Below are 274,076 nucleotides of genomic sequence, written 5' to 3' on the forward strand. Positions count from 1 at the left end.
AACAGCACTAAGAACACAGCGTCCCTTCAAACCCTGGATTATATAATTATTTCTCTATCTTGTTTACCTATTCCAAGGATTAAATAATTTAGAAGCACACAATTATAGCAGTCTATTCCAACTTATGTTTAGAAAGAGAATTAAATGTTTTGTTCAAAAGTCACACAGGCATTTTGGAACAGTGTTGGAACAAAACTGAGCCCTTCCAGCTTCCAATTTGGTTCCCACTGGATGAAACCTTGCTGATTCAATTGCTCCCACTTTTCACCTTCTCTCCTGTTTTGATCTATTCCTTGACTATTGGGGGAAAACCAAAATGTATGTCCAAACCAAACCAAAAATATTGTTTAACACTAAACCAACGGAGTTAAGCCAATCTTTTTTGAAATGACATTGTGTGTGTGTTTGTGTGTACTCGACGGCATTACATCCAATCACTAGTAGAGAAAACTCTGCATGTGTTATCTTATTTAATCCAATCAACAGTCCCGTTAGTCAAGTTTTATATCCCCTAACTGTGTCACTGAGAAATATGAGGCTCAGGAACTTAAATGACTTGTCAAATGTCACTCAATAACTTTCCATTGTCTAGGTACCACTTTCTCTTTATCCAGTCATCTGTTGATGGACACTTAGGTCATTTCCAAAAATAACATCCCTCAACCAGTAGGTTTATTTACCTATTACAGGACCTTTCTACAGAACCCAGTTTAGCTTATATGAAGATTGTTTCTCTGAGGAAGTAGCAAAGATTCAGAAGGAATACCAAGGTGGAGTAAAGCCAAGGGATCGTCATTCCTTCCAGGGATTGAACTCGCAGTCTCCTGCATTGGCAGATGGATTCTCTACTACTGAACCACCAGGGAAGCCTACTCGATTTACTACCTAAAGCTAAAATCACCTTAAGAATTAGTTAAATTCCACTTAAATGAAGTACTTTTGGATTATACTCAAGGTCCACCCAGATATCTACCTCTGATGGAGGGAGTTCAAAGAACATATTTTCATTTCTTCAGGTCAACTTTAAAAGTGGCTACTTTTAACCTCTTTTATTAATAATGATACCATTATTATGCTTACTTAAATTTCTCTTGAATCATTCACTGTTTAAAGTTATTGTTTTATCTTCCCTAAAATTACTTTTTGTAATTTAAAACTGTACTCATAAGTTCTTGTGTGTTGTGATTTGGTGAACAAAGGTATCATCCTTTCCCTTCCCCTCACATTTTTACAAATGTTTAAAACAGTCCTGCTCTGCTTTCACCTTGGGCTTCCCAGGTGTCACAGTGATAAAGAAATCCACCTGCTAACATCAGAGATGCAGGTTCAATCCCTAGTTCAAGAAGATGCCCTGGAGAAGAAAATGGCAACCCACTCCAGTATTCTTGCCTGGAATACTCCACGGGTGGAGGAGCTTTGTGGGCGGCAGTCCATGGTGTCTCCAAGAGTTGAACACAACTGAGCACTGCTTTCATCTAACCTGTAGAGACACCATTTCATCCTTCTCATATCACATTTTACCAGCCCCATCTCCAAACCTCCTGTTTCTGCCGGTCACCAATACCTTCTCCAGTTCCTGCAAGTTACTTGGCTCTATTTCTTGCCGTTGTAAGTTTCCTGAATATAGGAAGAACTATTTTTATGTTGGTGAGTTGGAATAATGAAAGGAGAACACAGGATGTGGCAAAGGGTGGGATGGGAGGAGAATGGATTAATGGGGCCCCTTCCCTTCCAGCTAAGGTCATGGTGCCATAAGAAAAGTTCTCCAGACTTTAACTTCATACCTTTCCGACAGGAAACAGCCCGAGTCTGATGAGGAAGCAGCCAGCCTTCCCCAGTTTCATCTCTAGCCAAGATTCAAGACACAGAACCTGTTCTCTGTTTTGCTTTGAGTTGAAGGAGCATCTTGTAAATTGAGTCCAGATTTCCAACTTTGCTTGGGGTCCAAGTAACTGTAGAACTTGGCTTTGTAGACACTGTGGAGCCTGTATTCTTATACCAAATAGGTTGCTTCCCCAAACCTTTCAGCTTGCTTCAGGAATCACCAAGTCTCATCCCAGCCTATGAACACTCATGTTTGCTGACTGTCATCTGGTTTGGTATAAGTAAGTGTAGAAATTGGCTTTGTAGACACCGTGGAGCCTATATTCTTATACCAAACCAGATGACTTGGTGATTCCTGAAGCAAGCTGAAAGGTTTGGGGAAGCAACTTTTTGAGTTGGAGCTTGTTTGGACAGGCAATTTTAGCATGCAGAGTGCTGGACAGAGAAATGAGGGACTTGGGTTCCAGCGCCAAATGCAACCCTTTTCTCTGATTTTATGTCATTAAACTATTTGAGATGAAACGGCATTATGAAAATCCGTGATTTCTATTGTCAAAATTTAAAGGACATTGAATAAATTATTATATTAAATACGTATATCTTTGTTTAATTTTATCTTTAGCTCTGAAACTGGGAATTCAATGTTCCCTGCAGACACAATCATAGAATTATTTAAGTAGGAATCAGAACATTAGGGAATAATGTGTGATTGTATCAGTGGTTAAAATCATATTCTTTTAAGTCAAACAACCCTGTGTTTGAATCTCGTCTTTGCCACCTAATTGCTATACGGCCTTGGTTTAAATATGCAACTGAGTTTAATTTTCTCATATCTAATATGTGAATAATTATGTTTGGTATGTAGGATTATTATGAGAAGCGAAAAACACAATGACTAAAAAGTGATTATCACAGTGCTTAGTATATAGCGCAGACTTGATATATGATATATTACTTTGATAGTTGTATTTTTTATATCTGCTATTACACTTTTTTAAATGAAGCTTTTAATAGAAAAGAAAAGGGTAGAGGAAATCATCTATATAGTAAGGAGAGAAAAATTACAGCCATTCCTAGCCAGGAGTTCAGTTTATCCAGCTTTCTTCACCTTTCCCCAGAATTTTGTGCCCAAGTTTCCAAGATGCTCCTCCCATACTTGAGTTTGACACAGATTGATTTTCACTTAGTTCAGCTACAAGACAAATTAAGAAAAATACTGAGGAATCTGATTCACAGAAAGCTATGTGGATTCATAAATATGAAATGAAGAATCCATTCAAAGAGCTTCCCTTAAAGGAATAGAACAAAGAGGTCAGCACTGTCTCATAAAATTAGTTAGATGTTTTTCAATTCATTGCCTTTTGGCGTCCTAGAAAGTGATTCCTGTTTTTATTTTCAGGGCTGTTGCTTCCTCCTCTTCTCTTCTTTGCCTTTTCCCCTTTACTGGCAAGAGTGAGGTTTTAGTGCTGCCAGTAAAATAATAATATGAACTCATAAAACCAACATTGTGTAAATAAAGCTGAATTTCATGGGACAGAAAAATTAAAAAAAAAAAAGACTTGATGGGAGCCAGGAAAATTCCTAAAAAAGACAAAATGCCTACCAGTCTGAAATAAAGGTAGCAGTCTCTACCCTAGAGAAAGGGTAAGAAAGAAGAGAAAGAGGAAGATGTAGAATTGGTAGAGAAATACATTCACTTTATTTGTTGTTGTTCAGTTGCTAAGTCATGTCCGACTTATGTGTATTGTGACCCTGTGTATTGTTCTCTGTCCTTCACTGTCTCCCAGAGTTTGCTCAAATTCATGTCCATTGAGTATGTGATGCTGTCTAACCAACTCATTCTCTGCCACCCCCTTCTCCTTTCGCCTTCAATCTTTCCCAACATCAGGGTCTTTTCCAATGAATCAGCTCTTTGCACTAGGTAACCAAAGTATTGAAGCTTTAGCATCAGTCCTTAACACTGTACCATTATTTTAGTAACAGAAATACTACAGAAAAGCGATAACTCTTTTGGCATATGTCCCAGCATAAATTTTTCTGAGAAACTTCTCCCCTAGTAATTCCTGGCCGCTTTGCCAACCTTCCCCTGAGTCAAATTCTCTCCTTGAATTCTGAGCTTGTCCTCAGTGTTTTTTACGAGGCTCTGCAAACAAAGGCACTCCTGAGTGTCCATTAAAAAGTCAGTCCAATGAGAAAGCATATCACTTGGTCTTCTCTAGTGCCAATTGGCTATCTAAACAAATGTCCATATGAGAAGAGCCACTGATTAAATTTGTGATCTAAAAACACACTTTATTCATGATAGCAGAGTTCATATCTGCATTTTTTGTCCCTATATTTCCAGCTTAAAGTTGGCACATAGTAAATAAATGCTCGATAAATTTGTGAGATGGATTGATGGATGGGTGACTAAAATCTTGAGGCTACTTCCGGTTCTAAAAGGTGTGGCCATCCTTGTCTTCTCCTCTTGAGACAGGTAGAATAGGAGATCTTATATTTCTGTTGCCTGGATTATACCACACTGCCAATCTCACATGAGAAAATTCCCATATAATCTAAATAAAAACTGGAAATCCTATCACTGCCTCTCTCAGAGCTTAGTTGTTACTTCTGGGAGTGTCCTCAAATATTCTCTTCCCTGAAAAATATTTCTCTTGAGTAGTTAGCGGGAAATAACTAGACAAATGTTTTTCATTGGATTCCAAATGTAAGTTAAAACTTCACGTGGTCTAGTCTTTACAAGACATCCAAGTTTAGAGGGATGTTGTGGGGAGGGAGGTGGGAGGGGGGTTCCTGTTTGGGACCGCATGTATACCCGTGGTGGATTCACGTCAATGTATGGCAAAACCAATACAGTATTGTAAGGTAAAATAAAGTAAAAATAAAAATTTTAAAAAAAGACAGGAAAATGAAGAGACAGTAAGAAAATGTTTGCAAATCATATATGCAATAAATATTTGTATAAAAAAATGCAACTAGCAGCCAACATTAAAGACAATTAATATTTTTTTTGCCAGTTCTCAATCCTTTACAATCTTAAACTATACTATTCATAACCAAAGCCATTCTGATTTGTCTGTTTTCATGTTTTATTTTCAACAAGTCTCACATCCTACAGCTGTCTCAAAGCTTTTCTCTCTATAATTCAATCTCTTCCTTAAACTCCTCCATGCAACAAACCAAGCCTACAAAGCTCTTCCTCTTTTTTTCTACCTCCATTTTTTTCTGTCTCTCATAAGTCAATCTTGGCCTTTTCCAATACAAAAGCTCCATCGAGTTAGTCCAAATCCTCCTTATAAGGATACATGACTGGAGTTGACATATACAGAATTGTCTTTGAGACAATTTAGATAGCCAATTGGCACTAGAGAAGACCAAGAGATACAGGAGGAAAGAAATAGAAGGGCTCTGAATTCTCACACATGCATGAATGCTAATCATTTACGAATCCTACATAAATGGAATTGAGCATAGGAGAACTCAGGCATAGATGGAAACAGTGAAAGGAAAGATGAGAGACTTGTGAGAGACAGTTTCCAAAAGGAAGTGTTAGCCTTACAAAAACCATAACAAGTCTCATGCTACTCTCAGAGGAAAACCTGCAGTCTTTCAGCATCATCTGTGTACGTTCTATTGAGAATGAACACCTTGGTTCTGGTTAAAACAGCTAATGCTATTGACAGTTGTGCCAGGAAGAGTTAGGATCAACAGCAAACTAATATGTGCTGTAAAATGTAATGTGTTTCCCTAACTTCCTGTTTTCCTGAGAAGAAAATAATAAATCTTTTATTTAAAAAAAAAAAGGACAATAAAGAGAAATGCGTAAATGTTTAGGAAACCCAGTGGAGGCTGTGTTTAAAATGACTTGTGAAAAAAGATAAAGCTTAAATTGGGCTTCCCTGGTGGCTCAGAGGTTAAAGCGTCTGCCTGCAATGCAGGAGACCTGGGTTTGATCCCTGGGTGAGGAAGATCCCCTTGGAGAAGGAAATAACAACCCACTCCAGTATTCTTGCCTGGAGAATCCCATGGATGGAGAAGCCTGGTGGGCTATAGCCCACAGGGTTGCAAAGAGTCAGACACGACTGAGCGACTTCACTTCATTTTAAATTGGAAAGAGAAATGTAAGATTTTTGGATTTAGAGATTGGAAAAATAAATAATTATGAGGTCAGAAAACTGATAGAGTATGGCTGCCTTCTGCATTTGGGAGTAGAGGGGATTACTAGAATAGACCAGAAAAAGATGGAGCTAGTGTACATCACAAAGCACATGTTTGTAGCTGGAGAAGAGAGAATCTGTAAGTGAAAGTGAAAGTGTTTGTCCCTCAGTCATGTCTGACTTTTTGTGACCCCATGAACAGTAGCCCACCAGGCTCCTCTTTCCTTGGGATTCTCCAGGCACTGAAGTAGGTAGCCATTCCTTCTCCAGGGGATCTTCCTGACCCAGGGATCAAACCCAGGATTCCTGCATTGTAGGCAGATTCTTTACCATCTGAGCTACCAGGGAAGTCCATCCCAATAAGACAAAAACAATGAGGCAAGAGGCTCTGTCTAGCTGTTCATCATTGCTCCTAGAAATTAATCTTCATCGAAAAGTATACCCATCCACCCCATTGCAGCCCCTTTTTCTCTTCCAGCCCAAGTTAGAGGTTCTGCAACTTGCTCTTCCACAATCTGCTGTTCTGTGACACAAGTCTATTTTTCTGTTGAAAAGACTCTTGGGTACCCAGGCAACAGGGACACATCTGACAGAAAACGTTTTCTGATTGTCCAAGAGGATAAAAAAATAAAAGAGCTTTGTCTGCAAGACAACCAGAGACACCAAATTGCAATCGAAGGATTGCAATAAGAAATAAAGAAATAGAGCTTCTGATTCTGATGGAGGTGTGTGTTTGTGAAGGTGTGTGTTTGTGAAAATCTGTCTTGGAGGACACAGGACAGCTCAAGAGCAAAGTGAATAATAAGGAGGTTCTTACCTCCTTAGGTACTGTCTTGTTTGTCTCTAGGTCCCTACATCACCTAGCAGGGTACCTTGCATCTCATCTGCCACTCACTAAAAGCGTATTGAATTAGTTCATTATCAAGACAATGCCTTCAGACAATGCGAGGTGAATATCCTTGCTGCACTTTAGATGAGTGATAGCCAGCCTAAGAGGGCATCAGTGTGCAGGTCTGGACTCAAGTCACAAAACTGGATGGGCAAGTTGCTGCTGAGCCAATGGAGGAAACAGAAGCCAGGGGGTCCTTGGCCATCCCCATCCTGTTGAGCACTTGGAAAAACTGCAAAAGCGATATATCACCAGGCGAACACCCAAGTGGTTAGGATTAACAGTTCAGCCCTACTAGGAAAACAATTCTAAATTAGAACCAGCACAGAAAGTGAAGTCCTTTCTCCCCCAGAACCTCTCATCTATCCATCAGGGGAGTGAAGAGAACACTATGGCTCTGTGTATGGACCAAACCTGAAAGACCCAAAGTCAAGGCCAGAGAGGGCAGACCAGAGAAGGAATTAGAAAGGCAAACACGTGTTTGTGGCGACTCCCTTCTCTGTGGACCTGTGCCCAGGTCTGACCCAAACATAGGGCAGCCACAACTTGTGTACCAGGGCAGTATCCTGCCATACAAGTTAGGTCCAGGAGTGAGGGAAAACTGCCCACCCAGAGTAGATAATATCTGGAAGGAATGAGTATTTGGGAAAAGTCCCAGTGCTCATTCAATGCCAACCAGTCTCCACCTTCTCCGGCCCACTCCCTCCCACTGGTTCCACCCCTTTCAGCTGCTCTGATTCTTATAAAAACCCCACAGCCTTTCACCAACAGCCTGCAGTTGTCTCTCCCCACTGCTCCTCCAGGAGACGGTGCAAGTGACCCAGAGACACCATGAAGAGCCTGCTCCTCCTCTCCATCCTGGCTGCCTTGGCCGTGGCAGCTCTGTGTTATGGTGAGAACTTTCTCCAGCTCTCTCTCTGTTTTTGTTTTTTTCTTTTCTGCCTCTGACTTAAGTTTTCATGGATTTTTTCCTCTCCCTCCTTCTCTTCTTTCCCTTTTGCTCTTATAATCTTAGAGGACCATGAATTTGACATTTCCCAAGACCTTTGAGCACTGATCTGCTCCATCAAGTCTTTTTTTTTTTATATCTTATTTTTTACCTCTTCAATATCCAGACTCTTGTATGTAACTTAACAAACAAGTTTTTTCTATGGTAAGTTGCTCTATACCTGGAAACTTAGCTATTTCCAGGGTGGTGGTGGGGGGGGGTGGGGCTGGGGCGGGGGAAGATATCAACTCTCCAGGCCCTAAGCTCTCATTTAAAAGAATAAGGATGTTTATTTTGACTTTGGTTACAATTGGTTAAGGGTATTGTTTGAATCACTCACCTTTAAGAAAACCAGTTTTCACTCGAAGTGATACGTATAGCTTTCTCTAGGAGCAGGACAATCTCATGAAGTTAATTTTTTTTTTTAGTGAATGAATTTAAAAATAAAGTTTTACATTTAAAGAATCTCAGAGAAAAATCGCTTTCTTAGTTTCTATTGTTAAAAGATCGATTTTGCCTAGTTCTCTTTGTTGTTAAATATATGTGTGTTTGTTCGAAACTAATGAAAAGAAATCTCAGGCAACGTGATTTAGGTCATTCAGTCTTATGGTTCAATTATGAGGATATTCTAGGTTTCCTTGAGCCTCAATTATATTAACAGCTATCTGTAGTTTGCTCCTTAGTCTTGAAATTATTCGCCAGTTTTCTGTATCAAAGTATTTGGTTTTTCACCTTCTTTCTAACTTTTTAAGCACACTCATATGCTTACAACTATGAGTTTCTTATTGCCAAATTTACCTGCTTTGCCTAGGAGAATGGGAGAAAGAAGAAATCTTTTCCTTCGGCATCGTCTCAGTTCTTTCTCTGACCTGGCATCATGCCCAGTGTGAGATGTCAGCTGAAGCCAGTGGTTTCTGTGGCTGTCAGTTTAACACAGGTTCTTAAGAGGCTTTCAGAACCTCTTAGGAACCTGTTGTGGAGAAGCCCGGCCAAGCCATCTGCCCAGCCTGCCTGGAAAGTCTTGCCTGTTTCCTCAATGCTATGTCCCTTCCTTGATTTCAGGTCCCAAATTAAATCAATGAAGGCTCCCTGGAGACTTACATGCAGCACTTAAATTGTCTTATTTTACTAGCCTAAAGACTTCATAGCTCTTAGAAAATTTTAGCTTAAACCAGGGCCACTGGCTCCTTTAACACCAGAAAACTAAAGAGTAGATATATCCCAGCAAGAACAGAGCTAGAGAAACAGCTCATAAATCCTAAATGCCTGAAATTTGTAATAACCACACTGCCAAATATACTCCTCCCATCTTTTTGACTCTTCCCTTCCCTTCCTTCCCTATATTTAAACTCCTGTGGTCTGTGAAAAGGAACAATAAAATGAATCTTTTTTTTTTTTAATTCCAGAATCTCATGAAAGCCTGGAATCCTATGAAATCAGTAAGTAAATATTTGAATTCCCTATTGGAATCTCAGGTATTGAAGAATCTCCTAATTCTTAAATAGACAAAATGATAATACCTATAACAGAGAGGAAAAAGAGGGTATCTTTTGGAAAAGGAAAGTAAAATTTTAAAGTCAATGACTATAAAAAAAATCACCAGATGAGCAATTTTTAAATTTGTGAGATGGCAAGTATGCTTTCGACATACTTAGGAACCATAAAATCTTATTTGGAAATCTTAAGTTGGCACCACAACAACCACACAGATGGAAAATGAGGAGTAGTGACAAATGAGAAAGTACAGGCTTGGAGGCCAAGTCAGCTGGGAGACCACAGACACCAGCATTCTGTTGGACACTATTAAATATCAACTTATAAAGACTGGGTAGAGAAATAAATATCATGCTCATCTTTAATTTGTTTATTATTTCATGATGTTTAAACTGTTCATTTACTGAAAATCTAAAATTATGTTTTAAGACCTCAGGACAAAGAGGATTTCTCCTCACGGGAATGAAAAATACACTCGAGCAGAAATACCAAACTCGAGAAAGGCAAAATGATGACCCAAAGCAAAATGAACAAGCAAGGTCTATTGTAGCCTGTGTGCCAAGACTCTAGTAACTCACATGTAGGTTATTAATTTCTTTGGATCAGGCAGTTTATGAAATTTGCTTTGTCTCCCCCTTTACTCTTCATAGTTATGAAACTATGAAACTAATTTTCATAGTTACATGAAATGCATAAATGAATGAGTGAGCTTTCAAATATATTTGTGTCAGAGAATACTCATGGAAATATTATCAATGACTGATGGCCTAAAACTCCACCTATTTTCTGTTTTAAGATCCCTTCATTAACAGGAGAAACGCTAACACCTTTATATCACCACAACAGAGATGGAGAGCGAAAGCCCAAGAGAGGTAGGCGATGACGCGTGATGGGGGAGATCATTATTCCCAGATCTGAATGGAGGGAGAAATGGATTTTTTTTTCAATCATATATATTATTTCTAAGCATATTCTAAAATCAAAGAATTTTAAAACAATGTACAAAAGCAACTGAATTTCTAGAAGACTATTTTGTGAAAGGCCCAGAAAGGAGAGGGAGGGAGGAAGCAAAGGAGGAAAGACAGAAAATTCCTATTTGTATTGAAAAAGAAAATTCCCCCTCTTTCACCTCTCCTTCTTGTTCTGTAAATATCTCTTCATCTTGGGGGAAATCCCTGGTGGCTCAGATTGTAAAGAATCCACCTGCAGTGAAGGAGACCTTGGTTTGATTCCTGAGTCAGGAAGATCCCCTGGAGAAGGGAATGGCTACCCACTCCAGTATTCTTGCTGGGAAATTCCATGGACAGAGGAACCTGGCTGGCTACAGTGCATGGGGTCACAAAGAGACACACCTGAGCCACTAACACTAACACTGTGGGATCTCCCCACGATATTTTCGCATTCTTTTTTTCTTACTTCTCCACTTCCTTTATGCCTCCCAATTTTGGCTTCTTTTTTTTGTTTCTCACTTTCTAGAATCCGAGAACTCAACAAGCCTCAATATGAGCTCAACCGGGAAGCTTGTGATGACTTCAAACTTTGCGAACGCTATGCCATGGTGTATGGATACAATGCTGCCTACGACCGTTATTTCCGGCAGCGCCGAGGGGCCAAATGAGACTGGACAAAAGTCTCTTTCTTTCCAGAGCCTGGTGCCTGGTTTTGTATTCCCTTGCAGTAGCGTTACTGAACTATATAGAAACATACGAATCGCTTAATTCTTCCTTAAATGTTCTTGTCTGGCTGCATCCCTCTTTCCTGCCCACAGGTTGAAAAGTAATGAAAATGAATTGGAGTGAAGGTCAACGGGGAGTTAAGATGTGTGATTCTTCCATAATAAACTTCTGATTGGATACTTACATTTTGAGTCTGATTTCTCCTGGGAAAATATTGAGATATTTCAATCAAGGCCCACCTAGCCCAGAACAGGAGATTCTGTTAATCGTGTTCTAATGCTGATTTGGTGCACAGGGAAAACTAACCTTAGAAGACACTTGCCCAGCTGTAGTTTGTCTAGACTCTCTCTACCTCAGGATCAGTGAATGGCTGCTTCTTAATATGTGTTTTCCAGGATTTTCGAACATCATAGATGATTGACCATATGATGTTCCTGCTCCCAAAATTTAAATGGCTCCTAAATTCTTTCTGTGTGGATTCTAGATTCTGTACCCTGTCTCATCACCCTCATCTCAATATTATCATATCCTAAGAGGCTACAGTTTGGACTCTTACTGGAACCAAGAAAATATGTGTGCTTCCAAAACCACTCAACATTTTTAGAGGATTTGAACCCAGATTTTGGAGCCATACAAAATACTAGAGCTCCTTTCAATCTGATTTCCCAATGAGGAGGCTGCAGAGTCTCCTGCTTGGTAATTAGGGACAAAATCCAGGATTTATCGATCCCCATTCAGACCTTGTTCTTCTCTGCCCTGAGAACTGGTTCGTGTCCATCCCTACATCCATTCCTTCCAATAGGCCACTGCCTTCATTGCTTTAGTGCAGTATCTTTCTAAGCCTTCAAAACCCAGCTTAAGATTCAAGCACTTTATGAAATCTATAATGGTTAAATCCACCCAGCTCCCATCATGCTATTCAAGCCAGCATCCAGCCCCTCAAGATTCATGTAAACTCACTTTGCTGTAGAGCAGTGATTGGCATAACATTGTAAATCAACTATATTTCATGTTGAGAATGCATGTATATAAAGATTCAAGTACAATGATATTGTTCAATTCATGTTTTGATTAAATTTTTCTTTATGTATATTTGCCTAACATTATGGTAAATTCTTGGACGGCAGGCACTGTAATTGCAATTTCTTTTCTCTCTATAACCTTGTTGCTATGTTCTGGCTGTAAAGGGTAATTCAATGAAAGCAGAAAAATACAGACTGACAGTCATGGGGAGTAATCAGCCAATTCTGAAACTGATTCATCACAATAATGTGTTGTATAATTTCAACTATCATCATATTAATATAGTGATGGGTGTTTTACAATTTTCTAGCTTCTTTTGCAAGCTCTAATTCATTAGATCTTAGAACAATGCAGAAAATAAGTATTCTTAGATGGTAAAATTGAAACTCAAAGAGGTAACTTTCTGAAGATAGTGTAGAAAATGCATGTTGGTGTGGTCTGGTCTGTTTTTCTTATTCTGGGGTTTATTGAATTTTTGAAATGCATTGGATTTAGAAAATTTTCAGTCATTATTTCTTCAAAAATTTTCACTCCTTCATTCCTCCTTTGGAGATTGCAGTGACATGCACATTAATCACTGGCAGTTTTTCCATAGCTCCACTAAATTATTTTCATTTTTATAAGTTGTTTTTTCTTTATTGTTTCACTTTTATGGTTTCTCTTAATGTATCTCTAAGTTTACCAACTTTATCTTCAGCAATGTATGCTGCTGCTGCTACTGCTAGGTCACTTCAGTCGTGTCCGACTCTGTGCGATCCCATAGATGGCAGTCCACCAGGCTCCCCCGTCCCTGGGATTCTCCAGGCAAGAACACTGGAGTGGGTTGCCATTTCCTTCTCCAGCAATGTATAATTTACTGTTAATCCTACTGAATGTATTTTTCATCTCAGTCATTATAGTTTTCATCTCTAGGAGTTTGGTACAGGTGTTTTAATATTCTCCATGTCTCAACTTTTTCTAACATATTGGATACAGCTATGGTGACTATTTGCTTCCATGATGGCTCAGTGGTAAAGAATCCATCAGCCAGTGCAGGAGATGAGAGTTCAGTCCCTGGGTTGGGAAGATCTGGAGAAGGAAATGGAAGCCCACTCCAGTGTTCTTGCCTGGAGAATCCCATGGACAGAGGAGCCTGGTGGGCTACAGTCCATCGGGTCACAAAGAGTCAGACACAACTGAAGCAACTTAGCATGCACACTCTAACTTACAAGACTTAAAGTTCCAGGAACCAGATCTATGACCATCATTTAGATAATAAAGTGGGGCCTTAAGTGCCAGACCTCTTAATATATTATACAACACTAACTTCATACTTTTTGAGCTGCCAAGGAGCTCAGCAATAACCTAATTCAACTCCTTCCTTTTAACTGAGTAATTTGAGAGCTAAGAGTCTAAATGACTATTCCAAGGACAGGTAATTCTATCCTCTCAAGAAATTCACTTGTATTGACCTCATAAAAATATAAGCCCTTAAGTCAATTTTTAAAGTGTTATAAACAAATGGTCCATACATTTGTATCAATCTCAACTGGGTATAGTCACACTTCCCCATCTGATAAAGCTATTTTTTATGTAATTTCCACCTCAGTCAGAATTCCATCTATCTACATTCTCAGTTCCATTTCTTTTCTGGTATATTCTGGTTTTTCCAGAGCTAAGACAGATAAAGTAATAGCTCACAGGTCTTACTATTTCCCTTTCATGATCTTGGTAAGTCCTTTCACGGGAGTAGTAAATCCTGGGAACCAAAGAGTGTTTAAACACAGACAAGATATTCTGCTCCCATCCCGTAAAAGCAATTTAGCATTTTAGCATAGCATTTGAGAATTATAAAAAACTACAGAATTGGGTCTCCCAGTTCCACCACTTGGAATTGTGAAATTCTCCATTAATTCATCTTGCTGTACCTCAGTTTCCTTATGTCAAATAAGATTATTTTAGTTCCCACCTTACAGTTGTAAATATTAGATAAATGAATAGATGTAAAATGCCTGAAATACTGCCTTATAGAATAAGTGCTAATAAGTGTGAAGTATTTCTTCTGTTATTTTTTATTGTACTATTACTATTACTATTACTATTACTATTACTATTACTGTTACTGTTACTATTACTATAAAGCACCATACTCAGGATCTTAAGAAATGACAAGACAATTCCTCTTTGGAGAGTTTCATTTATATCTTGAAGGCAGTCTTATAACAAAGGACTATTGGTAGCACTCGCCAGCTTGTACCCACACCACTCTTCCTCTCTTCTACCTATGCTGACAAAATATGCAGTTTCAGAAGATCAAGACAGCATTTTAGGAAAATGTATGATCTTAGCTTTCATGCTCAACTAGGCTTGGGATTCTTATAGCCACACTTTGGTATCATAATAAAAGATCCATAATAGAATGGAATTAAACGTAAATACTTACATAGTAGTAGTATGTTCAAGCACTATTTTCATTCATCAGTTCAGTTCAGTTCAGTCACTCAGCTGTGTCCAGCTTTTTGTGACCCCACAGACTGCAGCACACCAGGCCTCCCTGTCCATCACCAACTCCCAAAGTTTACTTAAACTCATGTCCATTAAGTTGGCGATGCCTCTGTCGTCCCCTTCTCCTCCCGCCTTCAATCTTTCCCAGCATCAAATGAGTCAGCTCTTCGCATCAGGTAGCCAAAGTGTTGGAGTTTCAGCTTCAACATCAGTCCTTCCAATGAATATTCAGGACTGATTTCCTTTAGGATGGACTGGTTGGATCTCTTTGCAGTCCAAGGGACTCTCAAGAGTCTTCTCCAACACCACAGTTCAAAAGCATCAATTCTTCGGCACTCAGCTTTCTTTAGAGTCCAACTCTCACATCCATACATGACCACTGGAAAAACCATAGCCTTGAATAGACAGAACTTTGTTGGCAAAGTAATGTCTCTGCTTTTTAATATGCTGTCTAGGTTGGTCATAACTTTTCTTCCAAGGAGTAAGCGTCTTTTAATTTTCATTCATACATCTACCTTTTCAATAACAGAAATCTGCAAGTAATACTGTTGTTCTACTCTGAATTTTTGAGCACCATGATTATCCATCATTAGTAGACTTTCCTTCAACTTCTCCATCTTACTACTTCTGGCTTAGTTCTTTGCCACATTGTAACAAATCAGGATGAGCTCAGCCCTTAGGAGGTAGCCATTGCTGTGTCTCATTACTCTGTTCCCTGTCACTAGGCAACAGGTCTTGCTCAGCCATTGTTCAGGTGCCTCAGTGGGACCCTCCCACAGGCAACCAACTGTCAATGAGTGGCCATTAGCTGTCGTGCTCAGCTTTTGGTCAGTATTGCAGTGGGGCCTGCCCACTGGTAATGGTCAATGAGGAACAACTGGGGAAATGACTCAGTCAAGGGTCAGTGGTGTGGTGGTCATCAGGTGGAAAGTAAGTTAAGAGGCAGATTCGGGTCTTCTCCTGGAGGCCCTCCAGCTCACCCAGCCTTGGGCCAGTGGGTGAGCCAGTGGGGCCGGGGATCAGACTGGGGATGACATCCTGGGGGCTCCAGAGCCCTGACTAAGGCCCTCCAGAGCCCTGACTAAGGCCCTCCACTAGCCTTGAGGAGTGGTGAACCTCTCCCCCATCCCTGTCTCTGTGACCTTCTAGCAGTGGCCGTCTGTCTGGGTCGCAGTTTGTAAGACCTGGTCTCCCCATTTGGGCAGGTTGATGAGACTGAGGGACAGTTGGGTTGGATGCCTGGCTCCCTCAAAGATGACAGCTGGGCAGGATGTGGGAACCTGGCCCTGAAGGAGCTGCCAACTAAGATCTGCCTCCTCTTAACCAGGACTGGGACCTCAGAGTATGAGAGTTGTGCCTTGGGGCTTTGCCCTTTCTGGTCAGGACAGAGAATAATATTCCTATGGTAGAGATTTACAGGAACATCATCTTTTGACCGTGACCAGACCTCAAGAAAAAAGGGCCTGACACCGAGAAGTCTGCAGCAACTAACCACGCCCCTCCCTCACCTTTGCCTTTAAAGGGACTTGCTGAAAGCTTTCAGTAACTTTGGGGTTCTTAGGGCATGAGCCACCCATCTCCTTGTATGAATCTGAAATAAACCTTTCTGTTCCAGACTCTAATGTTTAGTATTGGTGGGCCTCACTGTGTGTCTGACACATGGGCTTGTGATTTCTGTAACAATATTACAGATTCTTTACTGTCTGAGCCACCAGGGAAGCCCTTATAGAACTCTAACAAGAATAAATGCTTTTTTGTTTGTTTGTTTGTTTTTAATTTATTTATTACTTATTTTTGGCAGTGCTGGGTTGTCATTAGATTGCACCACATGGTCTTTCTCTACTTGTGGAGAGTGGGGGCTAATCTTTGCTGTGGTTCACAGGCTTGCTCAGGCTCAGTAGTGGTGGCCCACAGATTTAGTTACTCTGTAGCATGTGGGATCTCCCTAGACCAGGGGTGAAATCATGTCCCTGCATTGGCAGGTGGATTCTTTATCGAATGAGAGTAGATTCTACCTCAAGCTCATTTTGATTTGAAATTCTAAAACATTGCCTAGATTTTCTCTGAGTTTACACTTGTGAATTAGGGTCCAATTTCATCCCATATGGCCCTTCTCTGGGACCCAGACATTGTTATCTCTCTATCACCAGATATACCTCCTTCCATGCCTCTTCTCCCCCAGTAAAAAACCTTGGCAATTGAAGCTAATTCAGAATGAATATATTAATCTACTCTGCTTTTCCTAAAAGAATGGGGCACTTGTATCTGGAATATGTTATACACCCTAAGTTCAGTTCAGTTCAATTCATTCACTCAGTCATGTACGACTCTGTGACACCATGAACTGCAGCACGCCAGGCCTCCCTGTCCATCACCAACTCCCGGAGTCCACCCAAACCCATGTCCATCGAGTCAATGATGTCATCCAACCAGCTCATCCTCTGTCATCCTCTTCTCCTCCTGCCCTCAATCTTTCCCAGCATCAGGGTCTTTTCCAATGAGTCAGCTCTTCCCATCAGGTGGCCAAAGTACTGGAGTTTCAGTTTCAACATCAGTCCTTCCAATGAACACCCAGGACTGATCTCCTTTAGGATAGACTGGTTGGATCTCCTTGCAGTCCAAGGAACTCTCAAGAGTCTTCCCCAACACCACAGTTCAAAAGCATCTATTCTTCAGTGCTCAGCTTTCTTTATAGTCCTAATCTGACATCCATACATGACCACTGGAAAAACCACAGCATTGATGAGGTGGGCCTTTGTTGGCAAAGTAATGTCTCTGCTTTTTAATATGCTGTCTAGGTTGGTCATAACTTTCCTTCCAAGGAGTTCAGCTCAATTCAGTTCAATTCAGTTGCTCAGTTGTGTCCAACTCTTTGCGACCCCATGAATCACAGCACGCCAGGCCTTCCTGTCCATCATCCACTCCCAGAGTTTATCCAAACTCAGGTCCATCGAGTCGGTGATGCCATCCAGCCATCTCATCCTCTGTCATCCCTTTCTCCTCCTGCCCCCAATCCCTTCCAGCATCAGGGTCTTTTCCAATGAGTCAACTCTTTGCTTCGGGTGGCCAAAGTATTGGAGTTTCAGCTTCAGTATCAGTCCTTCCAATGAACACCCAGGACTGATCTCCTTTAAGATGGACTTGTTGGATCTTCTTGCATTCCAAGAGACTCTCAAGAGTCTTCTCCAACACCACAGTTCAAAAGCATCAATTCTTCGGTGCTTAGCTTTCTTCACAGTCCAACTCTCACATCCATACATGATCACTGGGAAAACCATAGCCTTGACTAGATGGACCTTTGTTGGCAAAGTAATGTCTCTGCTTTTTAATATGCTGTCTAGATTGGTCATAGCTATTTTTCCAAGGAGCAAGCATCTTTTAATTTCATGGCAGCAGTCATCATCTGCAGTGATTTTGGAGCCCAAAAAATAAAGTCAGCCACTGTTTCTACTGTTTCTACATCTATTCACCATGAAGTGATGGGACTGGATGCCATGATCTTTGTTTTCTGAATGCTGAGCTTTAAGCAAACTTTTACACTCTCCTCTTTCACTTACGTCAAGAGGCTCTTTAGCTCTTCACTTTCTGCCATAAGGGTAGTGTCATCTGCATATCTGAGGTTATTGATATTTCTCCCGGCAGTCTTAATTCCAGCTTGTGCTTCATGCAACCTAGCATTTCTCATGATGTACTCTGCATACAAGTTAAATAAGCAGGGTGACAATATACAGCTTTGATGTACTCCTTTTCCTATTTGGAGCCACTCTGTTGTTCCATGTCCAGTTCTAACTGTTGCTTCCTGACCTGCATACACGTTTATGAAGAGGCAGGTCAGGTGGTCTAGTATTCCCATCTCTTTAAGAACTTTCAACAGTTTGTTGTGATCCACACAAAGACTTTGGCATAGTCAATAAAGCAGAAATAGATGTTTTTCTGGAACTCTCTTGCTTTTTCCATGATCCAGTGGATGTTGCCAATCTGACCTCTAGTTCCTCTGCCTTTTCTAAAACCAGCTTGCACATCTGGAAGTTCATGGTTCACGTATTGCTGAAGCCTGGCTTGGAGAATTTTGAGCATTACTTTACTAGTGTGTGAGATGAGTGCAATTGTGCGGTAGTTTGAGCATTCCTTTGCATTGCCTTTCTTTGGGATTGGAATGAAAATTGACCTTTCCAGGCCTGTGGCCACTGCTGAGTTTTCCAAATTTGCTGGCATATTGAGTGCAGCACTTTCACAGCATCATCTTTTAGGATTTGAAATAGCTCAACTGGAATTCCATCACCTCCACTAGCTTTGTTTGTGGTGATGCTTCCTAAAGCCTACTTGACTTCACATTCCAGGATGTCTGGCTCTAGGTGAGTGATCACACCATGGTGATTACCTGGGTCATGAAGATCTTTTTTGTACAGTTCTTCTGTGTATTCTTGCCACGTCTTCTTAATATCTTCTGCTTCTGTTAAGCCCACACAATTTCTGTCCTTTATCGAGCCCATCTTTGCATGAAATGTTCCCTTGGTGTCTCTAATTTTCTTGGAGAGATCTCTAGTCTTTCTCATTCTGTTGTTTTCTTCTATTTCTTTGCATTGATCACCAAGGAAGGCTTTCTTATCTCTCCTTGCTATTCTTTGGAACTCTGCATTCAGATGCTTATATCTTTCCTTTTCTCCTTTGCTTTTCATACCCCTTCTTTTCACAGATATTTGTAAGGCCTCCCCAGACAGCCATTTTGCTTTTTTGCATTTCTTTTTCTTGGAGATGGTCTTGATTCCTGTCTCCTGTACAGTGTCATGAACCTCCATCCATAGTTCAACAGGCACTCTATCAAATCTAGTCCCTTAAATCTATTTCTCACTTCCACTATACAGTCATAAGGGATTTGATTTAGGTCATACCTGAATGGTCTAGTGGTTTCCCCCACTTTCTTCAATTTCAGTCTAAATTTGGCAATAAGGAGTTCATGATCCAAGCCACAGTCTGCTCCCAGTCTTGTTTTTGCTGACTGTATTGAGCTTCTCCATCTTTGGCTGCAAAGAATATAATCAGTCTGATTTTGGTGTTGACTATCTGGTGATGTCCATGTGTAGAGTCTTCTCTTAAACCATCATGCATTTTATACTGGTGGGTCTCCAATAGGAAGAATACATGGATCTGAGAACTAAGGTATAAAAGCAAAAGTGGCTCCATTATATTTTTTAGCCCACATGAGGAATTTGTTTTCTATCCTCGAAATTCTAATATCTGTGAGCCTGGAAATCCTGGTTCATAGAGAAAGAACAATTTCACCACTGACGTTGAAAGAGTCCTACTTAAGTTCCAGCTGCTCCTAGAGCAGGCCTTACAGTGGGCGAGCTTCAGTAGCTGCAGCCTGTGGGCTCAGTAGTTATGGCGCACTGGCTTAGTTGCTTTGTAGCATGTGGAATCTTCCCGGAGCAGGGATCAAACTTGTGTCCCTGGGGTTTCCCTGGTGGCTCAGTGGCAAAGAATCCACCTGCCAATGCAGGAGACATGGGTTCCATCCATGATTCAGGAAGAGCCTCTAGGCCATGGAGCAATTAAGCACCTGCGCCACAGCCTGTGCTCTAGAGCCGGGAGTCACAACTACGAGAGCCCCTGCTCCACAGCAAGAGGAGCCACCGCGATGAGAAGCCTGAGCATCACAACCTGATAGTAGCCCCCACTGTCTGCAACTAGAGAAAAGCCTGTGCAGCAAAAAGGCCCAGCACAGCCAAAAATAAAAAATACATAAAGTCAGGAAAATCCCTTGGAGAAGGAAATGGCAACCCACTTCAGTATTCTTGCCTGGGAAATCCAATGGACAGAGGATCCTGGTAGGCCCCTTTGAGATCCAGGGGGTCTCAAAGAGTCAGACATGACTTAGCAACTAAATAACCATCACCATAAAAAAGAAAAAAGAACCTGTGTGTCCTGCATTGGCAGGTGGATTCTTATCCATTGCACCACCAGGGTAGTCCCACTTCTTTCTTATCTTCCCTTCTCCTGATGCTTCAGTGTTAAAGAGTCAGAATGTGTCACGGCTCAGTTGGTCAATTTATGAATATATGTACACACACACGCATATATATAAAGCAGAGGTAAGATATGGAAAGCTTTTGGTGGGATCTAAATTCATCCTAGGATTGAAATTGACCCCAATTTTTCTGAATTTAAAATGTAGCTCCCTACCACCCATCAGACTACATTGTGAGACTACATTGAGATTCATCTGTTAATTTCTTTAAAGAAATAAACTGGGTGACCTGTTGGGGTTTTTTCCATCTCTCATTTCTGTGAATTCAGGCATTGAAAGCTAACCAGCAAACATGAAAGCCAGAAACATAAGTCATCTGGGGTTGTTAAAACATGAGGTTAAGCTTTGAAAATACTGTTCAAGAAATGCGCCCTTTTCTCTGTTTAACGCAGGAGATTTTTATGGTGTTTGCCTAGAAACACTCTGATTCCTTTCCTTTGGATAAAGCAATATACAAAATTTATCCCTACCCATTTCGTCTAAGGATAATGACCACTCCTTTTGACAACAAACTTGTAATAAAGTAGGAAAATTAACTGCATACATTTGGATGCATGTGTTTAAACATCCTGAGAGAACTTTCCTTCTTACAAAGAGTCTTGAAAATGTTTCTAAAGGATAATAATTCTGTATTATAAAAGTACTCAAAGAAAATCAAAAGTGCTCAATCATATCAGTGAGTTAGTCCTCAAACTTGAGAATACACCAAAGAAGATATTTAGAACTGAGAAAGGGGACATAAATTTTTCACTAAACTGACAAGCACAATTCTATAAAATAGCCACAGCATTTTATAGCCGCAGGAAAAGGTGGCTAAAACTAGAAGTTTAGTTGAAGCATATTAACAAATAGCACCCATCTCTTTGAAAACAAAAATAGAATTGGGAATTCAAATTAAAAACAGAGCAGATTTAGACCAGTTTCCCAAGTATCTGTTCTAAGGAACAATGTTGCCATCAAAATCCTGCCAAAAGTTGTTTTATGTTCAAATAAGTTCTACTGTTTTTATATATCCCATTTCTGAAACATATGTGTACATACATGGAGACGGAGAGCATTTAATGTATGAAGCCTTCTCTGTGGTCCATCAGTAAAGGAACCTGAGTCCATTTAATACAGGGGTTCACAAGATAATTTGACAATAGCCCAATGCTTTTCAAAGGGCATTGATCAACATCCTGCACAACCTATTTTAGAATTAGCTCAGCCCAACCTCTCACTCTTTCCTTCAATAGTGTGGCTAGTATGAATTTAACATTTAAATAGTTACTGTGTACCTGCTCTATGCCATTCAATATGCCATACAGTAACAGCAAGTACAGTTTGCACTTAAAACTCCAGTGTTATGAAATTCTCTAGGTCATGTGACGCATTAGCTCACTCTTGGATAGAAATTTATCTGAATCACTTTAAACATTTTGGTATTAATGCTTCTCTCTAGAATAAAACAGAGGGAATATAGTCCACTGCTTCATTTCTCTCTTTTTCTGAAACTTCTACAGTTGATACCTTGCTCAGACACCTTCGCTCTCCTGAATCTATTTTTTTTTTTCCTTTCTTCTTTTTAAAAACTTTTAGCAAACAGAAACAATGCTTCACTTATGGGTAAAACAAATGCATTTTTTTTCACAAGCATGCTAACCTTGTATGTCAGCCATGGCCTGAGAAGGGCATCGCAACCAGGAGCTTAGGAATAGGGGTTTATCTCATTTACCAAGCAAAGTTTTCTTTTCACTTCAATGCAAAAAATGACCCAATATTACATGTTCCATTTGCCATGATTCTAAGACAGCAAAGCTATAGAATTTCTTCTATATTATGTTATTTTATCATGGGAAGCAATTTAATATGGTATCTACCATCTTAACTGTTTTAAGTGTTCAGTACAATAGCACTGTTGACTATATGTACAGTGTTGTACAGCAGACCTCTAGAGCTTGTTTATCTTATATAACTGCAACTTTATGCCCCTTGATTGTAACTCTTCATCTCACCACCAGGCCTCTGACAATCACCAACAGCTCTTCAACTCTACAAATTTGATTCTCTCAGATACCACCTATAAGTGGAATAATGCAGTATTTTTCTTTCTGGGACTGGCTTATTTCACTAAGCATAATGTTGAAAGATTCATCTCTGCTGCTGAGCACTGTAGAATTTCCTTTTTTAAGGTTAAATAATATTCCATTGTGTACATATTCTTTATCCATTCACCTGTCAGTGGACATCTTGCTTATTTCTTCATCTTGGCTATTGCGAATAGCACCTCGATGAACATGGGAATACAGTTATCTCTTCAATATTCTGATTTCATTCTTTTGGATCTAGAGGTGGGATTGCTAGATCCGATGATAGTTCTATACTTAATTTTTTAAGGAGCTGGCATGCTGTTTTTTTTATAAAGGCTGCATTATTTTGCATTCTACCAGCAGTGTGCAAGAATTTCAGTTTCTCCTCAACCTCACCAACGCTTATCTCTTACCTTTCTGATCATTACCATCCTGGCAGATGTGAGGTGATAGTTCTGTGTGCTTTTAATTTGCATTTACTGGATGATTAGTGTCAGTATCTTTTCATTTATCTGTTGGTCATATGTATGTCTTCTTTGAAGAAATACCTATTTAAGACCTTTGCCCATGTTTTTTTTAATATCAGGTTATTTATTTATTTGCTACTGAGTTCTACATATTCCTTGTATACTGTGAAAACTGATCTCTTATCAGACACATTATTTATGAATATTTTCTCCCATTTGCTGGGTAACCTTTCACTCTGTTGATTTTTCTTTTATTGTACAGAAACTTTTTAGCTTGGTGTGGTCATAATTGTCTATTTTTGTTTCAGATACCTACCTATGTTTCAATGTCTTATCCATGAAATCATTGCCAAGACCAATATCATAAAGAGTTTTCTCCTGAGAGTTTTATGATTTTAAGTCTTTAACCCATTTTGAATTGATTTTTGTGTACAGTATAACATATGGATCCAATTTCATTCTTCTCTATGTGGATGTCTAGTTCCCCAAACACCATTTGTTGCAGAGACAATTCTTTTTTCTGTTGTGCATCTTTGGCACCCTTATTAAATATTGCTTGACCAGATTTATTTCTGGGCTCTCTAGTCTGTTCCACTGATCTACATATCTGTCTTTTTACCATTACCATACTACTTTGTTTTCTATAACTATGCAGTATATTTTGAAATCAAGACATGTGATGATTCCAATTTTGTTCTTCTTCATGGGGTTAATTTAGCTATTCATGGTCATTTGTGGTTCCTCATGAATTTTAGAGTAGTGTTTTCTGTTTCTGTACAAAATGCCACTTATGATTTGATAAGGATTGCTTTGAACCTATAGATTGCTTTGGCTAATGTGGACTTTTGAATAATACTAATTTTTCACCACGAACATAGGATGACTTTCCATTTGTGTCTTCTCAATTTCTTTCATCAGTATTTTGTAGTTTTCAGTGTACAAGTCTTTTACTTAACATTTATTCTTAAATATTTCATTCTTTTTAGTGCAATTACAAGTGGAATTACCTTCCTTTTATTTCTTTGTTCAACCTAATTGCTCTGCTTAGGATGTCCAGTAATATATTGAATAGAAGTGGTGGGAGTGGGCCTTCTTGTCTTGTTTCTGATGTCAGAGGGAAAGATTTCAGCTTTTCACCGTTGAACTTAAAATTAGTTTTGGGATTGTCATATATGGCCTTTATTATGTTGAGGTATATTCCTTCTATTTCTTATTTGTTTAAAGTTTTTATCATGGAAAGGTGTTGGATTTTGCAAAATACTTTTCTACATCTATTGAGATGATTATGTGATTTTTGAAGCATAGTTGACTTACAATATTATATTAGTTTCAGGTGTAAAAGGGCTTCCCTCATGGCTCGGTGGTAAAAAAATCTCCTGCAATGTAGTACACACTGAAGATGTGGGGTCGATCCCTGGGTCAGAAAGTTCCCCTGGAGGAGGAAATGGCAATCCACTTACAGTATTCTTGCCAGGAAATCTCAAGGACAGAGGAGCCTCATGCACTACAGTAGGGGTTGCAAAGAGTCAGACACAACTGAGTGACTAAGTGCTCACTCATCCAGGTATATAACATAGTGATTCAATGTTTTGCAAAGTGTACTCTATTAAAATGATTACAAAATAATGGCTATATTTCTAGCTGTTATACAATATATCTTTGTTGTCTACCTATTTTATGCATAGTAGTTCATATCTCTTAATCCCATATCCCTGTCTTGCCCCCCTTTTCCCTCTTCCCATTGGTAACCACCATCTTGTTTTCTATACCTGCGAGTCTGTTTCTGTTTGGCTATATACATTTGTTTTAGACTCCACATACAAGTGACATCATATACTGTAATTCTCTGTCTGACTTATTTCACTAACCATAGTTTTCTCTACATGCATCCATGTTTTTGCAAATGGCAGAATTTCATTCTTTTTATGGTTGACTAGTATTTCAGCACGCGCGTGTGTGTGTGTGTGTATCTTCTTTCCACTCATCTGTTGATGGACACTTGGTTTGCTTCAGTGTCTTGGCTATTGTAAATAATGTTGCTATGAGCATTGGGGTGCATGTACCTTTTTGAGTTAATATTTTTGCTTTCTTTGGATATATACCCAGGAGTGGAACTGTTGGATCATATGGTATTTCTATTATTAGTTTTTTAAGGAATCTCCTTACTATTTTCCATAGTGGCTCCACCAATTTACATTTCCATCAAGGTGGCAATAGTGGTAAAGAAGCAATGGCACCCCACTCTAGTACTCTTGCCTGGAAAATCCCATGGATAGAGGAGCGTGGTAGCCTGCAGTTCATGGGGTCGCTAAGAGTCAGACGCAACTGAGCAATTTCACTTTCACTTTTCACTTTCATGCATTGGAGAAGGAAATGGCAACCCACTCCAGTGTTCTTGCCTGGAGAATCCCAGGGATGGGGGAGCCTGGTGGGCTGTCGTCTATGGGGTCGCACAAAGTCGGACACGATGAAGAGACTTAGCAGCAGCAGTGGTAAAGAACCTGTCCATCAATACAGGAGATGTAAGAGACTGGGGTTTGATCCCTGGGCTGGGAAGAATCCCCTGGAGTAGGAAATGGTAACCCACTCCAGTATTCTTGCCTGGAGAATCCCAAGGACAGAGGAGCCTGTTGGTGGGCTACTGTCCATAGTGTCACAAAGACTCAGACACAACTGAAGTGACTGCACACATGCAACAGAGCATAAGCATTCCCTTGCTGCATAGATTATCCTAGGTGTTGTTTTTTCCCTTCAGCATTTTGAATAGATCATGCTGCTCTTTTTTGGTCTCAAAGTTTCTGCAGAAAAATCAGCTGAAAGCCTTATGAGGATTCTCTTTTATATAACTCTTTCTTTTCCTCTCTTTGCCTTTATAATTCTCTCTTTATATTTAAGTTTTGACATTTTAATTATGATATGTGTTAGTGTGGGTCTGTTTGGGTTCATCATGTTTGGGCCCCTTTGTGCTTCTTATATTTGAATTTCTGTTTCCTTTCTCAGGTTTGGAAAGTTTTCAGCCACAACGCCCTCAAATAGATTTTTGATCCTCTCTCTTGCTCTCTTCCTTCTGGTGTCCCTACATTGTGAATGTTTAATGTTATCTTAAAATGTTTCCACTTTTTAAACTGATTTTTCTTTTTGCTGTTTTGATTGGGTGATTTCTATTATTCTGTCTTCCAGATCACTTACGCATTCTTCTGTAGCACTGCTATTCATTTTTTTCCTAGTGTTTTTTTATTTCGCTTATTGAACTCTTTGTTTCTGATTGGATCTTTTTAATATTTTATAGTTCCTTGTTAAGATGTTCACTGTTTTCATCAATTCTTTTTTAATTTAATTAACATTCCTATTACCAGTGCTTTAAATGCTTTATCTGGTAAATCGGTTATTTCCATTTCAGGTGTTTTCTCTTGCGCTCTCAATTGAGAGAAATTCTGCCTTTGCATTGTACTGAACTTTCTCCGCTTCTGTGAATTTAGGTGAAACAGTTACCTATTGAGATCTTGAAGGGGGCTTCTTATGCGGAAGTGTCCCTGTACAGACAGCATGCGCCTTGGGTGGGAGAGCTGATACATGCCAGTTCCCTGGGGAGTCTCAGAGAAGTCGGGCTGCTGGGTGCAAGCATGCATTCTTGTCCTTCCCTCGGGGAAGCTGAGAGCTGAGAAATTTTTCATCTGTTTATTCTGTGCTAAGCCAAGGAGAATCTATGGCATCTCTGTGCCCAAACTACCGTCTCCATTCTCCCCCAGACAACTAGATTGTGCCAAACCCATCAGTACTCCAAGACTGACAAGACTGATACAAGCTAGTTCCTTGGGAAGTGCTGGAAAAGTTGGAATACTGGACACGTGGATCAACTTTTTCCCTCCTCAGGGTATAGCTGAGAGCTCAGATTTTTTTCATCCTATTCACTCCATGTTGAGCAGAGAAGAGATTCTAGTGCTCTACCATCTTTACCAGCTCCATCAGCTCTACCACCTCAGGCTGCCATTTTTATCTCCCTTATGTGGCTAGACTGTGAGAGACCTGTCAGAGTTCCAAGTCTATCCAGGCAGAAGAAGCCAGTCTTCTGGGTAACTGCTCTTAGAAAAGCTGGGATGCTGAATGTACAGGACAATGACTTCCCTCTCCTGGGAGGAGCTTGGAGCTCAAAGGTTTCTTCTAAATTTTGTGGCTGGGCTGGGGACAGGGACCCTGATATGAGAGTGTCCCAAGCCTTCATATAAATTTCAGCGAGCCTGGTTTTGTGCTTGCCCACTGAGTAGAAGAATTCAGAAATTCTGAGTTTCTCAAAAAGATAATCTGTCTGTAAATTGTTGCTGAATTGGTGTTTTTGTAGGAAGAAGTAGGGTCTAGGACCTTCTACTTCACCATCTTGCTATGTCACCGCCTCCTCCATCAATGCCTCTTTTCCTGAATAGATTCTAGTTTACAGGTATCAGTTCTATAAGACCCAATGTGAAGCACAACAAGTTGTCTGATGGTCTACAGGGTGCAACTAACTGTGACTGCTCATAACCCAGACCTTGTTCGTCTCTGGGGTGTCTAAGCCTGCCATTGCTTTTCTCAAGGCTGGTTCTCATGGCCTGTTAAAACCTTCAGGTATTATTTTTCATCTTTATTTATTTATTTTTGGCTGTGCTGGCTTTTCACTGCAGCTTGGGCTTTTCTCTAGTTGCTGTCAGGGGCAACTCTCTAGTCGTGGTGTGCAGCCTTCTCACTGCGGTGGCTTCTCTTTTTGCGGCACATGGGCTCTAGAGCACAGGCTCAATAGTTGTGGCACACAGGCTTAGTTGCTTCAAAGTATGTGGGATCTTCCTGGATCAGGGATCAAACCTGTGTCTCCTGCATTGGCAGGTGTATTCTTTACCACTGAGTCACTAGAGAAGCGCTTCAGGTATTTTGGATTTTTTTAACATAAATTCCTAGCAAGTCACACCTTCTCTCATCCTGTCTTTCCCAGCACATTTTATAATCTAAATGCAAAGTATATTTTATCCCTTTTAAAATGTCATCTTGGGACTTCCCCGGTGGTCCAGTGGCTAAAACTCCATGCTCTCAATGCAGAGAGCCTGGGTTCAATGCTTGGTTAGGGAACCAGACCCCACACACTGCAACTAAGGATCCTGCATATCTCAAAGAAGATCCTGAGTGCTACAACTAAGACCCAGCACAGCCAAATAAACATAGAAATAATATTTTAAAAATAAAATAAAATGTCATCTTGTTCACTTAATAATGAGATACTTCTCTTAATTTTTTTGTTAGCTCTTTCTTGGAGATTTGACACATCTGAACATTTGATGAGTATGTTTTCCTCCCTGTTTTTGAATAAAATGTGTTGATCAATGGGGATTAGCAACAGATTCATTAGGAGGAAAGAACCAAAGGAGGTAGGGTGAGGAAAGGTCTGGGAAGGTAACATGAGGAAACAGTGCTGGGCATTAAGATTCGCTTCAAAGTTAATTGTATCCCTCACTGTGGCATGTGTGTGGGTGTGTGCCCAGTCACTCAGTTGTGTGTGACTCTGTGACCCCCATGGACTTGTAGCTCATCGCGTTCCTCTGTCCATGGGATTTCTCAGGCGAGAATACTGGAGTGGGTTGACATTTCCTCCTCCAAGGGATCTTCCTGACCCAGGGATCAAACTCGTGTCTTCTGCATTGGCAGACAGATTCCTTACAACTGTGCTATCTGGGGACCCCTCATTGTAGCATATGTATTCCCATTAAGCTAGCTTATGAGTTTAGAGAGCCCAAAGAAGATTTAAGGAGCCAATAAGCTAATTACACAGGCTCTCTGTGTTCGGTCATTTGACCCTGTCTGTTTTGTTCCCTTGTCATTCAAAATGCCTATCTGGGTCATCAGGTGCTACATAATTAGCTGATATACAATCCAGTGTAAACCCAGTTACCTGGGCCAAGAGAACAGAAAACAAAGTCTGTTAACAGTTTACAATGAGCCAATGAAGTCTTCTAAATGAAGGGTAATTTAGATTTTCCAGGCCAGGCCCCACTCACTCCTCGACCCCAGAGCTTTAAGTCCGTGTTTAGTGTTTACTAACATGTGTTTTGCATAGGATGACCTGAGATCAGGTCACCTGAGACAGAATTGTGACAGAGAAGGAAAATATTGTCTCAGACATCACACTTTTCCTTTCCAGCTTTTCTTTTTCTATCTACTCCCTCCCCACTACTGGCCAAAACAAGTTAACCTTTGTCCCTCCAAAGAGATGTCTGCATTTTAAAAATAGGATTTGGAGAGGACTTTGTTGACACAAAGACAAAAATTAGTCTCAAACAGTGTTCTTAAAGGCAGAAAGACAAACTCCTGAACAAGGTGCTTTGGGGTATGACTCCCAGAGCACCTCTTAAATCATATGATTGAGTAACAACCTAGTGTATTGACAAGTAAAAGCTCTGCTTTGCCAGCTGAACAGCGAGGCAATTTCTCACGCTGTAAACTAAGAGTAAAGGAAAACGCGGCCCAGCCCAACTGGGTCTCTAAGGGATTCTCTAGATAAAGGGGAAGCTGAAAATTCTTTGGACTCCTGGGAACTACTAGTTTCTGGATCCCCTGCATTTCCCCAGTATCTATAAAGAAGTCAGGATTGATTTGAAGGAGAAGCATACTAGGGTTCACATCTAGAATGTCAGCTATGAATGCAGACCTAGAATCAAGATTGTATTTGCACACATGTGCATCTGTGTGTGAGTGTGAGTGTGAGTGTGCATGTAATGAAAGAAAAAGGAGAAGCAATCTCAGTGCAAGCCCAATTCAAGATCTTCTCCATACAAGCTTTGCCTTTACTTCTGCCCTAGGAGTCCTGGCTGTATGATACTAATTTTCCATTTTTATGAATGTATTTATTTTAAATGCTTTCACATACATACATTATTTCCACTGCTACTAACAGTGTCTATGAGTTGCAGGCAAAGCAGGAATTATAATCCATAATCAAGAGATATGAAAACTAAAAATCTGGTAGGTTAAAGTTGATGGCTCAGACAGTAAAGAGTCTGCCTGCAATGCAGGAGACCCGGGTTCAGTCCTTGAGTCAGAAAGATCCCTTGGAGAAGGGAATGGCTACCCATTCCAGTATTCTTGCCTGGAGAATTCCACGGACAGAGGAGTCTAGCGGGCTATAGTCCATCGGGTCGCAAAGAGTCAGACATGACTGAGCAACTAACACATACACCTACTTACAAAGTCACCTGTAGCATAAAGCTAAACCAGCACTGAAACTCAATTTTCAGTACCTAGATATCCCCTTATCTACTACCAGTGAGAAGCTTTGGGGGTCTTTGGAAAAGCAAAACTAGGGTTAGGCAATATGTGTAAACTGACCAAACTTGTAACAGCATAGAGAAAAGAAGGCCCAGGGATCCAATAGCTGGTGATCCAATGGCTAAGACTCCAAGCTCTCAATGTACAAAGCCCAGGTTCAATCCCTGGTCTAAGATCTAGGAACTAGACCCTATACGCCTCAACTAAGACCCAGCACAGCCTAATAAATAAATTAATATAATTTTTAAAAGAGAGAGAAGGCCCAGCCCTAACACTAGAAAAAGTGTCGAGAACAAAAATCTCCTTTGAAGTCATCTCTCGGTTTCTGATAAGACTTCCTTGAGAATCACAGAGTCACATGTTTAAAGTCAGTGTAAAAAGCATTTTTGAGGATAATCAGTCTCCTGTCATAGAACAAGCTAAATCCCTTGGACAAAAATCAAATAATTAAATGTCAGTTTTGCAAGAGGGGAAAATAAACCTGTGCCTCAAAAATATATACAGTGTTCATTTTTTTTTTTCCTTTGCACTCAGTAACCTAGAGGATGAAAAGAAGGCTTGGAGCCAAACCAAAATATATCCATGGTTTTCCACAAGCTGAAATGGGGTTCTAAATGTTGCCATTAGAAACCTTCAAAGTCACCATTCAGGTTTGTGCCCAAATGGTGTACACATACCTTAGAATTTTAAACAATCACATGATTTATCACTTTCATATTACAGACAAGCAGGTATTACTTGCTGAGGCTAAATAAGAACTTAATGGATAACTAGGTATTTAAATACTCAAGCTCTAGGATTAGCCCTTACATATACTACAGTTTTTCCAGTGTCCATATTTATAAGCCTCTAGGTTTCCAAGAAATTTTGTACCTCTCTGTACCTCTTTAAGCTTAGCTGGGATTTATTTTCAGTATCCCTCTTTGTGCCTTCTTCTATCCTAGTCACTAGAACCAAAGACTGCCTAAATTAGAAGATCCCCTCCTTTGTTTGATCTCTCCTCACATCATAATCTCAAGTAGCCCATCACATCTCTTTAGAAAACTCAGATACATATTTCCCTTAAATTGGTACAGACGATCTTATGATCTTATTTACAAAGCAGAAATAGAGACACAGAGAGAATAAACGTATAAATACTAACAGGAAAGAGGGGTAGGTGGCATGAATTAGGAACTTGGGATTGATATATATACAGTATTGATACTGGTATAAAATAGATAACTAATAAGAACTTCCTGTAAAGTACAGGGAACTCTACTCAAGGGTCTGTGGTAACCTAAATGGGAAGGAAATCCAAAAACGAGGGGATATGCGTATACATATAGCTGATTCATTTTGCTGTGCAGGAGAAACTAATACAACATTGTAAGGTAACTATACTCCAATAAAAATTAAAAAAGAAAAAAAGAATAGTCACAAAACTGAGACCAAGTTGAGCTATCAAAACAAACAAAAAAAAAGACATTCCCAATGACTGTCTTTATCCTGGCTTTTATATGGTTCTATTTTGCAGCCCAGACATGAGCTCTGGAAATTAGGAACACTATGTCTAGAGCAGAATAAACATGAAGGAAAAGAAACTTTAAGCTATGTGACCAGTGTTTGGAGAAAATTTTTTTTCAAAAAAAAAGCAAATCTAAGGAGCAAGTTCAAATTTAGAAAGGGCTGTAAGTGTGAGCTCATCATGGGAGATATTTAAACAGGGGGCTTCCCAGGTGACTCAGTGGTAAAGAATCCACCTGTCAGTGCAGGAGATGCAAGAGACACAGGTTCGATTCCTGGGCTGGGACGATCCCCTGGAGGAGGAAATGGCAACCCACTCCAGTATTCTTGCCTGAGAAATCTCATGGACAGGGGAGCCTGGTGGGCTACAGCCCATGGGGCAGCAGAGAGTTGGACATAACCGAGCACATAGACTCTTCATTCCTCATTAACATTGCTTGTCAGGGACAAACAAAAGGAGATTTGGGAGGTGGATTGTTACCTAGGCCAGAGGATGTTTCAAAACTTAATATTTCATGATTTTTAAGTAAGAAACTCCAGGACAGATAGAATGAGCAGGTGAAATTAGGCAGATAAGGAGATGATTATTGAGCTAATTGAGCTGTTAGATTGGTAAATAATCAGCAAAATAAAATTAAGTAACTGGCACTGTATCTTAATTCAGCATTGACCTCTTGACTTCATTAATATGCACAGATAAACATAACTGTGAGGAGCTTGCATTTTATTTTTCAGATGACTGATTTAACTCTTTAAGTCTCATTATAACCTTACCCTGAGCTGTGAATTAAATGTGATCAAATACAGATGACAGTTTGAGAGTTTGATAAGGAAGGAAAGAATTTCTATTATTCTCTAAGCATCTCATGTCTCATAATCTTAAAGGTAATTAAACTAATAAAAGCATGTATTGCACATTTTATTTTGCTATGGTTCATGCCATTTAGTAGAAATGAATCTGGGCTTGTACATAGTAGATGTGGGGCTTAGGCCTAGTCCTCACCTCTACTGGTCATGTGTAACTTAACTAGGTAGCTTAGCTTATTTGACCCACACCCAGAAAAAACAATCTCTATTCTACCTACCTTATGTCCTATTATTAGGATCACATTGGATAATGAAAATTTTAAACCGCTGACTGAAAATTTAGTATATGAGTGGGAAAGCATGCATAAAAAGAATTCTTGACCCAGGTTAGATATTTTTATGTACACTGTTGCATACTTCTCTATATAGAACTTGTAAAAATATACTTTAGTCAGCTACTTTTTAGGAGATTTAAATTACTTCCTTTTTTAAAAAAATTCTAGCTCCACTCTTTAAAATGGGAGTTTTCTTTATGCCATACCAAAATTATAAAAATATACTGATTCTAATAATTTCCATACTTCTAAATCTGAGAGCAAAAGACTCTTCAGCACACAAAGGGCCACTCAAGGTAAACTCCTAGGGACTTTCCTGGTGGTCCAGGGGTTGAGACTCCACTTCGAAAGCAAAGGGCATGGGTTTGATCCCTGGTACGGGAACCAAGATCCCACGTGTTACACGGCCAAGAATTTTTTTAAAAAAGAGAGAAGTAAAATCCTAAAATAGTTTTGCTTTCTTTAGTGCCTCTCATTTCCCTTTTGTTTGCACTTCCTTACTCCACCACCCCTTACATCTTGGTAAAGTGTGACCCTGTGTCAACCCCTTTAACCACACCCTAGGGAAAAATCTCCCATTGGGAAATAATCTGCGGTCTTGTGTACCTTGACACATGAAAGTCCATGTATCATTTGTTCCATCCACAGTTGCTTTCTGAGATGTATCCCTAGTTATAATCTGAAATCCTGGCTCTAATTTAGGGAGGATCAGGTACAAGTGAGCTGATGGAGATCATGTGCTTAGTTGCCCAAATCTTCTGCCCCACAATTCAAATCATTGAGAAGAATTATAGTAAGCTATCCTGCTAGGCCAGTGAGTGAATACTCCAACCCTGAACTTTTGGTGTGAGTAGCTGTTTTCCCAGCCATTAGTCACAAAATGTCAATGTTTATGTAACTACAGTCAAAATCCAGAGGCACCAGCTTAACCAAAACGCTCCTTCTCAACATTACAGTACAATTCTGCTTTTGTATACACCTTACATGAATGTTGAACTGTGTGGTTATATTAAGTTGGCCGGAAAATTATGTTTTCCTTGACAGCAATTAAGGTTTTACCCAAAGATCTTCCCTCCCAAAACAACATCTAAAAGCATATTTTTAAAATTAAGGGAAAGAAAAAAACTATTAATTAGGCAATGAATCTGTACACCAGGTACAGAAAACCTATGTTATATCTCAGAAAAAGTGTTCTTATTATTCCCTATGTGGCGACAATGATATGATGTCTATCAATTGGCAGTTTTACAATTAAATATAGTAAATATTTATTGAAATGATGAAGCATCTATTTGCAAATTGCACATATACTTTTCTCTGTAAGAAAACAATAATAATACTGAAAACATTCATGGCTGCTAAAAAAATAAAAAGGAAAAGTGAACAATAATATAATGAACAGTTGCAATTTAAAGAAATTATGTAATTTAAATTTTAAGGGGCTTCCCTGGTGGTCCAGGGGCTAAGTAAGATTCCACACTCCCAGTGCAGGGGGCCTGGGTTTAATTCCATATACCACAAGAAAGATCAAAGATCCCACATGCCACAACTAAGACCTAGAGCAGTCAAATAAATAATTTTTTTTTAATTTAAAAGAACCCACAGGCTATCTCCCCAGGTCTTTGCTAAGCAGTCAATTGATTAAATACAACCAAAAACATGGATATATGAAAAGCAAGGTCCATTCTTCAGAGAATTACTGTGTAGATAGACGATTTTCTGAAGAATGGACCTTGCTTTTCATATATCCATGTTTTCAGTTGTATTTCAGTTTGATCCAACAATTAACCTGTAGTGCTAAGAACAACACAGATATCAGTTTGGGTTTAGACAACCTCCCTCTAAACAATAGTTACCATAATAATATAAGCTAGAATAATAATTGCCATTCACTGTGCACCCCCTATATAATAGACACTGTCCTAAACACTTTACAAACTTTGTTCATTTAGTCCTAAGAGTGACCATTCAGGTAGATAGTATTAACTTAATTTTACAAAAGTGTAAGCTAAGACTCAGAGAGGAAAAGTAATTTGCTCAGTGTCATCAGATCAGAAAAAGTAGAATCAGGGGGACTTCTCTGGCAGTCCAGTAGTTAAGACTTAGCCTTCCAAAGCAAAGGTTGCTGATTCAATCCCTGGTCAGGGAGCTAACATCACATATGCTCTGTGGCCAAAAACCCAAAACAGAAACTGCTTATGTTTTGTAACAAATTCAATAAATTCTTTAAAAAAAATTGCCCACATAAAAATAAAAGTAGAATCAGGGTTGAAGCCCACATCTGCCTGTCTCTTAAATACTGTGTCCTTTGATCATGTAGGACTTGAAGGAGAAAATGAACTTAAACATCAAAATTACAGGGCTGGCCAAGAGGTGTTACAACCATGTCCAGAATTCATCAAGACTAGGTTAGAGAATTCCAAATTCTGCCCAACAGGGTTTGGGAACTTGACAAACCCTATGAAGTTCAGAGACGTGCCACCAGGCACCATTTTTCATATGGACACGAATCAAACAGAAAAATTTGCTAGTTAGAGAAAAAAACAGGCTTGTATCACCACTTCAGGAAAATAAGATTTAGAGTGCAAGAGATCATAAATACAAGTCAGGGGAGTGAAGACAAAACATCTCTCCATTGCCTTCACCCCAACAAAGGATCTGGAGAACAAGACATAACAGAAATTAGGAAGAAGGCTGAAAGTCCCTTTAGTTATTTCAAACCTCAGATCCTCAGTAAACTTGGACTAATGATGTTATTACCAAAAAGGCAACTGGGGGGATGAGATTAAGAATTTAGAGTACTTGGCATAATATTTGGTTTATAGAAAGTATTCAATAAACATTGGTGGTGATTTTATCATTTTAAAAGGCCATCTTCAGCCTTCTTATACAGTGTAGTTTAGTGCATTCATTGGCTGAGAGTCAGAAGACCTGGTTTGAATCTTGTTTGCTTTGCTCTAGCTAAGCTATGCTGGGCAAGTTATACTACCTATCTGAGTCTCCATGTGTTCATCTGTAAAAAAACAAAGGGACTATAATACCTACTCACCAAATCATCAGGAGGATTAAGTGAAAATATATTAGAAAATGCTTAGCCTATTTGGCAAGAATAGGTTGATTCATTTACACATACAAAACATTGTATTCAATATATAAAGTTAGAAACAAAAGTGTCTTACTATAAAATATCCATAGTAATGCAAAGCTCTTATACAGGAAATCACCAAAAAAGAAAGAAAAGAAAAAGGAGCTTTCTTGTATTTTATTAACTTTAACCAGTATCTGAGGTCTGCTATTTTCTTTTCATCTTAAAATGGAGATGAATAAGTGAATCTTGCCTTAAATGTTTTAATTGTCCTTTGTAGAAAAGCCAGATAAATGAGTTCATTTTGAGGAACTAATTGCATTACTGTGAAAAATTCATTTTCAGAATTTAAAATATGTTTAAAATTTAAAAAAATAATCATAATTCATTGAGGGCCTATCCAGTGACAGGCACTATCACAAGTATAAATGATAGAGCAGTGAAAAAAAGATATGATTTCTGCCCTCATGCAGCTTACACTCTGAAAATGCTCCTGAAGTATTTGATCTGAACTGCATAGTAAATCAGGGTAGTAATATGATTTTCTAAGAATGATAGACCTACAGACGACTGATTAGTATTAATAAAAACTAGTGGGTGGACCAAACTAAAAACAGCACTAAAGAGGAGAAAACAAAATTGTTCAGAACAAAGAAGAATCAGCACAGAGTCATCCAAGTATTAAAAACACAAAGCACACAACTTATCAGTAGGTGGCAAATCAGCAGAATCACATTTCCAAGTAGAAAAAAAAAGCCCTTAAGAGCAATAATAACAACATACTGCATAAAAATCAATTATTGAGAAAAGAAGACAAAGACAGCAAACCCTTAAAACACTGTCCCTTTCCTCCAAAGCATATACATTTAAATAAACTTATGCGTATGTACTAAGTCATTTCAGTTGTGTCCAATTCTGCAGCCCTATGGACTGTAGCCCACCAGGCTCCTCTGTCCATGGGATTCTCCAGGCAAGATTACTGGAGTGGGTTGCTATGCCTTTCTCCAGGGGCTCTTCCTGACCCAGGGATCGAAACTGCATCTCTTGTGGCTGCGGCATCGCAGGCGGATCCTTGACCACTGAGCCATCACCAGGGAAGCCTGAAACATATATATTATCGTATGTAAAATACATAGCCAGTGGGAGTTAGCTCTATGACACATGGAGCCCGAACCTGGTGCCTGGTGACAACCTAGAGGAGGGGGATGGAGAAGGAGGTGGGAAAGGTTCAAGAGGGAGGGGACATATGCATACCTATGGCTCATTCATGTTGATGGATGGCAGAAATCAATGCAATATTGTAAAGAAATTATCCTCCAATTAAAAACAAGGCAAAATTTTTAAAAAGAGAGGGAAACTTTGTACCTGTTTTCATTGCCAAAGGGGGCAATTTTTCTTGTCCTGTCCCCAGTGTTTTTCATGAACACCCAGTAGAGGCTTAGAAAAGAGCTTGAGTCAGTGCCTCTTCCCCTTGAATCTGGAGCCCCAGAAAATTCTTCAACTGTCTTGCCAGCCCACTCTTAACCTTTAAAGATTTGTTTAAATGTTGGCTATTTATTTTTTACACACTCTCATGGCAGCTGCTTCTTTCTGCTCTACTTTAACAAAGATGAAGCAACTCGTGGGCCCCCTGTCTCCTCAGAGGAGCTCTCACAGTTTGAAACTCAGTTGACCTGGCTGTCTTGTGACCTTGGGTATTTCATGGATTCCAGAAAATTTAGGATTTTGAAGATTTTCGGAGTTTTTCTCATATTTAGAGTGTGGTGATATCTCTTAAGGTTTTTTTGAGAGCATGCTCGGTCACTCAGTGGTGTCCAACTCTTTGCGACCCTATGAAATGTAGCCTGAAAGGTTCCTCTGTCCATGGGATTTTCCAGGCAAGAATACCGGGGTGGGTGGCCATTCCCTTCTCCAGGGGATCTTCCCAACCCAGGGATCAAACCCATATCTCTTATGTCTCCTACACTGGCAGATGGGTTCTTTACCACTAGCACCAGTCGGGAAGCCTAAGGTTTCTTTACCGCAAGTAGAATAACTCAGATAGGACTGCAAATATCTGAAGATCTAGGTAGATAGATAACATCTATGATTAAACTAGTCTAAGAGCAACGGGTATGAATTATGGCGAAATGAAGAATGTATGACCCACCTAAGGGTATTTAAATATTTTTAAATTATTTAAATGAAATATATCTTTTTAATTCAACTGACGAGTTGCAATCCCTGGTTAAGACAAGGGCAGAATTAGGTGCGTTCATGTCTGGTTGAGAAACTAGTTGATGCATCATTAAAGAGAACTTCAGCATGTATCATTTTCAACCTAAAAGGAAATTCCTATTGTCATGCCCAGGAATGTCTACTTAACTCTGTGCTATTTTTCATATTTTAATTACTGTTTTGGTGAAGATATAAAAAGAATGGTATTCTAATTTTTGTATAAAACTAACCAGGAGTTATTGCTGTAACACTTTGTATCAGAATCAGGATTTGTGAAGTCAGGTTAAAATAAAGGAGCTAAGGTGAAAATAAAGGAGTTAAGGATGTATTTATGTAAGGTCCTAAAAGTGAACCTGCTAAATCTACTTCAAATTTACAGGTGCATTAGGACTTCCCTGGGCTTCCTTTGTGGCTCAGCTGGTAAAGAATCCACCTGCAGTGAGGGAAACCTGGATTCAATCCCTGCACTGGGGAGATCCCCTGGAGAAGGGAAAGGCTACCCACTCCATTTTTCTGGCCTAGATAATTCCATGGACTGTATAGTCTGTGGGGTCACAAAGAGTCAGACACAGCTGAATGACTTTCACTCACTTCACTAGGATTTCCCTGATGGTCCAATGGTGAAGACCTTGCCTTCCAATGCAGGGGGTGTAGGTTCAATCCCTAGTCGGGGAGCTAAGATCCCACATGCCTCAGGGTCAAAAAACCAAAACATAACACAGAAGCAATATTGTAGCAGATTTAATAAAGACTTTAAAAAATGATCTACATCAAAAAATCTTTTTAGAAAATTTACAGGTGCTTAGGATTGGTGATATCTGACTTAATAATAGAAGCTTATGCCCAAATGACTTCATGACTTTTAATAGATGAAAATTCAGCAAGTCAAAAGAATGACATAGATACCCAGAAAACCTGCTTCACCTTAGGTTACACTGGTGAAAGAAAGCATCCAGAACAAAAGAAGCCTTTAGTCCCATTGATGAGACACGTGCGGTGTCCTGTTGCCATATTTCACAAGAGTCACTGACTTACTGGAATTTAAAAAGAGGAAGATGGCCAGGATGATAGTCTGAGGAAGAGTTGAGTCAGAATATTAAGTCTGCAAAGAGAAACCTGGAAGAACAGAACATCATCTTCAAATATTGAAAAAGAAAAGAGGCGGAGTTGGGGGATTGGCGGCAGGATTTGGCCCCAGAGATCAGATATTATTTAAAACAATATTAGGAGTAGTAAATTGGGAGTAAATAAAACTTTTTAAGCATTATTTGATATGTTATTATCCTTGGGGTAAGGTAGACAAACATTTCGCCTCTGATCAAACAAAAAACTAATAATTAAATAAATGTGATGCATGTTTGTGCATTTCATTGTTAGTTAATGTAAGGTTTGTAATATGTCCCAGAGCTGAGGGAGAGCAAAAGTTCTGTTAGTTGAAGGACAGAGATATGAATTTTATAGAAAAATTAACATTATGATTATGATTCAGTTAGTCTGATTCTTTGCAACCTCATGGGTCCCCCATTAAGTGCTAAACCCCTGTTACCTATGAGCCGACCTTCAAAACTGCATAAATCTAAGTTCCTTGGGAGCCAGGACCATATCTGGTTGGTCACTACTGAGTCCCCAGAACCTCACAGAAAGCTCAGTTAAATGTGCCACAAACAACTACCTGTGTAGATGTTTACTCCATTCCTGGTATTTTCAATGAGTCTGTTCCACCCAAGTGTTGAGATGCTCCTAGAGTTATGTTGGATCGTCTGCTGCCAGTTGTGTGCCCAGAGTTGTGGACAGACCCAGCTATAGTCCTTGGACCTCTGCCTTGCCTGTAAGCCTTGCCTAAGACCCTCTTCTGGGCCACAGGGAATTCTGCTCTAACTGTCCAGCCTCAGGTCCCTGTGCCTTCTTCTCCTGCTTTAAGTTTAATTATTAATTAATCAATTAAAAAAAAAACTAGTGAACATAGCAAAAAAGAAACAGACGAAAAGAGCAAACTAGTGATTACCAGTGGGGAGAGGAAAGGGGTGAGATAGAGGTAAGGGATTAAGAGACACAAACTGCTTTGGTAAAATAAATATACTACAAGTATATATTGACTATTGTAAAACATGGGGAATATAGCCAATATTTTATAATACAAATGGAACATAACCTTCAAAATTATGACTCACTATGTTGTACACCTGAAATGCATAAAATATTGTACATCAACTATACCTCAATTAGAAAAAAATAAGATGTCGATTTCACTTTTATGCCTCTGGAGGTATTTCAAGAACCTGAAGCAAAAGATGCTCCATAGCTTTTATCACTTAGGAAATTACAAAGGTTTTAGGAGCAGTGTGCGAGGAACCATGGAAAAGACTGAATATATACTGAAAATCACAACATCACAGTAACATGCATGGCAGAAGTTCCTCTGTCAAAATGTTGAGAAGGAGATTCACACTGGATGGAAGAGGATTACAACGTTCTTTCCCAACACTAAGATCTTATTAATAGGGACAAAGTAGGATAATCAAATCAGAGAAGGCGATGGCACCCCACTCTAGTACTCTCGCCTGGAAAATCCCATGGACAGAGGAGCCTGGTGACCTGCAGTCCATGGGGTTGCAAGGATTTGGACACGACTGAGACACTTCCCTTTCACTTTTCACTTTCATGCATTGGAGAAGGAAATGGCAACCCACTCCAGTGTTCTTGCCTGGAGAATCCCAGGGATGGGGGAGCCTGGTGGGCTGCCATCTATGGGGTCACACTGAGTCGGACACGACTGAAGTGACTTAGCAGCAGCAGCAGCAGCAGGATAATCAAATAGGAAACCTGATTAGGAAATTATAAATAGAGAGGGAACTTTAGGGGGCTTCAGAAGACCACAGTAAGGTTAATGATCACCCAAGAAAGTAATGGGAAAATTCTGAAACAGTGTGAGCTTGCTTGACTCATAAAGCAGAGCAAGTCACTTAGCATGAAAGCTAGATTGGCTTGTTTAACAATACAATCAAGCTAACTTGCTTCACAACAAAACTATGCAACAGAAGCAAGACATGCCCACAAACAATAAAACAATGGTGATTGAGAACTATATTCTGCCCAATGAGCTCAGTGAGTTAATGACCCCCAAAACATGCTCTTTGGCCTTTAAGACATGTTCTTTGCACAATGCCCCCAAAACAATAAAATGATGGTAGCAAATAAGGCCTAAAATCTGCCCAGCAATGTCATCAAGTTTATGATTCCCAGAGTATGCTCTGTGCGCACGCGCGCGCGCGCACACACACACACACACACACACACACACACACACACACACTACCATTTGGGGAAAGGTGACTTCTCAAAATAAAAGACCTTCATTGTACTGAGACCTGGAATAATTTTTCCAAAGTGCTATGACAGTCCTGGCCTGACTATATAGGGACAAGAAAACTTCCCTGCCCTACCTGGGGGAGGAGCTGGTGATGAAAGTATGATGTCTACTCAAGAAAGACAAAGAAAAGAAAGACAAAGAGGATCTTCTCCCCCTAGCCTCTCTTCCTTTGATTATAAAACTGTGACCTCTTTAGTACTCAGAGCAACATGATGCTTGCCTGCTTGCCCACTTGTGAGCCTTATAAGCATCCTATTCTAATAAATCACTTCTTATCTATCACTCGGCATCTCACTGAACTCCTTTCTGCATTGAGATATAAAGGACTGTGGTAATGGAGCTCTTCAGAGTCCCAGAAATGACACCTAAATGGTTTCACTATGAAAAAGGGGCAGTGGAAATGAGAAAGGTTAGATAACTTCCTTCATAACGAAACAATGGATCTAACAACAATTGTTATAATAAAATCTATTGAAACAATGGATGCTAGTGCCTCCTGAGAACAGTACATCACTTCTGTGATTTCCCTGCCAAAACCACAGAACCTGAATCTAATCATCAGGGAATAACAGACAAGCCTCAATTGAGAGACGTTCTACAAAATAACTGACCATTTTTAAAAAGTCAACATCAAAAAGCAAAATAAATACTGAGGAAGCATTCCAGTTTATAGAAACCAAAAAGACTTGACAAGTCAATGCACACTGTGATCCTGAAAAATACCTACAAAGAACATTACAGCAACAGTTGATGAAACTTGCATATGGATTAGAGAGTAGTCTTGTACAAATGCTAAACTTCTTGATATTGGTAAATATACTATGGTTGTGTATGAGACTGTCTTTATCTTTAGGAAATACATTGTGAGGTATTTAAGGGTAAAGGGTGTGAAGGGAGCAAAATAGGTCTCCCACTTTGTCATGTGGGATTTTTTCTCATAAATTTATTTCTTTCTTTTTGGCTGCAGTGGGTCTTTCTTGCTTTGCATGGGTTTTCTCTAGTTGTCATAAGCAGGTGCCAATTTTTGTTGCAACATGCGGGCTTTTCATTGCAGTGGCTTCTCTTGTTGCAGAGCACAGGTTCTAGGTTTGAGGGCTTCAGTAGCTGAAGCACGTGGGCTCAGTAGTTGCAGCTCCTGGGCTTAGTTGTTCTGCGGCATGTGGAATCTTCCTGGACCAGGGATCAAACCCGTGTCCCTTGCAGAAACAGGCAGATTCTTACCCACAGTTTCACCAGAGAGGTCCCATGTGGATTATTTTGAACTGAAGGCAATCAAGACCCAACAGACTCAAGGAAACTTTTTACCTCTCTTCACTGCCTGAAAGAATTTAAATCAGGGGCTGCTAGAAAGAGAGCTATCAGCAGAGATAACTTTTTAGCTGAAAGACTCACTTGCATGGCAGGGCACATATCTGCTCTTCTCATCTTCTTGCGATCTGCCCTCCTCCTCTTTGAAGCCTCAGGGCCATACATTCCTTTATCAGAATGCCATACAAGTCTCAATTACCTGACTGCCTTTGGGTTTCACATTGGGACAGGGGGGAGTGTTTGTATTTTTTATGGAAATCCCATACATACAATATTTGTTTTTCTCCTGTTACTTTTTCTTACATCAATCTAATTTTCACACCAGCCAAAGACCCTAGAAGGGTAGAAGGGAAAATATTTCTGTCCCGACAGGTGTTAGATTAACTAAACAAGGAGGCCATGAGACTGAGGTGATGGTAATACTTTTGCAGCCTACACAAGCAAACCAAAACCTAAGTGTGCTCTGGCCTCAAGGTGGAGACTTTGAAATCCAAGGACAGCCATCACAAACAGCCAATGAAGCTTTTCCAAGTAAGACAAATGCTTAAACTACAGCCAATCAATTTCCTTGCTGTTCTTCCTCCTTTTCTCTGTGTAAGTCTCGCCCCAGCTCCTATTAGTAGAGAATTCCTAACCATTTCAGTATGGCAACTGCTCAATATGAACTGATTTTTGCTCAAACCCTTAAAAAATTTTAATATGCCTCAAAGGGCATGATGTCTGCGATTTACTCTCAAATGGTTTAGGAAAAAGAGAGAGAGAGCACATGAGGCAAAATATAAGCAATGGATGAATGTGGATTATGTGAACACAGTTCAAGTGACAGACGCACAGTGAGACCAGACAAACCAAAACGTTGGAGTTTGGAGCAGAGAAAGGGTTATTGTGGGCCATGCGAGGAGAAAGAATGGTTTATGCCCCACAAACTCCGAACTCCCTAAAGGGCTCCAGCAAAGCCTTTTTGAAGTCCAGATAAGGAAGGCACCCCAGGGTATGTGACGGGTTCATGTACAGTTTTCTGATTGGTTGATGGTGAGGTAACAGGGCAGTTAACATTATCAATCCTTAGCCGCCTGTAGGTTTGGGGTCATGTTCTTAATTTCTTCTATGTGATGGTGGTTTTTAGCATCTGAGGGCTTCACTGATAGCTCAGTTGGTAAAGAATCCGCCTGCAATGCTGGAGACCCCAGTTCGATTCCTAGGTAAGGAAGATCCACTGGAGAAGGGATAGGCTACCCCCTTCAGTATTCTTGGGCTTCCCTTGTGTCTCAGCTGGTAAATAATCTGCCTGCAATGTGGAAGACCTGGGTTTGATCCCTGGGTTGGGAAGAATCCCTGGAGAAGGGAAAGTCTACCCAATCCAGTATTCTGGCTTGGAGAATTCTGGCTGTATAGTACATGGAATCACAAATGCATAGTCCATGGGGTCCCATGGATACGACTGAGTGACTTTCACTTCATTTTAACATCTGAAAAAAACTCAGAAAATATGCATGAGTTGGAGAAGGCAATGGCAACCCCACTCCAGTACTCTCGCCTGGAAAATCCCATGGACGGAGGAGCCTGGTAGGCTGCAGTCCACGGGGTTGCTAAGAGTCAGACATGACTGAGTGACTTCCCTTTCACTTTTCACTTTCATGCATTGGAGAAGGAAATGGCAACCCACTCCAGTGTTCTTGCCTGGAGAATCCCAGGGGCAGGGGAGCCTGGTGGACTGCCATTTATGGGGTCGCGCAGAGTCGGACACGACTGAAGCAACTTAGCAGCAGCATGCGTGAGTTACTGTTACCTGGGGACTTCAGAGAGGAGCTATAGCAGAAAATATGAGGGAGGGGTCTGTCCCAGGAAGTCCCCTCCCCCACAGTGTCCTGCTCAGTTACAATAGGGCCTGGGAGTTCCTTGAACATGCATATGTTCCTTATACAGAAACTTAGGGCTTCCCTGGTGGTTTAGTGGTAAAGAATCCTTAGTGGTAAAGAATCCAGTGCAGAAGACGAGGGTTCGATCCCTGGGTTGAGAAGATCCCCTGGAGGTGAGCATGGCAACCCAGTTCAGTATTCTTGCCTGGGGAAACTCACGGACAGAGGAGCCTCCTGGGCCATGGTCCATGGGGTCTCAAAAGAGTTGGATATGACCTAGCAACTAAACAACAGCAGAAACTTACAATGTTTCTATAAGTTTAAAATTGTATCTAGGACTTCCCTGGTGGTATAGCGGATAAGAATCCATCTGCCAAGGCAGGGGACACAGGTTTAATCCTGGTCTGGGAAGATTCCACATGCTGAGGAGCAACTAAGCCCTTGCGTCACAACTACTGAAACCTTCACTCTAGGGCACGGGAGCCACAGCAAGAGAAGCCACCGTAATGAGAAGCCCTCACACCTCATCAAGGAGGAGCCCCCACTTGCTGCAACTAGACAAAGCCCGAGGTAAGCATCAAAAATCCCGTGCAGCCAAAAATAATTAATTTATTAAAAAATAAAAAATTTGGAGGGCTTCCCCCAGTGTCTCAGTGGTAAAGAATCTGCCTGCAATGTGGAGATGTGGGTTCAATCCCTGGGTCGGGACAATTCCCTAGAGCAGAGCACGGCAACCCACTCCAGTATTTTTGCCTGAAAAATCCGATAGACAGAGGAGCCTGGCGGGATACAGTCCACGGGGTCTCAAAAGAGTCAGACGAGACTATGGCTTAGCAACTAAGCACAAGCACTGTCTTTCTCAAGAGCCCGTGTTCTACTTGTCAGTCAATCTGCTCCTGAGACAGTGTAGTTCATGGATTCATGTCATGATATTTTACAAGAGTGTATCAGTTTCATTGCCAACACGACCCTGTAGGAATGGAGCCATCATCTCTGCTTTGATATATAAAGAAACTGAAATGGAGAACTAACATTAGTTATCCCAATTCACAAAAGGTAGGAAATCATGAAGACAAAACAGCAACATAGTTCTGTGCAACTTCAAAACCCATATCCCTTTAGCCAGCAAGACAGCAGACTGTATTTTGAAGAATTGAGTGTTATTAAAAAAAGAAAGAAAGGTAACTAGTGAAACTCAAGCTCTAATTAACTCAAATTAAATGATCTCATGGGAAATTTAATAAAATAACCCTTGAGCAAAAGATTATTTTTTTCAATGATTCTAAATAGCAGGAGAAAACTTTTTATTTTAATAAAATGTACACACACTCGGAACATTCGTCCCTTACAGTTTAGTGGTTAAGACTCCAAACTCCCAGTGCAGGGGGGCCTGGGTTCAATTCCTGGTCAAGGAACTAGATCCTGTAGGCCACAACTATGACTCTGTGCAGGCAAACAAATAGTTCCTTTTAACGCACACACGCACGCACACACACACACACGCACACACACACTCCAGATCTGCCGTCTTACCCCAGATATGGTTGTTGGTGTTCTCTTGCTTTTTCTCTCTTTTTCTTTTGCCTGTCTCAGTCTCTTTTCTGTTTCTGTCTCCCTGTTTCTCCTTCCTCCCCAGTCCCCTTCTTCCTCTCCCCCACCTTTAAATTTCAGTTGTATGAAAAGGTTACACTTTTAATCCTTGGACTGCAAGGAGATCAAAACTAGTCAGTCCTAAAGGAAATCAGTCCTGAATATTTGTTGGAAGGACTGAAGGTGAAGCTCCAATACTTTGGCCACCTGATGTGAGGAACTGACTCACTTTAGACCCTGATGCTGGGAAAGATTGAAGACTGGAAGAGAAGGGGACAACAGAGGATGCGTTGGTGGGATGGCACCACCGACTAGATGGACATTAAGTCTGAGCAAGCTCTGGGAGTTGGTGACAGACAGGAATGCCTGGCGGACTGTAGTCCATGGGGTTGCAGTCAGAGATGACTGGGCGACTGAACTGAATAGGTTACAAAGGTTTCTGCTGCCGCCTAGTGGTCTTATTTGGGAAGTGACAGTCCCATTAGGAAAATCGGCAAGACCTTTATAGGCAATAATAATAAAATGACACAGGGGAGCTCCCAGGCCGTCCTGTGGTTAGGACGCCGCGCTTTGACTGCCATGATCTGAGTTCAATCCCTGGTCAGGGAACTAAAATCCTACTAGCTGCACGGCATGACCAAAAAAATGACACAGTCTGTTAGAATTTTTGGAGGCAGTGGGCCATGGGATCACTGACAAGTTATTTACCCTCAGAGTTTCATCAAATGCACCCAGAAAGTGGAGGCTAAAATATCTCTCCCTAATAGTCTTATTGTGGGTTTAGATTACAAAGTAAAAGTTACTGAAGCACGGTACACTCTCCAGAATGGTAATTATTATCATATTATTTGTTTTCATCCACTTGGTAATCATCAAGCTTGGTGACTGCAGCTTGAAATTAAAACACACTTTCTCCTTAGAAGAAAAGGTATGACAAACCTAGACAACATATTAAAAAGCAAACACATCACTTTACTAACAAAGGTCCACCTAGTCAAAGTTCTGGTTTTTTAGTAGTCATGTACGGATGTGAGAGCTGGACCATAAAGAAGGCTGAATACCAGATAACTGATGCTTTCAAACTGTGGTGCTGGGGAAGACTCTTGAGAGTCCCTTAGACAGCAAAGAGATCAAACCAGTCAATCTTAAAGGAAATTAACCTTGAATATTCATTGGAAGGACTGACGCTGAAGTTCCAATACTTTGGCCACCTGAAGAGAAGAGCTGACTCATTGGAAAAGACCCTGATGCTGGGAAAGATTGAAGGCAGGAGGAGAAGGAGGAGACAGAGGATGAGATGGTTGGATGGCATCACCGACTCAATGGACATGAGTTTGAGCAAACTCTGGGAGTTGGTGATGGACAGGGAAGCCTGGCATGCAGCAGTCCATGGGGTCTTGAAGAGTCAGACATGACTGAGCGACTGAACAACTGTAAGGTTAAGGAAACTGAAGCTCAGCACAGTTTACAGGGTTTTTTAAAGTTAACTCAGCTACCAAGCTATAGAACCAGACCTATAACCCAAGTTTTAAGACTCTAATTTTAGTTCTCTTCATGAAACTTCAGTATCTCAAGTTAACAGTTAATAATAAGAATCTTAAGAATTAAAATTAAAATCTTAAAGAGATATTTTCAAGCACTACTCATGTTTCCAATGAAGTCCAAAACTATGCACATCTCTCAATTGTGTCTCAAAAATTGCAAGACAAAAAGCGCACAAAGATTTGTGTCCAAAACATTTTCACAAGTCATTGTTTATAATAATTCAAAGTTGAAAACAGGCTAAGTTTAATACATTTATCCAATAAATTTTGGTACAAATAAAGATGTGTTGGGTACAAATGATAATGTTATTAAACAATTTCTCAGTGTCAACTGCTGTTAAAGGGTTACAAATGTATGAAAGCATTCAGAGAGGTAAGTACTATTATTACTTGTTTTTGTTTGTTTTTTGGCTGCACTGCGTAACATGAGGGATCTTACTTCCCTGGCCAAGGATTGAACCTGCACCTCCTACAAGGGAAGCGAGAATCAGAACTACCGGACACCCAAGGAAGTCCCTGTAAGTTCTATGCCTTTCTCCACTTAACAACTGAGGAAAGTGAAAGTGAAAGTGAGGTCTCTCAGGAACAAAGAAGTACATCGCACAATGTCAAAGGTTGAATAGGAGAGCCAGGAATTGAACTGACATGTCTTTCTCAAGAGTCCATGTCCTATTCACCAATCTGCTCTTGTGACAGTATGGTCCATGGATCCATTCCATATTTCATCGCATGGTAGCACAGATAGTAGAATATTGTATAGCCGTGAAAAAAAATCATGTTTTCAATAAGTATTAAGTTATATGAAGGCATGCTGACATTAAAACATTAAGGGAAATCAATTATACTTCAATTAAAAAAAATAACCTACGATGTAGAAGAAAAAAATTAAGGGAAAAAGTCAGCATGCAAAGTTGCACACATTATTTCAGTCCTAGAATGTGTGTGTGTGTAAAACTAAAATCTAAATCTAAATAATACCTTTTTTCGGATAATGGCTTACGGGTACTTTTGTTTCCTCCTTTATACTTGTTGGGTAGGAAATTAGGCATGAGCAACAAGGGGTGGTGTAGCTGAAAAGGATGCCATCCCAGACATAGCCAGGAGAGCTCACAGATATGCTACAAAAATCACCACAGAGAGTTTTCCAGTTTCTGCATATGCTCCCTCTGCACACAGTGGATACAAACTAACCGCAGGGACTTCTCCAGCTCTGGCACAGGTGCCCTTGCTGTTCAGCTGTTTCCTCAAGTAACCTTAGGGAGCTAGGAGCCCATTAAGGGTTCATAAATATTCTACATACATGTACATCTGATTATAACAGACTGACCTATGGGAAAACATATAGGAGCCTGTTATTATATAACTTGCAGTTGTCAATCAGCCTTGAGCATATGCCCATTTGCATCCCCTTTCTTGACTGGTGGTGAGTACAAGCCATATTTTGCATAGGGCACAACCATAGGGAGAAGACAAGATGTATAAGAAGGAGGAAGCCAAGAGGGATTATTACCATGGTGCCTTTGGGGTTAACCTTTTCCTATGTCTTGGGAATGTCTGTTTAATAAAAGATTTGTTTGCTTGGGCTGTAACTGAGCTATAACTTGTCTGTTGTTTTAAACTGTTTAGTTTGCTGTTCCAAACTTTTGATGTGTTGAGACAAGAACTGAGAGAGAAATAAACCAACCTGACATCCTTTTTTAGATACTCTGAACTTTGGTGATGAAGCATAACTGCTGTGATATTATCAGAAGTTTCAACTGTAAAATATTTTTAAGTTTTTGAAAAAAATAAGAATTTTCAAGAACAAGATTTCATTTCCCTTCACAGTTAAATATGAATCAGAAAGTGTGTGTTTGGGAAAGATTCATAAGAAAAACAATTACCCCCAAGGACTGAGAACAGAGGAAGGGTGTTCAGACTAGAAAAGGAAGTGACTAAAAGAGATAGTTTCATAGGGCACTTGTGCTGAATGAACTTAGCACCCTGCAACCTCCTCTTGATCCACGTCATTGAACACTGTCAGCTCCTTTTCTAAGAGAAGTCATTTGGATTCACTACAGACTGAAATAGCATGGATTGAGGATCTGATGCCTTTAGAAGAGAAAACATAGACAATCTATGACCCCAACAGGTATAATTTCTAGAGTGGCCGATTTCAAGTGTGCGGTGGAAAAGCAGCAGAGAGAAGACTCTTTTTTTTTTTGCACTTTTCAGATACTGTGTTTTTTTAAACTTTATATTTTGTATTGGAGTATAGCCACTTAACAATGCTGTGACAGTTTCAGGTGAACAGCAAAGGGACTCAATCATACACATACATGTATCCATTCTCCCCCAAATTCCCCTCCCATCCAGGCTGCCATTAACATTGAGCAGAGTTCCCTATGCTTTACAGTAGGTTCTTGTTGGTTATCCATTTTAAATGTAGCTGTGTGGACATGTCCATCCCAAACCCTCTAACTCCCCCCATCCCCCACTCCTGGCAACTGTTTGTTCTCTTAAGTCTGTGAGTCAAAGAGAGGCTTTGTCTTGACAGTATCCCTACTGTTCTGCTTTGTGGCAGCCCCTTCTGGGTGGGGTCTATCAGCAGTGCCAGATGAACCCAACACAGGCCCACCTTGTAATGGCATGTTTCCAGGAACCTGCACCGGCCAGTCATATCACTCACAATGGGAGGCTGCAGCTCAAGATAATACTGTTTGACCCCAAACGTCATATAGGTCATGCCTTGTCCTGCTTTGCTAAGGAAGTTAAAGGTTAAGCTGGTGAGCTTGACCCCTAACAAGCCTTTGGAATTTCCCCACATACAAACAAGACCAGGATTTTTTTTTTTTTAATTGGGAACTAACTTGAGTTCACTTTAGAATCCCTTATTTGGTGCACATGTCTGGCTGTTCAACCGCAGTTCCAGCTTTACGAGCGAGTTGAATTCTTCCCTCGGAAAAACTGCTAGTTGGTTCAACAGAAGTCTCGAGATACACGTGGGAGAGGAGAGTTCTTGCTGAGACTTACTCCAGGAGAAAAACCTCAAAGGGGCATCTTGAAAGCTGATTTCAGCATGGAGCTGCGAGGGCAAAGAAGCGCTCTGCACACAAACAAATACTGTCCCTTGACCAATCGTTGCAGAAGGATTCTTCTAGCAAATACTGCAGCCTCTGCGGTAAGAATCTGGCTCCTGAGGGGGCAGCTCCTTCTCCTGCTGCTGTGCTCTGGTCTGCAGAGACCCACGGTGAGTTATGGTGGAGGAGGTGATCTCTTTAAGATCAGGGCTCTGTTGGAGCATCCTTCTGGTGATAATCTTTAAATGACCTTTAGTTTCTTGGGATAGGGGCTTCCTAGTGACTCAGACCATAAAGAATTTGCCTGCAATGCAGGAGACCCAGGTTCGATCCCTGGGTCGGGAAGATACCCTGGAGAAGGGAATGGCAACCCACTCCAGTATCTTGCTGGAGAATCCCACGGACAGAGGAGCCTGGTGGGCTATAGTCCTTAGGTTCACAAAGAGTTGGACATGTAAAGCAACTTAGCATACACACATGCAAGCTAGAGACATAGCATTACTTTTTGTTTTGGATTTTTTGGTGTTTTTTTTTTTTTTTTTTTTTGGCTGTGCCAGGTATCATGCAAGATCTTAGTTCCCTGACCAGGGTTTGAACCTGTGCAGTAGAAATGTGGCAGAGAAGGCAACGGCACCCCACTCCAGTACTCTTGCCTGGAAAATCCCATGGATGGAAGAGCCTGGTAGGCGGCAGTCCATGGGGTCGCTAAGAGTTCGGCACTACTGAGCAACTTCACTTTCACTTTTCATTTTCACACATTGGAGAAGGAAATGGCAACCCACTCCAGTATTCTTGCCTGGAGAATCCCAGGAATGGGGAAGCCTAGTGGGCTGCCATCTATGGGGTCTCACAGAATCGGACTCGACTGAAGCGACTTAGCAGCAGCAGCAGCAGCAGTAGAAGTGTGGAGTCTTAAGCACTGAACCACCAGGGAAGTCTCAACATTAATTTTTACTCTCTATAAAATTTGCATAAAAGACTGCATCTGTAGGACAAATAATGCAAAATAAACCAAGTCTTTCTGGCTTTGGCTTCTCTGGTGGCTCAGACAGTAAAGAATCCTGCCAGCAATGCCAGAGACCTGGGTTCAATCCCTAGGTTGGGAAGATCCCCTGGAGAAGGGAATGGTTACATACTTCAGTATTCTTGCCTGGAGAATTCCATGGACAGAGGAGCCTGGTGAGCTACAGTCCATGGGGTCGCAAAGCATCAGGCACAACTGAACGACTAATACTTTCGCTATCTGACACTAGCCATCTCGTATAGATCAACTCAAAAGAAGCATTATAAAGTTCTGTATGACCTCATGTTAAGAGAAAACAGAATGCCCATTTGATATCTAGTAATAGATTAAAGTTTTGGAGTGTATGAGGTTTGACAAAAGGTATTTTTCTTTTGTTTTTGGCTTAGATATATTCTGTAGAACTATTTGTAAACCTGCTGTGAAGAGCCATTGGTTAAAATCATTTAAGCAGTCTTCAATTTTTGTTCCAGTTTACACAAACTAGTTGACTTCTTGCCATAAATAACATAGCAAAAATACCCAATGGTATGTTTTTTAGTTGCAGCTGCTGCACTGTTGACATTCACTGGATGGAATTTTATCTCTTAATATGTTCCTTAATAAGTACTGTTTATTAAGAAAACATCATTGCTTTGCCAAGAAGGAAACATTTTGGAATTCAGATAACTGAAAAATATGGCTTTCAGTTATGGGCGGATGATACTTAATGAACTTGTCTTCAAATCTCTAACTTCTATTTATTTATTCATTTATTTTGAAGGTAAAAAAGTGTTAGTAGTCACTCAGTCATGTCCGAGTCTCTGTGACCTCATGGACTATAGCCCACCAGGCTCCTTTGCCCATGAAATTTTCCAGGCAAGAATACTGAAGTGGGCTGCCATTTCCTTTTCCACAGGATCTTCCTGATCCAGGGATTGAACCTGGGTCTCCCAAATTGCAGGTAGACTCTTCACTATCTGAGCCACCAGGGAAGCCCAGGTATTTTGAAGTCACTAACTTTATTGTGGCAAACTTAATATACGCTAGATATCAATAAGTAATATTCCTTTGGCTCCCTATGAGAGAATGCCTTTTTCCCACTCCTGGTTTCTATTAACAAGAGGAGGGACTTTCCCAGGAATCTTACTGACCTCTGTCCAGCTCTTTCCTCACTCTGCTCCCCTGGAAGCAGGCAGATTTACCTGACTGGTAGTGTCAGGAAGAATAACTGGGTATACTGCATTTGACTCCGCTCCTCTTCCTCCTGGGAGTTAGCCCCATGGCAAAAGGCATGAGTTATGTATTCCTCCATGACAAGAATCCCACTTGGACAGGCTGCAATCCAATACTGCCTGCAGCTAAGGGGGCAAGTCAACTCATTCTGGGGTTTACCCTTAACAAGCCCACCAGCCATCAGACCTAAAGATGGATGTTCCAACAGGTTCTCATTCAATAGCAAAAACTGTATGTTAGCCTTCATATTTCAAGTCCTGGGCAGAGGAGAGGTTTGTCATAGCCCCCGTAGAGAACTCAGCATCACTCATCACTGAAGTCATTTTTTGTCGTTTTGGTTTGGTTTGGTTTTGATTTTGTTTTGCCCTCAGTGAATAGCATGAGGGATCTTTGTTCCATGACCAGGGATCCAAACTGTGCTTCCTGCAGTGAAGATGCAGAGTGTTAACCATTGGACCACCAGGGAAGTCCCAAAGACTTCTAATATAGTCTTTAAGTGTTCTTTAAGTATAAAGAAATATTCCCTATAACATCAATGTGAGAATGTGAAGGGGTAGGAGAAGAAACAGAAAGTAAAGTATAATTAAACTTTAAGATTATTATTTTTTCTTCAAAATACTCACTGTACAAAAAGACTTTGCAGTGATACAGAAGAGTTACTTTCTCTGTGGGGGATGAGGATGTTGGTGTTTTCAGCAATATTTTTCAAACTAAATTCAGTATCTAACATGGGTCACAGACACAGGAAGGTCTGGAGCAGTGTAATGACTATGAGTGAAACTAATTTCAGCAGATACTGATCTTGAGGAGACGACTTGGTCTTAAAGAGTATAGCAAATAGAGCAAATCAGCTACCACACTGCAAAATTTAAACAAACAAACAAACAGAAGCATCAATTAAATAGAGTCAGAAGACCAGAAGGGGGAGCTCTTACTCCCGGGATGTCTGTGTTTGTGGCTGTGGTGTATTTATGCGCTTAGTCCTCCTGTCCAATTCTTTTCGACCCTTTGGACTGTAGCCCACCAGGCACATCCGTCTATGGGATTTCCCAGGCAAAAGTAGGTTGCCATTTCCTTTTCCAGGGTATCTTCCCAGGGATCAAACCGGCATCTCCATTGTCTCCTGCATTGCAGATGGATTCTTTTGGGAAGCCCTGCTCCCGGGATAGTAGAGCCCAACAGGAAGAAGAGAAGCACCTCTTCTTTCCTGGCAAAGTGAGTGTGAAAGTCATTCAGTCATGTCCGACTCTTTGCAACCCCACGGACTCTATAGTCATGGAGTTCTCCAGGCCAGGATACTGGAGTAGGTAGACTTTCCCTTCTTCAGGGGATCTTTCCAACCCAGGGATCCAACCCAGGTCTCCACATTGCAGGCGGATTCTTTACCAACTGAGCCACAAGGGAAGCCCAAGAATACTGGAGTGGGTACCCTATCCTTTCTCCAGGGGATCTTCCCAACCCAGGAATCGAACCAGGGCCTCCTGCATTGCAGGCAGATTCTTTAGCAACTGAGCATCAGGGAAGCCCCTTTCCTGGCAAGGACGGGCCAATGAAAAGCCATGAACTCTGTTTACTATATCCTCCCATCTTCCCTTTCTTCTCTAGGAAAGTGTTTACTCCCCTTGCCTTGTGAGGACCTGTACATGTTGCACCATGGTTACAAACCCTGAATTGCAGCTCTTTGCTGACCCTGAATAAACCTATCTTTGCTAGAGAAATACCTAGCGGTCTATTTATTTCAGGTCAACAACATTCGCCATCTGATTTGAAAAATTATAATCAAGATTCTTCTTTCCTTATTGTTGTTCAGTCACTCAATCTTGTCCAGTTTTAACTGTTGCTTCTTAACCTGCATACAGGTTTCTCAGGAGGCAGGTAAGGTAGTCTGGTATTCCCATCTCTTTAAGAATTTTCCAGTTTGTTGTGATCCACACAGTCAAAGGCTTTATCATAGTCAGTGAAGTAGATGTTTTTCTGGAATTCTCTTGCTTTTCTATGATCCAGCAGATGTTGGCAATTTGATCTCTGATTCCTCTGCCTTTGCCAAATTCAGTTTGTACATCTTGAAGTTCTTGGTTCATGTATTGTTGAAGCCTAGCCTGAAAGACTTTGAGAATTACCTTGCTAGCATGTGAAATTCTTTCCTTATAGATTGCAGTTAAAATCGACTTTGACTTGGCACCAAATTCCTTTGATGATCAGTACCGAGGCTGCAGCCAACAAGTCATGGAGATGCTGCTTCAAGGGGATTATTTCATGGAAGAACTAGAATCCAGTAAGCATTACCGCAAAGTCTGGCAGCAAACACACTTTAACTGGTTGAACCAAGAAAAACCTCTCCCCGGGAACGTGACTATCACACATGCTGTGGCTGTCTCGGTTTATTTATCAGACGACAGAGTTCACCTAGACTTCTCCAGAGCCATGGCCAGCGCTGCTGGGTCTCCGCAGCAGTATAAACATTCATTCCGCTTCAAATATCTGCACTACTTCCTGACCTCAGCAATCCAGCTGCTGAGGAAAGAGATTGTCTCAAGGAAAGACTCTCTGTGTTACGAGGTGCAGCATGAGTTGAAGGGCGTTTACTTGCAAGCCCCCGTGGGTGCCATCGTTCGCTTTGGCCAGTTCCTCTCCACCTCCCCAGCAACAGAACAGGCACAGAGGTTTGGGAACCAAACTCTATTTACCATGCTGACCTGCCTGGGGGCACCAGTACAAGACTTCTCTCTCAAGAAGGAGGTCTTGGTCCCTCCCTATGAGCTGTTTAAAGTGGTCAATGCGAGCTACCATCCAAGAGGAAATTGGTTGCAATTGCTGTCAAATGGGAACCAAAGCACGTACAACTGTCAGCTGCTAAAAGGTATTGTTATTGATCCAAATTCAATTCACTGTAACCAGGATCGGGATTTCCCTAGCGGCTCAGTTGGTAAGGAGACCACCTGCAATGCGGGAGACCCAGATTGGGAAGATCCCCTGGAGAGGGGCATGGCAACCCACTCCAGTATTCTTGCTAGGAAAATCCCCATGGACAGAGGAGCCTGGCAGGCTACAATCCATCAGGTTACAAAGAGTTGAACATGACTGAGCAATTAACCACATATATTACTAGGATCACAGGCCACTAATTTTTTTTAATCTTGTCAAAAAAGTAATTTTAAATTTTTTTCTTTTTTAAAAAAGTTTTATTGGAGTATAGTTGATTTATAATGTTTCAGGTGTACAGTAAAGTGAATCGGTTATACATACACATATATCTACTCTTTTTCAGATTCTTTTCCCATAAAGGTTATTACAGAGTACTAAGTAGAGTTCCCTGTGCTGAACAATAGGTCCTTATTAGTTACCATTTTGTATATAGTAATGTGTATGTGGGGGCTTCCCTAGTAGCTCAGTTGGTAAAGAATCTGCCTGCCATATGAGAGACCTGGGTTTGATACCTGGATTGGAAAGATCCCCTGGAGGAGGGCACGGCAACCCACTCCAGTATTCTTGCCTGGAGAATCCCTGTGGATGGGAGAGCCTGGCAGGCTACAGTCTGTAGGGTCAAAAACAGTTGGACATGCCTGATTCGACTCACACACACACTGCATATAAGTCAACCCCAATCTTCCAATTTATCTCTTCCCCCATTTCCCCCCTGGTAACCATAAATTTGTTTTCTGCATCACTATTCTTTTATAAAATTTATTTTTCGAGTGGGCTTGTGGGGGAAAGGCCAAAAATATGTATATTGGCTTTTAGTAAGGATGAGATAAAAAGTCATTTCAAGCAGAAAAAGCATATACTGAATTTCAGAGATTTCAAACAATCTGGTATCTTCAGGTAAATTTCAAGATTTTGGACAACCAGAGTGTAAGCTGTAGGAAGAAGCCAGGAGTAGAAAGGGAGTAGGAAATGGATTTGGGCTGGAGAGATCTGACAGGGCCAGTTTGTAAAAACTCTTGTATTTCATGCCAAGGATTTTCAAACTTCATGCCATAAGTAGTGAGAAATCATTAGAGTCTGTAAGAAGTGGAGTATCAGTCAGATCAGTATTTTAGCAAGAGCCCTGATGCTGGGAAAGATTGAAGGCAGGAGGAGAAGAGGGAGACAGAGGATGAGATGGTTGGATGGCATCACCGACGCAATGGAGATGAACTTGGGCAAACTCCAGGAGATGGGGAGGGACAGGGAGGCCTAGTGTGCTGCAGTTCATGGGATCTCAAGGAGTCAGACACAACTTGGCAACTAAATAACAGAACAACTGGTGATACCATGAACAATGAACTGAAGTAAGAGAAATTAGTTATCACAATATAAACATGTGTTAAGCTCTTTTATAGAAACACGTGACTGATTCCATTTTATCCTTGTATGTTGCCAGCCACAGTTATTTGATGGAGCAAATGCAGTGAAAATTCTATAGCAAAGGCTGTGCCCTGTTTGATTCAGAAAGAGGAAGACCATCCTGATCCACGTGTGTGTTCGTTTACAAAGTCAACTGTAACTCAGCTACAGTATCTACCTTTGAAATATCCCCCACTCTTCCTCTACTCCATCATTATGGCTACTGTGAATAATTCAGCCCATCATCATTTCTCAACATGTTAAGGCTGGAGCATTGCAACAGTCTTCAAACTGGCATCCCCGCCAAAGCCAAGATCCTGCTCACTCTGGCCTATTTGTAAACACAGAGGAAGGGAGAGGTGTTCTACCAGGACTTTCATCCACACCCTTCTCTCCTTGCCAGCAGGGAAGATAGCAATAATGAATGGCATGTGTTTCTACTCCACAGACCCAAGAGATTAATGTTTATAGAGAAGAATGAAAAACTAGGGCAGAATGTGAATAAAATAGTGAGCTTTTGATAATACATAAGAATATCCATAGCCAGGTTCCAGGATTCTCCGGAATTGCATCTGCCTGGAATACTGTGGCTTCATTCTCATCATTTGAGATAGGTAGCTTTGCTACTGGGCTTCCCTGGTAGCTCCACTGGTAAAGAATCAGCCTGCAATGAAGGAGACCTGGGTTTGATCCCTGGGTTGGGGAGAACCCCTGGAGGAGGACATGGCAACTCACTCCAGTGTTCTTGCCTGGAGAATCCCATGGAGAGAGGAACCTGGTGGGCTGCAGTCCATGGGGTCATAAAGAGTCGAACATGACTGAGGAACTAGGGCAGTTTTGCTACTATTCACCTATCTCTATCAGTTATACATTTAAAAAAAAAAATTGAAAGACTCCAGAATATTTTCAGCTATTCACTGCAGTGTTTTTGATTTTGTTCTTGTTTCTTGAGGTTTTTATTCCTTAGTGGAAAAGCTCTTTCTGAAATCTTTCCTGTGCTGTGTGCTCAGTCACGCAGTCATGTCCGACTCTTTATGGTCCCATGAACTATAGCCCGCCAGGCTTCTCCACCCACGAAATTCTTCAGGGAAGAATACTGGAGTGAGTTGCCTTTCCTTCTCCAGGGGACCTTCCCAACTTAGTGATCGAACCTGTGTCCCTTGTGTCTCCTGCATTGGCAGATGGCTTCTTTACCACTAGCACCACCTGGGAAGCCCAAAATTTCTTGTTGTTCTTTGTTCAGTCCCTAAGCAGTGTCCGACTCTTTCCAGCCCTAAGGACTGCAGCATGCTAGGCTTCCCTGTCCTACACTATCTCCAGGAGTTTGCTCAAACTCATATCCATTGAGCTGGTGATGTCATCCAACCATCTCATCCTCTGTCACCCGCTTCTCCTCCTGCCTTATATCTTTCCCAGCATCAGAGTCTTTTCCAATGAGTTGGCCTTTTATATCAGGTGGCCAAAGTATTGGAACTTCAGTGAATATTCAGGGTTGATTTCCTTTAGGATTGACTGGTTTGATCTCTTTGCTGCCCAAGGGACTCTAAACGGTCTTCTCCAGCACCACAATGTGAAAGCATCAATTCTTGGGTGTTCAGCCTAGCCACTCCCTTTTCCAAGGGATCTTCCCAACTCGGTGATCAAACTCAGATCTTCTGCATTGCAGGCAGATTCTTTGCCATCTGAGCCACCAGGGGAATACTCAAGTTTCTGAAATCATTTCTATTAACTGATAAGCAACACCCTGCTTATCCCAACATCCTGGAGCAGTATTAGACTGATGCAAACATGAACAGTGGGAGGAGGGAGATGGCGTGTGTTTCTTATCTGGGAGTCCTTCACTGGGAAAAGGGAGGAAGGTCAGTGGACTCTCAAGCCCTGTTTTTCTAGATGGCTGGTGGTGTCCACATCACTACTGGCCAATCACCTGGATAATCACTAACCTCAGCCTGGGGAATTCACAGTATCTAATTCCTCATGAAACTGGAATCCTTTCTATCCTTTCAATTTTTTCACCAGCAGAAGCCATAAACTAGTCTATATATTATTTGTATTTATTTATTCTTTTGGCTGTGCCCTGTGGCATGTGGGATCCTAGTTCTCCACCGAGGGATCAAACCCAGATCCCCTGCACTGGAAGCTCAGAGTCTTAACCACTGGACCACCAGGGAAGTCCCATTATTTTATATCCTAAAAAGTCCCATTTGAGCCGGTGAGTTACGTTTCTTTTCCAGTTCCCTCTTAATCTGCCAGATGCAATATGCAAAAAACAAGATGAAGGCTTTTAAAATGGGTCAGCCTGGGACACTGCGTTTCTCCCAATGACAAGACAGTAGATTAAAGAGCAGAGCTTCCTCAGTCCTTCAATGTATTTCAAAATTGCTTCCATTAACTTGTAACTGAAGTTCTCAGGTTCAAAGAGTTCCCAAGAATCTGTTGCCTTCAGAGAGTCATGAGGTCAAACTGGTAGCATACTACACTGAAGGAAGTAAATTTGCAGAAGAAAAATTGTTAAAAGACGGTATAAATGAACAGCTTTTCCTTCTAATTCTTCTCCCACCCCTCACGTGACCTATACTTGTTACCATAGAAACAGATGTTTTCCTGCGCATTGGAAGACTCAAAATACATTATGTTAGGTGTTTGTCCTTAAATGTTGCTTCTTTCAGCAAAATAATCGGTGCCAAAAATCTGTAGACACACAAATACATGCTCTGTTCTGTATTATTGGATTCACAAAGAAGTGTGGTTTATTTGTTAAAATCTTTCACATAATTAAAATTCTTAAGTATGCTTCTAGAAAAAATATAGTCAATTGTTTGCAGTCAGCGTGGGTTTACATGTTACTCTTGCCAGTTACTAGCAGTGAGAATACAGGCAAATGGCTTATTCTCTCTGTGCCTCATTTCCTTCATATGTAAGATGGGAATAATTAAAAAAAAAAAAAACCCTACCTTATAAGATTCTGGTGAAGAGAAAATGAATGAGTGCATGCAAAAGCTCTTAGAACCATAAGTACTATTACCATTACCATGGCTTCCCTGCTAGCTCAGTTGGTAAAGAATTCACCTGCAATGCAGGAGACCCCGGTTTGATTCCTGGGTTAGGAAGATCTCCTGGAGAGGGATAAGCTTCCCACTCCAGTATTCTTGGGCTTCCCTTGTGGCTCAGCAGGTAAAGAATCCCCTGCAATGTGGCAGACCTGAGTTTGATCCCTGGGTTGGGGAGATCCCCTGGAGAAGGAAAAGGCTACCCACTCCAGTATTCTGGCCTAGAGTCATACAACTAAGTGACTTTCATCTTTATTTTATTAACTTCAGTTCAGTTCAGTTCAGTCGCTCAGTCGTGTCTGACTCTTTGTGACCCCATGAATCGCAGCATGCCAGGCCTCCCTGTCCATCACCATCTCCCGGAGTTCACTCAGACTCACGTCCATCGAGTCCGTAATGCCATCCAGCCATCTCATCCTCTATCGTCCCCTTCTCCTCCTGCCCCCAATCCCTCCCAGCATCAGAGTCTTTTCCAATGAGTCAACTCTTCGCATGAGGTGGCCAAAGTACTAGAGTGTCAGCTTTAGCATTATTCCTTCCAAAGAAATCCCAGGGTTGATCTCTTGCAGAATGGACTATGGAACGAGGTTCGTGACATTGTACAGGAGACAGGGATCAAGACCATCCCCATGGAAAAGAAATGCAAAAAAGCAGGATGGCTGTCTGGGGAGGCCTTACAAATATCTGTGAAAAGAAGAAAGGTTAAAAGCAAAGGAGAAAAGGAAAGATATAAACATCTGACTGCAGAGTTCCAAAGAATAGCAAGAAGAGTTAAGAAAGCCTTCTTCAGCAATCAATGCAAATAAATAGAGGAAAACAACAGAATGGGAAAGACTAGAGATCTCTTTAAGAAAATTAGAGATACCAAGGGAACATTTCATGCAAAGATGGGCTCGATAAAGGACAGAAATGGTATGGACCTAACAGAAGCAGAAGATATTAAGAAGAGGGGGCAAGAATACACGAAAGAACTGTACAAAAAAGATCTTCACAACCCAGATAATCATGATGATGTGAACACTCATCTAGAGCCAGACATCTTGGAATGTGAAGTCAAGTGGGCCTTAGAAAGCATCACTACGAACAAAGCTAGTGGAGGTGATGGAATTCCAGTTGAGCTGTTTCAAATCCTGAAAGATGATGCTGTGAAAGTGCTGCACTCAATATGCCAGCAAATTTGGAAAACTCGGCAGTGGCCACAGGACTGGAAAAGGTCTGTTTTCATTCCAATTCCAAAGAAAGGCAATGCAAAAGAATGCTCAAACTACCGCACAATTGCACTCATCTCACATGCTAGTAAAGTAATGCTCAAAATTCTCCAAGCCAGGCTTCAGCAATATGTGAACCGTGAACTCCCTGATGTTCAAGCTTGTTTTAGAAAAGGCAGAGGAACCAGAGATCAAATTGCCAACATCCGCTGGATCATGGAAAAAGCAAGAGAGTTCCAGAAAAACATCGATTTCTGCTTTATTGACTATGCCGAAGTCTTTATTAACTTACTGCTTCCTATTTTCTTTTACTCTGGGCTTCAATTATCCCACAGTAGTTTACCCAATTTGTGACATCGTGCTTTTCTTGAAGTACAGTGCCCATCTGAAATGAATGGATGGAGGAATAAGTAATGGAATGAGTCTGGGAGATGGACCACAAAGCATGATGGGAAGAACAGATGATGGAGCCAATGAGAGCTGGGCATTTGTTAATGGCTCTATGCCTGGGTGCTACGTCAGTCATGTCTGACTCTTTGCAACCCTATAGACTGCAGCCCACCAGGCTCCTCTGTCCTTGGAATTCTCCAGGCAAGAATACTGGAGAGAGTTGCCATGCCTTCCTCCAGGGGATCTTCCTGACCCGGGGATGTAAAAAACTCATTTTACAGATGAGAAAACTGAGTCCAAGTGAAAGTAACAAAAAATGATCAAAGTCAAGCATCTAAGGGTAAAGCTTCAATACCAAAGCTTTGTTGTTGTTTTTCAGTTGCCCAGTCATGTCTGACCCTTTGCAACCCCATGAACAGCAACATACCAGGCCTCCCTGTCCCTCACTATTTACCAGAGTTTGCCCAAGTTCATGTTCATTGCATTGATGATGCCATCTAGCCATCTCATCCTCTGATGCTTTCTTCTCCTTCTGCCCTTGATGGAGACTATGAGTCGTCAGTCATCTGCTCTCATCAGATGACCAAAATACTGGAGCTTCAGCTTCAGCATTAGTCCTTCCAGTGAATATTCAGGGTTCATCTCCCTGAAGATTAACTGGTTTGATCTCCTTGCTCTCCAAGGGACTTTCAGGAGTCTTCTCCAGCACCACAGTTTGAAAGCGTAAATTCCTTAGCATTCTGCCTTCTTTATGGTCCAGCTCTCACAACAGAACATGGCCACTGGGAAGATCATAGATAGCCTTGACTATACAGACCTTTGTCAGCAGAGTCATGTCTCTGCTTCTCAACACACTGTCTAGGGTTTTCGAGAAAGAATCATCTCCTGATTTCATGGCTGCAGTCACCATCCACAGTGATTTTGGAGCTCAAGAAGAAGAAATCTGTCACTACTTCCACTTTCTCCTCTTCTATTTGCCATACGTTAATGGGGCCAGATGCCATGATCTTAGGTTTTTTTAATATTTAGGCTTAAGCCGGCTCTTTCACTCTCCCCCTTCACCCTCATCAAGAGGCTCTTTGATTACCAAAGCTAATCACCCCCAAATCATGATCTTTCACTGTTATATTGTTTTCTTGTCAATCAATATTTTCTGACAACTCTTCAGTAGAATCTTACTCCATGAAAAAATGAGAAAGGTGAGAAAGGGTGGGGTTAGAGGTCCCTGTGATCTCTAGTCTCAATGAAGAGAAAACAAAACAGAAAACACGTCAGAATCATTCTAATGACCTGCTAAAGTGATATTAATGGCTCCTAGTCCCTTTGAGAATTCAGATAGTCCAATTTTAACATAAACTTTGACAAAAGCTTAGAAATATGCTTGCATTCTTAATTTGTTTGTCTAAGAAAATCAGGGTTTTGAAATTTACTGTACATATATGTAGAATTCCAAATAGAAATCCCTAGAAACTCTAGGGATCTTGTATGTTACATGAAAGTGGTGGGAAAATATTTCTCCATTATCTGGTCATCCTATCAAACAATATGGTCAAATACTGAGGCAATCACAGAGCTGAATGGCTTTCTATCTCAATGTCTTTACACTGCTGCTGCTGCTGCTAAGTCACTTCAGTCGTGTCCGACTCCGTGCGACCCCACAGACAGCAGTCCACCAGGCTCCGCCGTCCCTGGGATTCTCCAGGCAAGAACAGTGGAGTGGGTTGCCATTTCCTTCTCCAATGCATGAAAGTGAAAAGTGAAAGTGAAGTCACTCAGTCATGTCTGACCCTCAGTGACCCCATGGACTGCAGCCTACCAGGCTCCTCCATCCATGGGATTTTCCAGGCAAGAGTACTGGAGTGGGGTGCCATTGCCTTCTCCCTTTCTACACTAATAATCAGTAAAGACTGTTTGAACAGGAGATTTCATTCTTTCTTTAGAGTATATTTTAAAGGTTTCCATTCTCCATCTCATCCAATATTCTCATCCCATTGTATTCTTCCCAATTAGTATAATAAATATCGCTTTCATCAGCCACAGCTTACTGTCTGCTAACCTTTCCCGTGAAGTGTGTGTCCATGTAGGCAGATACACACATACACACACACACACACCCTTCAAGCAGGATTGTATGAATACTTTTTGCTCACGTTGTAATCAAAAAAAAAATGACTGGACATGCAATATATGTAGAGACCATACAGTGGTTAAAAATAGAGAGTTGAGAGTCTGCCTTGTGGTGCAAAGGATACCAGCTTGACCCCTGGTCCAGGAAGAGCCCACAGGCAGCCAAGCGACTAAGCCCGGGCACAACTACTGAAGCACCTGTGCTCTAGAGGCGGTGCTCCTCAAGAGAAGACACTGCCATGAGAAGTTTGCCACCACAATGAAGAATAGGCCCTGCTTGCTGCAATCAGAGAAAGCCTGCATGCAGCAACAAAGACCCAGCACAGCCATAAATAACTACATAAATACAAGTTTTAAATATATATAGCTCAAACCTGACTGCCTGAATGTGATGGCTGCCTCCACTGCATACTAGATGCACGACATTTGACAAGTTTCTTCACCTCTCTGTCACAGCTTTATCAAATAAAAAATGAAGATAATGAGGATAAATACCTCATAGTTTTGTTGTGTGGATTAAATGAGTTAATTTACAGCAAGTGCTTAAAAAGATTCCAGAACAGAATAAGTCTTTAAACAATGTTAGCTTTCATAATGGTGATGAAGATGAGGATAATAGTAATGGTAATAATTCTGTTGATGATGATAATAATGACGTAAAATCGGGAGATCTCTACCATCAACTTTTATCATCAACCCTGAGGTACACCTTTTATCCTCTTGGGACCTAATTTATGGTCTACAAAATAAGTGACCTGTGTTGTCATTTAAAAAATCTAAGAGAGAATACATTTCTTAAAAGTAGCTAGCTTCAGTCCTTCCCTGGTGGTCCAGTGGTTACAACTCCAATGGAGCGGGTGCAAGCTTGATCCTTCATTGGGGAGCTAAGATCCTACATGCCACACGATGTGGCCAGAAAAAAAAAAAAAGTCAACTTATTAAAAGACTACACACCTTTAAAAAACAGTAGTTTCATTTTTTTGTTACAAATTTTCTAAGTTTAAGACACAAACCAAAGGAGAAATGAAGTAGATTTTTTAGGAAAAACAAAACAAAACAAAACAAAAACACTGTTCCCTAAAACATGGCTAATTCTTTTTCTGTTTGTTTTCACAGCTTCCAGCAGAAAGTGCAACCCTACTCCTCTAGTTATTGCTTCTCTCTCCTTTTTGACCAGTGTCATCATCTTTTCCAAAAGTGGAGCATAAAGGAAGCTTGTGGTTTTGCCTCTCCTGTACTCTTTCGCTTTATTCCCGTCAAGGCACCCTGTATACCCATAGAGAATCAATCTGCCGTGCGATCAGCTGATATAGAACTGCCTCAGTCCACTGCCTATGAGTAGGCCTGTAAGTATATTTCCTCTCCATGGATACAAGAAGTCATGTTGGATAGAAAATGACTCATTCGGAGCCTGTGAGATACAATTAGTGTACTTTATTGGAATTAGGGCTGGGAATAGGCTAGTGGCCTTATTATTTCAGCAGAGATTAGTGAAAGCAGAATATGAACCTAGAGCCCCTAGCAGCTTGCTTGCCACTGAAAAGAGAGAGTCTACCTCCCTAGCTAATACAATGAAAGAGGAGCAGCGGAATGAAAAGAAAGTGAATCCTGACGACAGTCTATGTGCACCTAGATCCAACTGTCTGAATCTGGATACCCTGAGCCTTTTCATCACATAAATCAATAAATTATATTTCTGCCTTAATAATTTGAATTAAAATTTCTATCTCAGTTGAAGGAATTTTATGATGAACACAAACACTTTCCCTTAATTTTTATTTAGCAATCCTAAATATTAGGAACACATCAGAAATACTTGAGCTCATCTGTCCACCGCATTCTCCAGGTAAGAATACTAGAGTGGGTTGCCGTTCTCTTCTCCAGGGCAACTTGCCAACCCAGGGATCGAACCTGGGTCTCCTGCATTGCAGGCATAGTCTTTACTGTTTGAGCCACCAGGAAAGCCCAAATATTAGGAACACATTAGAGATACCTGAGTTCAGTTTTCAGTTCAGTCGCTCAGTTGTGACTCTTTGCAACCCCAAGAATTGCAGCACGCCAGGCCTCCCTGTACATCAACTCCCGGAGTTCACTCAAACTCACGTCCATCGAGTCGGTGGTGCCGTCCAGCCATCTCATCCTCTGTCATCCCCTTCTCCTCCTGCCCCCAATCCCTCCCAGCATCAGAGTCTTTTCCAATGAGTCAACTCTTTGCATGAGGTGGCCAAAGTATTGGAGTTTCAGCTTCAACATCAGTCCTTCCAAAGAACACCCAGGACAGATCTCCTTTAGAATGGACTGGTTGGATCTCCTTGCAGTCCAAGGGACTCTCAAGAGTCTTCTCCAACACCACAGTTCAAAAGCATCAATTCTTTGGCACTCACCTTTCTTCACAGTCCAACTCTCACACCCATACATGACCACTGGAAAAACCATAGCTTTGACTAGACGAACTCTGTTGGCAAAGTAATATCTCTGTCCTTTAATATGAGATCTAGGTTTGTCATAACTTTCCTTCCAAGGAGTAAGCATCTTTAGCAAAGGATAAATTCCTCATCAAAGAATTTGATGAGCCGAAGGACATACTAAATGTGTAAATTTTCTTTAAAGATTTTTTCCCCCTGCTCTCAATTTTATTATTTTCTAGAGAATTTTATCAGCATTCAAGTCCAAGCTAGTGTAGTCTTGTTATCAACCAGGGTTCTTTGCCGTCCCCAATCAACAGAAATTGTCTAGAGACCAGACAAGTAATTCAGGCAAGGCTTTATTGTGCTTCCCTGGTGGCTCAGATGGTAAAGTGCCTGCCTGCAATGCAGGAGACCCGAGATCGATCCCTGGGTCATGAAGATCCTCTGAAGAAGGAAATGGCAATCCACTCCAGGACTCTTGCCTAGAAAATTCTAAGGACGGAGGAGCCTGGTAGGCTACAGTCCATGGGGTCGCAGAGTCGGATACAACTGAGCAACTTCACTATCACTTTACTGGGACCCCGGCTGCAGCAGGAGGAAAGTGAAAGAAAGTGAAGTTGCTCAGTTGTGTCTGACTCTTTGCGACCCTGTGGATTGTAGCCCACCAGGCTCCTCAGTCCATTGGATTCTTCAGGCAATACTGGAGTGGGTTGCCATTTCCTTCTCCCAGGGATCTTCCCCACCGAGGGATCAAACCTGGGTCTTCCACATTTCAGGCAGATGCTTTAACCTCTGAACCATCCGGGAAGCAGCAGGAGGAACCTGAGAGCAAACAACAGGCTCCCTTGCTTGCTTGCTCCCTGAGAGAGGGGAAGGGCAAGCCTGTTTCTTGTGTGGGGTGAGGGTAGGAATGTGTCTACCGGTCAGGCCAGAGGGGTGGTTTAGGTGTTTTGCCCACTCTTTAGGTGGTGGTGTGTGCAGGGGGCTTGTGCAGTACCCTGTTTTTGCTCAGGGCTCTTCAGATATGGCAGTTGGGTTTTATATCTTTTGGGTCCAGAATTTATTTCACCTACCCATGCACAGTTATTTGTAGTCCCATACAGTTTCCCATACAGGTGTGTCTAGGTCCAGGTACTGCAGGACTGTAGCAAAGGATCCTAGGTCCCAGCCTGTCTGTCTCAGATGGGACAAAACACAGAAATGCAAGAAATAAAAGGGAAAGTTAATGAAAGATGTCAGTGGAATCTTACTGCCTGTAATGGGGTGTTGCACACAGATTTCTTCTAAACTATCACAAAAGTTAGAATTTAAACTCATATGTTAATTTCCAGAGGACTTTATGGCAAATTGGATTTTAAGCCTTCACTGCAAATTTAAGCACATTTGCTAAGAAAGCAAGTATATGTGTGTGAAGATAAAGAAGTAAAACATCTAATTACCCAGCAAATATCAAAGATATATTGAATCCCCATTATGTGCAAACAATTAGGTTTTTTAAAAGTGCAAATCCAACTTCCCAGCTAAGAATGTTCTCTGACTCTTCTTTCAGGGAGTAGACAAGATAAGTGGGTTGATGGGGAATCACTAGGTCTCTAAAGACCCTACTAATTGAGCTAAATGGGGGTGAAGATGAAAGCTAGTTCCAAACCCATGAATTCTGAACGTCCAGGCTGCTTAGTTCCTCTGAGATATAGATGAAAAGCAAGCATTTATTTTTTTGAAAGAGAAAATGGGATTTAAGATTTTTAAACAAGAAAATATTTAAATAAGGAAAGATCTGGTATTCTCAGAAAGGAAAATTCCAAAAGTGAACTAGAGTTAACTACTTTTAAAATGAATAGTAAATTTCATACTTCTTGAAAAGAAAAAAAAAAAATTAGCACCCTTAATTGCCTTTCTTGTGCTTCACAAAGTTCCTATTAGATATAAAGGGAAATATGGCAATCTTGAGAGCTACACTCATTTGCAATTCATGAGAACCCAAGACTTTATGGCAGGCAAATGGATCTGTCTTTTTTCCCCCAATTCAATCAAGCACATCTCAGAAATCTTACTTCTGTTTCGGTCAAGTAGCAAGTGTTAGGTCTGTGTGTGTGTATGAGAGTCTGTGTGTCTGTGTGTGTCTATATGTCTGTGTAAAATGTTAGAGTACTTTCATTTTTCAACCTCTAATATCTCCTCATCATAAGACCTCAGTAGGAAACAAAGACTGACTCATCTGCTTTGGTCTTATTCACATAGGCAAGAAAATTCTATTACTCCTCATTCATTATTCTTTTTCACTTCTGGATAAATCATATCAAAGGTATTTAGTGATGGCTTATGATAGGCAAGCCACTGAAGTGTACAGAAATTGGTATATGGGTGACAAAAATAGAGAAATTGTTTCCTAGGATCTGAACATTATTTAGTGATAATGTATATATTTACCTAGACCTTGCACTGTAGAAACTAGAAATAGGATTACTAACAGTAGAAATTAATTGAAGGTTATTTCAATTATGCTTTAAGATGAAATACAATGTTTAAAAATATCCTCAAATATAATATCATATTTTGCTTTTTTTGAACAATATATTCTTTTTAGGAACCACCATTTTAAGCAAGATTTCTTTGGTTATTTATTTTTATTTGAATAAAGCAAAAGTTGAGGTACATGGTTTGCCAGGTGACTACTCTTTGAATTCATGTCCCAACAGATCACATGTTGGGCATTGAGGGTCTTAAGAGTACTATGAAAACTTGCATGATTTGAATTGGTTTTCTGACCAGCATGAATACTTCTGTTGCACTCCTACTAGTTCCTGGGTTTCTTAAACACAGAAAACTTGGTTTCCATAGTTTTTATGGATTTTTGGAGGACCTCTAAGATTGGTCCCATAGTTTTGACAATTTGTTCCATTTGATCTGCAGCTGACTTAATGGTATACTTAGCATTCTCAATGTTGAGTGCATCCTGCAACTTTTTCAAGGCATCTATTGTAGTGGCTTTGGATGGACCTGGACTTTTCTCAGATGTAGTGGCATCTGATTGTTCTTTCCTGTAGAAGTCACTTAACTGGAGATTCATGATGGGATATTTCATCAAGAGTAAAAGAGAAGATTCCAAACTCTCAAGAATGTTACCACTATTCAGCACAGAGGCAATGATAGGTAACTGGACATTTTTGAACATTTCTTTGGTTGACTGTTGCACCTCCCTTATATTGTTACTCTTCTCAACCATAGAGGACATAGCTGTTGCAATCTTGGAACTTAAAGGTTCACTTTGCATTGGGTCCTGCTTGGCCGCCACCACAGACTGCATCTCCTTAAAAATTTTGAGCATTTGTTCAAAGACAGCCTTCACATTACCGTCTTCTTTCACAGTCATCAAGAGGATCTGAGTGCTCATACTGCTGTTGAACAATTTGGTGAGTGCATTTGTGAAGGAAGCAAGATCTTGCATGTAAAAGAAGAATGTTTTGGCAGCTTGAATGAGCCTCTCTTTATCCTTTTCTGATTCTGAAGACATTTCTCCAGCAGAAAAGTTTCAGCACTGTAAAACAAGTAGGAATCCAAATGAAAATGCATGTGTCAACCATAAATGCATGTGTCAACCATAAAGAGACTGAAAGTATAATCTAAAACATGAGGATAACTCCTGTCAAAGGTTGGAAAGCTATATAAGCATAAATGATCTTGTACTTTAATAAAAAATAGTAACAAATAATTAAAGCAGAGTAGAATACAGATTTTCATAAACTTTAAATCACATATTAAATATCGCATGCTAGATCCCGTATTGGATATGCTGACCTATGGATACTCAGGTATTACCCTCAGTAACCATCCAGTCTAGTGGAAAAGATTGGATAAAGCATTAACGATTATGTAGCGGGACTCTGGTTCCAGTTAAAACAGAGCAAGTACTCTCCATAAACCGGAGAAGGGCATGGCAACCCACTCTAATATTCTTGCCTGGAGAATCCCATGGACAGAGGAGCCTGGTGGGCTACAGTCCATGGGGTCGCTAAGAGTCAGATATGACTGAACAACTAATACTCACTCACACTCCATCCAGTCTTTCCTACTAATTACAGCTAAAAATCCTGAACAGAATATTTCAAGTAACTATTAAACAACTCTGAAAGGTAGACAGCAGCAGACAGAGGAGGTAGAGATGGCAGTATTCCAGAGAGGATCAAGGCTATCTAATCCAAACTCCCAAAATGTCTATCTTGTCTAAAAATGTCCTTTCATCACAAATTGTCCTCTTCTGCAATAAAGAGGAATATTAATATCTATAACCAATGTTACAGTCCTCTTTTGATATTTTCTCTAGAATTATGCTCTATCGACCACCCCCTCTTCATTTTGTGCTATGAACTGAACTGTGCTATGAATGCGCCCTTCTGAAATCTAGTAGGTTGACACTCTAATTTCCAGTATGATTGTATTTGGAGACAGGGCCTGTTAGGAGGTAATTAAGGTTAAATGAAGTCATAAGGCCCTGATATGACAGGATTAGTATCCTTGTAAGAGAGACGACAGAGAGCACCCTCCCTTACTCTTTCCACCTTGTGAGACTGCAGCCAGAAGGTGACTGACTGCAAATCAGGAAGACAGCCCTCACCAAAAACTGAATGGGCCCATAATTTGATCTGAAATTTCTCAGCCTCCAGAGCTATGAGAAAATAATTCCTGTTGATTAAGCTGCAAGGCTATGGTATTTTGTTATGGCAGCCCAAGTTGACTAATACATCTTGTATCCTCCATCTCTCCCTCTTCACTTGTCCTTCTCCTTTGACTATGAATATACTCATTTTCCTATTCAGTTGGTTAAGATTCTGGGCTTTCACTACCACTGTGGCCTGGGGTCAATCCATGGTCACAGAACTGAGATCCCACAAGCCACTCAATGCAGCCCAAAACTGCCCTACTCAGTTTATATTTTATTTTCTATTTTGATCATGCTGCATGGCATGCAGGATCTTAGTTCCCAACCAGAGATTAAACCTGTACCCCCTGCAGGGGATCATGGAGACCTAATCACTGGATAACCAGGGAATTTCCTCCCACTCAGTTTAAAAACGAAAAATGTTTGACCCCAAAATAATGGGGTCACAAACAGTTGGACATGACTGTGCGACTGAACTGAACTGAACTTCCCTTTAAGTAATGATCCCATCTCACTCCTTCCTTTAATTCTCAAATTTACCAAGAGAGAAATTCTTCACATTATTGTAATTTATTTCTAGTCTTCCCTGGTGGCTCAGTGGTTAAAAAAAAAATCCACCTGCCAATGCAGGAGATGTGGGTTCCATCCCTTGTCTGGGAAGATTCTCTGTTGAAGGAAAAAGCAACAAACTCCAGCATTTCCCAGTACTCTTGCCAGGGAATTCCATGGACAGAGTTACCTGGCAGGTCATACTCCCTGGGGTCACAAAGAGTCAGACATGACTTAGTGACTGAACAACAACAATAATTTATTTCTATCCCTCATTATTTTATTACAGGGCACCAATAACTTCTAACCATAAAATTTCTTGGCCTATTTACAGCTCAGATGGTAAAGAATCTGCCTGCAAGAGACCTGGGTTCAATCCCTGGGTCAGGAAGATACCCTGGAGAAAGAACTGGCAACCCACTCCAGTATTCTTGCCTGGAGAATTCCATGGCCAGAGGAGGCTGGCAGGCTATAGTCCATGGGGTTGCAAAGAGTTGACATGACTAAGTGACTAACACACACAAACATCTTGAATTCTCTGCCTTATTTAAAATTGCTGAATACCTCTTCCTACTTCAAGTTTTTCTCCTCCAGAGGCCTCCACAATGCTATACAAATCTGGTCCTTCTACATCCTCTCCAAGAATTTGCTTGTTTTATAGGCTTTTCTTCCTTATACTAGCAAGTTCTTTCCAGTCTCCTAAGCTCAGCAAGGATGTGTCTTTGGCCTCCCTCATATTCTCTACTTTTTCCCTTCAAGACCTCACCTGGGGATTTCCCTCATGGTCCAGTGGTAAAGAATCTGCCTGCCAATGTAGGGGACACAAGTTCAATCCCCAATATGGGGATGCCCATGGAGCATGCCGTGGAGCATGCCACGGAGCAGCTAAGTCCAAGTGCCAAAACTACGGAGCCTATGCTCTTGAGCCTGGGAGCCACAACAAGAGAAGCCACTGCAATGAGAAGTCTGTGTACTGCAACTAGAGAGTAGCCCCTACTCGCTGCAACTAGAGAAAGCCCGTGCACAGCAACAAAGACCCAGTGAAACCTAAATATTAATAAATAAAGGCTAAATTATGTTTTAAAAAAAGATCTCACCTGTCCCCATTAATTATAAACGTCATCTATGTGCAGATGACACCTAAATCTCCCAGTGTAGCTTCAGAAATTCTCCCGATCTCCAGATCTACATTTCTGGTGATGGAATTCCAGTTGAGCTGTTTCAAATCCTGAAAGATGATACTGTGAAAGTGCTGCACTCAATATGCCAGCAAATTGGGAAAACTCAGCAGTGGCCACAGGACTGGAAAAGGTCAGTTTTCATTCCAATTCCAAAGAAAGACAATGCAAAAGAATGCTCAAACTACCGCACAATTGCACTCATCTCACATGCTAGTAAAGTAATGCTCAAAATTCTCCAAGCCAGGCTTCAGCAATACGTGAACCGTGAATTCCCTGATGTTCAAGCTGGTTTTAGAAAAGGCAGAGGAACCAGAGGTCAAATTGCCAACATCCGCTGGATCATGGAAAAAGCAAGAGAGTTCCAGAAAAACATCTATTTCTGCTTTACTGACTATGCCAAAGCCTTTGACTGTGTGGATCACAATAAACTGGAAAATTCTGAAAGAGATGGGAATACCAGAACACCTGACCTGCCTCTTGAGAAATCTGTATGCAGGTCAGGAAGCAACAGTTAGAACTGGACATGGAACAACAGACTGGTTCCAAATAGGAAAAGGAGTATATCAAGGCTGTATATTGTCACCCTGCTTATTTAACTTATATGCAAAGTACATCAGGAGAAATGCTGGGCTGGAAGAAACACAAGCTGGAATCACGACTGCCGGGAGAAATATCAATAACCTCAGATATGCAGATGACACCACCCTTATGGCAGAAAGTGAAGAAAACTTAAAGAGCCTCTTGATGAAAGTGAAAGAGGAGAGTGAAAATGTTGGCTTAAAGCTCAACATTCAGAAAACGAATATCATGGCATCCAGTCCCATCACTCCATGGGAAATAGATGGGGAAACAGTAGAAACAGTGTCAGACTTTATTGTTTTGGGATCCAAAATCACTGCAGATGGTGACTGCAGCCATGAAATTAAAAGGCTTACTCCTTGGAAGAAAAGTTATGACCAATCTAGATAGTATATTCAAAAGCAGAGACATTACTTTGCCGACTAAGGTCCGTCTAGTCAAGGCTATGGTTTTTCCTGTGGTCATGTATGGATGTGAGAGTTGGACTGTGAAGAAGGCTGAGCACCGAAGAATTGATGCTTTTGAACTGTGGTGTTGGAGAAGACTCTTGAGAGTCCCTTGGACTGCAAGAAGATCCAACCAGTCCATTCTGAAGGAGATCAACCCTGAGATTTCTTTGGAAGGAATGATGCTGAAGCTGAAAGTCCAGTACTTTGGCCACCTCATGCGAAAAGTTGACTCATTGGAAAAGACTCTGATGCTGGGAGAGATTGGGGGCAGGAGGAGAAGGGGACGACCGAGGATGAGATGGCTGGATGGCATCACGGGCTTGACGGATGTGAGTCTGAGTGAACTCCGGGAGATGGTGATGGACAGGGAGGCCTGGCATGCTGTGTTTCGTGGGGTCGCAAAGTCAGACACGACTGAGTGACTGAACTGAACTGAACTGAACTGGTCATCATATAGTAACTATACCAGTATATATCACACAGTTATCCCAAACTGCACTCATCTCCTCCAAAAACATTGTCCTCTTAATCCCTGCCTCATTGTGAGGCTCAAAATCTATTTTCCTTTTCTCTTCACCATACTGAATCAGTCCCTAAAACTTATTAACTCTCTTTGAACTTATTTCAATCCACCCCTTCCCTTCCATTCTCGTAACTACTATTCCGGTGAACTCTCATCGAGACAATTTTAATGGTCTCATATTTGATCTCAATATTTTTGTCAAAGGGTCACAAACTGACAATTCACAGGAAAAATCTAACCAGATATGCTTTGTTTGACTTACCACAATTTGTTATCAGTTGCAAATTTTACACTGACACATAGAAATCTAGATTTATATTGATTATTGAAAAAATGAAATGAACTGGTAGTAGCAAGTCCTTTTCCTGGGTAGAGAAATTTCCTAGAACTGAGGTTGTCCCCTTCAGACTAGACAGTCAACCTCTACACCGTATTGTCTTGGTGATTTAGTCGCTAAGTCATATCTGACTCTGCAACCCACGGACTATAACCTGCCAGATTTCTCTGTCCATGGGATTCTCCAGGCAAGAATAGTGAAGTGGGTTGTCATTCCCTCCTCCAGGGGATCTTCCCAACCCAGGAACTGAACCCAGGTCTCCCGCACTGCAGACAGATTCTTTACCATATGAGCCACCAGGGAAGCCCCTATACACAAAATAGGGACTGTCCAACTCTAAAGCCCATGGTGTTTCCACTAAGCTATTGAGGTTGAGTGATTTTCCTGCTTCTGATACATCTCTGCTGTAGAGGAATCAATAGAGATTAGGACAGAATCTAGAGGAAGAAGAGTGGGAGACTCTGATCTAAGCTTTAAGGAAAAGGAGTCAAGATAATTAACCAAGATAACACAGAAGACAGTAATAAAGAGCAGAACTTCCAGCCAGGAAAGAAGAGCACACACACACACACACACACACACACACACACAAAACACATTTGGCTGAAAATATCTCTATCCATATGTCTTGAGAACTTAGAGCAATCGGCAACAGGAGGTACAAAAGGCAACAGAAGCTAAAGTAAATTTAATATCTGGAATAGCTGACATGACGGGACCTCAAAATTCTGCGAGTTTCAACCAAAGAGGCATCTTCTTTACTGAATCAAATTAGCTCAGTTGGACAACATTTTTCAAATTAAAAGTCCATTAAAGAATAAAAAATTTAATGTTTTATCATTGTATTAGTTTTTCAAGTTATATTCAGTTCAGTTCAGTTCAGTCATTCAGTCATGTCTGACCCCATGGACTGCAGCACGCCTGCCCTCCCTGTCCATCACCAACTCCCGGAGTCCATCCAAACCCATGTCCATTGAGTCGGTTGCACCATCCAACCATCTCACCCTCTGTTGTCCCCTTCTCCTCCTGCCTTCAATCTTTCCCAGCATCAGGGTCTTTTACAGTGAGTCAGTTCTTTGCATCAGGTGGCCAAAGCACTGGAGTTTCAGCTTCAGCATCAGTCCTTCCAATGAATATTCAGGACTGATTTCCTTTAGAATGGACTGGTTGGATCTCCTTGCAGTCCAATATTACTTAATACATACCGATTTTATGTTAATATAGAAGATAACAGAATTCTGAGAACTAAACCATGTAGAAACAGTCAATAAACCAGACAGGCAGAGGGACCCAGCAGAGACTAACAAAGCCTGTAAGTCATCACATTCCATTGGAAACATCCAGATGAAACCAGATGAAAAAGCACAACAACTACTCCTAAACAACTGCTGGGACCACTGGACTCAGAAACACAGCAAGGTAAGCAATATGGGTATTTCTGTTAGTATTGATATAATACTCTGCTTCTCTACATTAAAAGGTATCTATAGTAATATGCTAGACTTTAAATCCTAGCTATAAATATAATAAAGCAACAAGACAACTTTAAGTGGATCCCATGACATGTTCCTGGTGATCATTTATGCCTCTGAAGATAGCAAGAAGAAAATTAACAGCTTATATAATTAAGTCAGCAAGGAAGTTAAAGGAGTAAAGACATCAGTTTTAGAAAAGAATAAGGATGAAAGGACACCTGTGTGTGAAAGTGTGCTGTTTATATGGATTGTAACACCTTTTATGTCTTTAACATTCATTTATGATTCAGTACCTTTGGAAGAATAAATGTGTAATCTTATTCTAGTTAATGTCTAGTGCTTATGTTCCTTCATAAGCTCTGTTACATTTAAATACCACTGGGCATTTGCTATGTGTCTCCAAATAGACTGCTATCTTCTTGAGGGCAAGGAATGTTGCTTACTCAAGGTATATGGCAGAGGTTCCCAAGTGAACATCTGATAAATGCTGGTGAACAACCTCAATATTCTGCTTTCTAGCCAGAAATATTATTTTAAACAATTTTTATATGAGTGTCATCACAGCATGATCAACTTTTTTTTTAATTAAAGGCCATGGTTTTGATCTAAAGGAGGCTCAGAACTAGTTAGTAGCTGTTATATTCTCATGAAAAGCTTCTGATTTCACCCATACCCTAAACCCACACTCCCAGATAAGTGGACCTTGCAGTACAGCTAGACCCAATATGGATAGTGAGGATAAGAGAAAGCATGGAGAAAGGCAGAAGCTTAGAGAGCACTAATGACCAGACAATGGAAGCTAAGAAAGGGTCTTTGTTTTCTTTCTTTTTTCCTTTCTATTTTTGTTATTATGGGAAAAGTCCAAACATACACAAAAGTGAAGACAATAATCAACTCCCGTATACCCATGATCTGGCTTCAAAAATTATCAGTATAAGGTTGATCTTATTACCACTATGAACCTACTCCAATCTCCCTTCTAGATTATTTGTAAGCAAACTGCAGTGTCATTTCATCATTAACTTTTTCAGGACACATTTCCACAAAATCAAGAACTCTCTGAAATTTGACCTTGTGCTTCTCAAACCAGTAATATTTAACAGAATTGTCTTTGACTTTGAAACACATCCAGTGTCCTGCTGTAAAAATTAATTTTTGATGTAGGTGGAAAAGCTTTTGTAATGTACTTGCAGTACATATCAAAAGTAATATAAATTTTTATTCCTATTGATTATATAAATTATATGTTTATATGATTTGAATTTCCTCTGGAAATTTACCCTGAGGAAATAATCCAGATAATTGAGAGAAAAAGGATCATGTGCATTAAAATACTTATATTAAGATAGTGAAACAATTAAGGATTTAGAAAATTATGGTAAATATATATGAAATATTTTATAAAATATAAATATGTATATTTTATATAACCAATTAAATAAGTATAAAACTAGAAATGGGGGAAATATTTAAATTAATATAAGATGAAATTTTATTTATACTATTATCACAACTTTGTAAAAGCACTTATGCTTTTAAATAAACTTTGGAAAGGAATAATTCAAAAAAACAAGATGGTACATTTATGGATGTTTTTCCTTTTGGATATTAAAGTGTTTATATATTATCACTATAAACTTTTTAAAATACTTTGTTTTATCAAACCTTTTAATTTCTTCGTGTTATAATTTTACCACCTATCAAAGCACAATCACCTGTCACTTTCTCCATGAATCTTCCTCTAATAATCTTGGTCCTAAAATTTCTGTTTAAATTCCTATAGCACTGGACAGTAAATGCACTACATAATTCATAAAAGTATCCTGAGAAGTATTTATCTACTTATTTGATAATCAATACACTTTTAATTTTAAGGTGGTTCCTTTCCTGAAAAACTAAAACAACTGTCACAACACAAATTAACTTTTAGATACAATCATCAGTAGCCATTCCCTTCTCCATGGGATCTTCCTGATCCAGGGATCGAACCCGGGTCTCCTGCACTGCAGACAGATACTTTACCATCTGAGCCACCAGGGAAGCCCAGTATCACAAAATTAACTTTTAGATACAATCATCAGTATATTTCTACCATTTCTTACATGTTCTTTAATTATGAATGTTTACTTGTCATTTCAACAAAATTGATGAGTTAGGTCCAATAAGAATCCATCTGAAGCTAGCCTGTTTTCATTCCAAGTCCTTAATACGAGCTGTAGCTTCAGGATTTGTCTACTTCCTTTTTTTAAATATAATAAGCCAAAACACATGTGATTTCCAAACAGTTTTAGCAACAGAACTCTCTTATCACATAAAATTTTACCCACCCACAGCCCAAATAAAGCAGCAGAGAATGCACAGCTGCTTTAGTAAAGGCTGGAGTGAAATTAACGTGCCAGGAGCCAAGCGCTCCACCTACTGGTTAGCAATTCCCCATCAGGCTGCGCAGGGCTCTTTCTATTTCATGAACCACTACAATAAAATGCTCAAATAGCAGCTCAAAGTAGGCTGTACAGAAGTGAATGGTAACTGCCCATTGCTAATAAGGAGCACTATCATGTGATAAAAAAGTCTAAAGTTGACATCTACCATACAAAAGAAGCCGCTGATCAGAACTGGATTAAATACACCACTTAGTTGCCTGCTGATGCTGAACTTTAAAAATCATTTTTTAAATGACTTTAAAATTATTTTAAAAGATTGAATTTTAAAGTCAGTATTTAAAAGGTCAAACCTGAAATGCAATAAGATAGAGGAAAGTATACAGCCCAGAATTCCTCTGGGGTACAGTACTACATATTGTTGGTAAGATATCACTTGAGGCGTGCCTGAGTAACAACTGTGATCTTTAAGAAAGGTGACTCCATCTGATGGCAGATCTTTTTCGTTTTGCTGAGGGAAGGGAGCAATTAAAGTGTCAGAGCTAAATTGTCATGGGCAATAGTACAAATGCTGCCCATCACCAACTAAGGTTTTTCAAATGGTGTATAAAAAGTGAAGTCGCTCAGTTGTGTCCAACTCTTTGCGATTCCATGGACTGTAGTCTACCAGGCTTCTCCGTCCATGGGATTTTCCAGGCAAGAGTACTGGAGTGGGTTGCCATTTCCTTCTCCAAATGGTGTATAACCTGTCCTTTAAATATCAAGCACATATCTAAGAGCACCAGTTTGAAAGGGTACAAATCATTTCCCTAGATAGTTGGATGTCTCCACATGGCCCCAGGGTCAATATTATTAAAGCGTGAGGTTTTTTTGTTTTGTTTTTTCAATTTTTGTTGGAATAAAGCTGATCTAAAATGTTGGAAAAGGAAATGGCAACCCACTCCAGTACTCTTGCCTGGACAATTCCATGGACTGAGGAGCCTGGTAGGCTACAATCCATGGGGCCGCAAAGACTCAGACACGACTGAGTGGCTTCACTTTCTTCTTTTCTTTCTTTACAATGTTGTGTTAGATTCTGCTGTATAGAAAAGTGAATCGGTTATATAAGTATCTCCACTCTTTTTTAGATTCTTTTCCCACATAGGTCATTACATAATATGGGGTAGAGCTCCTTGTGAGATACAGCATATGCTTATTACTTACCTATTTTATATATAGTAGTGTGTATATGTCAATCCCAATCTCCCAGCTTCTCTCTCCCCTCCCTTTACCCCAGGTAACTATAAGATTATCTTCTGCATCTGTGACTGTTTGTGTTTTGCAAATAAATTCAGATACACCATTTTTTTAGATTCCCATTTATAAGTGGCACCATATGATGTATCTTACTTCAAAGTGTGAGTTCTTTTAAATGAGTTTGCAGAAGGCATGCACCACCTCCATCTATAATTTGGTACGACATACTGCCTTCAACTTGACATTGCAGTCTTAAATGTCTTTAACTTCCTACCTACATTAGGAATTCTATAAAAGCAGGGACCATATCTACTTCATTTCTGTAGGCTCTACAGAGCCTAGCACACTACCTTATAATAGTAAAGCACTACTATCCATTAGATAAATTGCTACTGCATTATTAAATTACTTGCTTCAGTGGGCTCTTCAAGTTTCACCTGTCCAAAACATAATCCCTGGTTTCACCTTCAAACGCCACCTCTCCTCCACTTAGTTCTCTAGTTTTTCTCTCACTGTTGGGACAGAAATAATTTTAAACTGTATTCAGTACTGGGGCAAGTATAGTGGCAGGCCTGCTGAAGATCTCTCTGCAGAAACTATCAAGTCCCCTTCCCCAAGTGAAAAAAAAAGGAAGGTAAGCCTGACTCAAGACAATAAAAGTCTTTCTTCATTAGATGTAAAAAATAATTCTGAGCACATCAGGATGTTTCTTACTCAGACTTGTTATTGGCACAAAATTATGGATATCTGGAACCCAGGAAAAAGAGTATAAAAGTGAATGCCCAAGAGTTTTTAGTATGTAAAGGGAAGAAAATATTATTTTTGTAGATGAAAAAACACTGTGTCTGATTTATGGTAAGACTAAACCTTTCATCAATTAGTTATTACTATTTCTTCTTTTACTGTCTGTTCAAAGTGTGTTTAGCTATGAGATTATTACTGCTTTTATTAATAACTAAACTTTAGAAATCAATATTTTTTTCATTTTTCCTCCATTTTAACCAGTTTGTTTTCAGTTCTTTTTACGTGGTCATCATTGTTAAAGTTTGTGTGACTTATTCCCACTGGTTTTAAGCCTATGAAGCCCTCCATACAGACATTTAAAAATTATCTATTTTCTTCTAGCTATTGTATCACGTTTTGTTTTTTTACATTTACTGTACTGATAACATTTAAAATTTTACAGTTAACATTAAAAAGTCTTAATACTCCAGGATCATTTATGGAATACTAATTTCAATTATTACTGATTTGAGTGTCTACATATTGTATTAAATCAAACATATATCAGGGTCTCCTTTGGGGACTATTTTGCTCCATAATTCCATCTACTCTTGCACCTGGCACACCACCAGTTCATACTGTGTTTTTAAGGTGCTTCAATGTTTAGGAAAGGAAAAGTCTAGTCTTTCAAATGTACTTTATGATTACTTTGTCAAGCTGTGTTAAAACAATGAATTAATTGAAAAGCAACTGACCACTTGGAAGCATTTAACCTCTTATCAAGGGGGAAAGTTATCTCTCCAAGTATCTATCTTCAGGTAAATAGAACCACACACCTTTTTCTAAAAGTTAAGCCTTCAAATAATGGCATATGATAGTTTTTAGAGAAAATTTTCACTTGTTCAGGGTATGAAAGACTCTTCTCACCTAAATTTCTGAATGGGGATGTAGTCTGTGATCTTCAGAACTCAAAGCCAGAAATTGGAGTTTTCACTTCATAAGATCTGAATACTAGGAACAACAACAAAAAGGTTTAATGTAAAATTTCTAGGAGAGAAAAAGCAAAATCAAAGTAATAGTTTGTGGTTAGCAAACTACAGTTTGCAACCCAATAGTGAGTTTGGGGAATATTTAATAGTCCCTTGTGGTTCAGCTGGTAAAGAATCTGCCTGCAATGTGGGAGACCTGGGTTTAATCCCTGGGTTGGGATAATCCCCTGGAAAAAGAATGGCTACCCACTCCAGTATTCTGGCTTGGAGAACTTCATGGACTGTAGAGTCCATGGGGTGGCAAAGAGTCGGACACAACTGAACGACTTTCACTCACTTCACTCACTCAACAATTTCTTTAAACAGAATTGAGATGTTTTCTATTTACTGATTTGTGGACACTTGTGTCTGGTGTGTGTGTGTGTGTGTGTGTGTGTGTGTGTGTGTGTGTCTACTATATCTAAATCAAAGATAAAAATGAATTTCTGACCATGATACAATTTACTCTGGTGTGTGTTTATGTGTATGCATACTATATCTAAATGAAAGATAAAAATGAATATCTGATCATGATACAATTTACTCCATCTGGAGTACTAGTGCATTTTTCTAAAACTAAGAGCAAAAATAATGATGTTCCTAATCTGTTTTTCAAAAATTTCCCATTTCCATTTCCATATTGTATCTTTCTAACATGGAGGATAGGTCATATTCATGTTTACTTTCCTGAGAGAAAATATCTTCATTCCTTTATCCCATGCTTCCAAGGTTCCCAACATCCAGGCCTAGAAATACCATAAATATACTATAAATACACTATAAATATCCAAAACCATGGTCATAGAAAGATAGGGCCCCAATTAATCAGCATGTTGTTTTTTCAATGAGAATATGCCAGATCCTACACAGGTAAAAAGGACTCCATTTTCTTATTCTTCTCTCCCCAGAGTTCAAACAAAAAAATCAATGTCAGGTACGTAGAAAGACTACTCTAAGTGCGCATAGTGAGGAACATTGTTCTCACTGGGTCCAAACTTTCACCCACGTTCACTCAGAAGGGTGTCACTTGTTCCTCCTTTCTCTGAGCCAAAAATACAAACACAAGCAGGATATAGACATCTGGCTTATTCATTCTATGGCGTACTCTTTTTTTCCCCCTATGGTGGATTCTTGCTACTTATTCCTTAACACCTTCCTGGAATGGTATAATCTTCTTTCTGAGGCCAACTCTAGCTTATTTGAATAATGGCCAAGTGCAGTAAAGACAGTTCTAAAGAAGTTAACTTAAAAGCTTTGCAAATAGAGAAACAGAGAGATATTCATAACTGCTCTGTCCCTTCCACCAGCATGACTGCCTCTGCAAGTGAGACTTTAAGCAATCTTGCAAATATACTTCTATCATGAGGATCGTTTTGTAAATATTCTATTATGTGTTGCCTCTGGATGCTTCTTAGGTTTTGGAGTGCAAATATTTGCCTGTAAAGATATAAAGTGTTTTGATTTTTTAATATTTTAAAATAACAGAGCATATGTTATACTTTTAACTACATATACTATATACGCTATATACTTTCTAAACCATGTGAATAGAATAACCACTCAAATAAAAGATGAGTGCATAAATAAAATTAGCTATGGCCCTGTAAACTCAAAGATCTTAATATTCATCTAACCTTACTAATTTCAAATATTAGAATATCAATTTGGTAGGTCTATTCAAAGTGGTGACTATAGGTTGAGGAAATTAAGAAGCACTGGTAATCAAGAGCTAACCACTTCAAATACATTATTAAATATTACTTGGAAATAATCACATCTATTAATAATCGGATGTTGCTGCTGCTGCTGCTAAGTCGCTTCAGTTGTGTCCGACCCTGTGCGACTCCAGAGATGGCAGCCCACCAGGCTCCCCTGTCCCTGGGATTCTCTAGGCAAGAACACTGGAATGGGGTGCCATTGCCTTCTCTGTAATCAGAATGTTAGACAAACACAAATCTGTACTATCTAGGATTCTCCCCATCACAAGATCTAATGCCATAATTAATGCATCCATGGGTTGTATTATGTTACCCGTATTTTCATACAGTGACTTCACATTAAAAAAAATGATTTTGAAGAACATGTTGAGTTTTCTGAGAAATTCCTTTGGTAGCATACTACTTTTTTATCCACATAGTAAAAGAGTTCCTGGTCAAATCTATGCAACCAGCAGGTATTTTTCAAGATTTCTAGTAAAGATTTCCTATTGTATTTTTCAGAGACCATATTTGAAATATGGCTCAAAGTGACTTCCTCTATCCAGAGAACCCAAAAAGGCGACAAGAAGTAAACCGTCTTCACCAGGAGCTCCTTGACTGCTTATCTGACAGCTTCCATGCCACCAATAAGCTGATTGGGGTTTTAAACACGCACTTAGGGTGTACGTTACCTTCCACTGAAATGAAAAGAGATGGGACCATCAAAGAAAACTGTGATATCATCATCCAAGCCATGATGAACATCCAAAAAGAATTGCAAAAGGTGGATGAAGCACTAAAAGATAAACTAGAGCCAACTCTTTATAGAAAACTTCAGGATATTAAGGAAAGAGAAACCGAGAAAATTGCGATAGTACAGAAGGTTATTTCAGTCATCCTGGGAGAAGCCACTTCTGCCGCCAGTGCAGTGGCTGTTAAACTTGTGGGCTCAAATGTCACAACCGGCATAATTAACAAGTTGGTCACTGTGCTAGCTCAAATTGGTGCGTCTCTCCTCGGTAGCATAGGAGTTGCTGTTCTTGGCCTTGGGATAGATATGATCTTCCGTGCCATCCTGGGAGCAGTGGAGAAAACACAGCTTCAAGCAGCCATCAAAAGTTACGAGAAGCATCTGGTGGAATTCAAGTCAGCTTCAGAAAAATATCACCATGCCATTACTGAGGTCACCAACACAGTGAAACATCAAATGAAATAAAGTTACTTTATTTGCCACTGGGAATATTTCTCTGCTTCTCTCTCCATAATGGTGTTTTGCTTCTCTGATTAGCTTCATTTTCCATAAGCTTCCAACAAGATATAAATACAGCAAACAACTCCGAGGATTCAGAAATGCTACAACTAGATGACTCTAGAGTCATCAACAATGAATGTCTGGATCAGTTGGTGCTAGACCTGTGAGTTAAAGACTGCATCCTGGGATGTCCTCTCACTGTGCTCTACAGATCAACATTAGGGTGAATGCTATTGCAGAGGAGCATGTAGGGGTGACCTTTTCCTTTTCTAATTCCCAGCCAAAATTTTCAAAATTTGCATTGAATGAAGAGACTATCACTAGCTTCAGACATCATTTAGTTCTAAGGGACATAGTAACTTCTGCACCCACGTGAAAGCTGAGCCTTCGAATGGAACAGAAAGACTACAGTAATTGTGACCATCAGTTTAAATGCAATTTGCCCTAAACTGGAAGAGACTGAAATCTGGTTTGTAACAATTTACTTCAAAGGAGGCGGCTGTTCTGGAAACTTCTACTAATTACTACTCTGTAATTCAGATTGACTGTTAAGAGATAAAAGTTAAAATATAAAAAATAAAAATTGTTGCTGTAATTGCAATCAATCCTGACCAACTGTGGTGTGATGATTAAATTTTCCTCAAGTGAATATCTAAACACTTTGGAGCATTTTTAAAATAAGCAAATCTCACATATACATATATATATATATATATATATAAAATGCATTTAAATGTAGGAGAGGCACCTGCTACTCTTTTAAGAATTTGTTGTTTAAAGGAAACTAATTTATTACTTTATGAGTTTTAAGAAAAACTAAATTTCATTTTCAATACCAGCAAAAAGGAGGAAGCTTTCCCTGCTATATAAAAACCTCAGGTGATCCATTACATTAATTATCTAATTTTAGAAAAATCCCAAGGCTATAGAGGCCTAGCGGTTCAGCTGAATTTCTGAAGCAAGGGTTTATTTCCTAAATCCTACCTACCAGTAACTCCCCATTGAGACTTGTGGGTTCTACTCACAAAATTATTTTAAAAGTAATTCCTGCAAGAATGTTCTTTACAGTTGATTCTTGCATCCAATTAAAAAAGACATCTTGACATTTTAAAAGCACAATTTAGATGAAACACTATAGCTTTTCAAAATTAGTCTTCATTTTCTTTCCCTTCTGACACTGCTTCTATAAATTAGTTGCAAAACATCACAATTTAGTTCATCTTCAAAATTTTTACTTTGCATTTATTATCTGATTCGGAAACTTAAAAACGTACTGCTCTTGTGGGACTCAGAATTCAGCCAAAAACCAAACCAATAATCTTGTAAAACAAAGCTTTAGGTAAGGGACCAATCTTACAGGTTAAGCGCATATTTAAACATTCTCTAAAAAGTTAGTATGTATCTCCGTCAAGATCTTGGAATATTTATAACTGATAGTAAGAACTGACCTATATCTAACATCTCTCTCTCTCTTTAGTTGCTAATTTGTGTCCGACTCTTGCGACTCCATGGACTGTAGCCTGCCAGGCTACTCCTCTGCCCATGGGATTCTCCAGGCAAGAATATTGGAGTGGGTTGCATTTCCTTCTCCAGAGGATCTTCCCCACCCAGGGATCCAACAGGGGTCTCCTGCATTGCAGGCGGATTCTTTACCAGCTGAGCTATGAGGGAAGCCCATATCTAACATACTTTCCTGTAAGGGATACTATTTTTGAATGTTTAAACTCACCTTTAAGGGGAAAAGATATGGGAGGAGTCTTAGATAAAGAGCAGACAAAAGAGAAGGAAAGGACGAAGATTAGACCTAAGGGAACACACCCCTTTGTACGGTGACGTGATAAAGGATATTTTGTGAGTGAAAAGACCGGTAGGTAAAAGACACAATATAAACCAACCTCACCTCTCGTAAACTTAAAATTGACTATACGTGTGTCCTCACATTTCCTCTTCAAAAAACGAATCCTGTAGATTAGCAGTCTGGGACTCTAACATTTACACTGATTTCCTCAGGTCTACAAATGTTCTCTGGAAAAATATCAACTTCCAGGAGCAAGCCAAGCTAGCTAAATGCATGAGGCATGGCAGCAAGCGTTATTCCGGGGTTCCTTTTCAAACAGAAACTCCCGAAAGATCTCATGTGCTTACGTCATAAACGAGAAAACCTACAGAAACACAATTCCAGGTGACACAAATAGCGCTGAATAGTCCCCTATCTGGAATCGGCCTGTAATAAAAGCCACTCTTGAATGATAGGTCAGAATGCCTGTGGCCCGACAGCTAGTACAGAAGTCTCCTCAGCCAAACACATAGCCCACCCGCTTCATTTTCACACTCTTATTGGGCTAGACAAGTGTCAATCAACATGAAACCGTTGTTCTGAGTGGTGGAGGCGGGCTCTTAGCCGATAACCAACCAATTCGGTACTGTATTGGGGCGGAAGAGACTCTGGTCCTGCAGCTCTCGGTTACTCTCTATGGTTCCAGGGCGAAGAAACGCGAAGATCTTCGGCCCGGAAGTGACGTAGGGATGGCGGAGGGGCGCGAGGTTTCAAGATGGCGGTGGTTGGGTGGTTGACCGAAAGGCAGAGGTGAAGGCCCTTACGAAGTGAAACGGGCCGAGAATCGTCCCCTCCCCGCTTCTCACAGCCCCAGGAGCCCAGCAGAAGCGTGAGTGTGCGGGATGGTTCAGCTCCGTTACTTCACCTTTCCCGTCCCTTCCCGGGGCCCGCGCGGTTGCCTCGGGAACGCCAGGCCCCTCAGTCCCGCTCTTGTTCTCCGCGATTGGGGTCTCCCCTATCGCGGACTAGGGGGTCTCTTGGGGCGGCGCTGCGTCCAGCGGTTAAGCGGCTGTCTTCGCCTGGGTCGGTCAGCGCCGCCTCCTGACGCTGACCGGTTGGTTGCCTTAGGTTTGCTGCTACCTCGAGTCAGGGGTCAACCGTCGCTATGGTTTCGGCAGTTGCAAATGCTGTTGGCTTCTTTGCTGGACTTGGGTTCCGTCCCTTGTGGGAGCCTTTTTGACTGTTGAGAGTTACCCTAAGCGATTCGTGACCCGATTTACCCATCTCCTCAGGTTTTAGACAAGACAAGTAGTTTGTGCAGACTAAGGCTCCAGTGTCCTTTGTAACTATCCTAGGTTTCATTTGTGGAAGAAGAGGGTTAAAAAAAAAAAATGAGCCTGAGGGTAATTGAGAGAGGGAAGCAAAAAAGATACAGGCCATCAAAGATGTGAGTGCTTTTATTTGTGCTAATTTTGCTTGTTTCCGCTTCCCTTCTTCCCCAATTCCAGTTTTTCTGAGAAGCAAACCCTTGATAGGGTAAATTAGTTGCGACTGGAACAGCTTTGAAGCGTTTAGCAGAAATCAAGGCAATTGGACACTTTATGAAAGACGCCTAACTAATAAACTTGCCTGACAAAACCTTCGTGAAGGGAAGGTATAATTCTATGGTCTGCTTAAAAAAATCTACCTCATGATCTTCCCTTTCCCTCCCTTTCAAAGTGTCTGCTTTCAAAGGGAAAGAAATGTATTACCCTTTCTTATTGGAAAGAGCAAAGTATCAGAAAGTTGTCATCCATTTGGAATAACTGGAAGAGGTGATTGTGATAGTGTCTTCCTGCGTGTGGGCTCAGTCTTGTCCAGCTCTTTGCGACCCCATGCACTGTAGCCCGCCAGGCTCCTCAGTCCTGGTGATTTTTCAGGCAGTAATACTGGAGTGGGTTGCCATTTCCGCCTCTGGTGATCTGCCTTACCCAGGGTCGAACCCAAGTCTCTTGCATCTCCTGCACTGGCAGGCTCTTTCTTTACCACTGCGTCTTCTGGGGAACCCATAATAATTTCTTAGGTCAGTTAAAGTTTTCAGTTACAAAATATTGTCCCTCATATACAATTACCCCTTTCAGTTACCTTAAAAAATATGAGTCGGGAGTCAAGTAGACATTAGTAAGAAAAATTTGTATCTTAATGTTGATGTTTATACAAGCTCATATAATATTTTGACTATCTGTGGTTTTCTGTTTTTAAGTTTCTGTTTAAGAGTCAAGAATTATATCTGAATTGGAACTAAATCTAAATTATTAAATAGGCTTAAATTGTGAGTTTTTACTCTTAGAGGTGATGAGAATACATGCCAAGAAACCATGAAGAAAACAAGGATGAGCTATTTGTCCTTGAGCCCAGATCATTACCCCCATTTCCCTTTTACTCCTGTTTCACCCTGCATATAAATAAAGGGAGACTATAAGAAAAGAGCAAATGACTCTCGTGTACATAGTGTGTGTCATATTGCTGAAACATTCTTTGATGATTGATTTTTTCCAATTGATGGGTCAGTGCTGTGATCCATAAAAGAAAGTTAATTGATGAGTTAATGATAGTAGTAGTCTTCATACTCATTATTACCTTTATAAGTAATAGGAATCTAATTTTTTGTGGTTGGAGAAGTTGAAGCTGTTTTTCCTGGGCATTAAGTTAAAACTAGGGAAAGAACAAGGTCTTAATAATAGAAGTTTCTTTTCAGAGATGGTCAGGAAGAAAATTCTATAAATATAAAAAGAAAGAAATTTTGTAAATTAAGGAAAAATAAGCCTTTTTGTCTTCGCAGGTTTTAGGTTTTATTTTCTAAACAAGCAAGTAAATCAAACAACTTGTCAACATGGGGCGGAGATCCACGTCATCCACCAAAAGTGGAAAATTTATGAACCCTACAGACCAAGCCAGTAAGTGTTCATTAATGTGGAATGATGAAGAAGAGGGATGGTAAAAATTGCTTCAGGGAGTCTATTTTATTATTTTCTTAATTATAAGATCTGTAGTATTTGTAATTAAAGTTATCCAGTGTTCTAGTAGGCACATGATTAAAACTTTAAACATGCAACAAAAGATAGTATCCATATTTCTAATTTGATGGACTTGCAAAGTAGAATTAGTTTAAAGCCTTCTTTTTTGTATGTGACATTTTAAACAAATTGCTTTGTGAGTGCCTTTTTAGTACTTAATGGCATTTTTTCAGGTTCATAGTTATTTTTTTAAATAACTTAAAAATGTCTTGAGGCAGTTTTGATTGCCATAATTAGAAGGGTGCTATTGGTATCTAGTGGAGGCAAGGAATGGTGTTAAATATCCTACAGCACACAGAGCAACCACTGACAGTAAAAAATTACCTGTATTAAATTGGAGAAAATGCTAATGTTCAAGGGTTTAACTTTTATGTTCTCTCCCTCTCTTAAGGAAAAGAAGCTCGGAAAAGAGAATTAAAGAAGGTATGATTCCAGAAGCATCCTGTTAGACATAAGTGTAATTTGACACCTCTTATTGGAGATGAGTGGATTTAGAAACATTTCCAGTTATTTGGCAGAAAAGATTTATGCTTCTCATAAGATTTACTGAGCCACAGTACTGGGAGACTGAACTAAGTTTGTAGATAAGCTCATGATGCGTTATTATAACATTTTTTATTTGATTACCATTCTCAGTGACTTAAAGAAATACTTTTAAAAAATGCTTCTCTTGCGATTTAACTGCTTTGTTGGAAGCTACTAAATTAGTGAATGGAAGTAAATGTGACACTAAGTTTTCATGATGATGATTTGTTAAATTTGTGGAAAAATGTCCCCAGAATAAAAAAGGATTTACATTTTAGTATCATGCCTTAACACACTGAGGGAACCTAGTTTTTCAGTAGTTCTCAACTGTTCATTCTTGTTTCATTGCTAGCATTAAATTTTGCAAAACACATCTTTTTGTCTAAATTGAAAACATCTGGGGGAATAAAAAAATGATATTACTCCTGTTTCTGGTGGTTGAAACAAGTGATCAGAAACCAAGAAGTTCAACTTCAGTTTAAATGGATTTTTGAGACACATTGACATGAAAACTCAGGAGTATTCAGCTTCTGCAAATTTTGCTCTTTTTTCTTTTTTTTTTTTAAGAACAAAAAACAGCGCATGATGGTACGAGCTGCAGTTTTAAAGATGAAGGATCCCAAACAAATTATCCGGGACATGGAAAAATTGGATGAAATGGGTAAGATTTTGTAAAGGGATGGATTTTATAGCAGAGATAATAGTCTGATACATAGAGATAGGCAGTTAATGAGTGAAGCAGAACAGATAAAAGAATTACAGAAAAAAAACATGACAGCACATGATGCTTGGATTGAGTTTTAGTGTTAGAAAAACAAAATGGAGTGAAGGGCTGTTACCAACCTGAAATCTCATCTAGAATAAGAGGGAAGCCGTTATTTAGCTTTAGCTAATTGTTCTTTATGAGATAACAAAAGCCCAGTTTGGCCAGTTCATTTTTTTAAGAGAAGACTAAGTCTGCTTTTTGAAATCACCGTGGGCTTTTTTTGTTTTGGGTTTCAATGTTGGCAGCTACCATGTAAATCTCAATATTGGGCCACCATGAATGTGTCTGTTGCCCCTCTTTTCCAATAGACGATCCAAAGATAAATGATTACTTAGTAAGGACATAGAAGAAATAAAATACTTAAAATCACGTTTAAAAAAATATCCTATTAGAATTTCTTCCTCTTTTGCATTATATAGGATAATTTTATCTAGTCTCATCACGTGCATCTTCAGTGTCACTTCTTTTTCATTACTGGAATCCATATGAAATAGCTGCATGTTGTCTTTTCTTGTATCTGAGTTGCTTGAGGATCACCTGTGATGCTGCCACTGGAAGTTCTATTCTAACTCACAGAGAAGTTCCTTTAGTTTAAAAAACCTCTTCAAAATAGAATGCAGTTTTACCAAGTCCCAAAGATTGTATAACATTTATTTAACCCTTATTTCCTTATTTATTTACTTTATACTTACAGGTATGAAAGGAAAAAAGTCTTCGGAAGTATTTTTAACAGATTACAATTAATTAAAAGTAGGAGTCCAGAATGGCGTAAAGTGACTTTAGGTAGTTATAAATAATACAGAGGACGAGTCACAAAATGGATTCCATATTCAACCCATTCTGTTAACTTGGGAACATGGGGTTTTTAATTTTCCTTTTTTTTAAAGTAGCTTTCAACATCCAAAAATAGTCTAATTAACTCCATAGTTTTCAGCTGTCAAGTTTTTGCCAATTCTGCCTTCTGTCCCTGCATTTTTTTTTTCAATTCCATGTTGAAAGAATCTTTACAAATTTTGTTTACAAAGGTTTCCATACGGGTTTCGTGATTTGCCCCAAAAAACAGATAGTGAAAGAGCTGCAGTGAAACTTCTCAGTGATGGATTAAGTGGGGGTCCAAAAAAACCCAGTTATGTGGGGTTGTGGTATTAAAAGCTTTCTCAAATAATGTGGCAGATATTGAAGCCAGCCTGGGCAAGAGTTTTGGGTCAGACTGCATCATCTCACATCTCTCCCAGTTCAGCTATAACTGATTCCACTTGTTGCCTCTAGTCTAAATACTGGTAGGGACAATTGCTTTCCCTGGCATGTCAGGATATTTACCTATTAAATGACCCCAAATTGTGTATTAATAACTTAGGTTTATTTAGCTCTTATCTTGTTACATGCCAGGGTTGGTTCTTTTGTTTTTTCCACATTTTCATTTGGTCTTCACTTTCACAACAGCTCTTTGGGTGGGTGTATTGTCCCTCCTTTACAGCTGAGGAAGCTTAGGCACAGAGACATTACCTTTCTCAAAGTTACGCTGTTCGGAAGGGGCACAGCTGGGATTTAAAGTTAAACACTTAGCATTTTCATGAATCACACTAGGAATAGTGTGGTTTGAGACCATACTTCTGATTTTGAATATATCATCAAAGTGTTAATAAGATTAAAGAAAGACAATAAGTAAGCTTGTGAATCTTTAAGAAAAAAGAGGAAGGAACACTAGTCATCAGAGCTCTATTATAATTTATAAAACTCAATATAAACTAATTTAAACAGAAAAAAGTATTCCTTGACTCCTATAATTGGGAAATCCTGGAGGGAAATGGGCCTCAAAAACCCAAATATTTTGAGCAAGACTGTCCATCTGTCTGACCTAGTGAATTTCTTAGATATAAGAAATTCTATCCAACCAGTGAATTTCTTGGATAGAAGGTGGAATATGTGGTGGAATTAGTGATGGTTGAGAGATGACGCCATAGACAGCTCGAGGTTTATTTCATTCCTACTGGTGAGAGCTTCTCTCCCATATCTAAAGTCTCAGAGAAGGATATGGTCCCAGTATGGCTCATGTGCCAGTTGATCTCTGAGTCAGTCACTGGCAAGGGAGATGGAGGGAGGCAGGTATGGTTGACCAGGCAGACCTGGGAGTCCTGTGCTAATCCAGTCCCTTTTGGTCCCTCTTCGAGAGATAAAATTAAGCTCCATGTTGAACACACTGGAAGAGAAAGGTTTAAATAGCTCAACAAGGGACACTAACTGATATAAAAATAATAGTTGAGTGGCGAGCCAGATACCAGTTTATATCTGCTTGATTGTGAAGTAGTTGATGTCCCCATGTTCCAGATGAAGAAGCTGAAGATCAGAGAGTTTCAAGTGCACGGGATCTCAGAATTAAATGAGAGACCCAGTGTAGTATAGGTGACACACTAATAGCTGTGTCAGGTTGTTAGCATAAAGGAATGAAAATTGATTTTTATTACAATGATAATAAAGTCAATTAGGTGACATTTCTTAGGAAAGGAAGTAAAATTAATAGCCATCTTAAAGGGATGAAATTTCAATAAACTGTGCAGTTCTTTTTTGACAAGAATATATCTGGTGTCTAAATCTCTTTTTGAAAAGTTTTAACATATAAGTGTATTTTTAATAAATGATGTCATCTGTTGAAGTGACATTTGTGTTTAATGTCATAATCTGCTTTTTTCCTCTCAGAGTTTAACCCAGTGCAGCAGCCACAGTTAAATGAGAAAGTGCTGAAAGACAAGCGTAAAAAGCTGCGTGAAACATTTGAACGTATTCTACGACTCTATGAGAAAGAGAATCCAGATATTTACAAAGAATTGAGAAAGCTAGAAGTAGAATATGAACAGAAGAGGGCTCAACTTAGCCAATATTTTGATGCTGTCAAGGTAAATCATGTTTCTTTTGAGAGCTAAACTAAAATTTTATAGTTGGACTTACTCTTAAAGTTGATAATGGGAGACTCGATGATGTTGAACCTCCTTCTCTTGTCAGACTAAACATATATTTACCCCATTAGCCAGCAAATCTAAAGATATGTGTTTATACAAGAGAACTTGATCTTCCTGCCACTACGGTAATAGCTAGAGTGGAAACAGCCTAGCTACCCATTAATAAGATAATGGATAAACTGTTACATTTTCATAAAATTAAATGCTGCTCAGTAATAAAAAGGAATGATCAGCTAATAATCCAAAAAACACGAGGTAAAAATTTTAATGGCTAAATCTCAAAAACACTATCCTTTCTTCATGGTTGTGATTCCATTTATATGAAATTCTAGACCAGGCAAAACTAATTTATGGAGGAAGACATTTGTATCAGTAGTAGCCTTGGGATAGTGTTACGGATTGATTGGGAAGGAGTATGAAATATGCATTTGTCAAAATTCACTGAATTTATACATTTCATTGTAAATTTTGCCTCAAGATAAAAATGTTTTTTAAAAATAATGTGGTGAAGTAGGTAGCATGGGTCCCATTTTACAGATAAGGAAGCTAAGGTTAACTTACTTTGTCATATAGCTTGTTTGTGACAGAAATTCAACAGCAGCAGGCTAATTTTAGAGTCCAGGTGCTACCACTGAATACATACTATCCTGAAGTTTCAACTTACTGACAATCTTAAAAATGTTGACTTGGCTTTCTATCTTTGTTTCTCATGATACTTAATGTTAGGTGGAAAGCAAATCCAGGTAATGAAGCAGCTGATGTAGAGTTTGTGGTGTTGAGTTGGGGGATTACTCTTACTGACCAGAAGACTCTCTCTTTCAGAATGCCCAGCATGTGGAAGTGGAGAGTATTCCTCTGCCAGATATGCCGCATGCTCCTTCCAACATCTTGATCCAGGACATTCCACTTCCTGGGGCCCAGCCACCCTCCATCCTTAAGAAGACCTCAGCCTATGGGTAAGGAAGTGGTAACAGAACCAAATAGCATATAGTAAAAGCACCTTTTGACTGTCCTGTGCCAAAATTATTGCAGTGGAAAGTAAAGGACAGTGGGGATGTATGCAGTTCTCCTTTGGTTAGATAGGACCTGAGAGCTCCTTTAAAAACTGTTTAGAAGAGGAAGTGTATATCTCATTACTGGTAATGTGATCGCTGTAAATTTTCTTTACAGACCTCCAACTCGGGCAGTTTCTATACTTCCTCTTCTTGGACATGGCGTTCCACGTTTGCCCCCTGGCAGGAAACCTCCAGGTCCTCCCCCGGGCCCACCTCCTCCTCAAGTCTTACAAATGTATGGCCGCAAAGTGGGCTTTGCCCTAGATCTTCCCACTCGTAGGCGAGATGAAGACATGTTATATAGTCCTGAACTTGGTAAGGAGTGACTATTCCTTTTGCTCTTAGAACCTTTCTACTGTCACTTTTAATTTAGCTGTATAACATCTTGTTCACCGCCCTCAGAATTTGGGAAATAAATGAGGCTACCCTGTACATAACAACAGATGGATAAATCATAGATCTACTCAGGAAAACAGCATGCATAAGGAATATATAAATGTCTGTTGTATTTTAAATTAGACTTTCCTTGAAGATACCACTCTCTTACCATCAGTGCCTTAAAAATTGGGTAACTTGTATACTTGTTTCCCGTTTAGCTTTATTTTCATTCGACTAGAGCATCCTTATGTACAGTTAAAATGATTGCGTATGTGCATATCTTTATATAGCTTTCTGAGTGGAATTTGTTTTCAATTTTGAAGCTTTAAAAAAATTTTACATTATAAAAAAGGGGAATTTAAAACTTGTCAAGTGGAAATATTGTCAGACTATATGAATAGCTGAGTTCATACAGAAAAAATTTAATCAAGTTATTCTGAGTCAAATAGCCTGGCTTTCTGTATTTGGGGGTACCATTTAGGATCCAGCTATCTAGCTTGATCCTGGCTCCTTCCTCCCTTTCCAGCTCAGCGGGGTCATGACGATGATGTTTCCAGCACCAGTGAAGATGATGGCTATCCTGAAGACATGGACCAGGATAAGCACGACGACAGTACTGACGACAGTGACAGTGACAGGTCAGATGGAGAAAGTGAAGGGGATGAATTTGTGCACCGTGATGACACTGAGAGAGAAAACAACGAAGAGAAGAAGTCAGGTATGTGAAGACGAAAGTTTCATGGCATCAAGCAATAAAAAGCACACGAGCTGAAGGTCTTGATTTATTAATGGATCCATGAAAGTAATTGTGAGTGCCTTGAAAGGAGGATCAGTGCTCTATTCATCTTTATAGCTCCAAAGTCTCGATGTTGTTGACACACAGTAAGTAACTGGTGGATATCTGTGAAAAGAAAAAACTGAGCTGTGTATGTGATTTTTTTAAAAAAAGTCTACATAGTAAAGTCTACTTTTGGGGAAAAAGCATAAAGATGTCCTATCATGGTTATGTGTAGGAAGAAAACCATATTTACCTGATTGTTTTTTAATGAGTCTGTTTACATATCTATGTTTGAAGTCCTTTATATAATTCTATGTTCATTCAATCTTAAGTAAACAAGAACCATAGTTAAAATAAAGGTACACCTGTGAGTGGAGTCATGATTTAATGGAAATGTCATACTTACAATGTATGTTATCTGTTATTATAAATTCAGACTGAGCTACATGTACTTTCAGAAAGTAGCTACGTCATTCATTAAGGAAATTTTATAAAATGTGCCATCTGTCATATTCCGCTAGCCTTGGAGCTTCTTTTGTAATTGATTTCCAGTCTTCAAAATAGTATTTATATGTTAGTAATATTACTGATATTACAGTATTGATAATGATATTCCAGATATTCCTTAAATCATGGTTGCAAGCCAGAAAGCTAGTTTAAAGAGGTAGATAGAACTGGTAGTGAAAAATGGTAGAGGACACTTAGATAAGAAAAAGCAGAAAGTCACTAGAGCCACACCAGTTCCCTTTTTCTCTAGACTGTGGTCATTTGCCTCATTTTCCTCTTTTTGGACCAACTGGGTTTTTTATCTATTGAATGATGATGAGTACGAATATTAATATATTCATTGATGCACATGTGTTGGAAATGGTTATCCTAACTATGAGTTGACATTCAGCTAATGATTGAGTTTTTATTATGTACAACGCATTTTTCTAGACACTAAGGATGCAGAGTAAACAAAACTAAAGCCTGCCTACATAGAACTTCTATCCTCCTGTAAATGTTTACCGTCTAAGAATAAGAACGTTCCTAATACTGCACCATTTAGCATCTTTAGGTGTCTGGTAGAAAGCCTTTGTCAGGTTAAGGAGTTCTCTTCTAGTCTAAGTTTGCTAAGAGGTTTTATTATAAATACTTTTTAATCATCTCTTGGGATATTGTTAATGATTTTTCTTTCTTTAAGCTGTTTATTGTAATGAATTACATTCATGGCTTTTCTAATGTTAAATCATTTTTGCATTTCTGGGACCAGCCCTACATGTTTATGAAGTTATTTTCTTTTAAAACACTGTTAAATTCAATTTGCTTATGTTTTATGTTGGCCAGCAGTTTGTTTTGGTGTGTGGGTTATGCTAGCTTCAAGTTCTGGATAGCACTCCATCTTTTCCTGTGCCCTGTTATAGGAATTTGCTGTAACTTAATATTTGGCTGAATTTCCTTGTAAAGTTATTGGGCCAGGTGCCTTTGAGGAACTTGATCTTTGACTACCATTTTAATTTCTGTGTTCTGATCTTGTCACCCCTTTGGCCAGTTGTAAGTAACATTTTTCTAGAAAATTATCAATTACTTGAATCTGCATGTTCAGTTATATTGGCATAAAGTTTTTAGTAGTAGTGGCTCAGTCGGTAAAGAATCTTCCTACAATGCAGGAGACCTGGGTTCATCCCCAGGGTTGGGAAGATCCCCTGGAGAAGGAAATGGTAATCCACTCCATTATTCTGGTCTGGAGAATGCCATGGACAGAGGAGCCTGATGGGCTACAGTCCATGGGGTCTCAAAGAGTTGGACATGACTGAGTGACTTAACACTTTCACTTTCAACTTTAAAATCACTGTAGCATGTATTTACCACCAGTGGGCATTTGATTTACTATCTTTAATATAGCTCTGTCTTTTTGCCAAGTAGTAGGAAGCAGTTATAGCTAGTGTTTAGAGTATTTGTTTATAGTAAACATACTGAATTTTGTTGATCCTTTCCCTTCTCTGATTCTTTAGGTCTGAGTGTACGGTTTGCAGATATGCCTGGAAAATCTAGGAAGAAGAAGAAGAAGAACATGAAGGAGCTGACTCCTCTTCAAGCCATGATGCTTCGAATGGCAGGTGAGTCATGGAAAGAACAGTGATTGGTATTTCCTCCTGCCAGTTGCTTTACATACATTTTTCTATTTAATATCTTAGCAATCAAGTAATAAATTCTTGTTTTTCAAAAGTCAAGGTTTGGAGACACTGAGATAAGCTGCCCAAAGTTAGCCAGCCAGTAAGTAGTTGGACTGGCATTTAAGTCCAGGTCTGTCTTGTTCTAAAACTTGGACTCTGCACTCTGCTGCCCTAGTATGGATGAGAAGAAAGCTACTATATTCTTGGCATATCTGAGTATTCTATTGAAGGAGACTGGTTGTTTTAAGAAAGCATTTATTGAGCATGTGTTATAGGCATCACTATTTCACAGGCTGTAAAATATGAATCTGCTCCATTTGTCTGGTTTCAAATTTCTTTCAGGTCAGGAAATCCCTGAAGAGGGACGCGAAGTCGAGGAATTTTCAGAGGACGATGATGAAGATTCAGATGATTCTGAAGCAGAAAAGCAATCACAGAAACAGCACAAGGAGGAATCTCTCTCTGATGGCACGTCTGCAGCTTCCCAGCAGCAAGCCCCTCCACAGTCTGTTCCTCCATCTCAGATACAAGCACCCCCCATGCCAGGACCACCTCCGCTTGGACCGCCACCTGCTCCACCTTTACGGCCACCTGGACCACCTACAGGCCTTCCTCCTGGACCACCTCCAGGTAAGTACTTACATGCTATAAATAAATAAGCCTAAATGTGGTTACAGTGAAGTTGTTCCAGAAAGTAGACATCGTTAGTAGTAATGACTTCTGGTTTCCTGCTAGTGTAATTTTTAAGAAACCGAGATTCTCCAAGGATAAACACAACTTGCTCATTCATAGCAACACTGTTTGCAAGTCATAGAACTTGTGACAGCTGTCTCTTTCTCCAGAGCTCTTCTTTTTCAGAGTTTATCGGTTCTGATATTAGCAGTTTAGCAGGTGGAAACTGGAGTATGTAACTGAGGGTTTGTGTAGAATTACGCTTTAGTATGCTGACTTGACCCAGTTCTTAGTTGGTTGTGAACATGACTAGGGCACAGTAGATGCTACTGCATACCCTTCTTTGGTTGGGAGTTACTGGATGTTAGTGTAATCTGTATAGTTAGAGACTGAAGTCATCAGTATTAATCAGGTCTTCAGCTTAAAAGTATAATAAGTAAATTTATAGTTTGAAACAACATATAAAACTTACTGGTCAATTATGATTTTTAGTCCAATAATCTGCCAGTTAAGTCTTCAGTTGAGTTCATTCTCTGACTAGTGCAAAGCAAAATTACCTATCCTATGACATTCTCAGTGGTCTTTGTATATCTTAATGAGTTTCAGAGAATCCTTAAAGCACCATGCTTTTCATACTGCATTTTCAGCTTATGTTGGAGCCATTTAAGACATGTCATCTTTGTGTATCTCTAGCCCAGCAGAGCTGTGGTTTAAAATGCCTTATGTTAGGACTGTGAAATAAAGAGAAATGGACCATAATAAATTTTGAAGTTATCTGATGTTAAGTTAAAGTGAAACCACATCTCAGTTATCTTATGCCACAATTACTACTTCAGATATGTTTGTTTGATGTTAACTACGCACTTTTCTCATTTCAGGAGCTCCTCCGTTCCTGAGACCGCCTGGAATGCCAGGACTCCGAGGGCCTCTGCCCCGCCTTTTACCTCCAGGCCCACCACCCGGTCGACCCCCTGGCCCTCCTCCTGGCCCACCCCCAGGTCTGCCTCCTGGCCCTCCTCCTCGGGGACCCCCACCACGGCTACCTCCCCCTGCACCTCCAGGTGAAGCTTTGCTTTCTGTCTACTATATATTTCATTTGTCCTAAGACATTTTCACATTTCAATATCCTAAAATCAAGCGGTATCTTAAAATGGTGTTTTTAAATTGTTTTGGCCTAGGTAGAAGTTGAGTTCTTCCCAGTGGTATTTGAATTGGATGCTGTCACAGAGGGGACTTTTCCTTGCCAGAGAACACTTCGGATTAAATTGTTCATTTCAGATTTTTTTTTAGGACTACACTTAGAGTTGTGAAGTCATTCTATACATCTGCATGGGTATCAACTTTAACTTTACAGTCACAAGGGGAAGTTTTTTTTCTTCCATTCTCTCTACCCAGGGTCAAGGTTAGATAGGCAAATTTCCTTTGATCTTATATGTGGCAGGTATATTTCTGGTTTACTGCATTGACTGTCTCATTTTAATGTAAAGGTCTCCTTTTAAGCTCCTCAGCTTGTTCTTGGACATTTTTTTCTCTCTCAGTGGTATATGGAATAATTATGAATGTGTGTAAACAATAGTGTCCTAGGTTGAGGAAATTTGGTACTTTGTTCCCAGTCTGAAAGGGGATATTTGGAGAAAATTAATCTGTACTTCCTGGTGAATGATAATGGTATGTCCACACCATTAGTAAGACATGAATTCTTTTCCAGTAACGGTGACATTTTATGATTAGTCAGATTTTCTCATTCCAGCATTAAAATTGTATTTCTTGCCCATTCAGCTACATTTTAAGGGGGAGGAATATTGTGTAAATCAGTAAATAATGCATGGGAATCAAATCCCAACCATGGTTTGATAGCATTTGCACTGTACAGATGGAATAGAATCTTAGATTGTCAAGTTACAGATTTGGCCATCTTAAGATCATATTTGAAAACAGTTGGTATTGTTACTTTTACTTTATAGTTTAAAATAGTACATTATTAAGAGAGGAGGAAAACATAAGAATTGGGATACAGATGGAAAGTGAGTACTGTTTTACAAAAAAGTATTCTTTACTATCAAAATATATTCCTGAGTTTCAGATAGCAGGCAGTATGATTTATTTTCTACAAATTGTCCATTTCAAGAAATTGTCAGCCTGTGTTTGTAAAGTCCTTAATAGTAGTTACATTTTATTATTGTGTCTCCTTTGTCCAGGTATCCCTCCACCCCGTCCTGGCATGATGCGCCCACCTCTGGTGCCTCCTCTTGGACCTGCCCCACCAGGGCTCTTCCCACCAGCTCCCTTACCCAACCCGGGGGTTCTAAGTGCTCCCCCCAACTTGATCCAGCGACCCAAGGCGGATGACACAAGCGCAGCCACCATTGAGAAGAAAGCCACGGCAACCATCAGTGCCAAGCCACAGATCACTAATCCCAAGGCAGAGATCACACGATTCGTGCCGACCGCACTGCGGGTGCGTCGGGAGAATAAAGGGGCTGCTGCTGCTCCCCAGAGAAAGTCTGAGGATGATTCTGCTGTGCCTCTTGCCAAAACAGCACCCAAATCTGGCCCATCTGTTCCCGTGTCGGTGCAGACTAAGGACGATGTCTATGAGGCTTTCATGAAAGAGATGGAAGGGCTGCTGTGACAGCTTTGGATGCTAGATCAGGCTTCTGTTCACATCAGTGGTTCATGGAGAAAGAGGCTCTTACTCAGCTTAGGTGGAAGAGTTGCTTTCACTGTCAGGGTATTTTTAATTTCATTTCAAGGAATATCTTAAAGTTTAGCCTTGTTCAGAATTTACTGCATATAAAAGAGAGGGTATTTCATTCAAAATAAATTGGTTATTGAAAAGCAGTGCTGCTAATAACATCCATCCCCTTTCATACCACCATTTTCATCAGATTTCTTCCCCTACTCCAATTCCTTGGCAACTTGTGACCAAGGGGAACTTTGTTATTTGTTTTAGCTCTCTTATTGTGTGCTGTGGGCACTGGAGTAGAGATTTCTGGAAAAACCAGTTTATTTCACCCCCATCTTGCCTTTCATGTTTGAGTTATTTTTAATATTTTCTTGTAAATATTTTGTAATATTGTAGTGAAATGGATCACAATGTCATTTCCTAATACAAAGCGATATATGTGGGAAGAAAATGTACAATTCTTTGATTAAAATTCCCACTGATCTAAACTTTGAGTGTTCCATGGAATAAATAAATAAATGTTCTACACCAGGATATCTTCTGTCTTACTGACAATGTATAAATATAATAACTGTTTTATGGGCAGAAAAGCAAGTGTTTAAAACTTGGGTTTTAAGGAACTGCCATTTCTGGTATGGAATATGGAAAGAGAATTTTATTGAAAATGGTTAGAACTAAGCTTTAACTTTAAAAGATAAGAGATAATTATTTTCCTTTAGGATTATTATATATTGGCTTAGGAAGTTGAGAGGTTTTATTGCTAAGAAGAGGAGTCTTATTCTCAAAGATTACTTACTTTTCCAGAGCTCTGTGAATGGATGGATATCTGTTGAATAGCAAAAAATTCTCAAATCATTTCTAAGCTGTTAGATAGCTAGAAAAGGCTACTGCTATTGCTGTTTTTGAATTTGTCACTTCTGTGAGCTTTTGTTATTAAAAGCACAGAAAATAAGAATGCTTAATGCTTTTAATTTGCATTGGTATTTTCTTTACAAAGTGCTAATATCTACCCAGTAATACTGGGGAATGACTTCCATGGATATTTTCCCCATTTTACGGGTGAAGGTATTGGTGTTAAAGGGCTCATGTCCAGAGACCCGAAGCGTGTCTTATACACAAGAAGACACACACCATATATATATATACACATAGTGAGACAGTGTATGCATTGTGTTTAGGCTAGGCATACCTGATTCTTTCCATAGTAAATGTCTTTCCATAGTAAATGTTGTAAATATCTTTCATGTGTATCTCATCAAAAATTGGTGGTATCCTAAAAAAGGTAGTACAATAATAAGACTTTTTACAACTGAGTTCTTTGATAGATTTAAAATATTTGTCCTGAGATCTTTTCTGTATGTGACTGGGAAGTTGTTACTTCAAATTAAAGCAGACCCTGCCAGAGCAGTCTACAGACCACTTTGGGATTATTATTTTTTAGTATAATCATTGTGGGTCTGCAGGTGAATTGAATCTTTGTATAGATGCAAAAGTAGAATATTTTAAGTGTAAATAATGGTTATTTTGTTTGTAACATTTTTATTGTTCTGGCTTGAAGTTCCTATTTTTTCTGGGTGAGATTTCTGTTTCACATTAAGGAAGCTGTATGATTTATCTTAAAAGATTTTCTAATATTGCTAGTTTTACCTTCTGAAAATTCTTTTAGTTGGCAAAATCTGGCACATTTCATATGTTAGCTACATCTGCAGGAAAGGAAAAAATCAGTCGATTCTGGGTAGGTTTTTGTCATTTACATGATGGAGACCCAGGTTCGATCCCTGAGTCACGAAGATCCCCTGGAGAAAGGAATGGCTACCCGTTGCAGTATTCTTGCCTGGAGAAGGCCATGGACAGAGGAGCCTGGTGGGCTACAGTCCATGGGGTCGCTCAGACACAACCGACCAACACTCACTTTCCTGGTTTTTTAAAATGGTTTGCTCTGGTTAAATCACTGCTATGATACAAGTCTGATACAAGTTTTCAGTCAGGTATATGGATAAATATTGATCCTTTATCATAAAGTGTTACTTTATTACACATTAATTGCTCCTTAACACCATTCTGAAGTTCCTTTAAGGTACTGTGAAGTGTGAATTAAGGATCACCACATGGCATGGAATCAGCATAAAGCCTGAGTTGACATCTAAGTTTCTCTTTCAAGTCTCATTTTGTATATTCTAGTTTGTGCTCTTTATTAAAATATCTCCTTATTTAGCAGGGAGACTTATTAAACTGTTTTTTGCTGCATTCAAGCAATTCTTCAGACACAAAAGATACCCAGTCACCACCCCATGGAAAACCACGTTTCTGTTTTGCCCTGAACTCAAAATGAGCAGGTCTAACACCTGGCAATGTTCCTCAGCCAGAACAGGTTTGAAGGAGAGACCTGATGGCAGGACTTGTGGAGCTCAAAGCTGTTCTGAGCAGAGCTATGGATAACTTCACTTCCAGGTCCTGGGTGCAGTCTGGAAGCTTTACGTTCCTGGATAATAAGCACTTTTGGCGAAGGTGGGAACTGGGACTTCTGTGAGACCAAAGTAACTACCTACTCCAGGTATTTTGTCTCTAAGAAGGCCTGTAGTTGGCTTCCCGGGTGGCTCAGCGATAAATAATCTGCCTGCAGTTCAGGAGCTGCAGGAGACACAGGTTTGATCCAGTAATTCTTGCCTGGAGAATCCCATGGACCGAGGAGCCTGGGGAGCTTCAGTCCATAGGGTCACAAAGAGTCTGACACGACCGAAGTGACTTAACAAAATACACGCATGCACAGGCCTGTACTTGGCTGTGAAGGAAAAGTCAAGAGGACAGGACAAGTGGCCAGGCCTGGGTGAGCAGAGGGGTTTTCCTGAATCAACCTGTTCATTTTACTAAGGATGAATAACCAGTAGAGAGAGAGGTTGGAGAATGAGAGGATAATTGATGGTTTGAGGTACCTAAGAGTCTGGGGAGGCATGTGGGAGTAAACTGTTTATTCCATATTGTTACTGAAAACCTGCTGGGAGCTAGGCGCTTGCTGGGGAAGTAGTAAGAAAATCAGATAATATCTCTACTATCATGGGCCTTCAAGAAATTTCAGGAGATAAATGTCCATACTGCTTCTGAGTCACACCTACAGTATGAGACAGTAAATACCATATGGTATTTACCAGTGCTAATTTTTTTAAAGAATTTATTTTTTTAACCTGCCACTAATAAATATGGAAAAAAATAATCTAAGGGCTATGTGCTGGTAAAGACATATTCATCAGAACTTTAAGATTTTTATGTTACCTTTCTATAGAGAAGCTATTAAAAATGAAAATGTTTCTCTTTAGAATGTTTAAAAATACTAAATATCAACTGATTACCTTCATGGTGCTACAACCAAATAGAGAAAACATTTTCCTTAAAAAAAAGTTTTCAAAGAAAAAACCATGAATCCCCAAATATATGTTTTTCTTTGACCTGTTATCCTATACAGAGTATTTTCCCTTGTTAACCATCTGAAGCCTAAAAATAAGATGTTTTCTATTGTTACCATAATGAATCCACAGAATTATACCACAGGTGCAGGAGATAAGTAACTGATATGTAGGAGATTTAACACTATAAAAATGCTGTGAGAGAATTCCCTGGAGGTCCAAAAGTTAGGACTCCAAACATTCACTGCTGAGGATGCTGATTTGATCCCTGGTTGGGGAACGTAAGATCTCAATAGCCAAAAAAAAATTTTTTTTAATTAAAATTAAAAAATACTGTGAGATGCAAAAAAATGATTTAAAAGGATCTTTTGTAACAATATTTTGCGAGGAAAAGTAGAATGGTATAGTGTTTATATTCATTGAATCTCAGGAAAAATTAGAGTCCAAAAAAGAAGAGTTAACTACAACTATTCATTATCACTGCACCCAGCAACCTTGTCCCAGTGAACTGGGGAGCGAGGTAAAGGAACAAGGAAGGTGACAGCCAAAGTTACGGCAGGTCAAGGGGAAAAAAAGAACTTTAGTTATCTCTGAAATCTTGCCTGGTTTCATGAAATATACCACCGACAAACGAAAAGGGCTTATTATTAAAGGCCTGGCTTTTTACAGTGAGTTGATAAAGGTTGCCATATTTAAGAACTTACCATAAAGCAAACCCATATATTCAAATAATATCTACTGACTTCCTTATGTGAGGAGGGAATTAAAATACAGGTAGAGAACAAATCCAGCAACTGTTTCTAGGACCATTCTTCTTGCAGAGTAACCCAGATCACAGGAGGAGGTCCTTTTAAATCCTTATTTGTACTGAGTTTACCCATAAACATGTTCATTTAAAAAACTTGAGGGGTAACATATGAAAGTAAAGTATGACATGAAAATATCACTTTTATGGAGAGAAAAACCAAATAGAGCAACAGGAGTTGTTTAAAAAGATGTTTTGTGTTTATTCTTATTTTTGTTTCCACCAATAAAGCAGAACAGGGATCAGCAAAGTTTCCAGAGATATTTGGGGCTCTGGGAGCTACAGAGTTGCTGCCACAAACCTGCTTTTGCATTGTGAAACCTGTAGTACAGGCAGGTGACCAGTTGTACTCCACGGCCATGTGCAAAGGGACCCAGGAGTGAAATGTGAGCAAGTTGACTTGCCAGGGAGTCAGGGGACCTCTGATGGCTGGAGGCCAAGCGTGCTCAGTTTTCCTATTGGCAGGGTCTTGAAAGGTGGTCCCCAGGGCGAGTCAGGGCTGCAGGTCGTGGAGACAGTGTGCATTCTGGGTGCATGGCTGGAGCAGAGGCCACTGGATATCCTCTCCCCCTCACTGCTTCCCCACCAGCACCACACAGCAGCCTGAGCCAGTGAGAGTCACCCTTCCCACCTGCAAAGGCCCTCGGTGCCCTCTTCCAACAGAGCCTAGCATCGCGCCTCTGTTAGGAAGACTGGCCCAGAAGAATGCCAGCTATTATCATGGAACCCACACTGACATTGGAATTTGAGGCTCAGAGGCAATACATTTAAAACTGGCATGGAGAGCATAAAGAAAACTCAATCTTTTTACTTCCACTATCACAACCTAGTTATAAAATTGTCAGCACAAACCTCCTTTCATGAAAATATATAGAATATTGCTCAAGCTCTTTCTATCAGGTAGTTAGCCACTAGCGTAGGTGTATTAGCTGATGATAAAATTTATGTGTGTCACTTTTGCTCTTTTTTAAAAGAAATTTATTGGAGTATAGTTGATTTACAATGCTGTGTTAGTTTCAGGTGCACAGCAAGGTGCTTCAGTTATAGGTATACATATATCCACTCTTTTTTAGATTCTTTTCCCTTATAGGTCATTACAGAGTATTGAGTAGAGTTCCCTGTGCTATACAGCAGGTCTTTATTACTTATCTATTATATATATATAGTAATGTGTATACATCAATCCAGTCTCCAAATTTATCCCTCCCCCTCTTTACCCCTGGCAATCATATTAGCTTACAGGTATTAGCTGATGATAGAATCTGTGCGTGTGTGTGTGTGTGTGTGTGTGTGTGTGTGTGATTTTTGTTCTCAAAAAATGTCAAGAGAACTGCAGTTGACTGGCCGATTCTGTTAGGGGGTTGTTAAACAGAACAAAGCTAAAAACTGAGAAATAAGCAAAAAATATAAATACTCGGAAACTCTGACAGAGACAGTGGTACGCACTAAAGAAATCCCTGTGCTCTTCTGCATTTTTCAGGTTTCTTTGCAGTGAGATTAAGCATGAACTAGCTCTTTGCTGAAGCAAAGTAGGGTGAGTGTGAGTTCCCTGTACGCCAACCCGGTGCTGGTGAAAGAGACAAAAAGGACTGATGCAGGGCTGGCAACTGGCATATCTATGAAAACACAGCAGAACAGGCTGCCATCTATAACTTTTCTCGACTTCATTTAAGGGCTACTTATGCGGGAAACTTCAGGAACACGGGAATTCAATCTATCCTGTTTGCTCTTACTAGAACACTGTGTATCAAGGGTTTTGTGTAAACTTTCGGGTAACCTTTGTCTCCTGAAAAGCTCAGGTGACATTGCCCATGGCAGAGGGTGCTGGCTCACATTATATTTGAACAACTAAGGGTCTGCCGCTCCAGATTCCCTGTCTACATGATTCCACCATGTTCTATGTCCCGAGGAGGCTGAACTTTAGAGACTGCCTCAATGGGTTTCCTTAGCTTTTGGCATCCTTTTAGGCTGGGTGATAAACAGGGTATGGGAGGGAGGGAGGAATATGAGGTCATGGGATTAATAATCCCCTGGCCCCTCCCTGCATGGCTGCCATGGGTTACCTTCCTGATTCTCCCTGTCACTCGGGCCCCTCACACTACCTACTCCCGCCAGGCCTGTCGGCCATTCCCCTTCGCTCCACCGGCCGAGGGGCGGGAGCGGAGCCCCGCTGTCACCATTCCTTCCATGTGCTTTCCTTGCATGCTGCTTACATCACTGTAAGCAGTCCTTTTATCAAATTGTCCTCAAATCACCACATTTGGGCAAGCCATCTGTTTCCTGGCAGGATCCTGGCTGACTTAGCATCTGAATAAATATAGGATGTATTGAATAAATAATATACAAGAGAGAGAAGTCACTGAATACAGATAACAAATGTGCTAATATTATAAAAAGCTCAGAATAGTGTTTGCTGTGCTTAGTTGCTCAATCGTATCCAGTGCTTTGTGACCCCATGGACTGTAGCCTGCCGGACCCCTCTGTTCATGAGATTCTCCAGGCAAGAATATTGGAGTGAGTTGCATGCCCTCCTCCAGGGCTTCTTCCTGGCCCAGAGATCAAACCTGGCTCTCTTGTCTCCTGCTTTGGCAGGTGGGTTCCTTACCACTAGTGCCACCTGGGAAGCTCGGAACTGCTTTACATGTATTCATTTATTTAATACTTACAACAACCCCGTGAGGCAGCTACTGTCATTTTACAGATGTGCCCACTGAGGTAAAGAATGATTTGATAACTTGTTGAGGGTTACACAACTAAGGGAGCAGAAACTCCAGCCTTAGCAGTGGACTGGGGAGGGTGGTGTGGAATGAAGAGAATCCGTCTAGGGTGGAACAGCTGGACGAAACCCCAGGGAGATAACCTGTGGTGATCTTAAGTAGGCAGGTGAAGTACGATGCTCAGGAGGCAGGTGGGGGTTACACACCATAAATACAAAAGGGAAGGGGAAAATTGAAGGAGAAAATCTAAGCTAATACAACATTAGCAATAACTTATCGAGCTCTTAACATACTAGACACTAAAAGCCTTATGATAAGGAAGAGATAGTTTTACTCCACTTTTATACATAAGAAAACCAAGACTTAGCAAGCTTATAAATAAATGCCTAGATTTCTACTGCTGTGAATGCTTTTTTTTTTTTTTTTTTTTGCTGACATGAGTTCAGATGAAAATAACTTACTGGTTTCTATTTGGGCTGGAAAATGGGAAGAAGGATATTGGAAGAGGAGAGAAAAGTGAGCGGTATTTACTTTATATGTTTATTTAAACGTTGGGTTGGCCAAAGAAAGTTTGTTTGGGTTGTTCATACCATCTGATGGAAAAATCCGAATGAATTTTTTGGCCAACCCAATACATAAAAATTATGCACAATTTTATGTATATAAAGTATATATAAATCTAATTTAAATTTAAAACAATTCATTGTTAGAAGTACATGGATCATCGTGTGAAAAACAGCAAGACATTGTGTCCCCTATATGAACACACAAAAAGATAAATTCAAGAAAAAAAGTTCCTTGACAAACATAGGGGGATGGTGTCAGAGGATCTGAAGTACATAAAGTGGGACTTTTAAAGTTTAAAGTACTTAAACATGGGGCTGAAACACCCACAGTCAGTAGTTCCCTCTTTCGAGTGGTGCTTGGACACCAACATCTACCCTGGATATCTCTGTCTACTTCTGCTGGTCAGCAAGCCCTCTTCTCTGGGTCACTTTTTTTTTTTTTCAATCTTCAGCTTTGAGAGAGGGGCAAGCAGCCCATGACAGCTCGAAACTGGCCTGGACCATCGGCTAGATCTTGTTGTTGCTAGGAGTTGGCCTGACGTAGCTGCACCACTGTATTCTGTGGAACAGAACCATTTCACACCACACCAACACCACACGCGGCCATTCTGCCATGAAAACAAGAGATGAAAACAAGAGTTCTCTATATCACACTGTTGCTTTGTCGCTCAGTTGTGTCTAACTCTGCAACTCCATGGACTGTAGCCCGCCAGGCTCCTCTGTCCATGAGATTTCTCCAGGCAAGAATACTGGAGTGGGCTGCCAGCTCCTCCTCCAGGGGATCCTCCTGACTCAGGGATCGAACCCAAATTTCCTACGTCTCCTGCAGGCAGACTCTTCATTGCTAAGCCCATCAGGGAAGCCCTCTCTTTGTATCGTGTTTGTGTTAGTTATTCAGTTGTGTCTGACTCTGTAGCCCTCCAGGCTCCTGTGTTCACGGGATTCTCCAGGCAAGAATACTGGAGTGGGTTGCCATTCCCTTCTCCAGGGGATCTTTCCAACCCAGGGATCAAACCTGGGTCACTTGCATTGCAGGTGGATTCTTTACCATCTGAGCCATCAGGGAAGTCCCTCTGTATCATAGCTGAATACATATACACACACAAAACCATAAGCATTGTCCAAACCACAAATACATGAGCATTGTCCAAACCCCCAAAATGACCAGAGACTCCTGGGCAGGCCCATATGCATTAGCATCGTCCTATGACACCTTCAACCTCATTTCCTTCCTTGTACCTGATTAGCTGTTTTAAGACACCAAATCTAAGACTTATCTCCTCTGTTCCTGACAGTATGGAATCCTGGGCAAAGTCCCAGCCCTATAACCTATACACAAACTCCAGCCCTATAACTCTTTCAAATATTTTAATGAAACACCTCACAGTATGTGTGCTCCCTGCTACGAAGAGCAAAAACCCAACTTGTTAAAATACAGGTTTGTTCTTGGTGGGCTTTGGCGGGAGGGTAAAGGCAAAAATACAGACTCAGCTGAAGGGCTCATACTTGGACCATGACTCTCAATTCAGCAATATTGTGAACATCTGGGACCCCCTGTGATTCCCTTATCAGCCAGGGCTGATAAGTTCATGTGCAAGTAAGTTTCTATAGTTTGCTGAAACACTGCAGTGTTGAGTCTGTTTTATTTCCCTGGGAATAAGATCTCTTGGAATTTGACTGATTAGTGCTCTTTAGTAAAATTGTTTTTAGCCTTCTATTTCCTGCTTTCATTATGGTTAGCTTGCTTACTAATCAGTGTTGTGTGTAAGAGGCACAGTCCATAGGGTTAGAGGCTTACTGCCAAAGAATGCTCAAACTACTGCACAACTGCACTCATCTCACATGCTAGTAAAGTAATGCTCAAAATTCTCCAAGCCAGGCTTCAGAAGAGTGTGTACCGTGACCTTCCAGATGTTCAAGCTGGTTTTAGAAAAGTCAGAGGAACCAGAGATCAAATTGCCAACATTCACTGGATCATTGAAAAAGCAACAGAGTTTCAGAAAAACATCTAGTTCTACTTTATTGACTACACAAAAGCCTTTGACTGTGTGGATCACAACAAACTGCAGAAAATTCTTAGAGATTGGAATACCAGACCACCTGACCTGCCTCCTGAGAAATCTGTATGCAGGTCAGGAAGCAACAGTTAGAACTGGACATGGAACAATGGACTGGTTCCAAATAGAAAAAGGAGTTCGTCAAGGCTGTATATTGTCACTCTGCATATTTAACTTATATGCAGAGTACATCATGAGAAACGCTGGGCTGGAGGAACCACAAGCTGGAATCAAGATTGCCGGGAGAAATAACCAGCAATAACCTCAGATATGCAGACGACACCACCCTTATGGCAGAAAGTGAAGCAAAAGCGAAAGCAAAAGTCACTCAGTTGTGTCCGACTCTTTGTGACCCCATGCATTGCATAGTCCATGGAATTCTCTAGGCCAGAATACTGGAATAGGTAGCCTTTCCCTTCTCCAGGGGATCTTCCCAACCCAGGGATCGAACTCAGGTCTCCTGCATTGCAGTCAGACTCTTTACCAGCTGAGCCACAAGGAAAGCCTGGCAGAAAGCAAAGAGGAACTAAAAAGCCTCTTGATGAAAGTGAAAGAGGAGAGTGAAAAAGCTGGCTTAAAGCTCAACATTCAGAAAACGAAGATCATGGCATCTGGTCCCAATCACTTCATGGCGAATAGATGGGGAAACAGTGGAAACAGTGTCAGACTTTATTTTGGGGGGCTCCAAAATCACTGCAGATGGTAATTGCAGCCATGAAATTAAAAGACGCTTACTCCTTGGAAGGAAAGTTATGACTAACAGCATATTGAAAAGCAGAGACATTACTTTGCCAACCAAGGTCCGTCTAGTCAAGGCTATGGTTTTTCCAGTGGTCGTGTATGGATGTGAGAGTTGGACTGTGAATAAGGCTGAGCACTGAAGAATTGATGCTTTTGAAGTGTGGTGTTAGAGAAGACTCTTGAGAGTCCCTTGGACTGCAAGGAGATCCAACCAGTCCATCCTAAAGGAGATCAGTCCTGGGTGTTCATTGGAAGGACTGATGCTGAAGCTGAAACTCCCAATACTGTGGCCACCTGATGCGAACAGTTGACTCACTGGAAAAGACCATGATTCTGGGAGGGACTGGGGGCAGGAGGAGTAGGGGACGACAGAGGATGAGATGGCTGGATTGCATCACCGACTCAATGGACATGAGTTTGAGTGAACTCTGAGAGTTGGTGATGGACAGGGAGGCCTGGCGTGCTGTGATTCATGGGGTCGCAAAGAGTCGGACTCGACTGAGCAACTGAACTGAACTGAAGTCTGTTTTGGAGCTGAACCTCTGAGGGCTGGCTAAGTTCAGAAGTTCTCCTCAGATCATGACCTTCAGACCAATTTTACTTTGGGTCAGCATTTCTAAATCGGTTGAAGACTTCTTCATTCTTGTCTTTGTGTGTCTGAGAACTGCTCCATTTAGTTTTGTCTGCCTGGACCCACAACTGGTAATGACTGGCCATTGGCCAGGTTCTGGGGATCAGAAGTTACACATATTTACAAACCATTATATTCCTCCCTGTCCGTTGTCACAATCTAAAATCGCACCTCCTCCAGGCCATACACCTGCTTCTTTTGTGTCTTCTTATTAGTAAGAGTAATTTGTACACTGACCTCTCTAATAAACTCAATTTCATCAGGAATATTTTAGAGCAGCAGTGGCCACTTGTGCTTTTGACATGAAGACAGCTCATTTGAGATGCATTAATACTTCAAGACAGAAAGCAAATAAACCTTCATAAGCAGACTGCTTGTCTGGTTTGCCTAAAAGAAAGATAATTTTGTTTAACGTAGGGCTTATCCCTCCTTTGTTTCTATAATTTGGAACTAAGTAGTGCTGACTTTTTAATTGCATGGCTTGATACAATTATCAAAGACCCCAGTTACTACTGTTGCTTCTTATCCTGCATACAGGTTTTTCAGAAGACAGGTAAGGTGGTCTGGTATTCCCATCTCTTTAAGAATTATATTTAAAGGGAAAATTCTTAAAGAGATGGGAATACCAGGAAAGGGAAAATTCTTAAAGAGATGGGAATACCAGACCATTGGCCAGGTTCTGGGGATCAGAAGTTACACATATTTACAAACCATTATATTCCTCTTTATATATATATAAAGGGAAAATTAGATGGAAAATTAAAGGGAAAAAATATATATTAATATATATTATATATGTAAGGGGAAAATATATAAATATATATAAATAAAATATAATATATATGTACATAAAATATATACACATGTATTTATATATATACACACACACACGTGTTAAAATGAGACTTCCCTGGTGGTTCAGATGGTAAAGAATCTGCCTGCAATGCAGGAGACCGGGATTTGATCCCTGGGTTACGAAGATCCCCTAACTTCCTAACCTCCTCCAGCATTCTTGCTGGAGAATCTCCATGGACAGAGGAGACTGGCAGGCTACAGGCCATGGGTTGCAAAGAATTGGGCATTACTGAGCGACCAACATGCACACATATTTTAAAATGTGTTTTTCAACACCTATAAACTCTGTTTTTCCTCTCCTTGTACAGAAAACAAAATAAAGCCTTACAGTGATAATTTCATATCTTCCTGAAGCCAGCTGGTTTCCTTTTTTTAAGTTTTGGTTTTTTTCTCTTACTCCCCATTTCCCTCTCATGGCAAACTAAACATTTAAACATCAACTAGTTAAGTTTGTCAGGGTCAAATTTCTCATGCTTTAATCATTCTAAAATACCTACACTGGCTTTATGAATTAATAAGTTGCTCTAACATAATACTGTAAATCAATTATACATCAATAAAAAAGTAAGTTGCCACTGTTTCTATAACTTCATTAAGATTAAAACAATTAAAACACTGATTAAAGTTAAAATATGTAAAAAGCTATTTAAATAAATGGGATGATAACAAAGATATATTTTGTAATGGTTCTTTGCCAATATTCTTCTGGGCTTTTTTTAAAAAATGGTTTTTTGTCACTACAGATATATACCTTTAATTTCTGTATATGCAGTATGAAAATGCAAAAGGGAAAAAGTACATTGCCATTCAAGGGCCACTGGTAAAGTGAGCCAACTGGCCAGCATTCACTGGGTAATTATTATTTAGTCTTTAAGTCATGTCCGACTCTTCTGTGACCTCATGGACTGTAGCCCGCCAAGGCGCCTCAATCCATGGAATTTCCCAGACAAGAATAGGGGAGCAGGTTGCCATTTCTTCCTCCAGGGGATCTCCCTGACCCAGGAATCAAACCCACATCTCTTGTATTGGCAGGAGGATTCTTTATTGCTGAGTCACCAGGGAAGCTCCTGGGTAGGAAAATGTAATAACTTTTATAGAACATATCCCAGTTCAGTTCAGTTCAGTTGCTCAGTCGTGTCCAACTCTTTGCGACCCCATGAATCGCAGCACGCCAGGCCTCCCTGTCCATCACCAACTCCCGGAGTCCACTCAGATTCACGGCCATCGAGTCAGTGATGCCATCCAGCCATCTTATCCTCTGTCATCCCTTTCTCCTCCTGCCCCCGATCCCTCCCAGCATCAGTCTTTTCCAATGAGTCAACTCTTCGCATCAGGTGGCCAAAGTACTGGAGTTTCAGCTTTAGCATCATTCCTTCCAAAGAAATCCCAGGGCTGATCCCCTTCAGAATGGACTGGTTGGATCTCCTTGCAGTCCAAGGGACTCTCAAGAGTCTTCTCCAACACCACAGTTCAAAAGCATCAATTCTTCGGTGCTCAGCCTTATTCACAGTCCAACTCTCACATCCATACATGACTACTGGAAAAACCATAGCCTTGACTAGACGGACCTTACACAGTTCTATGTAAAAGTAAAGGCAACTTAGGTAGAGTCAGGGAGCACAGTGATAAAGCCAAACTGAAAAATCTCTATCCCTTGATGCTTTCTCCAGGCCACATCCTCTCATCTCTGAATGGCTCCTCTTTCTTGACAGTGGATTAGACCTCGCCCATCCCCACTTGCCCTGTCTGCTGTTTCCTAGAGATTTACTGATACATCTCTACATATACTCTCTAGATCTATATTCCCTCTGGATGATTTTACCCACACAGACCTTGTTAATCATGATTCCCAAATTCTTATCTCCAGGCCAGACTTTTCCTCTGGTTATGCTTACATCTGGCCACAGGTACTGTCTGTTGACTCCTGTACTTCCATGCAGGCTGTCTTCCTAGCACACCCTGTCATGTCAGACATACTCTTGCACTGGACCCATCTCAGGTGCCACCCTCCCTACCAGGCTGAGGGACACAGGTGCCTCTTCCCTGTACCTGTAACACCCTGAGCATCTCCTTTTCTTAACATGTGGTCTGCTAGATCATGATCATCTTTCTGATTACACTGTCATCATTTTTCTTGACAGTGGATTATCAATCATGGGTATAACATGTAATATACACTCAATAAATTGTTGAACAAATGGGTTCCATTTTTAATCTGAGTGGGTGTACTTAACCTATTAATTCCAAACTAGGTTGTCTTTGGAGCAAGAGATACAAATTCAGGTTCACAAAGTTAATTTTGCTATTTATGACTCTTCTCTCTTCTAGACTGAGTTGTAGATGTTCTATAATTAGTAAACAGCCACTAAGCTAGTTGAAAAATTTGGCTTACAGCTCAACATTCAGAAAACTAAGATCATGGCATCTGGTCCCATCACTTCATGGCAAATAGATGGGGAAACAGTGGAAACAGTGTCAGACTTTAATTTTTTGGGCTCCAAAATCACTGCAGATGGTGATTGCAGCCATGAAATTAAAAGATGCTTACTCCTTGGAAGGAAAGTTATGACCAACCTAGATAGCATATTCAAAAACAGACATTACTTTGCCAACCAAGCTCTGTCTAGTCAAGGCCATGTTTTTTCCAGTGGTCATGTATGGATGTGAGAGTTAGACTGTGAAGAAAGCTGAGCGCCAAAGAATTGATGCTTTTGAACTGTGGTATAGAAGAAGACTCTTGAGAGTCCCTTGGACTGCAAGGAGATCCTGGGTGTTCTTTGGAAGGACTGATGCTAAAGCTGAAACTCCCAATACTTTGGCCACCTCATGCGAAGAGTTGACTCATTGGAAAAGACCCTGGGAGGGATTGGGGGCAGGAGGAGCAGGGGACGACAGAGGATGAGATGGCTGGATGGCATCACTGACTCAATGGACATGAGTTTGAGTGAACCCCGGGAGTTGGTGATGCACAGGGAGGCCTGGCGTGCTGTGATTCATGGGGTCGCAAAGAGTCGGACACGATTGAGCGACTGAACTGAACTAAGCTAGTTTTTATGGTGAGATATCTGAAAAATCACAGAATTACTAGAATACCAGATGTTTACTAACTTCAATAGGTCCCATCACGACTGCCACTTGCTCTAAATCCAGTTTCACATACCGTTACTTACTATTCGTTGAGTGCATTTCTATATGACAAATTCAGTGCCTTCGTTCACATTAGCTCTAATCTTCCTCCAAACTCACCGATGTAACTCTACTATTATGCCCAGTTAATAGATGAAACTGACATTTAAAGAAATTGAGTAGCATTTCCAAAATCACTCAGCTACTGAGGAGATGAGTGGATTTGAAGCTAAGTCTCATTCCCAGAGGGTAAGTTCTTAAATGTTGTTGTATATGACCTTTCAACCATTGGAAAGAAATTTGTGAAGAGTTTGCGTATAGTCATCACCAATTATGGGGCCAGACTAAACCTTTTGATTCCAGGCAGATAAAACTAAGCAGACCAGCTCTCAGAGACACAAAGACAAGACTGGTCCTGCAGGAAAAACAAAGAAGGAACAAATCCCGGCCAAGTCACAACGTGCCACACTGAATGGCTTATCTCCATGAGAAAGCAAATGTGTGTCTACACACACGACTATGGATTAGAAAACTACTAAAGACCAGAATTCAGGTCTCACCAGTTTCTATCCGAAATCTTTTTCCATTGGGTCTCATGCTTGAAAAAAACATGGGCCTTTTAAGTTAATAATCACACACTGGCAAGAACTGTTGGTGCATAGAAGATTCACAAGCTGAATTGATTTGGCAAGGGGTATCCTCCTCAGAGGATGAGATGGCTGGATGGCATCACTAATGAAATGGACATGAACCTGGCCAAGCTCCAGGAGATGGTGAGGGACAGGGAGGCCTGGTGCACGTCAGTCCATGGGTCCAAAAGAGCCATACATGACTGGGCAACTGAATAACAACAAATGCATTTTTAACAGCTAATAAAGTATTCAGGTTTAAAAAGCTCTCAAAAACAGAATGGTGAGGTTAAAATGGACTAACTGAATCTTGCTACAGGGGAAGTATCTGAGGGGAGCCTATGAATCTCTGGGACAGTAGTGGTTGAGATAGGGTGAGAATGGGGTCGTCAGTGTACTGACATCTGTGAATCTTGCCTGTTTTTATCTTCAGGTAACAGGGTTAGACTCCTGTGAAACTTTAGAGAGAAAAGCTTTTGTTTTTTTTTTTTTTATAAATGTCATACCCTTATTTCTTTACCATTTGGTTTTAATTTTCGAGATGCCTCAAATTTTTTAGGAAATTAAGACGTAAATGTCAAAACCAGCAACCCATACTCTTTTTTATTCTCCACTGCTCATCATGCCACAAGGCAGTAATAACGAGAACAATTCCCAACAACTGGACATTAAAAATAACAAAATATTCATTAGTTACCTCTACTTTAACCTATAAAGGTAAGCCCATATCCCTGTAGATACTGGTACTTCTATTTATTGAGCATACAATAGCTGGCATTGAAAAAGCAAGAGAGTTCCAGAAAAACATCTATTTCTGATTTATTGACTATTCCAAAGCCTTTGTGTGGATCACAATAAACTATGGAAAATTCTGAAAGAGATGGGAATACCAGACCACTTGACCTGCCTCTTGAGAAACCTGTATGCAGGTCAGGAAGCAACAGTGAGAATGGGACAGTGGACAACACACTGGTTCCAAATAGGTAAAGCAGTTTGTCAAGGCTGTATACTGTCAGTCTGTTTATTTAACTTATATGCAGAGTACATCATGAGAAACGCTGGGCTGGAGGAAGCACAAGCTGGAACCAAGATTGCCAGGAGAAATATCAATAACCTCAGATATGCAGATGACACCACCCTTATGGCAGAAAGTGAAGAACTAAAGACCCTCTTGATGAAAGTGAAAGAGGAGAGTGTAAAAGTTGGCTTAAAGCTCAACATTCAGGAATCTAAGATCATGGCATCTGGTCCCATCACTTCATGGCAAATAGAAACAGTGGAAACAGTGGCTGACTTTATTCTTCTGGGCTCCAAAATCACTGAAGATGGTGACTGCAGCCATGAAATTAAGACGCTTACTTCTTGGAAGGAAAGTTATGACCAACCTAGACAGCATATTCAAAAGCAGAGACATTACTTTGCCAACAAAGATCTATCTAGATAAGGCTATGGTTTTTCCAGTGGTCATGTATGGATGTGAGAGTTGGATTATAAAGAAAGCTGAGCACTGAAGAATTGATATTTTTGAACTGTGGTGTTGGAGAAGACTCTTGAGAGTCCCTTGGACTGCAAGGAGATCCAACCAGTCCATCCTAAAGGAGATCAGTCCTGGGTGTTCATTGGAAGGACTGATGTTGAAGCTGAAACTCCAATAGTTTGGCCACCTGATGCAAAGAGCTGACTCATTGGAAAAGACCCTGATGCTGGGAAAGATTAAGGACAGGAGGAGAAGGGGACGACAGAGGATGAGATGGTTGGATGGCATCCCGGACTCAATGGACATGGGTTTGGGTAGATTCCGGGAGTGGGTGATGGACAGGGAGGCCTGGTGTGCTGTGGTTCATGGGGGTCACAAAGAGTCAGACACGACTGACCGACTGAACTGAACAATAGCTGGCATGGAATAAAGGAACAATCTCGGTCATCAAAATAGCTATTGTGACTATTTTACACAAGGAAGTCTGAAGAGGCGGGAAGCGGAATGAACAGTTGGACGTCTTGGAAACTGCCCAAGGTATGTACCCCTTGGGGTCTATTCTCTTTAGGACACAGGGGGCAATAATCTGCCTCCTAAAAGGGGTACGTGTGGCCTGACCTTTGTATATACTTCAAACTTGATCACATGGGAGAAGTAATCCCAACATCCATTCCACAAGCAATAGAGAGACACAAGTAGTAGCAGAAGCTGAAAAGGAATCCTTTCTTTGATGGTCACTTATTTGTTTATTGTCCAGTCTTCAGTTACCCAGAAAAAAAAAGTGAGCTTCAGGAGTGGAAATTTAGTTGGTCTCATAGACCAGGGTATCCTCATCACCTGCTGCAGGGGTTAATAGCCACCTACTGCTCTGGCTAAGCCATGAGAAAGTCACCATGGGAAAAGAATAAAAGCAAAATATAGCAATGCAGCATAACCTAAATAAAGGTACATCTGGTTGATCAGCTGGGGTTGTCATGCCCTGCTAAGCTAAGGAAAAACATAGTGTGGACCTTGGAACACTGGGTCAGCGTGAGTTCAGAACGCCGCTTGTGTACACACTAAGATGTTTTCCCAAGGCATACTCGGGTCTATGACCTCCAGCTAGGTGACAGCCCTTGTACAAGAAGATAACAAAGATAGTTTAAAGTAATCAATAAAATGGGAGACATGACTGGGGACACAGGAGGCTGACTTCATCATAGCACAACAGATACTTCCTGCTTGCCAAGACACTAAATAAAAGTGATGTGGCTCTGAGGAACAGGGCTCTTGACCCAAGAAGTCTTGAGTCCCCCGGTCCCATTTTTAAAACTTTAATTCTGTCTCTAGTTTCTTTTTCCCAAACTGTGCAGTTGACCACTTTCGATCCCTACTTGCTGTGCTGGCCGCAGCAACCCATTACGCAGTACTGTGCATAGCGTAGAGAGGTTCTCAGTAAATACTGGGGAAGAAATAAAAGTCCATGCCAAGAAAACAGGCCAACTACTACCATTGATGGTGGAAGACATATCCTTTTCTTTTCCCCAGAATGACATCAACTCTGACTTAAGGAAAAGATGAATCCAAATATGTGAAATCTAAATAAATGATCTTTTTTGTAGGCCAAGAAGCAGCTTGTAGAAAAGGGGGAAATGGAAGGGTCAATCTAGGAAAGACCAGGGTTGTTACTGTGTAACTTTTAAATGTAAATTCCTGAGCAGAAATGTTTCTCTCCATACCATCTGTCCTTGCCTTTTCTCACATTTCACATATTTATGAAAGCCTTGCTGTGCCATTAAGCAACACAAACACAATAGGTGTTGTTGGAATGAGGTCATTACCTCAGGCCCAGTGGTAGAACATAAGGGACCTTAGGAGGGGGATTTGTTGTTATAAAGCAAAATCAAATCAATTACCTTTCCAAAGGGATATGATATTGTGGAGATAAGACCATTATGAAGCTAGAAACTTGAGAAAGTCATTTAAAAAGCTCCTCAAGTACAGGTAACTCATGACTAAAGGCGCTGCACTATTACACAACATGAGTGTCAGCGCAACAAATTTCCAACTTCATGACTCAGGCTTCTGCACTACACATATTACTGGATGGTTCCTTCATTTTAAAGAAATGTGAACATAAGCGTGCACACAAAAACATCTGACACCCCAAACAAAACACAACAGCTGTCAGGCCAAGAAAAATCTGTTAAATTGACACCGTGTCGTCAAAGCTACTCTTCCAAGATCCAAAGTTATTCTCCCTTCTGAAAAGTGTGGCCGGACAGACAACCTCCTGTCCAAGACCACATCTTCATCACTCTCTTTCCTAGAACTGGTTCCGGAACTGCCCTAACAGGGAGCACAGGCCCTGGGAGGCGGATGTAAAAACAACTGGCCCAGCCTCATCTGCACCTACTCGGCGTTGCCTCTGCCTCCGGATGAGCAGGGAAAGCCCCCGACTCTGCCCACCTCCACGCCAGTGGGTCCCTTCTGGTCTCCCTTGATCCGCCCGTAGCGCCTCGAGGGTGGCTGCGGAACAAAGCTGCCCAGAAAGTGGCTCAAGCCGACCCACCAGTACCTCTTCCAAAGGTCTCCCGGTCGCCCCTGGGTCTCCCGGCAGGCCCCCGCGACTACACAGCTCTCTCGACCAGACGATTTTCACCGACTTTATTGGGCCCCCGACCCAGTTGGTCTCGCCGCCCACCTCCCCACTAGATGGCTCCGGCTCTCCATAACATCAAGCATATTCAAAAACACTGCGGGCGGGGCGACTCTGGAGAGAGCCCTTGCTGGGAAGCCGGCTCCCCTGTGGCGGCATCAGGGTCACTTGCTCTTCGTCTTCTGACTCTCCGTCTTCTTTGGCAGCAGCACGGCCTGGATGTTGGGCAGGACGCCGCCCTGAGCGATGGTCACTTTCCCCAGAAGCTTGTTTAGCTCTTCGTCGTTGCGGATGGCGAGCTGCAGGTGGCGAGGGATTATCCTGGTCTTCTTGTTGTCCCGCGCGGCGTTGCCAGCCAACTCCAGGATCTCCGCCGTCAGGTATTCCAACACCGCCGCCAGGTACACCGGCGCCCCGGCGCCCACTCGCTCCGCGTAATTACCCTTGCGCAGCAGTCTGTGCACTCGGCCCACTGGGAACTGCAGGCCCGCGCGAGACGACCTGGACTTGGCCTTTGCCCGCACTTTGCCGCCCTGCTTTCCGCGACCAGACATGTTTGTCTGTCGCCTAAAACTCCAGCGAGAGGAAAAAACCCAGCGATCCGGTTCCTAGTACAAGAATGCAACGTACCACACCGGAACTGCCTCTACCAACACTTTGCTGACACTAGGCAGCGCCTTCCCATTGGGCTCAGCAGCTTCCTTGGCTCCGGTGACCAATGACAGGCAGGCTCCCAATTAGGACGCTGGCAGAAGGACCACCTTCTCCACCTTTCTCCAATCAAAAGAGCAAACTTCTCAGTCCTCATTTACATAACCGCTGATATAAATACCTAGGTCCGCTTGCTCCGCGGTTGGGGTTCCATTGAATTTATTGAGTTCGGCTGAATTTAGCGGATTCTGAGGTTTCAACCTCCTCCGTCGCTCTCAGGAAAAGAATGTCTTAAAAATTAAGGAACCGTGGTAAGAAACAGAAAAATCAGGAAGGAGAGTTACTCCTTAGTTAACTTAGTCAACAAATACTAAGCACTCAAGCAAGAAATGCCTCTAGCAGTTCGGGCTGAGTATGCCCGAAATTTTTGACACATTACCTTTATTATTATTGACACTTAAAAAAAACCCCTTGTAAGCAAAAGAGATCTCTAACTTGAAAATGTTCTAAGCTTGATTTTTTAGTAAATACTAAAAACAAAGCAAAACAAACAACAACAACAAAAACCCTATGTTGCCATTACAAGAATCCTGACTCTGCCAAACTTTTCCTTCTTTTGAATCAAGCATTAAAATCATGCGGTTCAATTTGACTATTTAGGACTCCCCACCCCACCCCCACCCCCACCTCCCAGCCATCCTGTGTTCTGAGGGTTCTTTTATTTCTGCTTTAACAACACCACTATATTTTTTGTGCTATAGAGATGGGTGAGGATAGGTACATAATAAGCAAATATTTGCCATAAAGCTTTCCTACTGGAAAGGCTTATTCGTCAGGACTAGGTACAGGGAGCACAATTTACCAAAATATTCATTCCTCATGGTGTTAAGTCCTGGGAAAGAGTTATGAATCATACTTAAATACTGCTGCCTTTTTTCACAGTATGAACCTTTTGGGAAAACAGTCCTGTCTCCTAGAGTGGTGACACTGCTCAAAGTTCCGTTTTTCTCAAGGGATTTCTTAAGAAATGAGAACCTCCTGATTTAAAGCCATGATCATGGCATCCACTATTTCACAAGAACGTCGATTTTTAATGAAATAAGAGCGTTACATTATTTTAGCTAATCACAGAAATTGTCATTTGACTGAGAAGCAAAACCCCGTGCTTGGGCTGGGGGTGGGGAACGGAGGAAGCAGTAAAAGCTGCAAATTGTGCAGAAGCAGCTGCAAGAGAAAAGTCGGCGGTGGGGGTGGGGAGGAAAGGGTAAGGTTAGACTTCTTCGGAAAAGATTTTAATTTTTTCTGCAGGGGGCCACAAAAGAGAAAACGATTGAAAGATTTCCTCTACCCCAACTGATGACTTTAAAAGACCCACAGGTGTAAAGCAACTGCTTTAGGTAGTGGCTCAGACGGTGAAGCGTCTGCCCACAATGCGGGTGACCTGGGTTCAATCCCTGGGTTGGGAAGATCCCCTGGAGAAGGAAATGGCAACCCACTCCAGTATTCTTGCCTGGAAAATCCCATGGATGGAAGAGCCTGGTAGGCTACAGTCCATGGGGTAGCAAAGAGTCGGACACAACTGAGCGAATTCACTCATTCAAAGCATTCCCAGTTCCTACTGAGTTTCAAATTAGCCTAAGAATAGTATTATAAAAGTGTGCGTTTCGTTTGAAAACTATAAAATTAGAACTCCCGCGCGCTAGAGAGAGGCGGGGGCATACGAGGTGGAGGAAAGAGACAAGGGAAACCCAGCGCTCACTGGATCTGGCCTACCGTTTTTTTAAGTATGGAGAAACGGCAATATAATTCCTATCGAGTCTTTCCCCAATTTCATGGCAAAAATAACAAAAACTTTTCCCAACTAAACAACCGAAAAATTTTGCAGAGAAGGGATTAAAAAAAAAAAAACAAAACGAAACAAAAACCTCTTGGAGACTTAGCTCCGCCCACTACGTTGAGGTTTTCAACTAGGTCCGCTATAAGGATATATTAGCCCAGGTTCTTCGTCCTCCTAACTGTTGCGAGCTTGTTTTATGCGATTGTCGTTGGTTTCGTGTTGAAAATGTCTGGCAGGGGCAAAGGGGGGAAAGGGCTGGGTAAAGGAGGTGCTAAGCGTCACCGGAAGGTCTTACGGGACAACATCCAGGGCATTACGAAGCCCGCAATTCGCCGTCTTGCCCGCCGTGGTGGTGTCAAGCGCATCTCAGGGCTCATCTACGAGGAGACCCGTGGAGTGCTCAAAGTGTTCTTGGAAAATGTGATCCGCGATGCAGTGACGTACACGGAACACGCCAAGCGCAAGACGGTCACGGCCATGGATGTGGTGTATGCTCTGAAACGCCAGGGCCGCACCCTCTACGGCTTCGGTGGCTGAGCTGTGCTTGCGGCTAATCATATTCCAAAAGGCTCTTTTTAGGGCCACCAAAACCTCAAGAAAAGGGCTGATAATGCTTATGTTCCCTAGTGACTGTGCTAATAGGTGCTTCAGAAGCTTTACGATTGCAGTTGTTCAGACGGATGTTTCGGGGTTAGGCTTGAGGCTGGGGAAGGTGTGAGCAGCAAATCTCGAAGTGGGGAGCCCGGGGCCCGCGCTAGGGTCGTAGCCTCGGAAATGCATCGCAGGGCAGTAAGTGATCTTCCCTTTTGTTTCAGACGCTGAAGTGCTGAGTTTGGACTCCGTTTGGGAAACAGGTATCGTCAACTTAGAAATAGGTGTTTTGGGAGCGAATGCCTCGGGATCTGAGTTTATGTAGAGTAACTTGTATGCAAATAAGGCAAGTGCGGCTCTCTGCCTGCGATTGGACGGGAGGTATCAGAGGGAGTGGTTCTCGCCGATGGGGCGGGCCCCACCTCTGAGACCTATTGTAGTAGTCCAATAGGAAAGCGCGAGGTGCAGGCCTAGAATTGCGCGCAGGGGTCCTGCCAAACATTAATATTTTATATATTGACGGACTGTTTGAGTGAGAGGTAATCCAACTCCGAGGCGGAATGCAGGGCGGCCGCGTGTGGGCGAAGTGCAAGGCCGGGTCTAAACCGTCGGCCCCTGCTCTACTCGTGGGTCAGCTGCACAAAGGTGGTCGCGCCGAGCAGGTGAGCATCCCAACCCTCGACTGCCCAGCGGCGGTGCTCAAGCCCCGGGGCGTGAGAATCCAGGAGTTAGCCGGCAGCGCTGCTGGGGCGCAGGCAGTACTGTTGCCCGGGATAGAGAGGGTCTTGTGACCCGGTCTCACCTAGGAGATAACCCTGGCTTTCTAAGTGACGGTCCTGTTCAGAACCGCCCGGCCCGGGGCTGCGGGAAGGAGTGGGGCGGCGGGTTGTAGTCTAAATAGTTCGGTGAAAATGATGTAGCGAGATAGCTGTATAGTCGTGGAGTCCTATCCATTTGTCCTGCCCAGGAGACCGAGTAAGGAGCGCCGGTTTGCGGGCGCTTCCTGGGGTCAAAGGCGGGACTGAAGACCGGGCTCCACCTGCGTTGCTGCCGGCAAGGACGAGGCTGGAACTGAAGTCCTTTAAGGGCTTTGTTCGACTTCTGGCTGTGTCCTTCCTCACCAACTTGTCTGTGTGTTGGAAATTGGGAAGGGGCTTAGAACCCTAAAATGCAGTGTGATCCTATGCACCTTGACTAATCTCCCCTAGCTCTGGCTTGTCTGGACATCGTGAAATCACTTAGTTTCCTGGATTGATTGTCTGGATTGGCTGTGGGGTAGTTTCCCAGCCTTGACAGTGATATATGTACATTTCATTTTAAGCCATATATATCCGAGATGTACTCTAGCCAGGAAAACATTTCCCTTGTTCCCGTAGCAGAGGCTGGCATCATACCGTTTAATGAATATCAGCCACTTTGGAACACATTGTATTCCATTTTTGCATTCGATTCTCCAGCAAATCTCTGAATTATTTATTATTAATTACCATCTTACGAGATAACGGATACAGGGGGAAAGTACTGGAATCAGGATTTGAACCCAGCCGGGTTTTTAACCCTTATGTGCCACTGCCGCTTCCATGGAGCCTCCAGCCGCCATTTGCTGACATTTCACTTCTTAGTACTTTCTTCTCCATACTCAAACGTATCTGTGGTGCTGGTTATGTATTAAATTTCTAGGAAGTGAGACAGTTCCAGAACCTCGACTTTCTTTACTTCAAGTGAAGAAAACCCCCAAGTTACTTAAAAAGAAGCATGCGGGTATGGCACACTTGAGTATGTTTATATTTGTTGAGGGAGTGAATGAGTGAATTTGAGTAGATAGTTAATGTACCTATTAAACCCCCAATTTAGTGTGAATCAGATTATTGAGGATGAAGGTGGTACTGCAGTGAAGCATGAAAATAAGTATTCATATGATAATTTAAAATATCTATTTCTTAAGTATTTAAGTTACTTGGGATTATTTTTTGTTTATAATTTGATGGTAGCCTCAATATTTTTTGAACCTGTCTAGTAGAACTTTTGAACTGCGGTGTTGGAGAAGACCCTTGAGAGTCCGTTGGACTGCAAGGAGATCCAACCAGTCCATTCTAAAGGAGATCAGTCCTGGGTGTTCTTTGGAAGGAATGATGCTGAAGCTGAAACTCCAATACTTTGGCCACCTCATTTGAAGAGTTGACTCATTGGAAAAGACCCTGATGCTGGGAGGAATTGGGGGCAGGAGGAGAAGGGGATGACAGAGGATAAGATGGCTGGATGGCATCACTGACTCGACGGATGTGAGTTTGAGTGAACTTGGGGAGATGGTGATGGACAGGGAGGCCTGGCGTACTGTGATTCATGGGGTCACAAAGAGTTGGACATGACTGAGTGACTGAACTGAACTGAGTAGAACTTAATTTTCTCTTGTAGCACAGCATATTGTTGTTCATGTTTTATGTACTTTATAAAATAATACCAAATTATTTGAACATGAGAAGTCTGTTTCTGTTTGAGTCCCATGGTAGTATCCAGTCCTGAAGAAATGATTTTCCAAATCAAAAGGGTGTCAGATAATTTGAGAACACAAGTTATCTGAAATTACAACTGAGATTTTCAGGAGTTAACTTCAGAAAATGTAGAATGCATTACTACACATTTGTTAAATACAGAATTTAAAGCGCTTCCAAAATGCTTTTCTTGCAATGTGGAATGAAGTCCTGTTGAAATTAGATCCTGTAGCAAACTAGATCTCTTCTAGTTTGAACATTTACCTCTTTTATCCCAAGATCTGATAACTTTTGAAGATTCAGAGATGAATAAGCCATCAGTTGAGTTCAGTTGCTCAGTTATGTCTGACTCTTTGCAACCCCATGGACTGCAGCATGCCAGGCCTCCCTGTCCATCACCAACTCCTGGAATTTACTGAAATTCATGTCAGGCGGTGATGCCATCCAACCATCTCTTCCTCTGTTGTCCCCTTCTCCTCCCTCCTTCAGTCTTTCCCAGCATCAAGGTCTTTTCAAATGAGTCAGTTCTTCGCATCAGGTGGCCAAAGTATTGGAGTTTCAGTTTCAACATCAGACCTTCGGATGAATATTCAAGACTGTTTTCCTTTAGGATGTACTGGTTGGATCTCTTTGCAGTCCAAGGGACTCTCAAGAGTCTTCTCCAACACCACACTTCAAAAGCATCAATTCTTCGGCACTCAACTTTCTTTATAGTCCAACTCTCACATCCATACATGACTACTGAAAAAACCATAGCCTTGATGAGACGGACCCTTGTTGGCAAAGTAGTGTCTCTGCTTTTTAATATACTGTCTAGTTTGGTCATAACTTTCCTTCCTAGGAGTAAGCCTCTTTTAATTTCATGGCTACAGTCACAATCTGCAGTGATTTTGGAGCCCCCAAAAATAAAGTCAGCCACTGTTTCCAATGTTTCCCCGTCTATTTCCCATGAAGTGATGGGACCGGATACCATGATATTAGTTTTTTGAATGTTGAGCTTTAAGCCAACTTTTTCACTCTCCTCTTTCACTTTCATCAAGAGGGTCTTTAGTTCTTCACTTTCTGCTATAAGGGTGGTGTCATCTGCATATCTGAGGTTATTGATATTTCTCCCCACAATCTTGATTCCAGCTTGTGCTTCCTCCAGCTCAGCATTTCCCATGTTGTACTCTTCATATAAGTTAAACAAACAGGGTGACAATATACAGCCTTGTCGTACTCCTTTCCCTATTTGGAACCAGTCTGTTGTTCCAGGTCCAGTTCTAACTCTTGCTTCCTGACCTGCATACAGATTTCTCAAGAGACATATCAGGTGGTCTGGTATTCCCATCTCTTGAAGAAGTTTCGGTATGTTGTGATCCATACAATCAAAGGCTTTGGCATAGTCAACAAAGCAGAAATAGATGTTTTTCTGGAACTCTCTTGCTTTTTCCATGATCCAGCGGATGTTGGCAATTTGATCTCTGGTTCCTCTGTCTTTTCTAAAACCAGCTTGAACATTTGGAAGTTCATGGTTCAAGTATTGCTGAAGCCTGGCTTGGAGAATTTTGAGCATTACTTTGCTAGCGTGTGAGATGAGTGCAATTGTGCAGTAGTTTGAGCATTCTTTGGCGTTGCCTTTCTTTGGGATTGGAATGAAAACTGACCTTTTCCAGTCCTGTGGCCACTGCTGAGTTTTCCAAATTTGCTGGCATATTGAGTGCAGCACTTTCACAGCATCATCTTTCAGGATTTGAAATAGCTTAACTGGAACTCTATCACCTCCACTAGCTTTGTTCGTAGTGATGCTTCGTAAGGCCCACTTGATTTCACATTCCAGGATGTCTGGCTCTAGGTGAGTGATCATACCATCATGATTATCTGGGTTGGGAAGATCTTTTTTGTATAGTTCTTCTGTGTATTCTTGCCACCTCTTCTTAACATCTGCTGCTTTTAGGTTGATACCTTTCTTTCCTTAATTGTGCCCATCTTTGCATGAATTGTTTCCTTGGTATCTCAATTTCTTGAGATCTTTTGTCTTTCCCAGTCTATTATTTTCCTCTATTTCTTTGCACTGATCACTGAGGAAAGCTTTCTGATTTCTCCTTGTTATTCTTTGGAACTCTGCATTCAAATGGGTATATCTTTCCCTTTCTCCTTTGCCTTTAGCTTCTCTTCTTTTCTCAGCTATTTGTAAAGTGAAAGAGTGAAAGTGAAGTCGCTCAGTCGTGTCCGACTCTTTGCAACCCCATGGACTATAGCCCACCAGGCTCCTCTGTCCATGGGATTCTCCAGGCACGAATACTGGAGTGGGTTGCCATTTCCTTCTCCAGGGGATCTTCCCGACCCAGAGATTGGACCCAGGTCTTCTGCATTGCAAGCAGACGCTTTAACCTCTGAGCCACCAGGGAAGCCCCAGCTATTTGTAAGGGCTCCTCAGATAATCATTTTGTCTTTTTGCATTTGTTTTCCTTGGGGATTATCTTGATCACTGCCTCCTGTATAATGTCATGAACCTGTGTCCATAGATTTTCAGGCACTTTATCAGATCTAATCCCTTGAATCTAATTGTCACTTCCACTGTATAATTGTAAGGGATTTGATTTAGCTCATATATGAATGATCTAGTGGTTTTCCCTACTTTCTTCAATTTAAGTCTGAATTTGGCAATAAGGAGTTCGTGATCTGAGCCACAGTCAGCTCCTGGTCTTGTTTTTGCTGACTGTATAGAGTTTCTCCATCTTTGGCTACAAAGAATATAATCAATCTGATTTTGGTGTTGACCATCTGGTGATGTCCATGTGTAGTCTTCTCTTGTGTTGTTGAAAGAGGGTGTTTGCTATGACCAGTGCGTTCTCTAAGCATAACTCTATTAGTCTTTGACCTGCTTCATTTTGTATTCCAAGGCCAAATTTCCCTGTTACTCCAGGTATCTCTTGATTTCCTACTTTTGGATTCCAGTCTCCTATAATGAAGAGGACATCTTTTTTTGGTGTTAGTTCTAGAAGGTCTTGTAGGTCTTCATAGAGGTGTTCAATTTTAGCTTCTTCAGCATTACTGGTCGTGACATAGACTTGGATTACTGTGATATTGAATGGTTTGCCTTGGAAATGAACAGAGGTCATTCTGTCGTTTTTGAGCTTGCATCCAAGTACTGCATTTCAGACTCTTTTGTTGACTATGATGGCTACTTCACTTCTTCTAAGGGATTCCTGCCCACAGTAGTAGATATAATGGTCATCTGAGTTAAATTCACCCATTCCAGTCCATTTTAGTTCACTGATTCCTAAAATGTCAACGTTCACTCTTGCCATCTCCTGTTTGACCTCCCAATTTGCCTTGATTTGTGGACCTAACATTCCAGGTTCCTATGCAGTACTGCTCTTTACAGCATCAGACTTTATTTCCATCACCTGTCATATCTACAGCTGGGTGTTATTTTTGCTTTGGCTCCATCTCTTCAGTCTTTCTGGAGTTATTTCTCCACTCTTTCACAGTAGCATATTGGGCACCTACCAACCTGGGGAGTTCATCTTTCAGTGTGATATCTTTTTGCCTTTTCATACTGTTCATGGGGTTCTCAAGGCAAGAATACTTTCCTCCCACTGAGACCAAAAGTCTATTATGTCTCCTTTGCTGCCCTGTACATAAGGTTGTCAGTACCATCTTTCTAGATTCCATATATATGCATTAATATATGATATTTGTCTTTCTCTTTCTGACTTATCTGTATAATAAGCTCTAGGGCCATCGACCTCATTAGAACTGACTCAAATGTGTTTGTTTTTGTTGCTGAGTAATATTCCATTGTGTATAGGTACCACAACTTCCTTATCCATTCATCTGTCAATGGCCATCTAGGTTTCTTCCATGTCCTAGCTGTTGTAACTAGCTCTGAAGTGGACCTTAAGTTACATGTGTCTTCCCAAGATAATGGAGGAATAGGCAGGGAGACCACTTCATTTTAAAGTCAACACATTCATGTTAGAATCAACACATTGACTTTGTGTTATCTTTTTTCTGATATTTTTTAGAAATCTGTTTATTGTTATCTTCAAAAATAATTTATCTTTTTAAAAACTTTAAATGACTTTTACTTATATTATGTTTTATCTTATAATTTCCTTAATATCATTTTTTACCACTTCTCCAAAACCTGTTATCCCCAGTGCATTTTAGATTTTTTCTTTTTAAAATAAAGGTGTAAGTTATGACTTTGGATTTATTTCTGTTACAGCTTTGGACAAATATCAAACTTCTGAAATGTTATAGTGCATTTTATTATTTGTCATAATAATAAAGTTTTACTTTTATTTCATCTCATCCTAACCTAATTATTAAAGAGGTTAAAATTTTACCCATAGTTGTAATGTTTTCTTGTTTTAGTTATCAATATTAATTTCTAGTTATTAATTTGGGCTAGGAATTTGTGAGCTCTATAATTTCTTCTTTTGGGAAATTATTGAAATTTCATATATGACCAGTTTTGAAAATGTCTTCTGGATCTTGGATAAGGAGGAATAACATGTGGTTTAAAATATGACAACTCAATTTATATCTATTTATTCAGTATTGCTAATTACTGTATTTTCAAAATAGACTCTATCGCTGTTTTTATCTACTCAATACATACTGCTCCTGATAGTATCTTGTTGTTACCTATGTTTCTGTTTCTGTCAGTTTATCCTCATATTTTGAATAGTATTTATTTTACAGAATTCTTTTTTCTGATTTGGTATTTAAACTTCATGACTGCCCTACCTTCTTTATAGGTTGTTACCTTTTATCACTCTGAATAACTCTTTTGATTTAATTTTATTTTTTTGGCCTTTGGGTATCCATTAACTTGAATTCCATTTATTTATTATTATTTTGCCTCATCTGATGTGCTGTTTTGTCACCTTCAATTCTTAATACCCCAGCGACCTAGTTTCTTTTTCTAGGTTCTTGAGCTTTAAAGTTAGGTTGTTGACTTGAGATATTGCTTTTCTTTTAATCTAAGCATATTGCCATGATCTTCATTCAAGCTTTTCCTTCTTGTTTCTGATCATTCACTTGTCTCTTTATTTTTGTTAAAAATTATACCAGCCTGTTCTGTGTGTTAGTTGCTCAGTTGTGCCCGACTCTTTGCAACCCCATGAACTGTAGCCCACCAGGATCCTCTCTCCATGGGATTCTCCAGGCAAAAATGCTGAAGTGGGCTACGGTGTTCTCCACCAGGGGATCTTCCCCACCCAAGGATTGTCTCCTGCATTGCAGTCAGATTCTTTACCAGTGAACCACTGAGGAAGCCCTTTCTCAAATTTGAGTGAAGGGAAAACTGTCTTACAGACTTCTTGTATTAGTTTAAGACATTTTGATTTTTATGTTACTTAAACGTCAAAGTACAGCAGGGGCTTACTCTTTATGCTTACAGTTCATATTAAAAATACTGTGAAAGCAGACTGTATAAATTACTTGAAGTGAAGTGAAGTTGCTCTGTCGTGTCCGACTCTTTGCGACCCCATGGACTGTAGCCTACCAGGCTTCTCCGTCCATGGGATTTTCCAGGCAAGAATACTGGAGTGGGTTACCATTTCCTTCTCCAGGGGATCTTCCTGACCCAGGGATTAAACCTGGGTCTCCCGCATTGGAGGCAGGCACTTTAACCTCTGAGCCACCAGAAAACTATAAATCAGTGTTATTAAAAAACCTAATATAATTGATAATGATGTTTTGCTTAAGCTATGTCTTAAAAAGCAAAAGTATATTTTGCTTATTGTTAACTATTTGGCTTTCCTTGAAACATTTTTTGAGTCATTATCATTGTTATCTTCCTTTTTTAAATTATGAACTTGTTTTTAACACAGATCCATTAGTTTGGCAAGCCAGTTAATTTACTAGTACACTTCAAAATGATCTAAAATACCGTCTTCGTTTATTGTGTTTATGTATCAGTCACTCAGTCATGTCTGACTCTTTGTGACCCCATGAACTGCAGTCCACCAGGTTCCTCCATCCATGGGATTTTCCAGACAAGAATACTGGAGTGGGTTTCCATTCCCTTCTCCAGGGCATCTTCCCAATCCAGGGATAGACAGGTTTCCTGCATTGCAGGCAGATTTTTTACCATCTGAGCCACTAGAGAAACCTATATATACGTGTCATTTATGTGTATATGACACTACTATGGCTAGGTAACTTGAGTATTTTTTTGTTTTATGCAAAGGTAGCATCCATCTGACACATCTGCTTGCCATGTAAATATGCTATCAGGGCTTTAGATATGATATTGTTCCTTCTGGGAAGAAAAGTTTCTTGGCATAATTAGATGAAAAGAAATTAAAGGTAGAAAAGGGAAATAAGGACAATAGGAAAATACATATAAATATAAAAAGGTCTGAAAGAATTAAACTGCCAGTCATTATTTTGGGAGAGCAGTGTTAGGAAAGGAGTAAAACATGCACAAAAGTCATTTTTTTTAATCCATAAATGCTGTGTTTTTATAATAATTTTAATTTAAAATTATGGAAAGTTTAAAAAATTAATTAACTCATTTTTGTCTTACTTGCATGAAAGGTCTCGCTTCTTTTCCTAGCAAGATCCAAACCTCTCATCTGGTAATTGACTTTTTTTGTCTCTTCCATTTCTTATTCCTAGAGATCCAAAATTGTTTTAGGATTTAAAAAAAAATACTCAGTGAAGTAACTTCCTTTTTAACATAATAGTTTTGTTCCTTTCACTAAATTAAATAATATTTGATTTTGTGGTAGAGATCAGAAAAAATACATGTGAGGAAGATGACAGAAATAAAGATTACACAAAACATCCTCTTTTTCTCCTTTGCTTATGCTATAGCTATAAATAGGACACAGTCAAAAGCGGTGAAAATAACCATTAAAATTGTCATTCATTCCAGACCATATCCTGACAACAGAATTAATTTAAAACTTGGAACCTAAATGTGAATCATTACAGATTGACTCTTTTGCATGAAGCCATTTGTAGAGAATCAGCAGACAATTGGTGGTTTGAATCCTTAATAGTAAAATGGTACATTTTAGCTATTTAGTATTTAGCTATTTAGTAGATATGAGATGTAGTTTTTATATAAACGCTTCAAGGAATGAGAAAATTTTCTCTACTACTGCCCATAAAAAATCAGCTTCCCATTCTGCACTTTGCTTTTGCCCAGCTCACTTTGACCATTGTTTAATTTGGTGTTTCAGGTCAGGTACTGTTCAGGAGAAAAACATCCACATGATCACATGATCCAATATCCATGATCTGATATGTCCTGACTGAGATACCAATGGATCTTTAGTGAAGGACTTTGATAAAGACTTTTGTATTCAACCCCCCAAAGGTAATGACCCCTTGTGAATCATGGATCTGGGTTACCCATGGACTGTGGGTGTTGTTATGTCACCAACCGACCAAGAAGACTGTTGTCACGCAGATAGATGGAGCTGTGGTTCTGACTGGGTACTTATCTGCTCAGGGTGGCAAGACAAATATCAGGTGAGGACTGAAACTTTTAGCTTTAAAAACAACTGCTAAATAACTCATTAAGCTTTTATATTTTTTTATATTAAGCCTTTATATTAAGCTAATATATTTCTTTTCTATTTCTTTGCCCCAGTGTGATCATTGCTATCTCCATTTTAGTTGTATAATTAACTGTAGACAATTTCTTTATATTTATATCATCTAGACATGTAGATGGACATGAGTTTTGAGTAAACTCTGGGAGTTGGTAATGGACAGGGAGGCCTGGTGTGCTGCAGTCCATGGGGTCACAAAGAGTCGGACACAACTGAGTGACTGAACTGAACTGAGACATGTAGAAATACTTCTTTTATTCTCAGATGAACTTTTAATATATTTATCAAGTTGGTCTTTTAATTTGCTAAAATGGAACCTACTCTTTGCAGTGAAACAATCAAGTTAACATGGGCATTTAAAAAAATGTACTGGTAGTTTGATTTAAATAATTAATCAATTCAGTCAAAATCATCTTGCAGTTGATACCCTGCTATTAAATAATGTACCTTTTTCTGAAATTATGAAATAAATATATAATACCAGCTGTAGGTGTAAGCTATATATTGACAATTCCATTTAGTTTTATCAACCATAGAATTTACCTTTTCATGTATCTTGGACTCTGTAACAGTCTAGTCTAATAGGAATGTGTTGTTGTTGTATAGTCGCTAAGTTGTGTCCAACTCTTTTGCGACCCCATGGACTGTAGCCTGCTAGGCTCCACTGTCCATGGGATTTCCCAGGCAAGAATACTGGAATGGGTTGCCATTCCTTCTCCAGGGGATCGTCCTGACTCAGAGGATCGAGCAGATTCTTTACCTCTGAGTTACCAGGAAAGCCTTTATAAGAATGTAGCTAATTAAAATTATTTTCATAAGGTAGATGGTTTCATGAGAAATGAAGAGCAAACCTAGATTCTTATGCTAGTAACAAGGCAGGCTGTTTTTGCTTTGTCTTTGCAGAGTAGAAAGTAAATGTTAGCAATCTGGCAATAAAACTTTTACACTGTTGGAGTGAAAGATACGCAGGAACCATAGAGGCAATGATAGAAGCAATAATATTCAAACTTACAAAACAAGGAGTCAGACTTAAAGTTTCCTATGTGAAATGAGGCTGACATATCTGTAGGGACATGATAAGATTTTTTTTTCTATTTGATTTGATATCATACACATATTACTTTTTAAACTTATTTTAAAGATTCATTTTGAGAAACAGCAGTTGATAATTTGAGTGAGATTAATATTGTAATTACCCTGAAGCATTAACATCTCCCTTTTATTGTTGTCTGTAAACTGTTTACAAGGAATTGTAATTTCTTCTTGGTCATTTAATTATGTCTACCAGTGCATATTAATATTCAGTATCCTTGTGGCTCAGCTGGTAAAGAATCTGCCTGCAATGCGGGAGACCTGGGTTCAGTCCCTGGGTTGGAAAGATCCCCTGAGGAAGGGAGCAGCTATCCACTCCAGTATTCTGACCTGGAGAATTCCATGGACTGTGTACTCCATGGGGTCACAAAGAGCTGGACATGACTGAGCAACTTTCCCATTTTATCTCCAGTGGGAGAGACACAACCCAGTACAGAAACTTCAGTCTGTTTAAATCTTTTCAGAAAGCCCTTGTCTCTGGTTAAGCCATATTTATTCAGACCCACACTAATTCCTGGTGTATGGTATGTTTGGGATTTTTAGTAAAATTTGTTGTCATCACCAACCAAAGAGTTTGTTGCCAGGAAAAATCAATGGAGCTATGGTTGTAGTTGGAGGTTAATTTCAAAATCATACCACACTAAATCCCAAATATAAATCATGTACAGATTACCCACCGGAGCAATATTTGTAGCCAAGGATTGGGAAAAATTCATGTTCAATAAAATAAGACTGCCTAAATAAACAATAGAAACAGCTGCATGATGAAATATAGTGCAGCTATTTGAAAAATAAGAATGAAGATCTCTGTACAGATGTGAGCATAGTTCTAGGGACTTGTGCCTTTAAATGATGTCAGTAGGCAAGAAAGAAGGTAAGAAAATATATATTCCTCTATACTTTTAAAAAGCTGGAATGATTTAAAGTGAAATTAATAAAAACTGTTACCTACGTAAGGTTGGGAGAACAGGATACAGGAGACAGTGATTAGAATGAAATTACATACATCATTTTTACATTTGATTGTTTCTTACTGACTTGTAGATGTCTTACGGTAATATGTGCATATTAACCCTTTGGTGGTGTTCATACTACAAGTTTCTCTTAGTTGTATTTTCACTCTTTATAGTGCACTTGATGAATAGAAGTTCATAATTCTAATGTAGTAGAAAAAAAACCTAGCTATTCCTTTGTGATTTTCACTTTTTCTTGTTGTTTTAAAACATCTCACCCTCCCTGAATATTCAGCAGATTATTCTAATGTTATACAAACTCTTCCAAAGAATAGAAAAAAGAAACAATGCTCCCCAACATATATTATGAGATTGGCATAACCTTGACCCCAAAACCTGACATAGGCAGTACTTTCTCATGGTATAAATGTACATGACAGATAAATATCACTCAAGACATAGATGTAAAAGTCCAAATAAAATAATAGCAAACCAAATCTAGCAATGTATACATAAGAAAATAAGTATATATCATGACCAAGTGGAGTTTATTTCAGGATGCAACTATTCCAGCAATAGTTCAGTATGACAAATAAACTGATATCATTTCCTCATGAAAAAATAAAAGTAGAAAAAACATTTGATCATATCAATAGGTAGAGAAAACAATACAACTAAAACATTGTTTATGTTTAGAAACTTGGAACCTACAAATAGAAGCAAATGTCATTAACATGATAAAATAATCTGAAAAAATAGAAACTGAATTCCTACAGTGAATTTCATGGTGAAATGTTAAATATCATTATCTTTAAAATAGGAAATACAGCAAGATATATACTGTTAGGTGAAAGCAGTACGTTAGAAAGGAGGGAAAATAAGGATATAAAAACAATCTTACCAACCCACCTAGGCAAATTAAGATGCGTAGTCTCCTGATTTCTATTTGGAGCAATATAATAAAAAGAAAAAAAAATCATTTAGTAAATGATGTGCTTTTATATACCAAAAAACTTTCATTTACCAATTATTAGTATGCAATAAAAGAGCTTAGCAAGATTTCCAGATACAAGATCAATACAAAAAGTTTTAAATTTCTATACCTAAACAGTAGATTTTAAAAGTACAACTTACAGTTGACTTACAATAACAACAAAAGTATATAATACATAGTAGTTATGAATAATTCTAATAAATAATACACAGTATACTTATATAGAAAATAGTAAAACCTCATTTAGATGCATCAATAAAGACATGAGTAAAGGGACAGAACATGTTCCTGAATAAGAAAACTCAAAATACCAAAGATGTCAAATATCCCAGATTGATCATGCTCATAAATGTTAACCTTTACATACACTATACTCTAAAAATAGATTAGAAAAAATTACTTTTTTTAAGTAGAAGGATATTTTACATGCCTTTCTAGCTTCTTTGTCTATGCCTTAAAGTATTTTACATTCCATCTAAGTGTAGTAATGGGAAATGGAAAATAGAACAATGCAAGTTCTATACTGGTGTGGAGAGAGTATTAAAGTTGATTATAAACAATGAAAAAAATGTCATGAGATAGTAGTCCTTGGAAGATTAATACTGAAAACTGTAATAAACTGCCTTATTAGGCTTTGTGCTTTTCAAATTGCTGCAGTATCTGCTTTTTCTTTTAATTCCTCACGGTCTTTTAAAATATTTATTGAATTTTGACTGCACTCTTCTAGGAGCTGGAAGTACAAAAATGAGTAAGACAACTCAATTCCTTGGATTACCACACTTAAATTCTAATAGGGGAGGCATATTAATTAACAACCAACATAGTATCAAATGATGATAACTTTCATAAAGAAAGTAATGTGTGAAGTAACATAATAGAGAGTGACTAGGGGAGAGAGGTGTTCTTTAAACTGGTTAAGCACAACAGGTGTCTCTAGGAGGTGCCATTGAGTTGAAATCTGATAACAATAAAGATAGCAGTGGCAGAGAGTTCCCAGCCAAGGGAGCAGTTCATGCAAACATCCTTAAGTGAGTGCAGTTTAGCAAGGCAGAGAAGAATAGGTGAGGAGACCTACAACGTGATAAGATAACCACCATGTAAAGTAGTGGTTCTCAAAGCATGGTCTGTAGACTCCCGGGTGAAGGTCCTCAAGACACTTTAAAGGGTCAGCAGAGTTAAACTATTTTCAGAATACCAACATGATATTTGCCTTTACAAATAGATGAGAAAAGAGAAGCAAAAGTCGAGGGAGAAAGAGAAAAATATACCTGACTGAATACAAAGTTCCAGAGAATAGCAAGGAGAGATAAGACAGCCTTCTTACTTGAACAACACAAAGAATAGAGGAATGGGAAAGACTACAAATCTTTTCAAGAAAATTGGAGATATTAAGGGAACATTACATGCAAAGATGGACATGATAAAGGACAAAATGGTAAGGACCTAACAGAAGCAGGGGCATCCCTTGTGGCTCAGATGGTAAAGAAAGTGGAAAAGTGAAAGTCACTCAGTCGTGTCCGACTCTGCAGTCCCGTGGACTATACAGTCCATGGAATTCTCCAGGCCGGAATACTGGAGTGGGTAGCCTTTCCTTTCTCCAGGGAATCTTCCCAACCCAGGGATTGAACCTAGGTCAACCTCAATGCAGGCAGATTCTTTACCAGCTGAGCCACAAGGGAAGCTCCAGAAGGTAAAGAATCTGCCTGCAATGCAGGAGACATTGGTTTGATCCCTGGGTCGGGAAGATCCCTTGGAAAAGGGAGTGGCTACCCACGCCAATATTTTTGCCTGGAATATTCCATGGATAGATGAGCGTGGTAGGCTACAGTCCATGAGATTGCAAAGAGTCAGACATGCCTGAGTGACTATGTGTGTATAACAGAAGCAGAAGAGATTAAGAAAGAAGTGGCAAGAAAACACAGAAGAACTGTACAAAAAAAGGTCTTAATGACCTGGAAAACCACGATAATGTGGTTGGTCACTCGCCTAAAGCCAGACATTTTGGAGTGTGAAGTCAAGTGGGCCTTAGGAACCAGCACTACAAAGCTAATGGAGGTGATGGAGTTCCAGCTGACCTTTTTCAAATCCTAAAAGATGATGCTGTGAAAGTGCTGCACTCAATATGTCAGTAAATTTGGAAAACTCAGCAGTGGTCACAGGACTGTTTTCATTCCATTCCCAAAGAAGGGCAATGCTGAACAATGTTGAGGATTTTTGCATCTGTATTCATCAGTGATATTGTCATGTAGTTTTCTTTTTTTGTGCTGTCTTTGTCTGGTTTTGGTATCTGGGTGATGGTGGCCTCATAGAATCAGTTTGGAAGTGTTCCTTCCGGTTCAATTTTTTGAAAGAGTTTTAGAAGGACAGACATTCAGTTCAGTTCAGTTCATTCGCTCAGTCATGTCCGACTCTTTGCAACCCCATGGACTGCAGCATGCCAGTCCTCCCTGTCCATCGCCAGCTCACAGAGTTTACCCAAACTCATATCCATTGAGTCAGTGATGCCATCCAGCCATCTCATCCTCTGTTGTCCCCTTCTCCTCCTGCCTTCAATCTTTCCCAGCATCAGGGTCTTTTCAAATGAGTCAGCTCTTCGCATCAGGTGGCCAAAGTATCGGAGTTCCAGCTTCAACATCAGTCCTTCCAATGAACACTCAGGACTGATCTCCTTTAGGATGGACTTGTTGGATCTCCTTGCAGTCCAAGGGACTCTCAAAAGTCTTCTCCAACACAACAGTTTAAAAGCATCAATTCTTTGGTGCTCAGCTTTCTTCACAGTCCAACTCTCACATCCATTCATGACTACTGGAAAAACCATAGCTTTGACTAGATCAACCTTTGTTGGCAAAGTAATGTCTCTGCTTTTGAATATGCTGTCTAGGTTGGTCATAACTTTCTTTCTGAGGAGTAAGCATCTTTTGATTTCATGGCTGCAGTCACCATCTGCAGTGATTTTGGAGCCCCCAAAATAAAGTCTTCCATTGTTTCCCCATCTATTTGCCTTGAAATGATGGGAGTGGATGCCATGATCTTAGTTTTCTGAATGTTGAGCTTTAAGCCAACTTTCTCATCTCCTCTTTCACTTTCATCAAGAGGCTCTGTAAGTTTTCTTCACTTTCTGCCATAAGGGTGGTGTCTTCTGCGTATCTGAGGTTATTGTTGGTTCTCCCAGTAATCTTGATTCCAGCTTGTGCTTCATCCAGCCCAGTGGTTCTCATGATGTACTCTGCATATAAGTTAACTAAGCAGGGTGACATTATACAGCCTTGGTGTACTCCTTTTCCTATTTGGAAACAGTCTGTTCCATGTCCAGTTCTAACTGTTGCTTCCTGACCTGCATACAGGTTTCTCAAGAGGCAGGTCTGGTGGTCTGCTACTCCCATCTCTTTCAGAATTTTCCAGTTTATTGTGATCTACACAGTCAAAGGCTTTGGCATAGTCAGTAAGGCAGAAATAGATGTTTTTCTGGAATTCTCTTGCTTTTTCGATGATCCAGCAGATGTTGGCAATTTGATCTCTGGTTTCTCTGTCTTTTCTAAAACCAGCTTGAACATCTGGAATTTCACGGTTCACATTTTGCTGGAGGATAGACATTAGCTCTTCTCTAAATATTTGATAGAATTCTCCTGTGAAGCCCTCAGGTCCTGGGTTTTTGTTTTTTGGGAGTTTTTTGATTTCAGCTTCAATTTCAATGCTTGTAATGGGGTTGTTCATAATTTCTATTTTTTCCTGATTCCATCTTGGAAGATTGAACTTTTCTACGAATCTGTCCAGTTCTCCAGGTTATCTATTTTATTGTCGTGTAGTTCATAATAGTATCTTATAATCCTTTGTATTTCTGCACTGTCTGTTGTAACCTCTTCTTTTTTATTTCTAATTTTGTTGATTTGATTCTTCTCTCTTTTTTTCTTGATGGGTCTGGCTAAAGGCTTGTCGATTTTGTTTATATTCTCAAAGAACCAGCTTTTAGTTTTATTAATCTTTACTATTGTTTCTTTCATTTCTTTTTCATTTATCTCTGCTCTGATGTTTATGGTTTCTTCCTTCTACTAATTTTGGGAGTTTTTTGTTCTCATTTTCCAGCTGTTTCAGGTGTAAAGTTAGGTTGTCTATTCAATGTTTTTCTTGTTTCTTGAGGTAGGATCGTATTGGTATAAACTTACCTCTCAGAACTGCTTTTGCTGCATTGCATAGGTTTTGAGTTGTCGTGTTTTCATTGTCATTTGTTTCTAGAAATTTTTTGATTTCCCTTTTGATTTCTTCAGTAACCTGTTGGTTATTTAGAAATGTATTGTTTAATCTCCATGTGTTTGTGTTTTTTGCAGTTTTTTTCTTGTAGTTGATATCTAGTCTTATAGCATTGTGGTCAGAGAAGATGCTTGATACAATTTCAATTTTGTTAAATTTAGTAAGATTTGATTTGTGACCCAAGATGTGGTCTATCCTGGAGAATATTCCATGTTTACCTGAGAAAAAGGTGTATTCTTCTGCATTTGGATGGAATGTCCTGAAGATATCAATGAGATCTGTCTCATCTAGTGTATCATTTAAGACTTGTGTTTCCTTATTAACTTTCTGTTTTGATGATCTTTCCATTGGTGTGAGTGGGTTGTTAAAGTCCCCTACTATTATTGTGTTGCTATCCATTTCTCCTTTTATGTCTGTTAGCATTTGTCTTATGAAATGAGGTGCTCCTATGTTGGGTGCATAGATATTTACAATTGTTATGTCTTCCTCTTGGACTCATCCCTTGCTCATTATGTAGTGTCCTTCCTTATCTCTTGTAATATTCTTTATTTTAAGGTCTATTTTGTCTGATATGGGGATTGCTACTCCAGCTTTCTTTTGCTTCCCATATGCATGGAATATACTTTTCCATCCTCTCACTTTCAGTCTCTATGTGTCTTTAGGTCTGAAGTGGATTTCTTGTAGACAGCATGTATGGTACTTTATTTATTTATTTTTAATCCATTCAGTCAGTGTGTGTCTTTTGGGTGGAACATTTAATCCATGTACATTTAAAGTAATTATTGATACACATGTTCTAATTGCTATTTTCTTAATTGTTTGGAGTTGATTTTGTAGATCTTTTTTCTTCTCTTGTATTTCTTGACTATATAAGTCCCTTTACCATCTATTGTAAAGCTGGTTTGGTGGTACTGAATTCTCCTAACTTTTGCTTGTCTGAAATGCTTTTATTTCTCCATCAGTTTTGAATGAGATCCTTATCAGGTACAGTAATCTTGGTTATAGATTTTTCCCTTTCAGTGCTTTAAATATATCCTTCCACTCCCCTCTGACCTGCAGAGTTTCTGCTGAAAGATCAGCTGTTAAGCATATGGGGTTTCGCTTGTATGTTACTTGTTGCTTTTCCCTTACTACTTTTAATATTCTTTCTTTGTGTTTAGTCTTTGTTAGTTTGAATAGTATGTGTCTTGGCGTGTTTCTTCTTGGGTTTATCCTGTATGGGATGCTTTGCACCTCTTAGACTTGATTGACTATTTCCTTTTCCATGTTGGGGAAATTTTCAACTATAATCTCTTCAAAAATTTTCTCATACCCTTTATTTTTCTCTTCCTCTTCTGGGACCCCTATAATTCGAATGTTGGTGCATTTGATATTGTCCCAGAGGTCTCTGAGACTATCCTCAGCTCTTTTCATTCTTTTTACTTTTTTCTGATCATCAGAAGTTATCTCTATCTTCCATTGTATCTTCCAGCTCACCAATTCATTCCTCTGTTTCAGATATTCTGCTATTGATTCCTTCTAGAGTATTTTTAATTTCAGTAACTGTGTTGTTTTTATGTTTATTCTTTAATTCTTATAAGTCTTTAATTTATTCTTGCATTTTCTCCATTTTGTTTTCAGTGTTTTTAATCGTCTTTACTATCATTATTCTGATTTTTTTTCATGTAGTTTAACTATTTCCTGTTCATTGATTTTGATTTTTGTGTTTCTAGTTTGTTCCTTCATTTGTACAGTATTTCTCTGCCTTAAAAAAATTTTTTTTAACTTATTGTGTTTGAGGTCACCTTTCCCCAGGCTTCAAGGCTGAAATCTACCTTCCTTTCTTCCTTTCTGCCCTCCTAAGTTTAGTCCAGTGGTTTGTATAAGTTTCCTATAGGGTGAGATTTGTGCTGAGTTTTTTGTTTGTTTGTTTTCCCTCTGATGGGAAAGGCTGAGTGAGGTGGTGATCCTGTCTGCTGATGATTAGGTTTGCATTTTTGTTTTGTTTATTTTTTAGATGAGGCACCCTGCACAGGGTGCTACTGGTGGTTGGGTGATGCCTGGTCTTGTATTCATATGGTTCCCTTTTTGTGAGTTCTCACTATTTGATACTTCCTGAGGTTAGTTCTCTGGTAGTCTAGGGTCTTGGAGTCAGTGCTCCCACTCCAGAGGCTCAGGGCTTGATCTCTGGAACAAGCAAACCTTGACACTGGTAAGAGGAATTCAGCTGGAACTGTGCATGAACTGTCAAAGCCAAACATAGGTGGCAATATGTAGAGTCCTTTGGCCCATTTGGAAGGGACCTCTCAGGACCAAGAGGAGAGTCATGCCAACTTTTCTGCAGCATCTCCTGGCAATCTTGATTCCAGCTTGTGAGTCATCCAGTCCAGCATTTCTCATGATGTACTCTGCATGTGAGCTAAGTAATAAGCAGGGTGAAAATATACAACCTTGTCCAACTCCTTTCCCAGTTTTGAACCAGTCTGTTGTTCCTTGCTTCTTGCATGTTCTGATTAGGGATTGTTTTCTCTTCATCTGAGGATACCTTTTCTAGAAGTCCTCCACTTGAAAGAGGGAATTTGAAATTTATCTCAATTTTTGTCTACTTTGTCCTACTTTCTTCAACTTAAAACCAAGCTGTGAAAATGTTTTGTTATTCCTAACCATCTGTCTTAACCATCCATCTTTCAGGAGGAAACACATAGCCTGTTTTTTTGTTTGTTTGTTTGTTTGTTTGTTTTTTAAGCCTCTAGTTCCTCTATAGTCATGCAGAGATTCTCCATCAGTAGCACTGTATACCCTGAGTAGCAACCATAAACTGCAGGAGGAAATGGCAACCCACTCCAGTATTCTTGCCTGGAGAACCCCATGGACAGAGGAGCCTGGCAGGAGTCTGTGGGGTCGCAAAGGTTGGACACGACTGAGTGACTAAGCATACATAGCAACCATACACAAGAAATCTGATACCAGGACTTTCTTGATCCAACTTCCTCCATTTTTTCATGATAAAGTTGTAACACAGCAGGACCCTATGGAGCCATCCAGGGACGGACCCCTTCCTCTGCTCTAGCTCCTCTGTGAAGTACCTAGCTAACAGTATCTGATGCACATTTCCTGAGTTGTTTTACAGAAGCTAAAATCCCCACCAAATGGAAGAAATGAACTATTTGATGACCATGAGCTGTTGGACATAGGGGAGCCTGAGCCTTGATGGTGTTAACCCCTGTGATACTGCACTGTCACCTCATCACCAACCAATTAGAGGACTGCAGGAGCTGGTCACATACCCTGGGATTCCCCTGCCTCACTTGGTCTTTAAGAATGCTTCCCTGAAACCCATTGGGAATCTGGGTTTTTAGAGCCTTAGCTGTCCCAAACTTTTTGTCTGGTGCCTGTAATAAAAACTGCACTTTCCTTCATCACAACCCAGTCAGTGGCCTTATGTGGGGGTGGGTGGACCCGAGTTTGGTTCAGTAGCAAAATCCAAACCTTTGGCATCATTATCATTCCTGCTGATTTCACGTTTGTGTCTCAGACTGCTCATGGAGCTTGCTCTTGAAACTTACGCCAGAAATTCTTACTCCTCCCTACAGTCACATCCTCATATAACTATATTTTCTTGCCTGACAAATTTACAGTTTTGTACTCTGTCTTGTTGGCTCTTGGCCTCCATTTCTCTGACAAACACCTTAATTTAAATACTCTCCTTCTATTTCACAGGGATGTTTTGCATGCCAGCTGTAAATGGGTTTGGTTTCTTTCTCACAGTCTGTTTTTACATCCTTACTTGTTAGGGACAGTCTATCACTGTCTAGATCTCAAAAGTCTGTAAAGATGTTTGAGACCTAAAAGAAAGAAGTCTTGGCTCCAAATACAAAAAAAAAAAAAAAAAAACCACGCACACAAAATAAAAAACTGGTATATTATTCCAACTTGTCGTTTAGTTGCTAATTTGTCTGACCTTTTGTGACCCCATGGACTATAGTACATGCCAGGCTCCTCTGTCCTCCACTGTCTCCCAGAGTTTGCTCAAATCCAATAGCAAAACTGTAAGACTCCTTTCAATTTTTTACAGACTTTTTTTTTTAAACAGAATGTATTAAATGTAGCCATGTATGAGACATTTGATATGATATGTCTTTAGGCAACCAGTTTCTTCAGTCTTGAAGGATTAATAAGTTTTCTCCCTTTGACTTTCTTATCCGTTTACATCTAATCCTAATTCACCAGGCACTTGCTCCTTCTTCAAATAATTTTGCTAAGTTTTAAACATTCGACAGATTTGCTTTTCCTAATCTGATACATAACATGAAGAGGAATATCTGCCAGTCTGCATTTTAGAATTTCTGTTCTTTCTCTCAAATATATCCTGCTAATGCAGTGTAAATATATTTCAAATAATAAAAAAGTTTATCTAAATAAACGTAGTTTAAACTTTTGTTCCTATGGTAGATTCCAAGTATTTGTTTTGGGGATAATGTTTTAATCACATCTAGTTACACAGTTGGAGAAGGCAATGGCAACCCACTCCAGTACTCTTGCCTAGAAAATCCCATGGACGGAAGAGCCTGGTGGGCTGCAGTCCATGGGGTCGCGAAGAGTCGGACATGACTGAGCGACTTCCCTTTCGCTTTTCATTTTCATGCATTGGAGAAGGAAATGGCAACCCACTCCAGTGTTCTTGCCTGGAGAATCCCAGGGATGGGGGAGCGTGGTGGGCTGCCTGTCTATGGGGTCACACAGAGTCAGACACGACTGAAGCAACTTAGCAGCAGCAGCAGCAGCAGCAGCAATTACACAGTTATTTCTTGAATGCAGCTGATATTTCTTTCCACTACCACTCTTTTCTAATAAAGTGAAGTTGTCATATACTTAGCTTTTTCAATTCAATTAATTTCAGTTAAAATTAGAGAAGATATACCTACTATACACAAAATAGCACAAAGGAAGAAGCAGTTGATCCTGCTGTTTAGAGAATGGCATCCAGGAATACCAACCACTAACTAGGTTACCCTCTGAGTCACAGGGAGGCTCAAGAATACTGGAGTGGGTAGCCTATCCCTTCTCCAGGGAACCTTCCCAACCCAGGAACTGAACTGGGGTCTCTTGCACTGCAGGCAGATTCCTGACCAGCTGAGCCACCAGGGAAGCCAACGAGGGGCCAGGAACTTCATAACACCATTTTCTGCTTTAATTAAACCAAACTTCCCCATACAAGACTCTGCAAAGTTCATAATAACAGTAGTTACTAGAAACTTAACAGAATAGTTAGTAGAAACTTAATTTTCATTTGTTGGAGCTCTTGTGAGTATTTCTGGAACTTGCCAGGCAAGTCCTGACTATTGTCCAGTAAGTCTGTTTGTCCTATGGACATGAGGGTCTGCCGCGGATTCTGCCCTCTGGTGGCTACAGTCTGCTCATGCACTGAAGTCCCCCAGTGGGTGCAGCAACAGCTCCCATAGCCCCAGGCATTCGTTGAGGACTCTCAAAGCTCCAGAACAGGCTGCCAACTTTTGATCAAGTTAAGAACAACATTCCTCTGCTTTGTGTGAGGGAGCCTGTTAGAGAGCCCCTGGGCAGTTATATCTGTGACTCAGTATTCTACTGAGCTGTGTATCAGGTGGTTTTAGTTTTTTATTCCAGGTCTTTTTCTCTTCTGAACTAAGGTCTGCATGTATGGACTGGATTGGAGATGGGCTTGAATAATCTGGCAACTGTTGTTTGGCTGTTTCCCTGAGAATGAATCACCTATGGTGTGACTGTTGAACTCCAGGTGAGTGAATATTGTCTGGACAAATCCCATCCATCACCTGGCACACCTATCCACGTCCAGACACCACCAAGGGTCACAGCTCAGCCTTCTTGGCTAGAATAGAAATTAAATTTACCTTATAATAAAACTGAAGATCAGCAAATGTAGGCAATCTGCCCAAGTTCATATGCTTAACAAAGGTCTGAGACATGATTCAAATCCAGCTTCAAGTTTTGTGGGTTTGGTTTTTTTGTTTAAGAATATGTAGTCAAGATAAAGAGTCCCTCATGATCAACACATAGGCACAGTTGGTATTTTCCAGAAGAAATAAGTGCATACTGGGTTTTTGAAAATTACTGTGATTGAAGAAATATTTTCAACAGTATTTCCTGTAGGCTTCCACAGCTTTAAAAAAGCATTTGGACAACGAGTTGACCACTGGTTATTTGGTTATTGCCAGGAAGTTTTGTGAGTGCTTTCTCCATATGTTTTTGTATAATCCAAACAGAAAATAGTGGTGCATATTTATCTATGCTATCATTCATTAAAAAATACTAAGTGCATTAACCATAAAAAAAAAAAAACCAAAAGACAACGGAGAAAAGAAAAGATCTACCCATCTGAATACAGAGTTCCAATGAATAGCAAGGAGAGATAAAAAAAGCCTTCCTCAGTGATCAATGCAAAGAAATAGAGGAAAACAACAGAATGGGAAAGACTAGAGATCTTTTCAAGAAAATTAGAGACCAAAGGAACATTTCTTGCAGAGATGGTCACAATAAAGAACAGACACTTGCTGCTAAGAGACCAAATCAGTCAATCCTAAAAGGAAATTAGTCCTGAATATTCACAACGAGGATGCAATGGGTGGATGGCATCAGTGACTCAATGGACATGAGTTTGAGCAAGCTCCAGGAGTTGGTGATGGACAGGGAAGCCTGGTGTGGTGCAGTCCATAGGGTCGCAAAGAGTCAGACATGACTGAGCAAGTGAACTGAACCAAAGTTGCACAATAAAGAGCAGAACCATGTTCGAACATTTCTCACACTATGACTACTCTTTCCTCTATAGCATTATGCTTCTCTCTTTTTTTTTTTTATGATGTGGACAGATAATATAAGTTGAAATGTGACAAACTCTTGCAAATATTATAATAAACTTTCTCATTTCCTAAAAAAGAAAAAAAAAAATATCAGACTGCCTCCTGAGACTCAAAGAAGCTCTTTACCTCTAGATACACAATTCTGTTGTTTAAATGCTTGCCTGACATTTCCTACTACCTAGAGAAGCATCAGTAAACAAAACTGGCAATTACTCTATTTGTAAGAAGTTTACACTTCAAGGAACTGATCAGATTTTTTTTTTCCCCTTCTTTCCCAAGCTATTATTTTAACCCATATAATTATGAGGAAGTAATTCTTCAGCTGCCCTTGAAGGGAGGGAATAGGGGGTGGGTAGGGGTGGGGAGGAGTAACCTCTGACTTCTCTACAGGAGAATACAGAGTTCCTTTTTCAGAATTGACTTGTCAACCCAATATCCACTCTTTGGCAGCCTAGGGTCTGTTTCCTTCCGTGTGTTGGAGGTAAGAGAAAACAAACAAAGTTATTTCCAGAGCACGGGGATCTTTATGACAATTGAGATGCATTACTGCTGTCTCCAACGCACATTTCCCTTAGTATGTAAACATAGCCACCTGGACCCAGGAGGTAATGCAGGAGTCGCTGGGAAACTGAGCAGAATTCCAGCTGCCCCTGCAAGTATATAACAATCATCTACTCCAGCCTTTCCTGAGCACATAAGAAGACTATACAAAATGGGCTGGGGAAGGCGGGAGAAGAAGACTGTGTGTGCTAAGTCGCTCAGTCGTGTCTGACTTTTTGTGACCCTGTGGACTGTAGCCCGCCAGTCTCCTCTGTCCGTGGGATTCTCCAGGCAAGAATACTGGGGAGGGTTGCCATGCCCTCCTCCAGGAGATCTTCCCGACCCAGGGATGGAACTAGCGTCTCTTACGTCTACCTGCATTGGCAGGTGGGCACTTTACCACTAGCACCACCTGGGAAGCCCCGAGGAAAACATTGCTCAAGGATTAAATAGCGTTTCTTTTGGAATGGGAACCAGGAAAAGAAACAAACTTGTCAGTCTGAAGCGCCCAGGCGCTGGTGCTGAATTTAGCTATTCAGCCCTAGTGTACAGTAGTGATTCGAGTGTCAGTTGGGTTACCTGACCTGGAAATCTGCATAAGATGACTTTAACTCTTATCTCATCCTTGTAGAAAGTCCAGAAACACTCCCCAGTATTTCATCAAGCCCTGAAGACTTAAACTACCATGTTCATCTCTGACTTGAGACTGCTACTTCTGAGAATCACTTAGCCATCCCATTCCTGTTCTTGCCCCATCCATCTAGACACAGATGTGAGCACTTGTCCATAATTCCCAGAGGTTAGGCAAGTGGTGTCTGCCACAGATTTGACTGAAGGTTTGGGAAGAGTTACACAGTGGGCTTGCCTGGTGGCTCAGATGGTAAAGAATCTGCCTACAGTGTGGGAGACCTGAGTTCAATCCCTGGGTTGGGAAGTCCCCTGGAGGAGGGCATGGCAAACCACTCCAGTATTCTTGCCTGGAAAACCCCATGGACAGAGAAGCCTGGCAGGCTATAGCCCGTGGGTTTCCAAAGAGTCAGACACAACTGGGGAACTTTCACCCAGTTTTACCAGTTTTATTTTATTTTTTATTTGTTTTAATTGGAGGCTAATTACTTTACAATATTATAGTGGTTTTTGCCATACATTGACATAAATCAGCCATGGGTGTACATGTGTTCCCAATCCTGAACCTCCTTCCCACCTCCCTCCCCATCCCACTCCTCAGGGTCATCCCAGTGCACCAGCCCTGAGCACCCTGTCTCATGCTTGCCAGTTTTAAATTCCCACTAGAATACAATTATCATGAAGGCAGAAAGGGGTTCATTTGTGTAACTCCAATGCTGAGACAGTTTAGGGGGCTCAATAAATAATCTATTGTATGAATGGAGTTAAGCATCCTTTCCTTAAGGAAAAGACAAGCAACCTGAAACCTCTTTTGTATTTTATATATCCTTGTTCTCAAGAGTCTTCAGTCCCCATCACGTTGGCCATTTCTTTCTATTGGGTTGACCAAAAATTTCGTTCAGATTTTTCTGTACAGTGTTACTTAAAACCCAAACGAACTTTTTGGCCAACCCAATACATAACTCCCGTTTCTTTCATTTTAACTTTGCATCTCTCCTCATTCCCTTGTTCCTGGGTTAGCCCTGGGAACTTCACATTTCCTCATATTATATCAAGCCGTTTACGTTTCTCTGTGCCTAACTCAGAAGGTTTGCATAACCAAACACACTTAAGTGAAAATGTTAGTCTCTCTATCATGTCCGACTCTTTTCGACCCCATGAACTGTAGCCTGTCAAGCTCCTCTGTCCATGGAATTCTCCAGGCGAGAATACTGGAGTGGGTTGCCATTCACTTCTCCAAGGGATCTTCTGAAACCAGGGATCAAACCCAGGTCTCCTGCACTGCAGGCAGATCCTTTACCATCTGAGCTATCTTAACTCTTGAGTGCTCAACAAAACCATGTAGACTTTTAGCTACCTGAACCCGTCCGGCATCATGTTATCCTGTATGAATAGGACCAGTAAGTATTTCCTCCACAGGAAAAGACAGTAAAGTAGAAATCATTTAAAATTTTTTATTTATACCTTAAAAGTTGTTGTTTTTTAAATCTCAAAACATATTCATGTTTGTTTGTTCTCTCACTGGTTGATATCAGGCCAGGTAATTTTCTTGGAACCTTAGTCCTTAGATTGAACCTCTGTATCAGCTTTCTTTCTTCTTTTTTTTAAAGTATAGTTGCTTTGCAGAAAAGTGATTCAGTTATGTGTGTGAATATATATATATATATATGTATATACTTTTTCAGATTCTTTTCCATTACGTTATTGTAAGATATTGAATATAGTTCCCTGTTCTATACAGTAGGTCCTTGTTGTTTTATTTCATGTATAATAGTATGTATCTGTTAATCTCAAATTCCCAATTTTTCCCTCCCCGCTATATCAGATTTCTTAAGCAAAATGCATCTTAATACTACTTTTGGTATTACATGTTTTAAGGTAGTTGACAAGCTCTTCGAGGACAAAGTGTTTGTTAGGTTTCTTTGTTATTTTCCTGTGTTTTATAAGCAGTCTTTCCACAGCTATTTTCTTAGTAATTTGCCTTTGTTTAAAAATTTCAACAGTTTTTAAATTGTTTTATCAGGTTTGTTGTTGTCGATAGGTCACATCCCACTGTTTTGCAACCCCATGGACTGTAACCTGCCAGGCTCTTCTGTCCATGGGATTTCCCAGGCAAGAATACTGGAGTGGGTTGCCATTTCCTACTCCAGGAGATCTTCCTGACCCAGGGATCGAACCCGTGTCTCCTTCATTAGCAGGTGGAGTCTTTATCACTTTGGCAAATTTGGGCACAAACACAACAGACCCTTGGTAAACAAATGACTTGATTGGAGGAAGCAGAAGTACTCACGTCCAGTGGGCTGCAGACATTCAGGGTGTATTTCAGCTAATCTGGTGAGTCTATTAAATCATAGGTTCAGAAATACTCATGGCTGACACTGCTGTATTGATGGAAGGCTGTTAAGAGAGTAAATTCTAAGGGTTCTCATCACAAGGAGAATGTTTTCATTTTTTCCCTCTTTTCATTGTCTGTATATGACAAGATGGGTATTAGTTGAACCTATGATAATCATTTCACAACAAACATAAAGCAAACCATCATGCTGTATGCCTTAAACTTATATAGTGATGTATGTGAAATATTTCTCAATAACACTGGAAAAAAGAGAAGTATTTTACTATAGCCAGTTTTCCTCAACAAGTTCAAATCAGAATGTTTACTTTTGTGCTTATTTTTAAAAAGCTGTCATGTTTTAGTTTCATCAGTTGCATTAGTTCATAAAATCCTTTGTGAACAACTCACTTTTGCATCTCCACTTCAGTAAGGGACAGAGGAAGCCTAGGACTGCTATGGAATGTAGAGATGCTAAGGGTTTCAATAGTGAGCAGGGGATCTTAATGGGAAACATACAAAAGAGACCCAAAGTGTTGTCAGAAATGAAAGCGTGGCACATGCAGGTGACCTGCTCAGCTGCTCCTTCCCACGTGAAATAGTTTCCCTTTTTTTTTTTTTTTTCTCTCATATCTTTAGGGCTTTTGTGTTCTATTGTAAAGTGCACCTCATAAATCTGCCAACTCGGTGTTCAATATTTGCTTTTGACCCTTGAAACTTTCCCAGCAGAACCTCCCTCCCTTTAATCATGATCTACATGCCAATAGTTTTGCAATGTAAAGAAGATGTATGATTTTTACCTTAAAGGATCCAGGAAGGAATGTTATCTTGTTCCTTCCCTTTTGAGAATGTTTTCCTGGTTTCATGCTCTAATCAGAGGATTCCCAGAACTGCATCTGCCTTTTGTCTTCACATCTGAATTAAAAGCACCTGACAGTTACTACTTCCTCCATCCCTTGACATGGCTTTTTTTCATATTTGCAGTTTGCGGATGAAATAGAAAAAAACAGTCTACTTTTTCTCCTACCCCAGGAAATGGGAATAGCGACATATTAACAGTTAGACAACCAGGTTTGAGTCCATGCTTGGCCACCCAATGTGTAACACATAAAATTGTTACCTGTAGCAAAGGTTAATCAGCCTTGTGATGGCCATGTGCCTCTCTGCAGCCTCCTGTTCTATTCTTCCTGATGTCCACTAAAAGTCTCCAGGGGTGCCTACTCCTGACCACTGTCAGTCACTCATTATCACCTACTCCACCCACCTTGTAAAATAACCCCAGTGCCTTCCTTCTGAATCAAAGCTGACTCCTCTGAAGTCTGAGCATCTGCCATTCTCCCTCCAGGAGACACTAGGATTGAACCCACCTTATTCCACATCAGTCATCCCCTCAAACGTGGACACCTGGTGTTGCATCTTAACTTTCATGTGTTTAGTTATTTTGGCTGCACTGGGTCTTCGTTGCTGCATGCAGGCTTCCTCTAGTTGCAGCAAGCGGGGGCTTCTCACTGTGGTGGCCTCTCTTGTTAAAGAGCAGGGGCTCTACACACTCGGGCTTCAGTACTTGCGCACGTGGGCTCAGATGCAGGATCTTCCAGGACCAGGAATAGAACCAGGGTCCCTTGCATTGCAAGGCAGACTCTTAACCACTGGACCACCAGGGAAGCCCTGGTGTCCTACCTCCTAGCATTTTGTCTTCCCCATATTGCTACACCATAATCAATAAGTGGCCCAATACCCTTTATCGCTTCATAAACTCTTCTATACACTTCCAGGCTAGATTGAGAGAAGGAGGGTAATGTGTTAGGAATGGGGTGCAGAGTGGTACAAAGATTCTAGTAATGTTTTATAGGCTATAATGTATATAAGTGAGTGTTCATTTTATTGTTCTTTTAATTGGTGTGTGTTTATTGCAGATATGCCTTAACATGTATGTTATACCTCATAATTTAAAATTAAAAGAAAAAATAAAACCTACCTCTGTTCCCTTGAGGCCCGTATCATCAGCCACAATACACACTCTCCCTTTTTGTCAACCACTGTCGTTACTGAAGTCCTGGTTGTTCTCCCTAGAGGATTCCTCTCCAGTAAGGGCCTGCCATCAATCTGGTTGATTTTCATACCCAGGAGGTGACTGTCTAACAGGCTGGACTCTGAGTTCCTTGAGCTCCTCTGTTTAGAGGCATTTTCCCTCCCTGCTCTCAGCCAGCTTGAACTGCTCAAATCAGTAATGCAGAAAGCCCACCGTTTAATGTAGAAAGTCCGCCCTTTAATGGCAGACTGTACCCTTCCAGATGTTTGTTTGTTTCAGTTGTCCCCTTTCCACCTGTTCTGCCTCACTACTGTACCCTTCAAGCCCCTTCTCTCTCTCTCTCTCTCTCTGTTGCTGTTTTGTTTGTTTGTTTGTTTGTTTGTTTTTTTGGCTTTGCCTCATGGCATGCCAGAGAAGGCGATGGCACCCCACTCCAATACTCTTGCCTGGAGAATCCCATGGACTGAGGAGCCTGGTGGGCTGCCGTCTGTGGGGTTGCACAGAGTCAGACACGACTGAAGTGACTTAGCAGCAGCAGCAGCATGGCATGCGGGATCTTAGTTCCCTGACCAAGAATTGAGCGCTGCCTCCCTGTAGTGAAAGCCCTAACCACTGGATCACTAGGGAATTCCCTAAAGCCTCTTCTTTATGGCTTTCCTTCACTCCCCTCCTGCATGCTCTTCAGCCTTTTTTTTTTTTTTTTTAATTTTTATTTTTTTTATCACAAAGAAAAAAATGTATTTCTTTATTTTCGTGTCTATATGAGGTGACGATATTCACTAAACTTGTGATAATCGATCAATAATTATTTTTTTTTCTTTTCTTTTCTTTTTTTTTTTTTAAATTTTAAAATCTTTAATTCTTACAGGCGTTCCCAAACATGAACCCCCTCCCACCTCCCTCCCCATTACATCTCTGTGGGTCATCCCCATGCACCAGCCCCAAGCATGCTGTATCCTGCGTCAGACCTAGACTGGCAATTCAATTCTTACATGATAGTATACATGTTAGAATGCCATTCTCCCGAATCATCCCACCCCCTCCCTCTCTTCAGCCTTTAAATCCAGTTTACGTCTTGTAGTCCATCTCCCCACTATTTTGGCTTTCTTCATTTCTTTTTTTTTTAATCCCTTTGTTCTTTCATTGCACGTCCCTAGAAAAACTGCAGGTTAAGCCCCGCCATTCCCTTTGCTATATCTGTTCTAGAGCAGCTCAGAATGCCTGGAGAAAATCATAAATCTAGGCTGAGTAGGACCACCATAGATTTGGTCACTCATCTCCTTGTCTCTGTACTCACCCCCACCAAACAACCTTAGGACACACCTCTTATCAGTCCCTTCTCTCACTCATCGTGGTAACTTTTCAAGTCCCTCCCTTCTCAAGCCTCTGACTAGCCCAGCTCTCCTTTCATTCTCAGCCGATGAGTCACCTCCTTCAGAATTATTAAACAATCATACATAAACAATCTCATCTTCCAGACACAAGTCTAGAAATATACTTGTATATATGAATCTGAGCAGAGCCCTGGAGCGCCTTCCTCATTGCAGACCTTTCTGTGTTCCCGTTTCCTCCCTTTAGGAAAAAAAAAAACCAAACCTTAGTTTCCCTGGCCTGTTTCAGAAAATAGACTCAATCAACTAATCATTGAAGAAGGGGAAAAACGGGAGCTAAGAAGAATCAGTCAAGCGAGGAAGGTAATAACAACTTGAGCAATAAGTAAAACTGAAGCATGGGATCATAAAGTCCTAGTTCTCCTCGAGAAAAACATGTAACAATGTCTGACACACGTCCTAAAGTTATTTTTTAGAGAAACCAGACCACCCCCCAACTTAGATGGAAACTGCTGACCCTAAACATGTAGATCCTAGCCTGGTTGGAGCTGGAAAATGCATGATTGAGATTCCTGAAATGCCACCATGTTAACCTTCTACCCGTCAGAAAAGTGTCCATGAGCTAATCACACACCCTGCGACCCTCACCCCAACACTGTCGTTGAAATCCTTTCCCTGAAGACCATCGGGAAGTTTTGGTCTTTGAGCATTAGCTGCTTGTTGTTCTTGCCTGGCGCCTGTAATAAACACTGTATTTCCCTTCACCACAACCCACTGTCTGTAGACTGGCTTTGCTGCCTGTCTTCCCTCCTTGGTATCCATATGTTTGTTTTCTATGTCTGGGTCTGTTTCTCATTTGCAAATAAGTTCATCTGTATTGTTTTTCTCAAGCTTCCCAGGTGGAGTTACTGGTAAAGAACACGCCTGCCAGTGCAGGAAATACAAGAGATTAGAGTTTGTGCCCTGGGTCAGGAAGATCCCCTGGAGGAAGAAATGGCACCCCACTCCAGTATTCTTGCCTGGAGAATCCCATGGACAGAGGAGCCTGGCAGGCTACAGTCCATAGGGTCACAAAGAGTTGGACACGGCTGAAACAACTGAGTACATACCATTTTTCTAGATTCCGCATGTATGCCTTAATATACGATATTTGTGTTTCTCTTTCTGACTTACTTCACTCTGTATGACAGACTCTGGGTTCATCCATATTTCTGCAAATGGAACAATTTCATTTCTTTTTATGGCTGAGTAACATTCCATTGTGTATATGTACCACCTCTTTTTTATCCATTCCCTTGTTGATTACAGTTCCAAAGTCTTAATGGTTTACAGAAAACTCCCTGGCTTACCCTTGCCTACTCCTCTGGCATTCTTTATTGCATGGGACTAGCTTTCTTCACTCCAGTCATACTGTATTTCTTTCAGTTTCTCAAACATCCATGCCACATCTTGCTTCTGGGTCTTTGCACAAGCTCTGCCCTTGCCCACATTCTATCCTTCTCTTCCAGTCAGCTAACTCCTGTTCATCCTTCAAGGCTCAGCTCAAAGGACACCTCCTCAGGGAAGCATGCTTGACTCTCCAGAATAGGTTAGGTTAATCTGTCATGCAGCCATGAAATTAAAAGATGCTCCTTGGAAGGAAACCTATGACAAACCTAGATAGTGTATTAAAAGCAGAGATATCGCTTTGCCAACAAAGGTCCGTGCAGTCAAAGCTATGGTTTTTCCAGTAGTCTTGTACTACTTGTGAGAGTTGGACCATAAAGAAGGCTGAGCACCAAGGAATTGATGCTTTCAAACTGTAGCGCTGGAGAAGATTCTTGAGAGTCCTTTGGACACGAGAGAGATCAACCAAGTAATCCTAAAGGAAATCAACCATGAATATTGATTGGAGGGACTGATGCTGAAGCTGACGCTCAGTACTTTGGCCACCTGATTCAAAGAGCTGACTCATTGGAAAAGACTCCAATGCTGGGAAAGATTGAGGTCAGGAGAAGAAGGGTGTGACAGAAGATGAGCTGGTTGGGTGGCATCACCAACTCAATGGATAGGAGTTTGAGCAAACTCCAGGATATAGTGAAGGACAGGGAAGCCTGGCATGGGGATGGAAAAAGTCAGACAGGACTTAGGGACTGAACAACATCAACAACAACTGGTCATGTGCTCCCGTGGCACTTTGCACTGTTTTTGATTATTGAGTTTAGTTATTCATAATGACTTATTTAATCTTTGTCTTCCCCACCAGAATGCAGGTTCCATGAAGACATTAATGTATCCATGTCATTCATGGCTGCCAATGCCTCACAGAGAGTCAGGTCTCAATAATAGTTGCTGACTTGGGTGACTGAAACACAGATCGTCCTAGTTTGCTTTCAGTGTGCAGCTGTAAGCTAAAAGCTAATAACCCTTCATATTTGTGCTTGCCTTAAACACTTTGACCTTTATTTTCCGTTTCCAAAGCGTTTTTGGTGTGTGCAATACCGCCCTCTTCCTCTTTTCCCCTTTTCTCAGTGATGTGTCACCAACTGATGTTTTTTAATTGGGTGAGGCACAGGTAATCTCCCCGTTTATAACTCTGACCTTTATGTGAGCAAACACAGAGAGTGAACTTTGGTTTATCTCCCACTATAATGTAGCTGCTGATTGCCGGCAGGCAGGCTGTCTCCTACGGTCCACGTGACCGGTGGGGTGACCACAGAGAAGCGTGGGGAAGAGTGGACTGAGGGACCCAGCGACAGGCTGTCAGGCTGGAGCTCCTGCGTCCTTGAGAGCCCCGAGTGAAGCCAGCGAGCCCGAGGAGCATGGTGCTGAGGTGAGGGAGGTCATGAAGACGCCACTGTTGGCCTTGGCTTTGTGGTCACTGCTCCTCCGGCCGGGGCTGCCATTCTGGACCTCCCACGTGAGTCGGAACTGCCAGGATGGCAGCTACGAGATCAGTGTCCTGATGATGAACAACTCGGCCTTCCCAGAGTTCCTGGACAGCTTGGAAGAGGTGGTGAAGGAGGGAGTGAAAATCGTGAGGCAGCGTCTGCTTGAAGCCGGTAAGAATACGGTAACAGAACTCTCCCTGTTACCTCCTCTGGAGCCAGAGTGCTGCTAAGTGAAGACCTCGCGTTCTTTGCCTGATCACCCAGCCTCCTCTAAGTGCCCTTCTCTCTTTCAAGGCAGTAGATCTTCAGAAAGAAGGATTTGAGCCCTACTTCAGTGAGTTCACTCATGATACACTCTGCTCTAATAATGGGTCCAACCCACGTGTTTGCAGCAGTGAAATAACCCCCAAATAAAACTGGATTTACTACTGAGTGTCAGGGCCTTGTGATTCCTTCTGCATCATCTCAGAGACAGGATTTGGTCTGGACTTGAGATTTCACAGGGTTGTCTATCAAGAAGATGAATCAAGTAAAATTCCTACAGATGCTGAGTCTTTGATGAAGATTTTTAATCCATCTATTCTCTCTTTGCATCTCTGGTGGCGATTCTTATAAGATGCAGTTGATGTGATAAATTTACAATCAAAGTCACTGTATGCATGCTAAATCCCTTCAGTTGTGTCTGACTGGTGTGACCCCATGGACTGTAGCCTTCCAGGCTCCTCTGTCCATGGGGATTCTCCAGGCAAGAATACTGAAGTGGGTTTCCATGCCCTTCTCCAGGGGATCTTCCCCACCCAGGGACTGAAGCTGTCTCCTGTATTGTAGGCATATTCTTTATTATCTGAGCCACCAGGGAAGCCCCAAATTCAGTGTAGCAGTCCTTTATTTTACTCCTATTTTAGGGGGATGTGAAAACTATTTTTTATGTTTTATTGAAGTATAATTGATTTACAGTGTTGTATTAATTTCTGGTGTACAGCAGAATGATTCAGTTGTTTATATATATATATTTTTCTCCTATTCTTTTCCATTGTGGTTTGTCAGAGAATATTGAATATAGTTCCTTGTGCTATACAGCAGGACCTTGTTATTAATCCATCCTATCTATACTAGTTTGTGTATATCTCTTAATTATTAAAATAAATTATAACATTAGGTAAAACATGTATGATAAAGAGAAAGTTATCACCCCTGATAATTTCCAGTCACCTGGATATTTCCAGATTCTTTTCATGTGCTTCCAAGTTTCTTGTTGTTAAGAACATCGTTGGAGTCACTACAGCACACCAACACTTTTCTGACCTTCTTCATTTCACATTATTCTACAAGTGGCTTTCTTGGAGTTGCTTAATCTTCATATATCATGTGAATGGATGTCCTGTATCTCTTAGATACCCTTCCAGATCATCTGGTAATTCCCTACAGTGGGATATTCCCTTGCTTTTTAGTTTCTCGTGATTATTTAAAAGCTGCTGCAATAACTTCCCAGGTGCCTCAGTGGTAAAGAAACTGCCTGCCAATGCGGGAGATGTAAGAGATGTGGGTTCGATCCCTGGGTCGGGAGGATCCCCTGGAGGAAGGCATGGCAATGCACTCCAGTTGGAGAATTCCACAGACCAAGGAGCCTGGCAGGCTGCAGTCCATAAGGTCACACAGAGTTGGACACAGCTGAAGCAACTTAGCACTCACGACAATAAATATTTTCACATACATTGTTTCACCATCCTCCCATGCTTTGAGAGGAGATTGCCACAATTGTGATTACTGAGTCAGTGACTGTTTCATACAACTTAATAGTTATTTATGGATGAGGATACATCCTCTAAGGGGAGAGTGTCTCAATTTTCTTTATTTAAAATTCTGTGTCAATAGCAGCAGTAGTTGTCATACATCATGGATGTGTGATAACTGTCTTCTGTACAATATACACTTCTTCAGCCCTGTCTGAGACCAGATTCAGATGTAAACGGATGGATCTGATCTAGAGCTGTAATGTAACTAGGAGGTCACTTAATAAAACCCCCTTCTATGGGCAGTGTGGTGTAGTAGAAAGAACATTTGATCTGAAGTCCGAGGACCCAAATTGGTGTCCGTTTTCCAGAGCTTTCTCTCTTTGTGACCTATTTCTCTTGATCTACCTGAGCTCGGTGTTCTTGTTTTTTGAGTACCTGTTAGGTGCTTGGTGGGGCTTCCCAGGTGGCTCTAGTGGTAAAGAACCTGCCTGCCAAAGCAGGAGACGTAAGAGATGCGGGTTCGATCCCTGGGTCTGGAGGATCCCCTGGAGGAAGGCATCCAACGCACTCTAGTATTCTTGCCTGGAGAATTCCACGGACAGAGGAGCCTGGCAGGCTACAGTCCATGGGGTCTCAAAGAGTCAGGCAGGACTGAAGCACCTTAGCACACACACATGGGTGCTAGGTAAGATATATCATCTCTTTACTCACCACAGTTCTGTGCAATCAGCATTGCTGACACTGTTTCACAGCAGAGGCTTAATAACTTTGCTGAAGTCATACAAGTTGTCTGTTTGAAGTAGGAGTCAAACCTGTATCTATCTGATTCCACAGAGTGTATCGTGTCGCCACTGTAAGAGCTTTACCCACCATGAACTAACTCGCTCATTAAAATAAAGTGGTGGAACATTGTGGTTAGAAGCAGAGGTTTGGAGTCAGACAGAGGCCGATCACGTTCCAGCCTTTTATCCAACCGTTTATCACCTGTGACCTTGAGCAAGTTATACTTAAATTTTCCGAGCTTCAATTCCTTCACCTATAAAATCATAGTAAATAAGTTTCCTCCGGTGAGTATGGTGTGAATTAAATGAGGAGATTCACGTAAAGTACTTAATTCGCCGACTGATCCGTACTGTGCACTCACTGAATGGCCGTTGTGTTTATTGTGGGCACTCTTACTGTTGTTCTTGTCAAGGACGTTGAATGATGTTGTTGCTGCGCTCTTGCTGCTGTTAGCAGAACAAGTTACCCTGCACATAAAATAAACAGCGCAGTGTGTTACTCAGATATTGACCTCTGAACTCACATTACCCGAATTTGCACTCTGCTCCATCATTTACTAGTTGAGTGATGCTGAGTGAGTTGTTGATTGTAAGTTCAGTCATCTCTTTTGTAAAATAGAGTCAATAATGGTGAGAGGCCTTTGCATGGACTTAGTAAGAGGAGGATCAGAAGGTGGGGGCGGTGAAAGAGTAAACTGAGGCCCAGATTTCTGCATCTGATGATGCGTTTTGTCAGATGGATGGTCATGCATAGTAAACTCAAGAAATGCAGCTTGTGAAGGAAAGATGGATTCATGGTCTAAGCTTATTAAGTGCTGATGTTCAGGAAAATTTAAGACCGTATACTTAAGGGCTAACTTGAGCAATAGAAAGAGTTCACATGTTGGTGATGTCCAAGTGGAAGAGAGCAACATTTTCCCCGAGTACTTAGGAAAGCTTTGTGGGTTTGGAAGAATACACAGGACTTGGTGGAAAACTTTAAAACAAGATTCCTTCAATCTTAGGAAATCAACTTCCCAAGGTTGTATGTGCCATGGCCTCAACCGGGCCCATACCCCCCACCTGGTCCATACCCCCGACCTGGTCCATACGCTCCACCTGGTCCATACGCTCCACCTGGTCCATACGCTCCACCTGGTCCATACGCTCCACCTGGTCCATACCCCCGACCTGGTCCATACCCCCGACCTGGTCCATACCCCCCACCTGGTCCATACCCCCGACCTGGTCCATACGCTCCACCTGGTCCATACCCCCGACCTGGTCCATACGCTCCACCTGGTCCATACCCCCGACCTGGTCCATACGCTCCACCTGGTCCATACCCCCGACCTGGTCCATACGCTCCACCTGGTCCATACCCCCGACCTGGTCCATACCCCCGACCTGGTCCATACCCCCGACCTGGTCCATACCCTCCACCTGGTCCATACCCTCCACATGCTCTCATGTGCTGAGAGGGTCCCTTTCCTAGACTCCAGAGCCCATATCCAAATACACTTTGGTCCCGTCCCATCCTCAAAGCTCTCTATAGGAGAGAAAGCATCTGGGATCACCCTGTATTATATAACATCCCCCTCACCCTCCCAGCACTGAGATCTCATGGTATGGTGTGCAGATGGCAAGCAGGATAGGGTTGAAATGACACCTGAGGAACTGCTTATAAGTTAAGCTTTAATTTGAAGTCCCCATCCCATTGTCTAAAAAGTGTTCATTGGAGGCCTCCCCGGTGGTCCATGGTTAAAGACTCCACACTTCCACTGAAGGGGGTGTAAGTTCGATCCTTGGTCAGGGTACTAAGATCCCACATGCTACACAGCATGGCCCCAAAATAAAAGTAAAAACAATATGCTAAAGTCATTAAAGTAATAATAAGAAAGAAGTGACAGGGAGTGACATAAGAACTCAGAACTCAAATATTTCTAGGCTTAAAACTGGATATACAATTCCACCCCCCTCCCCACATCAATTGGCAAAAGATAAATCTCACAGCCAGTATAAACTTACTGAGAAATAACACTAGTCTTCTCTTTTCCCTCATTCTGCATAACAGGCCTCAATGTGACCGTGAATGCTACCTTCATCTATTCAGAAGGTGTGATTTATAAGTCCAATGACTGCCGGAGCAGTACCTGTGAAGGCCTTGACCTCCTCAGGACTATTTCAGTGAGTGCCTGCCTCTGCGGGGTCAGCTTTCACCCTCCTGCCCTGGGGGAGTGGTGGCTGGGCTCTCTGACCTGTCCGCCAGCGTCCCACCTGTCCGCCAGCATCCCACCTGTCCTCCAGTATCCCACCTGTCCACCAGCTTCTCCGCTGTCCAACAGCATCTCCCCTGTCCACCGGCATCTCCCCTGTCTGCCAACATCCCACCTGTCCGCCAGCATCCCACCTGTCCACCAGCTTCTCCGCTGTCCAACAGCATCTCCCCTGTCCACAGGCATCTCCCCTGTCTGCCAACATCCCACCTGTCCGCTGGCATCCCACCTGTCCACCAGCTTCTCCGCTGTCCAACAGCATCTCCCCTGTCCACAGGCATCTCCCGTCTGCCAACATCCCACCTGTCTGCTGGCATCCCACCTGTCCACCAGCTTCTCCGCTGTCCCAACAGCATCTCCCCTGTCCACAGGCATCTCCCCTGTCTGCCAACATCCAACCTGTCTGTTGGCATCCCACCTGTCCACCAGCTTCTCCGCTGTCCAACAGCATCTCCCCTGTCCACAGGCATCTCCCCTGTCTGCCAACATCCCACCTGTCCGCCGGCATCCCACCTGTCCACCAGCTTCTCCGCTGTCCAACAGCATCTCCCCTGTCCACAGGCATCTCCCCTGTCCGCCGGCATCCCACCTGTCTGCTGGCATCCCACCTGTCCACCAGCTTCTCCCTTGCCCACCAGCATCTCCCCCGTTGTCTTCAGCTACCCAGCTGATTTGGAGATGGGGTGCTCTGACTCTCTCCCCATCTATTTTCCAAGTGAGAAGGCCCTCCAGGAACCCAGGAAGGTAGGGAGCACCTTAGCTATGTTGTCTGTACACAGTCAGTGGTATGAAGGGGGATTATTTTGTTTTCAATTGTTTATAAAAGTTTAAAAAAAATTAAGTGTTGGTGTTAACTGATCTGCCTTTGTGTCCCACCCAAGGTGCCCTGTTACAAAAATATGTTCCAAAGCCCTATGTGCATGTGTCCCCAGTCATGTCCAACTCTCTGGGGCCCCATGGACTGTAGCCCGCCAGGCTCCTCTGTCCGTGGGATTCTCCAGACAAGAATACTGGACTGGGTTGCCGTGCCCTCCTCCAGGGGATCTTCCCAACCCAGGGACTGAACATGTGGCTCCTGCCTTGCAGGCGAATTCTTTACTGCTGAGCGACTGGGGAGGCCCCCAAAACTCTACACCAGAGACCTATTGCAGGTCATCACCGTATACATGGTCACAGATTGATTATTTAAGAGCAGAATCTGAAACCTAACTTTAAAGTAGTAACTGTAATGTCAAAACCTAGAAATAGGAAGAGAGAGATCCTTGCCTACTTCCTCCTCCCAACCCCAGCCCTAACCCCAACCAGAGCTTTACAGAGCTGAAGAGTGTTCCAAGCTCTCTAGAGGCAAGAAGGCTGTGAGATGCCCCTCTACGACAGATACCTAAGGAAAAGCCCTTCATAAAGCAGAGTGCTGGGCACAGAGCATGGCTCTGAAGCTCTAATTAATAACATAGAATCAACCTGATTGGCCACACTCATGTCAGGAGGCGTGGCTCATTACAGTTGCCGTTTTAAATCGTGGAGGGTGCGGAGTGAGCAAGAATTGGATACACTCCACTTTGCAGTTCTGCGAAGGTGTGTCTCCTCTTTGTACCTCTCCAGAGGTAGATGTAACCTGGTTCTCCAACACCGTCGATGGAATATTCCTAGTCGGGTGCCCCTTGAGAAAGGGTGGATTATGAGATCTGTCGTCTTCAAAGCAGTTACACTGCATTTTGTTCTCTGCAGCCCTGCTTGTCGCTTCCCCTAAAACCGGAACCGGCCCTCTCTCTCCACAGCCCCTCCAAATCTAGTCTGTTCACCACGTGGCCTACAGACACTGCTGATGTTACAGCTGCCTGTGCCTCTTTAGCCACTGGACGTCCTCCCCTTAATAAAGAGAGTCCAGGTTCATGTTTGGACAGCACAGCTTCAGCAGAATTCTCTTCCCTCCTTCCACAGCCTCTCCCAGCTCAGACATCTCGGAGATGTTAGAATGAGAGAGAAAAGCCCACTTTCCAACCTTCTCAGAGCCTCCCCCTTGCCCGCTTCTTTCCTGTACACTGATTCATGTTTTATTTTTAGGGATTAGTTGTTTGTTTGTTTTTTCTCCTACAGAGTAAAAAACAGATGGGCTGTGTCCTCATGGGGCCCTCGTGTACCTATTCCACCTTCCAAATGTAGTAAGTAGCTTGGTTTGTTGTTGTTTTCACACCCCTGTGACTTGAAGTCAGGACGAAATCATCAATATTTAAGTGATTTATCAAACAGCAGTCTAGTTCAGGTAATACAGTCAGCAGTGCAGGGCCCTTGTATTCTGCAGCCTCTCTAACACTGTCATGCCCTCATCCAGGTAACTCTGCCCTTGTTCAGTGTGGGGTGAGTGACAGTAGCTGTTCCAGTTCAGTTACTAACATCTGAGCATGAGAAGCAAAATGAAGAGTAGGGATGAAGTTGCAGCGTCCCTGGTGGCTCAGTCTGTAAAGAATCTGCCTGCAGTGCAGGAGACCTGGGTTTGATCCCTGGGTCGGGAAGATCCCCGGGAGAAGGGCATGGCAACCCGCTCCAGTGTTCTTGCCTGGAGAAGCCCACGAGCAGAGGAGCCTAGAGTCCATGGGGTCGCAAAGAGGCATACTGAGCTGACTTAGCACGAGAGATGAAGTTAGACTCCTGGCAAAATTCAGGGAAGATAGTGAACTCGGATAATTTGAAAATTGAATAAATGACACATGAAGTGAAGTCGCTCAGTCGTGTCCGACTCTTTGCAACCCCGTGGACTGTAGCCTACCAGGCTCCTCTGTCCATGGGATTTCCCAGGCAATAGTCCTGGAGTGGATTGCCATTTCCTTCTCCAGGGGATTTTCCCAACCCAGGGATTGAACACGGGTCTCCCACATTGTAGACAGATGCTTTACCGTGTGAGCCACCAGGGAAGTCTTCCCAGACGCAAACACAAAGGAAAGCACCCTAGGGCCTCGGCAGGGCACTGTTCCATCCTTAGGTCTGTAAGAATAGGAACAGTGATAGGATTCTTATTTCATAGTGCCATTTGAGGATTATATGAATAGCATACTAAAGTGCTTTACACAGTGCCCATATCAACTTAGAAGGAAAAATCTTCCAGGATGTTTTAGAGGGAAAATACTCCTCTGGCTTCGGGAAAATTGCCCCCATCCCTCTTGTTTGTCTCATGCAGTGTAATTCTCACTACCATGAAATACTTCATTCTGCCAGATTACCCTTCACCAATAAAAATCCCTCCCACATGCCTTTCTTTTGGTTCCATCTCCCCCTGAATCAAGATCACTCTTTGTCTACACAGAGAAAACCTTTAATAGACCACCAAAGATGGAAGGAGATGTTGTTTTCCTTTCTCAAATACATATTAAACATCTTCATATGAACTTGGCAGCCCAGAGATACTGAGGTGAACGAGCCAGGTGTGATCCTCACCTTCATGTTGCTTGCAGTCTAGTGGAGGAGACAGAGATTAAACAGATTCTCTCTCAAATGATTACCTGGTATCAGGTATCAAGGAAAGTTCTCCTGGTGGATAAAGAGATTTAATCTAGGACCTGATGGATCAGTAAGAATCAACCAGGCAAAGAGGCAGGGGCACAGCATTTCTGGCATTTGTAAAGACCCTGATAGAAAATAAAGCTTGATAATGTTTAAGGCATGACTGCAGCCATGAAATTAAAAGACGCTTGCTCCTTGGAAGAAAAGCTATGACCAACCTAGACAGCATATTAAAAAGCAGAGACATTACTTTGCCAATAAAAGTCCATCTAGTCAAGGCTATGGTTTTTCCAGTAGTCATGTATAGATGTGAGAGTTGGACTATAAAGAAAGTTGAGCACCGAAGAATTGATGCTTTTGAACTGTGGTGTTGGAGAAGACTCTTGTGAGTCCCTTGGAGTCCAAGGAAATCCAACCAGTGCATCCTAAAGGAGATCAGTGCTGAATGTTCACTGGAAGGACTGATGCTGAAGCTGAAACTCCAATACTTTGGCTACCTGATGCGAAGAGCTAACTCATTTGAAAAGACCCTGATGCTGGGAAAGATTGAGGGCAGGAGGAAAAGGGGATGACCTAGGATCAGATGGTTGAATGGCATCACCAACTCAATGGAGATGAGTTTGGGTGGACTCCGGGAGTTGGTGATGGACAGGGAGGCCTGTTGTGCTGCAGTCCATGGGGTCCCAAGGAATTGGACACGACTGAGTGACTGAACTGAACTGACTTGATGTTTAAGGAACCACGAATAGATCCATGTGCCAAACAGGAGAAGGAAAATCATAAAGTCCTCGGGTGATGCCTGTCTCAAAGGTAGTCTGAAGCACCTGTGTGCTCAGTTGCTAAGTTGTGTCCAACTTTTTGGGACCCGGTGGACTGTGGCCTGCCAGGCTCCTCTGTGCATGGGATTTTTCCAGGCAGGAATACTGGAGTGGGTATAAGAGCTGAAAATAAAGCAGTGCATGGAGGGGAATTTCAGGGACATCTTTTCGGCTTCACAACATTTGTAATAGCTGTGGTGGCCCATTTTCTATTTTTCTTAGCCCTATGCCCCAAAGTCCATATGTCCTAGCCTAGATGTTAGGACAACCCGATGAAACTCATCTTAGAATAAATCAAAGTAACCAAGCCACGTGTGTGTGTGCCTGTGCGTGCTAAGTCACTTTAGTCATGTCTGACTCTGCATTTCTATGAACTGTAGCCCACCAGCCTCCTCTGTCCATGGGATTCTCCAGGCAAGAGTTCTGAAGTGGGTTACCACACCCTCCAGGAGATCTTCTGACCCAGGGATCTAACCTAGTCTCCCTCATTGCAGATAGATTCTTTACCATCTGAGCCACCAGGGAAGCCCAGAGAAGGCAGTGCGTGTGTGCAGGCTAAGTCGCTTCAGTCGTGTCTGACTCTTTGCAAGCCTATGGAGTGTAGCCCACCAGGCTCCTCTGTCCATGGGAGTCTCTAGGCAAGAATTCTGGAGTGGGTTGCCATGCCCTCCTCCAGGGACCAGGGATGGAACCCACGTCTCTCATGTCTCCTGCATTGGGAGGTGACCACTAGCACCACCTGGAAACCAAGCCACGAGTATGCTTAGAATGTAGTATATGTTCAGTGCTGCTGCTGCTGCTAAGTCGCTTCAGTCGTGTCCGACTTTGTGCGACCCCATAGATGGCAGCCCACCAGGCTCCCCTGTCCCTGAGATTCTCCAAGCAAGAACACTGGATGGGTTGACATTTCCTTCTCCAATGCATGAAAGTGAAAAGTGAAAGTGAAGTCGCTCAGTCGTGTCCCACCCTCAGCGACCCCATGGACTGCAGCCCACCAGGCTCCTCCATCCATGGGATTTTCCAGGCAAGAGTACTGGAGTGGGTTGCCATGTTCAATAAATATTCTTTAAATTCACTTGAGTGAGAGGGACCTATGTAAGTCGAATACCTGCTTGAATGACCCTATTTCATTCTTGTCATTTCCACCCACATGCTAAAACAGCTTAAAGAAGGATCTTACTTGTGCTACTTAAGTTAATCCTGATATTGGTTTATTTCTCACCTCTTGGCACAGCCTTGACACAGATTTAAACTATCCCATGATTTCAGCTGGGAGTTTTGGATTGTCATGTGACTACAAAGAAACTTTAACCAGGATGATGTCTCCAGCTCGGAAGCTGATGTACTTTTTGGTTGACTTTTGGAAGGGCGATTTTCAATTCAAACCTTTTCCCTGGAACACTGCGTATGTTTTCAAGAATAGTACAGAGACTGAGGACTGTTTCTGGTAAGCAAGACCGTTAATATCCTTCTGACATTTAGCCATAAACTATGGAGACAAACCATAAACTCTCAGCAGACCCCTAGTTATTATCAGATGCTCGTTCCATGAAGTAACAGCATGGGAATGGAAACCAACCCACTTTCTTACATGCAACTGGTACATAGTTTACGTTTAACTGATTTCATTCTTAAGCTGTAAATATATTTAGATAAGGCTATTTGTTACACCTATTTGAACTAGATCTATTAAACACAGTTCTCTGAAGTAGGTACCCCTTAACTTCAGGTCAAATTGAAATTTCACTTAGAAGCATATGACACTTTCTCTGATTTCATGATCTAAATCAATAGCAACAGCTAATGTTTCGTATTAATAAAAAGGAATCATATGGAGCGTGTTATATGTCTTGAGAACTCGAAAAGATGTTTTTTGAACATATTTTCAAAAAGTTACCTTTTCTTATAGAGTCTGTTAGTTAACAATGATCTGTTTTCCTTGCCTCAGTGTGATTGACACCAAGTGTCTATGTAATGGTAAATACATTGACTAAATATTTTTCTAATTCTTTCCAAATGGCATAAGTGAAGTAGCAATAAATATAGCTTTGATGAAAACTTTGGTTCCACTAAAAGTGGTTAGAAGTGAATAAATAAGTAAAAGCAAAGGGGCCGAAAGGAACGTGATGTCATTAATATAATCCTCATTCATTGCATGTGTGACACTCTTTGCAGTTTTGAAAGTACTTTCACGTTAGTTTTATCAATTCCCCACAGTAAACCCTCTGTAGAAAAGAGGACAAGTGCCATGATCTCTGTTTAAGGAGCATGGAAATCAGACATGATAACAGAGAATATGCTTTCTGCCTGTCCTACACAACAGGTTAGAAATCATTTCTCTCACAGCTTTTCAGAGGAATCAGACTGTTGGAGAGAACAGAGCATTGGGCACCATTGCTAAAATGAAACTACAGAGCTCACACAACTCTGGCAAAGGTGGCAGAAAGAATGACCTGAAGGAACCTGAAGTCTCTCTCCACCAAAGCACGCAGAGGACTAAAACAGGGTTCCCCTTAGAACACACATCTAGGGGACTGTAAGAATCAACACCAAGACATCATCTTAGAAACTTTGGGCTGAACAAAAGTTAGTTTCATACAGAAGGAAAAATTACTCCTATCAGCTCTGAATTTTTGTACTATAGATTCAAAAGTTTCAATTTCTGTGTGATAATGGGATGAGAACAGAGTAGCCTTCCTTCAGCAAATAGCAAGAAGCCTTTAGAAGGGAGCTGGGAAATACCTTCTGTTTGTATGAATACACGAAGATCCCCTGAAACTGTCCCTATACTCCCCCTAAATTAGACATTCATCCTAACCCTTGGGATTGTGGTGTGTATTGTCCATTGTGTTAACAGTGGCCACGGATTTTAGATGAACAAGTCCCTTGAAGAGATCTGTAAGCAGTAAGCAAACGACATGGAAAGCCATGAAGAAACTAAGCTGATTGCTTAGAGTTTCTCTTTGTTTCTGTTCTAGGTACCTCAATGCTCTGGAGGCTGGAGTTTCCTATTTTTCTCAGAAACTAGGCTTCAAGGAGATGTTGAGAGGAGATACTGAGTTTCAGGACATCTTAATGGATCAGAACAGGAAAAGCAATGGTAAGAGGACGTGAAGCAAGATCGTTTTTTTGCCGGCTACTTCCTCACAACCATCACCTCCCTATGAGTGATTTGGACAAATCTACCCCCAGAGCTGTCATCATTACTGACTATATTGTGTGTTTGGGAAGATCTGCAGCTGCATGCAACTCCATTATACGGTTCCTTTTGCAGATTCAAACCTTATCCTCGGAGAAATTAGCAAAGTAGTATATTAACATGGGACTGCCTTGGCGGTCCAGTAGTTGGGGGGTCTGCCTGCTAAAACAGGAGACACGGGTTCGATCCCTGGTCCAGGAAGATTCCACATGCTGTGGGGCAGCTAAGCCCAAGCACCACAGCTGCTGAAGGCCACGCTTCCTAGAGCCTGGGCTCTGCGACAAAAGAAGCTGCCAGAATGAGAAGCCCTTGCACCGCAACCAGAGAAAGCCCATGTGGAACCCCGTGCAGCCGTAAATAAATAAATAGAATAAAATTTTAAAGTATATCAGCGTCATGAAAGTAATGATAAGGCTAAAAGCCAGCTTTTATGAACCAAAATGATATCACAATCCCCACAATCAGTGAACTGCTTTTTAAAAATACATTTATTTATTTTGCCGTGCCCAGTCTTAGTTGTGGCATTTGAGATCTAGTTCCCTGAGCAGGGATCAAACCCAGGGCCCCTGCATTGGCAGCATGGAGTCTTAGCCACTGGACCACCAGGGAAGTCCCAATAAACTGCTTTTTAAGTTCGCCACAATCTAGTATACTGTTGAGTCTGTATACTTCTGAATCCTGTTTCCCCAGTGACCAAGAGGACGTATTTATTGATATCTAGCCTTAGGCAAAATTACAAGATAAGCCAAGACTGTTCCACTTGGCTTTATTCTCTCTTTATTTCACCTGCTCAGTGATCTTTCATTTATAGACCAAGTATGAAAAGTGAATGGTATAAAATCATTCTCACCAAGTAATTCAGTGATTTATTTCACCCTCCACAGAAATCTTTTTACAAATAAGAATATATCAGAATACTTATGTATTAAGGACTCTTTTTACAAATAAGGATATATCAGGAATCAACTGCCAAATTTTCTACCAGCAAAGGTTCTTGCTTGGCAGGATTTCCTGGTATCCCTCAAAACATCACTTGCTTTTCATTATCAAGCATTTGCCATATTAAGAACCTACCATTTGCAAAACATTGAACGAGATATGGGAAAAAAGAAATATAAAATGATTCCTGTCCCTAAAATGTTTTCAATTCAACTGGACAACACAGTGTAGGAAAAGATCTAATGAAGCGTCTCCCAGCTCCCTCATCTTACTTATCAAGCCATGCATTTAGGAAATCTGGTTACAATGCATTGGAGAGCTTAGAGAGTCAGATTGGAACCCTGTCACTGAGTTCTGAGTTAAGAGGCTGCAAGCAAAACCCAAGGAAAGGTGCTTAGGAAGATTTTATTAATGCTCACATTAAGTTATATATTTTGCAACAACTTTACATGTGGGTGAAAGTGAAGTCGCTCAGTCGTGTCTGACTCTTTGCGATCCCATGGACTGTAGCTCACCAGGCTCCTCCATCCATGGGATTCTCCAGGCAAGAATACTAGACTGGGTTGCCCCTTCTCCAGGGGGTCTTCCCGACCCAGGGATCAAACCCAGGTCTCCCGCATTGGAGGCAGACGCTTTAACCTCTGAGCCACTAGGGAAACCCTACATGTGGGTAGTGCATTTCATTTATTAATGAAAATAGTTTCTGTAACTACTCCAGCCTTATGTAATGGAGTAAGCACTAAACCGATGCAAATACTTAGCAGAGCTGTTTCTGTCATCTACCAGTTTTTTTATCTCATTGGCACCTTGGCTATAGTTTCCTTAAATCAGTAAAATTAAGGAAATGGACTAGATGATTCTTTCTTAAAGCTGTATGTATTAGTATTTGTTTATTTTGTTGTTTGGCTGTCTTGGGTCTTCACTGCTGTCCATGGGCTTTCTCTAGTTGGGGCAAGCAGGAGCTACTCCCTCGTTGCCGTGCACAGGCTTCTCATTGCGGTGATTCCTTTTGTTGCAGAGCGCGGGCTGTAGGCACTTAGTCTTCAGTAGTGTGCCTCGCAGCCTCTGGGGCACTGGCTCAGGGGTTGTAGCACTCTGGCTTAGTTGCCTTGCAGCATGTGGGATCTTCCCAGAGCAGGGATCAAACCTGTGTCCCCTGAGTTGGCAGACAGATTCTTCACCACTGGACCACAAAGAAGCCTGAGCTAGATGATCCTTTTTAAGATCCCATGCAGCTCTACTCTGACTCTGTTAAAAAAAGAATGTGGAGGGGGAATAAATTTGAGAAATTGGTGTTAATCTTAAAACATGAATGATGCATAGACTTACTGGGTTCAGATTCAATCATGTGGTTCCCTTCTTGCTTGGGAACAGATTATTGTATATTTTTCTCTCCGTCTTGCTCTCTCTCCTGCAGTGATCGTTATGTGTGGTAGACCGGAAACCATCCGCAACCTCAGGGGTGACCGGGCAGTGGCTGAAGACATCGTCATTATTCTCGTGGATTTATTCAAGTAGGTATAATATTTGGAAGAACTCTCCTTTCAGAAAGAAAATAAGGATTTCCAAAAGATATTCTCTTTTCTCATGTTTGTCATAGCCTTAAATGGGATTCAGTATAAAGATAATATTGTAACCAGGGTTTAATTTCTTCTTTAGCATTCTTATTTAATTCATTATAGTTAGCAGAGATGTATACCTTTGATATCACTATCATGTCTAAGGACCATATGAAAGGTTTCTACTGTGTGGTACAGGAAACTGCTCAATATTATGTAACAACCTACATGGGAAAAGAATTTGAAGAAGAATAGATACATGTATGGGCTTCCCAGGTGGTGCAGTGGTAAAGAATCCACCTGCCAAGGCAGGAGACACAGGAGACTGTTTCAATCCCTGGGTCGAGAAGATCCCCTGGAGGAGGAAATGGCAGCCCACTCCAGTATTCTTGTCTGAAAAAATTCCATGGACAGAGGAGCCTGGTGGGCTGCAGTCTTGGGATCACAAAAGAGTCTAATAGGACTGAGCACAGATACATGTATATCTATAACTGAAACCCTTTGCTATACACCTGAAACTAATGCAACATTATTATCAACTATGCTCCAATATAAAATTTTAAAAACTAAAAAATAAGTGAATAAATACAAAAGTTTTATTTAAAAAGAAAAAAAACATTCAACCCACATGCCCATTCAACAAAGATCCTGGTCTCCAGCCTGATCATAAGGTCTTTTTCCCAGGCAGTAATAAATCAGTTAATATCCCAGTCATATTTCTGAGAACATGAGCTGTATCTGCACCTTTGATTACTAGTGGCCTTTGGTCCCAGATTATTTTCCTTCAGCCACCTTTGGTAAGAGGAAAGTTCCCGTTAAGTGAATTTGATTGACATGATTATTCTTTGCCCTCTGCAGTGTAGTCACTGGGTGGTAATTTCCCCCTGCACTTCACTGGCACTAAGGGGAGAAAATTCTGGAGAACAGAAACCATCTTTTATCACATCCCCGCTTTTTTACTACTCATCTTCTAATGTAGTTACAGTTTAATGGAGAACCCATAAAAAAAAAAAGCCAAGGTAATATCTGAGTCAGATTAAGCTTTAAACAGGTGTTGCTGGTACATCTTGTGTCTCTTGCTCCATCAGCTGAATCATATGACTTCACTTATCTGCCTGGATCATTGATCATTTGCTGTCTGTATTCAGAGCAGAAGCTGTTACCGCAGTGTATCATATCTGATTAGTCATTTCAGACACCTTGAATGTACTTGTCCCACTGTTGAGAAAAATGAAGCATGGGAACTGCAGGCATATCTAGTTTCTGAAGATAATATAGTCAGCTGAGCCTTATTAGCTGCAGAGTACAAGAAAGAGGGCAGAATTATCAACACTTGATTCCTGCAACCACATTGATAGCCACTTTCAGTGACTGCAGTGGAACCAGTTTGGTGTAATTTTATTTTTAGAAACTCCTCATCTACTGCCAAAGTGTTGGCCTCCTTTTATCACTATTCCCTAAGGACACCGGGCTGTGTTTCGGGAAGATCATGAGATTCATTTGAAACTAGACATAACTTGGGATTTCAAATTATAATTCTGACACTTTCAGTTCATTTGCCTCCTGGGTATTACTTAGCATCTTGAGATTAAGTCTTCTCATTTATTAAGTGAGAATAAAAATATCTATAAGGGTCTTTTAGGATGAGGTATGGTAATATAAACAAACTCTTCAACACAGTCCTCAGCACATAGATATATTCATCTGCTGTTTGAATATTAAATGATGGTCATCCTGGCTAACAGCAGTTCAAGTGTGTTATATTATTTGCAGATTAAAACATTAAAATGATTAGCAAGTACTTCCCTGGTGGTCCAGTGGTTAAGAATCCACCTTGAAATACCGAGGAGATGAGTTCGATCTCTGATCTGGGAACTAAGATCCCACATACCTCAGACCAGCTAAACCAGTGCTTCACAGCAAGAGATCCCATGTGATGCAAGGAGGATCCATCATGCTTCAACTAAGATCCAAACGCAGCCAAATAAATAAATATCTTAAAAATAAATAGATGTAGTATCAAGGGTCCTCAATCTGCCAAATGTGTCTAGGAATTGAGGATGTGTACTGCTACATTGCTTCAGTCGTGTCCAACTCTTTATGACCCCATAGACTGGAGCCTGCCAGGCTCCTCTGTTCATGAGATTCTCCAGGCAAGAATACTGGAGTGGGTTGCCAGATCTCCAGGGGATCTTCCAGACCCAAACAGCGAAAGTGAAGGTGAAAGTCGCTCAGTTGTGTCCAACTCTTTGCAACCCCATGGATTATACAGTCCATGGAATTCTCCAGGCCAGAATACTGGAGTGGGTAGCCTTTCCCTTCTTCAGCAGATCTTCACAACCCAGGAATCAAACCCAGGTCTCCCACATTGCAAGAGCACATCTCTTATGTCTCCTGCATTGGCAAGTGGCTTCTTTACCACTAGTGCCAACTGGTAAGCCCAGGAATTGAGAATACAAGGACCAGTTAGCTAATGTTAAGAAGTATACAGTGTTAGAGAAAATGCTTCATTTTTTTCCATGTTTATGTTTCACCATCTGGAGAGTAAACAGAACTCATAATCTTTCTCTCTATCCTATCCCTAAATCTCTAAAGCATTATGAGCACTTAAGGAAAAGAAAGTTTCCAGGTATCAGCCAAGAGTCATTAAACCTTGAAAACAAGCTTACATATCCAGGGCTCCCCAAAAATCTTTCTTTTTAAAGAATTATTTGCAGTGAATTGCTAGAGAAACAAATGGACCTCTGTTAGTATATCCTAGATCCTTCATGTTTATTTTAATTTCAGAATAACCTATCAAAATATTTATTTTAAAAATATTAAAATTCATATAAACTTTATTAAAAAACAAGTATCTGTATTCTGATCTTCCGTGTCCATTTGTGTTTGTTAACCACAGCATCTAAGTTCTGCTATTCAAGGTAGCAGGTTTAGAAAAAAATAAACTTATCTGGGGAAAGTAGAAAGTTTTGCAGAGGGGAAAAAAAGTGTTTTAAACTATCTCAAAGCTGATGTACGAATCGGTAGGAGTTCCATTTCCATTTTTTGCAGCAGTCTGATTTTCATGAGAAACTTGTGCTTTTTATTCCAGTGACGAGTACTTCATGGACAATGTCACAGCCCCTGACTACATGAAAAATGTTCTTGTTCTGACCCTGCCTCCGGAAAACTCCATCTCAAATAGTTCCTCCTCCAATAATTTATCACTGGTAAACTGCATAGACATATATACTCTTATTCTTCTGGCAAGGGTAAGATACCATTCTTCCATTTAGGACCCAGATTCTAAAATGAGCAAATTTTCCCCCCACTGGTTCCAGTTTACTCAGCAAAAGTTAACTGAGCCAATTATGTGTAATAGCAGGATTCTTGCTATTAAAACTCCAGGACTTCCCTGGTGGTCCAGTGGTTAAGAATCTGGCCACCAGTGCAGGAGACACAGGTTCAGCCCCTGCTCCAGGATAACTCCACATGCCATGGGGGAAGCTAAGCAGGTGCACCACAGCTACTGAGCCGGCAATTCTAGAGCCCGTGCTCAGAAGCCACCACAGTGGAAAGCCCACACACAGCCAGCAGAGAGTAGCTCCCGCGTGTCAGAACTAGAGAAAGCCCACATGCAGCAATGAAGACCCAGCACAGCCGAAAATAAATTAATAAATTTGCAAAAAATCAAGCTCGTTCTCTATGTCACTGTGCTAGGCTGCAGTCCAGCACCACACTGCAGGCTGCTATAACATCCAAACAGAAGCGACGTTGCAGGATGATCAGAAGAAGCCCTGCTAACGTAGGGGAGTTACATATTAGACAATGTAGAATAGATGAAGCTCCTTACATCCCTGGCCCTGGTATGAGAGTTCCTCTAAAGATACATATTCCCAGGTTAAGACACAGTCCTTTATTTTCATTAGGTTGATTATCTTCCGAATTTGTACAGGAGAGGCCTGGTTTATTCCTTTTATTCCAGCATCCCACCTGGTTTAACATTTGTCCCAGAAGAAGAGCCTCCAATTGGACATTAAATCATTAATGTCTTGATTAAATGCAAAATCCCACTCTAATACCGCATTGGATTTTGATGGTCACTGCACCTTAACCCAGCTAAAGTCACTGGATGTTTTCTGGCCTCACACACGGTTGAGAGCAGGTTTGGAGAAGGGAAGGGGTAAGGGGCGGTCAGGCCTGAAGCCCCCAAACAACTTTAGGATGACGAGACCCAAAGAGCAGCAAGGAAAGTTGGGGACCTTTGAGAGAATCACCATTTTGCCTAGACTGGCAGTTCTAAGCCCTCTGTTTTGCAACCTGCTAAAATTTGGGGCTCTAACCCTTTCAGGGGCTGGGTCTTAACTGATGCTTTTCATCTCATGAAAAGATGATTTCAGCAAAAGACACTGAAGCCAATGAGAAATGTTTTCATTTTTCCCTTTTCATGTTTTTTAGCAAATATACTTCTGGGTGTCATATTCAGATTTCACTTGCACAGCTTCTAGGCTCAGGCAAAAGTCTGATTCTTTACAGGTGGGTGGGCCAAACTGTCTGAGCTGACTGAGCTCATTCCGTCTCAGGGGCACTGAGCTTTCAATCCAGCCCTGTAAAGACCACCACACAACTGTCACAGAGGCAGAGAAAATTTACATATTTTCTATCTTGTTATTCTATTCACTGGAGAAAGTGGACCCCTTCTTATGTTCGCCAGGGCAGACATTTGTGTCTGCCCTTAACACCCAACCAGGACTCTCTCCAAAGCAAATACAGTGGTATCATCCAATCAAAACTCTTCCTATCGCATCACACTACTCAAGGGCAGTGGGGTTGTTTTTGTTGATGTTCTCTTTTATTTTTAAATGAAAATATTATTTCTGTATAAAACCTTATGAGAACTGAAAATGCTGTATGTTGTTCTTCCTGGTTGAAATAAAATATTTCATCATGGGAAGGAGGAAGCACAGCCACTTTTAGTTCTTTCCCTAAAGGCAGTGTTCATAGTTAATTGATCCCAAGGGAAGACAGAATTGTGATGTGGGGGTGAGAAAGAGCCCTGGTCCAAGGAAAGTTTTTCCAAAATTTCCTTTAATCCCATCCCCGCAATTCCATTAATATTCTTTTACCTTTCAAGTTACCCTGCTTGACCCCAACAATGTTTTTTCCAGGTTCAAGACCAGAATCTTGGTTTTTTTTCTTTGAACTCATTTTAGGATTTTTCCTTTCTAATTTAGGCAAAAAATGATTTTGCTGCTGCCTATCTGGATGGAGTCTTGCTTTTTGGACATATGCTGAAGATATTTCTTGAAAATGGGGAAGATGTTACCACCTCTAAATTTGCTCATGCTTTCAGGAACATCACTTTTGAAGGTACCAGGTGCCTAAGAGCAAACTACACTTACAGTTTCTCCAGATGCACTCCCTGTGGACAGTAAAGAGAGGGTGTGGCAATAGATGGGTCAACAGTTAAATACCTTTAACTTAACTGGAGGCAACAAATGTGCAAAAGTTCAGTTGTTGGGTAGAATGTTCTATATTTGTCTGTTACGTCTAGTTGGTTTCTTGTTACGTTCAAGTCCTCTATTTTTTTACATATTTGCTATCTTGTTATTCTGTTCATTGGAGAAAGTGGAGTGTTAAAATCTCCAACGATTGTTGTATAAAAGAGTGCATGTGTGGTCAGTTGTGTCTAACTCTGCTCTCCCATGGACTGTAGCCCACCAGGTTCCTCTGTCCATGGAATTTTCTAGGCAAGAATACTGGAGTGGGTTGCCATTTCCTACTCTGAGGGCTCTTCCCGACCCGGGAATCAAACCTGGGCCTCTTGCATCTCTTGCATTGACAGGCAGATTCTCTACTGGCACACTATTGTAGAATAGTTTATTTTGTGCCAATTTTTGCTTCATCTATTTTGTTGGTCTGTTATTAGGTACCTAAATGTTTATACTTATTTATATATTTTTGCCCTATTGAGTGTTTTATTAATATAATTAAAGTCTTTGTTTCTTATAAACTTTTTTGATTTAAAGTCTGATCAGTTTTATCTGATGTCAGTATATCCACCTCTGCTCTCTTGGTTAATACTTGCACGGAATATCCTTTCCCATCCTTTTGCTTTCAAACTATTTGTGTCTTGGGATCAAAAGTGAATCTCTATAGACATCAAATAGTTGGATCACTTTTTAATTTAATTTTCCAATTTCTATCTTTGATTGGAGAATTTAATCCATTTACATTTGAAGTAATTACTGATCAGTTTAGTTCAGTGACTCAGTCTGATTCTTTGTGACCCCATGGACTGCAGCACACCAGGCCTCTCTGTCCATCACCAACTACCAGAATTTACTCAAGCTCATGTCCATTGAGTGGGTGATGGCTTCCAACCATCTCATCTTCTGTCGTCCCCTTCTCCTCCCACCTTCAATCTTTCCCAGCGTCAGGATCTTTTCCAATGAGTCAGCTCTTCGCATCAGGTGGCCAAAGTATTGGAGTTTCAGCTTCAGTATCAGTCCTTTCAGTGAATATTCAGGACTGATTTCCTTTAGGATGGACTGGTTGGATCTCCTTGCTGATAAAGAGAGATTTATTCTGTTATTTTGCTATTTGTTTTTTATATACTGCATAGCTTTTTCATCCCCATTTTATCCATTACTGTCTTCTGTTGTATTTATTTCTTTACACTGAAATGTTTAAATTTTTTTCATGTGTATTCTTTAGCTGTTTTCTTTGTGGTTACCATGGGGATTAGATCCTAAAATTATAACCCTCTAATTTGAATTTATACTGGCTTAACCTCAATAAATACAAAACTCTGCTCCTTTAACAGCTCCATTTCCATCCCTTTCAGACATTGGTATTGCAGAACTATATCCTTATACTTTGTGTCCAAATAGTAAACTAATTATTTTTTAAGCATTAGTCTCCTAAATTGTCAAAAACAAAAGGTGGAGTTACAAATCAAAGTTACAGTAATACAAGTTTCAGATTAATTTGTTTACTAAATTCACTTCTTAAGTAATGTAGAAAAGAAAAAGTGGAATAACACATTGTTTTTATAATAATGCTAGTTTTTGTAATTGCTTGCTTATTTACCTTTACTGAAATGTTTATTTCTTCGTATGGCTTCAAGCTACTGTCTAGTGTTCTTTCATTTTAACCTCCTAGACTCCCTTGAGAATTTCTTGCAGGGAAGATTGGTTGGTAAAAATCTCTCAGCTTTTATTTATTTCAGAATATCTTACTCTACGCTCACTTTTGAAAGACAGCTTTGTTGAATAACAGATCCTTAGTTGATATTTTTTTCTTTTAGCATTTTGAATATATCAGCCCACTGCCTTCTAACCTTCAGAGTATATAGTGAGAAATCTGCTTTGTAATCTTATTGAATATCTCTTATATGTGATCAATTACTTCTCTCCCTGCTGCTTTCAAAATTCTATGTCTTTGGCTGTGGACGATTTGATTATAATGTGTCTTGGCATGGATGTCTTTAAATTCATTCTACTTGGCATTTGTTGAGCTTCTTGGATGTTTATATTCATATCTTTCATCAGATTTGGGACATTTTCAGCCACTGTGTCTTCAAATATTCTCTCTCTTTCTCTTCTCCCTCTGGGGCTTCCACAATGCATGCGTTGGTCTGCTTAGTGGTATTCTGCAGGTCCTTTAAGGTCTGTCCACTTTTCTGCAATCTTTTTAATTTATTTTCCTCAGTTTTGGTGATTTCCATTGTCTTTTCTTCTAGTTTCAGCTTCCTGGGGCTCAGACAGCAAAGCAACTGCCCATAATAAGGGAGACCCAGATTCAGTCACTGGGTTGGGAAGATCCCTGGAGAAAGGACTGGCTACTCATTCCAGTATTTTAACCTGGAGAATTCCATGGACAGAGGAGCCTGTTGGGCTATAGTCCATGGGGTCATAAAGAGTCAGACACAACCGAGTGACTAGCACTTTCACTTTCTTTTTCATCTTCAAGTTCACTAATTATTCTGCCTGCTCAAATATGCCTTTGAATTTTTTGTTTTAGCCTCTATGCTTTTCAGTTCCAGAATTTTTTTTATGATTTCTATCTTTTTGCTAATATTTCCATTTTGTTCATACATCACTGCCTTGACTTTACCCATGTCTTTAGGTCTTTGAGCATCTTTAAGGTAGTTGTTTTAAAGCCTTTGTCTAGTAGACCCACCATCGCTTTCTCATGGATGGCTTCCACTGGTTTATTTTTTTTTTCTATTGAATAAATCATATTTTCCTGTTTCTTCATATGACTTATAATTTTGGTTGAAAACTGGACATTAAAATCTAATAATGTGGTAATCCTGAAAATCATCTGGGGCATGGTGAATTTTCTCCTTCTCAGGGTTTGCTGTTACTTGCTTTTGCTTTTTGTTTTTATTGTTGCAGGCCATCTCTGCTAAGGATCAGCCTGAGATGGAAACTTGAGGTCTTCTCAGGTTTTCTGAGTCTCTGCCTTCCCCTCGGCATGTGTAGTCACTTTCTAGTTTCCCCCATACATGAAGTTGCTTGAATGTTGTAGTCTTCAAAGCCTGGCTCTCAAGGGGGAAAAGAGAGAAACAAAGGAAGCACCAACCCTTTACATTCCTAGAAAGTCACATTGGCAGTGGGGGAAAGTCATATCAGCAATTGACGGAGGGGGAGAAGATGCAGACAGTGGCCCCCACCTTTTTACTTGCACCTCTGTGATCAGAAGTGGTACTTAGCCACCTGCTAGCTGTACCTATAACCTGGAACAATTAAATAATATCTCTGACCTCAGATTTCTCATCAGTAAAATGGAGATAATAACAGTTTGTGTGTCATGGTGTTCCAGGAGGATTAAAATGATAAGTGCATATAAGGCACTTAGTACTGAGCCTGATACAGTAAACAATACTAGCTCTTATTTTGAACCATGTGAAATTGTTGATACTTGGTAATTTTTTTTAACCTAGCCAGCCGTTTCATAGACTCATGCTATGTGGCTAAAATTTCATAGATGAGAAAACTGAGGCTCCAAGAAGTTAATTTTCTCAGCGTGTTCAGCTAATAAGTGATAGTGAAGGGATTTTGACCTTTTGGCAATCTACTTTAGGTTATGCAATGACTTAAACACACTGTGAAAGTGAAGTCACTCAGTCTTGTCTGACTCTTTGCGACCCCCATGGACTGTAGCCTACCAGGCTCCTCTGTCCATGGGATTTTCCAGGCAATAGTACTGGAGTGGATTGCCATTTCCTTCTCCAGGGGATCTTCCCGACCCAGGGATTGAACCCAGGTCTCCTGCATTGTAGACAGACGCTTTACTGTCTGAGCCACCAGGGAAGTCTTAAACACACTGTGCCACTAGTTAATACTCTCAGCAAAAATTTGTCTCAATTCATCAGGAGAAATCTCCTGGCTAATTACATTTAGTGTCATCATCCTACATGCAGTGAAAGAGAGTTTTCCTTCTCTCTCAATAGTGTCTCTTGTAGAAATATCCTTCAGCGATCTCAGGGCCAAGAACCAATGCCTTCTATTACATCATTAAGGTCAACCATTTTTCAGTAAAATAGAGCAATCTGAATCTGCTTTAGGCCCTGTGTCAGGATGTAACTGGTCTTTCAGTCAGGAAGTCACTGATGGTCTCTAATTGTTTCTGATTTTGCCCTAGGGCATGTGGGTCCTGTGACTCTGGATGCCTGTGGGGATATTGACAATACCATGTATCTTCTGTACACCTCTGTGGACACCAGCAAAGTATGTTCTTATCAAGAACTTGGGATTAGGTGACTGGGTGAGGACGGTTATCCTGAAAGGCAAGTCATAGAGAAGGACTAGGAGAAGTTATGTTTAGAATCCACAAGTTAATTTCAGATTTACAGTTATGCCCCTCTTGGGGCCATATTCCTTAGACATTTTCTCCATAGAACTTCTTATTCAGAATATCCACTCTATTCACTGTATAAAATATACCCACCCAGAAAACACTGATATGAAGACCAGACTATTGATGGGATACCAATGAGAAAATGACAGGTTTTCTTTTTTGGTCATTGTTTTTTTTTTTTTTTTAAGAATTGTTTATTCATTTCCAAAACTAAAAATTTCAATGAAACATTCCCTGTTCTCTCCCTCTGCAATCTCATGAACATCATGAATTGTTTGATCCCTCAGGCACATAAAAATAGCCCTGTAATGTTATGCTTTATATTCACATACTATATATACACATGGTATAGTATTGTGTGTGAATATAATACATATTATTATATTACTATGTAATATTAGCTTATATTCTGCTGTCAAGTTAGGAGTATAGTTTTGAGAATGTAAAACTTTGGTCCAGCATGTTTTGAGGGAGTGGTGGTGAATTTTAGAAGGATGATTATTTTGGAGGAGTCTCTTACAAAACTGACTCAATATATGCAGCAGTAATTTAAGGATATATTAATATTTCTATTGGCACATTGCTTCAAAAAGAAACTTTTTATAAGAAAGCGCATTAGAGCATAGAGATAGAAGAGATTCAAAAATCATGTAATTGATAGAACTTAAGGAATGTAGAATTCTCTAGCAGCCCCTTGACGTGTATAAGTATAGATAATGAATTTTAACTATGATGTATTTTCTCAAGCCATCATTTTTAATAGCAGTTTAATATTGTGGAAATATTTAATATTGTGCCTCCCTTGTCATGTGACTTAGAGCTAGCCATTTAATTTTTCTTGCCTCTGTTTTCATATTTGTAAAATGAAAGACTTGAATTCTCTAAAGATGCAGAGAATATTTATTGGGCAGGCATAATGTATGGTCATTAAAAACAGAAAACTATTCGGCCTAATAGTGTTCATGATGAGCACCAAGTAGATCCTAACTAGTTCCCCGCTGTGTATCATTTGCCTTGCTTCACTGAGAAATATATATGGCAGATTCACTGTGCTGTAGAGTAGAAGCTAACACGGCATTGTAAAGCAACTATGCTCCAATAAAAAATAATTTTAAAAAATTCAAATGTCATTGGGAAGGATGGTGAGCCTCATCAGAAGTCATTCTAAAGTGTCTTTTTCTGTTCACCCATCTTCTCTTTCATGCCCTGACACAGTACAAGGTTCTTCTGACCTATGACACCCGTGTGAACCAGACTAGCCCTGTGGATAAGAGCCCCACATTCATCTGGAAGAACCACAAACTTCCTAATGATATTCCAGGCCGGGGTAAGAGATCCTTCATGAATTTCCTTTCCCTGAAGTTGTTTTGGAGGAGAGTACATTCTATGGTTTATGCAATTAGCTTGTGGTTTTGTTTCGTTTTACTTATTGTCTGAATAAGATGTGCCAGATTTGTAAATATGGACTTTACTTCTCTGCCCAATGAATGATACTACAGTTCTGATAAAACACTGAAAATATCCCATTCTAATTTAGCTATACCTATCTTTAATATGTGTTCTATCCACCCTTTGACATAACTTTTCCTATAGAAAACTAGGTTTGGCAATTGGCAGAATGAACACAGAGACAATAGGCTCATTCCATTTACATTTTACTACAGGAAACTCAAGGAATGTATTCAGTGTGTTTCAAGCAAGGAATACTTGATGTCATCAGGCTGAGGGGTGGGCAGTGAGCTTGACCTCTAAATTCTCCCTTTTTGCCTTAGAGCACACATGCTTGGGTCATAACAATGGTTACCTACCTACCTGAGCTGAGGTCCCATCATGGCATGAAAGCCCTGATACAGCCAGACCTTCATCCGTGCAACTTGAACTACAACTGTGTATAACACTGACTGTCACTAGACAGGCCAGCCAAGTGTCTCCTGAGCAGCAAGGTCTCAGGATGCTCTGCCCTCGGCTGGCTTGGCCAAGGCTTTCCGCAGTGAATAGTAAGCAATTCCACATCACTACAGGACTGGAAAAGATCGGTTTTCATTCCAGTCCCAAAGAAAGGCAATGCCAAAGAATGCTCAAACTACTGCACAATTGCACTCATCTCACACGCTAGTCAAGTAATGCTCAAAATTCTCCAAGCCAGGCTTCAGCAATATGTGAACCATGAACTTCCAGATGTTCAAGCTGGTTTTAGAAAAGACAGAGGAACCAGAGATCAAATTGCCAACATCCGCTGGATCATGGAAAAAGCCAGAGAGTTGCAGAAAAATATCTATTTCTGCTTTATTGACTATGCCAAAGCCTTTGACTGTGTGGATCACAATAAACTGTGGAAAATTCTGAAAGAGATGGGAATGCCAGACAACCTGACCTGCCTCTTGAGAAACCTATATGCAGGTTAGAACAGTTAGAACTGGACATGGAACAACAGACTGGTTCCAAATAGGAAAAGGAGTTCGTCAAGGCTGAATATTGTCACCCTGCTTATTTAACTTATATGCAGAGAACATCATGAGACATGCTGGACTGGAAGAAACACAAGCTGGAATCAAGATTACCGGGAGAAATATCAATAACCTCAGATATGCAGATGACACCACCCTTATGGTAGAAACTGAAGAGAAACTAAAAAGCCTCTTGATGAAAGTGAAAGTGGAAAGTGAAAAAGTTGGCTTAAAGCTCAACATTCAGAAAACGAAGATCATGGCATCTGGTCCCATCACTTCATGGGAAATAGATGGGGAAACAGTGGAAATAGTGTCAGACTTTATTTTGGGGGGCTCCAAAATCACTGCAGATGATGACTGCAGCCATGAAATTAAAAGACGCTTACTCCTTGGAAGAAAAGTTGGGACCAACCTAGATAGCATATTCAAAAGAGAGACATTACTTTACTAACAAAGATCTGTCTAGTCAAGGCTATGGTTTTTCCTGTGGTCATGTATGATGTGAGAGTTGGACTGTGAAGAAAGCTGAGCACCGAAGAATTGATGCTTAGAAGTGTGGTGTTGGAGAAGACTCTTAAGAGTCCCTTGGACTGCAAGGAGATCCAACCAGTCCATTCTGAAGGAGATCAGCCGTGGGATTTCTTTGGAAGGACTGATGCCAAAGCTGAAACTCCAGTACTTTGGCCACCTGATGCGAAGAGTTGACTCATTGGAAAAGACTCTAATGTTGGGAGGGATTGGGGGCAGGAGGAGAAGGGGGCGACTGAGGATAAGATGGCTGGATGGCATCACTGACTCGATGGACGTGAGTTTAAGTGAACTCCAGGAATTGGTGATGGACAGGGAAGCCTGGCGTGCTGTGATTCATAGGTTCGCAAAGAGTCAGACACGACTGAGCGACTGAACTGAACTGAATCAATTTTTAGAGAAAAAAGTTTAAAGTTGAACGAATATTTATGTCCAAAGATGCAAAAAAAGAAAAGGTGTAAACACTAAATGATTTTTTTCATTTTATTTTTGTCGTAGAAAAATTCATGCACATGATTTTAAAATCTGAGAATAGAAATATTCATAACAGAAAGTGAGGGTACCTAGTCCCGCCTCTGTGCATCCTTGGTCTTGTCCGTTCTGCTTAATTTTTTGCATATTTCTAAATTATATGCATGTATTTCTTGATTTATGAGATATAGATGTTATCTATTTCTTGTATTGATAAGTTAAAATTTGGTTCATTTTCATTAGGCATACTTTTCTCTAAGCTCATCTCAATATAGTTCTTTTTGTCAATACATTTAGTGTTTATAATTTTACATTTGTAATTTTAATTAATATGCATAAGCCTGGAGTTCTGTCAAACATGTATAAAGCTTCTTGCTTCCCGCAGGTGTAAGATGAAGATGTTCATGTCTCTATGCTTCCTTCTCCCTCCTTCTTACCTCCTAAATTCTCCTGTAGTTTTCTTTTATTTGTCAGGGCTGATAATATTTATTTGCTAACCATAAGAAGACTTCTGTCATTTACCTGTAGGTTGATTCTTTAAATTGAAAATCATTAAATATTTTCAGTATTATTATTTTTATAAGGCCCAATAGCGTGTCAGAATAACATTTCTCTGTATAGCTCCAATGTCTCTCATGGATTTTTTAAATGCCATATTCTCAAAATATTTTACAGTTTTATTTTTAGACAACACCTTCCTTGAACATTTATCCTTAAAATTTGACTATCTCTCATATTTTTGCTGTAAGAAAAATACCTGTCTTCTTCACCATATTGCTATTATCCTCTAGCTTCTTATACACTATCTGTTGCTTGGAGTCCATCCCATTTCTTCTTCTTGAACCCTCTACCTTCTGAATAGAATAGGAAGTTAGAGGATTCAAGAGGCAGCCTGTGAGGCATGTGTGAACAATGACCTTCTTGTACAGTTTCATTATTGTTGTCCTTCTCAGTCTAGTCCTCTGCCCATGCAGAACTCAGCTTCAATGCTTCGTTGGGTTGAATCCACATTTTCCTAAATTTACTTACTCTTTTGTGAATCTCTCAAACTCCTCCGTCTGTACAGCTTCACCTACATACCGAAAAGTCAAATTCCTTACACTTCCCATTGACTTTGCTCGATGACCTGGTTGAGCGTGGAAAGGACCAGTGGGCAACACTATCATTTACTGTGCATTCCACACTGACCTACTTTACCTCTGATTTTTCTCTGAATGGAAAACCAGTTGTCAGTTTCTTCTTTATGAATCCTCCTTAGGGATATCAGTTTCAAAGACATCAGATAGTCTTCCCATCCAGAGTCTGTTCTGGATCTAACATTCGATGATTCCCATAAGAAAGTGTCAGTCGCTCAGCGGTTCCAACTCTTTGCAACCCCATGGACTGTAGCCCACCAGGCTCCTCTGTCCATGGCATTCTCCAGGCAAGAGTACTAGAGTGGGTTGCCATTCCCATCGCCAGTAATTCTTCCTGACCCTGATCAAACCCTGGTCTCCTGCATTGCAGGAAGATTCTTTACCATCTGAGCCACCAGTGAAGCGCTTCCATAAGAAAAAAGATGTATATACTATAAGGGTAACTAAAATAATACCACTTTGGAGGCACATTCCAAACAATTTTCTTCAGAGAACAAAAATGCAGCATCTCTATTACCAATGAAGAGATTAAAAAAGAAGGATATCTTTTCTAAATTTAATTTTTTAAATTAATTTTCATTTTTCAGTCAGTTCAGTTCAGTCGCTCAGTTGTGTCTGACTCTGTGACCCCATGGATTGCAGCATGTCAGGCTTCCCTGTCCATGACCAACTCCCAGAGCTTACTCAAACTCATGTCCATCAAGTCAGTGATGCCATCCAACCTTCTCACCCTCTGTTGTCCCCTTCTCCTCCCACCTTTAGTCTTTCCCAGCATCAGGGTCTTTTCAAGTGAGTTAGTTCTTCACATCAAGTGGCCAAATTATTGGAGTTTCAGCTTTAGCATCAGTCCTTCCAATGAATAGTCAGGACTGATTTCCTTTAGTATGGACTGGTTGGATCTCCTTGCAGTCCAAGGGACTCTCAAGAGTCTTTTCTAACACCACAGTTCAGAAACATCAATTCTTTGGAGCTCAGCTTTCTTTATAGTCCAACTCTTATATCCATGCATGACTATTGGAAAAACCAAAGCTTTGACTAGATGGACATTTGTTGCAAAGTAATGTCTCTGCTTTTTAATATGCTGTTAGGTTGGTCATAGCTTTTGTTCCAAGGAGCAAGCATCTTTTAATTTTATGGCTGCAATCACCATCTGCAGCGATTTTGGAGCCCAAGAAAATAAAGTCAGCCACTGTTTCCATTGTTTCCCCATCTGTTTGCCAGGAAGTGATGGGACCGGATGCCATGATCTTAGTTTTCTGAATGTTGAGTTTTAAGCCAGTTTTTCCACTCTCCTCTTTCACTTTCATCAAGAGGCTCTTTAGTTCTTCTTCACTTTCTGCCGTAAGGGTGGTGTCATCTGCATTTCTGAGGTTATTGATACTTCTCCATTCAATCTTGATTCCAGCTTGTACTTCATTCAGCCTGGCATTTCACATATGTACTCTGCATATAAGTTAAATAAGCAGGGTGACAATATACGGCCTTGACCTACTCCTTTCCCAATGTGGAACCAGTCTGTTGTTCCATGTCCAGTTCTAATTGTTGCTTCTTGACATACATACAGATTTCTCAGGAGGCAGGTCAGGTGGTCTGGTATTCCCATCTCTTTCAGAATTTTCCACAGTTTGTTGTGATCCACATAGTCAAGGCTTTGGCATAGTCAATAAAGCAGAAGTAGATATTTTTCTGGAACTCTCTTGCTTTTTTGATGATTCAGCAGAAGTTGGCAATGTGATCTCCAGTTCCTCTGCCTTTTCTAAATCCAACTTGAACACCTGAAAGTTCATGTACTGTTGAAGCCTGGCTTGGAGAATTTTGAGCATCACTTTGCTAGCATGTGAGATGAGTCCAATTGTGCAATAGTTTGAGCATTACCTTTCTTTGGAATTGGAATGAACACTGACCTTTTCCAGTCCTGTGACCACTGCTGAGTTTTCCAAATTTGCTGTCATATTGAGTGCAGCACTTTCACAGCATCATCTTTTAGGATTTGAAATAGCTCAACTGGAATTCCATCACCTCCACTAGCTTTTTTCATGGTGATGCTTCCTAAGGCCCACTTGACTTCACATTCCAGGATGTCTGGCTCGAGGTGAGTGATCACACCATCATGGTTATCTGGGTCATGAAGATCTTTTTTGTACAGTTCTTCTGTGTATTCTTGCCACCTCTTCTTAATATCTTCTGCTTCTGTTAGGTCCATACCATTTCTGTCCTTTATTGAGCCCATCTTTGCATAAAATGTTCCCTTGATATCTCTGATTTTCTTGAAGAGATCTCTAGTCTTTCCCATTCTATTGTTTTCCTCTATTTACGTTGATCGTTGAAGAAGGTTTTCTTATCTCTCCTTGCTATTCTTTGCAACTCTGCATTCAAACGGGTATATCTTTCCTTTTCTCTTTTACCTTTAGCTTCTCTTCTTTTCTTAGCTATTTGTAAGAGCTCCTCAGGCAACCATTTTGGTTTTTTGCATTTCTTTTTCTTGGGGATGGTCTTGATCCCTGCCTCCTGTACAGTGTCACAAACCTCCATCCACAGTTCTTCAGGCACTCTATCAGACCTAATCCCTTGAATCTATTTGTCACTTCCAGTGTGTGATTGTAAGGGATTTGATTTAGTTCATACCAGAATGGGGGCTTCCCTCATAGCTCAGTTGGTAAAGAGTCTGACTGCAATGCAAGGGACCTGGGTTCGATCCTTGGGTTGGGAAGATCCCCTGGAGAAGGAAATGGCAACCCACTCCAGTATTCTTGCCTGGAGAATCCCATGGACAGAGGAGCCTGGCAGGATACCTTCTACGGGGTCGCAAGAGTCAGACACAACTGAGTGATTAACTGCGCAGCTTGCGTAGCTGAATGGTCTAGTGATTTTCCCTACTTTCTTTAAGTCTGAATTTGGCAATAAGGAGTTCCTGACCTGAGAGCCACAGTCCACTCCTGGTCTTGTTTTTGCTGACTATATAGAGCTGCTTCATCTTTGGCTGCAAAGAATATAATCAGCCTGATTTCGGTGTTGACCATCTGGTGATGTCCATGTGTAGAGTCTTCTCTTGTGTTGTTGGAAGAGGGTGTTTGCTGTGACCAGTGCATTCTCTTGGCAAAACTCTGTTAGCCTTTGACTTTCTTCATTTTGTACTCCAAGGCCAAATTTGCCTGTTACTCCAGATATGTCTTGACTTCCTACTTTTGAAGTATTTCCTACTCTTCAAAATTTTTCATTTTTAATTGGAGGATAATCTCTTCACAATGCTGTATTGGTTTCTGCCACACAACAAAGTGAATCAGCCATAAGTATACATATGTCCCGTCCCTCTTGAACCTGCTTCTCACCCCCTATCCCAACCCACCCCTAAATTTAATTTTTATTTTATGCTGGAATATAGCTGACTTGCAGTATTGTGTTAGTTTCGGGTGTACAGTAAGATGGTTCAGTTCACATATACGTATATCCATTCTTCTTCAGATTCTTCACCCATGTAGGTTATTACAGAATATTGAGTAGAGTTCCCTGTGTTATACAGTAGGTCCTTGTTGATTGTCTGTTTTATATATAGTATTGTGTATATGTTCATTCTCATTTATCCTCCCTCCCACCTTTCCCCTTTGATAACTGTAAGTTTGCTTTCTAGGTCTGTGAGTCTGTTTCTATTTTGTAAATAAGTTCATTTGTATCATTTAAAAATTTTTTTTCTCAAGATCATTTTGATGTGGACCATTTTTAAAGTCTTTACTGAATTTTTTAAGGTATTACTTCAGTTCTGTGTTTTGGTTTTTTGGCCACGAGGCATATGGAATCTTAGCTCTCCGACCAGGGATCAAACCCACAACCCCTATATTGGAAGGTGAAGTCTTCCATTTCACCACTGAGTCACTAGGGAAGTCCGTGTATCATTTTTTTTTTTTTAGATTACAAATACAAGTGTTAACATATGACATTTGCTTTTCTCTAAGAAACAGATATCTTAAAAGATCTCTCCTTTTCCGCTTGCTGAAATTACCATATACAACTAGAATCTTGTGACATGCATTTGTTCTCTTTTCAGGGGTCCTTCCTAGTATAGTTTTCACGGTCTTTTCTGCCACAGGCCCTCAAATCCTGATGATTGCTGTCTTCACGCTCGCGGGAACGGTGGTCCTGCTGCTTCTCATTGCTCTCCTGGTGCTCAGGTACCTGCCGGCTAACCTGCGGTGCTCATCTCTCAGGTGGAGGGGTGGGTGATGCCTGTTGATAGTATACATTCAGGCATCTGATGCCTGTTGATAGTATACATTCACAGGAAGGTCTCTGGACAGAGCTAAGATTATAAAGGCATTCTGCATCAGAAAGTATATCTAGGGCAGAATACTACCGAGTGGATGAGTTAGAGCTTGCCATCAGAGACGTGCATGTGTGTGTGCTAAGTTGCTTCAGTCGTGTCTGACTCTTTCAGTCCCTATGGACTGTAGCCACCAGGCTCCTCTGTCCGTGGGTTTCTCCAGGCAGGCATACTGGAGTGGGTTGCCATGCCCTCCTCCAGGGAGTCTTCCTGAGACACATGAACTCAAATCTCATAATCTCAAATCTCTGAGATTAACCAGTTGTGTGATCTTAACTGTGTTATTAGCAACTTAAACATGTTACTTGGCTTCAGTATCCTCATCTGAACTGTTGTGGGGAATTGAAATAAAGTCTGTATAGTGACCATAGAATTGGCATTCTGTAGGTGGAAATAGCTATTTCTGCTCTTTTATTAATACATTATGGGAAATTTCAAAGCTGCTCTATTACATCCTCTCAGGCTGAAGAGGCTTTGTTGTTTAGTTAGGTATTGTTGTCTTTGTTAAGTATTTAAATATTGTTGTTGTTGTTAAGCATTTGATTAAGTATTACATACTTTCAGGCTGAAGAGGCTTTGTTGTTAAGTCCTGACTGAATCTTTCTGCAACTCCGTGGACTGTAGTCCACCAGGCTCCTCTGGCCGTGGGACTTTCCAGGCGAGAATACTGGAGTAGGTTGCATGTTCTCTTACAGGGGAAGATTTGTCTTCCCAACCCAGGAATCAAACCTGAGTCTCCCATATTTCCTGCATTGCAGGCAGATTCTTTATCTGCTGGGCCATCGGGGAAGCCCCCCTAATCAGAGCTCTAGATGTCAACTAATGGTCAGAAATGGAATGGCATAATGAAAGAGCATAATAAAAGCCTGTGGGCTGGTTGTGTTCCTTTCACAGAAAATACAAGAGAGAACACGCGCTTCGTCAGAAGAAGTGGTCCCACATTCCTCCTGAAGACATCTTTCCTCTGGAGTCCAACGAGACAAACCACGTTAGCCTAAAGGTAAGGTGTCCCTGACCTGGGGAAGAATGTGTGGGCTCGCGCAGCTCCCCAGGGATCTGAGGAGACTTTGGTCCATGGTACGGAACGTGCCAGGCAGGCTCATTTGTTTCAGAACCCAAGACCTAGATGTTAGAATTCTCAGCTTCCTGCCTTTCCCTTGATTGTTCATGGTGCTACTTGATCCAGTGAACACTTTGGTGGAGGCTGTGGTACGGAGAAGACAATGGCACCCCACTCCAGTACTCTTGCCTGGAAAATCCCATGGATGGAGGAGCCTGGTGGGCTGCAGTCCATGGGGTTGCGAAGAGTCGGGCACGACTGAGCGACTTCACTTTCACTTTTCACTTTCATGCATTGGAGAAGGCAATGGCAACACACTCCAGTAATCTTGCCTGGAGAATCCCAGGGACGGGGGAGCCTGGTGGGCTGCCGTCTATGGGGTCACACAGAGTTGGACACGACTGAAGCGACTTAGCAGCAGCAGCAGCAGTGGTATAGTGTGTTACTCATTTTTTGCATGTGATCCAGAAGAGGAGTGCAGAGAGGGAGGATTTGTCATGCAAGGGATGTAGGAATGGGTAGGGCATCTGAGTTCCCCTAAACCTGGGGGAACTACTCTCTCACACTCAGGACATGGGACTTACTTTCTCACTGCTGAAGAAAGAATCCTTTGCCCACACTTTTGCGCTCAGCCAGAAAGGCTCAGCAGCCACCAGCAATACTGCCTCCCATGGGCCGCGGTTAATTCGGGACCCGTGTGGCCTTATCTCCTCCTCACCAGGACCTCAGGAGATGAACTTTATCATCCTAACTTTGCTGATGAGGAAAATGAAGGACAAAGAGTCGAGCAGCGGGTCCGGGTCACACACACTAGTGAGTCAGGTTCCTGCAGATGTAACCTGCCAGCTCTTCTGAGCATTTCTCATGTGCCCGATGCCTGGACCTGTTTCATTGTTTCTGAGCTCTTTGAGGCAACGGGGCTAGAATTTCAAGAACGGGCCACAATCTGAACCCACCCTGTGGAAGTGTGACACTAACACTTAACTGTCAGAGGTTTTTTGGGTTTTTATCGGATTTTAATTTATTTTTGACCGCCCTGGGTCTTCGTTGCTGCTCGCAGGCAATGATGCCCGTGATTCATTGCCGCAAGCGAGGGCTACCTTCTAGTTGCGGTGCTCCGGCTTCTCGCTGCGGTGGCTTCTCTTGTTCCCGAGCACAGGCTCTCAGGCACAGGCTCAGCAGTTGGGGCACCCAGGCTTAGTCGCTCCATGGCGTGTGAGATCCTCCCAGACCAGGCATCAAACCCCTGTTCCCTGCATTGGCAGGGCAGATTCTCAACTACCGGACCACCAGGGAAATCCCAGAGGTTTTATACCAAAGCAAACTAGGGGGAGGTGGAGTCCCAGAACCTCCACATGAAGGAATGAGCGGGGTCCCTCGGAATAGGGCCAAGCCGAAAGGGCAGTGTGACTTGAGACATCTCCCTCCTTAGAATCAGCAAAAATGAAATTGCCACATGAGTCAGATTTGTGTTTAGAGCCTTTCCACCACCTCTCTGGGCATCCCACCCCAAGTCCTGCACACGGCACTCTAGTGGCTCAGATCCCCTCATGGCTGAGCGAGGACTAGGCCTCCCTTTCCTCCAGAAATGGTCCATGCACCAAAGTAACACTCCTACTACATCCTGAGCCACAGAAATAAAAATGCTATTGACAAAGACCAGGAACTTCCCCAGCAGTCCAGCGGCTGGGAGTCCACACTTCCACTGCAGTGGGCACAGGTTTGGGTCCTGGTCAGGAAACTAAGATTCCCCCATGCTTTGCAGTGTGACCAAAAAAATAAATGATTTTTAAAAATTTTTTAAATTAAGAAAAGATCAATCTATCTCTGGCATGTGTCAGGAAGAAATCAATGAATAGTCTTTTTGAAAATCCAATAATCTTACAGTCATTTACATTTCACATGGCATCTTTCCATTTGATTCTCATCAAAACCTATGACTGTAATTGTAAACGATTGTAAGATCATTGGATTTTCAAAGAGAGAATGCATCGACCTGAATGACTTAGTGGCAGTACCCTAGGAAGGGAGGAGGAGACCTCTAGAGGGAGAGAGCGGGCCCCGTCTCTGGTGTGACTCCAGTTTGCGCTCCCACCCACTTCTGCCCAGGTCCCACCACAGCTCCACCCCTCACAAGCCTCCCCCACCGCCTCAGAACCCTGTACTACACTTTGTTCTTTTGAGTTAAGCCTAAAACATCGTGTTGCTGTGTGTTTTGTTAAAATGTAAATACTCCTAAAAGTATAACTCATCTACCACTTGTAAATGACAGAATTTTTATGAGTTAATTCATCATTAGCCGCTCACCTGGTTAAGGAGGAGGTCTTTGGGACAAATTGCCATGAGGAGGAAGGTTAGAAGTGATTCAGAGCATGGGGAGTCACTGTTATGCCGAGTTACAGACCAGCTGGGGAGCAGGTGACCAGGGATTAGCTGTAAGAAGAGGTTTTCCCCTGCTGAGAATCAGACAGGACCAGAAGAAGACCCACAGGGATCGACCAGAGTCAGTGAGAGGGGAAAATGCCACGTGACTGGACAGGCAATGGTTCAAGCTCTGGGTAAGGAAGCAAGACTCAGGGGCGAGAGGATGAAGAGCGTATCCGAGGCTAGAATGGAGAGGGTCAGCAAACCAAGGCAGCCAGAGGGAGAGATGTCAGCAAAGTTCGAGGGGAGGGCAGCAGACAGAAAATAATGATCAAGAGGATTCATTTGAGGATAAAACACCTTTGCTTGTAAGAAAGTGTCACCACCTTGGTCTCATTTGATCCCTAAGTATCCCTGTAAGTTCAGTTCGGTTCAGTCGCTCAGTCGTGTCCAACTCTTTGCGATCCCATGAATTGCAGCACGCCAGGCCTCCCTGTCCATCACCAACTCCAGGAGTTCACTCAGACTCACGTCCATCGAGTCTGTGATGCCATCCAGCCATCTCATCCTGGGTCGTCCCCTTCTCCTCCTGTTCCCAATCCCTCCCAGCATCAGAGTCTTTTCCAATGAGTCAACTCTTTGCATGAGGTGGCCAAAGTACTGGAGTTTCAGCTTTAGCATCATTTCTTCCAAAGAACACCCAGGGCTGATCTCCTATAGAATGGACTGATTGGATCTCCTTGCAGTCCAAGGGACTCTCAAGAGTCTTCCTTTTAGGATTGCCCAAATAAGGGACTAAGGTTCAAATGGTTTAAATGACACAATCAAGGCTTGAGAGGGTAAAAAGAACACTAGACGAGAAGTCACACTCAGGTTCCGTAGATTCTCGGGTGACACATGGTGCCATGTAACCCTTTGTACCCCACAAATAAAATGAGAAACAGAAGGGGAGACAAGTGACGTTTATTAATCTGCGCTGTGCCAGGCGTCATGCATGGAATTGGATATTACTTATTTCACTCACATTGTCAAAACGTCCCTATGAGGTAACTTTTAACAAATAAAATACATCACAGGTTTTTATAAGAATTGAGTGGAAAGATGCAATGTTTCATAATCTTTTCTGCCTTTCGAGTAGCAGACCAAGAGCCATATCTAGCCTGCGTGTGTGTGTGTGTGTGTGTGTGTGTGTGTGTGTGTGTGTGTGTGTGTTTTGTGTTTTGGTCAATATTTAACTTCTTTTAAAATTAATTACTGGGATTTCCTTGATGGTCCAGGGGCTAAGACTCCGCGCTCCCAATACAAGGGGCCCAGGTTCAGTACCTGGCCAGAGAGCTAGATCCCACAGGCCACACCTAGAACTAGACCCCACATGCTGCAACTAAGACCCAGCACCGCCAAATAAATTACTGGCTTCTATTGACAAACCAGCTGATCTCGCAACTCCAGGCTGAACCCCAAGCTGATGCGGCTGCCTCCTTAAGCCCCAGCAAGAAGTCCTCACTTGCACTGCTACTTGGGCCCTGAGGCATGAGTTCGCAATTCAGATGCCAAACATGATTCCCTGAGAGCATCTGTCTGTAGCTACAGGCAATGGTTCCCAATAGTCTGGGGGGCTGGGCGGGAAGGAAGCAAAGGAAGTCTCTGGCTGAAACAGGCTACAAGAAGCGGGGAGAAAACCCAGAATTAAGTGTGCAGTTGGTGGATACTTGGAAAGAAGTTACCATTGGAGGGGGGAGGTGAGCATGAGAGGGGACACAGGACAATAATAACAGTTTTTCTGAGCCTGCCTGGCATGCTGTGAACCAACCGCAGTAGACTCAGGCAGAGTCTCTCAGCCTTTGACCGGCAGGTGGGGAGCCAAGACGTGGAGCCTCTGGAATAATTAGCTTGTTCTTGTGCCAGATCGATGAGGACAAGAGGCGAGACACAATCCAGAGACTGCGACAGTGCAAATACGACAAAAAGGTGATAGTCTCCTCTGCTTTTCTGAACTCTCAATCAGGGATACGTGCTGGGCCTTCTGACTCATTGTGGCCCCAGCTCTGTCGGCGGTGTGATGGCCCGGGTCCCGGGGCTGACCCAAGGGATGCTGTTAGAGCCTTTCACAGGGCTGGGCCGGGCTCTGCTTCACCACTTACAATATTCACAAGTCCTGGGTCTACTGAAGAAAAAATAAAATTTTTAAGAGGGGGAGAGTGTAGGAAGGAAAAGGAAAAATAATAGATTCAGAGCAGTCCAGGCAACCCTGTATTGTATTTTGAATCATTGCAGTGGGGATGTAACAATCCCATAGCAAAGTTTTGTTTCTTCCTTTCTTCCTTCTTCCTTCCTTTCTCCCCTCCTTCCTCCTTCCCTCCTTTCTTTCCTCCCTTCCTTCCTCCTTTTTTCACTTAATCATTTTAAAGAAACATTCTCATATGAGCCTACCACATCCCAGGCACTAGGCACCAAGGATATAAACAGCAGTGAAAGAATGTTACCGCTTTCAAAAGCTTACAGTAGAGTGGGAAGATAGTCATGTGAGCAGATGATTATAACATGCATTTGGCGGTCATGCTACACTATCTCCTTAATTCAATTGATCTTCGCAGCGAGTGATTCTAAAGGATCTCAAGCACAATGATGGCAACTTCACTGAGAAACAGAAGATAGAGTTGAACAAGGTATGCTTACTTAAGACCTTTAAGTGAGAAATAACTTTACTCCGTTTTCCCCAAGCATTGAGGTCCCTGGTGGAGCAAGGTGTTATTAGGGAGTCCTGACAGAGAAGCCCGCAGACCAGGAATGGGTGACCATACTTCTTGTTGAAAAATCTCCCCCCAGATTTTGTCAGAGATGTTTGATGGTACAGAACATGCTGGCATGTCCTAGAAAGTGGTCCTGATGTGATGGGAGAGTAGTCAAAGGTTTGTATTCAGGTACTCTTGCAGACAAAAGAAAGCCCATGAGGTCAGATTAATGCCAAGTGCAGAAGGAGACACATTGATGCTTCATTGTATCAAGAGCAGTAGTATATCTTCCCAGAGATCTGAGACAAGGCATGTTTTATTAGTATATTGTTAGTTTTTAATCAGGTGCTCTTTTCTGCCTGAGCTGCTTTGTAAATGAGTGTGTTATGTCTTAGTTGCTTCAGATTGACTATTACAACCTAACCAAGTTCTATGGCACGGTGAAGCTTGATTCCATGATCTTTGGGGTGATTGAGTACTGCGAGAGAGGATCCCTCCGGGTAAGGAACCAGAATCATTTCCAATTTCTTAACCAGCCAACCATATACCAAAAAAAAAAAAAAAAATGTGTAGCAGAAATTTTAAATACTCACTCAGTGAAATAATAACAGCAGAGAGTTATTAGGAAAAATGTATGGGCCCATATGCTTATCAAACTAGATCACTCAGATTTTGTCCATTTATCCCTATTATATCATCATAAGTGAAATGAAAGTCACTCAGTCATGTCCAACTCTTTGGCACCCTATGGACTGTAGTCTGCCAGGCTCCTCTGTCCATGGAATTCTCTAGGCCAGAATACTGGAGTGGGTAGCTGTTCCCTTCTCCAGGGGATCTTCCCAACCTAGGGATCGAACCCAGGACTCTCACATTGCAGGCGGATTCTTTACCAGGTGAGCTACCAGGGAAGCCCAAGAATGCCTATCCCTTCTCCAGGGCCAGGAATTCTTGACCCAGGAATTGAACTGGGGTCTCCTGCATTGCAGGCAGATTCTTTACCAGCTGAGCTAACTAGCTAAAAAATATTCAGGAGTGTAGACTTGAAAAAACTGCTGTACTACAGAAAATGCTGACATTCTATCTCACTGTGAATGAGTAGTCTAAATCCTCCATCTACCATGGATTAAAACATTCATGTTGGTAAAACGTTGGTAAGAGTGAAACTACTCATATGTTTAGAATATAAATTTTTTGAATGCAATCATCAACAGGTGAGGCTTTGAAATATATTCTTTTATAAAAGAAATAAAAAAGAATTCCTTTCTTAATTTTATAGTTTGATGATTATTATATGAAGATGTGTTTTTGCTCTTTTGTGAGATTATTTAAATCATGTTTCCCCTTTTGATTTTTTTTCACCATTTTCACTAAGTTCTCTAACTTATACGAAATTTGGCACTTTAGAGTGTTCTTTTTCTCACAAAAAATTTAATAAAATTATGTGTATGTAAAAAAAAAAGAAAAAACAAAGAACAAATGCGAAAATGTGGAAAAGTGATTGCCTCTCCATTCATTTTATTTTATTTGCATATTTGTTTCTGTATTAAGAGAAAACTGGATGGTTATTAGAAAAAAAATGTAGATTTAAAAATGTATGTATGGCATAAACTCAAATGTATCCTCAAGGAAAAAAAAATCATAGCCCTAAATGCTGTTCTCTCTTTTAAAAAATAATCTAAATATTCAATGCAAAGTTTAGAATAACTATGGCCTAAAGGAAAGGAAACCACAATTCAATTGTTATAAAACTGATAAAATTTTAAAGTGCATTCTTGAGTTGTTTATTTTTTAAAAACTATAAAATACACAAGCCTCTTATACTTCTAATTAAATCTTTAAAGCGAGCATAAAAATAAAATGAAAATTAAAAAGCTATGAAAAAGATGCTTTCAATTATGAAAGAATATATCCTGACTATTAAATTATAAAGTCTAAAAAAGGGAAAAAATTCAGAAACAATATAATTATGAAAACTTGACTCAAGAAGTAAAAACTTAAGGAAGTCAATAATGGTAGAAGACATTAACATTTTCATTACAAAGAAAACCAGATTCAGTTTAATTTTTCTAAACTTCAGTGAATAATTCTCATTGTCTATATAAACACTACTCTAAAGCTAAAGAAAAACATGAACATCTTCTAAATTCATTTAACATTCAACAAGGCTAACATAAAGTTGATACTAAAATGTGATTAAATACTAATGTCATTTATCAATATAAATGGAAAAATTATAAATGCAATACAGGTAACTCTATGCCAAGTCATATATGAAAAGCATAATACAGTTAGATATGGTTAGTTTTATGAATGGAAAAAATATTATTCTAATGCATCATATCAAATGGTCTTTGGAGAAAGGCTATATATAAGATCATTTTAATTGGTGCTGAAAATGTTCATTTAAATTGCTGCTGATACAATAAAATAAACACACATCCTAATAATAATAATTTCAAGTCTCTCAAAGTTAGAAATACTTTCCATATGAGGGCTAGACCATATCTGAATCATTTGGTTTCAACGTGACAAAAAATTTAGATACACCAGTCAGTGAAGATTATCACAGAGGACATTTTCATAGGGAGAAGAGATAATAAACAAATAAACAAAAGCCACATATCAGGTGCTAAGGGACGAGTCTGTCTGCTCATAACTCCCCTCACTTAAACTGACTGGTTACCCACCGCTTCAGCAACCTCATCTGAAACAACCAGTGACTTTGGGCCCTTTGTTGGAAATTACTGGTACAGCACCTAAGTTAAAACTGGGCTTTTTCCCCAGACAAGAAATTGTTGTTAGGTTTTCAGTTAGGGTCCTGCTTAGAGTTTTACTGTGAAGAATTAGCTTAGTTTAAATACCCTGTATCTTGATAGAACCATCATCACGTTAATACTATGAGTTCAAAACTCTAGGTCATACAGTTAACGCAAAAATTCAAGAGCTCTGTCTTAATGACAGAGGACTTAATAAATGGACGGAACACTTAGAGCTATTAAACCAATTGATGTAATTGGTCTTGTAAGTAAAAATGAAATCCTAGCTAAAGGGATTTCCTGATAGCAATTCCTTGTTGGAAAACACTAGTGTAATTTTGATGATACAGAGCCTGCAAGCCAGGCACTTGGGAATCAGGCTCACCAGCCCACTCTCCTGGCAGGTACCTGCTCATTCCTTTACCTCTGTCTGGTGAAGAAACAGGATTTGGGATCTGTGGGCATCTCGTGCTCATCTCCTTGTGATAAAGAACCACCCAGTGTTTCTTAGAGAGAAAAGAAACATACGTTCAAGAAAACCAGGGCAGTGGAGTTCCAGCTTGTTCCTGAGCCCAAGGACTCATTATTGGAACTTCCCTGGTGGTCCAATATTAATACTTCACGCTTCTACCACAGGGGGCGTGGGTTCAATCCCTGGTTGGGCAACTAAGATCCCACATGCCTCGGGGTGTGATCAACATGTTAAAAAATAAAAAACAAAAGATCATTATTTGCCTGTTAGAATCTCTCCACAGTGGTATCCTTTAGACAACTCATCTTCCTTTTATTTTTCTCCTGCTCAGGAAGTTTTAAATGACACAATTTCTTACCCTGATGGTACATTCATGGACTGGGAGTTTAAGATCTCTGTCTTGTATGACATTGCTAAGGTAAGAGACCCACAGACATGAAAGATATTTATGAAAGTTAAATCTGGAAAACAGACCTAGCCAGCTATCGCATTGGTTTCTTCATCTCTTAAATGATAACGAAAGAGTACCTACCTGTGTCATAGGGTTTTTGTGAAGATTTTACGAAACAATACATGGGCTTTGTATAAGGCCTGACAAGCAAGTATTCAGTATATACATTGACTTATTATTTTTATTATTAAATTCTTTCTACACTGGGTTGCAGGCACACCTTTTCATAGATTTCTGGATTTGCTGGATTTCTGGATTTCATAGATTTGCTGGAAGTAAAAAAAAAAAAATCACATAAAGTTTCAGGGAAGATAACTGAATCTTCACCTTAATGTAAGAGAAAATGTAAGGGCAGGCATTCATCTTGCATGAGGCAATAAAAAATTTGGACATGTATATTTCCTAGACATGCTATGAAAAGGAAGTGGATACCAGTAACTAGGGCACCATTCAAGAATGAAGAAAAACCAGTCCCAAGAGTGAACTATTTGATACAGTCTTAAATCACCTGAAAGACACATAGCATCGGAATCAATTGGGGAAAAAAAAGTAGTACAATATCTTATTTGCCTCAGTTCACTCCCAGGACCAAGGCTGAACACTAGTGTCTGCAGTACCACCACCTCTGGCCGCCAGGGGGAGACACAACAGCCGAAAAAGAACTTTCAAAACCGAATGAAACATTCTGTTTCAAAAGAGATAGAAAGCAATTAGATTTTGAGAAATAATCTAGCCTAACCTCTCCCTTCAGGAAGGCAAAGCCTTATTATTCATATTATTTTCATATTCATATTGAGGTAGCAGAGAACCAGAGACATACCCAAGGTCACAGGCTGAATAAGTGGTAAACAAAAACACTAAAAAATAGGATCAATCTTTGCTTCATATTGTCTACAGCTACTTAACCAGAGTCTTTAGACAGTTGCCTTTTACTGTGTCACCTAAATAACCTTCAAAACTGGATGCAGTACTTAGGCAAATGTTAGGGCTTTAACAATATTTTATAAAGTTAATGGAGTTAAATTTAAAACTCGACGGTGATTCTGTCCACATGCCAAAATGATTTCACCAAGTCACCTCTTCCCTGCAAAGGACAGAGAAGCTGAGGAGTGTCATATCTCTTTTTGTTTTCCTGTATCTGAAAAACTACAGGGAATGTCATATCTGCACTCCAGTAAGACAGAAGTCCACGGCCGTCTAAAATCGACCAACTGCGTGGTGGACAGTAGAATGGTGGTGAAGATCACCGATTTTGGCTGCAATTCCATTTTGCCTCCAAGAAAAGGTCTGTCGTGAATGAAATTTTCACTAGTTTCTCACTTAAACACTTTTCTTTTTTAATTTTTGCACAAGTCCATGTAAAGTGCTCAGGAAACGGTGCTACTGAGCAGAAAAAACACTTCCGTAAGAGGCAGTAGCTGGCTCACTCCCCAGCATTGCCCCCTTCTCAGTGTCCAGTGTGTGCTTGTCAAGTTGAACAGATCTCCTCTGTGGGTTTCCTCCATCTGTGTGTCCCTTGATTCAAGGGAGAAATCACGAAGGAGCTATAGGCTTGTGGAGGCAGGACTGTGTGAAAAAATACAGAAAGTTAGAGCCATAGGAGACCTCAGAAATCCCCTTATTGAACCCTCCTGTTTTATAGAAGACAGAACTAAAGCTCAGAAAGGCTAAGAGAATTGCCCAAAAAGATAGAGTATAAGACTGAAGACCCCTTTCCAAATTCTAGACATCATTCGTTTATCTGTGATAATGGTAAGAAATGATGATGCTTAGAAAACCTAAGTCTTATCGGTAAAATATATTCTTATGTATCCCTTTCAGGAGTGGTGATGGGAGTCAAAAAAAGTGATTTGTAAAGTATCAAGGGCTTTTCATGTTGAATGTTTGCCAGTTCTTTATTAGAACTCAGGGTTAAACAGCCTCAGAGGGCTAGGACCCATAGATGCCTCAAAATACCACTAAATTTCTCAAAAACTAAATTCTACCTCTAATTCTATTTTTGCACTCCTTTTAGTTTTCCATAATGGACGAAAAATTACAATCCTGCACCCACTTCTTTAGCTATGTCGAGGATGCTAAGACATTGGACTAAATCCGGTTAGTGCTTATTGAGAACCTGCTGTGTGCCTGGGTTCATCGTGGAGTGAGCAAAGCCCCTTCATGAAATGACTCACCACGACACAAAATCAGATGAATTGCAGATCCAAGCCTACCCTCCCAAACATGCAGTTATATGAGCCTGTCTGTGGGGTCAGTCACCTGAAATCTTAGCATAAGTAGATTTACTTCCCTCTCCTACAAGCCCAACCATTAGGATCCATTTTTAATGAATCACTAGCCGCATAAATTCACAAGACATAAATCTGAAAATGCAGTGAACACTTGGATGGAAAGCCAAATGGGGAAAGTGTGCTTTATCATAAGCATCTCACTATACCTAAACACACGAATCTGTTGATTTATGTACTTGAAACTGCTGAAGGTAGAAATCTCAAGAAGTCTACAGGGAGCTAGGTGATCCTTAAAAACTCCCAAGGGATGTTGGAGAATAATTAATTGTATGCCCCCATTATTAAAAATAAGATATGTAGTGGGGGTCCCAAACCCAAGTGACTATAAGAGCCAGACACAGGAGTGCTTCACTCTTGAAATGAACTTGATGGGAAGCAGTAGTAATAGCTCGCACGCTAGTAAAATGTGAGTAAATCGTATGCTTTTTTTTTTTTAAAAGAATACCACAGGAACCAAAGAAAGCACATCTGTGTATTAGCTGACCTCATGGCTGCTACTATATCACATCTGGAAACTATCAGTGACTGTCTCTCTGTTTCAATGTGCTGTCTTTATTTTCTCTTAGTAAAAATGCTGTTGTGGGTTGCCATTCACTTCTCCAGGGGATCTTTCCTACCCAGGGATTGAACCCGTGTCTCCTGCATTGCAGGCAGGTTCATTACCTTCTGAACTACCTGGAAAGCCCATTATTTCCTTTTAGTAAATATACATAGATGGCGATTCCCTGGTGGCTCAGTCAGTAAAGAATTCACCTGGAATGCAGGAGGCTCAGGTTCAATCCCCTGGAGAAGGGAATGGCTACCCACTCCAGTATTCTTGGCTAGAGAATCCCATGGACAGAGGAGCCTGGTGGGCTACAGTCCATTACATTGCAAAAGGGTCAGACATGACTTAGGGCCTAAACTACCACCAGCAAACATATATATAGTAAATATATTTATATTTACTAAAAGAAATGTGTTTTATATTACATAAAATTTGTAAGTATATATTTATTAAATCTTTATATACATGTAGTATTTTATATGGGCTTCCCAGGTGGCTTAGTGATAAAGAATCTGCCTGCAATGCTAGAGACCTGGGTTTGATTTCTGGGTCAGGAAGATCCCCTGGGCAAGGAAATGGCAACCCATGCCGGTACCCTTGCCTGGGAGAGCCCATGGACAGAGGAGCCTGGTGGGCAGCAGTCCATGGGGTCACAAAGAGACACAACTGAGTGAGCATGCACACAGTGTTTTATATTACATTAAATATATAATTTTAAAATATTTATAAAGGCTTTCATAGGTTTATGCTGCATGTTCCATAAACTATTAAATCCTCGGCCTCTTACATTCTACTGAATTCACCCCACAAATATTTACCGAGCACTCCCTGTACCCTAGGCGCTGTTCTAGGTAGACCTTGAGGGTTTTCATGACCCAGGCAGTTTTAGGGAAGGCATTCCATGTTTCCTACCCAGATCCTGGCATTACCTAGTCAGCTCAGAAGGCAAGTGTCTATTCTGCCCCCATCGCCAGCATTAGTGTGGTGGAGGGACTTAATAGCGCGTCGGGGATCTCTGGGCTACTCACCCCCTCAACGTTAAAGTCTCACTGCTGAACACACAGACTTGTGGACGGCCCCAGAGCATCTGCGTGTAGCCAGCGTTTCGCAGAAAGGAGACGTGTACAGCTACGGCATCATCGCCCAGGAGATCATCCAGCGGAGAGAAACCTTCTACACGCTCAGCTGTCGGGACCAGAAAGGTGAGGACCTTCTCTGGGAGCCAGCAGGAATTCTAGGCTGACCGAGACCCCGAGGTTTCTGTGACCACATCTCAGTCCCCTTGTCACCAAGAGCAGTGTCACTCCCGTGCTCTACACCGCACAGGGTGGTTGGAGGGATTCAATGACAGTATGAAATGTCAGAGGGCTCTGAAAAGCACAGGACAATACCCTACTGCCAGCTGCCGCCACTGTCAGCAATACTCAGTTAAAGAGCTGTGCCTTGAAATTTCCTGCTTCCCTTCTGATTCCATTAAGAGATATGCGTCTTTAACACCTGAACTAGATCACTAACAGGACCACATGCATCCTTGAGGTCTTACTAAGAGAATGCTGTAGTTTTGCCACATGTCCTCTTTTGATGTGTGTGTGTAGGGGGGGTTGTTGCTGTCGCTCAGTTGCTGTCATGTCTGACTCTTTGTGACCCCCGTGGACTGCTGCACGCCAAGCTTTCCCCATCCTCTACTGTCTCCCGGAGTTTGCTCAAGTTCATGTCCATTGAGTCGGTGATGCTATCCATCTCATGTGTGTGTGTATGTGTGTGTGTGTGTGTTTGAGGTGGGGTGGCAGGGTAGCATAGTTTATTAAATTCTAGAAAGTTGATTTGGAGATTATACTGACTCCCCATGGAATATTAAACTTGACTATTCTTTTTTTAATTATTAAACTTTGTGTTTTGTATTGGAGTACAGCCGATTAACAACATTGTGATAGTGTTAGGTGGACAGCAAAGTGACTAAGCCATCCATATCCATGTGTCCATTCTCCCCCAGACGCCCCTCCCATCCAGGCTGCCACGTAACACTGAGCAGAGTTCCCTGTGCTCTACAGTAGGTCCTCGTTAGGGGGAAGTGTTTCATTCCATTCGTCCAATTCTCGATTCACTGAGTGCTTCCTGTGCACCAGCTCTTACCAGTATGGAGGATGAAGGTAGCTGAAGGGTGTAGGGAGGACAGGCTAGCATCTCGGTCAGAAGAAACCTCCCTAAGACAGTGCTCTTTGAGTTAAGTTTTAAATGGCTTGTAGCTTTAACTGAAGTATTCCCTGGGTGTAAGAGGGCCTAAGCCCCCTTGCCCTGGTGGCCCATCCATTCATTCACATCTGTTTGTTGAGTGCTAGCCTAGGCTTTGCCACATTCCCACCGGCTCCGCATCCAGGTCCGGGAACCCATTCAGAGTCTGGAGGCTGCTGCTAAAATTTCTTCACACTGCATTCTTTCTTGTAATTCGAATGGTTCTCGTCCCATCAGAGAAGATTTTCAGAGTGGAGAATTCCAACGGAGTGAAACCCTTCCGCCCCGATCTGTTCCTGGAAACAGCAGAGGAAAAAGAGCTGGAAGTGAGTATGTCTCCTGCATGAGTTTCTTTGGGGTTGCAGCAGCAAAGGAGCACAGACTCGGTGGATGAACACCAAGGAAATGTATCCACTTACTTACAGTTCTGGAGGCCAGAAGTCTGAAATGAGTTGTCAGAGGCCGTGCCTCCTCCAGAGGCTCTACGGGAGAATCCATTCCTCACTTCTCCCAGGAGCTTCTGGTGGCTCTTGACATGCCTTGGCTTGTGGCCGCAAGACTCTAATCTCTGCCTCCAGGCCACATTCTCCATTTCTGTCTAATCTCCTACTTCTCTCCTGTATGAGGATACGTGTGACTGTTGCTGTTACTTAGTTGCTGAGTCATGTCCAGTTCTTTGCGACCCCATGGACTGCAGAACGCCAGGCTTCCCTGTCCTTCACTACTGTCTCCTGAAGTTTGCTGAAACTCATTCATGCCCATTGAGTCAGTGATACGATCTAACCATCTCATCCTCTGCCACGCTCTTCTTTTGTCCTCAGTCTTTCCCAGAATCAGGGTCTTTTCCGCTGAGCTGGCTCTTCACATCGGGTGGCCAAAGTACTGAAGTTTCAGTCCAGGGACTTCCCTGGTGGTTCATTGTTTAAGACTACGTATTTCCAATGCAGGAGGCCTGGTTCAGTCCCTTCTCAGGGAACTAAGATAACCACATACCATGTAGCCAAAAAGTTTTAAAAAATAAAATAAAATTGGGTTTTTAAAAAACCTTTTTTAAAAAGGATGATTCAGAATTATCTTCCCATTGCAAGATCCTTAATCACACCTGCAAAGACCCTTTTTCCAAGTAAGGTAGCATTCACTGGTTCCAGGGGTTGGAACACATCCTTGGGAGCCATTATCAGCCTGTCATCCTCCCAACTCACAAAAGAGCTCCTCCAGCACACATCACGTTCTCAGTATTTAGGAGCTAGAAGAGCAGATGTCAGTGTGATACAGTTACTAGGCTTATAAAACTGCCTCCTGATTATAAAATAAATATGCCAATATCTAGAAACAATAAAGAAAGGTGCATTCACTCTATCTGTCCTCTGAAGAAAATGGAGATGTTCTGTATTTGCTTAATTGTTTTATAATCCTTCACAAAGGCCTTTAAGGACTGTGGAGAAAAAAAAATCCTAATTTTTTCTTTAGAATTTTATCTGAGCAGTTATAATCCAGCATATGGTAAGTAAATGTTAAAAAAAATATTTATGGTTGTTGAAGAAAATTTTTTTAAACTTTTGTTCCTTGCAGGATAAAGATAAAAACATTTTGCTTCAGTTTGCAAGTGACCTGCTAGATGAGGTTTATGGTCAGATTTTACCGAGCATGAATGGGCCTTTTTTTATTTCTTTCTGTTTTTCAACAGGAAAGGCAGGTTGTACCCCAAGGTGTTCTGAGCTACATCCACTCCTATTCTGCCTTCTCCTCATCCCTTCCCTTCCTGCTTCTTTTCTGGATCCTGGAATTCCTCTTCGCACATCAGCATCTCTCCTCTCAAACCCTCCTTTCTAGTCTGAGTATATCCTCCTGTTTAAAACAGCTTTCACCAAAGCCGCCTCCTTGTCCATTGACTTGTGCGGCTGGGTGGTTCTGGAATAGGAAATGAGGAATTGTCTTCTAGTAGCCGCACAGAGTCGGACACGACTGAAGCGACTTAGCAGCCCCAGCAGCAACTGGCTCCAATAGAATACAGGTCTGAAACTCCCAGACTTGGCCTGAAGAGCATGTGCTGTTGACCGAGGAGCCTGGTGGGCTACGGTCCATGGGATTGCAGAGTCGGACACGACTGAAGCAACTGGGCACGCATGCACGCTGCATCAGCTCACTTGACGCTTCTGTCCCTCCCTTCCTCTAAGGCAGTCAGCCAGCGGATCGTTTTCCCGGGCAAGGGTACCACCTAGTGGTGAATACAGGCAACTACAGTTCTATACCGTGGTCCTCTCCCTCCCCAGGGACTCTTCGTTAAAGCAAACGAATGCAGACAGGGAGTGTAACTAGTACCATTTGTGATCCTGTTTGTGTTGAGAGTGAAGAGCAAACTTAATTTAAAGCAGATGGTCTTCAGCATGCTTTTTGATCCCACAAAAGCTGCAAACAAGCGGAATCAAATGAGATGGCTCCATGGGCTTCCTGTCCTCTCCCTCTCCCTCTGTACCCACCCCCCCAACACACCCTCCCATCCCTCCCATCCTCCCACCTCCCCTCCCCCACCCCCAACCCCACCCCCACCCCCTGCCTCGTTTCTCTTCACTGCAGCTGGGAAACTTACAAACGTACATACATTAATGTCCTCTGCCCATGTCATACCTGGGACATATTTGTGCTAAGTAAATTATTAATTTTTTAATCTGAAATTCAAGTTTAACTGGGTGTCCTGTATTTGTATTTGCTATATCTGAGAACCCTAACAAGGTCCCTTCACAAACCAATTAATTCAGAAGCTCCTGAAGTCCTAAGAAATTTTGTGAATGCTCCCCAGACAATCCCATGGTCAGGCACAGCTGAAAACTAATGTCATACAGCTTCACTCTCATTTTAGAGTTGCCTGGCACTCACCAAGCCCAGTTATTTATCCCCCTCCCCAGCACAAACCCAGCAAATGTCCGTAAGGCGTTCTGTCTCTCCCATCCCACCTGGTCCAAATCAATATTGCCGTTTTTCCTTAGCCTAGGATCGAAAGGAAGGGTGAGGCAAAGTAGTGCAGGCAATGATGACCACAGGGAACTGGGCCATTTCATACTCGTTGTGAGAGTTGAGATGTTTTAAAAACATTCCCTGCTTTAGTTGCTTACATCACGGAACAGAATAGGATACCACCGTCTAAGCTAATCCACCTCTTATTTATTTATTTGAAGTACAGCTGATTTGCAATCTTGTGCCAATCTCTGCTGTACAGCAAAGTGACTCATTTATACCTTCTTTTTCATATTCTTTTCCATTATAGTTTATCCCAAGGGGATTGGCTATAGTTCCCTGTGCTATCTATAGTAAGACCTTGTTTTTATCTATTTTAAAGGTAGTAGTTTGCATCCACCAACCCCACACTCCCAGCCCTCCCGTCTCCCTGCTCCTCTGACAACCGCAGCTGTGTTCTCTAAGCCTGTGAGTCTGTCTCTCTTCCATAGAGAGGTTCATTTGTGCCGTATGTTAGACTTGACATATAAGTGATACCACATGGCATTTGTCTTTTCTGGGTTACTCCAGTTCGCCCTCTTCTTTCTTCCAGGTCTATCTACTTGTCAAAAGCTGCTGGGAGGAAGATCCAGAAAAAAGGCCAGATTTCAAGAAAATTGAGAATACCCTGGCCAAGATATTTGGGTATGGCGGACATTTTTACTTTTCCCCACTAGCTTCCGTTTTTTCTAATAGTTGACATTCAGTGGTAGCTAAGTATGAGAATGCCTTTTCTAATGAAAAATCACAGATTGTAATACCTGTCTCCAAAAAATTAAAATGATATGGAGATGAACAGACCATTTTCTCGAGAAATAATCACTTGAAAAGCTAAGTACTATGTTCAAGGGCAAAACGAGCCTGATTAGAAAATAGATGCTGACTGATCATGATTATATCTGTTAAAAAAATAGAGTTCCCTTACTCTTCTGCAGGTAATTAGGATTTAGAAGTCTAGTAGAATCCTGAGGATCTTAAAACCCCTGGATAATTCTTAACATCAGCAAGTTCCTTAGAGTTTTAAAAATCGTAAGATCAGGAACTTTGGCTGAATCAGAGTATAATTCAGGATGAAGAGAAAAGTAACACACAGTTATCCAGTAAGACTGAATTTTAGATTTCCCATGTTTGGAAAATGCAGTGAGAAAAATAGCCCTAGGAGATCCAGTTTCTAGGCTAGGACCCAACAATAGCTAGTTATGGTTACCAATTCTGTTGCTCGTAAAATTGGAATGAATTTTCTGTAGATGATTCCTGCAGTTCCTTCTAGCTCTTTCTGTAGTTTCGTTAAGTCAAAGACTCAGACACTTAGTGAAGCTAAATAAAGCCCAGGACTGAGATGGGGTGGAGTAGTGGTCCCAAACCCCCCACACACCAGGCCACACAGCAGGAGGTGAGGCGGGGTTGGGGGGCGGCTAGCAAAGCTTCATCTGTATTTACAGCTGTTTCTCCTTGCTCACGTTACCACCCAAGTTCTGCCTCCTTTCAAATCAGCAGCAGCATTCAATTCTCACAGAAGCGTGAACCCTGACCCTAAAGTCAGGGCAGAGTATCCTGAGATAGCCACAGTAGAAATGTAGCGCACAGCAAATGTAACGTCGTTGAATCATTTCGAAACCATACCCTCCCCCACCCCCACCGCTGCCCAGTCCATGGAGAAGTTGTCTTCCATGAAGCCAGTCCCTGGCGCCAGAAATGTTGGGGACCTCTGGGGCAGAGTGAAGACAATGAAAGTGTGGCCATTGATTGCTTGATCTGAACCACCCAATGTGGGGAAAGAGCAGGAAATAATAAATGATTTCAATCTTGCCCTTTTTCATTCCTTCCCAGAGCTATTACTAAGAGCAGGTGAAACTGTATGTGTGACAGATGAAATGTGAGCTCATGAAGATAGAACTAGACCCCTGGTATTTAGCCTCTAATGTGGTGGTTCTCTCTCTACTTGGCTGCACATTGAAGTCACCTGGGGATATTTGCAAACTACTGATGCCGGAGTCCTACCCAAGAGAGTCTGATGTAATTGATCTGGGTGCAGGGTATCATCAGGAGTTTAAATAAGCTCCTCAGGTGATTAAAATACACAGCCAAGGTTGAGGAAACTGTTTTAATTGTATCAATTCATCATGAAATCAGATTATCCATCTTCATCCTTTCCACCTGCTCCCTCATTCTTTCTACCCAGCTAGATTTCTTTATGGTTTCTGGTGAGAATCTCCTGGGGACCTTGTTAAAAACTTCTCTTCTTCCCAAACCTAGCAGTTTCCAGTTGTAACAGATCTGTGATAGACTTCAGAAATGTACGAATTTTTTTCTCTTTCTTTTTTAATTTTTAAATTATGAAAGTATGATAACACATTTACAGGAGACTTGGAAAATACAGAACAAAGTTACATATAGTTCCACTATATAGTACAATTATTTTTTAAGTATTTTATAGTACAAGAATTTTTAAATTATTTTATAGTACAATTATTTTTAAGTATCTTATAATTTAAGATAAATTAAGATTTTTAGTTGGAGTTTCAATGTCAAACTCTCAAAAGTTAATAGAATGAATATAGAGAAAAGTAGAAAGATATAGTAGACCTGAAAAGCACCATGAACCAATTCAATATAATTAAGATTTATACAATTTTCATACAACAGTAGTATACAAATTCTATTCAGGTTCCCATCAACTATAAACTAGGAGTCTCTGAAACATATCCAGAGACATGAAATAAGGTGCAAACGTTTCATGGTCTGCTGCTGCTGCTAAGTCGCTTCAGTCGTGTCTGACTCTGTGCGACCCCATAGATGGCAGCCCACCAGGCTCCTCTGTTCCTAGGATTCTCCAGGCAAGAATACTGGAGTGGGTTGCCACTTCCTTCTCCAATGCATGAAAGTGAAAAGTGAAAGTGAAGTCGCTCAGTCATGACCAACTCTTTGAGACCCCATGGACTGTAGCCTACCAGGCTTCTCCGTCCATGGGACTCTCCAGGCAAGAGTACTAGAGTGGGTAGCTATTGCCTTCTCCTTTCATGATCTAAAGGTATGGAAATCATACAAAGTATGTTTCCTAATCACTGTGAGATTATGTTAGAAATCAATATCAAAAGATACTTGAAGATACCCACATATTTTCAAGTCCAAATGTGGCATTTACCAAGAGAGACCTAGCCCTTGAAAGCCTCAATAAAGTCAGAAAAATGAAAAAACACGGTGATTGCAGAGAAGAAAGCATTTAAATGAGAAATTAAAATCAAAGATATTTTAAAAACCCCATGTACTTGGAAATTAAATGTCCACTTTTAAATGATAGGTGTATCTAAGAAGGTATAACAAGGAAAATTAGAGAATGCTTAGAATAAAAACAAGAGAGAATTTACCAGAATTTGTTGTGTGCAGCTGAAGCTGCTCAGTGCAGCTAAATACAATGTGAAATTTTGAATAAGGTATAAAAACAAATAATGGATACTAGCATAAAATTTTGTGAGATTTGAACAAAATCTATACATTAGTTAATAATACTGTGGTGGTGGTGGTGCTGTAGTCGCTCAGCTGTGTCCAATTCCTGCAGCCCCATGGACTGTAGGTTCATGGGATTCTCCAGGCAAGAATACCAGAGTGGGTTGCCGTTTCCTCCTCCAGGGGATCTTCCTGACCCAGGAATCAAACTTGGGTGTCCTGCGTTGCAGGTTGATTCTTTACCGACTGAGCTACAAGTGAAGTCCACATGTTAATTTTCTGTTTGGGTTTTTTTTTTTTTCAACATAGTAAGAAATGTATTAAATTTTTAACAAACATCCCACCCCATACCAAGGGGATTACAACATAGTCTGTCTTTTTGAGCACAGAAATGGCAAGTTTAATTATTGTTATGATGATGAAACAGTAGAATTTATTCATCCCTTGGGTTGTGTCATGAACATTGTCTCCAGTTCTCAAAACAGCTGTAATTTCTGACTGGGGTCTGCACCCAGGTGGGTCACAGGGTCACGAAGAGCTGGCATCTCATCTAAGTCACTTCAATCTAACAAAATAGACTTAGGGCTTTCGCTTTAGGACCCTGACTCTCTATTCTGAGGGGTAATATAAGGCTCAGATTTACTTTACTTGGTTCTTTCCTTTTTTTAAATTTATTTTTTAAATGAAGGAAAATTGCTCTGTAATGTTGTGATGCTTTCTGCCGTATGAGGTTCTTTTGTTATATTTCCTTTTATTGAAAGTTGTTTCTTATTAAAACTTTAAAAAATATGAAGCAAACAAGAAAGAAAAAAAATCACCTATTTTTCAGCAGGTAATGACCAGTTTTCAAAAATTAAAAATGAGATGATAATGTTTGCTGTCACATAAACTGGCTTTTTTCACTTAAATAATGTAAAAGAAGTTTCTTTCTGTGTACTTCGCAATTTTAATTTGTATTTGATAATCCATCATTTCATAATAATTTAATTACTTTTTGTTACACATTTAGGGGAACTTTTAAATGATTGTTTGTGAGGAATAACTGCTACTTTCTTTATAGTTCACTTTCAGCACATTCGTGATAGTTTCCTTCGGATAGTTCTAAGTAGAATTGAGAGGCTGGTTGACATAAGCATTCCTAAGATTTATGGTGCATTTTACCGTATTTCCCTCCAGGAAAACTATAATGTATATTTTTCCTCCATCTTACTTACATTGATTGCCATTGTGCTAACATTTGTTTTTCTTTTTTTTTCTAATGTCTTTCCTATTTCTTTGATCCTTCCTGAGATTAAATTTTTTGCCATATTTGTTGGCCATTTTTATTCTTTCTTTAATTACCTGTTCATAATATCTGCCTATTTCTTTAATGATTATTTATGTTCTCTTAATAATATGGAGAGCTCTTTATCTGTCTCTACCTATAGCCTTTTCCATGACCAAAAAAATGAAAGTTACATGGATACCTTGATCCGACGTCTGCAGCTGTATTCCCGGAACCTGGAACATCTGGTGGAGGAAAGGACACAGCTGTACAAGGCAGAGAGGGACAGGGCTGACCAACTTAATTTCATGTTGCTCCCAAGGTAAGGAAGTCCTTCCACGGATGTGACTGTACAGGACTCCAGAGTTGTGCCTCAGCCCTTAAGGTGGAAAGCCAAAGCATATTTGTCTAGTGTTGGTTTTCTCTGTACTTTTCTTACTCTATTTATTTTTATGTATTAATTTGGCTGTGCTGGATCTTAGTTGCGGCACACAGGATCTTTATTTGCAGCATGTGAAATTTTAGTTAGGGCATGTGGTATCTAGTTCCCAGAGCAGGAATCGAACCTGGGTCCCCTGCATTGGGAGTGCAGAGTCTTAGTCATGGACCACAAGGGAAGTCCCTTCTCTACATTTATATAGGATTGTTGCCTCTTGCATTTTCTTCATCAGATCATTGTGTTTAAAGATGCACATTCTTGCCAAGCTTTGTCCCGGTTTGCACTGTCTAAATTGCTAAAACAAAGAGATTGTTTTCCAGTGCCATGGAAGGAGCATGGATGGCAGAGTTAGAGCGACCTAGGTTCCAACACTGGAGAAGGAAGTGGCAACCCACTCCAGTGTTCTTGCCTGGAGAATCCCAGGGACAGGGGAGCCTGGTGGGCTGCTGGCCATGGGGTCGCACAGAGTCGGACACGACTGAAGCGACGCAGCAGCAGCAGCAGCAGCAGCAGCAGCAGCAGCAGCAGCAGCAGCAGCATGTTCTAACACCTGTTGGCCACTGTTATTGAGTCTGAGACCTTAGGCCAGTCACTGTCTCTCCATATGAAAATGAAAATTAAAGCACTAATCTCTTTGCCATCTTCTTTCAGCCTCATAGTAGAGGCCATATTACAAGAAATGGTATGGATGAGCTTGTTTGTAAAGCAGAAACAGAGAGAAAGATGTAGAAGACAAATGTATGGACACCGAGTGGGAGGGGGGTGGGTGGGAGAAATAGGGAGATTGAGATTGGCAGATTCGCACTGTTGATACTATGTGTGATAGAGATGCTGGGGCTTCCCTGGTGATTCAGATGGTAAAGAATCTGCCTGCAATGCAGGAGACCCAGGTTTGATCCCTGCATTGGGAAGATGCCCTAGGGAAGGGAATTGCTACTGACTCCAGCATTCCTCCCTGGGAAATCCCATGGACAGAAGAGTTTGTTGGGCTGCAGTCCACTGTGTCACAGAAGAGTCAGACACAACTTAACGACTAACACGTACACACACACGTAAAATAGGTAACTAATAAGAATCGACTGAATAGCACAGGGAACTCTACTCACTGCTCTGTGGTGGCCTAAACTGGAAGAAGTCCAGAGTGGAGGGGATATATGTGTATGTACAGCTGATTAATTTTCCTATACAGTAGAAGCTAACACATTGTATTTATTAATCAAGCAACTGTGCTCCAGTAAAAATTAATTAAAAATAAAATAGGAGCCATCTTTAGTGGAGGAAGGCTTCCCTGGTAGCTCAGATGGTAAAGAATTCACCTGCAGTGTGGGAGACCGGATTCAATCCCTGGGTGGGGAAGATCCCCTGGAGGAGGAAATAGCTACCCACTCTAGTATTCTTGCCTGGAAAACTCCATGGACAGAGGAGCCTGGCAGGCTGCAGTCCATGAGGTCACATACAGTTGGACACGACTCACATTTATTAGAGTTATAATCAGGTATTAAATTACTACTGAACCTCCTATTCATCTGAGGCTACATACATGTGCTCTGTGTGTGTAATATGTTCCTAGACTTGGTATTTGCAAACTGTCTTTGGTTCCTCACCACACTACTCACTGGAAATCCTCAGTTCTAGAATTCCTGGTGAACAGTTAGTACTGTCTCAGATTTCTGTAGAGGAAGAAGGAATTTACTGAAATTGAAGGCCCTGTTCTTTCCTTCCTCATCTAGGCTGGTGGTCAAGTCTCTGAAGGAGAAAGGCTTCGTGGAGCCTGAGCTGTACGAGGAAGTCACAGTCTACTTCAGTGACATTGTAGGGTTCACCACCATCTGCAAGTATAGTACCCCCATGGAAGTGGTGGACATGCTCAATGACATCTATAAGAACTTTGACCACATTCTGGACCACCACGACGTGTACAAGGTAACCGCTCCACCTAACAGGCTGAATGGTGGTTTGGCCCCAGGTCAGCAGAGCCAGAATTGGCTGTTCTTGTTATTATAGTTTTCCTTTGCTACCCCTAGCACCTCTGCCTCGGGATGCTTCCAGGATTGTCACGGATCCCCAAATCCCCAGGTGCTCAAGTCCCTGGCGTAAAATAACATAGTATTTGCATACAACCTACATACCCATGTACTCTTAACTTAAATCATTTCTAGATTACTTATAATATCTAATGCAATGTAAATGCTATGTAAAATAGTTGCTGGAGTTGTGGCAAATTCAAGTTTTACTTTTTGGAACTTTCTACAGTTTTGTTTAAATATTTTTGAATCATGATTCATTGAATCCACAGTGTGGAACCTATAGATTCAGAGAGCTGACTTTACTCAGGTCTTTGCCTTTGTCATTTAAGAGTTAGTAAATTAGTGGTTGAGTCTGAGCTGCAAGTGAAGTGGAAGAATAAGAGTGGTCAGAAGTTGAAATCCTCACCCTGTGTAGATCAGAAGGTCTTACTAACAGGAGTTCCGGTTGAATAGTGATTATGCATTTTAGAGATATTCAGAAAGAAGAAATTAACCTACCAACACATATGAACCATGCATATGATTATGAAAATGAAATTAAAAGGGAGAATATCAAAGAATAATGTTAATAGAAGTCTACTTCCTATTACAAGAAAAGTGTTCGGAAGCATCCGGTACAAGAATGTGTATTATGTCTTTAGTGAACTGAAAATGAAAGTCACTCAGTCGTATCCCACTCTTTGCCACCCTGTGGACTGTAGTCTCCCAGGCTCCTCTGTCCATGGGACTCTCCAGGCAAGAATACTGGAGTGGCTTGCCATGCCCTTCTCCAGGAGATCTTCCCAACCCAGGGGTCGAACCCAGGTCTTCTGCCTTGCAGGCAGATTTTTTACCACCTGAGCCACCAGGGAAGCCCTTTTATGTCTTAGAGGAACCTACAATTATCTTTTTATCAAATAGTTTTTGAAAAGTAAAGCGCTAAACATGACTTTTCTGATAATTAGAGATGGTTTCCTAAAATTACATAAAGCCATTCAGAGTGTTTCAGCACTATAGAATTGTCACCACATCTGCATGACTTGCATTATTATAAAGCACTTCATTCAATTAAAATCCTTTATAGTTGTTTTATCAACTTTTTAAGTAGGCTATGGCTTTCTAGGTGGCAAAGTGGTAAAGAATCTGCCTGCCAATGCAGGAGATGCAGTGATGCGGGTTTGATCCCTGGGTCGCGAAGATCCTCTAGAGAAGGAAATGACAACCTGCTCCAGTATTCTTGCTTGGAAAATTTCATGGAAAATTTCAACCACACAGCCTGGCAGGCTACAGTCCATAGGGCCACGGAGAGTTGGACGTGGCTGAGCATGCACACACCACATCCTAACTAAGCTATAAAAACCCTGAAGAAATTAGCATAATACTAGTCTTGAGCTAGTCCCAGAATAAGTGTACAGGGCTGTGCTCATATGAGTTCTCGAACATTTCTGAATTTGATGTGCAATAAACTGCTTCTGTTTACTTTCTGGTGCCTTTAGAAGGGACCGATTCACTGATGAGAAACTGCTTCCGCAGGTGGAAACCATTGGTGATGCCTACATGGTGGCCAGCGGTTTGCCTAAGAGAAATGGCAACCGGCATGCAATAGACATTGCCAAGATGGCCTTGGACCTCCTCAGCTTCGTGGGGACCTTTGAGCTGGAGCATCTTCCTGGCCTCCCAATATGGATTCGCATTGGAATTCACTCCGGTAGGCAGCTGAGCACTGTAGCAGTCGGGAACCGTGTGTACACCAGAGGTCTGCACACCAACTAAATTAGAAAGGTTGAAGGATCCTCAGAGGAGATCAGTTTTCACATGAGGCTTACTCTTGAATCTGCCTGCCAAATACGAGGTCCAGTTACATATCCTGACATAATTAGACCTATAATAAGTGTCTGGAGAGTTCTAGGAAACAGCAGTCACGACAGCACTCATGGAATGATAAACACCAACCACCAACTAAAATAACAAGCTCCAGACCTCCTGTTTAAGTCACCCTATTCCCTGGTGGCTCAGATGGTAAAGAATCCGCCTGCAATGCAGTGCAGTGCTTCCATCCCTGAGTTGGGAAGATCCCCTGGAGGAGGGCATGGCAACCCACTCCAGTATGCTTGCCTGGAGAATCCCCATGAACAGAGGAGCCTGGCAGGCTACACTCTATGTGGTAGCAAAGAGTTGGACACGAATGACCGACTAAGCGCAGCACAGCACGTTTACTATTTATCTCTTCCCCATTCCCTCCCTCTCCCCATCTCTGACTTCTGTAAATTTTTTTTTCAGTAAAATGTTACAGTATCTTAAGTGGATTTTATTATCTTTCTGATGTGATTGAGAAGTTTTAGAGACCTTTTTCTAAAATTGGAGTATAGCTGATTTATGATATTGTGTTAGTTTCTGGTGTACAGCAAAGTGGTTTGGTTATACGTATATATAATATAGCTTGCATCTGCTAATCTCAAACTCCCGATCCATCCCTCCCCTACCCCTTGATAACTGCAAGTCTTTTCTCTATGTCTGTGAATCTGTTTCGTAGATAAGTTTATCTGTGTCATATTTTCGCTTCCTCAGAGATCTAATCAAGTAGCTGCTGCTGCTACTGTTTGCTTTTGTTTTGTATTTTGGCATTGAGTCTAACAGGGAAGATTCAGTTCTTAATATTTTTTTTTCAAGTGTACATAAGCAATGCACAACTTAATGTTCTGTTTTTTCCAGTGTCTGTAAACACAGTGTTCAAAGGACAAATCTATAAAGAAACTCATATAGATCAAAACCTGATAAACAAACCAGAAAATCAATAGTTGCCTCTATCCAAAACCTGGTTTTGCAGTTTCTGAGTTAATCTTTAACTTCTACGAATTTTAACTCCTTGCATTCAGTCTTTCCACACAAATACTTGCTTGAGCAGCCCTCCTTCCCTATCTAATATGCCCCTGTGCATCACCTGGCCTTGACTTTTGTTCTGCCTTTTGGGGTATCCTTGTGTCGTAGGCTCCCCCTTCCTGCTGCATTCACGTGGTACATGAAAAGCACAGGGAAGAAGATTCCAAGTCCTTGTCATCTGGGTCTTCCATCATCAGGCCACCAATCCCTAAAATGCTGTGCTGTGCCATGCTTAGTCACTCAGTCATGTGGGACTCTTTGCAACCTCATGGACTGCAGTTTGCCAGAGTCCTCTGTCTATGGGGATTCTCCAGGCAAGAATACTGGAGGGGTTGCCATACCTTCCTCCAGGGGATCGTCCCAACCCAGGGTTGAACCCAGGTCTCCCACATTGCAGGCAGATTCTTTACTGTCTGAGCCACCAGGAAAGCCCAAGAATACTGGAGAGGGTAGCCTATCCCTTCTTCAGGGGTTCTTCTCGACCCAGAAATCAAACTGGGGGTCTCCTGCATTGCAGGCAGATTCTTTATCAGCTGAGCTACCAAGGAAGCCCAAAAATAAAACAGACGGGCCATTGAGCCTCCAAGTGCACTGTGCCCACCAGTGATTCAGATGTGGGCTGTGTGGCTGGCACAGCGAGAAGGTGGTGAGATGGTCTCCGTCCTTCTTGAGAGCCTTCTGTGTAATATACTAAGGAGCATTTTCCACCTTTGCGTGCTCATCTCAAAATGTCTTCTTGTTTCTCGAAAATGTGCTTTTCTATGCTAGAGCAAAACACTTGCTGAAAGCGTGATTTGGATAATGATGCTATCCCCTAACCAGTGCATTCATTTGGAATAAAGTTCACAGCTCACAATTTACCCCTTAAACCACTTCTCCCGTCTAATGAGGCATTGAGCGTTGTGATCCTGAGAAGAGGCTCACCCGCCTGAACACCACTCTTTGACTTCCGTGGCCTCCACCTTCTTGCCTTCTGTCCCTCACAGGTCCCTGTGCCGCTGGAGTCGTGGGGATCAAGATGCCTCGTTATTGCCTGTTTGGAGATACAGTCAACACAGCCTCTCGGATGGAATCCACTGGCCTCCGTAAGAAAGGAGAGGATTTTTCTTAGAGGACAAAGATTCTGCCCTAACCAAGGGGAGCTGTAGGGTGAAAATGCATAATACTGCCAGTGAGGTGAAGAATAACTCTTCATGGTGACTGACTGTGAGCCTGGGTCAGTCCAGTCCTTGCTACATATCGCTGCTTACTGATCATAATTCTTTTCTTCCTTTATGGCTCAGTGTGACTGTTCTTATTAGTCTGGGTTCGTTTGCAGTGCATTCAGGCACGCCGTACCTGGAATACTCTTGAACATGAATGTGAAGTTGCTCAGTCGTGTCTGACTCTTTGCGACCCCATGGACTGTAGCCTACCAGGCTCCTCTGTCCATGGGATTTTCCAGGCAATAGTACTGGAGTGGCTTGCCATTTCCTTCTCTAAGGGATCTTCCCAACCCAGGGATCAAACCTGGGTCTCCTGCATTGTAGACAGATGCTTTACCGTCTGAGCCACCCGGGAAGTCCTTAGATCCATGTAATACTCTTAGATCCATGTAAAAGAGAAAGTGTTAGCTGCTTAGTCATGTCCAACTCTTTGCAACCCCACAGACTATAGCCCACCAGGCTCCTCGGTCCATGGAATTCTCCAGGCAAGAATACTGGAGTGGGTTGCCATTTACATGGAGACCCCAAACCAAATTTCAGCTTTTTAGCTCAGCACCACAAAGTAAAATCCAAACCCAGGCCCAGGGGCTCCCCTCTCTGAGCTGTAATGAGAAGCTCCGGGGCTTAATCTAGAGAGCCTCCTCACTCAGGACCCTGAAAACCAGCACCAGACCCTCTCCCCGTGTCTGATAATAGTTCTCATCTCACTGATGCTATTCTAAAGTGTTTTTTTGTTTGTTTGTTTAATGACAATATCTAAGCCGTCAAGAGCACTTATAGTAAATATTCTGGCTCAAGGGGAAACAAACGGGGCCCTATGATAGCATTCAAAATGGACGCAGTTTTCATTGATCTATTTTGCATTTCCAGCCTTGAGAATCCATGTCAGCGGCTCCACCATAGCCATCCTGAAGAGGACAGAGTGCCAGTTCCTCTATGAAGTAAGAGGAGAAACCTACTTAAAGGTAAGGAACCCATCGAGATATATACCTAGTAGCACCACCGGGTGGCGCTAGTGGTAAAGAACCTGCCTGCAAATGCACGGGACATAAGACACGTGGGTTCAATTCCTGGGTTGGGAAGATCCCCTGGAGGAGAGCATGGCAACCCACTCCAGTATTCTTGCCTGGAGAATCCCATGGACAGAGGAGCTTGGTGGGCTACAGTTCACGGGATCGCAGTCGGACATGACTTAGCAATGAAACACAGACGCCCCACCAGACCTGCTGAGTCCAACTCTTTTGGGTATAGATCAGAGATCTGTATTTTAATCAAGTGACTGTGATGCACAGAGAAGAGCAGGAATCCCTGTTCTAGACACGCCTTGCTGTCCCACACATTTAGAGCAACCGCCTTTCAGAGCCACCAGGTGGCCCACAGGCTGTCTGTTGAAGGTTGACCAGACTCGCAACTGATCTGAAGCCAGTGATCTGCTCCGATAATCTGCCTCCACCAGCCGTAGCAGCATCTGGCCCCTACACTGACGGCAACTTGGAAGAGCCTCCTTTAGGTAGTTGTGTCCGAACAACACACTGGCTATTTTAATTCTCTGTAAACGCATTCTCTGCAGTGTTCCCCCCAAAATAGAAGTGGTGTGTGGATTATTACAGTGCAAGTGGTTAGGCGTATGCGCTCAGTGGTGTCTGACTCTGCGACGCCATGACTGTAACCGGCCAGGTTCCTCTGTCCGTGGGATTTTTTTAGGGAAGCATACTGGAGTGGGTTGCCATTTCCTACTTCCGGGGATTGAATCCAAGTCTCTTGCATATCCTGCACTGGCAAGCAGGTTCTTTACCATTGGCAACACTTGGGAAGTTCAAATATTACAGTCCAAACACAGCCCCAAATCATTAGTTTTTTTTTTTTTTTTTCTTCAGATATAGTTTGAATCTCTAATTCTTTTTTTTTGTGTGTGTGTGTGTGCAAGAGTCATTTTTTTTAATTTTTTTTATTTTAGTTTTTTATTTTTTAAATTTTAAAATCTTTAATTCTTACATGCATTCCCAAACATGAACCCCCCTCCCACCTCCCTCCCCATAACACCTTTCTGGGTCATCCCCATGCACCAGCCCCAAGCATGCTGCATCCTGCGTCAGACATAGACTGGCGATTCAATTCACATTAGTTTGTTTTTTTGAATGAGTGGTTTTTAAAAATATAACTATCCAGTCTACTTTTCAAACACAACCTCCAGCCAAAAACAATTTCCTGTTGCTACCATTTATTTTACAGCCTGCAGATGTACCCAGCAAATGTCAGTTAGTGTGTGTTTATCATGAGGCACGTGTGTTTGTAATTTACACACTTCAGGTGGGGAAACTGTGGCAAAAGTTTTGTGGCAAAAACAGCCAGAATAAAATGTGGACGACAGAAACCAGTTGGATTCATTGGAGTAGCAGGATCATAGATGAATTTTCTTTCTTCTTCATTTAGAGTTTTTGTGCTGTTGCTAAGGTGATATTTGAAAATGTCTTTTGGGGAATAAAAGAAAATTCTAGTTTGAAAAAAAAAAAAAAAGCCTGGTGGTTGAGAGATACTTTTTTAAAGGTGCTTAGAAATAGAGATTGGTCTGGAGATAACACAAATCATACTAGGAACAGGTGCTGTATTGAAATATAGGCTGTGATGACAAACTCAGAGGGGAAACGTTTCTTGGAAGCTGATGCTCGTCAGAACGGTGGGTTACAGCCGACTGCCTTGTTGGCCTCCATGGTCCACACCTTTCTTGTCTCTCTAGGGCAGAGGAACTGAGACCACCTACTGGCTGACCGGCGTGAAGGACCAGGAGTACAACCTGCCTACCCCTCCAACCGCGTAAGCTGCTGGCTGGGCGGGGAGGAGCCGGGAAGTCGAGGTCTTGGCTTTGTATCTTGTACTGTGTGCAGGCAGTTGAACTGTTGGCGAGTGCTTTGCCAGTGGCAATGAGGCATTGAATCCGAGATGAGAGACGACACACGTTGAAAAGGCTTGGAAACCCCCCTTCTCTGGCTGCTGGAGTGTTTCAGGCTCGCTCAGGAGACCAGAGGACAGTTTAGGGCTCATCCCCTGCACATGTGGTCAAGAGTAGAGCACACTAGGGACAGGAGACCAGTGCATTTCCACCCCTGCGTGCAGCTCTCTGCTGAGTCACCTGGTGGAACAGGAACTCCCCAGCTCCAGGACTGTGGGTTGGGGTCTTCACATGGAGTGTGTGTTCTCCCTGAGATGAGGAAAACAGGCTGCAGGTCTAATTAACCTGTTTCAGTTTCCCTAAAGGTGACTCAAATGGTCTTCCAGTTGCATTTGGGCCACTGCAGTGAGTCACGTGGCTATTGGAACAGTTTTTGCTGTGGTAGAGAAACCCTGTCGTGCAGATGCCTGGATGCGGGACCCAGACAGATGGCAACACCATAGAGATGCCAAAACAGTGCAGACCATCCGTATGGCATGGGGGAACCTGGCCCCTTGCTAAGAGCACCCCAGGTGCTCTTAATCTCTTAAAACCCTCCACTCATTCAGAGCCCTCCCCAGACAAGACCCACATTCCTAGGAAAGTGTGGGACCAACACGTTTTCAGAGTTTTGTGGTGACTGGTGGCTCAGACAGTAAAGAATCTGCCTGCAATGCAGGAGACCCAGGTTTGATCCCTGGGTTGGAAAAGCTCCCCTGGAGAAGGGAATGGCAATCCACTCCAGTATTCTTGCCTGGAGAATTCCAGGGACAGAGGACCCTGGCAGGCTATAGTCCATGGGGTCGCAAAGAGTCGGACACGACAAGCTACGTAGCACACACACTAGGGCTTAGCGCCCTCTTGGCTTCTCTTCCTCTAGCTCCAGTGGTATGTGTAAAGCTAACCTCACCTCTGAATTCCGCATTGTGTTATCTTACTTTGAAATCAAAATATAATTTCCTGCTTGAAATATATTCTGCTTTCCCTACAACTACACAGAGCAAGGGTGACAGTTCTTTAGGCTCATTGGTGGAAGCCAAGGGTCGTTCTGTGTTCTCTGGACTTCCCGCATGCAGCACAGAGTAGGCATTCAACAAGGAATCAGTGAGCGAAACAGGCGGTTCTGGAGCTGAGGGCTAGTCTATTTGAATGGCTGAGAAGTTCCCTTTTCCCTCCATACTCTTGTCTCTCCAGGGAAAATCAACAGCGCTTGCAAGCTGAGTTCGCCGACATGATCGCCAGCTCTTTACAGAAAAGACAGGCCTTGGGGATAAGGAACCGAAAACCAACCCGGGTGGCCAGCTACAAGAAGGGCACCCTGGAATATTTGCAGCTGAACACGACAGACAATGAGAGCACCCATTTTTAAACCTTGGTAAGAGCTAAGGACTCAGGAAAAACCAAGTCCAGCCACACCTGGGGCAGTGACCACAAGTGTCCTGAAGCTTCCGCTTCTCTGAGACCTCAGTAAAGCAGAAGACGACTTAGATGCAGTCTCCAGTAGCCTCGGCTTCCCTGTCTGGGACGTAGGCTTGCTTCCGTGAATCACGTACACTCTCAGTGCAATAATTACCTTCTCCTCTGCGGCCTGATCTCAATAGCTGCTCCAGGGAACTTCAACCTGAGAAAGAAGAGAAATGAATATGTACTATCTCAAAGTTGGAGAGATTTTGTTCTTATTTCACCTGTTTCAGCTTTGTTTTGTTTACTGGCTCTTTTTCTTTCTGTATTCATGATAACATTTTTTTTTAATTGTCCCAATGATATTTTCAGTATTTTATCTCCATTAAATTATATTTAACTCCTAATTTTGGCAGACAGTATGCTGTATATGAGGCAGGAATAAAAGTTAATCATTTCCTGGATCTGTGGATGTGTTTCTCTCTGTTGCACCCATTTCCCTGAAATGCACCAGCCATTGCCTTGTGCTGGTTGAAAAACTGACTTAATACCCCTGCACTGAAGAAGGGCAAAGCTAGCATCGTTGCTCAGAGGTCCAAACCTTGATGTTCAGCATCCCCTGTGTGCATGGGGGGATTTTGTGTCTAGTTTTCTACCATAGGGGCTGTTCAGGTGCTAAATTCACATCCTATCTATCTGTAAAGATACCTTACTCCAGACTCTGCAAATATTCCCCCTCACATCCAGCAGTCATCTCCTTCCCCTTTTAATGGCAGCCAAGCATGATTCATTTGCTTGAAATCTCCGGAAAAGGACAGAGCCAGGTTGAGCAGACTAATATCAGCACAGGCAAGAATGGGCATGTAACACCCCGGCATTGACCTTCACAACTAAAACAACTGCTCCCACCACAGTATGCCTCCCCAGGCCTCTGCCACGAAAACCACTCTAGAGCTTAAGAAATAGGTTACATCTCCATCACCTAGAAAAGCAGACCATCAAGCAATAATAAATGATCTTCTGGTGTACAGGCTGAGCGCTTAACGTGCAGCAAGAGTCCTTTCTTGGTGCTGGAGCTTTAGGATCTGTTTGTGCCTCTGTGTCCACCACGAGGAGACTTGACACTCAGGGATGAGGTTGTGATGTGGATGTTGTTGGTCATTCATTCAGGAAACACATTTGAGCTTCTCTTCTTATTCCAGGAGTTGGGCTTGGTGTACATGGTATAGATACGGTCCCTACTAAGCCTTGAATCTTACAGGAGAGAGAGAAACGTAAAGTGATAAATGGGTGTAAAGACCAAACATATACCTTAACAAACAGGCAAACTTAGCATCTAACACCGACCAGAAAATCTGTCTCATGAAATGAAGTGAAAGCCGCTCAGTCGTGTCAGACTCTTTGCGACCCCATGGACTGTACAGTCCAAGGAATTCTCCAGGCCAGAATACTGGACTGGGTAGCTGTTCCCTTCTCCAGGGAATCTTCCCAACCCAGGGGTCAAACCCAGGTCTCCTGCTTTCCAGGTGGATTCTTTACCAGCTGAGCCACCACGGAACAGCATTGATGAAAAGCTTCTCTGCTGAAGGTGCCAATGTTTGTGTTCTTTTATAGACTGTACATGCTTGTGAAATATTTCTTGACCTTTAAACAGATGTGTGGCCTTGGCTTGTCCGCTTAACAATGTGAATATGTCATATCAGTGACAACAGTGACTAAGGACAGTACCAGGCAAATTCTTTCTCTGCTCTTTCCTAGCTATAAATTAATTAATGTCTCCAAGCCTCTAATGTTTCATTAATAATATTCGCCTTCATAATATCCACCTCAAGGAGTTGTTACAATGATTTTTTTAGTTGAAGTATAGTTGATTTACAATGTGGTGTTAGTTTCAGGTATACAGCAAAGTGATTATGTATCATGTATATATGTGTATTCTTTTTCAGATCTTTGCCATTATAGGTTACTACAAGATATTGAATATGGTTCCCTGTGCCATAGATCCTTGTCATTTATCTATTTTGTATATAGTAGTATACATCGGTTTATCTCAAACTACTTATTTATTCTTGTCCCCTGCTAGCCAGTTGACAGACAGTTTCTGTGAAGAACCAGAGAGTAAACAGTTGACATTGTGCAGGCTGCCCTATCTCCACTGCAGCTACTCATCTCTGCTGTCGTATCAGGAAAGCATCCATAGTCAATGGTAGTGGGTAGAATGTGTTCCAGTCAAAGTTTATTTTTATTTGTGGCTATTGTTTGCTTCCCTGGTGACTCAGATAGTAAAGAATCTGCCTGCAGTGCAGCAGACCTGGTGTCAATCCCTTGGTTGGGAAGATCCCCTGGAGGAGGGTATGGTAACCTACTCCAGTATTCCTGCCTGGAGAATCACCATGGACAGAGGAGCCTGGCAGGCTACAGTCCATGGAGTTGCAGATAAGAATTTTTCTTTATTTAATGAATTTTTAAAAACATAACTAAAATACCCGATAATTCCTTAATATTAACTAATAATAGCTTAAATTTATTAAATGAGTTCCCTGATTGTTTCAAAAAAAATTTTTTTAATTAGTTTGTTCAAAGCTGGATCCATAAAGGTCCACATTTGCATGTACTTGAAATGTCCCCCTAGTCTCTTAACCTATACTGCTTCACCCATACACACTTTTTTCCTATGACATTCATTTGTTGAAATTGAGTCATTTTTCCTACATAATTCCTCAATGAATTTAGCTGATTGACTACACATGGTTTTATTTAACTTGTTGTAGTTTCCATATTTCTTGGAATTTGGTAGTTAGATCCAGAAGATAATTAGAGGCAGGTTTTATACTTTCCCAAGATAATTTATGTAGCCAGTCTGCTAAAGGAGAATTTAGATGTGGAGAATAATACACTGAGACCCAGCTCCAATGATCAATACTGATCTGATTATAATCAGACTAGATTATAATGCCACATTTGGTGCAAGTTTTAATCGCCCACTCCTACCTCATGCCCCCAAAATGACAGAAAAATTTTATATAAAGAATTGGGAAACAGGAAAGAATATCCTTAGTGAAATAGAAATTATGAGTCAGTTATGAAAGAAAACAAATGGGATCCAACTAAACAAGGGAAGAGTAGCCCAAAGCAGTTGTGAAAGAGGACTGCTGGATGCTGGAAAAGGGTAGAATGGGTCCTGGGGGAGCTCCAAGCTCAGAAGGAGCAGACAGAGTGGGAAGAGAGGGTCTTAGAGCTAACCAGCACTAGGGTGGAGGCTGCCATTGCCATGAGCATGCACACACTTAGGGGAATGGAGCCAGCGTGGTCCCTGCCTCTGCCTCTGACGGAGACTGAGGCAGCCACTGTCAGCATGCGGGTCCCTGCCCACACCTGGGAGGAGTGCAGTTAGCTCTGGGGTGGAGACCACCACAACTAATGAGAGCAAAACCAGCTGAGTAGTGTGGCAACAGCCCCTCTGACCCTGATCCAGCCTCTAACCACGTCACGTATACCAGGGAAAAGGTGAAACCAGCACAAAAGTGAAGCACCAAGCAAGCCCTCAGGCCCTGGCTGCGATGCACATCAAGGTAGAAACCACCATCATGACCATCACGTATCAGGGAGAAACAACTCCCTCAGGCCTCCTGCCACAGCCTCTTGGGCCCCATCTCCACCTCTGTCAGGGTGATAACAGCCATTGATCATAGGAGAAGCTCCAGTTTGTCCTGGCTCTGGCTTAAGCGGCTCCAGCTCTGGCCTCACCTCCCACCGAGGTGGGGGCTGCCAGCACACCCAGGGGAAGACATGCTCCCTTCAGATCTAGCTCTCCCACCAGAACCACGGGGTGCCGCAGACTGCTCAGGATGCTTTACACAAAGACAGGCCTTCAAGACCATAAAAGGTAACTGTTTCACCTAATTTCATGGGGCAGAGAAAGTTAAACAAATTGAGAAGACAGAGGAATTTGTTTAAAATGAAAGAACAAGGAAAAAAAAAAACCAATTGAAGCAGAGATAAATAAGTTGCTAGATAAAGAGTTTAAAGCATCAGTAATAAGAATGCTAACTGAAACCTGGGGAAAGAATAGATAGAGTGAAGTTTTTGACAAGGTACTGAAAAATATAAAAAGGAACCAGTCATTGCTGAAGATTACAATAGCTAAAATGAAAAATGCACTGGAAGGAATTAACAGCAGATTAGTTGATACAGAAGAACACTTAAGTGACCTAGAAGATTGAATAATGGAAATCATCCACTCAGAATACAAAAAGAAAAACAAATTTAAAAAGAGGATAGATAAGAATAGCCTCAGTACTTCTAGGACAACATCAATCTTACTAACATTAGCAATATAGGGGCCCCAGGAGGAGAGACGAGTGAGCAAGAGACAGAAGGTGTACTTAATAAAATTGTGGCTGAAAACTCTGAACCCGAGGAAGGACATAGATTTCCAGGTACAGGAAAAAGAGTCACCAAGCAAAATGAGCCCAAAGAGACCCTACAGAGACATCTCTTAATTAAAATGACAAAAGTTAAAGAGAATTTTAAAGGCAGCAAGAGAAAGAGTCACGTGTAAGGTAGCCCCGTAAGGCTAACAATTGATTTTTCTGCAGAGACTTCACAGGCCAGAAGGGAGTGGCATGACATAGTTAACGTTTTAAAAGAGAAAATGTACAACTTGAGGTTATCATTCAGAATTGAAGGAGAGAGAAGGAATTTCTCTGAAAAGCAAAAACTGAAAGAGTTCATTAGTACTAAACCAACCTCACAAGAAGCATTAAAGGGTCTTCTTTAAGTGAAAAAGGAAAAAGCTACAATAAGAAATAAGAAATTATGGAAAAGGAAAAATCCACTGGTAAAGGCAAGTATATGATAGAGTCTGTGGATCAACCACTTAAATAAGCTAGTATGAAGGTTAAAAAATTTTTTTAATCAACTATAACTATAAGAAATAAGGGGTAAACATGAACATGTAAAATCCTAGAGGAGGAAATGGCAACACACTCCAGTATTCTTGCCAGGAAAATCCCATGAACAGGGAAGGCTTGGAGCACTGCAGTCCGTGGGGTCATGGAGTGGGACATGACTTAGCGACCCAGCACACAAACATGAAAATATGAAATATGATACCAAAAACACATAACATGGGCAGAGGGAGTTAAAAATGTATCTCTATTAAAATGTGTTTGAACTTAAACGCCTACCATTTAACAACTAGTAGATATAGTTCAGTGTATATGAACACCACCAAAACCACAAATTAAAAACCTATAATAGATACAGGAACACAAGCATAACACTGAAGAGAATCAACAAACCACAAAGCAAGAAACTAAAAGAGGAGGAAAACAGAGAACTAAAAAACAATGAGAAAACAAGCAGCAAAATGGCTAAGTACATTCCTATCAAAAATTATTTTAAATGTTAACAGACTATATGCTCTAATCAAAAGATATAAGGTGGTTAATTGGATTTTTAAAAATGGACCCATCTATATGCTGCCTACAGGAGACTCATTTCAGAGCTAAAGATACATACAGACTGAAATTGAGAGGATTAAAAAAATATATTCCATAAAAATGGAAATGAAAAGAAAGTTGGGGACAGATACTCATATCAAAGTGGACTTTGAAACAGGCTAGATAGAAAGACATAAATGTACATGTCTTTATACTAACCCACTAGTAGGAATTAGAAGTCATGACACCCGAATAGCAATGAACAGAACTAGTGTCCAGATCATGGCTTCTAAATACTATTGTCAAAAGGGCTGAGGACTCTGCAGAAGTGATTGACTTTAAGACTAGGGAAGGGAAAATACGAAATAAATCTGGAGCATCTTGTGTTCACAGAAAGGAATGAAGCACTCAAAAACAAGCAAAAAAAAAAAAAAATATATATATATATATATATATATGTATGGGAACATGTCAAAATGACACAAAAGCCGACTAGAAAGAACTCCCAACGGTTTCAGCTGGAAGAAAATTACCAATAAATAATAAAATTATCCATGATTCCATAAAAAGGAGGTGTAATTAAATATATGAATAAATAGTGGAGGTGAGACAACACTTCCTTATAGAATAATCTAATTTAGAAATGTGGAAAATGAAGGAAAAAGAAAATGGCTATGGGAACACCAGACTAATAATTTTTCAGGCAATATCCACTCAGTTGAGTTCAGTCGCTCAGTTGTGTCCAACTCTTTGTGATCCCAGCATGCCAGGCCTCGCTGTCCATTACTAACTCCTGGAGTTAACCCAAACTCATGTCCATTGAGTCCGTGATGCCATCTAACCATCTCATCCTCTGTCATCCCCTTCTCCTCCTGCCTTCAATCTCTCCAACAACAGGGTCTTTTCAAATAAGCAGCTCTTCACATCAGGTGGCCAAAATATTGGAGTTTCAGCTTCAACATCAGTCCTTCCAATGAACACCCAGGACTGATCTCCTTTATGATGGACTGGTTGGATCTTCTTGCAGTCCAAGGGACTCTCAAGAGTCTTCTCCAACACCACAGTTCAAAAGCATCAATTCTTCAGTGCTCAGCTTTCTTTATAGTCCAACTCTCACATCCATGCATGACTACTGGAAAAACCACAGCCTTGACTAGGTGGGCCTTTGTTGACAAAGTAATGTCTCTGCTTTTAAATATGCTGTCTAGGTTGGTCATAACTTTCCTTCCAAGGAGTAAGCATCTTTTAATTTCATGGCTGCAATCACCATCTGCAGTGATTTTGGAGCCCCCAAAAATAAAATCTGACACTCTTTCCACTGTTTCCCCATCTATTTGCCTTGAAGTGATGGGACCAGATGCCATGATCTTCATTTTCCGAATGTTGAGCTTTAAGCCAACTTTTTCACTCTCCTCTCTCACTTGCTTCAACAGGCTGTTTAGTTCTTCTTCACTTTCTGCCATAAGGGTGGTGTCATCTGCATATCTGAGGTTATTGGGGTTTCTCCCAGCATCTTGATTCCAGCTTGTGCTTCTTCCGTCCAGAATTTCTCATGATGTACTCTGCATATAAGTTAAATTAGCAGGGTGACAATATACAGCCTTGACGAACTCCTTTTTCTATTTGGAACCAGACTGTTGTTTCATGTCCAGTTCTAACTGTTGCTTCCTGACCTGCATACAGGTTTCTCACGAGGCAGGTCAGGTGGTCTGGTATTCCCATCTCTTGAAGAATTTTCCACAGTTTATTGTGATCTACACAGTCAAAGCCTTTGGCATAGTCAACAGAGCAGAAACAGATGTTTTTTCTGGAACTCTCTTGCTTTCCTGATGATCCAGAGGATGTTGGCAATTTGCTCTCTGGTTCCTCTGCCTTTTCTAAAACCAGCTTGAACATCTGGAAATTCATGGTTCACGTATTGGTGAATTCTGGCTTGGAGAATTTTGAGCATTACTTTACTAGCATGTGAGATGAGTGCAATTGTGCAGTAGTTTGAGCATTCTTTAGCTTTGGGATTGGAATGAAAACTGACCTTTTCCAGTCCTGTGGCCACTGCTGAGTTTTCCAAATTTGCTGACATATTGAGTGCAACACTTTCACAGCATCATCTTTCAGGGTTTGAAATATCTCAACTGGAATTCCATCACCTCCACTAGCTTTATTTGTAGTGATGCTTTCTAAGGCCCGCTTGACTTCACATTCCAGGATGTCTGGCTCTAGGTGAGTAATCACACCATCGTGGTTATCTGGGTCGTGAAGATCTTTTGTACAGTTCTCTGTGTATTCTTGTCACCTCTTGTTAATATCTTCTGCTTCTGTTAGGTCCATACCATTTCTGTCCTTTATTGTGCTCATCTTTGCATGAAATGTTCCCTTGGTATCTCTAATTTTCTTGAAGACACCTCTAATCATTCCCATTCTATTGTTTTCCTCTATTTCTTTGCATTGACCACTGAAGAAGGCTTTCTTATCTCTTCTTGCTATTCTTTGGAACTCTGCATTCAAATAGGTATATCTTTCCTTTCCTTCTTTGCTTTTCACCTCTCTTCTTTTCTTAGCTATTTGCAAGGCCTCCCTGGACAGTCATTTTGCTTTTTTGCATTTCTTTTTCTTGGGGATGGTCCTGCTCCCTATCTCCTGTACAATGTCACAAACCTCTGTCTATAGTTCATCAGGCACTCTGTCTATCAGATCTAGTCCCTTAAATGTATTTCTCACTTCCACTGTGTAATCATAAGGGATTTGATTTAGGTCATACCTGAATGGTCTAGTGGTTTTCCCCACTTTCTTCAATTAGATTATTTAAAAAAATAAATAACAGCATGGGGCAACATAGGGGCAAAGGACTGAGATGTGAACTATTAGATGTGAACTATATTTTGGGAATATAACTAATATTTGATAATAACTATAATTGGAGTATAACCTTTAAAAATGGTAAATCCCTATATTGTAAACCTGTGACAAATAATGTTATATACCAACTATTTCAACAACAAATAAATTTTTAAAAATGCAAAAATAAAAAGCAGTATTCCATAAAAATTTGAACTTCTATGTTTTTAAAAGATTCAGAATAAAATTTATTTAAAATTTGGACATTTCCCGTGCATAGGAAATAAGGTTCAATAAAACAGGGAAAAAACAATTCATGCAATTTTTTTTTCAGAAACCTACCTTTTGCACAAAATGAAGTTCAAGTGTCTTTCTGAGAGCATCTTTTAAATGATCATATAGCCTTTGTTTTTGTAACTGAGAGAAGAATGAAAACTGAAATGATGTAGGAAATTGCTCCTTTTGTGCCTGAGTCATGTGAATTTTTATTCAGCCAGCAGATGGTAGATCAGATGTTGGATGATGTGTTCTGAAAATGACCTTGTTCTATTAAGTGGTTATAAGTTAACCATTATAGAAATAGAAGACTTAGCCTAGAATTCTCATGGACACTTTGTATTTGAAGCAACAGCACACTGTTTTCATGTTTGCTAAAAATACCATTATCTTTTTTTCTGTATTTTTATAGAATGTAAAACTTTGTGCATATGTTTATACATATATTGCACAAGGCAACCCCAGTTAAAACACATCTTATCTAGCACCTTTAATTGCAATTTAACCTCATGTAGATTATTCCACCAAATTGTTTAATGCATTAATCTGACCACAGGGAAATAGAGCTCCCAGCAGAGAAACCAGTGCCACACTCCTGGTTTGTGTTCTAATATTGGACAGTTCATGACTCAGAGTTCACGTTTGTTACAAAAAACATGAGTTATCACTTCCAGTTCTGTATTTCTTTTGAAATAAATAATCAGATTTTGTGGTTTGTGATAAGATAGGTGTTTTGTAAGAGTGGGAATTGCACAAAACCCTTCTGCAGCTTCTAAGGAGAGCCTAGATTACTTAGTCATCCTTTCTGCACAGAAACCAAAATTGTATAGAGCAGTATTTTTCACTCTGCGATTCTGTGATTGAAGATTTTATTTTTTTTCATTTTAACGTGATCACAGAGTGGTACTTTTATAAACACAGAAGCCTATGCTTAGATGTTGTTGCAATAGTTCAGCTGCCATTGCAAGCCAGGACTGGCCTGCAGAGCCCCTGAAGTGCAGATTTCAGGCTCAGCTTTGCCACAGGCTAATCCAAGAGCCTTTGGACCAGTCACCTAACCTCACAGGGCTGCTGCAAGGACCAAAGTTTTTATAGACACAAAGCTTTGTAAAGAGCAGAGAACCATAATCATATTGAACTGAAGTGAATGAAGTCGCTCAGTCATGTCCGACTCTTTGCGACCCCATGGAGTGTAGCCTGCCAGGCTCTTCTGTCCTCCTCTGTCCATTTGCCAGGCAAGAGTACTGGAGTGAGTTGCCATTTCCTTCTCCAGGGGATCTTCCCAATCCAGGGATTGAACCTGAGCCTTGCAAATTGCAGGCAGACGCTCTACCATCTGAGCCACCAGGGAAGGCCCTATAACCATATTAGTTATCTTCTTAAGCTCTCTGGACCTCAGTTTTAATGTGACTCAAAGAGAGTTGGGGATGATCTTTAGAGTACTTTAAACTTTAACCATTCTGTGTACTGATGCATTTGTTTAAATAAAGCAAGAGGTGTGGACAGTCTATTGATACAGTGTAGTATCTCACTGGGTAAAGAATCTGCCTGACAATGCAGGAGATGCAGGTTCATTCCCTGGGTCAAGAAGATACCCTGGAGGAGGGCATGGCAACTCACTTCAGTCTTCTTGCCTGGAGAATCCCATGAATAGAGTGGACTTGCAGGCTACAGTCGATAGGTTCGCAAAGAGTTGGACACAACTGAAGCGACTGACCACAACATAGAGTAGATTGTACAGGACCCATCTTTTATCCTGACTCTTGGCCCCGCTCCCTGAGGTCTATGGTGACTGATAAAAACAAAGGCTGCTCTTAGAAACTTACAGATTCCACTTGGAAGAGAACATGTATCCTGAGCAGCAAGTTGGGGACAGGACTCAGTGTTACCATGGGAACAAGAAGTCCACGTTCCACCACCTAGTCCCCTCCGTTAGGTCCTCCGTTTCCTCCAAAAGCACAGTTTCCTGTCTTGATTCTGCCTTGTTGCTTGAACACTTCTTCTCCAGTTCAGTTCAGTTGTTCAGTTGTGTCTGACTCTTTGCAACCCCATGGACTGCAGCATGCCAGGCTTCCCTGTCCGTCACCAACTCCCGGAGCTTGCTCAAATTCATGTCCATTGAGTCAGTGATGCCATCCAATCATCTCATCCTCTGCCATCCCCTTCTCCTCCTGCCTGCAATCTTTCCCAGCATCAGGGTCTTTTCCACTGAGTCCGTTCTTTGCATCAGGTGGCCAAAGTATTGGAGCTTCAACTTCAGCATCAGTCCTTCCAATGAATATTCAGAACTGATTTCCTTTACGATTGACTGGTTTGATCTCCTTGCAGTCCAAGGGACTCTCAAGAGTCTTCTCCAACACCACAGTTCAAAAGCATCAGTTCTTTGGTGCTCAGCTTTCTTTATAGTCCAATTTTCACATCCATACATGACTACTGGAAACACCATAACTTTGACTAGACAGACCTTTGTCTTCCCCAGTAAGAAGGCCTTTACCCAGCTACAGACAAGAAAGTCGGCTCCAGCTAGTTTAAAAGTAAGGAGTTTATCAGAAAATGGCAACCCACTCCAGTACTCTTGCCTGGAAAATTCCATGGATGGAGGAGCCTGATAGGGGTCAAAATGGGTTGGACATGACCAAGCAACTTCACTTTCACTTTTCACAGGTCAAGGGCTCAGTCTCACAAGACTGCCTCCTCTGCAGAGGGAGTCTCAAGTCCCAGAAGGCCACCCATACATCTGACCGAATGGCTACAATCCAGAGGTTCCCATGGCCCTCTCCTCAGGATCAATAATTTGCTAGGACAATTCACAGAAATTGAGAAAACACTTACGTTTTGTTCTTATTGTTGTGGTTCAGTCATGTCTGACTCTTTGTGACCCCATGGACTGCAGCATGCCAGGCTTCCCTGTTCCTCACCAACTCCCTGAGTTTACCCAAACTCATGTCCATTGAGTCAGTGGTGCCATCCAACCATCTCACTCTCTGTTGTCCCCTTCTCCTCCAGCCTTCAATCTTTCCCAGCATCAGGGTCTTTTCAAATGAGTTAGCTCTTCCCATCAGTTGGCCAAAGTATTGGAGTTTCAGCTTCAACATCAGTCCTTCCAATGAACACCCAGGACTGATCTCCTTTAGAATGGACTGGTTGGATCTCCTTGCAGTCCAAGGGACTCTCAAGAGTCTTCTCCAACACCACAGTTCAAAAGCATCAATTCTTCAGTGCTCAGCTTTCTTTATAGTCCAACTCTCACATCCATACATGACTACTGGAAAAACCACAGCCTTGACTAGACAGGCCTTTGTTGACAGAGTAATGTCTCTGCTTTTAAATATGCTGTCTAGGTTGGTCATAACTTTCCTTCCAAGGAGTAAGTGTCTTTTAATTTCATGGCTTTAATCACCATCTGCAGTGGTTTTGGAGCCCAAATAATAAAGTCAGCAACTGTTTCCACTGTTTCCCCATCTATTTCCCATGAAGTGATAGGACCAGATGCCATGATCTTCGTTTTCCGAATGTTGAGCTTTAAGCCAACTTTTTCACTCTCCACTTTCACTTTCATCAAGAGGCTTTTTAGTTCCTCTTCACTTTCTGCCATAAGGGTAGTGTCATCTGCATATCTGAGGTTATTGATATTTCTCCTGGCAATCTTGATTCCAGCTTGTGCTTCATCCAGCCCAGCACTTCTCATGATGTATTCTGCATATAAGTTAAATAAGCAGGGTGACAATATACAGCCTTGATGTACTCCTTTTTCTATTTGGAACCAGTCTGTTATTTCATGTCCAGTTCTAACTGTTGCTTCCTGACCTGCATACATGTTTCTCAAGAGGCAGGTCAGGTGGTCTTGTATTCCCATCTCTTGCAGAATTTTCCACAGTTTATTGTGATCCACACAGTCAAAGGCTTTGGCATAGTCAACAGAGCAGAAATAGATGTTTTTTCTGGAAATCTCTTGTGTTTTTGATGATCCAGCAGATGTTGGCAGTTTGATCTCTGATTCCTCTGCCTTTCCCAAAACCAGCTTGAATATCTGGAAGTTCACGGTTCATGTATTACTGAAGCCTGGCTTGGAGAATTTTGAGCATTACTTTAGTAGCGTGTGGGATGAGTGCAATTGTGTGGTAGTTTGAGTCAAGGCTATGGTTTTTCCTGTGGTCATGTATGGATGTGAGAGTTGGACTGTGAAGAAGGCTGCAAAAGCGAAAGCGAAAGTCACTCAGTCCTGTCCGACTCTTTGTGACCCCATGGACTGTACAGTCCATGGAATTCTCTAGGCCAGAATACTGGAGTGGGTAGCCTTTCCCTTCTCCAGGGGATCTTCCCAACCCAGGGATCGAACCCAGGTCTCCCACATTGCGGGCAGACTCTTTACCAGCTGAGCCACAAGGGAAGCCCAAGGGAAGAAGGCTGAGCGCCAAAGAATTGATGCTTTTGAACTGTGGTGTTGGAGAAGACTCTTGAGAGTCCCTTGGACTGCAAGGAGATCCAACCAATCCATTCTGAAGGAGATCAGCCCTGGGATTTCTTTGGAAGGAATGATGCTAAAGCTGAAACTCCAGTACTTTGGCCACCTCATGCGAAGAGTTGACTCACTGGAAAAGACTCTGATGCTGGGAGGGATTAGGGGCTGGAGGAGAAGGGGATGACAGAGGATGAGATGTCTGGATGGCATCACTGACTCGATGGACGTGAGTCTGAGTGAACTCTGGGAGCTGGTGATGGACAGGGAGGCCTGGCATGCTGCGATTCATGGGGTCGCAAGAGTCGGGCATGACTAAGTGACTGAACTGAACTGAACTTGAGCATTCTTTGGCGTTGCCTTTCTATGCAATTGGAATGATAAGTGACTATTTCCAGTCTTGTGGCCACTGCTGGGTTTTCCAAATTTGCTGACATATTGAGTGCAACACTTTCACAGCATCATCTTTTAGGATTTGAAATATCTCAACTGGAATTCCATCACCTTCACTAGCTTTGTTCATAGTGATGCTTTCTAAGGCCCACTTGACTTCACATTCTAGGATGTCTGGCTCTAGGTGAGTGATCACACCATAGTGATTGTCTGGGTCGTGAAGATCTTTTTTGTACAGTTCTGTGTAGTCTTGCCACTTCTTAATGTATTCTGCTTCTGTTCAGTCTATAACACTTCTGTCCTTTATTGAGCCCATCTTTGCATGAAATGTTCCCTTGGTATCTCTAATTTTCTTGAAGAGATCTCTAATCTTTCCCATTCTGCTGTTTTCCTCTATTTCTTTGCATTGATTGCTGAGGAAGACTTTCTATTCTCTCCTTCCTATTCAAAAATGACAGAATGGTCTCTGTCCATTTCCAAGGCAAACCATTACAATATCACAGTAATCCAAGTCTATGCCCCGACCAGTAATGCTGAAGAAGCTGAAGTTGAACCATTCTATGAAGACCTACAAGACCTTCTAGAACTAACACCCAGAAAAGATGTCCTTTTCATTATAGGGTACTGGAATGCAAAAGTAGGAAGTCAAGAGATACCTGGAGCAACAGGGTAATTTGGCCTTGGAGTACAGAATGAATCAGGGCAAAGGCTAATAGAGTTTTGCCAAGAGAACGCACTGGTCTTAGCCAACACGCTCTTCCAACAACACAAGAGAAAACTCTACACATGGACATCACCAGATGGCCAACACCGAAATCAGACTGATTATATTCTTTGCAGCCAAAGATGGAGAAACTCTATACAGTCAGCAAAAACAAGACCGGGAGCTGACTGTGGCTCATGGACTCATGATCAGTAAGGATCATGAACTCCTTATTGCCAAATTCAGACTTAAATTGAAGAAAGTGGGGGAAACCACTAGACCATTTAGGTATGACCTAAATCAAATCCCTTATGATTATACAGTGGAAGTAGGGATAAATCTGATAGACACAGTGCCTGATAACTATGGATGGAGGTTCATGACATTGTACAGCAGACAGGGATCAAGACCATCCCCAAGAAAAAGAAATGCAAAAAAGCAAATGGCTGTCTGAGGAAGCCTTACAAATAGCTGTGAAAAAAAGAAATACAAAAAGCAAAGGAGAAAAGGAAAGATATACCCATTTGAATAGAATGGGAAAGACTAGAGCTCTTTCCCAGTATCAAGGCCTTTTCCTATGAGTCAGCTCTCTGCATCAGGGGCCAAAGTATTGGAGCTTCAGCATCAGTCCTTCCAATGAACATTCAGAGTTGATTTCCTTTAGGATTGACTGGTTTGATCTCCTTGCTGTCCAAAGGGACTCTCAAGAGTCTTCTCCAGCACCACAATTCAAAAGCATTAATTCTTCAGCTCTCAGCCTTCTTCATGATCCAGCTCTCACATCTGTACACGACTACTGGAAAAACCATAGCTTTGACTAGATGGACCTTTGTCATCATAGTGATGTCTCTGCTTTTTTAAAAGAAACAACAGACCCAAAATGGAGTCACTTGTTCTAAGCCCATGTACACCAAAGTGAAACTAAATATGTATCCTAATTATAGCCCCAACCCCTAAGGAATCTTCCACCAGTCAACCCAGAATTACTTGGTCAGCACTGAGACAATCTGCCCTGTAGGCTCTTTCTTTCCCTTTCAGAGGGTAATCTTGCCTGAAATAATGCATTCTTTGCTGATAATCTCCCCTTTCTGCCTTCTTTCTGCCTTTAAAGGTCTTTTCTTTTTTATACCTTAGAAGAGGTCCCTTCTATTTTCAAGGATGGATACTGCTCAATTCATTAATTGTTTAGGAAAGCAAATTTGATCCGTAACTTTACTCAGTTGAATTTTTGTTATTTAACAGTGTGATGGCAGCATCAGGACTGAAGGAGACTTTCAACATCTTCAAAGACAGCAAGAGACACAGGTGTGGTACCCTGTGAGCTGCCTGAGTTCACTGTCTTTCTCACTATTTCTGAGGCCCATGGGTAAGTCCCTTCTTGGTTCTCAGCTCTGCCCTCTTTGCATTAAGCTGCTAATCTAATTAGATTTTTATAGTTACTTATTTGATTGGAAACCCCAGTCTTGGTTTTGTTCCCAGATTCCACATCAAACTGTGGGTGGTTATTAACCAGAGTCAGACTGGGTCAGACTTTTAAAAACCAGGCTTGGTCTGGATTCAGACTAGGTCTGATTTAAACCGAACTGGGTTCAAGTGTGTGGCCTTGAGTGGATAGATTTTATGTAAAGGCTATTGCTGCTAGGAATCTCAGAAGAGAAAAGTCACAAGTTTGGTGGATGTGGAAAGCACATTTAAAAGCTGTTAATAACCCAAGAGTCCGGTGTTAGGACAATTTGGTCACAAAAGGGGATAAATCAGCACTCAGTTACCTGACAACCTCAAGAAGACTTCTGTGCAGTGAAAGTCAAAGTCATGATAATAATAATGGAATCCTTAAAAATCCAGAGAGTTAAGCATGCCACCTTCCAGCACACCTGCTTAAAAGCCAAGGTCCTAGAAGCTGTAATTATCTACCAAATGTGGTCAAAATCTTACTAAAGGCAATCTAAATGTTGTGTTCTGAGAACTTGCCTTAGTAACGATCAGGTTCATTGTTATTCAGTCGCTAAGTGCGTCCAACTCTTTGGGACCCTGTGGACTGCAGCACTCCAGGCTTCCCTGTCCTTCACTATCTCCTGAAGTTTGCTCAAACTCATCTCCATTGAATTGGTGATGCCACCCAACCATCTCATCCTCTGTCGCCCCCTTTTTGTCCTGTATTTAATCTTTCCCAGCATCAGGGTCTTTTCCAGTGAGTCATCTCTACACATTAGGTGGTCAAAGTATTGGAGCTTCAGCATCAGTCCTTCCAATGAATATTCAGGGCTGATTTCCTTTAGGACTTATCAGGTTAGAGGGCCTCAAAAATATTGCCAGACAGAAGTCTGGGTTGCACGAATCTGTGGCCAGATATGGCTGGACAGAAATGTGAGTTGAACTTATTTGGTAAGTGTCCTGCCAAACTGCTACCAACACTCAGGGAACTTGGTAGTGACCATTATGAGGAATGTTCCAGTTGGATAATTTTATTTCAGAAGTGTGTTTAAACACAAGGGATACATATTTTAATTGCTAGGAAGAAGCCTCCAACATGTCTCAAAATTCCAAAAGAGCTCATTAGAAGATTCATTGTAAAAGGCCAGAATGAAAACACTAAGGACATAAAAGATACCTAAAACAAAAGATCTTAGGACCAATATAATTCCTACTGCTCTCCTCAGTGCTCCTTTGAGTCCTTATTCTAACAATCCTCTGTCTGAATTGCCTTTCTACACTGAAAAGACTATTAAACAGTTACCTTTAAAGTAATAGCTTGGCTTGACTTTCTGCCTCCCTGGGACAGGCAGGCTGTTGGCTCCTTCTTTTGGCCATCTTTGGGAATGGCTTTTATCTTGAGAAGGTAGTAACTTTTTCACTCTCTTTGAAGATACCTCTGGGTCCATGAAGTTGTTTAATTCTGCTAGAAATATGTACTGTTTGTCCTGGCTGCAAACGTAGAAAAACCCAAGTGAGAACATCTCAAAAGAGTAATTCTTTCTCTTTATAAAATGAGAGATGTTACACTAATTAGGCTTATTTGGCATATTAAATTATATGAGAGACATTGTTAAATAAGTGATGATCAACCTTAGGTTATATTATATAGATGAATGTTATTAATATAGTTTCAACTTTAGCAAATAATTTCTCCTGCAGAATGCAGGCTGGCGAAGAGAATCACAAATTCATGCTGCGAGGCTATGTCTTTGGAGTTATCTGCTGACCTCATTCCATTTGATCTAGGCTTTGTGCCTCAGGGAAACTCCTAACGGCTACATGTCATGGATACTTAGGACCTCTCTTTGTTCATCTAAACTGTGACTACAAAATCCACAAATAACAGAGGTCTTCTGAATATCAAAGGAAACCATTTTGGATTTTCCTAATTAAGATCTTACATGGAATGAAAGTGAAAGTGTTAGTTGGTCAGTCGTGTTCCACTCTTTGTGACCCCATGGACTATAGCCCGCCAGGGTCCCCTGTCCATGGAATTCTCCAGGTAAGAGTACTGGAGTGGGTAACCATTCCCTTCTCCAGGAGATCTTCCCAACCCAGGGGTCAAACCCTGGTCTCCCACATTGCGGGTAGATTCTTTGCTGTCTGAGCCACATTGAGTAAAGGCTTTTGCTACGTGCCCAACAAATCTTAAGTCAGTGAGTCTTCATATTTAATCAGATTCCCAAGCCCTGCTGTAGAAATTCTGATGTCATAGAGATGAGGACTCTGTATTTTATAAAGTTTTTGAAATATATATATGTATTTTTAAACTTTTTATTTTGTGTTGGGGTATAGACAAAATATAACAGTGCTGTGATAGTTTCAGGTGAACAGTGAAGGGATTCGTCATACATGCACATGTATCCATTCTCCCTCAAACTCCCCTCCCATCCAGGCTGCCACATAACACTGAGCAGAGTTCCCTGTGCTATATAGTAGGTCATTCTTGATTATCCATTTTAAATATAGCAGTGGGTACATAGGACTCTGCATTTTTTCTAAGGATCTCAGGTGATTGTGATGCTGGTGGTTGTTAGAACTGATATTTGTGATATGATCAGAAATTTCCTAATGATTCTTATTTTTTAAATGAAACATACCCTGACAGTTGTGTCTAAGCTTCTATTTTCTTGCTACAGTTTCAGTCTTAGTTCAGTGACCATTCTTTCCTGTGTCCTGTAGAGTCCTCTTTTTTTTATCCGAGGCAACTGGATTATTTTCAGTTGGCTCCAAAGCCAAGGAGGGGATTTTAAAGGAAAATACAGGATGGCTCTAAGGACAAGGGAAATATCTCAAGCATGAGCTCAGGCATGAGTTCCATCAGCCCAGGGTGTAGACGTTTTACCTAACTCCCATTGACTACCTGGTCGCCTGCCTTTTCACCAGGATGAGGATCCCCTGGGCTGACCCCAGGTATGAGGGCCCAGAAGGACCAACACAGGATTTATTCCACTGCCACACTGTCAGGGGACGTTCAACTTTAACGGATCCAATATGTTTTTTGTGTGTGTACTGTTTCTCAAGGACTCTCTATTCCTTATCAGTTCCTGGAAAACAGGAATGAGCAGAGCTGCATGCCGTTCTCAGGACTGAGATCATGAGAGAAGGCACCTGCTTGGATTCCTTTCAGTGACTCCCTTCAGTGACTCCCTTCAGTGACCTTTTCAGTTATGCCCCTCTTATGCAGGATATTGAATGCTTTCTGGCCCTTTGAAGATTGTTATTTGCTTGGCTTTGTTTTTGCTCAGTTTTTTTACTGCCTAAAGTTGCCTTGTATGAAGATATAGAAACACGCATTTCTGCAAATAAAGCACCCTTGTTTCACTTGAGACTCGGGTCCCCTGCGTCCCTCTACTCATCAACTCCAATCCCCAGGTCCGGGTCTACAAAGACCATGATGCCACACAGCCCTTTACAGCCTGGCTTCCTCATCCAAATCACAGGATGCAGAAAATTATTTGACTCTTTTCTTAATTCCCCCAAAGATATACATAACTAACTCTAGTCTACATGCATAAGAGAGGTTAACTCGTTACGTACAAAGGATGTCTTTGGCCATTTAGGACTAGATTTTCTCAATGAATCCTGTTGAAAAATTCTGAAAGATGTCTGAGATACAGTTGTGCTCACTCACTCCAGCCAGGCTGCTATACTACTTTAGAAATGAGTCCTAAGGGAATACACACCCCCACCCTGACTCCTCATGAAAAACTTCAACAGTCACCTAATTGTCATACAACTTCTAACTGAAATCAAACTAACGTCTGTAAGTTGACCCTTAAATTAAAATTATTTTTGTTTTTTTGGCCGTGCCACACAGCTGGTGGGATCTGAGTTCCCCCACCAGCAATGAACCCATGCCCCTGCAGTGGAAGATAGGAATCTTAACCCTGGACCAGGGAAGTCTCTAAAATTCATTTTTTAACTTGGCAAAGCAGTAGATTCTAGGTTCCACTCCATACTAAATATAAATACTGTAGAAAATGAAACTGATGTGCCCTAATTTGAATGCTTGCCAAATTCAGACTTAAATTGAAGAAAGTAGGGGAAACCACCAGACCATTGAGGTATGACCTAAATCAAATCCCTTACTATTATACAGTGAAAGTGACAAATAGATTAAAGGGACTCGATCTGATAGACAGATTGCCTGAAGAACTATGGACAGAGGTTTGTGACTTGTACAGGAAGCAGGGATCAAGACCATTCCCAAGAAAAAGAAATGGAAAAGGCAAAATGGTTGCCTGAAGAGGCCTTACAAATAGCTAAGAAAAGAAGAGAAGCTAAAGGCAAAGGAGAAAAGGAAAGATATACCCATTTGAATGCAGAGTTCCAAAGAATAGCAAGGAGAGATAAGAAAGCCTTCTTCAGTGGTCAATGCAAAGAAATAGAGGAAAACAATAGAATGGGAAAGACTAGAGATCTCTTCAAGGAAATTAGAGATATGAAGTGAACATTTCATACAAAGATGGGCAAGCAGAAGATATTAAGAAGAGGTGGCAAGAATAAACAGAAGAACTATACAAAAAAGATCCTCATGACCCAGATAACCACGATGGTGTGATCACTCACCTTGAGCCAGACATCCTGGAATGCGAAGTCAAGTGGGCCTTAGAAAGCATCACTATGAACAAAGCTAGTGGACGTCATGGAATTCCAGTTGAGCTATTTCAAATCCTAAAAGATGATGCTGTGAAAGTGCTGCACTCAATATGCCAGCAAATTTGGAAAACTCAGCAGTGGCTACAGGATTGGAAAAGGTCAGTTTTCATTCCAATCCCAAAGAAAGGCAATGGCAAAGAATGCTCAAACTACTGCACAATTGCACTCATCTCAGACGCTAGTAAAGTAATGCTCAAAATTCTCCAGCCCAGGCTTCAACAGTACGTGAACCATGAACTTCCTGATGTTCAAGCTGGTTTTAGAAAAGGCAGAGGAACCAGAGAGCAAATTGCCAACATCCTCTGGATCATCAGGAAAGCAAGAGAGTTCCAGAAAAAACATCTGTTTCTGCTCTGTTGACTATGCCAAAGCCTTTGACTGTGTAGATCACAACAAACTGTGGAAAAATCTTCAATAGATGGGAATACCAGGCCCCCTGACCTGCCTCTTGAGAGACCTATATGCAGGTCAGGAAGCAACAGTTAGAACTGGCCATGAAACAACAAACTGGTTCCAAATAGGAAAAGGAGTATGTCAAGGCTGTATATTGTCACTAACTTATATGTCATTAACTTATATGCAGAATACATCATGAGAAATGCTAGGCTGGATGAAGCACAAGCTGGAATCAAGATTGCTGGGAAAACATCAATAACCTCAGGTATGCAGATGATACCACCCTTATGGCAGAAAGTGAAGAAGAACTAAAGAGCCTGTTGAAGAAAGTGAAAGAGGAGAGTGAAAAAGTTGGCTTAAAGCTCACCATTCAGAAAACTAAGATCATGGCATCTGGTCCCATCACTTCATGGCAAATAAATGGGTGAACAATAATAGTGTCAGATTTTATTTTCTTGGCCTCCAAAATCACTGCAGATGGTGACTGCAGCCATGAAATTAAAAGACACTTGCTCCTTGGAAGAAAAGCTATGACCAACACAGACAGCATATTAAAAAGCAGAGACATTTCTTTGCCAACAAAGTTCTGTCTAGTCAAGGATATGGTTTTTCCAGTAGTCATGTACGGATGTGAGAGTTGGACTATAAAGAAAGTGAAAGTGAAAGTCACTCAGTCGGGTCTGACCCTTTGTGACCCTATAGACTATACAGTCCTTGGAATTCTCCAGGTCAGAATACTGGAGTGGGTAGCCTTTCCCTTTTCCACGGGATCTTCCTAACCTAGGGATTGAACCCAGGTCTCCTGCAGTGCACACAGATTCTTTACCAGCTGTATGACAAGAGAAGCCCAAGAATATTGGAGTGGGTAGCCTACCCCTTTTCCAGAGGGTCTTCCCGATGCAGGAATCGAACTGGGGTCTCCTGCATTGCAGGTGGATTCTTTACCAACTGAGCTGTCAGGGAAGCCCCATGAAGAAAGCTGAGTGCCACAGAATTGATACTTATGAACTGTGGTGTTGGAGAAGACTCTTGAGAGTCCCTCGGACTGCACGGAGATCCAACTAGTCAATGCTAAAGGACATCAGTCCTGGATATTCATTGGAAGCATTGATGCTGAAGCTGAAGCACCAATACTTTGGCCATCTGATGTGATGGCCTTTTCATTAGAAAAGACCCTGATGCTGGGAAAGATTGAAGGCAGGAAGAGACAGGGATGACAGAGGATGAGATGGTTGGATGGTATCAGTGACTCGATGGACATGAGTTTGAGTAAACTCCAGGAGTTGGTGATGGTCAGGGAAGCCTGGCATGCTGCAGTCCATGGGGTCGCAAAGAATAGGACATGACTGAGTGACTGAACTGAACTGGACTGAAGGACATATTGGAAGTTCCACCCCACAGCTTCCCTAAGGGAAGCACACGTAATAAAAGGTTGCATCCCACAGGTGGTGAGAAGCAACATTTTCAGTATTATTGAGTTCTAAGTGTTGCCTCCTGAGAAACGTATATGCAGGTCAGAAAGCAACAGTCGGAACTGGACATGGAACAACAGACTGGTTCCAAATAGGAAAAGGAGTACGTCAAGGCTGTATATTGTCACCCTGCCACTTCTATGGAGAGTACATCATGAGAAACACTGGCTGGAAGAAGCACAAGCTGGAATCAAGATTGCTGGGAGAAATATCAATAAACTCAGATATGCAGATGACATCATCCTTATAGCAGAAAGTGAAGAGAAACTAAAAAGCCTCTTGATGAAAGTGAAAGAGGAGAGTGAAGAAGTTGGCTTAAAGCTCAACATTCAGAAAATTAAGATCATGGCATCTGGCCCCATTACTTCATGGGAAATAGATTGGGGAAACAGTGGAAACAGCGTCAGACTTTATTTTGGGGGGCTCCAAAATCACTTCAGATGGTGATTGTAGCCATGAAATTAAAAGATGCTTACTCCTTGGAAGGAAAGTTATGACCAACCTAGATAGCATATTGAAAAGCAGAGACATTACTTTGCCAACAAAGGTCCATCTAGTCAAGGCTATGGTTTTTCCAGTGGTCATGTGTGAATGTGAGAGTTGGACTGTGAAAAAAGCTGAGCACCGAAGAGTTGATGATTTTAAACTGTGGTGTTGGAGAAGACTCTTGAGAGTCCTTTGGACTGCAAGGAGATCCAACCAGTCCATTCTAAAGGAGATCAGCCGTGGGATTTCTTTGGAAGGAATGATGCTAAAGCTGAAACTCCAGTACTTTGGCCACCTCATGCAAAGAGTTGACTCATTGGAAAAGACTCTGATGCTGGGAGGGATTAGGGTCAGGAGGAAAAGGAAATGACCGAGAATGAGATGGCTGGATGGCATCACCGACTCGATGGACGTGAGTCTGAGTGAACTCCGGGAGTTGGTGATCGGCAGGGAGGCCTGGCGTGCTGCGATTCATGGGGTCTCAAGGAGTCAGACACGACTGAGCAACTGAGCTGAACTGAAGTGTTGTCAGAGTTCCCTCATGATTTATTCTGTCATCCCTGAATTAATTAAATGTGTATTTTTAAACTTTTTTAAATGTTAGAGGGAGTTTTTTGTTACCTTTATCTAATTGATTCTGTTTTCATTTTGTCGTGATGTATACACTCTTAACTTTTTGTAAGCTGTGGATACTTGCTTTATAGCCTAGAACAGAAATGACTTGAGTGTGCTTGAAACATAGCCTGTGCATTCTTTATGCAAGATAAACATTTGTTGTACCAGATGTGCCAGTGGGAGGGGCATTTAAAACATTTCTACCAAAAATAGTCCTTTCCTGTTTTTTAGTCCAAACTGAAAAGAAATTCTGTTTTGTGCAGCACCACGGCCCTCTCTACATGCCCCTCTCCTCAGTGTTCCCTACGATCTTAACCTGTTCACATCTAATACCATCCAGGCTGCACCACTCTTAGTCGTTCCAATGAATGTAGAAGACAGTCTTTTTTCTCTGATGCTAATTTTTCAAGCTTTCTTATACAATATACTTATTGTATAAGTCGTGCATTTTTATTCTAAAAAAATTTGAAATCACAGATAAAGTGAAAAGAAAATAAAGAATACCCCATGCTTCCACCTAGGTTTCTTTATGTAGGAAAACCACTCATAATATTTTATATACACATCCACACTTATGCCTCTATGCATGTGCATGTGATTATTTTATTTAAGTGGATGATATGCCTAATGCATGCATGCATTAGTGCTCCGTTGTATCCAACTCTTTTTGATTCCATGGGCTGTAGCCTGCCAGTCTCCGCTGTCCATGGAATTTTCCAGGCAAGAATAATGGAGAGGGTTGCCATTTCTTCCTCCAGGGGATCTTCTCAACCCAGCGATGGAACCCATGGCTCTTGGGTCTCCTGCATTGACAGGTGGATTCTTTACCAATGTGCTGCCTGGGAAGCCCAATTTGCATAATACTCTGAGTTTATGTTAATATGGCTTATCTAACTCTCAAATGTTCAGCTGCTACTGCTGCTAAGTCGCTTCAGTCGTGTCTGACTTTGTGCGACCCCATAGATGGCAGCCCACCAGGCTCCCCTGTCCCTGGGATTCTCCAGGCAAGAACACTGGAGTGGGTTGCCACTTCCTTCTCCAATGCATGAAGGTGAAAAGAGAAAATGAAGTCGCTCAGTTGTGTCTGACTCTTAGCGACCCCATGGACTGCAGCCTACCAGGCTTCTCCGTCCATGGGATTTTCCAGGCAAAAGTACTGGAGTGGGGTGCCAGAGACATCCCAATATCACAGCCAATGTTGCACTAACAATTTGGCAGGTATATGTTCCCATGCTAATTTCTTTCCCCTGATGTCTTAACATGACCTCAGCTCATGATGCTTCCTCAGCAGGGACTATTTGTGTCAGTTCCAAAAGGCATTCTCATTTGATGCTTATCAGTCTAAGACCTGGGCCTGTTTCCCAAGCTCGTCTTTCACATAACCATAGTCATGAGGATTTTAAAATCCAGGGAATCATATAGATAAGAACAGGAAATCAGGCCCATGTTCCCAACCAGGCAGCTCCCTGTTCCAGCTAATTCCTTTTGCTCTGACTCCAGGCTCTCAAGACAATTGTTCAGCCTGCCTATATGGAGCACATGTACCAAGCATGACAACACGAGTGTTTCAGTTTGCATGAAGTTCCTATTTTTATTCTACATGAGTGTATTGTCATGAATGTATTTTCATCTCCTGTTTTTAAATTGAACCAGTCCTTAAGAGATTGTTAGTCACTCAGTCATGTCCTGCTCTTTGAGACCCCATGGGCTGTAGCTGACAGTCCATTTAAAATTTTTAAAAATTTTAAATTATTTCTTTATTTTTGGCTGTACTGGATATCGCTGCTGCTCAGGCTTTTCTCTAGCTGCAGAGAGTGGGGGCTACTCTAGATGCCGTGCCAGGGCTTCTCTTGTTGCAGAGCACAGGCTCTCAGGCACACAGGCTCAATAGCTGTGGTGCACAGACTTCATTCCTCCATGGCATGGGAGAGCTTCCCAGGCCAGGAATCGAACTTGTGTCTCCTGCATTGGCAGGTGCATTCTTTACCACTGAGCCACCAGGGAAGCCCTACAATTAAAAAAAAATTAATTAAAGCATGTAATTCTTTTGCTTTTGAGTTGAATTGTATAGACAGAGGAGCTTCAAACCCTTTCCCCTGTCTGCCTCCTCTCTTTCTTCTGCTCCCAGCTATTCATCTTAAGAATTAGCTCAAGTTCACCGCAACTAGGAAGATGGCTTTGACTCACTTCTTCCCTAGCTACATACTTCCTTCTTGGAACTTCCCAAAGTACCCTGTGTTTATCAGTCACTGCGCTTAACACAGTGTATTATAGTTATGTGGTTATCCCTTGACTTCCCTAAGACTGTGAGACCACTGAAAAAAGAGATGTTGCTTTATTCTTCTTTGTAATCCTTAAAGTCTAACAAAGCTCCTGATACATATGTTTCTTTATGAATCAGTAAGTGAATAACTGGACTTCCAGTACTAGTCAAACTTGAAGGTCAAAGACAGCTGTATTACTTTATATTTATTTCCATATTGAATATATATACTTTAATATTTAGTTGCAAAAACCTACCCCTCTGACAACATAATTACAATCACAAAAATAATAATAGGTCATATTTACTGGGCATATAGCATGGTAAATAGCTTTATATCCATTTTGTTGTTACTGTTGGTGTTCAGTTGCTCAGTGATATTCAGCTCTTTTCGACTCCATGGATTGCAGCATGCCAGGCTTCCCTGTCCTTCACTACCTCCTGAAGTTTGCTCAAACTCATGTCCTTGAATCAATGAACCCATTAGCTCATTTAATTCTCAAAACAGTGCTTCAAGGAAACTGTTATTATTTTAAATTTTCAAATAGAGAAACTGATTCCAAATCCACACGTAGGTTATACTGCTTATATTGCTAGTTGTTATTCTGGCTTTGGTCTGTCCTGCATCCCTAATCCTGGTTTGTAAATTATATATATTTTGTGAGTAGATGAAACCTTAATGTGGTTCTAAAGTTCAGGACATAGAATGTTATACCCAGAGAAATGTCACACCCAGCCTCCCTCCCCTTCTGGTGCGTGGGTTAGTCACTCAGTCGTGTCCAACTCTTTGAGACCCCATGAACTGTAACCCACCAATCTCTCTGTCCATGGGATTTTCCAGGCAAGAATCCTGGAGTGGGTTGCCATTTCCTTTCCAGGGGACATTCCTGACCCAGGAATCAAACCGCGGTCTCCTGCGTTGCAGGCAGATCCTTTACCGGTTGAACCACCAGGAAAGCCCTCCCTTCCCTTCTACCTTGCTCCAGTTCCCACATTTTTTACATTCCATCCCAGTCTATCCCCTGGGGTAGACTATTACTAGGTTTTGGTTTATCGCTCCTATTTCTTTTTTATGAGTTGGGAGGACACTATCAGCTCCCAGCTTCTCCCCGGGGAAGGAAGGAAAGGAATGGCTGTTACAGCCAACATGTTGGTTGTTCTGGAGACTGCCCAAGGCACTGTTTTTTGTCTTATCTGAATCTGAGCCCAGACCGCAGGGGATCCCAGATCGAGAGACACAGAGAACAAAGACAACAGCTTGGACAAGAGGGCAGGCATTTGGCATCAATCATCCTCCTGGCTTCGTGTAGGGTGAGCAAATGAAAATCCTCCTATCCTAGCTTCTCCCTGGGGAGGGAGGGAGAGAGAGAGAGATGGGGGCTTCTCAAGGGACAGCTTTCTGTCTTGCTTGTCTCAGAGCACTGATGAGAGCCAGTGTACTCTCAAAGCCTAGAGGCTGCTGAGAATAAGGCAGAAGCCTGAATCAGCATGTCCTCCGCCAACAGAGTCCCTGCCCTGACTCAGCACAGCCCAACCAGGAAGACTCAGCTCCTGGCTTATCCCTGAGGAGAGAAAGAGAAGACCTAAACACACAGATGACATTCAGACTTTTCAGGAGGCTGCCTGAGGGCTGATTTCAGTCTCACCTGTCTCAGAGTGTGGGTGGAACTGACACAGGTCAAAACATGTTTAAATTCTAAATTGTACGCTTTAGATCTGTACAGTTTATTGTGTGTCAGTGACACCTCAGCAATGCCATGTTTGTCTCTTATTACAGTCTTTGCTTTGGTTTTTTTTTTTTTTTCTTCTTTTTTGTTTTTGGCTTTTCTGCATCTTCATTGCTGCACAGATTTTTCTCTAGTTGCGGCTGGCAGGGCTACTCTCTAGCTGCAATGGATGGGCTTCTCGTTGCAGTGGCTTCTCTTGCTGCAGAGCACAAGCTCTAGGCACGTGGCTCAGTAGTTGTGGGTCCTGGGCTCTGAGTACAGTCTCAAGAGTTGTGGTGCACAGGCTTAGTTCTTCTGCATCCAAGGAGGGTCTTCTTGAACCAAAGATTGAACCTGTGTCCCCTGCATTGGTTCAGTTCAATCACTCAGTTGTGTCCAACTCTTTGCAACCCCATGAATCACAGCACGCCAGGCCTCCTGTCCATCACCACCTCCCAGAGTTCACTCAGACTCATATGCATAGAGTCGGTGATGCCATCCAGCCATCTCATCCTCGGTCGTCCCCTTCTCCTCTTGCCCCCAATCCCTCCCGGCCTCAGGGTCTTTTCCAATGAGTCAACTCTTTGCATCAGGTGGCCAAAGTACTGGAGTTTCAGCCTCAGCATCAGTCCTTCCAATGAACACCCAGGACTGGTTTCCTTTAGAATGACTGGTTGGATCCCCTTGCAGTCCAAGGGACTCTCAAGAGTCTTTTCCAACACCACAGTTCAAAAGCATCAATTCTTTGGCATTCAGCTTTCTTCACAGTCCAACTCTCATATCCATACATGACCAATGGGAAAACCATAGCTTTGGCTAGACGGACCTTTGTTGACAAAGTAATGTCTCTGCTTTTGAATATGCTATCTAGGTTGGTCATAACTTTTCTTCCAAGGAGTAAGCGTCTTTTAATTTCATGGCTGCAATCACCATCTGCAGTGATTTTGGAGCCCCCAAAAATAAAGTCTGACACCCTTTCCACTGTTTCCCCATCTATTTCCCATGGAGTGATGGGACCGGATGCCATGATCTTCGTTTTCTGAATGTTGAGCTTTAAGCCAACTTTTTCACTCTCCTCTTTCACTTTCATCAAGAGGCTTTTTAGTTCCTCTTCACTTTCTGCCATAAGGGTGGTGTCATCTGCATATCTGAGATTATTGATGTTTCTCCCGGCAGTCTTCATTCTAGCTTGTGGTTCTTCCAAGCCCAGTGTTTCTCATGATGTACTCTGCATAGAAGTGAGTACTCTGTACTCACTAAGCAGGGTGACAATATACAGGCTTGACATGTTCCTTTTCCTATTTGTAACCAGTCTATTGTTCCATGTCCAGTTCTAACAGTTCAACCCTGACCTACATACAGGTTTCTCAAAAGGCAGGTCAGGTGGTCTTGTATTCCCATCTCTTTCAGAATTTTCCACAGTTTCTTGTGATCCACACAGTCAAAGGCTTTGGCATAGTCAACAAAGCACAAATTTTTCTGGAACTCTCTTGCTTTATTGATGATCCAGCAGATGTTGGCAACTTGATCTCTGGTTCCTCTGCCTTTTCTAAAACCAGCTTGAACATCTGGAAGTTCATGGTTCACGTCCTGCTGAAGCCTGGCTTGGAGAATTTTGAGCATTACTTTACTAGCATGTGAGATGAGTGCAACTGTGTGATCGTTTGAGCATTCTTTTTTGTTTGTTTGTTTGTTTGTTTGTTTGATATTTTTTTTGAGCATTCTTTTGCATTGCCTTTCTTTTGGATTGAAATGAAAATTTACCTTTTCCAGTCCTGTGGCCACTGCTGAGTTTTCCAAATTTGCTGGCATATTGAGTGCAGCACTTTCACAGCATCATCTTTCAGGATTTGAAATAGCTCAACTGGAATTCCATGACATCCACTCGCTTTGTTCATAGTGATGCTTTCTAAGGCCCATTTGACTTCACATTCCAGGATGTCTGGCTCTAGGTGAGTGATTACACCATCGTGATTATCTTGGTCATGAAGACCTTTTTTGTACAGTTCTTCCGTGTGTCTTGCCACCTCTCCTTAATATCTTCTGCTTCTGTTAGGTCCATACCATTTCTGTCCTTTATTGAGCCCATCTTTGCATGAAATGTTCCCTTGTTATCTCTAATTTTCTTGAAGAGAAAATCTTTCCCATTCTATTGTTTTCCTCTATTTCTTTGCACTGATCACTGAGGAAGGCTTTCTTATCTCTCCTTGCTATTCTTTGGAACTCTGCATTCAAACGTGTATATCTTTCCTTTTCTCCTTTGCTTTTCACTTCTCTTCTTTTCACAGCTCTTTGTAAGGCCTCCCCAGACAGCCATTTTGCTCTTTGGCATTTCTTTTTCTTGGGGATGGTCTTGGTCCCTGTCTCCTGCACAATGTCACAAACCTCCATCTTTAGTTCATCAGGCACTCTATCACATCTAGTCCCTTAAATCTATTTCTCACTTCCACTATATAATCATAAGGGATTTGATTTAGGTCATACCTGAATGGTCTAGTGGGTTTCCCCAGTCTTCAAATGTACTCGTAATTTTGATTTGGTTATGGAACAAGGTGAACCTAGGATTTCTCTACTCTGGCTGTCTGTCTTCTATTGAGAAAGACTATCCCTACTCTCTCAATACATCCATTTGTCATGAGAGTGTATGTTCCTCGGTTCTTTGTCTCATCACAACAAAGATTTGGAGTGACGGACATTAAAGCCCCCTTGGTGTGTCACAGCTCTTAGGTCTTGGAGAGACCATGTTATAGCTCTCAGGTCTCGAATGGGCCATGTTATAGCTCTTAGACAAATCAGTGTTACAGCTCTATTTTATTTAGAAGATAGCAGGAAAATCCATCCTTGAAGCATGAGGGCATGCCAACGCAAAGACTTGAAGAGAAGAGAGTGGAGGAGCATGTGGGGGAGGGAGAGAGAGAGGGTGAGAGAGAAAGAGTGCACGCACAGGAGAGAAAGAGAGAGAGAAAGCGCTTTGGCCCCTCCTTTTGTATGTTTTCTCCTCCCCCTGGGCCTGCCCTGTGCAAATTGGGCTCAGCCAGGAGTGCTGTTTGTTCTACCTGAAGTCTTCATTCTGGTCCTCTGACCTTCCTTTGACCTTCCTTGTTTTTTAGCCACTGCCATTTTGGACTCCTTTTCCCTATTCTACCTACCTAACACATTCACTGATTATTCTTTTTTTTTTTTTTTTTTTTTCTGGCCTTGCTGGGTCTTTGTTGCTGTGCATGGGCTTTCTCTAGTTGCAGTGAGTGGGGGCTACTCTCTGGTTGTAGTGCATTCACTTCTCATTGCAGTGGCTTCTCTTGCTGTGGATCCCAGGCTCTAGAAAGAAGGCTTCAGTCGTTGTAGGGCATGGGCTCAGTAGTTGTGGTTGTGGGCTGCAGAGCACAGGCTCATTAGTTGTGGTGAACAGGCTCAGTGCCCCAGCAGCATGTGGGGTCTTCCCAGCATGGAGATTGAACCAAAATAATTTTTATGTCAAAAAAGGCATATTTTACGCTGTCATTTCGGCTTCTTCAGTATATTTTGGAATGCAATATTTGAATACAATAAAGTCAAACTAAAACTGTAAAGATTTTTCGATCAAGATTAGCTCCAATCTAAAGGTTAAGTAATTTTAACTCTTTTTTTTTTTCTTTTCTTTTATAATTGTGCATACTGTCCTAGTTGTAGCATTCGGAATCTTTAGCTGTGGTATGGAAACTCTTATCTGGGGCATGTGGAATCTAGCTCCCCAACCAAGGACTGAACCCGAGCCCATGTATTGTGAGCAGGGTGTCTTAGCCTCTGGATCACCAAGGAAGCCCCCATGAATTCTCAAAAGGAATAGTTTTGCAATATTTTCATGTATAAAACTTTACATAAATTTGGAATAGAAAGCCCTTTTTTTAAAAGGTAAAAGTTACTGAGTTCTTAACATGAATCAGGTTATTTCAAAATTACATGATATTAGGTATAATTATAGGTTCTTTGCATAGCCAGACATAGCCAGTGACACTTGGATGAAAGGCTGAACTTTTTTTTTTTACAGTTCCAAACTAGGGAAGGATGCCATACAAGGCTGCACAGCAGCTTTTGCCTAGAGGCATGGTCAGCAAGCTGGAGCTGTAATGGTAGTTTCGTAGCAAACGAGGTGAGGTTAGCTGGGTTTTGTGGCTTCCAGGGACTGGAAATTTTCAATACTTCTGAGGGCTGGAAGAAGAGGCCATTCCTGGGTGTTAAATATCTGAGGCCTCTTGCAGTTGTGTATTGAATACTGTAACCCAGGGGTCTTACAGGGGTTTCCTGATAAGGAAAGAAGTTGAAGTGTGGGTTTAGAAAACTGCCTCTAAAAGGAGTGGATGGTTTTTTTTTATTTTTTATTTTAGAGACAGTTTTACTTTACTGAACATTAGGAGCATAATCAGAATCAATCCTTAAGAACTTATCATTCAAACTATGTGCAGAATGATATAGTATCCATTAGAAGGTTTCCAAACCTATGCTAATTGTAAACTTTTTTTTACCAATGTTGACTGCAAGGAGATCTAGCCAGTCCATCCTAAAGGAGATCAGTCCTGAGTGTTCATTGGAAGGACTGATGTAGAAGCTGAAACTCCAATACTTTGGCCATCTGCTGTGAAGAGCTGACTCATTTGAAAAGACCCTGATGCTGGGAAAGATTGAAGGCAGGAGGAGAAGGGGACAACAGAGGATGAAATGGTTGGATGTCATCACTGACTCAGTGGACATGAGTTTGGGTAAAGTCTGGGAGTTGGTGATGGACAGGGAGGCCTGGCATGCTGCAGTCCATGTGGTCGCAAAGAGTCGGACATGACTGAGCAACTGAACTGAACTGATAATAATACAAGTCATATTATAGTTTATAATAAAATATAGAAATGTTTCTTAAGAATAAGTCAAAATTTTCATTAATTCAACTGAGTAGACTTCCAGTAAGTACAAACTGATAGATATAATAAAGTTTTTAAAAATAAAATCACATTAGCTATAATGAAAGAAAGTGAAGTCACTCAGTCATGTCCAACTCTTTGTGACCCTGTGGACTGTAGCCTATAATGAAGACTGTTATATATAGAATCAGGTTGGTTTATTCAGGTAGACTAGAAACTTGACTCTTAAGACTTCTAATTCTTTCACACAAATGGAGAGCTTTTAGCCCTGACTTAGAAACTGGATCAAGAGAGCACTTGTGAAATCTTCTATCACCTGACCCAGGGATTGAACCTGGGTCTCCTGCATTGCAGGCAGATTCTTTGCCATCTGAGATACCAGAGAAGCCCCTTATATCATGCAGGTATTGTTAAATCACCTTAAGTCTATCACTCTGATACTTATGATACACATGTGAGGCAGGTACTAGCATTATTATTCCCATTATAAAGGTGAGAAAATAAAGATATGGAGCTATGAAGTTATTTGCCTAGTTAGTGGCAAAGTGAAAATTTAAAACCATCTGATTTGGTTCTAGAAACAACATACCCATATGGGTTACATTATATGTCACTAACCAGAATAAGAGAGTTAAGAAGGAAAGTAAAAATAAGTCATTCCCTAGGCTTTCAGACCCTAGTGTCAAAAAGAATTGTTTGACAGAAAATATAATGTCTTAAAAGGGAGAGAATCATGCTCTTAAGAGCATCAGAATATATACATACAGAGCTAGTGAAGCAATGTGGCCGAGAGGAAGAGCCAGGGACCAGTCTTGGAGATCAAAGAGCAAGCTCATTGTTTTTACCAAGCTGATTGTTTATTTGGAGAGGCTTAATGGAGTCTCTTCTTCAGAGCTTGGGGCATTTCAGTTCAGTTCAGTTCAGCTCAGCTCAGTTGTGTCCGACTCTTTGCAACCCCATGGACTGCAGCACACCAGGCCTCCCTGTCCATCAACAACTCCCAGACTTTACTCAAACTCATGTCCATTGACTTAGTGATGCCAACTAACCATTTCATCCTCTGTTGTCCCCTTCTCCTCCTGCCTTCAATCTTTCCCAGCATCAGGGTCTTTTCAGATGAGTCAGTTTTTTGCATCAGTTGGCCAAAATATTGGAGTTTCAGCTTCAACATCAGTCCTTCCACTGAACACTCAGGAGTGATCTCCTTTAGGATGGACTGGTTGGATCTCCTTGTAGTCCAAGGGACTCTCAAGAGTCTTCTCCACCACCACAGTTCAAAAGCATCAGTTCCTCAGTGCTCAGCTGCCGGGAGCCAGTGTGGAAAATCCCACCCATGGCAAAGGTCATGAGGAAGAGGCCTGATGGGCAAAGGCGAGATCAAGACTCAAGAGACCCCTTGGACCTGCTCGAGCATCTACCCCCAAACCAGAATCTGTCTGTCTTACTATTTTAAGTATTTCACCAACTCATCTGACTAACAGGGGGCTGACCCTGACCACCTTTCTCTGGAAAGAGTTAACTTAGGGCTCTAGTTGATAAATCTCCTGGGCATGAAAGGAGTGTTTCAAACCCCAGTTAGCATTCTAGGTTACTTGGCAGGTTTATCCAGACTCTTGCAACATTGTTGAACCAATACTTGCTGCCAAGTTCTCACATCCCTTATCTATTGTGTTCCCGGGAGTGCATATGTCAGGATGTAGAAATAACAAGCAGTAACTTTAGCATTAGCAACATTAGACTTTGAGTTAATAAGTTCTTTCTTTGCTGTAACCCGCTGAATCTTTGCTCCATAAAAATGTAACTCTGTACTTTAAGGGTGATGCAGGCTAGGAATTTAAGAAGAAACACTTTAAGGGAAAATTATTGTTCTGGCTGACCAATCTTTATCAAAAAGGGTCATAAAATATCAACAGGCCTCTGGGCCAGAAGATAATGTACAAAAAATAAGACTCTTGCAGGAAGGAACCTGATAATCGACAAAAGTTAATACTGATGGAATGTTGAGTTGACTCTGCATTTTTAACCTTGCTGTATGTACAACTCAGGGTATAAAAGCCCTCTGAAAATAAAGTAAATGGGCCTCGCTCACTGAAGAAGCTTGGTCTCCCCGTGTTTTTCTGTCCTTATCTTTTTATCTATCTTTCTTCATTTGCTGACATTGTCCATCCTGAGGATATCCCTGGACTCTGCTGAGGCTGGACCTTAGTACTCAGCTTTCTTTATACTCCAACTCTCACATCCATACATGACTACTGGAAAAACCATAGCCTTGACCAGACAGGCCATTTAACCAGTTCTTAACCAGAAGAGTAGCTACAAACTTTCTAATTGGAGCTCTTATAGCATCTAGCATAAACCTATTTTTTTACCAGGTGTTCCAAAATGCTTATTGAAAGTATCTGATTTGGACCTAGAGTTGAACTTTACATGAGAGATTGTTTTTGTTTTATTTATTTTGGGGGCTGCACTGAGTTCTCTAGTTGTGACACATGGGCTTAGTTGCCCCACTGCATGTGGAATCTTAGTTCCCTGACCAGGGATCAAACCCATGACCTGTGAATTGGAAGAAGGATTCATAACCACTGGACCAGCAGGGAAGTCCCAATAGATTGTTTTTTAAAGAAGGAGAGAACAAGGATAAGCCAGGAGAGAAATCGCGTCAAAAAGGGAAAAGGGAAGATATTTCGGACAAACAGGAGGGGATTCACCCAGGAGAGGGAAAATGAGGTAGAAAGGCATACAGAGTCATATTTGTAAAGGCTAAGTTATGAAATTTTAACCTTCTCATGTCAGCTGGTGACTTTTAACAGTGCAGGCCAGGGGAAGTTCAAATCTGAGGTGGGTTTTGAAATCCCAGCCCGGAGAAGATCAGGCTGATAGGGTATTAAGCAACCATTATAACTATTGCTTCTGGTAATGGAAGGGCTTTAGTAGAAAAAAAAAGAAAAGAAAAGAAAAACTACGGAAATTATATGAACAGAACTGTTAAAGTGCTTATTCAAAGTGAAAAGGCTTGATCTGAAATATATGTTTCAAACTGTATAATAGCCAATTTAAAACTCCTGATTCAATTTGGATGTGAATAAGAGGATTTGTTCAACCAAGACACCTTCAAATACTTTAAAAAATGAAATTATATTTCTTATGGATATTTCAAAATACAAATTTTAGATGAGAAAACTACCATATTCTTGTCATTAAATTTAGGGAAAATACTGACAGGTGAGGGAAAAAAATCAACCCCAAGTCCACAAGCAGAGACATTCACTATACTATGCTCATGTAATTCTTTCCTTTCCTTAGCCAGCTTTGTTTTCCCAACCACATTTAAAAGTAATACCCATTTGAGTATAACATTACTTTGCCAACAAAGTTCTGTCTAGTCAAGGCTATGGTTTTTACAGTAGTCAAGTATGGATGTGAAAGTTGGACTGTGAAGAAAGCTGAGTGCTGAAGAATTGATGCTTTTGACTGTGGTGTTGGAGAAGACTCTTGAGAGTCCCTTGGACTGCGAGGAGATTCAAACAGTTCATTCTAAAGGAGACCAGTCCTTGGTGTTCTTTGGAAGGACCGATGCTAAAACTGAAACGCCAATACTTTGGCCACCTGATACAAAGAGTTGACTCATTGGAAAAGACTCTGATGCTGGGAGGGATTGGGGGCAGAGGAGAAGGGGATGGCGGAGGATGAGATGGCTGGATGGCATCACTGACTCGATGGACATGAGTTTGGGTGAACTCTGGGAGTTGGTGATGGACAGGGAGGCGCTCTACAATTTATGGGGTCTCAAGGAGTCGGACACGACTTAGTGACTGAACTGAACTTCATTACCTTCACTATAGTTTGGCCTCAGGTCAAACAGGGAGGGAACACAGCCCTGCCCATCAACAGAAAATTGGATTAAAGATTTACTGAGCATGGCCCCACCCATCAGAATTAGACACAGTTTCCACTTCAGTCAGTATCTCCCATCAGGAAGCTTCCATAAGCTTTTTATCCTTATCTATCAGAAGGCCACAGTCACAGAAAACTAATCAAACTGATCACATGGACCACAGTTCAGTTCAGTCGCTCAGTCCTGTCCAACTCTTTGCGACCCCATGAATTGGAGCACGCCAGGCCTCCCTGTCCATCACCAGCTCCTGGAGTTCACTCAGACTCACGTCCATTGAGTCAGTGATGCCATCCAGCCATCTCATCCTCGGTCGTCCCCTTCTCCTCCTGCCCCCAATCCCTCCCAGCATCAGAGTCTTTTCCAATGAGTCAACTCTTCGCATGAGGTGGCCTAAGGATTGGAGTTTCAGCTTTAGCATCATTCCTTCCAAAGAAATCCCAGGATGATTTCCTTCAGAATGGACTGGTTGGATCTCCTTGCAGTTCAAGGGACTCTCAAGAGTCTTCTCCTACACCACAGTTCAAAAGCATCAATTCTTTGGTGCTCAGCTTCCTTCACAGTCCAACTCTCACACCCATACTTGACTACTGGAAAAACCATAGCCTTGACTAGAAGGACATTAGTCAGCAAAGTAATGTCTCTGCTTTTGAATATGCTATCTAGGTTGGTCATAACTTTCCTTCCAAGGAGTAAGTGTCTTTTAATTTCACGGCTGCAATCACCATCTGCAATGATTTTGGAGCCCCCAAAAATAAAGTCTGACACTGTTTCCACTGTTTCCCCATCTATTTCCCATGAAGTGATGGAACCAGATGCCATGATCTTCGTTTTCTGAGATTTAAGCCAACTTTTTCACTCTCCACTTTCACTTTCATCAAGAGGCTTTTTAGTTCCTCTTCACTTTCTGCCATAAGGGTGCTGTCATCTGCATATCTGAAGTTATTGATATTTCTCCTGGCAATCTTGATTCCAGCTTGTGTTTCTTCCAGTCCAGCGTTTCTCATGATGTACTCTGCATATAAGTTAAATAGGCAGGGTGACAATATACAGCCTTGATGTACTCCTTTTCCTATTTGAAACTAGTCTGTTGTTCCATGTCCAGTTCTAACTTTGCTTCCTGACCTGCATACAGATTTTTTAAGAGGCAGGTCATGTGGTCTGGTATACCCATCTCTTTCAGAATTTTCCACAGTTTCTTGTGATCCACACAGTCAAAGGCTTTGGCATAGTCAATAAAGCTGAAATAGATGTTTTTTCTGGAACTCTCTTGTCTAACTCAATGAAACTATGTGCTCTGTAGGGCCACCCATGATGGACAGATCATGCTGGAGAGTTCTGACAAAATGTGGTCCACTGGAAAAGGGAATGCCAAACCACTTCAGTGTTCTTGCCTTCAGAACCCCATGAACAGTATGAAAAGGCCAAAAGATAGGACACTGACAGATGAACTCCCCAGGTCAGTAGTTGCCCAATCTACTACTGGAGATCAGTAGGAAAATGGCTCCAGAAAGAATGAAGAGACAGAGCCAAAACAAAAACAACACCCAGTTGAGGATGTGACTGGTGATGGAAGTAAAGTCCGATGCTGTAAAGAACAATATTACATCAGTTAAGTTCAGTTCAGTTCAGTACAGCTGCTCAGTCATGTCCGACTCTTTGCGACCCCATGAATTGCAGCACGCCAGGCCTCCCTGTCCATCACCAGCTCCCGGAGTTCACTGATTCACGTCCTTCGAGTCAGTGATGCCATCCAGCCATCTCACCGTCTGTCGTCCCCTTCTCCTCCTGCCCCCAATCCCTCCCAGCATCAGAGTCTTTTCCAATGAGTCAACTCTTCGCATGAGGTGGCCAAAATACTGGAATTTCAGCTTTAGCATCATTCCTTCCAAAGAAATCCCATGGCTGATTTCCTTCAAATGGACTGGTTGGATCTCCTTGAGGTCCAAAGGACTCTCAAGAGTCTTCTCCAACACCACAGTTCAAAAGCATCAACTCTTCAGTGCTCAGCTTTCTTCACAGTCCAACTCTCACACCTATACATGACCACTGAAAAAACCATAGCCTTGACTACACGGACCTTTGTTGGCAAAGTGATGTCTCTGCTTTTCAATATGCTATCTAGGTTGGCCATAACTTTTCTTCCAAGGAGTAAGCGTCTTTTCATTTCATGGCTGCAATCACCATCTGCAGTGATTTTGGAGCCCCCAAAAATAAAGTCTGACACTGTTTCCACTGTTTCCCCATCTATCCACCATGAAGTGATGGGACCGGATGCCATGATCTTCATTTTCTGAATGGTGAGCTTTAAGCCAGCTTTTTTGCTTTCCTCTTTCACTTTCGTCAAGAGGCTTTTTAGTTCCTCTTCACTTTCTGCGGTAAGGGTGGTGTCATCTGCATATCTGAGGTTATTGATATATCTCCCGACAATCTTGATTCCAGCTTGTGCTTCTTCCAGTCCAGTGTTTCTCATGATGTACTCTGCATATAAGTTAAATAAGCAGGGTGACAATATAAAGCCTTGACGTACTCCTTTTCCTATTTGGAACTAGTCTGTTGTTCCATGTCCAATTCTAACTGTTGCTTCCTGACCTGCATACAGGTTTCCCAAGAGGCTGGTCAGGTGGTCTGCTATTCCCATCTCTTTCAGAATTTTCCACAGTTTATTGTGATCCACACAGTCAAAGGCTTTGGCATAGTGAATAAAGCAGAAATAGATGTTTTTCTGGAACTCTCTTGCTTTATTGATGATCCAGTGGATGTTGGCAATTTGATCTCTGGTTACTCTGCCTTTTCTAAAACCAGCTTGAACATCTGGATGTTCATGGTTCATGTATTGCTGAAGCCTGGGTTGGGGAATTTTCAGCATTACTTTACTAGTGTGTAAGACGAGTGCAATTGTGCAGTAGTTTGAGCATTCTTTGGCATTGCTTTTCTTTGAGATTGGAATGAAAACTGACATTTTCCAGGCCTGTGGCCACTGCTGAGTTTTCCAAAATTGCTGACATATTGAGTGCAGCACTTTTACAGCATCATCTTTCAGGATTTGAAATAGCTCAGCTGGAATTCCATCACCTCCACTAGCTTTGTTTGTTGTGATGCTTCCTAAGGCCCACTTGACTTCACATTCCAGGATGTCTGGCTCTAGGTGAGTGATCACACCATCGTGCTTATCTGGGTCATGAAGATCTTTTTTGTACAGTTCTTCTGTGTATTCTTGCCACCTCTTCTTAATATCTTCTGCTGCTGTTAGGTCCAGACCATTTCTGTCCTTTATCGAGCCCATCTTTGCATGAAATGTTCCCTTGGTACCTCTAATTTTCTTGAAGAGATCTCCAGTCTTTCCCATTCTATTGTTTTCTTCTATTTCTTTGCATTGATGGCTGAGGAGGCTTTCTTATCTCTTCATGCTATTCTTTGGAACTCTGCATTCAGATGCTTCTATCTTTCCTTTTCTCCTTCGCTTTTTGCTTCTCTTCTTTTCACAGCTATTTGTAAGGCCTCCTTAGACAGCTATTTTGCTTTTTTGCATTTCTTTTCCATGGGGATGGTCTTGATCCCTGTCTCCTATACAATGTCACGAACCTCATTCCATAGTTCATCAGGCACTCTATCAGATCTAGGCCCTTAAATCTATTTTTCACTTCTACTGTGTAATCATAAGGGATTTGATTTAAGTCATACTTGAATGGTCTAGCAGTTTTCCTTGTTTTCTTCAATTTGAGTCTAAAATTGGTAATAAGGAGTTCATGATCTGAGCCACAGTCAGCTCCTGGTCTTGTTTTTGTTGACTGTATAGAGCTTCTCCATCTTTGGCTGCAAAGAATATAATCAATATGATTTCAGTGCTGACCATCTGGTGATGTCCATGTGTAGAGTCTTCTGTTGTGTTGTTGGAAGAGGGTGTTTGCTATGACCAGTGCAATTTCTTGGGAAATCTCTATTAGTCTTTGCCCTGCTTCATTCCGCATTCCAAGGCCAAATTTGCCTGTTACTCCAGGTGTTTCTTGACTTCCTACTTTTGGATTCCAGTCCCCTATAATGAAAAGGACATCTTTTTTGGGTGTTAGTTCTAAAAGGTCTTGTAAGTCTTCATAGAACCGTTCAACTTCAGCTTCTTCAGCATTACTGGTTGGGGCATAGAGTTGGATTAATGTGATATTGAATGGTTTGCCTGGAAACAAACAGAGATCATTCTGTCGTTTTTGAGATTGCATCCAAGTACTGCATTTTGGACTCTTTTGTTGACCATGATGGCTACTCCATTTCTTCTCAGGGATTCCTGCCCGCAGTAGTATATATAATGGTCATCTGTGTTAAATTCACCCATTCCAGTCCATTTTAGTTTGCTGATTCCTAGAATGTTGATGTTCACTCTTGCCATCTCCTGTTTGCCACTGCCAATTTGCCTTGATTCATGGACCTGACATTCCAGGTTCCCATGCAATATTGTTGCGTATGTGACTGGTGACAGAAGCAAGGTCAGGCACCAGATTGATTATATTCTTTGCAGCCAAAGATGGAGAAGCTCTATACAGTCAACAAAAACAAGACCAGGAGCTGACTGTGGCTCAGATCATGAACTCCTTATTGCCAAATTCAGACTTAAATTGAAGAAAGTAGGGAAAACCACTAGACCATTCATGTATGACCTAAATCAAATCCCTTATGATTATACAGTGGAAATGACAAATAGATTTTAGAGTGCCTGAAGAACTGTGGATGGAGGTTTGTAACATTGTACAGGAGGCAGCGATCAAGACCATCCCCATGGAAAAGAAATTTAAAAAGGCAAAATGGTTGTCTGAGGAAGCCTTACAAAAAGCTGAGAAAAGAAGACAAGCTAACGGCAAAGGAGAAAAGGAAAGATACACCCATTTGAATGCAAAGTTCCAAAGAATAGCAAGGAGAGATAAGAAAGCCTTCCTCAGTGATCAATACAAAGAAATAGAGGAAAACAACAGAATGGGAAAGACTAGAGATCTCTTCAAGAAAATTAGAGATACCAAGGGAACATTTCATACAAAGATGGGCTCAATAAAGGACAGAAATGGTCTGGACCTAACAGAAGCAGAAGATATTAAGAAGAGGTGGCAAGAATACACAGAAGAACTGTACAAAAAAGATCTTCATGACCCAGATAAGCACGATGGTGTAATCACTCACCTAGAGCCAGACATCCTGGAATGTGAAGTCAAGTGGGCCTTAGGAAGCATCACAACAAACAAAGCTAGTGGAAGTGATGAAATTCCAGCTGAGCTATTTCAAATCCTGAAAGATGATGCCGTGAAAGTGCTGTACTCAATATGTCAGTAAATTTGGAAAACTCAGCAGTGGAAAACTCCAGCCACAGGCCTGGAAAAGGTCAGTTTTCATTCCAATCTCAAAGAAAAGCAATGCCAAATAATGCTCAAACTACTGCACAATTGCACTCATCTCACATGCTAGTAAAGTAATGCTGAAAATTCCCCAACCCAGGCTTCAGCAATACGTGAACTGTGAACTCCCCGGTGTTCAAGATGGATTTGGAAAAGGCAGAGGAATCAGCAGTCAAATTGCAAACATCCACTGGATCTTCAAAAAAGCACTAGAGTTCCAGAAAAACTTCTGCTTTATTGACTACTCGAAAGCCTTTGCTGTGTGGACCACAATAAACTGTTGAAAATACTTCAAGATATGGGAATGCCAGACCACCTGACCTGCCTCCTGAGAAATCTGTATGCAAGTCAAAAAGCGACAGTTAGAAGTGGACCTGGAACAACAGACTGGCTCCTAATAGGAAAAGGAGTATGTCAAGACTGTATATTGTCACCCTGTTTATTTAACTTATATGCAGAGTACATCATGCAAAATGCCAGGCTGGATGAAGCACAAGCTGGAATCAAGGTTGTGGGGAAAAATATCAATAATCTCAGATATGCAGATGACACCACCCTTATGGCAGAAAGAAAAGAACTAAAGAACCTCGTGATGAAAGTGAAAGAGTGAAAAATTTGGCTTAAAACTCAACATTCAGAAAACTAAGATCATGGCATCTGGTCCCATCACTTCATAGCAAATAGATGGGGAAATAACAGAAACAGGAGCAGACTTCATTTTTGAGGGCCCCAAAATCACTGGAGATGTTGAGCTCAGCCATGAAATTAAAAGACGCTTGCTCTTTCAAAGAAAAGGTATGACCAACCTAGATAGCATATTAAAAAGCAGAGACATTACTTTGCCAACAAAAGTCCATTTAGTCAAACCTATGTATTTTCCAGTAGTCATGTATGGGTGTGAGAGTTGGACTGTAAAGAAAGCTGAGCACCAAAGAATTGATGCTTTTGAACTGTGTGTTGGAGAACACTCTTGAGAGTCCCTTGGACTGCAAGATCAAACCAGTCAATCCTAAAGGAAATCAGTCCTGAATATTCTTTGGAAGGACTGATGCTGCAGCTGAAACTCCAGTACTTTGGCCACCTGATGTGAAGAACTGACTCATTGGAAAAGACCCTGGGATGATTCTGGGATACATTGAAGGTGGGAAAAGGGGACAACAGAGGATGAGATGGTTGGATGGCATCAAATCACTGACTCAATGGACATGAGTTTGAGTAAGCTCCGGGAGCTGGTGATGGACAGGGAAGCCTGGCATGCTGCAGTCCATGGGGTCGCAAAGAGTCAGACAGAATCGACGACTGAACTGAATATAAGAATATGCATTCAGTAAGACAAATTTTGTTATAATACAGTTGGTGATTGATTCCCTTCCTCCTCCCAGTCACCATTTTCATTTCAGTGGCTCAGACAGTAAAGAACTGGCCTGCCAATTCAGGAGACACGGGTTTGATCCCTGTGTCGGAAAGATCCCCTGGAGCTGGGCATGGCAACCCACTCCAGTATTCTTGCCTAGAGAATCCCCATGGGCAGAGGAACTTGGCAGGCTTTGGTCTGTAGGGTCAGAAAAGAATTGGACACAACATAGAGGCCAAACAATAACAACAACCTTGCAAAAGTGTGTTCGTGATGTTCAACTATTTAATTTGGGAGGGCTTCCCTGGTGGCTCAGATGGTAAAACATCTGCCTGCAATTTGGGAGATCCAGTTTTGATCCTTCAGTCAGGAAGACACCCCTCCCCCTCCCCCGGAGAAGGGAATGGCAACCCACTCCAGTATTCTTGCCTGGAGAACCCCATGGACAGAGGAGCCTGGCGGACTACAGTCCATAGGGTTACAAAGATCAGACACAACTGAGTGACTAACACTTTCACTTTCATTCATAGCATTATCTTAGGGTTTTTCCATATATATGCACTTTATCTCTACCAGTGTCAGTGCAGTTTGGCTCCCTTGCAGTTTTTACTTGTGGAATCCATGTTTCTTCTCTCTATTCCATGGCCCACGTGTCATCCGGCATCAGAACGATGCTCTAATGGCTCCAAATCTCAAAAGCTCGCTGAAATCTGTTCCTTCTGCCTGAAGCCCCTTTCTCTTCAAGCTTTGAAACCAAGTTAACAAGGCAGGCAAATTATGAAAGAGGCACCAAGCTTTTCTCTCCACCCACTCTTCTTTCTCCCCACCTATTCTGCTTTCCCCCAGGTGCTCAACACAAACCTATTTCTCCAGTTTCCTTCCTCAGTACAACTCAGTTCAAGTAGATGGATACATGTGGACACATGCATTCATAAGACATGTTCAAATATGAATCCTAGTTTTGCTTAGCCAAGACCCCACACCACTGTGTAGTGAGTAAGACTGATCATTCCCTAGAAGAACAATAAGAGGATGGGCTTCATAACTGCTAACCGATTGCCCCTGAGTAATTTGTTTTTCATAGCCAGTTAAAAAAAAAAAAACAACAACACATTTTTGAAGAGGAGTTGCCAGGATGTAGAAAAATCATTGCTCAATTTATTTGGCAATGAAAATAGCCATTGTGGGTTTTTTTTTTTTTTAATGCAACTTGACTTCTGTTAGGTAATTCTTGTTGACACAGTGTTTCAATCAAATTGCCTGGTAGGGAGAGATGAGCAGAAAAGCACTTACAAACTATCAACCACAGCAGGGACTCAATCCACATTGCACAGTGGAAAATGCAACTTGAGAAATCCACCTTATGTCAGTGGGCAAGAAAGGGAAGAGGAAAAAAACACAGTCTTGCTAATCGAAGCACAGAAGGGCAAGCTGCCACCTTCCTAGAGGAATTCACTGGCGAGTACAGAACCCACTCGATTCCTGAATGTGGTGGGGTCCTGAAGTTATTAAACCATGTAAAAGATTCTCTAAATTTTTACATTATAACTTCCCCATTTTTCTTAATTTTGACTTGTCATCCAGTCTGTTGAACTGTATCAAAGCAATTCTTTCAAAAATGATTTTATGATTCATGCAAGTTCTATTTTCTGAGTCCTTGAACACTGGTTACCTTAACACATGAACTAAAATTAACTCAATATAAAATTTCATGGCCACAACCTTTTCTCTCAACAAAGGCTGTAGATGATTCTTGAACGGCAAAGTTGATCTGCTTTTTTTTTTTCTTTTTTACTACTTTGTAGGTAACATTTTCCATTTTCCCTTCACTGGAACAATCACAGTTCTTAGTGGGGTTTTTTTTTTTCTCTCTCTCTCTCTCTCTCTTCTTATATACCATTCAGAACCTGTTTTCTTAATAGTTGATAGGCAGTTACCCCTAGGGAGAGACTTACCTTTATTGAGTGAAGACTCAATAAAGTTTTAACCTCCAGGACCAGGGCCCGTAGATTGATGAGTTCAGGCTTGAGAGCATCTGTGTTTAAGAGAAGTCATCTGCTGATTGCTGAAAGAGCACAGGGAGGAGATGCCCGGACTTAGGTATTATTGGCACCATGGAAAGGGAGACTCTGGAGATGTAAACCAATTAGAAAGTCAATGGACAAATACTCATTAAAAACTTCCCCTTAGAAAAGAAGTTTGCTGAGAGGATTATTGTGGGAGTTCTTTGGTCATATTTATTTTACTTGTGTCCATATATGCATTTGGGCTTCCCTGGTGCCTCAAAGAGCCGCCTGCCAATGCAAGAGACATGGGTTCGATCTCTGAGCTGGGAGGATCCCCTGGAGACAGAAATGGCAACCCACTCCAGTATTCTTGCCTGGAGAATCCCATTGACAGAGGAGCCTGGAGGGCTACAGTCCATTGGGTTGCAAAAAGAGTCAGACAAGACTTAGACCAAACTACATGCATTTATTTTTACCAAACCATTTGAAAGTAAGTTGCAAACATCATGACACTTGACCACAGCCTGTATTGGCTAAAAACTAGGACCTCCTTTTGCATACACAGAATGCAATTTTCATGCCCAATAAATGTTTAAATGTACAATGCCATCTAATGTATAGTTCTTATTTATTTAAATTTTTCCAAATATTCTCCCCTAAAATGTCTTTTGTAGACATCCCCCCCCCATCATACACATATACCCACTCAAGATCCAATTAAAGCTTGCACATTATTAATATTTTGGGTCATCACGTCTCCTTAACTGCCTTTAACCTGGAAGAGTACTTCTTCATGCTTTTTCTAGGGCAGTGGATTTTTGAGGGGTGGGGAAGGAGATATCTATTACGTAACTGACATTTTAGAAAATAATATAGACCTGTTGTCTTGCAGAATGTCCCACAATGTGGATTTGGCAGATTCAGGAATGGCTGTATGATTTGTGATGCAAGAAAATGCACAAGATGAAAATACAAGACTGTCTGTTCAGAAATTAGTAAGAATTTCAGGACAAGTGACAGCAGGACGTTAAACCAAGCGTGGGTCCCTTCTGACGATGATGATGATGATGATGATGATGATGATGATGATGATGTGTGTGTATTTTTTTTTTTTTTTGCAGGAAAGATTGCTGAAACTTTTATTTTTTATTTTGCTTAGAGCAAGTTAGATATTGTAAGATTATAAACTGGTAACTTACTATAGTGTTCATTTATAATTTATATTTAGAACACATCTTGCTATTAAAAAAATTTTTTTTTACTGTTATAAACTGTTTAGGTTTAAATTAGTTTTCTATAACCTGAAAGAAGATCTGGGACATTTAATGCAGAAATATTTTGCATCTGTAGTCCGGATGCAATAAAAGTCACAAAATAGAAAACCTACTGTTGTAACCCTATTTAACTGTCCCGTTCAGTGGCACTAAGTACATCCACATTGTTGTGCATCTCTCACCATTGAGGATGGGGGATATTTCACCACACAGGTCATGTGCCCATGGAGCTGGCCCCAGCCAGATATGATCCCCATGATTTTATTTAGGCAAAAAATATTGCCGAGACTACAATGTAAGTGATGTTGGGCACCTCCCATCATATCATATCAGGAAAAGCACTCAGCTCAGGAAAGCTTTCCTGATAGTGTTTTGATCAGTGCTTCTGTTTGATTTTATTTGATCTTAATTTTCAGTAAGAATATCATTCTTAGGTTGGACTGTAGACTCTTGTGTCTCTCACCCTTACCTTCCTTTTCATTTCCGTCTTTCGCCTCTATTTTTTGGAAGGCCTCATCAATTTTTCCGTCAAATTCCTGACTCCATTTTCAACAGTGTCAGTTTCTGCTCTTCATTCATAGCTTCCAATGGAAAGTCAATAATACAATGAAATTTTTAGTTTTCTATCAACCCTCTCCTATTCTATCCATTTCCCATTTCATCACATGTCTTTTCTTCTCAACCTGTTTTTCTTTATAAATTTTCTTCTCTTGATAGAGACAGCCCATCTTCTCATATCCTATAGAAGATGCTAATATTATTTTCCTAAAATTTCTTTGGGTTCCTAAAACTGATGGTTTTTAGAAATTTGAGCTTTCAGGATGATGTTCCTTTTCCCTCATATGGCACTATTTCTAAAAGACTCCATGTTGTGCTGGTTCTTGTTTCTGATTACTCATCTTTACATTGAAAGTTCTAGCAGACAATGTGTTTCTCAACAGAGAGAGTATTCAAATTTCTCTTGGCAATGCTCCCTAGTATTCCTTTCTCAGACAGCAGTTTTTTGGAAGATTGATATGCACGGTTGAGAACACAATTCTCTGTATTCAGGGGATGTTCATCTAGTTTACTCAGCTAGACTGAAATAGGATCTTTTCCTAGTAACATTTTCTTGGGTTTTGACCCTGGGTTTCATTTACATGTTAATTCCTATCCACTTTCCAAGAATTCATTGCCTAAGACTTGTATTCTTGTTGTCTTCATTTAAAAATATCAATAGCAACTAGACCAACCAAATCTTGATCAAATACTTTTCACTTATTCATTGTTACACATGGTTTAGGCTTAAATCCTTTTTTATAATCTGAAAGAAGATCTGGGACATTTAATACAGAAATATTTTGCATCTGTAGTCAAGATTAAACAGAACTAAAAAAGGGTTGCAGTTTGTTAACTGTTTTTACTTTGCATTGGTATTTCTGTCTGTAGAAAGAAGAGAAAATACTAAGATAATTAAGAGTGGGGGAAGGAAAGTAAATAGAGAAATTGGTGGCATCTACTCTAGTACGTTGGACACCTGATGTGAAGAACTGACTCACTAGAAAAGACCGTGATGCTGGGAAAGATTGCAGGCTGGAGGAGGGGGAGACAACAGAGGATGGGATGGTTGGATGACATCACCAACTCAATGAAGATGAGTTTGAGCAAGCTTTGGGAGTTGGTGATGGACAGGGAAGCCTTGCGTGCTGCAGTCCATGGGGTTGCAAAGAGTCAGACATGACTAAGTGACTGAATTGACTCCAGGAGATAGCCACTGAATTTAGAAAAGAAATAGAAAAAGAAAAATTATGAAAAAAGAACCCTAGGCAAAAAAAAATTACATCTCTTAAACAATGAAGAAACTGTGCTTGGCCTCAAGGGTGTTCAGTCTTTTTTTCAGCCTCTTTGGAATGTAAAGATGGGGACCAAGATGCCTATCACCTGGGTAAAAAGTTTACAGTTATCTGTAGAGAAAGATAATGATACTAAATCATCTACTCTATCCCATCTACTGTACTCTACTAAGCATCTACTCTAATCAGTATTCAACTTGTATAGCAACCTCTCTTTTAAACTGCTTCATCTACTTCAGTCAACCCATGCCTCATGTCTGACCGAACCCATGCTTCAGTCAACCCACGTCTCACCCTTCTACTGTGGTCCCAAAGCTAAGATGTGCTAGTAGCCTTACAATTGCTGACCAATGGCAGCTCCTCTTTTATGTAACCAATTTACAAAACACCTGCAGTCTGGAAATTACAGTGGATGGTAGCTTATATAAAGTCTGAGCAAGTGAATAGAAGAGAGGATAGGGATATAGTACAGTTGTTCAGTTGCTATGTCATGTCTGACTGTTTGCTACCCCATGGACTGCAGCGCACTAGACTCCCCTGTCCTTAAGTATCTCCCAGAGTTTTCTCAAATTCATGTCCATTGAGTCAGTGATGTTCGGTACAGAACTGTGTTATAAGTGAGCAAAACAAGCTCCACAGGCATTAAGCTTGAGCCCAGGAATGCCCAACTTTTCCTTGGTTATACAGCAGTCTGAACTCAATAATCTGATCTCAGAGTAGCAAATGGTAAGTTCAACTACCAAAACAACCTGCACAAAAATGAACGTAGGCAAATAATAAATAAATACAAGAAAAATTAACTACAGAAGTAAATATACAGGAGGAAGTTGAATATTACCCTACACATTTAGTAAAACTTAGTAAATTTTCCAGTAGTAGATTAAATCCAAGAAGCTAAGACTTGTTTCTCAAGGAAGGAGGAGACAAAAGCAATGAAAAAGCCAA

General features: G+C 41.2%; 7 protein-coding genes across 19 annotated transcripts; 5 read left to right on the top strand and 2 right to left on the bottom strand.

The window, feature by feature from the left end:
• Positions 1-7,036: 7,036 nt before the first annotated feature.
• MGP (matrix Gla protein) lies at positions 7,037-11,211 on the top strand. The gene is made up of 4 exons (XM_069585635.1): positions 7,037-7,762; positions 9,265-9,297; positions 10,149-10,224; positions 10,829-11,211. Exons 1-4 carry the CDS (start codon positions 7,702-7,704, stop codon positions 10,968-10,970), a joined length of 312 nt encoding a protein of 103 aa, XP_069441736.1. The 5' UTR covers positions 7,037-7,701; the 3' UTR covers positions 10,971-11,211.
• Positions 11,212-50,515: 39,304 nt separating this feature from the next.
• ART4 (ADP-ribosyltransferase 4 (inactive) (Dombrock blood group)) lies at positions 50,516-85,486 on the top strand. 7 transcript variants are annotated; one of them, XR_011256142.1, is made up of 5 exons: positions 50,847-51,236; positions 55,454-56,162; positions 65,520-65,749; positions 76,314-76,508; positions 84,152-85,486. XR_011256142.1 is itself a non-coding variant. In XM_069585643.1 (3 exons), exons 1-3 carry the CDS (start codon positions 51,066-51,068, stop codon positions 65,609-65,611), a joined length of 972 nt encoding a protein of 323 aa, XP_069441744.1. In that variant the 5' UTR covers positions 50,516-51,065; the 3' UTR covers positions 65,612-66,108. The 7 variants fall into 7 exon arrangements, 3 of the variants coding, with proteins under 3 accessions (XP_069441744.1, XP_069441746.1, XP_069441745.1); XR_011256145.1 differs by lacking the exons at positions 76,314-76,508; positions 84,152-85,486 and adding an exon at positions 72,355-73,359; XR_011256143.1 differs by lacking the exons at positions 76,314-76,508; positions 84,152-85,486 and adding an exon at positions 69,725-71,100.
• On the bottom strand, positions 69,416-70,400 carry C3H12orf60 (chromosome 3 C12orf60 homolog). The gene has a single exon (XM_069585646.1). The coding sequence runs from the start codon at positions 70,323-70,325 to the stop codon at positions 69,609-69,611; it is 717 nt and encodes a 238-aa protein (XP_069441747.1). The 5' UTR covers positions 70,326-70,400; the 3' UTR covers positions 69,416-69,608.
• A 1,857-nt stretch (positions 85,487-87,343) lies between the features above and the next one.
• On the top strand, positions 87,344-102,224 carry WBP11 (WW domain binding protein 11). Of its 2 annotated transcripts, XM_069585642.1 has the most exons (13): positions 87,381-87,547; positions 88,167-88,312; positions 89,480-89,594; positions 90,106-90,137; positions 90,807-90,900; positions 93,703-93,899; positions 94,785-94,918; positions 95,133-95,332; positions 95,922-96,113; positions 98,171-98,275; positions 98,675-98,962; positions 99,883-100,065; positions 101,203-102,224. In XM_069585642.1, the coding sequence occupies exons 3-13, from the start codon at positions 89,531-89,533 to the stop codon at positions 101,634-101,636; spliced, it is 1,923 nt and encodes a 640-aa protein (XP_069441743.1). In that variant the 5' UTR covers positions 87,381-87,547; positions 88,167-88,312; positions 89,480-89,530; the 3' UTR covers positions 101,637-102,224. The 2 variants fall into 2 exon arrangements, with proteins under 2 accessions (XP_069441742.1, XP_069441743.1); XM_069585641.1 differs by lacking the exon at positions 88,167-88,312 and having other exon boundaries at positions 87,344-87,547.
• Positions 102,225-121,324: 19,100 nt separating this feature from the next.
• H2AJ (H2A.J histone) lies at positions 121,325-124,059 on the bottom strand. The gene is made up of 2 exons (XM_069585647.1): positions 123,758-124,059; positions 121,325-122,274 (listed from the first exon to the last, which is right to left on the bottom strand). Exon 2 carries the CDS (start codon positions 121,885-121,887, stop codon positions 121,498-121,500), a length of 390 nt encoding a protein of 129 aa, XP_069441748.1. The 5' UTR covers positions 121,888-122,274; positions 123,758-124,059; the 3' UTR covers positions 121,325-121,497.
• On the top strand, positions 124,008-124,411 carry H4C16 (H4 histone 16). The gene has a single exon (XM_069585648.1). The coding sequence runs from the start codon at positions 124,047-124,049 to the stop codon at positions 124,356-124,358; it is 312 nt and encodes a 103-aa protein (XP_069441749.1). The 5' UTR covers positions 124,008-124,046; the 3' UTR covers positions 124,359-124,411.
• A 255-nt stretch (positions 124,412-124,666) lies between these two features.
• Positions 124,667-225,784, top strand: GUCY2C (guanylate cyclase 2C). 6 transcript variants are annotated; one of them, XM_069585638.1, is made up of 33 exons: positions 124,849-125,074; positions 134,229-134,383; positions 147,399-147,505; positions 151,949-152,087; positions 155,696-155,811; positions 156,340-156,549; positions 158,085-158,489; positions 162,890-163,002; positions 165,189-165,253; positions 168,642-168,854; positions 170,386-170,507; positions 172,963-173,059; positions 176,196-176,313; positions 178,318-178,453; positions 182,735-182,820; positions 184,166-184,277; positions 191,620-191,701; positions 192,745-192,850; positions 197,180-197,242; positions 197,869-197,940; positions 198,402-198,506; positions 201,566-201,652; positions 202,838-202,970; positions 205,588-205,725; positions 206,993-207,081; positions 210,303-210,394; positions 214,624-214,782; positions 216,630-216,822; positions 218,439-218,613; positions 220,772-220,870; positions 221,861-221,955; positions 223,728-223,804; positions 225,114-225,784. In XM_069585638.1, the coding sequence occupies exons 7-33, from the start codon at positions 158,273-158,275 to the stop codon at positions 225,286-225,288; spliced, it is 3,219 nt and encodes a 1,072-aa protein (XP_069441739.1). In that variant the 5' UTR covers positions 124,849-125,074; positions 134,229-134,383; positions 147,399-147,505; positions 151,949-152,087; positions 155,696-155,811; positions 156,340-156,549; positions 158,085-158,272; the 3' UTR covers positions 225,289-225,784. The 6 variants fall into 6 exon arrangements, 5 of the variants coding, with proteins under 5 accessions (XP_069441737.1, XP_069441738.1, XP_069441740.1 ...); XM_069585636.1 differs by lacking the exon at positions 134,229-134,383 and having other exon boundaries at positions 124,667-125,074; XR_011256141.1 differs by lacking the exons at positions 134,229-134,383; positions 218,439-218,613 and having other exon boundaries at positions 124,667-125,074.
• The last annotated feature ends 48,292 nt before the right edge of the window (positions 225,785-274,076 follow it).

This window comes from Ovis canadensis, chromosome 3 (assembly GCF_042477335.2).
Source record: "Ovis canadensis isolate MfBH-ARS-UI-01 breed Bighorn chromosome 3, ARS-UI_OviCan_v2, whole genome shotgun sequence".
Classification (NCBI taxonomy): domain Eukaryota; kingdom Metazoa; phylum Chordata; class Mammalia; order Artiodactyla; family Bovidae; genus Ovis; species Ovis canadensis.

What these genes read in the sequence shown, in the direction of transcription:
- MGP (XM_069585635.1), top strand. Translation starts at nt 7,702, where the DNA reads ATGAAGAGCCTGCTCCTCCTCTCCATCCTGGCTGCCTTGGCCGTGGCA. An exon ending in CGTGGCAGCTCTGTGTTATG is followed by an intron (nt 7,763 to 9,264) that starts GTGAGAACTTTC and finishes TTTTAATTCCAG; the next exon opens with AATCTCATGAAAGCCTGGAA. An exon ending in AGAGCGAAAGCCCAAGAGAG is followed by an intron (nt 10,225 to 10,828) that starts GTAGGCGATGAC and finishes CTCACTTTCTAG; the next exon opens with AATCCGAGAACTCAACAAGC.
- ART4 (XM_069585643.1), top strand. Translation starts at nt 51,066, where the DNA reads ATGGAGCTGCGAGGGCAAAGAAGCGCTCTGCACACAAACAAATACTGT. An exon ending in CTGGTCTGCAGAGACCCACG is followed by an intron (nt 51,237 to 55,453) that starts GTGAGTTATGGT and finishes CTTTCCTTATAG; the next exon opens with ATTGCAGTTAAAATCGACTT. An exon ending in CAACTGTCAGCTGCTAAAAG is followed by an intron (nt 56,163 to 65,519) that starts GTATTGTTATTG and finishes TTGTTTTCACAG; the next exon opens with CTTCCAGCAGAAAGTGCAAC.
- C3H12orf60 (XM_069585646.1), bottom strand. Translation starts at nt 70,325, where the DNA reads ATGTCTTCAGAATCAGAAAAGGATAAAGAGAGGCTCATTCAAGCTGCC.
- WBP11 (XM_069585641.1), top strand. Translation starts at nt 89,531, where the DNA reads ATGGGGCGGAGATCCACGTCATCCACCAAAAGTGGAAAATTTATGAAC. An exon ending in GAACCCTACAGACCAAGCCA is followed by an intron (nt 89,595 to 90,105) that starts GTAAGTGTTCAT and finishes CCCTCTCTTAAG; the next exon opens with GAAAAGAAGCTCGGAAAAGA. An exon ending in GGAAAAATTGGATGAAATGG is followed by an intron (nt 90,901 to 93,702) that starts GTAAGATTTTGT and finishes TTTTCCTCTCAG; the next exon opens with AGTTTAACCCAGTGCAGCAG.
- H2AJ (XM_069585647.1), bottom strand. Translation starts at nt 121,887, where the DNA reads ATGTCTGGTCGCGGAAAGCAGGGCGGCAAAGTGCGGGCAAAGGCCAAG.
- H4C16 (XM_069585648.1), top strand. Translation starts at nt 124,047, where the DNA reads ATGTCTGGCAGGGGCAAAGGGGGGAAAGGGCTGGGTAAAGGAGGTGCT.
- GUCY2C (XM_069585636.1), top strand. Translation starts at nt 158,273, where the DNA reads ATGAAGACGCCACTGTTGGCCTTGGCTTTGTGGTCACTGCTCCTCCGG. An exon ending in CCTCTGTGGACACCAGCAAA is followed by an intron (nt 182,821 to 184,165) that starts GTATGTTCTTAT and finishes GCCCTGACACAG; the next exon opens with TACAAGGTTCTTCTGACCTA. An exon ending in CAAACCACGTTAGCCTAAAG is followed by an intron (nt 192,851 to 197,179) that starts GTAAGGTGTCCC and finishes TTCTTGTGCCAG; the next exon opens with ATCGATGAGGACAAGAGGCG.